General features: G+C 42.0%; 18 protein-coding genes across 30 annotated transcripts in view; 9 read left to right on the forward strand and 9 right to left on the reverse strand.

Moving 5' to 3' along the window:
• Positions 1–8,396: 8,396 nt before the first annotated feature.
• LOC138602054 (M-phase phosphoprotein 9) lies at positions 8,397–29,820 on the reverse strand. 5 transcript variants are annotated; one of them, XM_069673422.1, is made up of 24 exons: positions 29,750–29,820; positions 28,665–28,936; positions 27,228–27,375; positions 25,919–26,008; positions 25,330–25,838; positions 25,013–25,172; positions 24,766–24,838; positions 23,318–23,421; positions 22,490–22,606; positions 21,903–22,357; positions 21,665–21,814; positions 21,117–21,204; positions 20,080–20,295; positions 19,940–19,987; positions 19,754–19,818; positions 15,099–15,200; positions 14,177–14,404; positions 13,897–14,093; positions 13,454–13,711; positions 13,169–13,289; positions 11,705–11,796; positions 11,066–11,268; positions 10,351–10,419; positions 8,397–9,236 (listed from the first exon to the last, which is right to left on the reverse strand). In XM_069673422.1, exons 2-24 carry the CDS (start codon positions 28,898–28,900, stop codon positions 9,135–9,137), a joined length of 3,831 nt encoding a protein of 1,276 aa, XP_069529523.1. In that variant the 5' UTR covers positions 28,901–28,936; positions 29,750–29,820; the 3' UTR covers positions 8,397–9,134. The 5 variants fall into 5 exon arrangements, with proteins under 5 accessions (XP_069529523.1, XP_069529522.1, XP_069529524.1 ...); XM_069673421.1 differs by having other exon boundaries at positions 24,766–24,835; positions 25,013–25,178; XM_069673423.1 differs by having other exon boundaries at positions 13,924–14,093; positions 25,013–25,178.
• An 847-nt stretch (positions 29,821–30,667) lies between these two features.
• Positions 30,668–33,901, reverse strand: LOC138602142 (cyclin-dependent kinase 2-associated protein 1). The gene is made up of 4 exons (XM_069673545.1): positions 33,757–33,901; positions 32,338–32,438; positions 31,386–31,512; positions 30,668–31,293 (listed from the first exon to the last, which is right to left on the reverse strand). The coding sequence occupies exons 1-4, from the start codon at positions 33,821–33,823 to the stop codon at positions 31,226–31,228; spliced, it is 363 nt and encodes a 120-aa protein (XP_069529646.1). The 5' UTR covers positions 33,824–33,901; the 3' UTR covers positions 30,668–31,225.
• A 1,666-nt stretch (positions 33,902–35,567) lies between these two features.
• Positions 35,568–53,865, reverse strand: sbno1 (strawberry notch homolog 1 (Drosophila)). 2 transcript variants are annotated; one of them, XM_069673352.1, is made up of 33 exons: positions 53,551–53,865; positions 51,211–51,330; positions 51,018–51,116; positions 50,674–50,901; positions 50,443–50,575; positions 49,889–49,989; positions 49,641–49,737; positions 49,066–49,226; positions 48,430–48,563; positions 48,227–48,317; positions 47,982–48,143; positions 47,140–47,275; positions 46,941–47,046; positions 46,667–46,820; positions 46,392–46,574; positions 46,162–46,259; positions 45,926–46,074; positions 45,593–45,793; positions 45,331–45,501; positions 45,074–45,243; positions 44,831–44,962; positions 43,440–43,575; positions 43,144–43,256; positions 42,961–43,032; positions 42,780–42,879; positions 42,623–42,697; positions 42,357–42,503; positions 42,055–42,149; positions 41,865–41,951; positions 40,720–40,857; positions 40,552–40,628; positions 40,008–40,201; positions 35,568–38,035 (listed from the first exon to the last, which is right to left on the reverse strand). In XM_069673352.1, the coding sequence occupies exons 2-33, from the start codon at positions 51,328–51,330 to the stop codon at positions 37,893–37,895; spliced, it is 4,203 nt and encodes a 1,400-aa protein (XP_069529453.1). In that variant the 5' UTR covers positions 53,551–53,865; the 3' UTR covers positions 35,568–37,892. The 2 variants fall into 2 exon arrangements, with proteins under 2 accessions (XP_069529453.1, XP_069529452.1); XM_069673351.1 differs by having other exon boundaries at positions 50,443–50,578.
• Positions 53,866–55,468: 1,603 nt separating this feature from the next.
• Positions 55,469–60,307, forward strand: kmt5aa (lysine methyltransferase 5Aa). Its single transcript, XM_069673706.1, has 7 exons — positions 55,469–55,690; positions 57,111–57,261; positions 57,372–57,660; positions 57,755–57,842; positions 59,068–59,127; positions 59,410–59,600; positions 59,983–60,307. Exons 1-7 carry the CDS (start codon positions 55,682–55,684, stop codon positions 60,191–60,193), a joined length of 999 nt encoding a protein of 332 aa, XP_069529807.1. The 5' UTR covers positions 55,469–55,681; the 3' UTR covers positions 60,194–60,307.
• A 4,468-nt stretch (positions 60,308–64,775) lies between these two features.
• On the reverse strand, positions 64,776–82,644 carry rilpl1 (Rab interacting lysosomal protein-like 1). Of its 4 annotated transcripts, XM_069673647.1 has the most exons (9): positions 82,101–82,644; positions 77,461–77,608; positions 76,660–76,778; positions 76,226–76,471; positions 74,782–74,952; positions 72,569–72,619; positions 72,324–72,478; positions 71,937–72,041; positions 64,776–68,573 (listed from the first exon to the last, which is right to left on the reverse strand). In XM_069673647.1, exons 1-9 carry the CDS (start codon positions 82,386–82,388, stop codon positions 68,441–68,443), a joined length of 1,416 nt encoding a protein of 471 aa, XP_069529748.1. In that variant the 5' UTR covers positions 82,389–82,644; the 3' UTR covers positions 64,776–68,440. The 4 variants fall into 4 exon arrangements, with proteins under 4 accessions (XP_069529748.1, XP_069529745.1, XP_069529747.1 ...); XM_069673646.1 differs by lacking the exons at positions 72,569–72,619; positions 74,782–74,952 and adding an exon at positions 70,879–70,966 and having other exon boundaries at positions 68,485–68,573; XM_069673644.1 differs by lacking the exons at positions 72,569–72,619; positions 74,782–74,952.
• A 1,560-nt stretch (positions 82,645–84,204) lies between these two features.
• LOC138602180 (huntingtin-interacting protein 1-related protein-like) lies at positions 84,205–100,115 on the reverse strand. Its single transcript, XM_069673603.1, has 33 exons — positions 99,416–100,115; positions 98,977–99,040; positions 98,224–98,366; positions 98,068–98,124; positions 97,069–97,149; positions 96,912–96,988; positions 96,753–96,814; positions 96,487–96,627; positions 96,348–96,405; positions 95,992–96,067; positions 95,762–95,899; positions 95,364–95,486; positions 95,088–95,271; positions 94,913–95,001; positions 94,692–94,808; positions 94,471–94,569; positions 93,545–93,739; positions 91,530–91,640; positions 91,240–91,434; positions 91,009–91,156; positions 90,787–90,873; positions 90,593–90,700; positions 90,377–90,513; positions 89,086–89,196; positions 88,940–88,998; positions 88,825–88,855; positions 88,669–88,731; positions 88,034–88,134; positions 87,835–87,940; positions 86,645–86,768; positions 86,460–86,521; positions 84,569–85,264; positions 84,205–84,486 (listed from the first exon to the last, which is right to left on the reverse strand). Exons 1-33 carry the CDS (start codon positions 99,494–99,496, stop codon positions 84,451–84,453), a joined length of 3,960 nt encoding a protein of 1,319 aa, XP_069529704.1. The 5' UTR covers positions 99,497–100,115; the 3' UTR covers positions 84,205–84,450.
• Positions 100,116–100,245: 130 nt separating this feature from the next.
• Positions 100,246–106,639, reverse strand: ccdc62 (coiled-coil domain containing 62). Its single transcript, XM_069673604.1, has 13 exons — positions 106,396–106,639; positions 106,271–106,311; positions 106,030–106,170; positions 105,633–105,825; positions 105,046–105,212; positions 104,715–104,816; positions 104,411–104,582; positions 103,921–104,022; positions 103,038–103,126; positions 102,065–102,165; positions 101,367–101,520; positions 100,448–100,642; positions 100,246–100,330 (listed from the first exon to the last, which is right to left on the reverse strand). Exons 1-13 carry the CDS (start codon positions 106,472–106,474, stop codon positions 100,265–100,267), a joined length of 1,602 nt encoding a protein of 533 aa, XP_069529705.1. The 5' UTR covers positions 106,475–106,639; the 3' UTR covers positions 100,246–100,264.
• Positions 106,640–107,479: 840 nt separating this feature from the next.
• denr (density-regulated protein) lies at positions 107,480–110,837 on the forward strand. The gene is made up of 8 exons (XM_069673374.1): positions 107,480–107,624; positions 108,356–108,468; positions 108,562–108,581; positions 108,684–108,768; positions 108,991–109,074; positions 109,189–109,305; positions 109,403–109,542; positions 110,521–110,837. The coding sequence occupies exons 2-8, from the start codon at positions 108,366–108,368 to the stop codon at positions 110,563–110,565; spliced, it is 594 nt and encodes a 197-aa protein (XP_069529475.1). The 5' UTR covers positions 107,480–107,624; positions 108,356–108,365; the 3' UTR covers positions 110,566–110,837.
• Positions 110,838–111,262: 425 nt separating this feature from the next.
• On the forward strand, positions 111,263–112,249 carry LOC138602459 (hydroxycarboxylic acid receptor 2-like). The gene has a single exon (XM_069673939.1). The coding sequence runs from the start codon at positions 111,263–111,265 to the stop codon at positions 112,247–112,249; it is 987 nt and encodes a 328-aa protein (XP_069530040.1).
• Positions 112,250–113,385: 1,136 nt separating this feature from the next.
• Positions 113,386–163,134, forward strand: clip1b (CAP-GLY domain containing linker protein 1b). Of its 2 annotated transcripts, XM_069673576.1 has the most exons (23): positions 113,386–113,472; positions 116,758–116,962; positions 118,017–118,394; positions 118,478–118,608; positions 119,588–119,712; positions 119,821–120,022; positions 120,119–120,316; positions 122,563–122,666; positions 124,259–124,319; positions 127,050–127,154; positions 130,010–130,171; positions 130,471–130,566; positions 132,262–132,319; positions 132,408–132,493; positions 137,120–137,194; positions 147,145–147,251; positions 153,983–154,028; positions 154,234–154,277; positions 158,128–158,230; positions 158,314–158,476; positions 158,563–158,618; positions 158,696–158,808; positions 158,909–163,134. In XM_069673576.1, exons 2-23 carry the CDS (start codon positions 116,854–116,856, stop codon positions 159,141–159,143), a joined length of 2,757 nt encoding a protein of 918 aa, XP_069529677.1. In that variant the 5' UTR covers positions 113,386–113,472; positions 116,758–116,853; the 3' UTR covers positions 159,144–163,134. The 2 variants fall into 2 exon arrangements, with proteins under 2 accessions (XP_069529677.1, XP_069529678.1); XM_069673577.1 differs by lacking the exon at positions 127,050–127,154.
• Positions 163,135–164,816: 1,682 nt separating this feature from the next.
• Positions 164,817–176,102, reverse strand: bcl7a (BAF chromatin remodeling complex subunit BCL7A). Of its 2 annotated transcripts, XM_069673923.1 has the most exons (6): positions 175,942–176,102; positions 173,458–173,539; positions 173,186–173,282; positions 171,855–172,004; positions 170,922–171,025; positions 164,817–168,199 (listed from the first exon to the last, which is right to left on the reverse strand). In XM_069673923.1, the coding sequence occupies exons 1-6, from the start codon at positions 176,031–176,033 to the stop codon at positions 168,125–168,127; spliced, it is 600 nt and encodes a 199-aa protein (XP_069530024.1). In that variant the 5' UTR covers positions 176,034–176,102; the 3' UTR covers positions 164,817–168,124. The 2 variants fall into 2 exon arrangements, with proteins under 2 accessions (XP_069530024.1, XP_069530023.1); XM_069673922.1 differs by lacking the exon at positions 164,817–168,199 and having other exon boundaries at positions 170,616–171,025.
• Positions 176,103–178,124: 2,022 nt separating this feature from the next.
• On the forward strand, positions 178,125–182,958 carry eif2b1 (eukaryotic translation initiation factor 2B, subunit 1 alpha). Its single transcript, XM_069673205.1, has 9 exons — positions 178,125–178,437; positions 178,527–178,628; positions 178,791–178,927; positions 179,550–179,666; positions 180,038–180,150; positions 180,234–180,302; positions 180,388–180,463; positions 182,432–182,557; positions 182,639–182,958. Exons 1-9 carry the CDS (start codon positions 178,425–178,427, stop codon positions 182,792–182,794), a joined length of 909 nt encoding a protein of 302 aa, XP_069529306.1. The 5' UTR covers positions 178,125–178,424; the 3' UTR covers positions 182,795–182,958.
• ddx55 (DEAD (Asp-Glu-Ala-Asp) box polypeptide 55) lies at positions 182,742–188,201 on the reverse strand. Its single transcript, XM_069673204.1, has 14 exons — positions 188,032–188,201; positions 187,870–187,920; positions 187,599–187,685; positions 187,399–187,490; positions 186,661–186,723; positions 186,084–186,233; positions 185,818–186,007; positions 185,650–185,732; positions 185,240–185,371; positions 185,073–185,165; positions 184,526–184,640; positions 183,534–183,702; positions 183,127–183,419; positions 182,742–183,046 (listed from the first exon to the last, which is right to left on the reverse strand). Exons 1-14 carry the CDS (start codon positions 188,137–188,139, stop codon positions 182,867–182,869), a joined length of 1,806 nt encoding a protein of 601 aa, XP_069529305.1. The 5' UTR covers positions 188,140–188,201; the 3' UTR covers positions 182,742–182,866.
• Positions 188,202–193,417: 5,216 nt separating this feature from the next.
• On the reverse strand, positions 193,418–196,719 carry tmed2 (transmembrane p24 trafficking protein 2). The gene is made up of 4 exons (XM_069673835.1): positions 196,380–196,719; positions 195,631–195,823; positions 195,013–195,120; positions 193,418–194,930 (listed from the first exon to the last, which is right to left on the reverse strand). Exons 1-4 carry the CDS (start codon positions 196,557–196,559, stop codon positions 194,806–194,808), a joined length of 606 nt encoding a protein of 201 aa, XP_069529936.1. The 5' UTR covers positions 196,560–196,719; the 3' UTR covers positions 193,418–194,805.
• A 947-nt stretch (positions 196,720–197,666) lies between these two features.
• On the forward strand, positions 197,667–218,022 carry ptpn11a (protein tyrosine phosphatase non-receptor type 11a). 3 transcript variants are annotated; one of them, XM_069673067.1, is made up of 16 exons: positions 197,667–197,740; positions 200,742–200,864; positions 203,579–203,773; positions 204,184–204,376; positions 206,580–206,699; positions 206,799–206,912; positions 207,006–207,102; positions 207,206–207,303; positions 209,074–209,232; positions 209,406–209,537; positions 211,397–211,551; positions 211,639–211,706; positions 213,072–213,223; positions 213,309–213,427; positions 213,541–213,646; positions 214,283–218,022. In XM_069673067.1, the coding sequence occupies exons 1-15, from the start codon at positions 197,700–197,702 to the stop codon at positions 213,608–213,610; spliced, it is 1,836 nt and encodes a 611-aa protein (XP_069529168.1). In that variant the 5' UTR covers positions 197,667–197,699; the 3' UTR covers positions 213,611–213,646; positions 214,283–218,022. The 3 variants fall into 3 exon arrangements, with proteins under 3 accessions (XP_069529168.1, XP_069529169.1, XP_069529170.1); XM_069673068.1 differs by lacking the exon at positions 197,667–197,740 and adding an exon at positions 199,433–199,670; XM_069673069.1 differs by lacking the exons at positions 197,667–197,740; positions 211,639–211,706; positions 213,072–213,223; ... (1 more) ...; positions 213,541–213,646; positions 214,283–218,022 and adding an exon at positions 199,433–199,670 and having other exon boundaries at positions 207,206–207,285; positions 211,397–211,555.
• Positions 218,023–226,496: 8,474 nt separating this feature from the next.
• rph3aa (rabphilin 3A homolog (mouse), a) lies at positions 226,497–259,877 on the forward strand. The gene is made up of 16 exons (XM_069673277.1): positions 226,497–226,611; positions 247,094–247,222; positions 247,353–247,482; positions 249,266–249,349; positions 251,478–251,622; positions 251,878–252,063; positions 252,201–252,419; positions 252,692–252,771; positions 254,421–254,495; positions 254,871–254,980; positions 255,286–255,412; positions 256,010–256,063; positions 256,784–256,935; positions 257,433–257,514; positions 257,621–257,717; positions 258,880–259,877. Exons 2-16 carry the CDS (start codon positions 247,107–247,109, stop codon positions 259,011–259,013), a joined length of 1,791 nt encoding a protein of 596 aa, XP_069529378.1. The 5' UTR covers positions 226,497–226,611; positions 247,094–247,106; the 3' UTR covers positions 259,014–259,877.
• A 2,168-nt stretch (positions 259,878–262,045) lies between these two features.
• On the forward strand, positions 262,046–267,078 carry pla2g3 (phospholipase A2 group III). The gene is made up of 7 exons (XM_069673908.1): positions 262,046–262,568; positions 263,502–263,634; positions 263,716–263,850; positions 264,416–264,747; positions 264,835–264,964; positions 265,465–265,575; positions 266,862–267,078. The coding sequence occupies exons 1-7, from the start codon at positions 262,046–262,048 to the stop codon at positions 267,076–267,078; spliced, it is 1,581 nt and encodes a 526-aa protein (XP_069530009.1).
• A 2,151-nt stretch (positions 267,079–269,229) lies between these two features.
• Positions 269,230–283,596, forward strand: part of ttc28 (tetratricopeptide repeat domain 28) — a 132,687-nt gene continuing 118,320 nt past the window's right edge. The window contains exons 1-2 of the mRNA XM_069673605.1: positions 269,230–269,448; positions 277,597–277,983. Coding sequence (XP_069529706.1) covers positions 269,419–269,448; positions 277,597–277,983 — 417 coding nt within the window. The 5' untranslated portion in view covers positions 269,230–269,418. The remainder of the gene's footprint in view (positions 269,449–277,596; positions 277,984–283,596) is intronic.

Consider the following 283,596-nt stretch of genomic DNA (forward strand, 5'->3'; position numbering starts at 1 on the left):
ACAGAGCAGCCTCACAGAGCTTCTAGCATGACCATCAATCAGTCTAATCTGTGAGGAAACAGATGCACAGAGATTACTTTTAACTAACGCAGTGACGCTCCGAGTATCAAGTGAGCCGGGAGCTGATCCATACCACTGAATATGTGTGAGCGTGTGAATATTTGATGAGGACACGACGCCTCGCTGCATCCGTACAAAGCCTCGGGATTGTTAATTAGAGTAAGTGCTCAGAGCCAGCACCGCAAACGTGGCCGAACGTGACAGCTTTAACCCACCCACCCCCAAACATGACTCACATAACCCCCCCCCCCAGGAGCAACAGGGGACTCATGTAGGTATGGATCTATATTTAAAGCATTCTTGCAAGGGCACCATCTGACTGCCAGCTGGTAACGGTGACAAAGTGAGTCTATATGGAGCTTCTTCTGTTTGCGTCAGGGTGGAAGACATATTAAAGACCTCAACCTGAGGAAAACTAATAATAACACTATATAAAAATAACATCAACATTTAAAAATACAGCAAAATGAGCTGAATGAATACTTAATATGAAGAATAAAGCCTCTTTAATTGTAAGTTAAACTGGGTGTATTTAAATTCACAGTAATACTGGATAAAAGCGAACACCAAGAGATGTTCATCAAGCTCTGGGGTCTTGAGCTTGTGGCCTTGTAAAATCCTGATTAACGAGCTGCTGGAATTGTTGGATAACCAGTGAGACATTTTCGCCTGGGCTCCACCAGTCTCGGATCCCATCAGCTACCCAGCGGTGAACGTGCCGGGCTGTAAGCGATTATCAACTTCCTTTTCCTCGTGCTGCATCATTACAGAAAGAGAAACCGTTCTCTTGTGATGGACTCGTTATTAGTGGGTCTGACCTTCGCCCAAATTTCAACATCATGATGCAGATTTGTAGGAAGTAAAAGCTTTGTCAGGTCTGTCCTCAAGAGGAGAAGAAACTTTTCAAACGCTCGTTTGTTGAACGGAGGTCGGATCGATCTGATGCATTTGAGGGAGTCGGGAAATCTGAACGCTGAGCGGCTTTCGGGAATTCATCTCAAGTTAAATTTTAGATCCAGAACAGATTGTTAGCTGTTAGCATGCAGACGTCTGTTTATAGAGATTGATAAGAGAGCTGGGATGGATTATTTTCCGCCTGCTTCACTCTTCACACAGATTGTTCTTGCTGCATATGCCGCAGCCTGCTGATACGTGATTGGTCAATATAACTCGGGCTACAAGCGTAGTTCAAACAGAACCCTTGCCTTCCCGGAAATCCACGTCCCTGCCTACAGATTCTACATTTCTAGAGATTAGAGCTCCACATGATGGATGGAAACGTTGGTCCAGGTCAACCATTTTCCTCCAGACTTAAACATCTCAACAACTATTAAACGTAATTGTGTGAAATCACGTATCCATGATATGAAATATCCTCTAGAACCATCAGTGGGTTGATATTTTTGTGTGTCGTTTTTAGGGAAATGTTGAAACAATGACTTGATAGATTATCAGGAAAACACAAACACATACTCAAGGCCCCAAGAGGAAACTTTCTAAGACTTTCTTGATGCTCGGAAGCATCTCTGGGTGCACGTTTACACTTCTTCTGCCTGATATCTCAACTTCTACTGGATGTATTGTGTGCAGATATTTAATTCTGGCACCGACGTTCATGATCTCCAGAGGATGTTTCCTAACGTCTGAACTTCAACTCCATAAAGTATTTTTGTCCATCAACTAAAAGTCGGTATTTTTAATAGTCAATAAACATGTTCGAGAAACATACGATAAGAATATACATATTATTAGTGGCTTTGGTTGCATGCTGTAGTTTTCCATGGGAGAAGCAGCACATACGCTCATGCATGTGAAGCAGAGTGTGGAGGAGAAAGCGTCAGACTGGGAGCTCGTCGGTCTATTTGTGGCGCAGTGTTTCTCCCCGACAGGCCGAGGCGGTGAGAGGGTGGGGGGGGGTGAAGGCGAGAGGCAGACAGTCGGGACTAAATAGAAAGTGTCGTTCATTCACATCCAGCGCGTCTCCATCCTCCCACCACTCGCTCCTCACCGTGAAGCCATGATCAGTGGGCTGGAATCCCTCTGTTTACGCTGCTAAAAATAGATTCCACACACTGCGATGACGTGGCATCTCGTGACAAGACCCCCCCTCCTTCCCCTCTTTCCTCTCTCTCATCCAGACGGGAGATCCAAGCGACTTATTGGTATGCAGCCCTCCGCCTGGCTGCATGCCACCTCTCCGCAAATCCTCAGTGACGTATCTTTGGGGAAGCGAGGTGGGGTACGAGTCAGGCGCGTCACGTACAGATGGAGAGAGAAATGAACTGAAAACATGAATTTAAAGCAGAAGGAGAGACACGACAGAGAGGGGGGGGGGGGTTTCCAGAGAGAAGGAGCAACTGAAGGAGGAGGGCGGCAATCAATACAGTGACTCATTCTTTCTGCGGTGGCCACTTCCTAACAGCATTCATTAAAGCAAACCTAATCATTTTGGCCCCGTAATCAGATCCTGTGAGGCTCCATCTTCTGTCACACACATTAAAATCATGCACACTGGAACTGAAATGGGAGGAAACAGGACCAGAACATTACAAATGGATCTGATGGCTGTGTCGATTACAGAGCTGCTTAATACAACTTTAATAAGCTGCTGGAATCAGTGAAAAAACCAGAGACATTTTGAGCCCGGGCGCCACAGACGACGGAGGGAAACGTGGGTCCAGGTCAGCCAATCGCACACAGACATTCATGATCCCCAGAGGATGGATCCATATGTCTTTGGTGACCCCATGAAATGTCCTCTACAACCAACAGTGGGTTGATTTTTTTGTTTGTTCTTAGGGAAAAGTCGACACAATACTTTGCCGGGAAATGTACAGATACTCAAGGTCCCAAGAGGATACGTTAAGGCTGCTTGGATGCATCTCTAGGGCCAGCACTAGGGCTGTCAAAATTCCCGATACCATGTGTGAAAGATACTCACGCTTTAAAATAACAACGGATCTACGGTCAGATTTTTAACACAAAGCTGCCGCGAAAGAGAGAGAGCAGCTGTGGTCGAGCGATAAAGACAGGAAGTGAAGAGAGCGAGCGCCACTAATGTAAATAAAGCAACAGAGAAATAAGACGTTATGTGGTTAAACAACAAACTAACACGCCTACACCTCCGTACGACCCCGCAGGAAGGGACAGGGATTAGTTTTTACAGACCGAAGTCGACTGTCTCCGTCTGCTCCGCCCTCCGTCACACCTGGAGCTGATACAGCAACGACACAGCGGACTGTTCTCACAGAGCGGTACATGAAGACGTTTTGGAAAAACCCTGTCACTGTTGCAGACATACAGAGAGCAGAGCAGAGAGACAGGCCCGACCACAGACTATAAATGTGACGTCACCCATAGGTTACTGAAGAAGCAAGTGCGAATTGCGCCGCCACTGGCGGTCGCCATATTGGAAATGCCAGAGGCAGGCAAAGAGGCGGAGCGCTGAACAAGTGAGCCGGCCACCATGATTTAAAGCTTAATATAATTAAAACAGGCGTTACAGGTCAGTTACCTTGAACAATTAAATTAGCTATTTATAACAAATCTGTATTTAGTACCAGGCTGTAAACATGTTCATTTCTGCTGTGAAAATTGGCATTTTCCCATCTGCTGTAATGTTACTTCTTGTTTTCTGGAGCCTCAAGTGGACACTCGAGGAACTGCAGTTTCTCATTTTTCAACACCGGAGGCAGCGCGTGGTTCCGACCTGCGGACTGTTGGCTGAGCTCCAGAACTCTGCCCAACGATGGACGTCCAGAAACGTCCCAAACACAGCGGAATAAAAAGAAGAATATAAACACAGACGAAGGGCAGGCCCTCTGCAGACACAGACACCAGCTCACACTCCTCCTGGACGATGACGGATGATGAAGAGGGAATATTTGAATATGGAAAATCCTGCTCATGAAGCCTTGAAATAACTATTAACAGTCTGTCAGATGAGCTGGTGTGTTTAGTGGCTTTTGGGAAATTAAACTCAAGAAAATTACCTTATTTTTTGATCCTAGGACTTTTATTTTTGTTGCTGTGGTAACGAAACATATTGAGTATCAATCTTTTTTTTACTTGTATCGTATCGAAGTGTGAAATTCTGGTATCTCCGACAGATATTCAACGTCCCAAGAGGAAACAACATCACAACATTACAAGCTCAACATAATCTTTGTTGTTGTGAGCATTTGTAGCATGCTAACATTAGCACAGGACTCTTACATCATGTGTTAACACCGTGTATTTACAGCTTGTGGTGACAGGCAGCCTGATAGTAAAGCTCTTCCAGGTGTTAAGTGTCCTTCCTCGAGAGTTTTGGCTCGGCTGCGGCGTCCGTCTAAATAAGTTAAAGGCCAGGTGAGGATCACACAAACAACAGCACCTCTTTAGTGCTTTCACCTTCAGTGTCTAAGAATAGCTGCTGCTCTGTGGACGTCTGCAGTGTTAGCAGGATGTACAGAACATTTGTAGCAAGGACAGCAGGAGTTTTCAGTGAGTAAGCAAGACGCGACCTACAAACTGAATATGTTTACGTTTAGGTCGAACACAACAAGCGATCACAAATTAATCGTTTCCTAATGTCCTTTTCAGATTTAAAAAATGAAGGATACAAAACAGTTAGCAGATTAATCACCAATGAAAATAATCATTACTTGTTCCCTTCAGGATTAATCGCACTAATTTGGGTGATCTGTTAACATTCAAAGTAGCGGCACCATCATGAACATGCTAAAGGCGGTGACAAGTATGTTAGCAATGTTAGCATTATGTTTTGTCTTAAAGTCGAGCTGAAACGGCATTTAGAGAGTATCTAGCTTCCGTATCGTGACGTATTTCCGAGTGAAACAGGACGTGCAGGCGGGACATATCATTAGAGGGATTTGATTTGATGGTTGAGAAGTGGGCGTAGACAGACGTTCTCCACAGCGCAGTAGCTAGCTAACTGACCGAGCGCTCTTGGTGCTCTGCGGCTAAATGTTGCAGATTGATTGGTTGAAATTGTTTGGTGCTAACTTACGTAAGCACGCGTGATATTTAGTTTTACCGGAAGAAAAAATGATCGAATTTTGATATAAGAATATGAAGAAATTGATTTTCTGTATTTTTTTTGGCCTATATTGTGAAATAGATGCACAGTATTGGGATGTGATCTACAAGGATTAAAATGACATTTTTTATTTCACCTCGACTTTAAGCTTCAGGGTGCCCAAGGACAGATTCTGTGAGCGGCTAGCGTCAGGTCGCCGATATGCTTGCTTTTAACTACGCGTTTGCGTGCGCATGATGGCTGTCCTGCATTCCCCGCGTCTGTTTGAAGCGTCGGCTGTGCACGTCCTCGAAAGTTAACGCTACCTGGCCGCAAGATGCAGTATGCACGTGAACAGTAGGGGAAGTGTAGAGGCAGACAGGGTCAACACAGCAGCAGGGACAACAACGGCAGAAGACAAGCTGATAGACCAGACAATCATCCACAACTGTATGATGTGACAAACATGCCTGTCAAACCGCTGGAGACATACGTTTTAGAAGTTAACGTGGAAACCTGGAAAACTAAATGGAAACAAGTCCGGGACCGTTACAACCGTGCACGGAGGAACATGCTGGAGAAACGGAGTGGGGGCGGTGCAGACGGTGTTCTGTCCACCGGTCATCAGTCGCCATGTTTGTTGTTTACATCCCGCACATACAGTAGTTGCATACGGCCTGAGCTCTCTGGTGTGCCCCCAGAGGTATCCTCGAGTAACACATGACGCAGCTGGTTGTGTACGCCAACGCAAGGTTAAACAGCAAGTATATCTCCAGCCTAACTGTAGAATCTTTGCCCATATTCAGACGGTCATCTGATGTATCAAGATTGTATCCAGGCAGAGTTAACTAAGCCTGGATATCAAAATCCTCCACAAGATTGGTTCCAGGACCATTTGTTGTGGGATTGCGTCTCATTCAGGCCGCTCTGATCAAAAACAGAAGTGTCTTGTGCATCACCATCAATGTGACTGCAGCACATCCAGAGTGACGGCGGTGCATCAGAGCGCCGATGCAGAATCAGTTTTTCTTATGATGGACGAGTTCTGCATCACAACTCGACAGCACAACTGTTTGAAAGGCGAGATGATGGATGGATCTACGTTTCTCTTTTTAGAGCAGTAAAAAGTTCCATCAGTAGCGTATGTAGTTACTGAAGCGTACGTTGTTACAACAGCAACCCAAGCACACAGGTCTGATGAGTAGCAACAGTTTGGATCGTCTGGGTCAAAGATCTTATTTCAAATCTTACTTGCCTGGAGTGCAGACAAATTCGTGGTTTAAAAACAGAAAATTGTGACTCTTAACGGAGGATAGTTTGGGGCTCAATGGGGGCCCAGGAGCACTGGCTCTGCCCCTGGACTCAGTAACAGGTGAATCCAGCCATGCACACAGATATACAGCAATATAACGCACATGTATGCTGCATATTGGCTGTGTTATCTGCTATATTTAATAGATTTGTAGATCTAATACCTGCAGGAACATGGTATTCATAGATATCACTATCTGGTGGTGATAAATAAGACTCAAAACACAAACATACAACATTATTCTCTTTAAAAACCGTGCAGCAGACAAGACTCTGATATTCTGTCCCTGCGTGGTTTGTTTTGGTTAAATTGAACCTACGATGATGGATGCCACCTGACCACTGCAGCCGATTCAAACACTGCAAAGAATAACGGTGGAATTAATTAACATTTGCATCATTTCAATTTGCCTAATTAATGAGCTACCCGAGAGAAGTGACGCCATTTTATCAGGTAAACAACATGTCCATCATGACTGACTCACCTGCAGCTCCCGGTTGATCTGCAGTCCCGGTTTATTCAGCTGGATTTCCACGTTGCAGAGAGCCTGAACGCAACATCACTGTCGGTTGAAGCTGTAACGTTTTGTTCAGGCGAGCATCGGTGACGGTGTTTATGTTCTTCACTGCGGGGTGTCCGTGCTGTTTCTCCCCCACATGGAGCGTTCATTCGCCGGTGTGTTTGCCTCTCTGTCCGGCTGCTGTGGGCGGAAGTCACCGCCGCTCCTCCATCACCCAAACACGTCCGTCCCGCCCGGTGTGTCAGCGTCAGTGAGGTGCCGGTGCCCGGTGAGAGATCCAGGTTAACGGTTACATCAGCAGACAGGACGTCCTTCTGTAATACAACGGGGGGAAAGGGCGCCCCCCAGCGGCGAACAGCAGAAAACAACTGACATTATGAAAGTATTTTAATCAGTTGTGGAGGAAGTACGCAGAAATACATTTCCTACATTAAAAATGTTGCTTACGTAAAAGTACCAAAGTATTAAAATGTATATTTAATTATTGGATTATAATTATTGCTGAATTCGTGGGAAATGTAGGGATGATTTTAATGACTTTACGGGTTACGTTTTAATGTCCCCTTTGATCAATAAAGTTTACTTTTTTGATCGAAGTTACTTTTTTCTTTATAATAATATTTTATTGATTGTTCATTAATTTATAGTTTGATTCCAATTTTTTGTTGCTTAATATGATGATTTGTAGTTGATGAAATGCTTATTTTTCAGCAGCAAATTTTCAATGTATTTGTTGATTACATTTTGTATCAATTATTTGTTTATTATATGAATTTATTTTAATTGATTGTTTGATAAAATGATGAAATTACTAAAGTATTTTGATGAATTTACTGTTTTTAATTTGTTTTTTATTTTTAATTAATTAATTTAGTTTTTAACAATTTAATTATTTTTTATTTTTGTTTACTTTTTGATTGCTTAAATTATTGTTTATTTGTTGTTGATTATTATATAAATATATTCATTGACAATACTTTATTTATAATTAATTAATTTTTTTCATGATATTTTGTTTTATAATCTGAACCTGCATATGTACAGGAGATTATCAGTTTAAATTATTACTCTGTAGCCACTTTATTAGGTACACCTGTACAATCTAACATAATGCAATATCAATTCATCCTTTACAAAGACAATAGTGATCATTTAAGCTTAGTTTGTTAGGAACAGTGCAAATACTTCATCTTATTCTTTTGTGAACATGTTCTCGTTTAATAAACTTTAATAGTTTGGATTATTTCTGTTATGATTTTTTGATGTTTCCTGAAGACATCAGAAATGTTTGTATGCTTTTACATTTTAACATCTTCCTTTTAAAAAAGAGAAAGAAAGATAATAAATAAATAATAAAGTTAAATGAAGCTATAAATAATAAATACATTCAAATAAATAGGTAAATAAATAGTTTGATTATTTCTTTAACATCTGTCATGTCCCCATAAAGAAGAGCAACACTTGTAGTTATCTAAAAAGCTTCATTTATTGTGCAACAAGTTTATTATAGTTCCAGTGATTTCATGTCAGGTAGGAAAGACTGCATGGCAAAAGGAAGCAGTGCAAGAATCCCCATGCACAAGCATCAAACAACCGACTGGAGAGTGGAAATGTTTGTGTGTGTGATACTAAAGTGTGCTGGTTTGGATTTTACAAGTGGCTGTAATCCGGAAATCGCTAATTTACAAATTAAAGCAAACAAAGTGACGAGCAATAAAGGAACGTAAACGAAGACAAAAGGCGGTTTGATTCAAGTAAACAAATATTTCCTTCAAGTTCAATAATTTTGGCCCAAACGAATAAAAAAAAACTGAAAGAAAACTTAAAAAATGCACCAACAGTTTAAATTTCACGTACAAAAACATTAAATAAATACATTATAGTGGCGTCAAATGAACACATGAACAAAAATGGCAGTGATATTTCCAAAGTGGATGAAATTTACACTGAAACGTTTTAAAAATCCACACCTGAATATGGCGATTAAAACATCATATTAATATTTCTGTGACTAAAAAAGTAAACGACTTTACAAATCTGTGTTTTACTAAAAATAGACTCCAAATATCTTTCAGACATATAAAAAATATCCCCGAGTAATAATACGTAGAAAAGAGATGCTGCTGTACAGATGGACTCATGGCACAGAGAGACAATCAGTGCACTGTCAAAAAAACAAGACACTAAGTTTTAGCATCTACACTGTAAAAAGACAGACATTGCTATATGTTGGCAGAGGAGCGGAGGACGTGGAACCTCTTCAGAGTCATGCGGATGGATCCCAGCTCACGATTCACTCTCTCCAGACGGTTCTCTAAGGCCACCTGAGGAGGAAACAGAGCGGAGAGTCAACAACGCTGATAAAAGTTTAATCAATTCATCAACACATACTCTCCGCTTCCAGCTGCTCGAATGGGAAGATGATTTCTAGCCACGCTAACAGCAGGACTGAAAATATCTCAGCGCCTCCTCAAAGGATGAATCACAACAGCTTTGAGGACGCCGTGACCTTTCTTCTAGCGCCACCATCAGGTAAAAAAATCTAAAAAGCCTGAGTTATATTTTGTGTTTAGTGCTGAATATTACACTTGTATAATATGATTGTCAGTGTGAGCATCTTAGCCTGCTGACGTTAGCATTTAGCTCAAAGGCCGCAGACTATTTCTTGTGTTTGTTTTCTATCGGCGTAAATAAAAACTCCCTTTCGGTTGTTTTCAACTCTTAGTCGGACAAAACAAGCCGCAGAAGAGAAACACTCTGGGCTCTGGGAGACTGAAGTGTGTGTTGTGTTTGCTTTAGAGATCAAATGAGTACTTGTAAAATCGAGAAAGTAATCAGCACAGTCGCTAATGGGAACGGGAATTGTTGCACCCCTGGAGGAAAAGGAAAAAAAATCAGCATCTGATTTTCACAGCCGTTTCATGTGGAAAAGTTTGTTTATCATTATTAGAAAATGTTTAGAATATTTTTGATGAGTTAATTGTTTGGTCTGTAAATGGTCAGAGAATAAAGCAGTAAGAGTCTACAGCCATGCTACAGGACTTGAAAGAGCTAAATGCTAACGTCAGCATGCTAAAACGGACAACACTAATGCTTATCAGTGATCAAATACTATTTAAAACAGGTACACAGGAATGATTATATTTTATGAATTGATGCTTATTTAGTCTATGAAATGTGAAAACAAAAAAAAAAAAGAAATATGATCGTCTGAATTTTCCGAGTCTGAGCTTAAATCTGCAGTTTGTGTCGTTTTTCTGTCAGACCATCAGAATGAAATGTAAAATAACAGCGATATAAAACAAAGTAGTAAATAAACACATCTGAGCAGCTGCAAGAAGAAAAAGTTTCTCTTTCATCTACAAATCATCGATTGATCTGTAACGGTAAAATGATTTAAACATAATCAATGTCTGTGTGATTGTCCAGAAGTCTTACCTCATCTAACCGGGTCTGTAGGCTCACTCTGCCGCCTGCTCCGGGCATCCGGCTCAAAGCTGCCTCAATCTGCACACACACACACACACACACACACACACACACACACACACACACACACACACACTAATAATTAATCATTCACTAACAGAAATGTTATATTGATGAAACAACCTGCACATGATGAACTGAAACAGTCATTAGATCAGTCTGATGGGACACGATGAGTGTGTACTCTGTAAATGAGGAGGCATCCCTGTATGACCAGGACAGAATGTGTGTGTGTGTGTGTGTGTGTGTGTGTGTGTGTGTGTGTGTGTATGTTTATGAACTTCCTAAAAATAGAAGTCATTTAGCGGTGGTATAAAAACAATGAAGTTCATGTTACATAGGAGGTCAGGAGGGGATTAGAGTTGTTCTGTACACAGAGCGCTCGCTGCAGAGGAAGTATTCAGACTTCAGCATATAAAAACATCATGTTTTATAAACTTGTTTTGTGAGCAAGAAATTGTAAAATAATTAAATCTGTCGGATAAATGTAGTGATGTAAAAACGTGAAGTAAAAGGTGGCATAAAAACAATAATAAAGGAAAGATTAAGAACCTTACATTTCTACATTTAATCCCATTTTTTATATTCCATCACTGCCTTTTATTACATTTTATTTGCCGAGTTAATAAACTGAAAAAAAATTGTGACTAGAATAATGTCTCACCTGCAGTTTCTCCTGCGTCAGCTCGTCGAACAGTTTCTCAGCCTCAGCCAGCGAGTGGAGTCGGTCCAGGAGGAGGGGGGCCGAGTCCTCGCAGGGGTCCTGCAGGTCGGGTCCGACACAGGCTGCCTGCTCCTCCCAGCCCAGCTGGGAGTTCCCCTCAGGGGGGTTCATGCTGCCAGAGGACCCTGGAGGGTGCTGGAGGTCTGACGGAGAGGAGGATTCAGAATTACACCTGCTTTTCCAAGACGTGTGAAATCACAGGAAGGCTTTAAAATACGTCCAGTATGAGATCGAACATGACATTTTCAGTGCTGCTGCTCAGGATGACCCGGAGCTTGTGCCACCCACAGATTAGGATTATTTAACCCTATTTTGAAGCAGAAAACCTAAAGGAAAGTGAGACTGAGTGCAATCTAACATTCAAATCTTGCTTGAATACTGTATTTTTATTAAAATATATTGCACATAAACTCTCTTAAATGTACTTTACTTAATTATTAGATTCTTTGGACGAAATACAAAACAAAAATGGCCAAAACATCTGGTCAAAGAGCCCCACAAACGCTCCACATTACAACCTGATTTGAGACGGCATTGGTTCAACTTTTTAAAATATGTATAAGAGTTTGAATATTTTACCATCCTCTCTGTCTGCTGACGTGAACTGGAGTCTCTTCCTGGGACTGCTGCTGTGGAAAGAATGACGTCTCTGGTCAGCATGTTCGTCAAACCTGCAGGAAACACACGTCCTGATTGTTTTATTCATCTCCTTCAGTGTGATGTGGAACACGCAGACAGACTGGTCAGAGGAACTTTTCGGGGAGCTTAAGCTCTGTTTCACTAAGCTGTTTACAGTTCAGTTTCATGAGTAGGCTGTGTGTGACCCAGTTTGTATTATTTCACCTGCTGAGTAAACAGAAGAGTGTCGGGATGACACCTAGTGGTAAACTGCAACAGGCACTGCTTCAGCAAATGCATTAAAGTATGTTGTGTGTGGATCATCTGCAAATATCAGTCCCTCCAGGATTTCAAGGGCATTTTCTGTGATTGTTGCAGCCATAAATGTCTGATTTTGCGGCTTTTTTAAATTTATAATCTCAAAGATTTCAGTTCTGTTCTCTTTGGCGCCACCTATGGTGATAAACGGTAATTGCGGGAGCACACTTCGCAGATATCCAGGCAGTGCTGCATGTGTGACGTCCACGGTTGGCTCCGGTTGTAACTCTTGATTTTCCTGGCTGACGGTCGCTTTCCTTTTCAGACTGTTTGCTTCATCTGAGCGTCGAGTTTGTTTCTTTTTCTTTGGATTTTCACTTCTTGTTGAAGTTGTATCTGTAGTCATCCATCTTTTCTTTGTTTGTTCAGCCATAGTAGATTACTGTTTACTCGCAACACTTGCAGAGAGCGGAAAAGCAGCCGCTTAGCTCCGCCTACCCTCTCTGGCAGACCAACCACTGCTGGCTGATGGAAAACGCGTCACTAACTGGGCGCATTTACGCTGTTCGACTTCTTATTTCTGCTGCTCACAAAACAAGTGATAAGAAACAGGAGGATTACTATCTCACTGTACAATGACTATCTGAGATCAGCGCTGACACACTTCAGTAGCTCTGGTTGGTGGAAAGTTAGGAACACAGGCTCTGATTGGTCATTAGACTCAACACAAGGCATCAGGAAGTGGACGGCTAACAGTTTTCAGCACAGAAACATAAAGAAATGATGACAAGAAGACGCTAAGAGTTGGATTTGTTGTTATAAATGCACCGGTTATAGTCTCATTAAAGTAGTTCGAGGCCGGATTAAGAAGCTCATGAAAGAGAGACGATCAAACTGGAGCCTGGTTAGCACAGAGCAGCAGTCTGCTTCAAGTACATCTAGCATGCAGCGTTCCAAACATGCAAACATTGCAGACCTCAAGGGATCAATATTTTGAACATCAAAGACGTGAGTTTGGTGACGTAAATGACTTCGTGTGCAGGGAAACAGGTTGATTAAGTTTGCGTGAATTCGAGGGAATGAAACATCGCAGCTTCCTGGAGGGACTGAAACATAAATTATTGCTATTGCTGATTTATCTGTTGATTATTTTGTGCTGTTTCTCACCTTTTCATCAGGTGTTCCTCTCTGGGCATCATGCGACCGAACGCAGTGGAGTAGTTCTCAGAGGGGCAGCGTTTAGGACTCGACTTTGCAGAGAGAGGCATGAGAAGAGTTTCTCTCTTCGCTGGATGGAAGAAAAGAGAGCAGCAGTAATTAAAACTTTAATACGACCACTCATCATTGTTTAAAAATCAGATCCTCCAGACAGTTTGTTGTTAAATTAAGAAAGATATAAGTCAGCTTAAAGTCTGTGTTCATGATCAAAACTAACGGAGTGGCAGGACTCACTGGGCGTGGTGGAGAGGATGTTTCTCTGAGCAGGCGGAGGCAGAGAGGAGGACCTGTGGCTCTCTGGAGACAGACTCCTCTGAGCTCTCAGCAGACCTGCAGCTCCGTTCAGACTCTTCGCTCCTCCTCGCTCGGCTCGGGGCGAGACCCCTCCGGGTTTGACGGCCTCCCTGTCAGCCTGAAGCCCGACTCGGTCCTGAATCACCTCCTTGTGTCTCCGCTCCACAAACCCGACCGTGGTCCTCTGAATGCCGACCCCTGCGGAGAGAAACATCACAGTCCAGTAAGTAACAGAGTGCAGAGAATACACAGGCACAAAATCATCCAGTGGTTTGGTTCATTCTGGGCTTATAGAGCATCAGTGTGTTGTTGGAGGTAAGAAGAGCTTTACATATGAGCATCACTCAGGTTGTTACAGCCTTGTGGGTGAGTGTGAGTCATACTGTGGGTGGTGGTGGAGCTGTTCTTACAGGGGGCCCGGCTCTCCGTGGCTCTGGTCTCCTCCAGCTCGATCAGGGCCCTCATCATGGGTGTCAGGCTGCAGGACGCCTCCCTGCGACTCGCCTCCCGCTGGCTCACGCTCTGCTCCTGGTGTCTGTGCTGAGGCAGAGACTGTTCACACTCGGGGGGAGACACACACCTGCAGAACGGGATCACAGTAAATCACCTGAAAACATCACAAAGTTTGGTAAATATCAACATCCAACAATGATAAAAACCCACCTCCAGCTGCCACCGCCTGAGGAGGCGTCCAATGAGCTTCCAGCTCCTGATGATTGATCATTGATTGGATACTGTGGCTTCCTGTGGACACTTGATTGGTTGGTTTGAGGGAATGGAGATTTTTTGCTGTTGAACTCAGAGACAGGACAGGGCGACTTCCTGCGGGTGACGTCTGGGTCTGCTCTGCCTTTACTGGGCGACAGCAGCAGGTCAGGATGGTGGAACAGACTGTGGACATGATAAGAGGGAAACTTTAATGAAGGCATCTGTCTTTTTTCTCCTGTTCTTCACTTTATGGAGCTACTCCCCCTACACGAAAGGTGCCGGATCAACTTAAGTGAAAATCTCAAAGATCTCAGTTTCGTTCTCTTTGGCGCCACCTATGGCGATAAACGGTAATTGCAGGAGCACACTTCCCAGACATCCAGACAGTGCTGCATGTGTGACGTCCACGGTTGGCTCCGGTTGTAACTCTTGATTTTCCTGGCTGTCGGTCGCTTTCCTTTTCAGACTGTTTGCTTCATCTGAGCGTCGAGTTTGTTTCTTCTTCTTTGGATTTTCACTTCTTGTTGAAGTTGTATCTGTAGTCATCCATCTTTTCTTTGTTTGTTCAGCCATAGTAGATTACTGTTTACTCGCAACACGTGCAGAGAGCGGAAAAGCAGCCGCTTAGCTCCGCCTACCCTCTCTGGCCGACCAACCACTGCTGGGCGATGGAAAACGCGTCACTAACTGGGCGCCGCTTGTGATTTTTTCCACTAAAGTGTTATATATATACCGTTATATTTAAAGGTTGAATACTTCCAATGCAAAACATCAAATTGTGCATAAGAATCTACTTGTGGAAAAATATAAATAAAGGTTCACGACAGCTCTTTAATTGAGTCAGATCATATTCAGAGTCAGATGTTTGAGTGCTCACCCGGCTCCAGACGGTTGTGTGTTACTGTGGGAGGAATATCGAGCCCTGGCCTGGTTCTCGTGCTCCAGCTGCTTCACCTGAGACTCCAGTTTGGAGATCACTCTGAGGGAGGACACACAGAGACACGCATGGTCACAAGATTTAAAGACATAGAAAGGTGAGAGTTAAACTCACTAAATAATACACAAATGTTTCAGTATAATACGAGGCAGTTAAATGGTACAAATTACAGCTTACAAAAAGGCTGATACGGTTTAATGGACTCTTTAAAACACAGTATAACCTTCATGGACGGAGGATTTGCTGCAGCTCTGTTATAAAGAGTTGAAGCTTCATAAAAAAGTATTATCTACACTGCTCATCCTGTTCACGGCCGCAGGGGGGGCTGGGGCCTGTCCCAGCTGTCACTGGGTGAGAGGCGGGGTTACACCTGGACTGATCGCATGCCTTTGGGCTGTGGGAGGAAGCCGGAGTACCCCGGAGGGAACACACGCATGCATGAGGAGAACATGCAGACTCCAGGCCCCTTTTTGTCTATTTTGTAAAGAAATACAAGATGGATATTTGTCCTGAGAGCATCCGGAGGTGTTCTTTCTTTTAGCAGCCTGAGTGAAAGCGTTTTCTTCCACACAGAGAAACAAAAGACCCAAAGCCGACCTTTATCTCAACACTTTGCCTCCTGTGGATTATAAATCCTCTCTGCTGTTACGATCTGGCTTTAATTTGCTTCTCCTGTTTTACTTTTATAGGCTTTAATAACAATCTCTAGACATCTCCCCACTGCATGACTCCATTAGAGCGTGAAGCTTTCTGCATTTTACACCCTTTTAAATGTTTGATAGTCTACCACCGACTCAGTCGAGGCTGTTTAAGTGACGGACGTCTGAGAAGACCCTGTTGTTGTAGCTGGACCTCTCATTTCTTCTTAGGCTTGTGCATCGTAGGAACTCACTTCCTACTTACTGATTCCTTCTTTTTAAAAGGCCACTAACAGTTCAAACCTCTCCAGCTTTCCTCCTTCTTGGCCTCAGCTTCCTGCCCTCCAGATCATTTGTTTCAGCGCTCCTATGACACACATATTGATGCTCTTTGAGCTGCAGTTTGCTACCGGTCTGTGAATTTGCTGAATCGACTTCACAGACTTCATCAGCGCAGAGTCGGTACGCTGCCGTTATTGATGATCGTTTGCAGGCGGAGCTGAAACTGCAAAGTTGCTGCGTCGTGTCGGCCAACAGTGTTATCCATTTTCGACAGAACAGAGACATCATTAGGCTCTATTGATCGATCCTCTCCACTCGAGCTACGCTGCAGCTCTTTTACTAAGCTGCTCAAACCAGCCAATGACAATGTAATGTACATGCTACAGCTGTGATGTCACATCTCTATGAGCTATGAGCTATGTGCAAACATTATGACGATTTAATCAAGAACACTAGTCTGACATTTTGGGAAGTTAGATTAGAAAGATTAGAGTTAGAGGAGAGGATTGCTACAACTCTTATCTGAAGCTGGAGCATGTAAACGGTTAGCTTAGTTTAGCGTAGCATTAAGACAAGAAAAAGGGGGAAACAGGTAGCTGGGGTCCGTCAAAGGGTATCAAAATATGGTTGTGAAAATGTCAGGAAACCAGCATCGAACTTTGAAAGTCCTGCAGGGATAATTAAACCTAAATTACAAATGTTTCAGACGTGGGGCGCCGGTTTGGCTTAGCGATTAAATCAACGACCACATACAGAGGCTAAAGTCTCTAAATAAATATATGGGGCGGCCCCGATTCATCTCTCGCTCTCGGCCCTTTGCCGCGTGTCATCCCTCCACTCTCTCTTCTCTTGTTTCCGGTGTTTTAGTTTTATACGTATTTATATGACGGAGTATCAGGAAAAAAAGACATAATATTACGAGAATAAAGTCGTGATTTTAGACTGCTGTTAGCCTAAATGTTATATATATCAGAAGAGCAACCCGCCTTCACTAAAAGGAGAAACGTGTGAAGTACAACATCACAGTGAACATCTTGTGAAGTTATGCTTGTAAACGATGCACGGGAGGCTTCACACAACTTGACCCGGAGCTGTATTTATTGAACACACCCGGTAGCATTGAAGCATAGTATACATGCACCTCGCGAGAACATGTGAGATCTCCTACATGGTAATGTGCAAGCACACTAAACAGCTGTATATCAATACATGAGTATAGGTTTCACAAATATGAAATACTTAATCTTTCAGAACATCAGCACCACTCTGTCAGAACTATCAGGATTCTGAGAAGTTATTTTAGCGCAGGCGCTGCTCTTCTGATATTACCCTTCAAAATAAGATACAAGCTAACCATGGTCTAAAATTACAATTTTATTCTCGTAAATATGACACCTTTTTTCTGGTAAAATTCCGATTTTATTCTCGTAATATTATGACCTTTTTTGTAAATTACAACTTTATTCTTGAAACTTTTTTCCTCAATGTGGTCCTAATACTCTGTTGTATATTTAAGATATAAGTGTGTTTTTAAGTGTAACCTTTTTCCTCATCCCATGTTAATGCTAAGCTAACCATCGCCTGTCTCTAGATCTATAATAACCATACAGACATGAGATTTGGTATCAAGAGACAGAAATTATGAAAATGATTTGGTCAATGACCAAATGTGCATCATGTACGAAGATCATTTCCATGACATACTCCAGCCCAAGCCTGGAATGGTATATAAAAGAGAAGTGGGAGAAGGAAGGACATGTGAATACTTCCGGGGAGAAGAATATGTCGAGCACAAAGGAGCTCGACTTGTTCAACGACACAGAGAGAATTCTGCTGGAAAGATATTGTAAGGTTTTTTAACAGCTCTGCAAAAAAGACATCTGGGAGTTGGAAGAAGTTGTTGGAGGCTGTGTGGGATGGATGGAATATAAATGATAAGAAACTGGCACAAGTACTTCTGACAGCGAGCAAAAAGCTGTGACAAGGGAACGGCTCAAATCTGACCCACGCACTGCTGATGAATGGAGAGCAATAATATAGGAAATATATATGAAGGAGGGCGTTTTCCATCAAAGTCCAAAAGGAAAGATTTTATCGGATTTGGACCAAGTGGACTGAGTATGTTAAACATATAAGGCCAGACTTTATCCGACTTTATAGAGTAAATGAGCGAGAACATATCGTGTTTTTTGGCGTCCAATAGCCTGGTCTTTATTTTATTTTTGTTGTCTGTGAAGGTTTTCAGTCATGAGGATGTTTCACCTGGAGAAGCCTTTCGGATGAAACGTCTTCAAGAACTTCGACCAAGTCCCGTTGCCCTTTCGATTAAGCTTCCAAGTTATTTTTGTTCTTCCTTCCCTCGACCCTCTGCAGCATCTAAGGTAAAAGCTTGCCGTGTTCATTTACAAATAATTAACGCTAATGTTAGCTAAGAGCCTGCAGTTATACCAATCCCCCTTTCCTATCGAAATTAGCGCATTGACGCAGGTTTTTCAGGCCCAGGAAGACCCGCTTATAGATGCCGATTGTCTCTGTTCCCATTGCCAGTGAAGTATCCTCCTGTTGGTCTCTTTTCTGCTGCGTCACCGCCTGATGTCATAATCGTGCCGGAGACAGGGTTAGTAAACAGTGAAGATGTTACGGTAGTTAGGTCTATCTATTAATCATTAAGTCAAATGTAGATAGATGTTCGAGCGCTGCTCGGACGGAGACGGCAGAATTTGTAGCTGAGATGACGAGGAGTCGCAGAAGTTAGCGACGGAGCATAGCATCGCACCGGAAAGGGGGCGGAGATTAGCGTGTCGACACGGGTGTTGTGTTCCCATCAAGGCCGACTGGAGTTGAGGTGATAATTACCCGGGTCTACTGCAGAGTCATTTGACCCGGGTCTGAATGCAAAAAAGCTGGATGTCAGCTGGTTTTTTGACCAGTGGGAAAGCTGCTCCAGACTATGTAAAGTGCTGAATGTGGAGTGAATGCTATTCACCAACACAGAGATAGGTATTGCTCCTTTCATCAAAATCTCAGCAACAAAGAGAAAAAGTGTACTTCTGGAGAGTTTGACTATTAATTTAATGTTGTCCTTAAGACAACTGTGAAAAATGTGTGACTAACCAGGCTGGCAGCTACATTTTGATGATTGAGCCAATTCTTTGGAGTCGAGTTCAGTGTATAAGCACTTTGAAAACATCCAAAAAGTGGGCTGCGTCCTACAAACCAGTGCGACCAATATACCAGCATAAAATGCAGAGAGGTATTTTATTGTGTTACGGTATTTCACCCAGACGATGGAGCTATAATCTAGCTAAAGCTCCGTCAGGGACATGCGCAGCCATGATCACCAAAGCAGCCGCTGTCTTCACAACGTTATCGTAGGCTGAGCTCGACTACTGCACCGGTAACTCGACACGGCGAAAACATGTTTTTTAAATGAAAATTGAAATAGAGTTGAAATAACTTGTATGCGTTTTTTATTCATAAATAGCTGTAGGAAACCGTTCTCCCCACAGGGATACACCCAAAAACTGACTGCAACTTATATTCCAGATTTTTTCTTTTTTTACTCATATTTACCAGAATAAAAACTAAAAATGAGCGCTGATTACACCTGAATAATTGAAATGCATTCACCAACAAAACCTCACTGCCAGTTAGTGAAGTCTTCAGCCCACTCACCTCCTCAGGTCGCAGATCTGATCGTTGGCATCCACGAGTTTGCTCTCTGTCGACACCAGGTTGTTCTGGAGGAATAAAAGTTATTAAAATTTGCACGAACGAAGACAGAACGTTCCTGATTTTGTCACTGTTTAAATAATTATTCAACTTTAATCAAATAATCACGTCCAATAAGAGATCCGTTACCTTATCTCCCTCGTGTTCCTTCACCAGAGAGTCATATTCTCCGAGCAGCTGAGGAAACAAACAAAAAGAGATGAAACATGGAAGAGGGATGCTTGTTATGCTCATGATGCCTTATATACTTGATATTCAGTCACACTCACATCCTGCAGCATCTTGTACTCCCTCTCCCTCCTGGCCTCCCTCTCGTCGGACTCCCTGCCAGCTTTCTGCGCCGCCTCCTCCAGCTGCCGTACGTGGTTCTTCAAACGAGCTGTCAGGGCGTCCTTCTCTTTGCCCGAGCGTTTGCTCTCTTCGAGTCGCTGCTGCAGGGATTTCACAGTCGCACCTGCAACGGCGTACCGCTCCGGCCACTCCGCCTGAAAACAGAAAGTCACATGGATGATAAGGAGAGAGGGATGATGGTAGAATACTTCATATTTTAGGTTATAGATTATTAATCTGTGATCACTGAGCTTCATTGTGAATCCCTTAATTCGAGTCAATGAAACTTTTCCTTCTAGATTAATTACAAGCTGTTTGCAGATGTGTTGAATGATTTATGAGTCTGACTCAGAGGATGCTGAATGTGTTTAATAACCTGTCAGTGGCCACTGATTTCAGACGGAGCTGTCCTCACCTTTCACTACATGAACTAACAACAACATTCAAGCAAGAAACCACAGACTGTGTAAAAAGATGGCCGACATGGCAGCTCCCTGAAACTGAAGCCAAACCCTCCCTGTCGCCCCCTGCTGACTGGCTGCAGTATAGCTCATAAAGCCCGCCTCCTCCATGTTAACAGATGGGACATGAGTCAAACTATGAAATCTAAATACACGTCAAATAGATTTTTCTATCAGTAAAGTTAGTTCTTAACATGCTGATTTATGTCCAAGTGTTTTTCTGACACTTTTTATTAGTTATTTGATGCTATAAAAAGGAGGTGTGGCCTCATGATTGACAGCTCTGTTGACAAATGGGGCTCCTGCAGCATCCTGTTCCCTATCTTCCCGATCTCTACTGCACATGCTCTGGATACAAATGATGTCGCCAGTGCAAAATGGCAGCACCTGCCTCTGGGGTATTTCGGCTTCAAATAAGTACAATGAAAGGCGGTGGAGACGTGCCGTCCATCTTTATATACAGTCTATAAAAAGCATTTAAATTATGTAAAATAAAAGAGTGTTAGACACGATACCAGTTTCTTCTCCAGCGAGCTGTTTGCTGCTTCTAGTTCTTGAATCCGACTGTTGGCTTCAGCCAGAGCTTTCTCCAGCTGCCTGCACCTGCAGATCAACAAAAAACACACAAACAATATAAACAACCAAAAATTAAGTATCGTTTTCATGCTAAGGCTTTACAGGACTTGATCTCGGTGTCTAAAATTCTCTGGGGCGCTGGTTTATCTCAGTCTATAGAGCAGGAGCCGCATGTGCAGAGGCAAAGTCCTCGCTGCATCGGCCGCAGTTTGGACTCCTACTCGCGGCCTTTTGGTCATGTCATCCCGTCTCTCTTCCCCATTTTTCCTTTCACTCTTCACTGTCCATCAAATAAAGGCAGCATGACAAAAATAAATCTAAAAGCACCCCCACAAAAGAGTTTCCATGACTCTGTACATGGAGGAAGACTGGGAGATGCATTGAAAGCTGCAGAGGAAGTACATGAGCACTATTCACTGTAAACAAGCTAAACACAGCCGACATTCATAAATAAAAGAGGAACAGTAAATGCCAAAGTGAGACTGACCTCTTTGTGAGAGTCTGGTTGCTCTTCTCTAAATCTTGCGGCAGATCTGTGAGCTTCAGTTTGTCTCTGAGGATCTGAATCTCAGACTCATAATATGCCTTCAGATCAGCCACGTGTCGGGAGTGCTTCTCTCTCAGGTTCTGCCTCAGTCTGAGGAGGAGAAAACACGATAAAGATGATAAAACTGTTCAAAGTGGACGACATTATTAAGCATGTTCATTAAACATGTTCCACTCACAGAGAAAGGACAACAGGATCCTCTAGTGATGACGCTCTCTCCACGTGTGGGCTGACTGCAGGCCGCAGAGTCGACCCAGAGGCTGAGCAGGGCTTCAGCGTGCTGGTGTGGGTGTGGCTGCCCTCCTCCTCACTGGCTAAGGGGGCACTGGCTCTGCGCTGCTGGCTGGATGTGTGGGTCTGATTCTGGGAGGTAGACTGGACGGCCTGCGATGTGTTGTTTCCCCACATCTTAGACGGGGAAGGGCCGGGAGCTGAAACGCTGGAGGTGTCAGAGATGCAGTCTGTGTCTCCCGGGTTGGGGCTGCACTCCACCATGCTGTCGGGGGTCACGGGGGTTCCTACTCGGGGGTAGAGGTGGGGCTGAAACGAGGGGCTGCTGAAGTGAGAGGGTGAGGTGAAGCCGGAGGTACGATCGGAGTGCCGCTGGTTTGCTGCTGGATCCAACGTCAACAGCTGAAGGACAAAGAAAGAGTTAGAGAGGAAGAAGTAAAATAAATTGGAAAGTACTCATATGAATAAAAGGTAAACAAGTAAAAGAAATTAGACGAAGGACAGAACTGCTCCCTGACGAGTCATGAGATGTACCTGTGGTGACGTCGGACTGGACGTAACAGAACCTTCCCAGTCTGAACGTTTACAGTCTGTTCTCTGCTTGTTCTGATAGATCTCTTTGAGAGACAGCCGAGGCTCCTGAGACGGAGTCTGCAAGAGACGGAGATGAGACAATTAGAAAGGAAGTGCCGGACATTTACATATCATAATACGTCCATTACATTCAAGCTCTCGCCAAATGAGTTCACACAGAGCTGATGATGCTAATCAACAACAGGTAAATGTCTCTGTACTTTGCAGCATGGAAGAGTTTTTAAATCTGATGTATGTGCTGTTATTTCCTCTCTGACGTGGTAGTGATGCATTGCATTGAATGGGCAACAACCATAGTGAAGGAGTAGGGTACAGCAGCGAGGACAGTAACGGAGTCTTTGGTGGTAAAATAGAAAGTTTCAGGTGCTCCAGATATTAAAAGAGTTCAGATGAAGGATTATAAACAAAGAAAAAACACAGATAAACATGGTTAGACTTTTCCTTGTTTGGGACGACTCAAACGGAAGGAAACATCCCAGCATGCTTTCACAGTGTTTGTTGAATCACTCTCACTGCCAGTAGGGGGAGACAAAGCTCTGCAGTGCACGTTTAATTACACTCACAGGCAGCTCTTACAGGTTCTTTTTCTCCACTCAATCACATCATTATAAAACAGGAACGTTTATCTGGGATTTGCAGCTGCATTAAATAGATTTAACGGTTAGCTTCATGCCTCGATAATAAGCTTATCGGACATTCACTCCTAATGAATGTTGTGCTGCTCATCCTTCATCAGAGCAGTCACAGAGAACAGCAGTTTACACTCACAAGACTCATGGAGGCCTCTTGCAGGAGGAGGTAAGCGCCGCTGTCGAAGCTGTCCGGCAGGGGGTGATACAGTTCGTTCTCATTCAGACGCCAATAAGTGAGACCTGTAAACAGAGGAGAAACAGTGTGATTTATTTAAAGACATATCAGGGACAACATCAGCAGTCATCTCCATGGCTGGGCCTGTCTGCTTTTAAACTGCAGTGTACCAAGGACAGGCTGAACAACACGTGTTCAGATTGGCAGGTTTGAGACGTCACAAACCTAAGGAGCCAATCCCGTTAATGGACGGTCCGACGCTATGCATATCATTATGTGTAACCTATGGCAACCACTTCAGCGATGCGCGAGCCAGCTGGAACCATCATCGTCATTTTTCAAACTCACTGCTAACGTTAACGTTTCTACTACTACTGACTACATTTCAAGCGAGTTTAGTTTAACAAGTTGCCACTAAACGATGGCAGAGACGTGTTTGGTTTTGAGACGGAGGGGGCGGCTGGAAATGTGCAGAGTGGGCGGGGCCTATGCAGATTGGGGAATTTTTAATGAGGCAGAAGTAGGAGATGCCTTTTACAAGATGATTAAACATATTTTGCAGAAAAAACATATCAGACACAATTTATTATTTCAAGCAGAGCATTTTATATGGCTGGAGCCGGTCTTTAAATAAACCCCACTTAAACAGCAAAACTGACAAATCTATGTGCGTACAAGTGTGGTGTGTGGATCCAAAACCTGACTCCAACTTGGTCCTCTAAATACTGACTAGAGCACAAAATACGGATCATTCTGCTGCTGCAAACAGCCCTGAACAAATACACTTCTTACACCTGTTGCTGAAATTACAGCTTAAGAAGCCTTTTAAAAAAGAAATCAAGTAATTAAAGACTTCAAAAGGAAGAAATAAGCTCGTCTGAGAGATACACAAGGATAAGGAGGAGAGAAAATCCTTTCGTGGGACAAAAGGTGTCAGTAAAAAAAAAATAAAATGTTATCTGACTTCTAAAGCTTTAAATACAGGAAATTAAATATAAACATTAGATAAGCTGTGAGAGGGCTGAAATGTGGTTGAAAACAAACTAAGGGACATCAAATGTTATAACTCTGTCAGGCTTGAGTGACAGCTTTGCTCTGCTTTCAGAATTTAAACCCATTAAAGTTGGAGCTCAAACTGTTCATAAAGCAGAAACACAAACATATATATAATAAATGTTTCAGGAAATTAAAAAAGAAATTGATTTTATTCCATTCAAATAAAAAAAGCTCCTGCTGGTGGAACAGTGCCACCTTACTGTCACATGTTGCAACTGCAGCAGGGCTTCATCATCACACAAACTGTACCATCTTGTTTTGTTCACTTCTGTTCATATAGTCAGTGATTTCTTTACGCTAGCCGAGCCGTGCTGCTGCTGTGTGTGTGTGCGTCTGAGTCAGTGAATTGTTACCTGATGCCTCAGACATCAGGCTGTCACTCCTCCTCAGGGGGAACGAGCTGGACGACGGCCCAGCCGGACGCTGCTGAAACCCAATAGAGATGAGTGGATTAGACTCAGCAGAGAGAGTGCAGTAAGGACAACCACTACAGACACGCACGTTGAAAAATAAAAACAGACACAGGCTAGAGATTTTACTATCCCTGTTTAAATCTAATCCATCGTAAAGGAGCGGCTGTCAGCATCGTGTGAGCTGTACCTGGTCCTGGGAGTCCGAGCTCTCCATGGGGATTTGTTTGGGTGGCTCTCTGAGGCCGCGTGGCTGCTCCAGGTACTCCGGGATTAGGGATGAAGTGTGTCCTGCTTTGCTCTTCTTGGGCCTGAGTTTCTGCCTCTGGGCCCAGGAGGTCAAAGGCTGGCTGGTGCTGCCAACAGAACAGGTGAGTAGAAGGACCAGTTATAAGTAGAGACAAACAATACAGACAATACAATGGGAGCAGATGGAGACGCATCATCCATCTATATATACAGTCACTGGATCACCACTTTAAGGAGTTGTGTTAGTGACAGACATACCCAGATATTCTGTGCTGGTAGACCGATGTGTTCGCTCCCTCCACTTCAAGACTCCTCTCATTGGAGAAATCCTTCTGGCAGCCAATCACAATTGTCTCTGTGTCTTCCTGGAAGTTAGGGGACCAGTGATGCTTCTCCCTCCCCTGACCACCATCCTCATCTTCCCCTGGAGACCCGGCAGGTTCCAGACCGGTCTCCCAGGCAGACAGAGTCCCGTACCCGCTGCTGAGCACCGTGGTCGCCCGCTCCTCCCCCTGGTTGGCCGTCTCTGATCTCTGCAGCGGGGGTGACGGGGAGCTAAAGGGAGTGTGTGCAGGGGCTGCCAGGCTGTCATTGTCACTGGCCATATGTTTGGGGACTGTGCAGGTGGAGGAGAGGAGCGGGAAAATAAAGTCCTTTGTGTTTGTGGTGGTTTTGGTCACCGAAGTTGGAGAGAACTCTGTGTGCGGCTGGATGCTGGCCTGCCGGTTCTGGAGCTGAACCAGGGCCTTAATTTCATCCTGAATCAACTGGAAGAAAAAAAGGAAGTCATTGTTTCACTGGATAAACTAATATTCTAACTCTAAGACATGAGTACAAGCAGACTCACCTGTATTTGGCACTGGTATTGTTCTTGCTGAGCGAGTATTTGCTCTTGGTATTGCTTCTCAACCAGCTGAAACAGATGCAGCCACCGACCCTGTTAAAGACAAACACAAACATAGTGTTAACAACGTTATTACTCACAGCAAGACGTTAACATATGGCATTACAGCTGGGTTATTTTTATCACTGTCTCTGCACACTGATGCTCCTTGTTTTCCTTTTACCTGATCCTACAGAATCCTGATCCTACTAAAGAAAGAAACTACCAAACCATCCTAACACCTCACAGAATGAGTCAGAACTTTTACAGGCACAGAGGAAACCAGCATCCTCAGAGAAATCAGTTTACACAGGCGAGTCTACAGATGCTAATAGAGGGGAAATTTGTCCAGCAGTGTAAACAGGCCCTAAACTTCTAGAGATAACAGTAAAATCTTCTAATGTTCTTTAAATACAAGCGTGTATCATCACGTGTTCTGACTTTAATTTTCATGCAGATGCTCTGCTGTTACATCAATACTTCTACTGCCTTTAGTCCCTTTTCCTGAACATGAAAAAGTCGATTAAAAATCCAGTTAAAGCCAATTTGTACTTTCTACATCCCCAGAGCAGCAACCGTCCACACGATGTGAACGTCATCATCTGCCCTGATCCCCACGAGGATCCACGTGGCTTCCTCAAAGCAGTCCGGCGTGTGTGAACATGTCTGAGTTTTCAGACGTGCAAGGATGCATAAACAGAACCATGTGGATTGCCTGTATCCTCCCTGTTTTGCACATTCAGGGCAAATAAATCAGCTTTTTCTCTGACAAATATAGCCTGAACCCCTGCCCTTTAACTGAATTTGCCTGCATTGCACATGTGTGTGTGTGAAGGGGAGAGAGGAGCAGCTGTGCAGCACTGTGATCAGGATACAAACTCTTATCACAGATGAAAAATGACACGCAGAGAAGCAATCATTCTCCAGTGATTTGGCCATGAAGATCAGGTATTCAAACTATGTAGCCTCCATCCTGATGAACAATGCAGGGAGGTGTCTTTGTGTTGCATCACAACACAGTCGTTTGTTCCCTGCAAATCACGTCCTGTGTCTGGAAGGATCAGCTGCAGCGTGGTGCTGTGTGTGTCTATGTGTCTGTCTTACTGTCAGGTGTGATACACAAAAATAAAAGTGACAGCTCAAAAATGAGGCTGCCAGCTGCCAAATGCAGCCACAACAACAACTGCCACAACCGCTAAACCCAACTTTATTTCATTGTCATCCGCTGCATTTACGAGTTCTGCTTCCAGGGTCTCTGGTTTATTTTTCTTACCTCACAATCCTTCCAGATCTCAGGGTCTGTCTCTCCACTGCTCTGGATCTCCTGCACCAAAGCCCTCAGGGTCTCCAGGGAGCTCGGGTTGATGAATGGGAGGCTCTTCCCTTGTTCGAACGCTTCATCTGTGCTCAGACATAGACTCCTATAATGAAAGCATACTATAATAAATCACATACTGTACCTACATATTGTAATATAAGCACAAGATAAAGATGATATGCATCGTTTTCAAGCTAGGATTTAATATCAGGTTAGGACAAAGCTGCACAAATGCACATGATATCAAGAACCAGGGATGCACGATATTATCGGCACGTTATCGGCCGATATTGGCTTAAAAATGAACTATCGGATCTCGGCGTGTTGGCCGATATAATTAACCGATAAAATAATGGGCTGCTGCATACTTGATTAAATGCCCGACCTCGGCGCAATGTCCCCGGCGCGAAGAAGACCTGCGTGGCGCAGCGTGATGACATCACGTGTGTCTACCTGCAGCATGAGAGAGTTAGAAGCCAAAATGTTCGAGGGGTGAAAGTGTTTCAAAGCGTCCGAAATAGAAAGCAAAACTGCTCTTTGCAATGACTGCTCAGCTTCGGTGATGCGAGGAGGAGCCAAGGCAAAGTCTTTCAACACTACAAACTTGATTAACCATCTCAAGACCCGTCACCTCGACCGTTGTAACACATGTGATAAGAGGATCACCATTATACTGTACGCTCATTCCAATACAGAAGAGAGTTGATGATCTCTGCAATTAGGTGTGCAGGAAAAAATATCGGTATCGGTAATCGGCTAAATGAGTTGTAAAATATCGGCATATCGGATATCGGCAAAAAATCCAATGTCGTGCATCCATATCAAGAACCATAATAACATTAACAAATCAATGGCACAGAAGAGCTATCTGCCAATCACAACTCATGTACATTAGCATCTCAGCCTAATTATAAATATATATTTTCTACACCTAAGATTTGACACTCTACAGCAGTGGTTCTCAAACTTTGTTAGGTCATGGAGCCCTAAACAGACACAAACAAGACCATTTTTAGCTATTTACTTTGAGATGTTTAATAGAGTTTGTAAAACCAATGACCAAAATGGTCATAAATTCAGGCATTGTGTCGCTTGCATAGTGAAAGTATATTGCAGCGAACCCCCTGGAATCCAGGAAAAGACAACAAGAACCACTGATCTACAGTTTACATTATACTTAATCTTACATGATGCGTTGACTTCAGGAAATGAATGCAAAATTTCCTCCAACAATGTAATAGTATTAAATTCACAGCAAACCTTTAGAACTGAATAAAACAGAATTTATATGTATGGGAACATTTAAATTATCGAATAAGAATACATCAGTTTCGTGTTTAACCTTTGCAGTATTTAAACAGTAGTTTAAATAAATCAAGTGCGTTACTGTACCTGATCTTGTTGCATGCTGGTGTGATGTCCATGGGCCTGCTCTCCACAGTGCCTCCTGTTGTTTGGGAGGTTGTGTGTCTGCCCTCTGAGACAGCCAGCCCCGAGGCTGATGTCCCCTCCGAGGACACCAGAGAGGTCTCACTCTCCTTACCTCCATCCCCGTCTGCACTGGCATGGCAGTGGCTCAAAGCCCCCGAGCTGGACACATCCTCAGAGATACTGTCATCTGTGGACATGTTTATGATCCCGTGCAGGGGGGGTCAGTCTGACAGCTAGACACCAACAAAGAGGGAAACAAGGGGCCGTCAGACATGTGATGAGCAAATAGGGTCTTCATGCTAACAGTTGGAAGTATTGATCAACTGTGATAAGAAAAGAAAAAAAACAGGATCCAGCTGTTTAGTACACAGCTATTATAGCAAAGAATAAACGTGTGTCTGACAGTGTCTGACCTTATATCTGCAATCAACATGCAAGAGTTAGCAAAAACACCAACAAAGCAAAACATAAACACAAACATAAAAGCTAATGTGTAAATGTTACGCATTAGCATCCACTTTCCCTTTCTATCATCCTTCTCTGTCTATGACAGATGTGTTTTCTGTGTGAGATAGCTTGTCTGAAGTGTGCAGCGTTTTAATTTAATAGCTAATCCACTTTGACTCTAAGCAAACAAAACAATCTAAAAAGGACAGACAGATATTATTAGAAACAGGGATGCAGACGTTTTGAACAATGAAACCAAGCCACATTAGCTGCTTTAGCTTCGGTGTCAGGCAGCACTGCTGATGCTGTAAGCGGGCAGACCGTTTAAGTTGCCTGTCAACTCCACGGGAGCCTGTGTCAGCAAGGCTAAGTTATCTAGCAACCATGCTAGCGACAACTAGCTACCACTGAATGGCAATTGAACTGGTTAGCTAGCAAGCTAAGTTGTGCTAAGTTGGTTTATAACAGGTTTGTAAGCAGAGCGTAGGCAAACAGGACAGCGCGGGTGGAATTATAACACAAATAAAACGCAGAATAAACAGTGTTTAATAGAAAAAACAATGTCGTTGACAGCCCTAATTCAATATTAATAAACCTACCCGTTGACTTGTAACATCATTTCATCCATATTTCTCTGTGAGTAGTCAAGTTGGCTAGCTAGTTGCTGGTTGGCTACTGCACTGCAGTGATCGCTGGCTGCTGTAACGTTCACTGCCTGCAACGCTATTGGTCGAGCTCAGATTAAAAATACGAAGCTGTGATTGGGCGTCACTTTCACTCTGTCATTCTATTGGCTGTTCGAAGAAGGGAGGTGTACACATCTGTTGGGACAAAAAGCTGACAGAGAAATGAACGGAACAAGGCAGCTTGTGTATTTTAACCTTCTTTTAAACGTTCACGTGCAAGTTTGTCAATAACTTTGATTCCTGACTTATTTAATAATTACATTTATTCCTCAGATATCTTATGTTACTGATTCGTCTGCGGTTTATCTGTCTAATCCTGTCGTTCTTTCGCACTTCCTGCCCTCAAATTTACATGTGTAGATGATTATTATTCTTATATTTAACATTATTTTCAGTCTATTACAGCTGTTACAGCTACAATACTGTATATACTGTCAAAAGTTAATGACAATTCTGCACCTTACTGTAGAGCTTAAGCTATACCTACTAGACTTGCACCGACATTTCCTTTATTTTTTTTCTATTTGTGTTTTAAGTTTGTCACAGAAATATGAGATGATTTTGCCTGTTAAAGCTGAAACAAATCTTTTGAGACTGTCATCTGATTGGTCCTCCATTTTTGGTGCTCTATCCAACATACTAGACCGCTAAATCCAAATCCTCTTTTATGAGCATGTTGCCAGGGTGCAGCGAAACTCCTCTGCTTATGTCACTCTTTTAACCAGAAGACTTTCTTAATTAAAAGTTAATCCAGAGAGTAACTTCAGATTAAGAATACATTTAATGGAGTAAAGAGTCTGAAATGCACTGAATGACACGATGACAACTGTATTGAAAATACAATTTATTACACTGAGTAATAAATACATACAAAGATGCAAGTAACAGCATTTTCCTTTTTTGTTATACCAAAACCAACCTCAACACGAATGAACCGATGCATTTGGCACATCTCTGTCCCTCTCTCACTCAGTCACGTGTGTTATAGGGGTCTGAAAATCAGACCAAATACTATCAAAAAGAAGAAGAAGTCTTCTCCGTCTACCCCTGTACAAGCCATGCACTGTCTACAATTAACCCACGGGCCCGTTCGCATGCACAAATCAACATTTTAAATATGAAGTCAAAACTTAAGATCCCGAAAGTGGGGCGTAAAAACACATGATCATCCTCTCGTTTTAATTCCAATGACCCACACATGATTTAAATGATCCCTCAGGAGTCATGAATTGTGTTATTGTATCTTTTTTTCTCTCTAGGAGCTTGCTCTTCCATCCTTTGTTCATTTTACTTCCTCTTTTTAAAAGGAAATGCCATGCAAGTTTCTTTTTTTTTTCATGAGACGCACGCCGTTAGTTCTTCTTGCGGGGGGAGGAATGTGTTCGTTAGCTAGGAGCGAGCGTTTCTCTCCGTCTCAGCCAAGCACTCACGCACCAGCCCTCTGGCGTGGATTATTCCTTTGAAGAAAAACACATTTAGATTAACAAACACGACCATACGGCATGATTTCTGCTAGATAATCGTTGTGCATTCGAAGGTTTTTGGTTACCTCTTTTCAGTCTCTCCATTGCACTCTTGCTTCCAGCGTATGTGGGTCTGATCTCCTTCCCTAGCTCTTCGATGATGGCGAGCAGCTCTGCATATTTGTTCTGAGGCACTTGGCTGCCAGACGAGCCCTGAAGTCAGAGCAAACAGAGCAAGATGAGCAAAATTCAACACACTTAAGATTTTTTTTTGGGTATGTGAAAGGCCCTCTTATTTCAGAGACAATCCTATGGCTAAGTACATCTGTCCATTAATTACAATGGATTAGTAAATTAAGCTCTAAATTGCAGTTACAGCCAAGCAGTTAAAGAGCCACATGTAAACATATGCTGATTAAGCTTGTTCATTAGAGAGTAAATAAGCCTCTCATAAGCAGCCATATTTGTAGCCCATTCTTCAAATCGGGGTGTGTGCTTTCTCCTCTGATGTCTCAGTAGTATCCGTTTAGCTGTGAAAGCCAAAATAATCCTCCTCTTTCGAAAGGAGTCCTGACGTTTAGCTTTATGTTACTATTAATAAGCTTCCACGTAATAACTGTTGACTCTGTTGAAAAAGCGGAAAAACTTTCTTGCCACATGCCACCCTGCATGTCACCCATATAATCATTTTAAGATTTCACTCCTCTGATAGATTTAAACTCGCTGTTTCTGAAAATCTGTCCCCATGCTGGGAGGTGAGATTAGCCTCACTTTGCACCCTGAACGCTGTCAGAAGTATCATTTAGAACTACAGAAACAGCCTCCATAGTTCTCAAACAGAAGGAAGCAAAGAGAGAACATAAAACCTTGCAAAATAAATACAAAAATAATGAAAACACAACCCCAAATCACTAAGATGTCAGTTCACACTGGACTAATATTATCACACGTTTATGACTTTGCAAGCCTGTATGAAGACACAATTCATCCATTCAAATAGGAGCGGCTTGATTAAATGTGCAGTTTAATTACAGTTACCTGTGAGAATCCCAGAGATGGAGGTCCATAGTCACTCAGAAGAGGCCTGTAGGACTGCAACGTGGCCAGGTTAGCTGCTGAGGGAGACTGGAGGTTTCCAACTGTTCAGAAAACACAAGATTCAGTGCACCAAAAAACATATCGTAGAGTATGTTATCCTTTTGATTTATAAGCTCATTACCTTCTGATTGTTTAGTGTATTACATTTCATAAAATAGATCAAAACTGAGATACCACAAACGTCGCATGTTCAAAATAGTTGGATGATAATTTCCGTTCAGTCAGGTAATAAGCATTATTTGTTGCTACAGCACTTATGTGTTTAATCAGTTGGCCAAAGAAATAAATAAAACATCCCTCCTAAAGCTCCCCTAAATCACCGACAATATAACAGAGGTTTGGTGGGGGTTTCAGCCTCTAATTTGGCTGCTTTCTTGCTTCATGTGCATTTTGCTTCTAATATTTACATATTTTTACTTAAGTAAGATTTTAAATGCTCTACTTTTACTTGCAGTTGAGTATTTTCACATAATAATAATAGTAATTTACTTCCCGTAAAGACAAATACCAGAATAATCCTTAAACGTTTTACTGTAGAGGAAGCTGAAAAAATACTCTCTAAATCCCCTAAATTATAACAGAGGTTTGGTTGTTTTTTTCCCTCCACTTGACTGCTCTCCTGCTGTAAGTGCATTTTGCTTCTAATATTTACATTTTTACATATATTTGCATATTTACAATCTAAATTCAGTAAGCTATTTCATATAGTCTTTTACTTGGATTGGAGTATTTTCGCAGTATGATAAAAGTAATTTACTTTCCATAAAGACCAATACCAAAATCATACTAAAAGTTGTTATTTTAGACGACGCTAAAAAGAAACTCCCTAAATCCCCGAAAATATAACAGAGGTTTGGTGGGGTTTTGTCCTCCACCCTCGCCGATCCCCTGCCGCTTTGTTCGGCTGTAATATTCACCCTCGGTCGCGAGATGTCCTCGAAGAGTCATAAAAAAATTCAGAGGCAGATCAATCAGCAGCTCCGACCGAGGAGCATCATGGAGGAAACGGAACAAGGCTGGCTCAAGAAGACACAAGTGATACATTTTTGTCACCGTGTAACGGCTCCCACCCGGCGGGACCAGGACCCGGGACGACGGATAACCACATTTTAGGAACCGTCGCCTTCTCGTTTCACATCCTAACCGTGTTTCTCCGCCGCCTGATGTCGCGGATGGCGCTCTTTTACATTAGTAATAATGGCGGATATGAATTAGCCTAGCTCCCAGGATCTGACCCTATATATATAACTGGACAAAAACTACAGACACGGTCTTTCTCCAGGTATTCTCCGAGACCCCGAATTTAACACTCGATTTAACGGTCGCATACTTTGATTTCCCCCCGGTTTTTCTCCTTACCCTGGTTCCCAGAAGTTCCCGGAATGTGCTGATGGACATTGGGTTTATAAGACATTCCCAAAGACATTGTAAATTAAAGAAATAAAAATGACCCGAAATTCAGTGAAGCGTCTGTCTCTCACTTTTTGTTTACAACAGCGGCACCGGCAAATATGGCCGTCACTTTATATTGACACCCACTATGCTTTCTAACACTGCTACTATCCATTGCGGGTTATCAAGAGGGAAGAAAACGGTTAAAAACGTGATTTTCACCATTAAGTGACGGAATTCACACACGGTTTTCACTCACTTTTTAACACATAATTAACAAATTCAGGTAGCGTTTATCGTAAAGTAGACTTTAAAGTGCACTTTTAAAACACTTAGACACTATTTTTTTTCAAAAGTGTGAAAACATGTGAGGTGTTTACACTTTTTTCCCTCATATTTTTAAACTTAACCACATTTAGGGCAAAAAGTGGAATTTAAAGCAAGACTTTAATTAAGTAGATTTTCACAGTTTTGCTTAATTTTTGTACAAAACATGCTTTTGTTTGAGTTTGAGCTTAAAGACAAAAGAAGAATACCTGTCTTTGTCTGTGTGGGAGCATCCATTGTGACTCTTCAGAGCTTTTACATTAACAAACAAAGAAAAGTAGAATTGAAGTAGATGTTTGTAAAAGGTCCACTCTTGTTTTGGAGGCTTCTTCCATTCAAATGAGATGAGCAGGAGTCAGTTAAAGCCTCAGTGTGTGTCCCATCATAATGGCCCTCTTAAATGACCACATGGTTGGACAACACACCGGGTTTGGCCCAATCCTGGCCCCCTGTGTCATGACCTGCTGAGACCCTGTAAGGCAGGGGGGGTGGCCCCTACAAAGGAGGAGATAATACTGGGTGAACGGGCTCATGAGTCTGGTTTTAGGCTCCTAATTTGAAAAGATGAGCAAAAATACATATATTTAAGTATTTAGATTACATCTTTAGAAACAAAGTACTGGGATTTGGAAGTGCTAGGATCATTTACTTAGTAAAAATGCAAATACGACAGAAAAAACACTGCTTTAATTAAGATTTTAGGCAGTAAGTGTATTTTACTCGAGCTTTGATGTACATTTAATTGACTTTTTTCTCATTTTATGCTACTTCATACAAAGCCAATATTGTGTCTTTTTACTTAACATCATTTTTTTGCAAATTCATATTAAAACTAATTCTAAACTAAAAAATTACAATGTATTATTATAGATTAAACTACTTACCAGCATGCAAAGTTATTAAAATCAGCTCCACCTTTATGCGCTGCAACATTAATGCTGTTAAACATTTAACAAGTGGTCTCCTACCTATTTGGCTTGTGATCTCTTACATAAAACTAGTATTTATTTGCAGATCCTTGTTGCATTTTAGACTAGCAGTACTTTGTACACTTTGCTGATAAAACGTTAAACATTAAAATAGCTTTTTACACTTTTATTGAGTAGTTTTATTTCTTAATTTAGTGTTCTGTAACTTTCTTTAGGAGTAAAGGATCCATATACTTCTTCGACCAATGCGGGGAAACCCTAATAATATAACTGTTAAGTAACTTTTTCTTTGTGGAACATCTTAAAAGAAATCTGCCCTCCTTTTTTTTTTTTCAATATAAGTATCAAAGAGTCTGGTAAGATTTCAAAATAAAAGAAATCGCTCCTATTTCATTGGAAGAAACGTAATCTAGAAGACATTTAAGAGCTGTAAGACATTTACATTGAAAGAATAGGTGTCTGGTGAAAGTGTGCAGCTCTTCATTACAATTAAAAGTAGTACAGGGTAGAAGTATACCAAGCTTTATTGAGCATTACACTCATTCATGTACAGGTCATGTTGAATTTTTGTACATCTTTGTCAGTAGTGCAACTCGTGCAGGGATGAAAGGGGAAAACAAAATGTCCTTCAAGTGTTGTAACTCCAGAGGAGGGCCGATCCGCTGTGTTCACAAAAATTAACCACGTCAGGAGAAAACAAAAAAAAACAGGAAGTTGTTGTTGTATAATGTTGGACATTCAAAATAAAAGATCAGAGAGCAGACGTGTTAAGTGAAGTTTGAATGTGCTGCATGACAAATATCTGTTTTACAAAGTGTACAAAATGCACATTGGTATGATACAAAGACTTCTTCCTTCTGATTACACTTGTTTTTAAAATGCAAAACAGAAACACTTCTTAACATGAACTAATCCACAGGTTAGCGATGTGTCCGAGCATACATCCTATCTTTCATGTTAGCTATCAGGACAGCTCAGACTTTGGAACGTCCCTTCCAGTGCAGATCTAGTACAATGCAGTGAAGGACTGAGAATAGAAGAGGTACACTATTGAACAGAAGCAGTCATCCGTTTTAATAACAACTGGGCTCAAGACAGCAGAAGAACCAGAGAGACGTGTTTGCATCACAGCTAACCACAGAGCAACATCACTGAGTAGAGAGGTATAGGAGAGTTTGAGTTATGGTCATGCATTTCAGATACTTCATAAAACTCTGACGATTACTTTCTTTCCAAAGAGGGTCTTTGTGTGAGTTTAACCCCTGAGCAGTGTTTCCATTTTAAAAAGGCGACAAAATAAAAACAAAGAGTACATGTGAGCAGAGTGCAGTGCTCTGAGACCTGTCGGAAAAAACAAAGATATAGTCTCGGTCACATGCATTTCAAATGTCACAGTTCCTTGGCTTATTTACCGTTTTAAATCTGTTGTGTTGCCGCTAATGGATATATTAGTGCAGCTGGGACATCATTTTACACAGACGAAGCCGAGATAAAGACCAAAGGTGGTTTCAACGCGAGACACAAATTAACTTAAGTGGGACAAACATTTTCTGCAACACTTTTAGTATCACAAAGCAGAATTTAAAAGGTAATTAAACGGCCCATATGATACTTAAAAAGATGTAGTTTTAAGCAGATATTTTGTCCCTAACTTTACGCCTCGGTCTTCTTTATAAAAGACAATGAATCCTGTTCAATTATAACAAGAAACATGTTGTAATTGGTCATTTTCAACATAATATCTGCTTAAAACTGCTTTTATAGTGTGTTGCTAATTTAATACAGCTTATAAATGCTAAATAAGCTGCTACCACATTTATATGTACACATAATAAATAAAGTCTCAAATGTTATTTCAGCAAAAGAAATGAATCTTTGCATGTTGGCATGACACTCCTGATCTCTATGGAAGTGAACATCCTGTTTCTTGAGGGTTGATTTTTTTGTTATCTTGAGATAAGAAAACAATTTGTGACGTCAAGCTACTGAAATGAAAGAAAAAGTTTGAGCATTGTTTTCTCAGCTTCTAGTTTGCGCACCCGACTATTGTTTGAAAACAGCTTATTCTTTGAAGTTACACTACGTAAAAAGCGGAACAAATTCAATTAAATGAACCAAGGAACTTTGATCAATTTGAGACCCAAGTGCAAACAAAGACGAGAGAAAAACAAGCTGGTCTGAGAGTCTGATGCAGGCTGATCCTGAAATAATGACATTTATGTTACAAGCTGATTTTCTTCCTGGACTAGTTCTGCATCTTTTTCTACCTCAACAACACGAAACCTTTCTCTATATTAGTGCTGAATGTCTGAGGAGCGGAAGTTTCCATCTTAAATATCAATATGGGATTGTAGTTTAGCATTAAATGCCCCGTTTAAATGAAGGTAGTTCTCAGACAAGAAAAAAAAGTCTTTGCTTCATACCAGGAAGTCCGAACTGAACGTTTTAAAGCATGGATGAGGAGTGGATGACTCAGCCGCCACAGGCCAACATGCCCTCTGAGCCTAAACTCCGTCAGTATATCACAAACGTTTCACTCTGAATGTCAGAGGACAAAACATCACCCGTCAAATCTCTCGAGGTGAAAGCAAGAGTCTCTGGAGATTAAAAAAAAAAAAAAAGACCCTGAAATCTTTTCTCTGTACAAACCACTGCTTCACATCTGAGAGTCTCCACAGCTCGGTGGGACGCCGCCGACCCTCAGAGACTAATAGGGGGGCGAGAGGGTGCAGAAGAAGAGACAGTGGTCCTGGAGCCTGCAGTGCAGAGATAGAGACTGAGGAGTCGGATCCCTTCAGACTGGGACGTGGACTCGAGGGGTTGGAGATAGGGTGGGTCCACCTGGGACTATGTGTTGGGCGCATGACTGAGACTTTGGGGGTGGAGCTGCTGCCGTTTCTGCTGCTCCTGCACGGCGAGCTGCTGCGACAGGTCCGACGTCGAGAGCTTGTTAATTAACAGAGACACACAGTTCGCTGGAATGATCAGACCTGGGGAAAAAAGTGTAAAAATAAACCATGAGCCTGTAAAACTGTGGATGTTGACATTTACAGCACATGAAAAAGGAAAGGGTTCAACATTCTGAGAAATATGCTTCCCAGACAATCAATATGACTCTCATGTCTGGATCATAAACATGATGCTGGAAACTCAGAGTAATCTCTTCCCCCAACCCAGAAACATTCCAGCACATAAGCCCCGGTACAATCACAACTTGTCATTTTTGCAGATTACACAAACAAGATATAGCGCCTAAAGTTCCCTAATTAACAAAATATGCATTTATTCAAAAGCTAATTAGGCTAAATCTGCTTATTTAGCTTTGGGCAGATTGAGCTGTTAGCTGGACTCCAAGCAGACCGATATAACAGCGATAGTGATCCTACATTTTAATAAAAGCAGAGCTGCTTTTTGTCACGCTGTCCTTGCTGACAACTAAGAGAACTTCTCTACAGACTCAAGGCCAAACTGAGGAAAGCCCTGACGGTATTTTCCATTCATCATCAGCTGTTAATCTAAAAGTTACAGCCTGACACATTAGATTTAAAGTCCAGCGTAATGTAACTCATTAACAGCTCTTTTCTTCATATGGATTTGCATGATTAATGTGGGTCACATTTTTGGCTGCAAATCTCGAACTCTGGATTAATCTGGGAAAGTCAAATCCAACAAAAATGTACAACTAGATTAATTAATAACTCGTTTTTAACCAATTAAAGTTTCTGCTTAAACTAGCAGGCTAACGACTGTGGTTGCAGTAGTGACAGTTTGCTGCAGGTCTGATGACTGAAACTTTGTCTATAGGGATTTAAAAGCCTCCTGCAGCAAAGCAAACTGTTGAAAGAATCCCAGTGTCAGTTTACAAGAGTAAAACGTTACGCAACAACTTACAATGCAAGAGAACACATTAAAGACTTTTGTTTATTAAATTTAAAGATGTTTTAATACCCTCTCCGTCCTTTTCATGAGGGAAATTAATAATGTTTAGAGTTTTTAAAGACCTTTATACAGCCTGGACATGTTGCCTTGGACAGGGAACTATGGCTGGATGTATATGTGGCCTTATTTCCCCAAAGGGGACAATGAGGATTTTGAGTAATGATCGATCTTCTTATAGCGGTGGGCAGTATACCGGTTTCACACCGTCACTGGTGTCACAATCTGCCACAACGTGGATTTTGCAAAACCGGTTTAAACACAAACCTTTTGGTTTTCGTACACGTTTAGAGTAACTAGTCTGTCTGATATCACATAGTGCATCTCTTCCACAGAGCACACAGAGACCTGATGCTCTGCACGAGTGTGTATCAATGCCTGTAAACATGCGCGTGACGTTGCAGCCATCATGTCGGCAGGATGATTGAGTCAGACGCGCGGTTATGAGAGTCTGCCTTTCAGTGAATGTGTCCCCGCTATTAGCGGAACCTCTACCTGGTGCTGTGGCCAGAGGCGCCCTGGAGTGTTTACTTTTAGCAGCTTCAGCTAATGTGCACACACGGCATGAGGTTGTGCGTTTGGCGACAGGAAGTAGGATGCGTGAGTTTGGCCGTCACGGGGCTGCTCACGCTGATTAAACATACATTTGACAAGTAACCCAGCTGCAGCCCACAAGTCTGTTTGTAGTCGCTGAACCAAGTGTGGTAAAAGTAAAAGTGTTTGTAAAATAGACTTTAAAGTCCCAAATAATATTAAGTATAATTGTTAATTGTTTATATGTACATGAAAACACATCGACAATAGAGCAAGAAGAGCTAGAATCATGTTTTGAGATGGGTACATTTTCATTTTGTAATACCGCAATATAATACCGATACGGCCAAAAGGAAAAGAAATACCGTGATATAAATTTTAGGTCATATCGCCCACCTCTATCTTCTGATCTCACTTTAGGCAACAAAGGTGGTAAGCAAATATCCCGTAATGTCAAACTAGTCCTGTAAATGTGGCAGGCCCTGAACTTACCGACTATCCTCTGTCCATCTTCAGTTCTGAGCCGGACAATCTGCACCTTCACGTTGGTTCCACTGACCGGCGTGAGCACTCCCTCCACCTCGTTCCACACGCTGAGCACCGAGCCGCACAGAACGTAGAACGTCCTGCAGCGGAGCCCGATCTCACACAGCAGACCCACCGAGGCCTTCTTACAGTTCCCTCGCCTGCAGGCAGAGCGACACAAACAAGATTTACAACAGTAGATGGAGGCAAACATTGTTCAGTTTACTTTCTAAAGTTCACAGTAAGGCTTAAATATCAACATTAGTTTGAAGGATAAAGATGTTTTCTATATTTGTTTATTGTCAATAGAATTTCTGACTTCCCCAGCCTGGCTCCTTCTGAGACGTAAAGAAATGGGTCACAATATGTGCTTCCATTTTTGGAATAGTTTTCTTAAACAGTTGGTAACTGTTTTTTTGTGTGTGAGGCTCTTTGATGTTTTTGAATAGTTTAAATGCAGCTCTATGGCAGATATGAAGATCAACCATTAACAGATCTACAGTGAACTTACCAGTACGCATGAGAGCAGATTTTGGCAGATGAATTGTACTGATCCGTCCAGTGCTGCTTGGCATCTTCTGACAACACCTAACAGGGAAAAAGAAAAAATATATAATTCACTACATAAAGCATAAATCGCTCTTCTCACAGGGAGTACAATAAAGAAACTGTTTCGCACCTTTTTAAACTTCTTCTTGATGTCTGTGTACGTCTCCAGTTTGAGCTGTCGCCCCGTGTTTGGCCGGTAGACCAGGAAGAGTCTCTTCTTAGTGTTCACCTCTTTGACCAGGATGGCTGTTTTCTTGTTGTTCCTCATCTGAAAACAAAACACATGCTGAACTGAAGAGGGGCTCTCCGGTGACTTTACATATGAAGATCTAGTTACCATTCAAGGCCTTTGAAACTGTTGTGTAATGTCTTCTTTTGATCTGACTGGAGTTCTGTTGTATATTTAAAAGACGTGGGCATATACTTCTTAAGAAAGACAACATGAAGGGGATTTAACGTTTTGGGAGCTTGACCCATACGAGAGAGGCAGAATCTGTTTTGAGCTCAGTGATGCTGATCAAATGCAAACAAAGACAGACTTCTCAGATGGTGAATTTTAAAAATGTAATATTCTTTGGGCTGTTTCCCCCTTTATTAATAGGACAGCTGAAGAGAGACAGGAACTATTAGGAGAAGAGAGTGAGGGATGACAAACCTGCGGCCTCTGCGTCGAGGACTTTAGCGGCTAGTTACATTGCCTGAGACCACACCCAAACTGTATACACATTGTTTTATTTTATTCCATTCTACTCTAAATGTAAATGTTTTGCAAACCTATGTGTGTCAGAGCATGTGAGCAGAGGAGCGTCTGTGAGGTATTAAGAGTAGTATTTGGATGGAGCGCAAAGGTCGGAGGATCCCCTGTCTCTGATTTCAACTTCCTCACATTAAGAGATAAAAGCGTTTCCATACCAGGAACCATAGGAATCCGCTGAGCTCATGTTTTATTTGCCAATTAGTGTGACTAGTGTTAAAGCTGAAACTAAAACACAGTGCAGCTTATGATGGAGCAATCAGTGAGCGACTGGAATAGAGCAATCTAACCATATCGCGCAGAGAGGCCTTAAAGGGGCTTTTAGTCAGAGAGCAGAGCTAACAAACCGCTCTGGGAGCGAGCAGCGGAAACGCTCACATGCTCCGATTTGTGCGTGGAGCATTGAGAGGCTGAAAGTTTCACGTTGCAACCCTGTGTTTCTAAAATGACTAATAAATTACCTTAAATATAAAAGTCACTATGTTCGTCTTTAAGTGAAAATTGCCGTCATCTCCTCCTACCTGCACATAGAAGCCATCATCTGGTCCGTTCTGGTCGGCCCAAACATGTGTTGCTTCCTCCCAGGACATCCCCCTCTCCACACTCACCTGAAGAAACATACACAGTTACAAATTCAGGTAATGTTCTGCTACTGAACCGCTTCCTTTAAAAGGTCAAAGGTCAATTGAGTATAACTTTCTGTAGACATACCGTGTAGAGCTCGACATGTCCTGATGTGGTGTAGCCCGGCGTGAGGAATTTCCTGCAGTCCACCTTCTTCACTTTTTCATCACCAGAGCCGAGATCTAACAGAGGACAGCCAGAGAAAGATTTATAGTAATATTTGATACCTTCAGATCCGATAAGGTACTGAAATCCCACCTTCAGGGCGGATTATGACTCAACTGATTCAAATGAAAGTGCTTTGAATAATTAAACATGTGGAAAAAGCCTCCTGCCCCAGTTTTTAGCTTCTTTGTTTGTGATAAAATGTAGAATAATAACTCTCGTACCCAGAATTCCCATGTCGTATCGGCCGTTCTTCTTGGCCTCCTGAATCACGGCTCCCAGTGTGTCAGAGAAGTACTGGAACAAGGAGTTCTGCTGCTGGACCTCCATGCCCAAAATACGGTTCAGGAACTTCCCGATGTTGTTGTAGTCTGTCGCAGCAACACGGTATAATGCATTACATTCATGGGAATATTGAAACAAACCTGCACCTGCCTCGTCCGAGAGAATTAACAAAGAGAAGTTGCAAAGTCATGCTTTTAAAAATCACCTTTGTCCAGGGACATGGTGCCAGATCTTTCCTCCACATTTATGAGGCCAACTCCTATTAATCCACTCTGAATCTCTGTAGAAGAAAAATGTTATTACTCAGAGCTGCAGATAAAAAAGAAATAAAAACACAGAAATCAATAAGCTATAAGACTTACCTTTGAAGAAATCTCCTTTAAAGTCAGAGGGCGGAGAAACTAATGGAGTGTCGAGCTTTACGATCGACTTCATCACAATTTCCAGAGCGCTTCTGCCGTACTGTAGCCAAAACAAACGTGAGTGAGTCCGTGGCAAATAAAAACAAGAGGAAAGACTGAGACAAATGCTTGATATGCTCACTTTGTTGTCAAAATTAAACCTGCTGAGATCTCGAGTTTCTGTTGCTCTTCTGTCTCCGTGCGTGAGAGCACCCTGTGAGAAAGATTAAACACATGCAGTAAATATTTTAACATTCTAAACTAACTTTATATCCTTTTTAACAAACAATAAAATAATCATGATTGTACATGCAGAAGTCCTCACCAGGCTCTCTAATCTTTTGGCAACAATGGATGCAAATCTCTGCTCTCCTGCGAGCTCCGATATGAGGAAAACATACTCTGGAGCTGTGACCTGGTTTGACCTGTGCGTTCTCCCTGTGATCAAACAAACAGAGCAGAATGTTCAGTCCATTTTGAACCACACTCTTATTTCACATTCATAACATGAAGTAGTAAAACTTTCATGTCCAAGCACGCCCACTGTCGGGTCTAAGCGGTTCAGTTTTGAATGATTGTCATTAGGTTTGGTTGTCCCAGGAGGGTTAATGATCTACTGACCGAACTGCTGTATAGCTCTGTCTGCGCTCCACGGCAGCTCGAGTGTCATGTGAACTCTCCGCCGCTGGTTCTTCACTCGACGGTCGGCCTGCAGGGAAATACCTGAGCTGGCAGCTTCAGAGATGATGGCAATGTTCTGGATGAAGAGAAACACAAATTAAGTTTACTTTTTAAAGATTTTTGGGGCTTTTTGCACTTATTTATAGGACAGCTGAAAACAGAAAGGAAATGTCTGGAGTAGAGAGTGGAGGATGACATGCACCAAAGCATGACGGGGAGTTGAATCTGTGATCAGTGTCGAGGCCTGTAGCCTCTGTACATGGGGTGCCTACTCTACCGACTGAGCTAAACCGGCGCCCCTCATGCTACATTTCATTTACATAAATGGAGTGGGAAGTTGTTTATTAAAGTCTGTCAGTCCTGTCTTTTTAGTTTTCGACCAACTATATGCAAATTTAATAACTGTGTTTCCTGGTGCCAAATGTTTTTGCAAGTTTAAACTGAACTGAAACACAGAGGGACGTAATGTGCTTTTACAACTAACCGGTTTTTATCAGTACATCAGATCAAGCAGCACTCTTATAACCCTTTCCCACCTAAATTGAGCGTGTTGCCACGGGTTATTCAGACACGGGAAGCCCCGCTTATAGATGGTGATTGTCTCTGTTCCCATGGCCAGTGGAGTATACTCCTTTTGATCTCTTTTCTGCTGCGTCTGAACGCCGATTGTAGCCTTTCCCATTAAGCAAAAAAGCCGGATGTTAGCGGGTGTTAATGGGTTTTTTGACTAGTTGGAAAGAGGCTTCAAAAGGGCCAGTTTGCTGATTTTCAGCCTCAGTCCTATCATGCTATTATGGGGAGCTAATGCCATTATGGCAGGAAAAAAAATGCAATTTGTCTCCGTGCCTTTGGAGGACGCTACCTCCGCCAGACGACGTAAAACGCATCATCTGGCAGAGGCCAGGGAGCTCGCTAAACTACACTTCCTCAATCTCGGACGCCCGCCTCCGATGTCATGTTGCGTTCAAAATCGTCAGGTTTGAAATGTAGAATGCAGACCTGAAGATTTTTTAGATCCACCGTACATTCTCGTTGTATTTCAGATTCTGTTCCGCTCTGAACCATTGCCTGCAGCGAAACGGTAGCAAGTATTTCACTCCAGCGTCTCTGGCTGGGCCGTACCTTTCAGATGGATGGGCGCAATGCATGCTGGGTGTACAACTTTCTCCAAAGCTATGGCGCCAATTTCAAATATTATCGCTTCTATCAATTACAGAGCTTACAGAGCAACACCAGCTTTGACTGACAGTGGCTTTTTCTTTTTTTTTTTAAATCTCTAATAAGTTTTTAGTTAATTTTTTTGGGGAAAAACAAAGCTAGTTTGCGTTTACCTTCTCTCCATCCATGAACCTCTGCTTCTCTGTGAGATTCAGGATTTCCACCGGGACATCCAGCTCAGAACGAGATTCATACGTGATGCTGCCGTCGTCGTTGCTGACCACTCGACCTTTACGACCGGTCATCTGAGGCACAGAAAGAGTAAGTTAAGATACAAACCAAATACTGAAACAGTACAACAAAAAAGAAAAAATACTTCAGGCTATACAGACACCAAAGACAAATGTTTTATTTACCTCAGCTACATTTTCAGGTCCTCCCAGTTCGTCTATGAGCTCGTCCAGTGTGTTGGGAGGCAGATCCTCAGCCAGCTCCTCGAGTTTTTCCAGCAGGTCTCTCTTCATCTGCTGGGCGTGTTCCACTGCGTCCTGACTTGTTATGCAGCTGTCCTGACTCTCTGCCTTGACTTATGAACGAGCAGAAACAAAGCATTCATTAACCCCGAGGAGGCCAAATCAGAGTGCTAGAGTTCTGTGCTAGCGTGCTTACTTACCTGTGGCAGGTGTGGCAGGAGGGTTAACGGGGGCAGTGAAAGCAGGGCGCGTGGAGCCCAGCCCCGAGGCTAACAAGGCACTTTGAATGGAGTCTGGATCAATACTCTTCCTCCTCTTTTTCTTCTTCTTCTCTTTCCCTTTCTTTGGTTCTTTTCTGATGAGCCAGGGATCTGAGGCAAAGGAAGGAATACAAGTTTTTGCACTGAATTGATTTTAAAAACATCTTTATTTAACTTCCAAAGCCTCCCTCAGAAGTCTCACCATCTTCCCCATCGTCATCAGACTCGTCTCTGAAGGGGTTGAAGTCATCGTCTTCGTCCCCCGAGCTCACAGATTTGAAGCTGTCGTCGCTGTCTTTACCGGACTCTTTGTCCGACTCAGACTGGCTCTCGTCCGAGCTGGTTCCTGACAAGCCACCGTGCTTACGAGACTTCTTCTTCTGCTGCTTTTTGACCTCCGAACCTGAAGAGAAGATCAGAGAAAGAAGGGAAAATTGAACAGGCCATATTCTGTTTATTAGAATCAAAGCAATGCGTGTAAGGTTCAGTTTGATTTACTTCTGGCTATAAAACATTAGCTTAAACCGTTTATTACCTTTCCTCTTCTTTCCCTTCTGCTCTGGTTGTGCTGTCTCACTGGGAGAGGGAGTCTTCTTAGCTGAGAGGTCGATACCCAGCAGGCTATAAAGCTTCTGTCTGTCAGGAGCTGGAAAGTGCTTCTCAATCAAGGACTGCAGCACACCTCTACAAACACAACAACAACAACATGTTATTACAGGAACATTACATGTTATCCTGTTTGAATAAAACTCATCTTTGGTCAGTCCGTACTTTGCAGTCGACACAAAGTCGTTGAGCTCTCCTCCTCCTTCCTCCAAGGCCTCAAGTGTTCTCGCTTCTCCGGTGGACTGAAGACCGATCACCACACACTGCAGAGGAAATAGTTTATCAGCATTTAAAACACAAGAGGATAGCACTGCCTGAGAAACAGAAAATGATGGTTCATGTGTTAAACAGTAGAGCGGGTGGTAGCAAGCGCTGTGTTTCCAGAGTAGTCTCACCTTTCCATTTTGGACCTCCTCTCTGGCCAGCTGGACGACTCTGCGGACTTTGGAGGCGATGCAGAGGTATTTGAAGAACCTCTGGTGAGCGGACCAGAACTGGCCCCACATGGACTTCTTCATACGTTGCTCCGCCTCCATCAGGTTTGCAGCCTGCTGGAACTTCTCCCTTGCGGTTACCCACTGGGAGAAGGAAGAGAGTAAATCTATTTATTGACTTGAAGCACAAATAAAAGAATCACAGCAAAGTGCTTAAAATGCATTTATTTCCTTACCAGCCGCACTGATTTGTTGTACATGTGGATGTATTTATTACTCAGGGGAACCTCCTCGATCTTAAAGGTCACACCTGTGAAACTCAACTGCCTCGCAATGTACATCCCCCTCAGTTTCATGTCCATTGCGACTATCTCCATCGCACCGACTCCTCTGTAATTGAGGGTAAATAACATAAAACAAACATATTAAGGACATTAACGACTCTCCACCTGTCAAGCCTATGGACAAGTGTTTCTTATGTTGACACTACCTGTGAAGACGGAAACTTACCTTCGCTCAACAGCTTGGATAAAGTTTCCAAATTCTCTGAAGGGTGTTTTGTGTCCCCAGATACCTAGACGATTCATGTAGGCCATATTTCGAGGTTCAGAGGCACCTTTAAAGAGAACGCACAATTCAGACTTTCAGAGCATTCGCACAGATTGGCAATGCATTGTAACGTAAGTGTCACTGGATTATGAGTCCTTACCTGTAGCACTTGCATAAACAACCCGAGCCTTTGGGAGTTTGTTCTGCAGCTCCAACACTGCAAGCCCAGTTTTTGTAGGTTTGGATGATCCGACGGGACAAACGTTTTTGGCTTTGTGACACTCGTCATAGACAATCTACAGACATTCGGTTAAGGTAAATAATCACATTCTAATAAAGATGTTATTGTACTGCCTTTCTACCCAAAGTTGCCAGAACTATTAATCCCAGGAAATACTTTAAAAAGGAAGTAAAAGGTTCCTGGAGAAGTAGTTCTGGCCAAAGTTTTAGTCATTTGTTGTCAGCATTTCAACCACCATCTACAAGATCTATAAAGTCAGGCACATAGTTTTGCTGATGTGTGAAAGCGACGGCTAATTACAACATGTAAGGCGAGGCACAGGGATCATTACGAGTGACACTGCAGCTAAAGTAAACATGGAGGAGGTTAAAGTCTTCTGTATAATTGATGTGACACTGCATGATTAAAAACAAACTTCTTTGTGGCTGCAAAAAAACAAAATAAAGCTGCAACTACTACAATAAGAAATGTTCAGCTCTGCACACCCCAACCTAAAGAAATCTTGTGCTTCTGGAACATACTAATCACTGAGAAGGAACTTTTTGAAGGGTAAAATATTACCTGGAACTAAAATCAGACCCTGCTCCCTGTGGTAAAACCACTTAGTTCCTCCAGAGGTTCCTATTCCCTGTAGAAAGTTCCTGCATCAAGTATTTTGATGAAATTTAGACAACCAAGTATAATTCAGTTCAATACAAGAAAGTAGTGATTATTCCCTGAGAGCATATATTCCACTAACTGCGGGCCGTTGAAAAGGATACGACTCCGTCGAAGTCCTCCCCACACCAGTGGATCAGCTGCTGAAATCTGGTCTTGTACTTCCCTCCTGATTGGCTCTCTCCTATCAGCGACGAGTAGGTGGCAAATATGACACCTTTCTTCACACTTCCGTTGTGTTTGGAGGAGATTTTACCATATTTGAACTGAAAATATAAAAGAAAAACTTAGTCACACTTTCATTCTACATAAATGCAAACACTGGCTTCATGAAGTCAAAGCACCTCACCTTGTTGAGCGAGTGAACCTGGATGTTTTTGGCTCCTATGTCCCTTAAGTCCCTTTCAGCGTCGTACTTCAGGTCATTCGAGACACTGAACCTGAACAGAAGAGGAGAATACATTTAAGATGAGGTCATTCAGTTGGCGTCATTGATTTGAAAGCTCATAGTGTGTACTTCCGTGTTAAACATAATGCAATTGAGGAATTTACCAAAGCGATCTCTTCCTGCCTAAGAGGTAATTCTCGTAGATAACCCCTGCAATTGTCCGGCCTTTCCCCACACCGGCTCCATCACCGATCAGATAAGCAGCTCGATCACCGCCAGGGAGGAATGTCTCATGTTGCTGTGGTAAAGGAGGACCAAAAGAAATACACAATTAAAAAGTTTGCCTTAAAGTAAAAACAACATACAAAAAGACAGGTCAAGCGATTTATTTTGTTAATTTTGGTGCCTTGATTTAGTCTCGGTCTTTTGATGAAAGGTTTGTCACACTTTCGGCTTTTGATTACTAAAGTTCTGGTCTAGTGTCAGTCAACAAAAACACAGAACAGTTGCAAAAATATTCTTCAATTCCACATTTTGTTTACCAATAACTTTCAAGATACCCAAATAATTTACATGACTGATTAAACCAATAAAAAATACACAAGAATAGTGTCACAATACAATTTAGAGTAGCACAGGACATTAGTTAAAATCAGTTTTTATAACATGTTTTTTAAACAGTATTAAAAATAGCTTGGTCTCATTTATTTTGTTTGTTGACAAAGAAACTATAAAAGTTTTAGTTTCATTTTTTCCTACTGATATTTTAGTTTTTATTCACAGTATTTAATGCCGTTTACCTGAGCTGCATATGTGATTGCTTCTAGCTGCAGAGCGGACAGGCAGCCGCGATCAATGGTTTCTTCTGGGATGGTCAGTCTGTACCAGACATCAGGCGGGTTAACGCTGGACAGGGAGCTGGTCTCCACCACGGGATCAGGATGCCGCAGGCCAACCTTCACTGCAGGAACAAACTGACTGGTCAGTGTATCGAGCATGTATGGCTACTCCTCGGCATAACATATACTTGAATAGCTATTTAAGGCTCCTGTGAGTTTTTCACTGGTTATGAAACAGACTGAAATTAATTGTGATCACTCTATATGACCTACAAAAGCAAACTATATTTCTATATAGTTATATCTAATGCATGAAACCGTTAGTGGGTGTCAGACAAAGCAGTTAACTGCACTCTGCCTTTGTTTACATTTTCCAGGGCAAAAAATTAAAGTGAGTGATACATATGACTGTTAAAGAAAGAAGGATGTGTTTTTTTGTTAAAACCCACCATGAGATCAAAAGGTACGGCTTTGTCCACAGGGGTCGCCAAATTTAAACACCGTCATTGGAAAATAAAAGTAGTTGTAATACTTACATTTCATTGGCATGTACTCTGCATATGTCTCTGCATGACCCAACTCCTCCTCCTCTTCCTCCTCTGGCTCATCCTCTTCCTTCATCCCTGGTAATTTCTGTAGACAGAGATTGACATAATAAGACCCCCAGTTCTCCTGTAATTCTTCTGCTTTTAAGCAGCTCCTGAACTTCACCATGTAGTCTGACAAACTAACAAATGGAGCCATAACATAACACACTTTCTAAAATCAACGAAAGAACACTTACCAAAGAATGTGTGAAGTTTTGCACTCTAAGGTTGTCATTAATCCAGATCCTTGCTGCATCTTTACCCAAAACTTCCTTCTTGAAGCCATTGTTCATTTCAGCTGAAGCACCAACAAGAGCAGAGGTGTTATTTCAAACAGTTCAGGTTTCTCAAGTACTGACAAATGTTCATTTGAAAGTTTAACAACTTTGAGGGAGCCTGTTGAAACTCAGGCTTATTCTACAGTCTCATGATTTAACAAATGTCACAGTGCTTTTAGGAGCTGCAGAAATTAGTCTGTAAGTCAACGAGTTGATTACAGAAATATAAATCAGAAACTATGTTGATGGTCAAAAGATTGTTCAAGTAAATCTCATTATCTCTCATTAATTTGGTTATCAAGACTTCATATGAACTTATAAGGGTATGGTGATAAAAAAAACAACATATCACAATTTAGCATGGAATAAAGAAGGAAGGAAAGGAAAATATGAAGCGATTGATCAGCTCTGATGGGTACAAAAAAACCCAAAGTAATTAAACATTTAACTAACATCAAACAACAATAAATTACCTGTCGCTGTTGCAGTTGCCACAGGTGTAGCAATGTCAGGTGGAGGCTTTAACTTCATGAGCTCCATCAGACTGTTGCCTTTTAGACCCGTGCCTCTCACATTTCCAGTCCGAAGGAGGTCTTTCAATTGAATCTGCTAAAAAATGTAAAAAAAATGATGGTCATTATAAAAAAATGCTTTCTCTGTGTTGTTCTGTCCTTTGAGAATCTTATCTTTAACACAAAACATACCTGATCTCTGTTAGAAGGCACTACTGTGGACACTGAAGGAGGAATACTCGTGGAGGAGTGAGTCGTTGAGCCTCGCAGGGCTGAATTAGCAACATGTACCACCTTGGTGACAGTTATGGTGTGTTTGATGTTGTTTGTGGCTGCTGGTTTGGTCACAACAGTTCCAAGTGACGGCAACTGATTCAGCTGATTTAAGACAAACGTGGTGGTTGATGGCTGAGGTTTGTGCTGTCAGGCAGAAAGAAAAATGGATCTTAATACACACCACAAAATAAAACATGATCATCAATCTAACTGGACGTTTTCAATTATTAATAAAGCAGTATAATTTTCTGTCATCTCACCCTGATAGTAACTATAGGTACTGGAGCTGGAGGCTCAGTTCGAACAACTTCCACTGACTCTGTCCCCACGCCAACATCCAGGGCACTGATGGAGATAGACTGAAAGAGGATCCAGAACATTAATATAGAGTTATGACAATGATCATAAATCACTTTTCTTTTATTAGAAAACATAAATGTAACATCATCTTACTTGCTGGGCCGTGGAGGACTGTGCAACATCCTGAGAATCAACATCAAATAGGCCAATATCATTGGGACAGATGCCACTCTCACTGAGGGCAGCGAGAAGTAAATCCTGTCCAGGATCCATCTGTAACACAAACATACATTTCTCCTGTTATTGTCTTTTATGTACAGTGTTGTCTGCCTTTGCTCTTTCATTTACATTTGCATTAATAGATTAAAAAATGTTTAAATTCTATTTTTTAATCAAACACTTAACTTTTCACATAATGTAAGACTTGGTAGTTCAAGGTACATTACACTGACTTCTTGTCCACACATAAGGTTACTCTTTTATCTTTACCTTTTGCCAAAAGGAAATATCACTGCTTGAGCTATTGGATGATCTAAGTGGCTAACAAACATAAGCAAAACAATAATATATTGTAACGGTTTGTATGTAAGTTGCAGTAGACAAGTGCAAAAAAATGCATGAGCATGATTACAGAGGATAACCAACACAAAAACGTGAGCATAAAAAGTTCATACAACAAAATGTAAAAGGGGGTATTACAGTAGAGGCCACATGCAGAGCACACGCGTGGTATCAAATGCAATGCAAAGTTAAATTCACAGCCAAGTTTTCCCATGAAACATAAAACAGATATACATTTTACCTGTTATACAGAGACCGACCTTCTTGTTGTGCAACTAAATGTTATTCCGATCTGATGCTACCGGAACCTCACAATTAAATGTTCAACCTCGCTACATCTCCTCAAACAGCGCACGCCGAGAAAAACGAAAACGAAAACAATTCATTGTTAAACGACTTGAGATAAAAACAGTTAATGTAAATAAACACAAAAGATAGAAGAATCAACGTAAGAGCAATGTCTGCACAGCAGGTCAGGTCACAGACTTATTCCAAAGTGACCCAAAACAAGACACGTGTTTGCAATGCCCTACATTGGTACGTACAGCTTCCTGATCCCTCTGACTCAATGTAGCCTCCCTCGACTACGCGTTAGCACCGCTGGTTAATAGTTACATATACAAAAAGTCCCTACCATGTGTGGTAGGACCAACACTCTAGTCAAGCTTATGTCTTTAAGTTCTCAGCATGTTTTATTTGCACCAGCTAACCTTTTACTGGCAACTGTCATACTAGCTAAACTGGCCTGGTTGGACTAGGGTGACACAGCTTAGCTAGCTATGCTAGCTTGCTTAACCCTGCATTCAGGTAGTGTCGGAATAATCGGAAATATTAGATTCTAACAGGGAGATTTACGTTGAGGCTCTCAAGGTAGTAGTAGGAAAAACATTCAACTTTTTATGACGTTACTTTTCAGAACTGACGTAATATTGAGCAGAATTATGGCGGTCCAGTAGTAAGTAATTTATTCTAAAAAAAAGTTTTATCCATTCATGCATTGCAATTTAATTTCGGGGAAAATGTATTAAGTATAAATGGCATTAGGCTGTACATTAGTTCTGCGCAATTACATATACAACGTTTTCAGTGAGTCTTTAATATTTTCACATTAAGAATTAAAGCTTATCAACACACAGCAGTTCCCAACTGGGGAATTCCGAGCATCCGAGGAGGACGTGAATGCATCATAACAACCGAAAGCTAACGTTTACTGAACTCAAAGACACTTTCACATTAATGTCAGTGACACGACGGTTAAATCAAATTCAAAAAAGAGGCCAAATGGTTTTAAAATATGTCAATCACTGTGCAGCTACAATATCAGAAAGAAGTATCACAGCCGTTAAATGTTAACTAACGGTTACCACGGAGACTCGATGGTCACACAAATGTCAGTTGCTTCTAACGTTATCCCCGCTGTAGTTAGCCACCTCGTACAAGCTTAAATACAGTCTTAATTACCTGACGATTGCTTTTTTCTTTTAAGTTTCGCTGTCGTGGAGTTTGACATTAACGAGCATGCTGTTAACATTAAAACGCAACGACTTGTTTGCTAGCTTGTTACGTCTGTGCTTCTTGAACTTGATAACGAGTTACATATAAATGACGTTAGCAAGTTTACATAGCGCTAACATTGAGTTAACATAACACCACCTTCATCTAGGTGTCACAGCGTGTCCTTCTTAACCTTATCCAAAGGCAGTTGGGTGAGCTAACTACACCCTCGCATCGCTGTGATGTTGTTGACGGTGCTCTCGCGCACTGTGTCATTGCTGTCTCTAGCTAACATTAGCAACCAGGAGCTAGTCACAGCTTTAAAATCGAGAAAACATTTCAACATTTCCGGAAAGTATCAGCACACAAGGACAAGTTTGTGTGGTCAATAAGAGAAGTAAGTTTAAACAAACAGTTCCAAGGTTCAAAATAACTTACTTGACAGTTTAACGGCCGCTATGTCTCGCGGTCGGCGGCGCTCAGTAGTTCAGGTTTGTTGTCCTCTTCGCTCCGCCGCGCTCACGCCATCTTTTTATCAAACGCTCAGCCGCATGCTGGTCACGTGACGTGCAGGCCTACAGCGGGCGTTTTTACCGTCAAACTGCTCGCCCAGTCTCGATAAAAACGGCTCTCCGAACAACTGTAGGGCGTCCCCGGACGACAATAAACCGATACAAGCGAAAAATGTAGCATTTCTAAACCGTTAGCACAAACGATAAACATAGCAGAGTCAGCGAGCTAATACAACATCACGTGACCCCGTGAAGTCTTGGTAGGAAGTGACGATGGAAAAAATTCTTCTTCGTTTGTCCTCTTCCTTTTTTTCTTCATCTGCTTCTCCTTGCTAATTTCATACATAATTGTAAATTTACTTCTACATTTCTGTTAGTTTCGATGCATAATAGTATATATCAGATCATAGGTCACTGTGCATTTAAGGTTTTAATAAAGGAGGCAAGAAATTCTCACCTTTATTAGAATTGTTTTATCATCAAAAAATGGTCATAATTAGCTAATAATAAATATGCTTTACATACAAAGGCAAAGAGGCTAGGGAAATAAGAAAATATGTTGTTTTATCCTATTATGCTACACCAAAAGGCAAATAATTGAGCTTTAAAGCTTCTTTGTAATGTAATCTTTTAATGACTTCTTAAAATATTTAATTTTTAAAACCTGTGGATTCCGTGAGACAGATTGTCATATCAATACTTTTTTTTTAATTTGAACTGAAAGTGATAATGTCTGTTAAATATGGATTATTCATAACGGACAGATATTTGTAATTTTCATGATAAAACAGTTGATTGCATTGGTTAAACATTTAATCCTACAATACAACAAATAAATGAAAGAAAACAAATTAAAGTACAACACAGAATGTATGTGGAAAGGGTTCTGTCAGCTTCACACATCTGGACATTGCAGATTTTTTGATTTTCAAAAACTGTCAAGATAAGACTTAGGAAGTTTTTATGCAGTTGCTTAACATTTTGTAAATGTACTGCTTGATGTACAACAGTTTAAAAGTTTAAAACAGATTTTTCTCTGTTACCTCTTATAATTCACATGCCTTCCAAAGCCTCCTACTGCAGAAAAATTCCAATACTGCCATGCTGATGTGCTGTGCGTAAGTGTTAAGTAAAAATGTAAAGTTTCAAGGCCTAGCTTTTGAAAGGTCCGGCAGGTGAACATTTTAAATTTCCACTGACTACTCTGCTGCCAAAGAGAACATCTGCAGAAAACATCTGCCAAAAGACTGCAGTTACAAATTAGGTACTGTGCAAAAAATATACAGAAATGTTGACTTATGAATTTAAAAACTCGAATTAAAATGTATGCCAGAAAATAGAACAAAACAAAACAAAACAACAAAAAAACTGTACTCTACCTAATCTTCTATTTTGCTTAAAAGTCTGTGACATCTGAGTCATGTTGTATTCCCTGTCCTCCAAAACTAGACCCAACGAGATCTTAATTAAGGTGTGTGCAGAGGTTAAAATAAAATATTAAATAGATTGGAACATAAAGTTTTTCTGATTTTGAATCCATTACTAGATAGTTTAAAATTTGGCCAAACATCTTAATAACGGAAGCATTTTCCTACACTGAGCACGGACGTTTCATACTTCAAATGCATTTTCCTAATTCCATTAACATGTTTTTTTAAAATGCATTAATTTTACTTTTAACAATGAGGTATTTTTAACTTGCCTTTAAACAACTTATTTTCCCACTGTATCTGAAGCATTAAACATGAGGGAATAATTAAAGACGTCCTGCCGCCGTCGGCCTGCAGAGGGCGCCATTGCTTCATATCCCCCTCCTTCATTAACATGGAGAAAAACATGGCGGACAGGCTCTGTGGAGGCTGCATCGGCTGAGCTGCTGGCAGTTTAAAAACAACAGAAGGGCACAAAGTCACCGTGGAAGGGGGCCAGTGTGTAGGGAGGACAGTGCTTTACGAGCACGGAGAGGTTAATCGCGAAACCGGCATAAAAATTCATTTATTATTTCCCTCGAAACGGGAGGAAAGAGCCGCGCGAGGAGCCACGAAAACAAGTCGGACATGAACGGGGTAAGTTTGTCTGTTAGGACATCAGTAACACGGGTTAACAAAAGCTAGATGAAGTGGATTATATCTTTATTTGATAGTGATACGTGTGCGTTTGTGAGTGTTGAACGTAATCTTTCAATTCTCCTATATTTTAATACTAGTTAGTATAGTTACAGTAAATGAGAGCCGTATTGTTCAAGAGTGCTTTGCTAACATTAGCGTGTTACATGTGTCTGCTAGCTGAAGACATAACCGTATTTTTTAACATAATAAGAGAAAAATAAACGCAAGAATTCCTCTTTTCAAAGTGGTTTAATAGTTTTAAAGCAGATGTTTAAATCTATTTAAGTTTGAGTGAATTTGACCAAAAGATAATGAGGCAGAAAGAGGCCTGTTTGTGTTCTGTCTTTGGGTTTAAAGGTACTGATGGTCTGGTGGGATGTGGGTGTGGATCCAGCATGCTGCCCTCCTCAGGGCCCCACCCACAACAATAGTGCTGCAAAGCAACCAAGAACATTATGTATAGTTTAAGTACATTTACAGAATTTTAAAAACAGACCGTTTTTATTGACCATTCTTCTTTAGAAAAGGGGATATATTTGCGTTTTTGTTTGTTGTATTTGTTGGTTAGATAAAACAAACATTAATCTGACATCTCCTTAGGCACTAAGGAATTGTAAAAAATAATATCCAATATGTTTTGAAATATATAAATAAAATAAAAATAATAACTTTACTTATATAGCACCTTAAAAACAGATCTTTACAAAGTGCTTTCACAGAAAAAGCAAAGGCAGGAACTCAGGAAGATAACAAAATAATCAGTCAGTCAATAATAGATCAGTAAATGATAATGGGAGGTAGGGATGCACAATATTATCGGCACATTATCGGTATCTTGTAACAGTTAGGTTAAAAAAAAACGTGCCTAATATATCGATATTGCAATCAGCAAAAAGGGTTGGAAAATATCAGCATATCGGATATCGGCAAAAAATCCAATATCGCGCATCTGGAATGGGAGGTGAAAATCAATTGATAAATGAATAATGAAACCTCTGAAAATCAGCCTGGATTATTTATCAGTTAAGCTCTATTAATAACCAAGCTCCCTGTGTGTATCTTTGAGGTGTTACAAACACATTTCTTCCTCATTAAATGTTTGTTGATGCACGTTTTTGGGGACATTTCAAAATCAGCATTGTTTGCATCCATGTTGAGAGCAAGCAATCTTCTTATTTCCTGCCTTTGGTGGCGCATTGCTGCATTGCTTAGCACGTCTACGCACACTGTAAGTTAATGAAATGAAATGAAAGTTAATGAAATAGTGTTGAAATGACAAACGACTAGCCTACCATCTGAACGACCCCTTGAGCTGTTACAACCTAATAAACCGCAACAAAAGACACAGGGGACTAAATCTTCCTCTCTACATTCACAGGAGATTGTATGCAATAGTCATTCAGTCACTGTCTTAAGCTGCAGCAAGTCCAAATCTCCAGTTCACGATGGAAACACGATCAAGCTGACACAGGAGGGACGGTGCTCGCCAATATGCTGCCAGCAAGCTGACGCTCAGAGGCCAGGAGAGGGTGAGTGTCTCTGCTGCAGCTCCTCAGATAAGCTTTAGAGGGTTCGGACCAGTATTTATTTTATATTTCAGGAGTTAATACTGATAGTTTAATTCACTCTTTCTTCCCAGGCCGGAGAACAAACACCATCAGCCTCTCACCAAAAAGCTCACTGACTGATTTCCCAGAGATGGAGAGCAGCTACAGCCAGTGTTCACCCTGCTGGTCAGATGAACAGGCGTCGCCTCTGCAGCTCCATCGCTCTCAGGCCTGCCTCCGCGCCTCCACAGATCTCCCCCTGTCTCTCGGTAACAGTTTATCTCCCCCTCCCCTCCACGCCAACAACAGCAGCTCCCTCCACAGCCACCAGAGGAGAGGAGTCCGCCTCAAGGTCAAAGGAAAGAAATCCACCATAAGAATGTACGCACAAAGTCATTAATGATACACTTTAAACTGTTATCTTTTCAAACAACGTGATGCATGTTATGATTGCTTTTTGTTTGTGTTACGACAGCTCGGGGGGGAAGAACTCCCAAAACAGAAAAGTTACTGACTACTATCCAATAAGACGAAGCTCGAGGAAAAGTAAAACAGAGCTGAAGGTGAGATGAAGTTCCTTCACTTGTGTTGTTCAGCATGTTATACTGTGTTGATTGGTTTTGAGTATTATCATATTGGTTGGGAGAGTTATTGATCACTTAAAATTAAAAGTATGAATCCCACATTGTGAAAATACTCAGTACAACAGTACTGCAATAAAAAAAGAATAGTCCCTGTTATTGTTTTACTTTTATATGTGAGGTTTTTAGATTTATATTAGTGCTGTCAGACAAATGTAGAAGAGTACGGGCCCGATCAGACGGAGCGTGTTTTAGCAGCCTTTTTGTAGTGGTTTCAATGAGAGGGACGCTTTTTACGTGCTGCTTTTGCGCTGCAGAGCACCTCGCATTTTTCACGCTCTGTGCGCCTCACGTTTTTGAGAAAACGCTCTGAGCGCCTCGAGTTCAACTCAACTCAAAGCAGAAAAGCGCCTGGCGTCATGGCCGTTTTTTCTCATTGTCCAGTCGGATGAATGTAGAGGCGGGCCTTCTGTCAGTTTACAAAATAACGCTTAGGTTAATGACAGCTAATGATTCGGTGGTTGTCTTAACAACAGTAAAAAAAAAAAAAAAAGGCGCAGCGGGATGATTATTAAATAAAATAAAGAATTGGCTTTAGTCAAATCAAATCAGAGTTTATATATATAGGACGGTAAAAAACTAAGCATTTTCAGACGCAGGCTCCAAACAATAGTGGTAGAAGAAAACTCCCAGAAGGCTTTGCAACAAAAAAGAATCATGCAAAAATAATATAATATGGTAAATTCTTATTTAAATGTAGATGCAAGGGGGGGAAATAGGGACGAATTCACAATGCCAATAAAACTTTGTGTTAATGATAATATGTGGGGACAGTGCTGTTATCTTCATGCCCCATGTTTGAAGCTTGAAAAATATGATAGTAGTCATTGCTCAGCTACAGATTTGAACCATAACCTTTGTAGCTCTGTTTTGAAAAGCGGCCACTCTGTCGGGGGGAAACCAAAACTATGGGTGGAGCCAACAGGGGGAATTAGAATTGGGCCTTTATCTTTTCCATGGGCTGATAGTATCTTTGGGAAACTTGTTGTAAATATCATGCAGGGTGTCTCATATTTAGGCTGATACAGAAATCTGATTCTGCTTTTGTGTGATGTGGGGATGTTTTGTGTGTGTGGGGGGGGAGTGTGTGTGACACAGATATCTAATCTGCTGTATTCAGTAATCTCATGTTTCCTTCTGTCCCCAGTGTGAGGAGAAGAAGCTCATAGACGAGCTCATCACAAAGGGAATAGAAGAAGGAATGGAGGTAAGTTTACTTTTCTGCTTTCACCTTAAACATCTGTCGGATACACGCACACACCAGCAGCTTCAAACACACCTTTAAAAACCTGCATCAACTCTGCAGAGACACGATAATTGTGATCACGTTTGCTCCTGGATCGGGACGTCAAAGCTACTGTACCAGATTTTAACAGGAAGTAGGAGAGTTGAATGGAAGCAAAATAAGTTCAGACATGATGATGACTGAAAATAGTAATAATAGCTTTATCATTGTAGGAAAAACCTCTCACACCTTCTGTTTCTGCAGGTACAGTACATAGAAGGAAAGGGGAGAGGCGTGTTCGCGACACGGTGTTTCCAGAAAGGCGAGTACGTGGTGGAGTATCACGGAGACCTGCTGCAGATCACTGACGCCAAGCAGAGGGAAGCCGAGTACGCCCAAAACCCCGCAACAGGCTGCTACATGTACTACTTCCAGTACCTCTGCAAAACTTACTGGTAGGATAAACCAAATGACTGCAACACCTAAACGTGCTGCCAGTTTTTTTAATAACAATGTAAATCAGTGATGAAAAGTATATCTTTTTCTCTCAATAGATCATGACATGCACATAAGAGTGTAACGAAAAATCTTCCGTTTAACTGTCTAACAAACAACTCACTGTGAATTTATACCGGGAAAATGTAAACAGAGGATATGTCTCTGGTGTCTATGGTGCAGAAGGAGGTCACAACCACACAGGACTTTATGATTTATGATTATGATTGTAAAGTTTCAGCTCCGGTCCAGAAGATGATTTGATGTTTATTTTATTAATAGAAGCTTTTTATGTGTTATTAACATTTTCTCTTCTAAAGTTTACGCTTTTTGTTTCCACAGTGTGGATGCCACAAAAGAGACTGAGCGAATGGGTAGGTTGATAAATCACAGCAAAAATGGAAACTGCCAAACGAAACTCCACGACATAAACGGCGTCCCTCACCTCATCCTCGTCGCCTCACGCAACATCGACGAGGGGGAGGAGCTTCTGTACGACTACGGCGACCGCAGCAAAGCCTCCATCGCAGCCCACCCGTGGCTCAAGTATTGATCGAGGGCTCCTCTTAAAAAAAGAAAAGGGAAACGTACAGTAACACTTGTGTTTCTCGTTAGCTCGTGTACAAAATGCCTTAGAAACAGAATGTGTTCCCTTTTTGTTCTAGCATTGAGGAAATAGGATGGGAGGGGGGGTTATGTTTTCAGGAGGGGGGTTACTTATCACATTTTGATTGAGGTCAGACGACTTCAGTACTTTTTATTTATGTGTATATGAAACTTCCTGGTTGTTTTGCAGCACATTTATTTTGTACATTTTGTATTAGAGCGATGCTTCTACAGCATGCGGGTGGTAGTTAACGCTCTGCATTTTTTATACTGCTTTTTCTTAATTAGTAGTTAGCAATACTTAGATTTAAGGCCCTTTTTGGATCAACAGGAACTATGAAATGAAAATTACGAACCCCTTTTTTTAAAGGATATTCTGTTGAAGTGGAGTTTCATTTCAGCCATCAAAACATTGTAAGGCGGGAGTGTAAAAGTTCACCAAACTCGTGGTTCAGTTGGCATTTTTGGGGCTTTATAACCAAAACTTTTGACACAAGATCAAAGTATTTTACTTTTAAAAGTGTCAAACAAACATAGGAACACATAAATACAAAAAGGAATAGTTGTCCTGTTTTCAAGCTTCTTTTTTAGTTTTAGCCTTTATTGTATTTTTTAATATTTAAGATGCACAACACATTTGAATTATCTAACATTTTCTGTAAATCCATAAAGTCCACTGATCCAAACTTCCAAATCGGTCCTACGCTTTAATACGACCCATATGTGTTTCCTTAATTAGCGCCTAAACTTATGACACGCTATGGAAAGTTAAATGACTGTAGTGTTAGTGTTAGTTACGTCTCCTCTCGCCGTTCCTCCTCTACTCTGCTACTCGGGAACCGATTTGTCAACAGAGCTGTCAATCATGAGGCCACACCCCCTTTTTACAGCATCAAATAACTAATTAAAAGTAAACTTGTCAGAAAAATGAACACTTTGACATAAATCAGCATGATAAGAACTAACTATAATGACAGAAACCATGTTTGAGAAAAATGTATTTGACGTAAATTTATAGTTTGATCCTTTTGTCCCATCTGTTAACATGGAGGAGGCGCGCTTTATGACCGATACTGCAGCCAGTCAGCAGGGGGCGATAGAGAGGGTTTGGACTCACTTTTTCGGGAGCTGTCATGTCGTCCATCTTCATACACAGTCTGTGGTTTAAATAGAACACATAAATATGGGTCCAGATTAGCGGTTTGTTAGATATCTGCTGAAATCAATGGACTCAAATGCTCTCTTTTAATTTCACTTCAATATGAATTATTGACCTTACAACAACGTCTTCTTCACTGCACTTTGTAAATATATTTATTTGCTTGCTGTTGTTAATTCACGGGTGGTTTAAAGGAAAAGTTCGCATTTTGGGAAACATATTTTTTCACTTTCCTATAAAAAGTTTGGTTTATTTCACTCTCTTTTCTGTACTTTGAATATCTAATATAATCAGAGCCTCGAACCTGAAAAATAGTAAAAGTAGCCCAATTTTAACCTCCATTTTCCAGTGTAGTAGAGATGAAATAACTGATGTCTTGCTCGGGGTGAGAAGATTACTGAGCTACTTAAAAGACATGGGATAGATTTGACAGCTAATACTAGCATCCAACCAATTACTAGCAAACATTATGTTTGCTCAGAAGTTAATACTGAGCTCACATTACGCTAGGAGTTCATGCCTTTCCCATCGTAGCGTGTAACACTACCGAACTGTAATATTAGATTTCAGCCACTTCCTAGCTAACCGCTAACATATTTGATTACTCATTAGCTACCATCAGACAACAGCTAACGTTAGCATTTAACCACTTCTTGGCTAACGCAACAGTTAGATAGTGTTACACTATACGAGAGGAAAATTCCTTGCTAACGGCACTGTTTGATAGGAATTTAAGCTTGACCTATTAACTAGCTTCTTGGCTAGCGAAATTATAAGCATAGCCTACCTAGACAGTAAGCTAACATACCATCATTGCAGTAGCGAATAGTAATGTTAGCAACAAATGTATGCCTATTCTATAGTATTGTGTAATAGGCTACTATATAACTGCAGTGTTAGCTAGGAAATGTTTGATGCTAATGTTAGCTAATTTCTAATTGTAGCTAATGATCAAATTTGTAGTTTTAACATCATATTTGGATATTCTAAAAGCATTTGAGATTTCCACCCTGAGCATGATGTCAGAAGAAAATAGTAACCATGTGAATACGGTAAATTGGTTGCTAAATGCTAACGTTAGCCGTTGTCTGACCATAGCTAAATCATGTTTTACCATGAAATACTGGCTAATTTAAAAAATGTTTTCCTTTCATTGTTTTTTCAACTGCTGATCAATCGAGAAGTGGTGAGAGAAGGAAAGTTAATACGTGTACGCCCAAAATGTTGAACTCTTTTCTTCAAGCTTCTGTTCTGCATTTTATTTTATGTACACATTCACACACAAACCAGTCTTTCCAGGTCAGACCAGCGTCGGTTTATCACGTCCAACAAAAAGCGTGTTTGGTGAACTTTTACAGTCCTGCTGTGTGTTGTTCTTCCCACTCTGTCACAACCAAATGTTCCCTGTGAAAGTATTGAACAGCCAACAGGTCTTTTTTTTAACTTTATTTATACTTTTATCTTACAAGCTTTTTCAAAATTGTTTTTCCATGAACTGTAGCCAGAAGGTCAAATTTAGCTTTAATGATCTTATTTATCTTGTGTTTGATTTGTCCTGAAGTAGAAAATCACTGAGAGACTAATTACTTGGTTATTAGGATACTTTTAAAGATACTCCAGCACTCCTTATATCTCATTCATAAAACAAAATTTTGTTGTAATTTAACCTGAATAGTCACACTACTTTGGTCAGATTACTGGACCACAAAAAAGCTGTTGCTGGATGACGGAGTGGATTGGTAACGGTTGAATCCGATCATAATAAATAGTTTTAGATCATAAGCCTTGTGATATTCCATATTTGTATCCAAAAACCATTGACGTGTTCGTCTTTCTTTCAATACCGTACGACTTCCTGTTTGGGGCTCTCAGCCCCAGGACCATCGGTTTCTATTGTCGACATTAATCTAAAAAAACATCAATTATATATTGTTTATTTTTTATTTCCTTAACGGCTGCTCGCTGTAGTTTTTATCAAACAGGAGGAAAGATAAAAGTCTTACCAGTGTACACGTTTTAATTTAGTTGCACCTTTCTCTTCCATTAGGTGCTGTTTGTATCACAGCCAAAATTATCCGATTTATAATCTAACTTTTAAATTCTCACTTTATAATTTATCATAGGTCTAAGTCTTAAAGGGGTAGTACTTGTTATATTTGCCTGTTTGCTTTCTTCCCGAGGGTAAGATAAGAACATTGATACCACTTTCATATCTTTACGTTGAATTTAGAAGCTGCAGTCAGGAGGTAATTAGCGTAGCTTAGCATAAAGACTGGAAACAGCTAGCCTGGTTCAGTCCAACTGTAACAACCAAGAAATCTAAAACTCACTGAGTAAAATATATCTTGGTTGTTAGAACAATACAAAAAATGGCTGATTCATGTCGGATCATTAGCTTCCAGTAATCGCTGCTTGTTGCCTGGCAACAGCTCCAATCCAGGAAGTAGTACAGCACGTAACTCCTTTGTATTGTACTATTATTAATATTATTTGGATTTAGGTTTTTGTATGGCTTTAAAAAAAAAAAGTGTTTATTTAGTGAGCTTTAAAGGTATTAGTACGTTGATTGATGACAGAACCAGGCTAGCTGTTTCCACCTGTTTCCAGTCTTTATGCTAAGCTAAGCTAATAACCTCCAGCTTTAGCTACAACTTCAACGTACACGCTTGAGAGTGGTGTCAATCTTCTCATCTTATTCTTGGCAAAATCATGAAATTTAAAATTTAATTTTTTTCATATTTGTAAAAGAATCCATTTTCCATCAAAGTGTTCAGAAAACATGAAAGAAGAAGTTTAAGTCTTAAAGTTTCCAAAGTGTTCAATGTATTATTGAAGCTCAGGATTCTTTTGATTCCCTTTTTTGATTGAATAAAGAATATATGTATAATCAAGTATATATTCATGAAAGCAACTGTTATACTTAAAATTTCGACCTTTACTCCTCAACACTTCCCCTGTCACCTCTAACCGTAGCATTGTGTCACGTGTAAAAGGTTTTCACTAAACGGAGGGTTATTCCATTTTTTAGGTAGAACTAATGCAATAAAACCTGAGCGGCAAAACTGACCTGTTGGCCATTTTAGGAAAGATCTTCTCTGTTGTAGCGTTGAATAAATCTGAATGCTGGGGTTTAGGCATCGATGAATAAAGATGTAATATGCAAGAAAACAGAGTGGGCTTTTCATTTCTTCTCTAATAAGTTATAAAATATATATATATATATATATATAACTCAACTATCATTACATTTTGTTGCCTCAAGTTGCCGCCTGCCTACCTGAGCGTCATCCTGACCTCTTATCTAACACGATGAGTAACGAGCAGGTAAAAAAAAATCAGACAAACACCTGAAACATTTTGAGATGTTTTTATTATGGAGGAGACATTTAAATAGAAGCCAGCTCGTTTAATAAAGCACTGATTTATTTATTATATCTTTTAAATGTGCATTTTAATCAGGGAAACACACGAGGGAGGGTCATGACTTAAATAATGAGCTGAACAGACACGTTACCTTGTGTGACTTAATTTCCCTTTTTATGTTTCGCTGTTCAGATCCCTTTGACTTCCAGGTGTGATATGAAACATGAGACTATCCTGAAATAAATATCCTTGTTCTGTCTGTGAATGTGCAAAACAGAAGCTGCTTTGACTCTCATCATGAAAACAGTGTTCTTGTAATCTTACATTCATTTGTTCTTCCTCGCTGGGTGAGAGTAAATGAAGGTAAAGTGCCACTGATGAAACACACCCGTCCTCACGGCCTCTCAGGGGTGAAGACATGAGTCAGTGTTAAGTTTGAAGTCAAGGTGGAGAAGCAGAAGCTACGGAAGCAGAGAATGGCCGTGTTTTCAATTATTTTTTTAATCCCATCATGTTAGTTTTTAATAATACTTTATTATCAGGAGGTATCAAAACGACAATTTCTTTAGATAACGAGACAATTTATAATTAAATCTACTTTGTTTTTCTCAACACAAAATAATTTTTTTACAATACTTTTTTTTTTCCCAAGATAAATTATATTATCCAAGAAAATAACATTTTCTCAGGATAGGATCATTTATGATTACAAAGGGTAATTTGTTTACTCAAGATAATTTATCATTATTAAATATTTTTTCCCCTCGCGTTACTTTATCGCGAGGAGGTAAAGAGACAATTTATCACAAGACAAAAGAAAATGTTATCTCAAGATAATGTGATAATTAATCAGAAGAAAACAACTCGTTTTCTTGGCAGAAGAGTTGTTCTTCGACTTCGACTCTCAACAAAAGGACTTTCGTTTCCTCAAAATAACAAGATCATGATTAACAAATTTTTCCACCTAAAGATATAAAGTTACATTATAGCGAGGAATCAACTTTTTTATTTTGAGGTAACGAGATAATTTATCACAAGATAACGAGAGAAAGAAACAACTTCCATCCAGCCATTATCTCTATAGCGCTTATCCTGTTCGGGGCCGCGGTGGGGCTGGAGCCGATCCCAGCTGTCATTGGGCGAGAGGCGGGGTTACAACTGGACTGATCACCTGTCAATCACAGGGCTGACACATAGAGAGAGACAACCTTTCACACCTACGGGTTATTTTAGGGCATGACTTTGGACTGTGGGAGGAAGCAGGAGTACCCGGAGGGAACCCACACATGCATGGGGAGAACATGCAAACTCCACACAGAGAGGCCCACTACGTCTGAACCAGGGTTCGAACCAGGAACCTTTTCTAGCTGTGAGGCGACGTCACTAACCACTGCACCACTGCACCACCATGCAGCCCAAGAAACAACTTGTTGTCTGGTAATAAGGGGTTAATTATCTACCTCAAAATTAACAAAGCGTGTTTTCTTGTGATACTAAAATAACTTTATCATTAAAAAAATAATTGTCAGCACGTTTTTTCTTTGCTTCCGTATAAAGCAGCAACCACAACATTTTAAAAACGTAACGCACACTTCACTTTTATTTATGCTGTTTCACCATTTTAGAAATGAAGCTGGAACTCTTCAGACTTTAACACAATCTGAGTAAATCTTTACTTGTAGTGTAACTTCATGATTTTGACACTGTTTGAATAATTTGCTGGTTTTTATAACGCCAGACCATTCATGTATATGTTTCTGTCTTGGCCTTTATGGGCTTCCATACCTGCTACATTATAAATAAAACCTTTTACACAGCTTTTAAAACTTGAATATAAGCATCATTGGCTGACCCCCCCCCTTAATTGACGAGCTGCATAGTTTGAATTTGCAAAATGCTGGTGACCTACGAGCTGCACACATGAACCTTCAAATAAATTAAAGCTCTCGTTTTGTGGCTCAAGTCTCAAGAACAGGAAGTAGTTGTTGTTTTCTTTGCAGGTTTACCTTTTATATCTGCAGGGATCATAATATAACTCCCTCTTCTTTAAGTAGTGAGATTATGGGGCAGAATCTTGCAGCACGTTTTGCTTCCAGAGCCTTCATCTGTGTCGTACTTTTCACCCGCTTCTATTCACTCCGGACATTTACCAACAAACACTTTGATTGCAACAACTTTCTAATTTCCATCGTGCAACTTAATTTTACCCTCTCCTCCAGTGCGAACTGTAAGCCCTTCAAGAACCAAAGTATGTCCTCATTTAAGCTGCATTCAGACCAAACATAAAGCTTATTTTTCAAGTGATTAAATACAGATTTAATGCAAAGATGCAGTAGATGCAAACTAGTGTCTGCCTTCCGACAACTCAAAGTTCAGAAGGCCATGCAAGTTTCTGCTCAACTGGATCTAATGTTATACTCTGTTCAGCCCCTTTTCACACATGCACTTCTGACAATTTCAAGACAGTCTGCAGGAGAGGAGGCGGGGTCTCATGAGGCAGGACGTGACGTAAACAATTTCAGCGTCGGCCCTCACAGCCAGAAGCTCCTGACTCTCTTCGTCTCTCCAGTCTGCAGACATCTCTGCTTCAGTTGTCTTGTAAACGATCCTTCTTCTCCAAACTCGGATGTTTCTAATCATCCTGTTTGTGTCGCTCTTCTGGTTTCACACCGGTCACATGATAACGTTGCTCGCGGTGGATGTTCCTGACTATTACCTGCTGCGTTCACACATCGGCTCACCCCGACTTTTTGTGGACATTTCACTAGGAGGCTTGCAGGAAAAAGTCTGCAGAAAGTCAGTGCGAACAATTCAGCCGTTTGCGTTCACACATGCAGCCCAGCCTGGAAACTTTCAGGAGTGCAGTGCATGTGTGAAAGGAGCTTCGGAAACATTCACACACCCGTAGTACGACCTATTTTCCTGCCCGGAGAAAGATTACGACATGTGGACCGAAGGAGACGGATATCAACCTGTAAATGAGATGAGTTGCTAGAGCTGAAATGTTTCAATTTGAATAAAAGAAACGGATAAAAAAAGTCTTTCAGTGTTGAGATTCTCCTCATTTCGTTTCCTGTCAAACTGTTTCAATAAAGTTGTTTAAATAAATGTTTGTGGGCGCCCAGATCTCTAGGATTTAACTCCCTGACTTTACAGAGACAGAAAAAAAAAGGATGAAATTTGAGGGAAATACTTGGATCAAATAGTAGGTTCTGAAAATATGTGTTCGGTTATACTTCACTGCAAAACAAGTTAGCATTAGCTTTAATCCTGCTGGCTGTTAAGGCCTGATATTCACGGCTTTGCTTAATACTTCACAAACACTCCAGCGGTCGTGTTCTTGGAGAAGCGCTGGAGATGTTGCTTTATGTTTGGTCTGAACACGCCTTTAGTTTTACAGTCTGTATGTGCCTTCACTCTGAGATACATAGTACATTTCTCAGCTGTTTAAATAAACTTCTTTTTGGGAGGTTATACAAAAGTCTTTATCTAAACTGGAGAATCATTCAGGGTCGATCCGTTCACTCTTCATGTGTCGGCCTGCTCACATCGAGCGCATCAGATTTCAGTAGCAGTGTGAGTCTCTTAGTGGTGTTTTTGATTGCAGTCGATGCCTTTAAAGCCGGCCTGGAGTGATGGACATGGAGTGTTAAAGAGTTTCGAGTTTAATCCCTACATGTGCTGTAACGCCTCCTGTGCTTGTTCCGTGTACACCTCGTCCTTCCCCGCCCACGAGCCGAAACTGCCGTCGAACTGGCCGCCCCTCTGAGAGCTCCGCTGTTTGTCCCGGGAGAAGAAACTAAACCTGAGAGGAGAGGAGAGGAGAGGAGAGGAGAGGAGAGGGGAGGAAAGGAGAGGAGAGGAGAGGAGAGGAGAGGAGAGGAGAGAGGAGAGGAGAAGAGAGGAGGGGAGAGGAGAGGAGAGGACATTTACAGCTGTTCACAGTAGCATGATTGTCGTGTGCAGGAAATATAACTCATTTATAAAGCAGAGTTAGAGTGTTACATTTTACAACATCACAACATTAAGTGTTTATTATTTTGAGCAAATTAGTTGTGATACCTAAACTGTAACAAATAAAATTACATCATGGCATCAACCGGGAGCCCTGAGTGCTGTGGACAAAGTTAGATCATTAACGGTGGCTACATGTCGAAGAGCATGATATTAAAATGCAATTTGTTTACTTATGAAATTTTAAAGAGTGGTGTTTATCAGTGGAACAGCTTCAAAATCCTGTGTAGGCATATGAGTGCATACATCCAGGGACGTAAACACATGTGTGGTGTAAAAAAGAGGCAGATACCTCTGGAGAGTGGGGCGTCAAATGTAAATTAAGTAAGTCAGTTTTTGTTACCTATTGGTACAGTGTGTTCCCTCCACCTATGCCCAACTAATTTCCTATTTCCCGTGATCTATAAACACCTGACCTTGTCATGTGACCAATTACCCCAACACAATATACACCTTAGTGGTCAAAATGAATCAGACATTAGAACACAGTAAACACATGCTTAATTGGCTCCTACAGTTCCTCTTCGCAAAGAGTTTTTGTTTTAGCACATCTGCCTCCAGAAATGTAATTTAATTCACACAACTATCAGAATCAGTTTATTCATTTCTCCCTTTCATAACAAACTAAATCTGTAGCTTGCTCTTTATTGTATTTGTTTTTCTTCTACCTTCCTTTAACCCTTTGCAGCGTCTAAGGTGAAAGCTTCCCATGTTCATCTGTAAATAATTAAAGCTAATGTTACTTTTAAAAGAACAAAAATGTCTGTGTAAGAGCGAGGGTCTAAAAAAGTCATCAGATGTACTGCAATTATTATTTCTGTCTGTTTTATATGTGCACAGTGTTGTGAGGATGGACCTGCAGTAACACTGATGCTATGTGAAGTGCTGAATGTGAAGTTAATGCTTTTCTCAAATAAAGAATGAATTCATTATAAACTTCTCTCACTGTACGGCCGACTAAATGCACGAGCTCAACGAAAACATTAGCTTAAAAAACTTACAGAGGGGGCTGTTTCACATTTTAAGACATATATATATATAATGTTACAATGTCGGCTGTTCAGACTAAACGTGGGTGAAGTTTCAGATCTGTAGGTAAAAGTATGTTGGAGTAATCCCCAGGCTTCTCAGCTCAGTCTGCGGTGAACGCCAGCTTTCACACTGTTCTTTCTACGCGCAAGTCAGCAGGCTTCAGAGAGCTGGCCAATCAGAAGACAGCTGGATTGTAGGGGCGGGGTTTCTTAAAGGGACAGAGTCGTTTCACTCAGAGGCTGTATGAGGGCGCGCACAGAGCACCAGTGTGAGGAAACTTAGGAGTTCTTTTAACTTTAAATTATGCTAAGCTACTCAGCAGGAATCACAGCGTGAAATATGAAATTAGCATAATACCCTCCCTTAACATAAATAATCTACAAAGCCTATTATGTTACAAGTCAAACCATATTAAAGTAGTGAGCAAACAGAAAACACCTGTCGCTAATATTGAGCCATACAGTGCAGGGAGAGAGTGTTTAATTCACAGGCAGACTTCCCAAGCGTCTCCTGCTGTGTCAGCCGCGGCCCGGCGAGTCTAAGCAGCAGTGTAAGCAGTGATCCTGACAGCTGAGGCGAAAGGCGAGTTGTCTTTGTCGCTAATTTCCAGTGTTTACTAAGCACAGTTAAAGACACAGTGCTATGAACTGATTGTGTCCTCTATCATCCTTGTTATTTGTCAGTGCACAGATAATTCAAGTGTTTTTTAGTGTGAATATTAGATCAAAACTTTTTACTGTAATGAACTCATCCTTAGAATAAAACATGAGAGCTCAAAGCGCTTTAGTTTGTGAATTCTGCAGGATTATTTGGGTGAGTTTGGAGCCCGGAGAAAGATATTAATGTGGTCAATGAGGGAAAAGACAACAAAAGACTACATGTTAATATTCTGACTGGCTGATGTTTAATGATCCACACTAATAATAATAATCAGACAGCCCCACAATCAGCCAATCAGAATACTACAAAGGAGGGAAAAGGCAGGCCGACACATGCAGAGGGGGAGGGAGGCTGTTAGCTGAGGGAGTGACAGGCTCAGAAGCCAACCATGTAACGAGTCATACAAGCGATACGAGACGTCTGATTGGCTGTAAAGTGGGGTCATCTGGGATCAAACCAGCCGTCACCATTGGCATAATGGCTGTGAAGATCCTGTTACACAGACACACAGGCACAAACAGGAAGAGATATACAGAGAGAGGAGGGAGGGAGGGACGAACAGGGGGGGAGACAGGGACCACATCAACCTTTGACCTCTGATTGACCTCATGTAAAGATTAAATCAAGAGAAGTCATGCCGTGTGTTTTAGTGAAAGATAAAATGGGTGCAGGTATCAAGTGCACAACCTGAACCATGGCGACCAAAACATGCAGATGACTAACTGTGCACATCAGTGGCTGTAAATAAAGATGGACGACGCGTCTCCGCCTCCTCTTGTTGTAGAATGACAGGTCGGGACTGTGTCATTAAATGTATATAAAAAGACTGTTAACCACCTCTAATCAAAGCCCCTTACTAATGAAAAACATCAATCAATCATAGTGGCATCCCCAGGATGACGAAGAATGAAATCATTGAAGAATATTCAGCGTGCACACTTTGACCTCTGGCTTGAACCACTTCCGGTAAATTTCAGTTATCTGCTGTGTTTTCTCTGGTTTGTTTTTTCAGGCCAAACAGGAAGAAGAAAAACAGGAAGTGGACGTAAACATGAGCTGTGTCCAGTTATAATCACAGAAAGGTGTTCGTTTTGGTTAAACTATTTTGTGGATATATTCTGCTCCTTGTTTTCTTTTATGTATGATGACATTTTGTTGATCTACTTTTGTCAATAATAAATAAATAAATATGCAACACAACAGTTTCTCAAAAGTAAACCAGACACAGAGCTCAAGTTACAAGCCCTGAACTAGCCCCAAGAGCTCCGAGTGAGGAGACGTTACTTCCCTTTAAAGAAGAGGCTTGAGTCTTCAGGAGGAGCATGCAGGCACCTTTTAAAAGAAGCATTTATCCAGCGCATGCAAAGCAATCTGACTTGAGGAATCTCAAAGTGAGGTTGTTTGTGAGTGTTTCCTTAAGCAGACGCTCCGGTGTGTGTCTGCAGGTGTGAGGTCAACTTACAGGCGTTTGATTCCAGACTCCGGCTGCGCAGACGATCGGGAGCGAGTCCTCAGCTCAGGCGAGGGAGACGGAGAGGAAGTTACAATGTCTTCTTCTGTCTCATCACTGGAAACATGGAAACATGATCAATAACAAAGCCACAATTATGCTACTTTAAGAATATATCTCCTCAGATTAACATACAGTGCGTAAATGACTGTGGCAAAGGCTGTATATAAGAGGAGGACGTAGCCTCCATGCCTCCTGAAAAGTGAGGTAGAAGTGGAACAGCATTCTTTCTCATGGCCAGCAGGGGGCGTCTGCACGGGTTGCAAAAGAAGTCCGATTGTACAGAGGCCTATGATGAAATTGGCCTCTTCTTTCACACAGTCACTGTCCTGTGCGTACCTCTTGTAGTAGGCCAGCTCCTCCTGCAGCATGAAGACTTTGGCCTTGAGCTCGTTCCTCTCGTGGAGGACGTCCCTCAGCTCCTGCAGGGTGAACCGGGGCCGGTTGGGGTCCTTTGGGTCCAGGCCTCCCGACTCCTCCTCGCACAGCGCCTCCTGCCGAGAGACAAACGCATCACTAAGAGGAAACGAAACCAGAGAGAAGGAAGGAAGGAAGGAAAGAGGGCGGGAAGGAGGTGAGGATACCTTGGTAAAATATTGGAACACAGCAGGCATGTCCTCATCGCACATCGCCTCCTGGTGGCAAACGTTGAAGTCTAAGTCAGACATCAGGCCTTGTTCCAATACATTGGCCCTTCCCTCCTCCCTTAAAGCTACAACTCTGTTTCGTTTTTCAACTCAGCACACTCGAGACATTCGCTGTGTGTCAAACACCTGCAAGACTTCAACAACACATGCAGCTGACAGACGTTACTCATGCACTGAGCAAAAAACTACTCTTAAAAATCATTCTATCAACAAGATAAAGTCCAACTGAAATCGCATTTATTAATCCATTTATGTCGTCATTTGTTCTGAATTTATTATCAACTATTTTGCTTTGAACAGGGAACAGTTGCTTTATTACTTCTTTTTCCTCCCACTCAGCTAGAGGGGCGTGTCTGTGTTTGATTGACAGCTGCTGGCAGGCTGAGCGCATCGGGGGACAAAGGGGGATCGTCTTATATTCGAGGTCTAGACTTTTAAATGCCATTATTACACGGGTGTGTTAAATACTTCATTCTGATTGGTTAACTGTTATTTCTCAATTACAGACCGTTGCTATGAAGAACAGACCGTTGCTAGGGGTTCGGCTCTAATCACACAATCCTGTCAGGGTTCCATTCCGCGATAACACTACTCATGCCACTACTACTAACGTTACTTATCAGTAAAGCAAGTGTACCCCTCATGACTGAGGCCACACGGTGATCGTCTGGAACAAAGTGGATCAAACGTAGGCCAAGCTAACCAACAACTGAGGCGGAGCTATGACGGAGCTATGATGCTAATTAAAGATAATAATCATACAGAAAACTCATTAAACAACCGTCCAGCAGCCAAGAAATAAGGTGTCACAGAGGGTAATGTCCGAAGACGGCGAGCCCAAAAAGATGCTAACAGTCTTAGCTAACAGATGCTAACAGAGAAAAACCTCAAAGCGGCCGCTTCCAAGAGACTGACAGGAGAGTGTGTACACGCTTATTCGATGGATGGCCTAATGACTAATAGATGACAAGTTATTAGAATTTCAGGTTATTGGTGCTTTCATTTACACTTGGATTACATTTTATTTCATTTAAATCTGACAATTTCATCTAAAAGATATTGAAGCCATGATTATCTATACCGCTTATCCTGTTCATGGTCACATGGGGGCTGGAGCCTATCGCAGCTGTCATTGGGCGAGAGGCGGGGTTACATCTGGACTGATCACCAGTCAATCACAGGGCTGACACACAGAGACAGACTACCTTTCACGCTCACACCTACGGGCAATTTAGAGTCACCAATGAACCTAACGAGCATGTGTTTGAACGCATGCACAGGGAGAACATGCAAACTCCACACAGAAAGGCCCCCTAAATCTGAACTGTTGAGGTTGTTTTCTTTATAAAAATAAGATTTTTCCAAATTTAATTTTTTCCAAATATTAGACTTGAAAGCGGGTCGTCTTATATTCAGACCAAAGCGGTTTTTATCCTTTCTTTAATTTGCCTCTTGTGATTAAAATATCTCTTTCAAGAGTGACCTCATCTTTCCAACCAGGAACAACACAAACAAAACAAACTGTTTATCACACACTAAAAAAGAGTAAACCTAACGTGTGGTTAGTACGTAATACAAGGCCATACAGAGAGATCTATGTATGATGCATAATCAGGCAATTTTAAGCAATTTGATTGGCTGAATGGAACAAGTTCTCCGCCTACAAAGACTAAAGAATGAATGCAAAGATAAGGGGGCACCATCTTGCAAGAAAAAATTCCCCTGTTAGAGTTTCTGTTTCATGTTTCTCACAGGACAACAAAGGACACGTGACTTACAGACATGCAGATTCATTTCAGTTGGACTTTGATCTACCGTCTCTACTGTCAGTGTCTCAGGATCATTGTGCTTTAAAGGGCAACTTCAAGTGCGGTTAGCGGCCGAGCGGCTGGCGGATCTATATTTAGAAAGGTCATCGGTGCAGTGGTCCAGAAAGTCTCACCCAGTTGGCTGACCAGCGTGAAATCCTACTGACACTGTGTGTTAGTTTCTCAACACCCATGCAGAGCCACTTCAGCGCTTCTCATGGGTCTTTGGGATGTTAGTCTGCTAGCTTGTTTGGTCTCTACTGACGGGGTTGTTCTGAGGTCTGGAGTTAGAGGCGGGACAATCACACCACTCTGGTTCACTAACTAGCACTTCTGTATTACCCAGAGCAGCACTGCTTCGTCCTCAGCCTCCTCATCCTCGTGTCCCTCCGGGCTGAGGGAGCCGGGCAGGGGTTGTGGGGGAGGGTCAAACCCCCCCAGCACCAGCTCAGAGGGGTCAGGTCTGTCTGACCAGCCCTCTGCACCCACCAACACTGACGCAGCTTTAACACGCTGATGGAGTAAAAGACACTTTAATAACTGTTTACAAAGACGTCCTTCTGATGATGTGTTGTGTTTGCTGTGTGTGGAAAATTACTGGTTATCATCATTGTTTTAAAACTAGAACTTACACGTAGTCGGCTGTGTGACTCTGTCGCTGCACTTATTATATCAGTATTTCTAACACAGTTTAACACTTTTTTAAAGAACATGAATTTGCTTCAGCTACAGCCAGAAGAAAAGTTAGCTTAGCTTAGCTTTAAGACTGAAAACAGGGGGGGAAATCTAGCCTGGCTCTGCCCAAAGGTAATCTGATAACCAGAAACTCTAAAGCTCTTTTTACACTGCGGTTCTGCCTCAGTGCTGCAACGAAGCTCCGCCGTGATGCAGCCTTTGCCACTTTACATTGGACCAAGCAACGCCGGCGTAGACCCGCCGCAGTGTGTGTTTTTACAAAGCGTTCTGGCGTTGAGGAAGCAAAACGTGCGCGAGGTGTAAACAAACATTGCGTGCTTCAAATACACACACACGGCGCTGTTCCGCCCTGCTGGCTCCGCTGTTTACAAAGACGCTGTTTCGCCTCTGTCACTGCCTCAGATGCTGTCTCAGAGACAGGACGACTTCGCCCCACCATTCCGCCTCCGTGCGTTTTACATAGACGACGGAACATCCCGCCTCAAACTGGCGGTGTAAAAGGGGCTTAAAACTCACCAATAAACGTGATCTATCTCGTCTCTAACAAAGGTTTGATGGCGGGTTATGTGTCGGAACGAGGCAGATGTTTTACCTTTGGACAGAACCAGGCAAGGTGTCTCCCCAGATTTTATTCTTTACACAGAGCGAATATAAACGTCTCTTTGCCGTAGCTTCATGGTGAACAGACAGACGGGGATTTTCATCTAACTTTTGGCAAGAAGTTTTCGGGATATTCTTAAATCCTTAGAAAAAAGTCACAATTAAGAAACATTAAGAGAGAAAGGGGATGACAGTGGATAATGGATTAGATTTTAACCTACAGTGCAATGTGGATTTATAGAGCTAAATGATTGATGAGGATTGGTTATATTTGTTAAATTCTTTTGGATTACATCCCAACAGCATCAATAAATTAAAAAAAAGGTAGTTTGATGCTGTCAGCCATGACACAATGCGCTGTGTGTACTTTCAAAACATAGTTTAATCTCACATTTTTCCTAAGTAACCTGACCCAGCTTTCAGATAGATAATAAGTGTTTTCATTATTTAACTACATGTAGCTTCTGTAATCGTATCTGAGCTTTGTTACCTCTGCAGGTGAAGGGGGCTGAGGAGGGGGTTCCTCAGGGTTCTGCGCAGGCAGGTCTCCTTGAAGTCGCTCCCTCAAGCGTTGCACTTCCTGCCGTAGGGCGCCGACTTCCTGTCCCCGCGCCTGAGCACCGGCCTCCAGCTCCACCTTCTGCTCGATCAGAGCTTTGCCCTGAGCCTCCACCACCGAGATCTTGTGCCGCAGGTCGTGGTTGATTTTCATGAGGCGAGACTGCTGCTGCTGGAGCTGCAGAGACACAAACAGAGGAGTAAACGTAACAATGTGCCCCAGCTTCTACAAACAGATACACGCAGCTACATCAGATAACTACAGTCAATAACCAGGTGACGTCTCTGAGGACTGAAATTCCTCGTGCAGCTTTAAGCTAAAACATCACATGCAGCTCCGTCCAGAGTGGGACATTGTCGTCTTACTGCTTCTATGTCCTCGTTCTTCAGCGTCAGCTCTCTGTCTTTAGCTCGAATCTCGTCTCTCTGCTTGTCCACCACTTCTTTCAGCTTCTTCATCACCTGCTTCTCTCTCTCCGTCATACCTGGACAAAAGGTTGGGAGGAGGGAGGGAACGCATGAAAACAAAAACAGCATATTTTCTAATGTGAGAAATATTTTGCATTCTTTATAATCTGTTTCAAGTGGAGGGGAAAAGTGCAGAGCGAGCCATGATTTATGTGCAGTAATTCCAGTGTGTGTGTGTGTGTGTGTGTGTGCGTGTGTGTGTGTGTGTGTGTGTGTGTGTGAGTGTAGCAGGTGTGCTGGCACACTGAGGCTGGTCTGTCCACAGTGTGTCAGAGTGACTGCGTCCTCTGTGTGAAACCACCAGAGAGCCTCTGATGCAGAGACAAGACTGGCTCTCCGTCAGATACCAGAGAAGGCTTCCTTTGTGTGTACGTGTGCATTTGTGTGTGTACGTGTGTGTGCATTTGTGTGTGTATCCGTGTGTGTGTTTGACTGTTTGCATGACAGAGAGGGAGAGAGGGAAAGTGTAATGTCAATGCAAAAAGAGAAACGTTTTTTTCTGGTCTTCAGCTGTCAAGATCTTGCAAACAAATGAAGTTCAAAGCTCAAATAAACCTTTAAAAAAATAGAACTACTTCCTGTAGAAGCAACAGAAACATCCCGTCTCCACTGTGGCTCTAATTTAAAACAGTGAAGACATTTATAAGCGTGTAAAGAGATGACTTAAAGCGTGTGTGTGTTTGGAGCAGCTGTCCTCACCCTCGTGCCTCTGCAGGTCCTCCTCACTCATGGGGTCTTTGATGGACATGTTGGTGAGGAGGCTTTTGTTCTCCTCCTGCAGCTGAGCGATCTGAGTGAGGAGGTCCTGAGCTTCTCCTCTCCACACGTCCTCCACCAGCTCCAGCTCCTGTAAACACACAGGAACACACATTTAACGTCATCATGCTTCACTGAGCACCTCTACGTCTCATGTAGGGAAGACACCTCATCTCAGTAGGTGATGGATTATAGTGAAACATTTTAATCATGTACTTCTTATTTACAGGATTATTTCCATGTTATGCACTTTAATCCACTTAATATTTTATGCAAATAATGCTCATTTATTAAACAGAACTCTGACCGGGACCATTTGTTTTCAACACAGGGCTTCTTCTTGTCGTGTAGTATTTTCAAAGTGTGGTTTTATTAAAGGGTCTGAACACTTTTCCAACACTGGATTTGATTCCCTCAGGTTTAAACATGTCGATTTTGGCAGCATATATTTCACAACGTGTCCTGTGTGGAAACATCTGCATTTCATTTGATTCTCCTTTGATTTGTTTCTAAATTTTTGTCGCGTTTTAAGTCGAGAAAAGCTCCATAATACTCTGATATGTGATTGACTCACACATGAAGACATAACACGCCTGTTCAGCCATGAAAAGCACGGATTACTATGTGACTAAATGAGCGAGTCAAGAACTGGAAAAGAGGTGACGTCTTTAACTTTAAACTTTAATCGAGGCTTTCATCCAACCGACGATCTAAACTTCTAAATGATTCAGTTTTACTGTCGTTGAAGACCAAAAGAAGCCGCACATTATCACAAAACATTCTTAAATTTCTTCCTTTGTTAACTGATAATCTGAAACTGTAACGTAAATAAAGCTGCCAGATATCTGCAGCGCAGTAAAAAGTGCAATATTTCCATTTAAAATGCAGTGGGAGAATAAGTGAGCACTTCCTGTTTATTTCAGCCGCACATGATGCCAGCCGATGGTGATTCTGATCCTGACTCAGCAGGAAAATGTTTCTCATCTCACACTTCAGTTATATTTGACAAATGTGTGATTGTTTCCTGTTAGTCATCAGATTATAGGAAGGAGGCAGGATTACACAATCTGCATTGAATCAGTCCTGCAGACTCAAAAACCAAGGATTCATAGCTCAAAGGTAAAAGAAGAAATGTGTTTTAACTGATTTAAGTATGACAGAGCTACGTCTCACTGCTCGAGTGCTGTAGGAGTAAAGGGAGTCTATATATCAGCATATGATCACCTCTGAGAAGCCTCCAAAGTGCGTCCAATAAAACTGTTCCACTGACAGGCTCAGGTTGTTATTAAGACTGTCTGACAACTTTACAGGAAGTGCTGCTACTGAAATAACAGCAGTTACATCGTTCTCTTCAAACCCACCAAACTCCACTGACAAAAACAGTCATTTGAGCTGACAGAACACAGAGTTACTCTCTGACCACTGCTTTCATTTGTTTGTGTTATTGTGGGATTAAGAGGTTTTAAGGGGTCAGTTCGGCTCCAACACAATGTTTGTGTAACACACTAAACACACAAAAAAGGTCCAAATTGTGCCTCATTTTATGAGGAAATTCTGAATAATAGTTATAAGCAGGCAGGTCGAGTCAAGCAGTATTTTACTGCAGTTCAGAACCTACGGTTTGGGCCCCCGCAAAGGGTCACCAGAGAACTCTAAGGGGTCGTGAGATGATTAACGGGAGAGAAAAGAAGAAGAAGGAAGTAGGGGTGCAACGATTAGTCGACATTATCAACAAAAAACGATGACAGAATTAGTCGCCAATGAATTAAATATTCTATAATTAGTTGGTTACGTCCTCACGCATCGTTTTCCGGAGCTGAGTCGCTGAAGGGTGAGCCATCTCACAGCCTTACTATCTCTGCTGAGAGTTGTTCATGCAAAACAGCAACCGGGAAGCAACAGGTAAACAAAATATAGTGAAATGTCGGCGGCCAATACAACACATGGCGTCCTAAAACGTGTAAAGTCTGGGAGCATTTCAGCCTCAGCGCTGCAGAGAAAAGGATCGCCTGCAGGATCTGTAAAGAGGACCTTGTTTATCACGGGAGCACGTCGGTGATGTGAGAAGGAGCGATGGACTTGTGTTTGATTTGATGTATTGTTTATACTTTGTCATTGTTTTTAAACGGACAAAAACGTTTTATTTCTCTTGTGTATCAGTAGGAGCCAAATCAGCAGCAAAGGTTATTAAAAGAAATATTTTATGAATAAAGAACTCTTATTGATTGTATTTCTTGTTAGTTAGCACGTGATTAAAAGAATGAAGTCGATTAATTGTTTCAATAATCAATGACTAGTCGACTATCAGAAGAGTTGGAACCCGTGAAAGAAACAAAGCTTTTTTGGACTTTATCCCCAATTTTTTACTGTTTTTATTTAAAATTAGATAAATGACGTCTTTGTCAGAAGTTTACGTCTCTTTGATCAAACTGAAAACGACACAGACGTGTAAAATGTTACAGGAGCAACACGCTGGTTATTTTGTAGGACGACAAAACATTAGGAACACCTGATGAACGTTGTTCTTTATAAGCTGATCATCTGTTTCTTTGATGTAGAATCTTAATCTTTATGTAACCACAGCTGTCAGATAATGTTCAGATGCTGATCACTCTAAACAGACAGATCCTTCAGGATATATTGTGGTTGTTGTAAAGCTCAGAGTCAGTCTGCTCGCTGCTATAAACAAGTGTATGTGTGAGTTTCTCGTGACGGTGACGGAGCGGCGGTAAACACTGATTAACCGGGTCTCGTGAGTGTGATAAAGAGGATTTCTCTGCTCTGACTGAGAGCGCAGAGTCAGTTTACGGAGCAGATTTTCTCACGGAAAACGTCACAGCTGCAGCTTTGCGTCTCCTACGTACGAGTCAGGGAGGGTCAGCAGTTGTTCTCCTACTTATTTATTGATCCAAGATCCAAAGGTTTTACTGTCACATGCTGGAAAGGAGAAAGCACATTCTGCTACAAAGGCAGAGTCCAATAAAGGATGTTTAAAGAGAAGCAAGAATCAGAAGTATAGAGGAGACGTTAGAAGGGTTAGAAGAGTTCTTTTAAATTAGAAATATTTCACATAATTAAAATACATTTCTGCAAACTAATAAGCCCTTTATTATCATGTACATGAATATATTATTAGATACACGCTCACAGGTGGTGAAAGAAATAGTACATCAAGGTAAAAGTTCTTGCTGTACAAAAAGGTACGGAAGCCCAAAGCGGACATGCATCCATACATTTTATTTGTTCTGTTTTCCCGTCATAAGTAATTTCCGGTTCCTGTGTCGAGATCTCGACTTATTTATCTCGTTATCTCGAGATAACAAAGCTGGTTTTCTCTTGATAACAGGATCATTTTCTGTCGATGTAGAAAACAGACTGTGATGCTACAGAGCAGGACATGCTGCCATCGCCCACACTGATGAGGTCAGTTAAGCCTGATTCTATGTTTGTTTTGTGCTTCTGCAGCTCTGGGGAAACAGGTTATGATCATCTGACATTACGCTGGTGCGGCTTTGTTATCTCGAGATAAATAAGTCAAGGACTCGAGAAAACAACCAGAAATGACTCGCTATCACGGGGAAACGTGTATGGAGCCTTCAGGAGATGAAACCTCTTTTAATCTCATGCAGAAAAGATAATAATTAGTGCACAAAAGCCTAGTAGTAGTAGTTGTTGTTGTTGTCGTAGTAGTTATAGTACCAGTAGTAGCGGGCCATGACCTCATGTCACAGCCAGCAGACCTGAAACAGTCTGATCAGCTACTGAAAACAACCTGCGAGGGGCCTTTAATCTGTGACAATGCATCACTTATAATAAGCTGATTGTATATAAACTATAGCAGTTACATAAATACAGTGAAGTAAAATTGCAAAGTGATTTAGAAGTATAAAGTAGAATCAATTGGATATACTTAAAATAAAGTAAATGTACTTATTTACTTTCCAACACTGCTCACAGAGGCTAATTCTCTGCTTTAACTTTTATATATTTTCAATGCAGGACTTTAACTTGTAATGGAATATCTTTAAAGTTTGGTACTGGTACTTTTTCTTTAGTAAAAAAATCAGTCCTTTAAAATAGATTAAGTTACAGTAACTTTGTGTCCTTGTAGCCCTTGGTTTGTTTATTTCAGGCAAAGAACAACTCAATGATTGAAAATAAATCTGCAGCTTTAATTTGTGTAATAAATGTATTATCAGTGGGGAAATAAGTAGAAGTAAGTACAGGTACCAATACTGCTCTATCACAAGTAAAAAGTATACAAGTATATTATATTATATTTTTTATATTTAACAGCTTTTTAATGTTGCTGCAGGTGGAGGTTGAGCTCATCTGAATCAATGTACAGTTGAATCTCAAGCACAGTGTCATGTATTGCTCAGGTTTTGTTTATTATTAAAACTTAATTAGTAAAGTTACTCCTGCTGTCAGATCAAGTTATAGAATAAAAAGTAAAGTGTTTTCCCCTTAAATTAAAGAACCCAATTAGAGTTAAAATATCAAACATTGTTCTAAGTAACAGCAGAATAATTAACTTCGCAGGCCCGGGGATCATTCAGGCCTGTGATTTTGCACTGACAGACCTTCCTGTGCTTCTTGTCCTTCTCCAGCCGGTCTATCCGCTCCAGCCGCAGCTTGTCCAGCTCCAGCCGCAGTTCCTCGGTGTCTGGGCTGATGTTGTTCCGGCTCACCATCACCTCCAGGATCTCCAACACCCGCACCACTTTGGGCATCAGCCGTGACAGAGCCTCGCAGCCGTACTGATCTATAATCCGCTCGAACTCCTGGCCCACCACCGCGGCGATGTCGTACACGTCCATCACCGTGAGGTCGGCCACATTCTTCTCCAGGGCCGAGTCGGACTCCTCCATGTCGGGATAGTTCGGCCCTGCCCGGCTTCCTATTATGTTTCCTCCGCTACAGCAAAACTTCCTTCCCCTGGAAGAACAATTCTGCTAAGTTAGCTAAACTCTGCCGCTTAACGTTTATAAACCATAAACAAATACACCGTCAAATAGCATAAAACACCGTAACTATCGCTTGTCCATCACTAACGGTTGAGTCCGCGCTGTAGTTTGATTTATTAGAGATAAATATCGGCTGTGGCCCATCGCTGTCCTGCCTGTCCTGTCCCTCTGCAAGCTAGTGACCAACATTGTCAAGTCTGCCATATTGAAACTGAATACTTCCGGCTCCACGTTTCAAAATAAAACCAGTGTTTACGAATGTGCAGCAAAAATTTTTTTCCTTTTTAATACAAATACGACTACTACAACAACAAATAATGCTAATAATAATGTCAATAATGGTTAAACTATCACTTATACTACTACTTATGATAATAATGTTACTATTACACATTTAAAGAATCAGTACGCAAAGGTTTTAGTATTTATACAGTTCACTAGTTTAACTATCATTCCATGCTAACACTTTCCTTCATAATTGAACTTGTATAAGATTTTGAATGCAGGACTTTAACTAGAAAGAGTTTTTCCAAACTAGGAAGGGCAGTAGAACTTTAAAGTGTTAATTACTGCTTTATAGTAAATATAGTAACTTCTTTTAGTAAATGTTTATGCGGATTTTCATGCACTGACCTGCTGACCTGATCTACAACCACAGTGTGAAAACTTGTTATTCCTCTACCTGATATAATTTATTGTTATTTAATGTTTGTTATGTGTACCTCTGGAAAGACAAATAAAGTGAAAATGTGTAATGATTTATTACACTGACCATGATTACTCACGTATAACATTCACTTTACTGTGTACTCGGGCAGCTGAAGTAGCCCATGTAATGTTTTACTGGTTTAAATATTTAACAATGTAAAATGGGACTAATCTCCGAACTAAAAAATCCATCCATGCATCTTTTACCATGGTCTGGAAACATTTGCTTTATCGAAGAGTTGCATATTTTTACCAAGTAATCATAAAGTTCTGTGCTTTTATTTTGAATGTAACAGTATCTACTTCCGGTATCTTTCTGTCGTATCTTCTCCTAATTTGACGCAGCTCCACTTTGGTCCCTCGGGAAATCTACAGTGGCTACTTCATGGTGGTGAGATTGCAGTTCGTAATGCGCATGACAGAAATAACCGACAGATGAGGTCGCTGTGAGAATACATTACAGCATCACACGTTTGACGCTTTAAAACTTTTAAACCACAATGATACCTAACGTAGATACGTCATTAGAATTAAATCAGTATAATAGCATTATTATAAAAGTACTGATAACATGACGTGTTTTTATTTATAGTAGTGCTGCATTCACGTGCAACATATTACTATTTATTTATTACTATTGTGTCGGGGTTCTTGTTGAGTTTTCAGCTCATTTTCTCTTTGTTTTACAGCATGTTTGTCTCATTTATACATAAAACCACCAAGTTATTATATCATATATTTGGATAATATCATTTTCTTTTATTGGCTCATAGTAAATTTTAGTTACAACTCTAATAAATTGCATTTAACCCTTTTTCAAGCTGAACATAAATTCTAATGTCGATATAATCCATCCCTTATCCAAACTGAAACTATTTATGTTGAATAAATCTTGAAAAAGAAAAGAGAAATTGAGTCAAAAATAAGAAGAACCAAAAAATGAATTAAGCCTTGCAGAGCAGAAATATAAGAATAACTGAAAGAAACTGCATTCTTATTGAATTATATTTAATAAATCAATTTGAAATAATACAGAAATTGGTAGCATGATATAAGGCCTCAGAATGATTACAAAAAGAAGTTCCATTGTCGTTTAATTTGCACGGATAAATGAAATAATTCCACCTTTAAGCTCCTCAAACCTTTGTACAAAGCGAGAGATAAAATGAGATTAAAATCAGCGTTTTAAATATATTAAAGGACATTTATATTTCCGGTGATTGTTGAGTAAAATGTCAGATTCGTCTTCAGTCAGGCTTTAAGACTCTCCTGTTCCAGTTTCACCTCGTTTGAACTGCAGTGAAGAAGAAAAGACTCATTCAGACACCATTAACTGAAGTTATGCTGAAGTATATTTGATGAATTTCTGCACTTACCGCATTCTTCAGCAAGTTTCCAGACTTTGCGAAGATATTGTGTCGTCTTGAGGCCGGTCGGGGGCTCTCTGGTTTGGTCTGCGGGGTCGTCTGTGGCACAGAAAGTGACTGAGAGGGGCTGGATGTGTTCGACGAGGGCTGTGACGAGGAGTAAGACTGAGGGGGTAAGTAACTTTGTGTCGGGTTCGGTGTGTAAGGCTGGGAGGGGACGTAAGGCTGAGACGGTGTGTAAGGCTGGGAGGGTGTGTAGGGTGCAGGAGGGGTGTATGTTGTGGAAGGGGTGTAGGTATTTGAAGGGGTGTAGGTCGTTGAAGGGGTGTAGGTATTTGATGGGGTGTGGGTATTTGACGGGGTGTAGGTAGTTGAAGGGGTGTAGGTAGTCGAAGGGGTGTAGGTCGTTGAAGGAGGTGTGTAGGACTGGGCCTGTGAGTAGGTGCTTGTTGGTGTGTAAGCCTGAGGCAGGGAGGCGGTCGGAGCCGGAGCGAACGGGTTGGTTGGTGGAAAGCTCTGGGGGAAGGACTGAGGCACCGGTGGGGAGTCCAGCAGAGTGGGAGGCGGAGGCGGTGGGAAGCTATCCGGTCCGTCCTCGGTGTTAGCGCTGGTCTCTGGTCCGTTGAGCTCGTAATGCCTCTTCCTCAGCTCCCCCAGACGGACTCGCTCCTGCTCCAGCTGGCTCTCAAGCTGCAGCACTTTCACCTGAGAGACCCAGAGAGAAGAAGATGGTAAACTACATCTGTTGACTCAAGGAGAATCCAACACCACAAAATAGCAGCTAAGCATAGCATCGTGCAGGAGAGGGGACGGAGATTAGCGTGTCGACACGGGTTTGGTGTTCCCATAAATGCAGATCCGAGCCGAGGTGATTGTAGCCTTTCCCACTCAGCAAAAAAGCAGGGTGTTAGCGGGTTTGTGACACAGGGCCCTCTCGGACGGCCTTTTAGTGGAGAAAATGAAATTAAGTACCCTCTGAGGTGCCCTCCCAGTGAAGCTAACATGAAAAAGTGCCATGTAGGGTGCCCTTTTGTTGGAAAAAAATGTGCTTAACTGCACCCAGAGATGCATTTTTAATGGAAAAAACATTTAAATAATTGTGCTCTAGGCTCCCCTTTAGAGGAGAAAGTTTAATAGTGTCCTCTACAGTGCAAGTTGCCATCTTGGATGCTGTTGCAGTTGAAAAAATGTGACTGTAAGTGTTCTGCAGAGCTCTTCTAGTGGAGAAAACATGAGCATAATCCTAATAATTAAAATGATCCATCAATCCATGTTCTTCTGCTTATCCGGGGCTGAGTTGCAGTGGCAGCAGTTTCAGCAAGTTACCCCAGACATCCCTCTCTCCAGCAACATTTTCCAGCTCCTCCTGGGGGATTCGAAAGCCTTCCCATGCCAGACGGAATATAATCACTCCAGCGAGCTCTTCGTCTACCCCCGGGGTCTCCTCCCTGTTAGACATGCCCACAGGGAGGCACCCAGGAGGCATCCTGATCAGCTGCCTGAACCACCTCGGATGCCTGAGCTCCTTACCGTATCTCTAAGGTTGAGCCCAGACACCCTGCGGAGGAAACTCATTGTATCCACAACCTCATTCTTTCGGTCACCACCCAAAGCTCCTGACCACAGGTGAGGGTTGGAACGTAGATCGCCTGGTAAATCGAAAGCTTTGCCTTCAGGCCCAGCTCCCTCTTCATCACGACGGCCCGGTACAACGCACCCAATCTTCACGACGGCCCGGTACAACGCAATCCATCGTTTTCCAGCAGAGAACCATGGCCTTCGACATGGCCTCTTTTTATTTTCTTCACTCCCTCTTGAAAGCCTGCCCCAAGTTAACTTCGACCTTGTAATCAAAACAACACAAAACAAGAAGATGAATGTTGGGTCATGATCTCCTCACCTGAGCTTCCATCTCCTCTGTTTTCAGCTTGATCAGAGACAGGCCAGAGAAGTCCATCGCACCTGTGAAGACATCACAGAGTTCACTTTATATCCATTACAACAAATTACTATGTCAATGTTGTTTGCACAGTTTGTATCTGCTGCCTTAAAGTGGGCAAGTCTCTGTAAAGCTTCTTCTCTCACCGTGGTCAGACATCCTCCTCTGTCCCTGTTTGGTGGAGGTGACGACCACAGCAGCCATGTCGTTCACATGTCGCGAGGCCTGCTGCAGCGTGTTCAGCTTCTTGTTGTTGCGGTCGGCCTTCACCTGAAATTATTACACATCACAGCAGAGAAGGATTGAGGAATATGAAATCATACCAGACATATGGAGTTAAAAGCACATCATATCTCTCTCAAACTCAGAACCAGTCAGCTATCAGGCATTAAGCTGTGGCCAGCGGTTAGCGATAAACGACTTCCAGTCCAGACTTCCTTCTCCGTGCGCTGCATTGTTTACAGTTCAGTTAGCAGCTTGAGAAGCGACCGTGTGTTCAGATCAAAGTGAAGTGAAATTCTCCCCTCCAAACACATCATCTCTTGGTTCGTCCCATCCCCCGGAGGAGCGCCCGTTCATCTGTCTGTGCTGAGTCTCAGTCTCACTGTAAACAGGAAGTTACACAGAGGCTGCACTCTGGCTGACTGCAGCGGGATGAAGCCCAAACAGAAACAGATTTTCTTGTGATCGACTTTAATTAACGGCTCTTCAGTTTGCTGAAAGAACAACATCATGATGCAGATTAGGAACAACATGAAGCTTTGTCAGGTCTGTCCTCAAGAGGAGAAGAACACTACTTTAACATGAGACGGAGGGCGGAGCCATCATTTATGATGCATTAGAGGAAGTCGGGAAATCTAATTGGTGTTCTTTTGCGACACAGCGTCAAGCAGATTTGTCTCAAGTTGAATTTTAGCTCTAGAGCAGATTGTTAGCTGAACTTGCTACAGATGTCTGTTTACAGAGATTAATAAGAAGCTAAATCGTTGTCAGGTGACACTAATGGGAGCCGTGATGTCATTACGGTGGATTGTGTTACGCCTGCTTTTGCTCTTCATACAGACTGTTTCATGTGCCTAAGCCTGCTGATGCGTGATTGGTCAATCCTACTCGGAATACAAACGGAAACCAGAACACTTCCTGTACTAAAATCCAGTCGCACACCGACAGAAAAAAGTTTTTAGGTTTTACATTTTACTTAACTCTACTTTAGCTCGGCCTAAATATGCATCATGTTACCCCATGTTAGGGGGCGCTCATAAAAATATCAGTCCACAAGTTTTAGTGATTACACAGCTTCACGAACCAACATGAAAATACTGTGACTTGTCTTTACCTTGGAGGCGGCGACCAGCTGCGCCGTGCTCGCAGCGATCTCGTGCGAGCAGGCGATGAGCTCCTCATGCGTACCGTTTTCACCCACAAACCGGTCAGCCGAGCCTCTGACAGGAAAGAGGCAAACATACACGTTAAGTTTCAGTGCGATATTCAGGATCGATCTTATATAGCTAACGACATATTGTATTGATACTTACAGCAGCTGCGTGGCGCCCCAGCCCACAGCTTTGGAGGCGGAGATGAGTCCTTCTGTCCAGCGAGAGTTTTTGGCGTAAAATTCAGTGCTAGACGCCGCCCCCTTTCAGAAGAACACAGACAAGAACTGTTGACATTTAACTGTTATTTCTGCTCCTGGTTTGAGCGGCGTTTCTACAGAGTTAATCACATCAAATATGAGACTTCTTGATCCCACATAGAAGGACGTTTAATCCCTTTCTCAGAGTCACATCGGAGACAGAATGACAGAAAACCAGTGGGGAAAATAAGACCTACATTTATTTGTTTCAAGGCTGTTCCTTGTAAAGCTTCAATGCTTTGAGTGCAAAGTAAAAACTGAAGGTGACTCGTTGACATATTGAGGAGCTTATTCAGTCTGGATTTTTGCAGCTGCACAGTATGAAGACAGTTTATTCATCTTTTAATGAACGATTAAAACTGAAACTGTAAAAGTGAGCAGGAAAAAAGAAACTTCTGAAGAGTCGAAGTGGATCTCATGTCCTTGTAAATGTGTCTCTTTGTTCCATCTTGAGAAATAAATCATGTTTGTACTCCTAAATTGGATCTCAGGTTTCTGCAGCTCTTGTTCTCTGAGGTTTAGACGACACAGACTCACCCTGCCTCCCTCCACGATGTCCTTCTGTAAGTCGGTCGAAGCCGTCACCAGCATATGAACAGCCTGCAGAGACGCGAGCAGAGCAGCAGAAATACTGAGTGAACATTAATCTTTAGATTAATAAAAGAAGTATTTTAAAGCAGTCAGACTTCTTACCTTCATCAGGTCTGAACAGGATCCCAGGATGCTGTGAGGAAACAGGAGTAAAGGTGAGAAAGGGAAGGAGAGAAGCTTGAATATAAACTTTAAGATGATGTAGTACTCGTCTCACCTCTGGTTGACCTCCAGCTTCACACCACTGGTGTCTCTCCTCGCCTGATTCATGATCTCCTGAGAGACAAGAATAAAACAGAGACATGAAGCATCAGCAGGCTTTGTTTATAAGGTTTCTCTGCCCTGATGTGTGCGTGTCTGTACCTCCATTCGCAGCACGGCCTCTTCGATAGCATTGGATGTAGCAATCATCTCTTTATCCACCATGGACCCCAGCTCTTCTTTACGCACGTCCTGCCCTTTGGGTCGCAGATCCTAAACATGAATCACACAGTTATTGTGCACATTAGAGCTGAAAGCAGAAGAGCTTGAAAAAGATTTATATTAGACGAGGGTGAAACAGAGGGAAGAAATAACAAACAGATATGATATTAATAACACACTCTTTCATCATCGTTTTATAACTCCTAAGGGTTAGAAAGCCTTCCTTGGTTGACTGAAGTCTCCGTGGTATTCTAATGACATTAATGGTCCTACTGACTATAAGTGGTATTTACTGACCGTCTCTCTTTTACCACCAGAAGGTTCACACGTGTGTCCGACGTGTGAAATATCCTGACAATGATAGACGATTCCCACAGATATTCATGGTCCCCAGAAGATAAATTAAGGAGGGTAAAATTAGATGTTTCTTTGACATTTCGTCACACACAACCAGCAAGTCAAAGTACAAAGTTGTTTCATGAAATATGTCAACATCTTCAAGATGGTTTAACACACAATCTATGATCCTCCATCCATCCATTATCTGTACCGCTTATCCTGTTCAGGGTTGCAGAGGGGGGCTGGAGCCTAACCCAGCTGTCAGTGGGCTGTTAGAGTCACCAATGAACCCGACAAGCATGTCTTTGGACTGTGGGAGGAAGCCGGAGTACCAGGAGCCAGGATTGAACCGGGATTCAAACCAGGAACCCTCTAGCCAACCACTGCACCACCGTGCAACCTTCCATGATCCTCAGAGAGAATCACAGACTTCCACTCTTGCACAACCTGGCGTTGCACTGTGTGGTTTTGAGTGAAATATGTCTTGTTCCCCTCAGGATGAATTATAAAAACATTACTTATCCTTTAACCTCTTGGAGCGTCGCTTTTTTAAAGGACATTTTTTGGCCTTTTATGTCTTTATCAAGTGGGAGGACAGTGGATGGTGTCGGAAATAGTGGAAGAGAGAGTGGGGGACGACATGCGGCACAGGGCCAAGGGTGGGAGTCGAGCCTGGGGCCGCCACATCGAGGACTGTAGCCTCAGTATATGGGACGCACGATTTAACAGCTGAGCTAAACTGGCGCCTCTTGTAGCGTCGATTTAAGGTCAGAATTTTCATTTTCAATCCCTCTGGTTTATGACCTGCAAAACTGACGGCATTCCCACCAGCATCGGCTGAACTGTGTGTGCTAACGTGCTACAGTAAGCTGATAAACACTGTTTGTCTCACCTGTCCCAGAGCGAGCAGTCGTTGGACAGTGTAGCGTATCGCAGAGGGATCAGCTCTCGGCAAACTGGCCTGAAGCTTCAGATCCTTCAAGAACTGAAGGCAGTGATTCGCACAATCCCGACAGCTGTCAGTCAAACCTGCAGGAGACAAAGAAACAGGTTGTACTGTTTGTTCATTTTACACCTGAAAGGTCGCAGGTGATTTTGCGCCTCTTACGGTCGGCCTGGTCGGTGGGAGCAGAGTGTGACGTCGCCGATCCGTTGACAATCGTGTCGGCAGCGAGGTGGGAGAACTGAGTGACGGCTCTCAACAAACCACTGGCATCTGAACAACGATAGAGGAGCATTAGGAACATCATCGTCTGAGGTGAATGTGCTCGTAACATAAACAAACACAGACAGCTCACTGACCGTTCCTGTTCCCCAGGTAGACCGTGTGGCTCTGCTGCATTTTGTCGATAGAGCCCAGAGTGATCTCAGCTCGATTCACCAGATAATCTGACAATAGAGAGAGAGCTGCTGAGAGGAAGGGCCTATGTAGGACTATTTAAAGGTTATTTAAAGCCCCGGTGTGAGGTAAATACAGTGTAATAAAGGTGTTTTTAAAGGGGAGGGGGATGAAAGATGTTCTACCAGGTGAGCTGATGCAGCAGACGTGTATGGGGTCGTCCACTTTGGCCACAGCGTCCAGTATGATGCCCTCAGCCTCCACCACAGCACACTGCAGCAGACAGAACTGCTCCTCCTGCAGCTTCTTGGCCAGCTCGCCTTCACGACACGCCTGACACAACACACACACACATTAACAACTAGTAATCATCATGACTTCTAAAACACGGTGCAGTCATTAACACCGTGCAGCACCTGTTGCTGTAACTGGGCGTGCAGGTTCCCCAGCTCCATGCTGCTCCTCTGCCTCTCCTGCTCCATGGAGCTGTGGTGGAGCTGAGCCTGCTGTCTGAGGGAGTTGAGCTCAGCCTCCTGCTCCCTCACCGAGCGCAGCAGCGCCTCCCTCTCCGCCTGCAGGCCTGCCAGCGAGCTGCTCAGCTGGGTGCCACTCTGAGGATCAAAACGTGTGTGAACATGTGTGAATGGTTTAAAAGATGTTTCCTGAAGGGGACTTACAAACGATGTTAGACGATAAATATCCGTACCATCTCTTTGCTCTGCAGGGCGCTGTTCGCACGAGTCAGTTCTGCACGCGTGGAGTCCAGCTCTCGTCTCAGCCGGTCGATCTCCAGCTTCTGCTCTGCGTTGATGGCGAGCTGTTTAAAGACAAGGCAAGCTCACTTCTGTAGCATCTTTCAACAATTCTAGATAATATAAAGAGACATAAAGAGGAGATAGAGTCTGAAATTAAATTAAATGCATGTTTAGAAGTGATTCTAAGGACCGTAAGCAGACATGCAGAATAAAAGCAGCATTGCACTGTATTGACTGTATGCTGATGATGCTTTCTGCAGTCCTTGCCCTCAGGTGTTCTGCAAGCTGCTGCATGCCCTCTCCACCTACACCATCCCAAGGTTACAAATGACGCTCGAGCATCATCCTCTTGACCTCGATTCAGCACCCCTAACGAGAATACGGACCGGACCGGACAGCTTCTACATTTTTCCACCATGGGAGTCCATGTGAGTGGATATTTCAGAGCTTTCCCGGACGTGGCCCGTGCTATGTTCGATGCTAACATCACCTGAAGCTACGCAAACCACCAATGTCACGTTTGGATTACTGGAGCACACATCGTGTCTGCAGCGTTACCTGCAGACTGAAAAGAACGGAGGATGATCTGAACAAACTCCACATTCAAACAGGATTCAAAGTCCACCGAAAGAAACGTTTCCTCGGCAGGATTTCGTGACTCCTGTGACTGTGTGATACTTGTTTTCACTTATTATTGTGTCGTGCAGTAAGTTCACATTTTAACAGTAATTATTGTGCTTTACAGTGTTTCAGCTGGGTTGCGTTTTCTGTTTTTGCTGTGTATGATAATTACAGACACACAGTGTGTAAGAGTTAGTCGACTGTAGTCAATGTAAACAACTCATTTGCTTCTGCTAAGCGACACTAGTACAAACTTTGAAGTGTATTTTTGGTTCCAATACTAATGCATCCCACACAGACAGACCGACGAGCTCCACCATGATTCTGACACAGACACAGAGTCTCTTGCAAGATACACTATTCCTTATCGTACGACTTCAGGCCTCGAACAACACGTTCAGGACCTACAAACAGTCTACAAGACTCGTTCGATCTGCAGCGCAACATGCTCCAACACTCTGATATTCCTGCAGCCCAAAAACCAGCCCCACACGCCATACGCACCTGTGACCAAAGCGGGGACCACATCCCTGGATATATAATCCTCCTCTGGAGCTCAGGCAGGAGACTCAGTCTCTTTCCTGCAACCACATTCACTTGAACTCAGCAACACATCCAGGATGATCGCTGCTGCATGACATCATGCTACGCTAGAGCCCTCTGTGTTTGCTGCTGAGACTAGAGTGCACCCTGAGGACTGGTTACAGGCTGTCAACACTCCTCACTGAACCTGACTGATGTACAAATACTACATGCGCTGACACATTTTCATGCAAAAGAGCCCAACGGATGGTTTAAAGCGCTCAGTTCACAATTCTGCCAGCTCTTTGAAATGTTTTTCTGCCACCTGACAACCAAGAACGTGTCCTGAGAGGAAGTCTCCACCGTGTTCAGGCACTGGATTTGTGGCTCATACGCTAAGGGAGATTAACAAACTAAGGAGCCCACCACCTGCACAGGAACAGATCAAACTGATAGGCAAACATTCTCTGGAAAAATACAGAGTTGCACTGTACGGCACGCCCACCTACCTCACCTCACTAAGTCCACTCGGACCGAGAGGCCACCGATCTCCTCCTGCACATTTCAGGGTACGACAAATGAGCTCCACTGTTTCAAATGTTCTCGGCCCTCACTCCTCACCCAATCACAGGCGAGACATGCGTCCACCTCCCGATAACTGTGACTCCAGACAGAGGTGAGCCAAGAACTGAAACAGACTCTCCACCACTCGCCAGGCAGGTGGACAACTCCAGGAGAGGGAGGACATGTCGTCATGGCAACCCTCCCTCCAGACGCTAGTCCCTCTCCACCCACAGCATCCCACCCTGTCATCAGTCCGTACCTGCAGCTGCAGCTGAGCTCTCAGAGCCTCCAGCTCTCGGTTCAGTCGGTCTCTCTCCAGGTCCAGGGAGCCCTGCTGGTGCTGCGCCTGCTGTCTCAGAGAGGACAGCTCGGCGTCTCTGTCTCTGGCAGAGTGCAGCAGCACGTCTCGCTCAGCCTGCAGAGCTGCCAGGCTGCTGCTCACCTGAGATCCCTCCTGGAGAGAACGAAACAGGAACATGTGGGTGAATAAAAGACCTCTGATTGAGAAGATTTGAGGTGCGTTTACTGTATTTTTATGAAACTTTTGATATTTATTCCACTACATTTATCTTACATCTCAGAGTACAACACAACCAGGTTAATTATGTTGCATCAAAGAAGAGCCTTTCAATATGATTTAATTAATTGTGCATGCACTGAAGTGCCTTTAAAAGGGGATGCACTCACTTACTTTCATACCCTCTGAGGTGCATTTGAACAAAGATGCTTTAACTTATATTTGCACCTACTCAGGTGAAGACATTTGTGCCTACTGAAGTAAATTTAAACTGTGATGCATCCACGGAGGTGTGTACGTCCTGCTATGAATTTGACAGTGATGCCTTCACTTACTTTTAAACCTGCTGGCGTGCATTTGAATGATGATGCATTCACTTACTTTTGTACCAACTGACGAGCACTTAAAAGGTTGTGCATTAACTTACTAAAGTGCTATTAAATAAAAATACACTCATTTACTAAAGTGCCTACTGACGTGCACATCATCGGTGATGTGTAAGCTTACTTCTGTTCGTACTGAAGTGCCTTTAAACGATGATGCGTTCGTTCAGCACATCAAAAAAATGTGCTCATTTTCAGTCAACGTTTACATCTTTAAATTGAAGTGAAGCCCGGCATCTTCAACACTCGGTGCACTGATAAAAGTTTGTGTGCATATTTTCTCACCATCTCTTTGTTTTGCAGAGTGCCGCGAAGGAGAGCCAGCTCTGCTCTCTGCTCCAGGAGTTCTTTGTTCAGACGTTCAGCCTCCTGCTGCTGCAGCATCTGATCAGGAGAGGAGACAGGAAGTAACTCTTCAGACGTCTTTATATTCTAATGAAAGTTTTCTGGATGAATCAGGAGGGAGATATCAGCCACACTGTCTGCTACAGATCCTGAAGCCTCACCATGTTTCTTTTCTCCTGTCGTAGATTCTCCAGCTCGTTCTCCAGCTGCTGTCTGACTCTCAGCAAATCGTCCTGGCCTTGTTTGGTACTCGACAGCAACTTCACAGTGTCTGCGTTCTGCACAAACACAAACACAAATAACAGTTTAATTTCAGGAATAGTTCCCTAACAGGTCAAACTTTTCCTTTAAGAGTGTAAAAGACGACAACGGTTCAGTTTACCTTCTTCATCAGGTCAGCATGGCTGGTGATCAGCTCTGCGTGTCTCTCTTTGAGTTGAGTGAATCGAAGCTCTGCTGCCTGAGCTCTGGCTGTGTGAGGACGATGAGACGAAGAGCAAACATTAGCTCAGGAACACTTCAGCTCTATTAATATGAACATGAGTCTTTATACTCACTGTCTGCCTCCTTGAATCCGATCTGAGCCCCGACACTGGCGACATTAACGGACTGCAGAGTGGCCACCTCCATCCTCAGGTGCTCGTTTTCCACCATGGCCATCTGCTTGTGCGTGCGCTGCTCCTCCACCTCGGCTTCCAGACGATTCACCTGAGACTTTAACTCTACTACAGCCCTCTGAGCCTGAGGAAAAGGGGAAACAAAGGTGTTTTTTTATGTTATTTGAAGGGTATAAACTGGAACTGTGTGCTAAGCAGCCCAACTGCCAAACTGACCTCAGTCTTGATGAGCTGTAGCTCCGGTTTGAGCACCTGCAGCTCTCTCTTCAGATTGTCATTCTCTGTTTCCCTCTGCTCCACCGCAGGATCAGGTGCTGCCATCTGGCTCAGCAAATAGTACTGACAATAAAAAACAATAAATATGATCTTTTTTACAAGACAAAGAGGTTGCAAAGGTTAACATTTTTCTTTTACATGGCCTGTATGTGAGTGAGTTTAATGTCACAATGTTCAGAAGATATGTGGCTTTTAGAAAATACATCTAATGTTTACTTCAATCACTAAAGGGCTTAAGAATCCTCCCATTTGAGTAAAAAGACCCAGGACCTGCTGCTAGGGGGCGGGGCAACCATGTGACAAAACAGGAAATGACTCTATGAATCGCCTCTGTGTACCTGAGGCATCTGCTGCGCTTCCCTAAACTCCGGCTGCGGCTCCACTTCCTCTTCCTCGTGGCGCTCCTCGTTCGGCATCACCACCACCGCCTTTTTATATTCGCCAAACGCAGCGGCACGGAGGAAGTTCGGAGGCGCCTGCGGAGTTTAAGAAACAAAATACAGGTGCTCAATTTTACAAAAACATTTATTCGTTCACATTGAAGCATTGACAGAAACGCTACGCTTACATCTGGGAGATCAGGGATCCGGATGATGCTCTTGAAGAACTCCATCTCTCGGGCTCTGTCGAAGAACTGTGTGAGGCTGAGGAGGAAAAAAACAGCTGTCATTGAGAGCCGATGAAAGATATACAAAGTGTGTTTTTGGATGTGTGCATTGCAATCGTTTTTTTATGTCAATTACGCATCGATGTGACGCCAAGTTTTGATCTTTACTTACATAAATCATAACAAAGATTTTGCACACACAGATTGGAGGAGGGGGCAGAATTTGGTAATAAATTGGCACTAAATATTGTGATAAAATCTGCAGGCCTCTGGTGAGTCCCACCTCTAGTTTTTACCTTATAATTGTGATAACCTACCCTGTAAATAGATCCCGGAACCGCTCTCGATGTCCAAGCAGAACATCTGGTGCAATGCCTAAAAAACAGAGGATAAGTTAGATTGAAGGTCGAACACAGAGGTTTGTTTTCATGATAAACGTGTTTCTACGTCACTCACGGCTGTGAAGTTTGAACATCAACAGCACGGAGAAGTGGTAGAGGAAGCTGCAGTCCAGGATGAGCGGGATCAGAGGGGTCAGCCTGCACTGGCCCGCTGGAGTCGTAGATTTGGCTCCGTTGGCGTCCAGCTGACGCAGAACTACAGACAAGAGAAACAAGACATCAAAGCGGAACAGCAGGATAAGTCTGGTGGTTTAATTTACTTTTCTTATTGTCGGTGAAATTAGTTTCCTGTGTGCATTCACAGCCTCCCTGTGGACACACCTGTCTCAGACATCTTCAGTCCAGCATCCAGGTTGTCCAGCAGCTCCTGTGTCATATCCAACCTATAACACAGTAAAATCACATCCATGAAGCACATTTGACTGTTTATATGTAATAACTAAAAAGAGCGTATTCTGTAGCTGTGGGTATCAAACGTACACTTTGGTCATGTCAGTTCCTGCTTCCCTGTCCAAAGTCTCATCACTGGCCTCCAGGTTTCCTGGGATCACCTTGTGCTGTGGAGGAGGATGCTGTTGTTATTCTGATTTTATATTATGTCATTTATAAGACATAACATTATGAATTAATGTTTTACCTTTGCATGAAATTCCATCTTGAGGCAGAGGTATTTGGCAGACAGGGCTACAATGTGGCCGTACCGATCGTGCATGTTTCCCTACAGAGAAATAAAAGATGCAAGTTGTCATTAGCAGTTTTTAGTTGTCTGTTTATTTGCACAAAAAAAATAAAGGTTAAAACACAAAGACACAGAGACAGCAGATGTTCAGGTAAAGCCCATCTGGGCAAATTTAATGACACACCAGACCAATACAAACAAACCAGTCAACAAGGTTGGTGGTTTCAAGGGTTTATACAGAGCTAGGGAAAAAGCTTCCTCCTACTGTGCTGCCTGGACTCGGAACAATCTGCAGAGTAAACTGCATCTTGTAAATCTAGTCCCCACAGAAGAATTTAAAGCCGTGTTAAAATGTTTCTGAAAAATGTATTTTTACTTCATTTGAGCCGGTCTTAGTCCTGTCCTTGTGTATCTGATGATTGTATTTCTGGTTTGTTATTGTTTTATCTTTATTGGAACTGTAACTGGTGTGCTGTCTTGGCCAGGTCTCCCTCGGAAAATAATCTTTATCTCAAGGGACTTCCTGGTTAAATAAAGGTTAAATAAAAAAAATAACACAATAAACATATTTAAATTAAAAAAATATTTCACAGGCCATCACAAACTAGGTTTATAATTTGTATATCAGAACTTTTTTTTTTCATGTTTCCACTCCCAGACATCATCTCACGACCCCTTTGATTCATCTGGTGACACTTTGGAGGGACTGGACCCCTAGATTGGGAACCACTGCACTAAACTAGCTAACTAGCTGTCTCCACCTGGAGGACATCCAACAGTAACATGCTGCTTTAACATTAATGCAAATGTATTAACACTCTAACAATGTCACTGTTTTTCCTAAAGAACGTGTTCTTTTTTTATATAAAGCATGAAATACTTTAACAGAAATGTACATGCAGGTTTTTTACACAGTTGTACTGGTGCTTTGTTTAGTAAAAGATCTCTGCTACTCACCCAGAGAATGCCCATATCTTTGACAGGGCGGCAGTGTCTATGAGAATCTCTGACACACTGCAGGCCACAGAGAGAAGACAGATTACACATCATCGAAACTGAGAAGGAAAATAAAGTCATTGAGAAGATTGATAACATGTTGAGGCTCGCACTCACATTTCTGTGTCCGTCGCGGAGCACTTTGTGCAGCAGGTAGCAGAACTTCCAGCTGACCATGGAGTTGCTGGACAGAGGCAGGTTCAGGGTGTAGGACCAGAAGGTGGTAGCTCCTGCCTCTTTATGTGTTCCCATGATGATGTCTTCAAAGCAGTCAAGGAAAACTCCAAAATACTCAAGCAATAATGTATTTGATAATTCTGTGATAATAATAAAGGAACAGTAAGGTTTTTAGCCATGCTAACGCAGCATGATACATGACTTTGACTGATTTATCTCAACAACTATAGAATAAAATTGATATGAAAGTTTGTGCAGAGATTCATCCCCCCAGACGATGAAATAACACCAACCAAAGTGATGACGAAATGGCTGATATTGCTGTATTTTAGCATGTATCTAATTATTTATATTATTTATTACTTCTAAACTTCACCTGAAATACAATATTATTAGCATCATCAAATAATTAACAAAATTAATACAATGAATATATAATGTACTCAAATATGAATGTAAACGCGTGGTTGTTCATTTCTATCGCTTCTAAAAAGCAAATGTTAGCATGCTAAACTTCGTGAATTAAAGCAGGGTCACCTACTTAGCATCAGCGTATTAGCATGTTAACATTAGCATTTGGCCGCAAACAGCATGGCCGTTGACTAGCTTAATTGAAGTTGTCAGTTAAATTGTACAAGTCATCTTTTTAAGGTTATCTAGAGAAAAATGTTACAATTGAGAATAAAAGGATACTGCGAACATATTTCTCTTTGGGCGGTGTTTCGGTGGAGGTGACAGTTTTGCTGATGCTGTGGAGCTGAAAGAAAAAGGACAGGTGAACAGGTAAACATCTGACTGCTCTGTTACGGAAATAGATACGACCATAGATAAATACAAAAAGTTGTATTGTTTTTCCCAGCAAAGAAGCCAAAATCTTTCTTCAAGCCATATTAAATAAAGTTTTTTTTAGAAGTTCACAATATTTCCATTGAAATATTTCACTAAGAAAATGTCATTTCTGACGGTTTTGGCCTCATACTTTATGTTCTGATGGTGCGCTTTTAAAATTTAAATAAAGTAATAAAAAAAATATCACCTAGCCAAATTTAACAAACTACAAAACAGGATAAACAAGACCTCACCTGGGCATAAAACATTTTAATTCTGCTTCAGTAAAAACGTAATCACTTACCTGTTGTTTACCAAACTGCTCCTTCTCCGCTGCCAAAGCCTTTTCCGTCTTATTGTCACTTTTAGTCTTGCTTTTGCTCATTTTGTTGCTCTAAAATAAAATCAGAGTATAAATCCACGGTAATCCGGCTCCAGGTTTCTCCTCACCTGTGCGCTCTCGAACCTCTTTAAAACAATAGGTGCGTCAGACGCGCCACGCGCATGACCCCAGAAGATTCCTCCTTAAATTCGCTTCTTCAAATCAAAAACGCCACAGTCTTCCTCATGAAAGATGTAAACAAAGCAGTTTCTCCTGTGCGTAAAAGCTCTCCCACTGCGTAAAAATGCGCATTGAGAGAAATCGTCAAATCAGTGCTGCATTCATGAAAATCGGAGACTATCAGGTAATCAAACACCAAATAAACGTAGTTTACTATAAATATTTTATATCAAAAGCAGTCACAAGGCCACAAAGTTACAAAAAAGAGTAAAAACTCATTATTGAACAGCGATCCAGATTTCCACTGAGTCACCAGGCAGATCTGTAGGCAGTGAAACTGGAAAGACAAAACAAGGACACACCACCAAACAGCCCTGTAGGACTGGTTTCACATCTCACCCACTTCACACAATACAGCCTTTAAAAGTCCTTTGCAAGGCTTTAAAAATACACAGTTAAAAATAATGAATGTGTAAAAACAAAACACAACAAAAGTGTATAGAGTATAAAAATTACAAATTCACGACAGTCTGTATTTTTATCACTTCATTATTTTCCTGAGAGAGAGCAGAGTTCAACGTCTGTGGTCCTGTAGTAACACTGATTTTTACATTGTGGTAAATACTGAAATTAACATTGTTTTAGTCCATGTCAGGCTGGCCACATGTTCTGGCTGCTGCTGTGCCGAGGGCAGGCTTTGGGTGGAGTTTCAACGGCCTGTTTGGGAACAGAGAGAAATAAAGCTGTTACATCTTAACACACCCAAACTATAACCGAACACTTGGAACCATTAACGCCACACCCAATGAATACAAATGGATGAAACTCCTCTACCTTGTATGTTGGGGCAGTTGAATGGTGGGGGGATGTCTGGTACTTCTGCGAGTAAAGTGGGTCAGTGGTCCCACAGCTCGTAGTGTGAACAGAGCAGAGGGGCCTCAAGCTGCTGAGGTCTGAACCCGCCATGTGGAGCTGCCTGGACTCACCCAGGAGCTGCTGCAGAGAAGGGCTGGACAGAGGATCATCACCCTGTAAGGAGAAGGAAAGAAAGTGTAAGGAAATAGTTAGTTATGCCCCTTCCTGCCGGGGGGTAGATGTGAAGATTATTGCCACTCTCATGTCTGCCTGTTACCTCTGTAGAGAGAGAGTTAGCTTAGCTTTGCATCTAGACTGGAAGCAAGGGGAAACAACTAGCCTGGCTCTTTAAAGTTTAAAAAAGATGTGAATTAGCGCCTTTAAAGCAGTAATTAACACATATGTCGGATGTATAAGCAAGCAACGAGCAGGGAGACACCAGGAAGTCACTGCCGTGAAACAACCACAACTCATTTTATGGTTTTGTACAGATATAACACACAAAGAGAAGTTCCTGCAAAACCAGATGACAAAAAACCTTCTAGCTTTATTTATCACTTCTGCTTCTTTCCGAGAGGTAGATGACAAGATTGATCCCACATGTAAACGATAAGTATGCAGCTGCAGTCAGGAGACACTCAGTGTTTAGCAGTGAGCTCTGGAGGTGCAGTTATGTGGATTTTCTTACCTTTGGACAGAGCCAGGCTAGCTGTTTCCCTGTTTCCCCCCAGTCTTTGTGCTAAGCTAGGCAAAGCTAAGCTAAGCTTTTATTTAACCTTTTTTAAGTCACTGAAAAAAGGGAACAAATGCTTCTTGTTTAAAAAGAAAATAACTCTTATTTCTCATGGAATATTCTACAGAAGTGTTTTTAATACAAGGCTCGGTTTCACACTCTTACATCCATTAGGTGTGCAGAGAAGAGGCCCAGGTCGCTGTTTGCTGGCAGGTTTGCAGCAGGTGGAGTGGCACCATCATGTGAGAGTCTTAAGCTCTTCTCTCTGAGTGATGAAGGAGATCGGCTCTCCACGCAGCCACATCTCAGCTCCTCCTGACTGAGACACAAACAAAACTCTTGGTGAGTTTCTGCAGAGGTGTAATATGTTTTTTTAGAGTTCATCTTGATCTTGAGTGATAGTTGGTTTGAGTTCACACAGCTGTTGTCTCCTGGACTGTGAGTCAGGATCTGTTCTGTGTAAAATAAGCTGACTACACCGTCTTTTAAAAGCTAGAAGTCTCATAGGTCTGTACAAGCTTCCGTTCCGGAGACACGGCCTCAATCACAAGCTGCTCTTTGGGCGGAAAATAGCAGAATCTGACACAAAGTGCTGAGTGGAAATGGGTCCCCACAGAACACTGTTAGGAGCGCGTTTTGGGCCTTTGCAGTGGAATAGTATGGGTTTGTCATGATGTGTTGTTGGAAGGTGGAAGTTGAGAGGGCAGGCTCAATTTGGAAGGCGGCAGGTTAAGGTCAGGTTAAAGGGTTGAGGAGTAAACCAAGACTTGGAACCAAGACCCACCCCCACTAATTCAGGGGCAGGCTTTCCAACGGTCGTCTAATTCGGCCCCAGAACATGTCTTTCCATGCACACTCTTCACCTGGCAGGTAATCCCTGACTGGTCTTCTCTCGCAGGGTTTCACGGGTTGTTTCCAGGTTCAGCTGCAGAAGCTGCAGGTCATTCCTCTGATTCTCACACACCTGTCAAACACACAGGAACAGTGTTACTTTTATTACTTTATTATATACAACAGACTGTCAGATATAAACACTTACAGGCCCTGAGAAACAGCAGCTGGAGCCTCTTTATCCTTCAGAGTGAAATATGAATATGTGTGGGACGGGTCGTTACAAGAAAACTATTCATATAGCTTGGATTAAATTAAAACTCAAGGACATTCATTGAAAATGTAAATACAGCTGCCAGTGGAGATTCAAACACATACCTGACCCATGGTAACACTCTGCTAGCTACAGCCCACAAGCTAAAGTTAGCCAGCAGGGTAATAATAAGCACCAACTACCAGCCAAATGTTGGTCAAATCTAAAAGTGGCCGGTAGATTTTAATAGCAAAAAGGAGCTGGTAGATGTTCCCATTTATAAAAAGTTAATTTCCAACCTTGATGTGTTAGTCTGTCATCCAACATCACATCTGATGTGTTAAATGTATAAACTTCATAGTTTAAGAAAGAAAAGAATGACCGCGAGAGAACAAGGTGTCAGTTAAAACAGGATTAGAACCAGATTTTTTTTTATGTCATATTATGTCATATATGATTATAGACTACGGACTATATAATCTAATATCTTGTAACTGTTGTGCTGTTTAAACAACCAATGGACGTGACAGTGACCCAGAGCACCAGCCACAGCAAAGACTGAGGATCAGTCGGAGGTATGCTGCCAAACCTGAAAGACGCCTCTGACGTCAACAACAGTCTGAGCAGGAGGAATGAGGAAACACGTTACAACTATAAAACAGTATTTTCGGTTTATTCATAACTGTTGCTGGTTGCTTATTTTGTCACCATATAGTGAAGCTTTTGTTTGCTTTAGATTTGACATGCTTTACCTGTCGGAGGCAGCGGAGCTCTGACATGGTGCGTTCCTGTTTGGAGCGAGCCAGCTCCAGCAGCTCGTCTTTCCAGCTGTCTCCCTCCCCTGGTGACAAAAAGACATCATATGCTGCACTTATCTCTGCAGAGACTTTTCAGACCAAGAGATGACTGGAAACAGCCACTGCATGGATCAGAATCAAGTACAGTAGACCACAGAGATAAAAGTGGATTGCATTTATTGGACATTAGTTATTCTCTAGAGAAAGATCTCCACACATCTCTCCTACTGCAACTTATAATGGCCCACTGTTAACAGCACCCATCAACCACTGTTGGGTACCTTTGGCCCTGAAATCTTTAGTGTGTAAGTCAATCAACATTCCTATAATCATTTAATAATTTGACTGTTTCATCAATACTAAAATTACAAATATTCTGCTTCTAGTGCAGGGAAGTTTTGACAGTTAATAGACCGAGTAACTCAGCAATTAATCTGAAAAAACAAAAACGGATGAATTGATGATAAAATTAACTGCAGCCCTGAAATAATTTAAGTGATTAAAAGCTTGAGTTGATTTTGTTTTCATGGACATTAAATGTTTCTTACATTACAGTCATGTCTGAGCAAAGAAAGCAACTTTTACTGAATTAAACTGATGAACTAAATAAAATATGTGTAAGAATAAACACGTGTAAAAAAACACCTGAGTTAAGAAATGTAAATAAAGTGAGGCTGGTAAAAAGCAGCACTAAACAGAAAAAAACTGAAAAATAAAAAGTCCTGTAATCCGCGAGTAATTCATGACATAGATAAGATCTCAACACAGACAACACTGATGATATTTACTCCGATCTTAATCAAATAAATAGTCTGTAATCGATGACAGTGTAACACACCTGACAGGGCCAGATCTCTGCGGAGCAGCTGGAGCTCCTGTTTGAGGCGGATCATCTCCTCCCTCTGAGTGCTGCTCTGTGTCACCTGCTGCTGCAGCTCCTCTACAAACCCAGCAGGACGCAGGAGGGAATGAGATACATACAGGCAGCTGTTCTGATTGAACTGATTGATTGTTTCATTCATTTGTTTGGCCAAAACATTCTGTTATTCATGCTTCTTAAATGTGAAGATTTGCTGCTTTAATTTGTCAAATATAAAAGTTAATTGAATCAATAATAATAAAGTTTTTTGTTTTAATCCAACCAGGTCAAAGGGAAAAGGACGTATAGCTGTTTCTGTCTGTTTCTTTGTTTGTACACATGAAAAATGTTGGAAGTAGCTGTTTGAGGAATGAAAGCCTCAGCCCTTTCTTGTCCTATCTCTATAAGACGAGTCAGTAGGATGATTGTAGCCTGATTTAGTTAAAGAGTTGTACGTTTAGTCATTCACCTTTAAGGTGTGTGATCTCGTGCCTGGTCTCTTTGTAACGCCGTTTATTTTCCTCTAAGTCTCTCAGCAGTTTGTTTTCCCGTGATCGACTCTCTGTCAGCGATGTCTCCAGATCTCTTAAACGTCCCGTCAGCTCGACTACATGAGCAGAGGCCTCAGTCACATCTTTGTCCTGATGAGGAAAAGAAAATATCACCTTAACCAACCAGCAGAGCATCAGGAACTCAATGCTTAATGCTAACTTACTGCTAAACAAATCATATTATGTTGGACGTTGCAAAGACAAAACAGTCAACTAGTGTACCTTGAGTTTGAGCATTGAACTCAGTTCTTCCTCTCTGACCTGCAGAGAGCCGACTTGAGTGGACAGAGCCATGACGGTCGAGTTCAGACTCTGGTTCTTCTCCTACATGTTAGAGACACCGCAAACACCATGAAGCCAAAATACTGTTCACCTTTACAAAACTGTTTTAAAAATTAAATGTGTGAGAAAAATTTGTTCCACAGGAAGTACAACTGCGAGTTCGGTTTATAAAAAAAAAAAAACATCATCTCTATCAGATCTTGCTTCTGCCATATTTTCACATGTGGGTACAGGTAGGGAATATAAATGTGCGTTGAGGTTATAACAGTACCTCAAAGTCTTCACATTTCTGGCTGATGTGCTGCTGTTTCTGTCCCAGCTCCGAGAGCTGCAGTCGGGCTGCTCTGAGCTCCTTCTGGCCCTCCTCCTCTCTGGTTTCCACCACCCACACACGTTTAGTCAGGACTCTGATCACCTCATTACGCTTCTGCAACTCATCTGTGAAAACAACAAAGGGAATAACTGTCATGTGACTTTATGCAAACACATTTTTAAATAATCCTGGGCTATAGAATAACTGTGTCGCAATGAGTAGATTAAAGACTGACAGAAAATGATCAACAATCATTTAATTCTTGAGTCAAAAGTGAGGACTTGCAGTCCTTCTTTATCCTATAAAAGTAACATTTAAAGTAAATATCTTCTAAGATAAGAGATCACACAAATGACAAAATAATAAGCAGATAAATCAATGAAGAAAACAATCATTATTTGTAGTCCTACAACAGGCAAGTTCAAGCAAACAAAACATCTATTCCTCATTTATCATTCAGCATAATTTGCAGCCACAGGATTGATAAAAGAAGGAGCGGTCGTTCTGTATCACGTGTAGGAGGATAAAGGTCTCTGTTTCCTCACCATCCAGACGTGCACACCTCTGCTCCAAGCTTAGCACCCTCTGTCGGTCTTGTTCCCAGGCGTGAAGCTGCTTTCGATGGGCGGCAGCCATTGTGTTTAACTCCCTTTCCCGGTCCTTCAGCTCAGCCATCAGCAGCTGCAGCTCCCTCCTCTGCCTCTGGATGGTGGAGCCACTCAGGTCATTCACTGGAAACTTTTACAAAAGCAAAACATATCCATTTTAGAGTAACAAATAGAGCTGTGTGAATAATCGCTCTGTTAACAGCTGACACTCAGATGGCAGATATGTTGGAGTTGCCTTCTCATCCCTAAGACCATCACAAAATAATTTAAAAAACCCAGGGATCTTAGACTGATGCCTTCGTGGCCCAGATCAGAAATCCAAATTTGATCTCACCTCTGTGTCCTGCCAGCTGGGGTGGCAGAAGGTGTGTGCTTGAGTGGGAGGTTTACTTTCAGCCCACTGTTTTGATGTGTGGTCCATCTTAAAGCTGGTTACATTGGGTTGGCTGGCATCCACAGAAGCACCACCATTTTTCTAATACATAGCAAATATATACACATCACAACCGGGCAATGTAAATGCACTGCTATTAGACATTTAATTTGTAAGGGGATTCAGCAGAAATGACACCAACCTTTTTAACTGGAGTGCTGTGCCAGAAATCAGCTGATGTATCTGAAACAAGGTCAAAGTGGATGTTGGATGTTAAAACCTTTCCCTTATACATTTCAAACAAAGTACTTAAATGTAAATGTTTACCATTTGACCAGGTGAAACAAGATGAGGATTTCCCACAAGCTCTTTCATTTGAAGGGGACAGTCTTTTCCCTTCGTCCATCACATCATAACAGATGCCCACTAAGATCACATTCAACTCGAATACCTGCGCGTTTTTTCTCAATTTGTTATGTTGCCATCGTTGTTGTTGTGGGCATCTTTGGGGGTCATGCCAGTCAGCTAGTTTAAGTTGGAAAGACTTACGTTAACTTACCATCTTTTTGAGTAACTATATACTATTCAGCCAAAAAAGAATCGAAATAACTTTAGTGCTTATATAATGAACACTACGTTAATTCAAATATCGTCAGCTGAAAATAACAGTCTCCAGAAAAGTTCTCTTTTCAACATTTCTAGCTAACGTTAGCTAGCAGCAAGGATAGTTTAACTTTTGAATGTAAATGAGTGAAGTAGAAAGACAAGGATTGGATGATTACGTCACACAAAAACACATCCCGGAATTGTTTTCTCACTATTTCCACTAAGTATCCGAAATACATTTATATGACTGTGATTAAAGTCCTGTATAAACCCATAAACGTCGTTTTTGGGAGCTCAAAGATAGCCTGATGAATATATTGCTTCCGTTCAGCGAGTCTTATCCTAGAAATACACAGCCCAGGAAGCATAAAAGTCGACAAACTTTCACGGTGGGACTTTCAAAATAAAAGAAGGATTAACTATTTTTTTAAACAATCTATGGGGTTAACAAAGTGCAAGAATGGAAAAACACCCATGGTTTTATTTTTATTGTCATTCATTTTGGAGACTTTGGAGCCTTCAGCCCAAACCAGTAAAAATATAATTGAACATTTAGAGTTAAATTGCATTATTTAGTTCATATAATTTCTCCTACGTGCGTATGATTAAATTAAATATATATATAACATATTTGCAAATATGTCTAAGTGTTCTTATACTTTGACTCATACCATAAATTACTCCTAATTTAAAAAAAAAATTGAAGAAGAATACTTCCGCCAGCAATAAGCAGTTGAGTGGTCTTCCTCCGGGCACCAGGGGGCGCTGTTGCATATCAACGCTGCGTATCGTCCACTTCAACAACTAAAACAAGAAGCGCTGCTAGGCGTGCTCAAAGTACGCCAACTAAACCTTATTCAATAAGAATGGTTATCTAAAAGTCAAACTAAGGTGAATAATGCGAGCGGATTCACTGAACATTCAACAATTTTAAGAGTATAGTTTGTGGGGTACGTAAGTCGACGTTTCTTAAATGTTAATTCAGTTATATTTAGCAACAGAGCCTGTTCAGTTAGCGGTGCGTTAGCTTAGCTAGCCTGCTAAGCTAAAGCCAATAAACTGAGCTGCTAACGGTGACAGCTGGGTGAGTCAACGTTATCTTATGAATGAATCCACTGAAACTAAATCCGGGGAAATTTTTTCCGCAAGGTACAGTTTGTTCATGTAATGCTAATTTCTATGACAACTGTGATATAGACATTATAGACATTACAACAAGTAGAGTACCTAAATTATCTTTTTAATAGCCCACCAACTGTAAAATAGCCGCATGTGTTAGCCAGCTAAAGCTAGTTCTGCTGACTTCTTCTATGCTATGAAGCCAACTATCAGTTGGAATGCAGTTTTGCATTAAATTAGCCCCTGTGGGACTGACCTGTGTACTATTTCAGTTCACATAAGTCTGTGTCATGGTGTTAGCTAGTTGCTGCTCATGTATCTGCTCTGTGCTGCTGACAGTAAAGGATATGAGCAGAGTGTTTGCCAAGCAAGCTAGCATGATGAAATATTGGCAGGAACCTTGTTCACTCATGCCCACACTGAATTCAGAAGATAACAAACCTGGAGGCATTTATCATTGCTCTTTAAGCTGGATGAGGATTAAAAGGCTTCAGGCTTTTATTCACAACTTATTTGTATCCAGTCCATTAATTTTTTGTCAATTTATTTGTCCTTTTTCTAGATAAATTGTGATGGCTACTACTGAGATGGAATCTGGTTCTTCAGAAAGCAGATCAGAACATGGACCAGTCGACCCTGATTCAAAGTACCCACTGAAAGTTCTTTATTGTGGAGGTACTGTATATAACATTTAAGCCATTTTCACTATAAGATGTATGTCGGTGCCTTTTTAAAATTTGATGACCGTTTTGTTTTTTTTCTCTGCAGTGTGCTCTCTGCCTACCGAGGTAAGTTTGATAATCAGACAAAGAGGATATTTGATTGTGTTGCCCAAACAAATTAAAGCTGTCCTTTAAGGTATAACTGAATCTACTCTGTTGTGTCTGCAGTACTGTGAGTACATGCCTGAGCCGGCCAAATGTAGGCATTGGCTTGAGAAGAACTTCCCAGATGTATTTGCCAGGATGACTGTAGGTGAGTGTCATTTAAGATTTTGGTCAAAGCAGTTTTTCTTCGGTTTCTCCCAAATCTACATGTCTCTAAATATTTTAACCCAAATATAAAGCTTGGTAAAATGGCATTTTTATGGCCCAGCTTATGTTAGTGCCTTCCTATAGTCATCCAAAAGGTAGAAGTATTTTTGTTGGCCGAGTGGTTTTGATATTTTCCTTTTTTCCTTCTGTCCAACTGGCCCAGCATCAAATGCACCCAGGCAGGAAACCGGCACTGGAGAAGCTCCCCCTGCAGGCGAGGAGGAGGAGAAGAAGAAACAGAAGAGAGGTTTGTTAAGACCAACAAATCTCTGCTCTTCCTCTCTAGTTGATTTGATTTCTTGTTTCACCTCAAGAGGTTCGACAGATTTCAATCTGTTTATTTTTGTTACCTTTTTTTAAGGCGGAAGAGGCCAGATCAAACAAAAAAAGAAGACTGTTCCTCAGAAAGTTACGATAGCAAAGATTCCAAGAGCCAAGAAGAAATATGTCACACGTGTGTGCGGCCTGGCAACATTTGGTAAGAGTTTAGTTCTCTTTATTAATCTCAACAATGCTTCTATTCTTTTTCTCTTAACGCTTTATTAGTAACATGACTTCTGTGACACCTCTTGCAGACATTGAACTCAAAGAGGCTCAGCGGTTCTTTGCCCAGAAATTCTCTTGTGGTGCCTCAGTAACAGCAGAGGATGAAATAATCATTCAGGGAGATTTTACAGATGACATTATCGACGTCATTCAAGAGAAGTGGCCTGAGGTGAGTTGCCTGGATTCATGTTATCTTGTCTTACTCGTGTCTTAGTTTGTAAGTCAGAATAACCTTCAAGCTCATGTTTTATTTGCCCTGACCAATCGCAACCGTTTATCTAATATGTAGCAGATCTAATGCTGTGTTCCCTACAACTGGCAACTCGTGCACCACGCCTAATGTAAATTAAAAAACATGGCCGACCATGACAAAGCGATGTTTATGAATTTAACAGTTCAGCTTACTTGCCTCACTTAACTTTTGTGGAGAGAAGATAACTTTCAGAGATTATTTATAGTAACCAGCTACCTCATCACATTGGTGACATTTCTTTATAAAAGATTTCCATGCAGACGTGTTACTATACGATAGTAGCAGGCAAATATATATTATGTTGCCTTTCAGTCGTTTCTAACGATTTCCCTCTCTGTGGGTGCGGCCATTGTTGTGTGACGACAGAAATCTGATTCTCTGTGAAGTCGGGGGAACATGAATCTTCCCTGAGTTCACAAGTAGGAACTCCGCCTTTTGAATGGTGTTCCATAGCAATTTTTCTAGTCGGAGGTCGGAAAATCTCGAGTTCTCAGTTGTCTGGAATGCTGCATAAGGGCTGTAAGGCATGTTTGCAAACAACCAAGAAGGCAACGTTCGAGATCTGCTGTTTAAAAACAAACTGGATGGTTGTTCTCATTGTATACAAATGCTAAGTGCTACTAAGAAAGTAATGTCTAACGTCTATTTGTAATGAGTTGGATTTTGGAACTAGACACAGCTAGCCAAACTGTCGCCTGTTTAGTTGCTCTGACTGGTTGTAGCGTCGAGTCATTTTTGTCGGCATCCATTGATGTGGAATTTTGAAATCCAATTTTAGAGTAACTTTATTTATTGTTTGACAAATGTCAAACCTGTTCATGTCAATTTATATCCGTTTAGAAATGGAAAGAAATCGTACTTAAATATTTAGTTGAGTGTGTGTCTGTGTTGCAGGTGGATGATGACAGCATCGATGATCTGGGTGAAGTGAAGAAGTGAAGACCAAATATGCACTTTTACTGAAATGGATGTGACCTGTAACAGCGACAAAAACCTGGCCAAATGTACACATTAAGTCATTTTATACCTATTTTATTTACTGTTCATAAAAAGCTGCGGACTTGGCCACTCACTTGGCATTTTTTTAGTTAATAGCTGCTTTCTCTCTCGTTTGCCAAAGGTGTGGTATGACGTGACTCCCTCCCAAATGTTCTTCACTCAAGCAAACTGTAGGCTAATAAATTTCAGTCTCCTTCGCCTGTACACTCAAACGTCGTCCTTCCAAGTTTGTTTCAATGGGTTTCTGTCCGTTTCTAAAAGTATTAAAAATGATTTCTTTTCAGGGTTTATGAGTCACTTGAATGGCCGCAGGTTGCTTGTTTTTCAGGCGTCCCTCTCTATCCCCATGAGTGAACCTTATTCTCCTGCATAATAGTTTTATAATGAGGCCACACTCCCCAGACAGATAACATTTACAGTTGTTTCCACGCTCCTCCGGGTCAATAGCACTTCCCCAAAAGATAACACGGTGCGCAGATGTTCGCTCCACTTAGGAATTAGCGTGTTTGTCTGAGAATCGTTTGCATAACCGCAAACATGATTCCCTACCAAAGAAGTCAGCTGGTACAGCCTCTGTCTGTGTTGACTCTGCGTGGAGCGGCAGTTTGTGCTCTGCTTCATATCGACGTTTTAAAGGATGAATGTCACTGACTTGGATGTGTGCTGCGCCTTCGAGTCTCCCATCCTGGACCAGGTTTTGCCTCCGATTCTGATCCTTGAGTTCATGTTCGGGCTGATGGGGAACTTTGTCGCCTTGTGGATGTTCATCTTTCACATGGATACATGGAAGCCAAACTCCGTGTACCTGACTCACCTGGCTGTTGCGGACTCCATCGTGCTGTTCTGCCTCCCTTTCAGAGCAGACTACTACCGGCGTGGGAAGAACTGGCTGTACGGCGATGCCATGTGTCGAATCCTTCTCTTTCTGCTCGCAGCAAACCGTGCAGCAGGAATCTTCTTCCTCACGGCTGTAGCCGTCGACCGTTACTTCAAGATCGTCCACCCCTTGAACCGGATCAACCGCTTTGGCCTCAGCTACGCTCTCTGGGTCTCGCTCTTCCTCTGGGGTCTTATTTTCCTCGCTACGGGCTATCTTTTCGCCAATGAGCACTTCTTTGACAACAACAACCGTACACAGTGTGAGAGTTTCAACATCTGCATGGGTTTCAGCCCCCTCTCCACCTGGCACAACACCTTCTACGTCCTCCAGTTCTTCCTCCCCGCAACAATCGTCGCTTTCTGCACTATCAGGATCACGTGGCAGCTGAGAAGCAGAACTGTGGACAAACAAGGGAAAATCAAACGGGCCGTTCAGTTTGTCCTGGCTGTGGCTCTGATCTTCATTATCTGCTTCTTCCCCAGCACTATATCCCGCATAGCTGTGTGGGTCCTCAAGGCGTGGTATGATGAATGCAAGTACTTTGAAACAGCCAACCTGGCTTTCTACACATCGGTGTGTTTCACCTACTTCAACAGCGTCCTCAACCCGGTGGTGTATTATTTCTCCAGCCCGGCTTTCAGCGGCACCTTCAAGAAGCTCCTGAATAAACTGCTGAGAAGGAGTGATGAACAGACGGATATGACAGAGAATGATATTTCCACTGTTGATGGTAGAAGGATATGAAGCCAGTTGCTATTTGAACTTGTTCATGAGTGCATAATGCATGCTTTAGCCCTGGCTACTGATAAAACTCCCATTATCAGAGTTTATTACCATAATAAAATGTAGAGAACAGGTTTTGCTGTGACTGAACAAAAATATCCAGCCTTAAATATAAGCAGCTTAATTCTGTATACTGCCACTGTAATGTAAATAAAAACACCCTGTAAGTCAGTAAGTATCTTCGAACAATGGCTTGGTATCTCAAAAGACGAAGACAAGTGATGCTCTCAATGTGAGATGCAACAGTTAGTCATTATTTTGATTTTCTATGTTATTATTCTGAGAAACTGGGTCATTATTTTGAGATGCTTATCCATTATTGTTTGTTCTCATTATTTCTGATTCTAACTCATAATGACTTGTATGGGTTTTTTTTAATCATTACAGTGGGGGAAATGGGCTTTGATACTTGCGTGTGGTTGCACTGTTTAACGATAGACATTTAATGCACTTACAATGCATGTAAAGGTAGCTATTTCTGGCAGGTGATTAATATTAAATATTTATATAACCACAATCTCTAGGAAAAGTAGTTAATCTAGTCCTTCAAATAGTCAATCACGATTTCTATTAACAATTAGCTCTGATTTCGTGCCACATATTAAATTAATATTTACATTACAAATTAAATCAAGTGAATCGCCGGAGAGACGTTTGGATGACTGTCGGCAAACTGCAAATCAACCTATAGACTTCACATCTACTTTAAAGTGTGTTAATTTTTCTGCAATACCGTAAGTCTAGTATGTTCATTTGAACCAATAACGCTAACAGTGATGTCTTTTTTCCTATAATTTTTTTATTTTATTTTTTGGCCTTTCCGTGGGCATGTAATTTTCACATATTTCAACTTCCAGTCTTTGTCACTTTTTTTTTTAAATAAATAATTTAAACATCAGGATAAACAACAAAAATTACATTATCGCAACTTATTGCCTTTTCCCTTTGTGTTTGTGTCTTTTTGGAGTCGATAAGTCGTATTTTACCATGTTAGAGCTGAGATAAACAGAGCATACGCTCGGTCCCGTGAAGGCAGCACTAGTTCCCAAGGTGACGTCATGCTGTCGGACGGGCTGGGGCTGGGAAAGAAGAGACGCTGGAAAAACATGTAACGGTGCGAGGTACGCTGCACCTACTCACCCACGGCATCCCTAACCGAGACCCAGTTCAACAAGAGAGAACAAGTAAGCTTTAACAGGAACTCTTTCCACGACTGTCTGCTCTTAATTTGCTTTATTATCATGTCATTTGTGTGAAACGTTGTCTTAAATTTACCCTTAGTTTATGCTAATCCAAAGCTAGCTAGCTTCAGGAACGCATTCCAGCAGGGACCGAAGCTTCCTGGACATGAAGATATAACATCATAAGTTTAACCAAACGTAAAACACTGCCAAATAACATGTTTAATTAATTAAACCCAAGAATGTGAAATAAAATGTGGTCCATGTTGAAGGGAAAGTGTTTAAGGCGGTTTAAGTTACTGCCTCCAGAAATGCAGCAAGTAAAAGGAGCCCAGCCCAGACACAAACAACACGACCTGTGTCATCATCTGCAACAATGACTTATTATATATTCATGGTTGGTTCATTTAAGGCGAGACTGCCTGTGTGAGGCTGAAAACAAAGCAGTGGACAGTCTGAGATGCTAGCAGAGGCTGTGGAGCCACACGATGGGTTTGACAGCTCTGGGTGTGCTTGTTGTTTTGGTCTGGCAGCACCGGCTGGGCGGAGGGAGCAGGGATGAGGTAGTGTAACAGCAGACATGGCTTCTAATGTTACCTGCGCATTGCATAAGATCAGTCTGAATCACACCTTATCTTCCATGCACCATAAATACAAAAATATGCAGCCAAAACAAATGAGTTTTCCTGCTCAATATCACGAGATGTGAAATAAAAGAAATAAAACTATGTGACATATTTATTGGGTGATTATCTGACAAAATAACAGGATACTGTTCAACACCTAGACACCATGGTCGGATTCATTTTCTTGGGGATTTCAGAACTTGGCCTCTTTGCCCAAGTTAAAGTAGTTCCTGGGCCTAAAAGATCCTTTTACTTCATTTGAGAAGTAGTTTCTGCGGCGAAGAGTTTCAGGTGCACCTTTTGAAAAGTATTTCTCGGGACTTAAAGTTCTGGTTACTATATTTTGCATAGTACTTATTGAGGCTAAAAGATGCAGGTACTTCCTTTTTGATAAGTAGTTCCTTGGACTAAAGGTTCTAGGTACTTTCTTTTATAAAACATTTTATTTAAAATTTAGTTCCTGGGACTAAGAGATCAAGTTGCTTCCTTTTAAGAAGTACTTAATGGGACTAAAAGTTTAGGATGGTATCTTTTAAAAAGTAGCCTACTTCTTGGGACTACAAGACCCAAGTACTAACTTTGTGAGAGGTAGTTCGTTGGACTAAAAGTTCTCTGTACTTTCTTTTGTAAAATATTTCATTTTAAAAGAAGTTCCTGGGACTAAGAGATCCAGTTGCTTTCTTTTTAAAAGTACTTCTTGGGACTAAAACACCCAGGTACTTACTTTTTGAGAGGTAGCTCCTCGGACTAAAAGATCTGGGTACTTCCTCTAAAAAAGTAGTTCCTGGGACTAAAAGATCCTTCCTTTTAAAAAATACTTCTGGACACTTTCTTTTGCAAAGTATTGCATTCTAAAAGTGGTCTCGGACTAAGAAATCTGGGTTCTTCCTTTTGAGAAATAGTTCTTAGGACTAAAAGATACAGGAATAATTCCCTTTCAGAAGTACTTCCTCTGACTAAAAGTTCTGGGTACCCCCTTTCATAAAAATAGTTTATGGGAGTAAAAGTTCCAGATGCTTCCTTTGGAAAATAACTTCCTGTGTCTAAAAGTTCCAGGTGCTTCCTTTTTAAAAAAAAATATTTCCTTGAACTAAAGGTTCTGGGCAAAGTGCTTCCTTTGAAAAGTAATATCCTGGACTAAGAGTTCTTAGTAGTTCCTTTTGAAAATAAGTTACTTTGAGACTTAAATATCTATATATTTCCTGAAGAAGTAGTTCCTGGGACTAAAAGTTCCGGGTACTTTCTTTTGAAAAGTATTTAATTCAGAAAGTGGTCCCTGGGATTAAGACATTTGGGTTCTTTCTTATGAGTAGTTCCTGGGACTAAAAGATAGAGGGATACTTCCCTTTTAGAAGTACTCCCTCTGACTAAAAGTTCTGGATACTTCCTTTCAAAGTTAAACTAAAAGTTAGTTCTTCTTCTTCTTAGTACCTCCTTTTGAAAAGTTGTTCCTGGGACTTAAATATCTGAATACTTCCTTTTGAGAAGTAGTAGGGACGATAAGTTCTTGGTACTTTCAGTGGAAATGTGTCTAAAGTTTGTAGCTGGAGAAACTAACTGATATTTAAATGTTTAAATATCTCGTATAATTTAATTTTATAGATGTTATTTCTGATTCAGTTTCTGCTACCTGGATATAAGTCAGAGTTGCAATATAAGGAACGGGTAAAAAGTGTTTTTAATCGAGCAGCAGATGGAATATTGTTTTATTTAAATGTTGGAAAAGTCATTGAGGATTTGGGAACTTTTCTAGAACAGAAGTAAGTTTTGTTTAACGACCTCCTGGGTTTCTCTAACATTTCACTGTATTTATTTGGCATGACAACAGATGTTAGCGCCACAACTTAAATGAAGAAGCACTGACTGAGAAAATGGACCACTTCTGTTTCCCTGGTTGTGATAATTAAAACACAGTAAAGAGGAACATGAACCAAGGCAGGAAGAGGAAATAATTAAACAGAACTGTTAAGTAGGGGAGAAAGTAGGAACTCAAATGTGTCTAAACAAAAATAAACAATGCTCAGGAATAGACACTTGTCGGGTAATGTAATAGATTATTTTCATCCATGTAGTGGGTGGTTATTTAGAGCGTAATATTATCAGCCTTTACAGTGTGAAACAAAATGTCTGTCTTGACCTAGTTGCTCTCGGAATGAATCATCTGTTTTATGAATAAATTGGTCGAGCTGCTGCCCGACACCTACGAGACCTGCAGGAAGAAAAGCACAGCTCATCCAGAGAAAGCAATGACTCACTTCAGTGGAAAATAAGCACCAATTTATTAAAGAAGTGCCATAAAACCGAAGGTGTTTGTCTTCATGGCACCAAAGTAAAGCTGCAGACGGTCAGCTGGACGCCACATTTATTAGATAATAAACACTGGGTTGTGACATACAGAAGGAGGAGTACAGAGACGCTGCTGTAGTCACAGGTGGTGTGCTGGTTTCCATGTTTTATTGTTTATAACACTGGATCCGATTCATTTTATGGATTAATCGTTTGTTGATTTTATGGACACAAAAGTTTATTGTAAGAAAAACAAAGTCTCTGTTTGAAGTCTCTGCAAGACTCCTAAAATACAACACGAAAAAGTCCCATATTTTTCCACCATGTTGTTTAATATTTCGATTGATTCACGTAGCATTTTGTTTGGCTTTTGCAGCTCCCCTTCATCACACTGGGACTTTATGGGGTGGTGGGGAAGGCCTAATCCCCCACCTTGATCAGGCCAGACGCCCCACAGGTGCCCCTGCTACACATGGACAAACCAGCAGCCATGAGCACATCAGGCAAAGTCAGCGGGCTCAAACCCCCAACTAAGATAGCCCGTCCATCCGGGGTGCCGGGAAAGATGTCTCCATCCTCTGGTGAGAAAGAATTCAAGTCATTTACAATAAAATATATTAAAGGAAGACTTTCATTTTCATAAAGCATGAATGTAATCACATTTAAAATCGCATGAGCCGCAGCTTCTGTTCAACTACATGCAACAGACGGTCCTGACCTGGAAAATACAAGAGAACGTTTGTGTGTAAAACATGAAAATTAAGCAGTAAACAAGAGGAACATCATGAAAATAGGATGCAAAGAAGGGTGGGGTGATGTGTTGTTAGCACAGGTAACCATTGAGGCTGCACTGAACCACAGCAGGTTGTCAGTATGATTACGGAGTCCATCTTTTTATTGCTTTACAACTGTTGAAGTTGACTGTCTGATGTTCATGAGTATTTACGTAATGAATGGAGCGACCCCTGCCTTCATGCAAGACGACTTCTCCTTTGGCGCTCTATTTAAAGGAGCAGTTCTCCCCTGGAAAAAGCTCATCAGTCAAAGCTGGTGTTCTCTGTAATCCATAGAAGCAATAATATTTGAACTTGGCGCCATAGCTGTAGAGAAAGTCGTACAAACAGCTCGTGTTTCGCCCCTCCTACATTCCTACAACACCCAGCGTGCATTGCGTCCCTCCCTCTGAAAGGAACGGCCCAGCGAGAGACGCTGGAGTGACATACTACCGTTTCGCTGCAGGCAACAGCTCAGAGCGAGACAGAATCTGAAATACGACGAGAATATACCGGTGGATCGTCTAAAAACTCTTCAGGTCTGCAGTCTACATTTCAAACCTGACGATTCTGAACAAGACATGACATCGGAGGCGGCGTCCAAGATTGAGGAAGTGTAGTTTAGCGAGCTCCCTGGCCTCCGCCAGATGACGTGTTTTATGTAGTCTGGCGGAGGTTTTCCAGGGCCCATTGGAGAAGCGGATAGCGTCCTCCAAAGTCACAGAGCGAGATTGCATTTCTTCCTACCATAATGGCATTAGCTCCCCATGATAGCATGATAGGACTGAGGTTAAAAAATCGGTAAACTGGCTGCAAGCCTCCTGAGTGTGACCTTTAACTGACCTGTGTGATGTGACTTCAGGTACTCAGAAGCCAGTTCCTCCTGAGAAACCCCCCGGCGCTGTGACCTCCCCGACCCAGGAGGAGTTTCAGATCGGAGAGCGGGTCTGGGTCAATGGCAACAAGCCCGGCTACGTGCAGTTCATCGGGGGAACACAGTTTGCTCCAGGCCAGTGGGCAGGAATCGTGCTGGATGAACCAATCGGGAAGAATGACGGGTCGGTGGCGGGGGTCCGATACTTCCAGTGTGAGGATGGGAAGGGGATTTTCACGCGACCGTCAAAGCTCTCCAAGACTCCGCTGCCGGAGAAGGAGGCGAACGGGGGTCAGGCCAGTCCAGCGCCAGGAGCGGCTGCACCTGCAACAACCGAGTCTGCGCCTGCTGGCACTACCTCAGCTGGTAAACATGATACCTGTGTTGTTTTTCTTTACTTCTGTTTGCTGTTTATTTTCATTTCAGAATAAGTGTTTCTCTTTGTTTAGCTCAGGGCAGCGGCATCAAGACAGCACTTCAGAGAATGCACATCGCATCCACCGAGTCGGTGTCGAACATCTCCGACACAGAATCCATGAAGAAGAACAAGAGAGAGCTGAGGCTGGGAGACCGCGTGCTGGTGAGAAGCTCCGTGCTCTTTTTATATACTAGAATCAGAATCAGGTTTATCCAGAAGTAGGTCGTCAACCAAAGGAATTAAACTTTGTGTTTTTGGCATTAAAGGCGCAACAAACGTAGTAAGAGAAACGAATTCAATTCAAGTCTCTTAAATAAAAAAAATCAAATTTTTCTGTTTTGTTTTTATTAGCAACATTTGATGAAAAAGCAGCAAATTTATAAAATGTAAGAACAAATGTTTTATGGATTTAAATGGTGTATTGACTTACATAACCTACTTATATGAAGCATTTATAAAAACTGTAAGAAATTACATCAGAATTAGAAAATGTATTAATGTAGCTGGTGGGTTGCACGGTGGTGCAGGGGTTCGTGCTGTCGCCTCACAGCTAGAAAGTTCCTGGTTTGAATCCCGGTTCAGACGTAGTGGGCCTGTCTGTGTGGAGTTTGAATGCTCTCCCTGTGCATGCGTGGGTTCCCTCCGGGTACTCCGGCTTCCTCCCACAGTCCAAAGACATGCTCATTGTCTGTCTCTGTGATAATGGATGGATGGATTCATGTAGCTACTGGCGGACCTCGATTAAAGAGTTTAATGTGTTAAAGACTGAAGACTGAATCCCTGTAATAACTGACTATGTGAAGATGCCAACAGCTTAAGTAGGAACACAACATGCTCTGTAATAGTGCACCACCTGAGGAAAGTGTGATGTTGTTCTGAACTCTACTTAAGCATCAGCAGGTGGCACGTGCTTACTCAAAGACCCATATGTTCAGTGTTTGTAAGACGAGTTCAGCTATAAATATTGGATGAGTGGGTAATTAAATCTGTCACAAGACACCGTATGCTAACTCCAGCATGTTTACATCCTGTGTTTTTGTCCATTTAAGGGCTCCGTCCTGGAAAACCCCCCAAAACAAATGAGAGTTGAATGCACACATTAGTTAAAGATGAGGTCATTTGATTCTTTGTTTGTGTGCAGGTCGGAGGTACAAAGGCAGGAGTGGTGCGGTTTCTGGGAGAGACAGACTTTGCAAAGGGAGACTGGTGTGGAGTGGAACTAGACGAGCCACTGGGCAAGAATGACGGCGCTGTAGCAGGGACCAGGTAAACAACATGGACAAAGCACCATTGTGTAAGATCTGATTCAACACAATCAAACCACCTGAGTCCTTCTGTGGAGGTTTCAGTCCATGCCTCCCGTTTCCCTCTCAGATACTTCCAGTGCCTGCCCAGGTACGGCTTGTTCGCTCCGGTCCATAAGGTGACACGTATCGGATTCCCCTGCACAACGCCGACCAAGGCCAAGAGCTCCCGGAGGAGGTCCACCCTGAAGAGGAGCCCGAGTGCTTCCTCCATCAGCTCGCTCAGCTCTGCCACCTCCTCCATCAGCGGGAAACCGAGCCGAGCAGGACTGGTAAGACCCACGCTAACCCGCCCAAACCTCACAGCTAATTTTTTGTAGGTTTTTTTATGACATATTTTAAATATATCTATCACTGCATCTTTCCAGCTGACGGAGACGTCTGCTCGGTACGCCCGTAAGATCTCTGGCACCACAGCTCTGCAGGAGGCCCTGAAGGAGAAGCAGCAGCACATCGAGCAGCTGCTGGCGGAGAGAGACCTGGAGAGGTGTGAGGTGGCGAAGGCAACGAGCCACGCAGGGGAGGTGCAGCTGGAGATGGTGCAGCTGAGGAAAGGACGGGATCAGGTAATACAGACGTATATGGATGTTATCTCCACCCAAACAAGAACACAGGCAAAAATAATAATAAATCTTAGACAGTTAAGCTAAGACATCACCAGTTCATTCTTTAAATATAGTCTTGTCATAGAAAGTTATTTCACATATTCATCAGTGTATTTGGTCTATGTTCAACATAACTCAGACTATAGATGTCTGGTGCGACTTTTACTCTGGATACATGGGAAGTGTGCTCCTGCAATTACCGTTTATCACCACAGGTGCCGCCAAAGAGAACAAAACTGAGATCTTGTAGATTAACACTTTAAATCTGAATAATAAAGTTAATTGTGGGATGTTCATGCAGCTCTACATCTGCAGGATTTGTAACAACAACTTGTTAAGACCATAATAAGTTAGCATTTTCTGTTTCTATGAGCTTGTTCGCTCAGTCGTCCTCGAAAATGACTTAATGAACCTAAAGAAGAATTGCTTTTGCTTTTCTAAGTCTTTTTGTAGTTTTATGTTTTACGCTTAAACTTAAAAAGTCTAATGGGGGCAATTATAGCTACTAACATAGCTACTAATGATACGGGTTTATTACAAATAAATGTAATATTTATATTTCACATCTTTTCTGAGAAGATTTTCGATAACATATCTATATTATATTTATCTTATTAGATTTAATACTTGTATTGTAATAATAAATATTCTTTGATGTTTGATATTATATTTAATTTCTTATCTGATTCATTTTTTTAACTTTACAGTATTAATAGTATTACAGATTTAATTTCATGCAAAGAACAAACTGAAAACTGCACACAGTGACTCATGCAGAAAACATTCCTCATGCAGAGGCCGTCATTAGCGTGCGAGTTCTTCGGCCATGATCCAACAACCTGCAATGAACAATACATTTTCTATTAATGTACATCAAATGTAATATTACAAGTGACGTTAATACTCTCCCTCCATCCTCTATTTTAAATCCAGGCTAAAGACACATTTTTATTCCCTGCCTTTTGCTGCTCTAATCTTTTAAGCTTTTTGTCCGTAGTTCTGTTTCGTTTCTCTTTCCAGTGTTTTTGAAGCACTCTGGTTTGCTTTAGCTCTAAACTTTACCTACTAACTATAACATTGTAATCCAATTCAATCAACTTTATATATATTATATATATAGCACATTTAAAAAAACAACAAAGTTTACTAAAATGCTGCCCAGTGTATTAAATACACAGAAATAAAACACTGTTTTAAACATAAAACACATAAAAGCCTGTAAAACAAAGAAAATACAGTAATAAGACAATAAAACGACACAGGTTAAAAGCCAGGGAATAAAAATTGGTTTTAAGTTGTGATTTAAAAGTTGGTAAGGTACATTATTATATGTAAGGAAACCTGTAATAATTAATTTCTAACACCAAGAGACACACGAGAACTTCAGCTCGTCGGGCGCATTCACACCTACAGTCCGTTTGTTTGGTCCGAATCAAAGACCAAATTGTTACAAAGCTGCAATTTACCTCGAGGTTGGTTTCTGTTCACACAGCAGCTTTTACCAGCGGACCAAAAGTTTTGATGCGCGAGGAAACTGCTCTCTGATTGGTCTAAGTTTCCACTCGGGAAAACTCCCTCAAGGAAACAAAGCGAGAGAACACACTGATCAATCAGACTCAATATGATCGCAGATTTTAATGTTTTCTCGTCAGAGTTTTGCTTCATCATTTTAACGACATCGTTCCAAAGTTCAATCAGTTCTACTCTCCTTTAGTTTTTGTACGTTTCCACAAGCATTTGTGAAATTGTTTGGTCAGCGCATTTCCTCATCGCTCCCCCACGTCTGTCCTCTACTCATCTCGCTGCACGTCTCTGCAAATGTCAAAACCTTTAACAATACAACGCACAGCTTTATGGTTTGTTTCCTGTATTTGGTCCTACTTTAAGTCCGTTTACGTTCTCACCAGAATCAAACCGGACCGTGGTTCGTTTGGAAACCGACCGAGACCTGTCTTTTCTAGTGAACCATGGTCCGGTTGTTTGGTCCGCGCCAGAGTTTCATTCCTGGCGTTCACACCACCTAAACGAACCGCGCCGAGGGGACAAGTGCTCCAGGGTTCAGTTCAATCGGACTGAACGAGGCTGGTGTGAAGCCGCCCTTAGAGTCCCAGAAACGTTCAAACCAGTTGAATAAAATATGAAGGCTTAAATATAATGTAAACAACCTTAATATCATCAATAGTGACAGGAAAACATGTGTGTTACAGTATGCGGTGGAGATGGAGGCAAAGCTGGATCAGCTGCGTTCGCTGGTGGAGGCAGCAGACCGAGACAAAGTGGAGCTGCTCAACCAGCTGGAGGAGGAGAAGAGGTGGGTGCTCTGACTTCACCTGCACATGATGATACTGTTCATAGATGTAATTACAGTCAGTCACTGATTTGTGCAGGACAGTGGTGGAAGAAGGACTCTTTACTTAGAGGGATAATTTGTGATGTTAAAATATCAAAGAACACACCAAACTAATGTCATATCATTTGTTGAGTTACTTACAATGTTACAAAGTTTTCCAGCAGTATTCAAACCAGAGAAATCCTTCATGTTATTGAGGATACAGTTAAGGAAACAACTAAACGTAACCTAAATGAAACTTTAATACATCACCTCTGGCACGTCAGATAGATTTTTGTTATTATTTAACAATAAATATAACTCCTATGACCCCACGCTACTTCTCAACGTCAACTCCAGAAACCCCGGAGTGGCAGAAAATACATTTAAATATATGTAGCACTACTACTCGGTAAAAGGACTCCTACTCTAAGTCCTGCATTTAATATTTTCCTTTGGTAAAAGGAAAGTGTTAACAGCAGAATATACCTTAAAGAGATAGTCTGCCGTTTCCATAATCTTGTATTTTCTCTTATTTGTTCTGATCTGATACCGTGCGCTGCGTGCGTAGCTATACACGGCCGTTCTGCAGAGTGAGACATTGTGCCGAGGCAAAGGGCTGTCTGACGCCAAGATGAAGCGGTGACAAAAAACTAAAATACAGCGTACACTTAAACTGACATGTTTGTTTATATGTAGGACTCTTTTAAGTGGGTAAATTACCTGGTACTCCTGACCCCGTCTGCAGCCGTGCTTAGCTTAGCTTCAGTGTGGGAACTCCGGCCGGCTTCTCCTAACAGGGTCGCGCTGACTGATATCTACTGTACGTAGCACACTTACAATTGATGAGTACCTCATACAACCCCACTTAAAAAAATCAGAGCGATCCCTTTAAAGAGGGGGTTTTATGCTGTTTCACATTTTAACATACATATATAGAATGTTACGATGTTGGATGTTCAGACTAAACGTGGGTGAAGTTTCAGATCTGTTGGTCAAAGTATGTTGGAGTAATCACCAAGCTTTTCAGCTCAGTCTGCAGGCTGCTGGGAACTTTGTGAAAACACAAAGTGCAGCCTCAGCCGGCTTCAGAGAGCTGGCCAATCAGAAGACAGCAGGCTTGAAGGGGCGGGGTTTCTTAAAGGGACAGAGCTGACTGAGTCGTTTCAGGCAGAGGCTGTGTGAGAGAGTTTTTTTAAAATGATGCTAAGCTACTCCTCAGGTATCACAAACCTCCCCTTTAAGTACTAAAGTAAAAGTTGACTTTGGAAGAGTTGTCCCTTAATATAGTAGCATGATATTAATGTTGCTGTTGGGGAGTTTAAAACGAAGCACAGCGTCATATTTTGTCAATTTACACATTTAAATCTTTATTTATAAAATACATAAAGCTGCCAGATGACTGCAGGGGAGTAAAAGAGGACAATATTTCCTCTGAGATGTAGTGAAAGAGAAGTATAACATTTGTGCTGAAGTAGAGTACATGAGTAAATGTTGTTCCCGACTTTCCATCACTGAACACGCACAGTCGATTTGCTCTCATAGGAAACTCTGTAATTGTCCCTGTTTGACAGGAAAGTGGAGGATCTGCAGTTCAGCGTGGAAGAAGCCTGCATCACCAAAGGAGACCTGGAGGTAACTCGTGTTATATAATCTGCCTCTCAATTAAACATCACTCACTGCAGCTACTTATCTCCCTCGTGTCAGGCTGTCGCTGAGAGGAAGTTCATGTTTGAATAATTGACAAACTTAATGGATAGATGATTAAGTTCTGGTTGAAGTTAAGCCGGGGTCAGACTACAGGAGGTTTAGGACGATACATCCCCGATCCTGTCTGGGCTCTTTGTTGGTTCTGATGTTCAGCCCAGATTATGTGCTCATGTGAGGCTTTACAGATCCCGTCGTCCCCCCGACAGCTCCCAGACTCGTTGGAACCACAATACCTTCAATTTGCTTGATATTTGGGATTTACTTTACTTACTTGCAGATGAGAGAGAAGTCTGCTAAGAGACAGAGCTGCTGACGCTCTTGCCGAGCAATGGTAAATGTTCTATCCCCTGCAGCTAACATTAGCTAGCGTACTACTGTTAACAGATATTCAAACTGACAGTTAAAATCTCACCTCAGCAGAGTTGACGGCGTCTCCACGCCTGCTTTCTCATCCAGACGTGTTCAGCCGTCTGCCTTTGTTCTTCGTCACTGCAGAGCATCACTACAGCACGTTGTTGCTCCACCTCAGACACGCTTTGTTTACACCAGCCTCCCCCTGTGAGGTGGTGCTTTGCTCCGGCATTATTTCCTGTAGTTTGTGCATGTTTGAATTATAGGACAAAATCGGTGAAGCTTCTACTTATTGCACTTCCACACTATAAGACTTTTAAAGTAGTCAGATCGCTGTACTGATCACATTACACAGCTAATGGAGTATCTTTAAAGGAGCAAATTTTCCCCTGGAAGAGCCGCTGTCAGTCAGCTGGTGTTCTCTGTAATAGATGGAAGCAATAATATTTGGAATTGGCGCCATAGCTGCGGAGAAAGTTGTACAAACAGTTCGTGGTTTCGCCCATTCTACATTCCTACAACACCCAGCATGCATTGCGCTCCTCCCTCTGAAAGGAACGGCCCAGCGAGAGACGCTGGAATGAAATACTACCGTTTCTTTGCAGACAACTGCTCAGAGCGGGACAGAATCTGAAATACGACGAGAATATACAGTCTACATTTCAAACCTGATGATTCTGAACGAGACATGACATCGGAGGCAGGCGTCCTAGATTGAGGAAGTGTTGTTTAGCAAGCTCCCTGGAGGATAGCGTCCTCCAAAGGCACCGAGCCAAACTGTATTTTTTTCCTACCATAATGAAATTAGCTCTCCATAATAGCATGATAGGACTGAGGTTGATAATCGGGCGAACTGGCCCTTTAAGTCATTGTAGTTCGCACATTGCACAGTCAATAAATCAATCAATCAAAGTTTATTTGTATAGCGCCAAATCATAACAAAGTTATCTTAAGACTCTAAACAAAAAGAGCCGGTCTACACCGGTCTACACTCTTTTATTGAGAGAGACTCGACATGAATCCACCATGAGAAGCAACATTTGGCAGTAGAGGCAGAAACCTTCGAGCAGAACCAGACTCATGTCTAACAGACATCTGCTCCAAGTGATTGACGACAGGGGGTCACACATTACAAGACATGTCACGAGGAGGAATCACAGACAACACGGTCGGGTCTCCAAACTGTGTACGCAGATGCTTTAAGCGATACGACACAGGATCACGCACCAGACGGGAGTTCTTTCCTCAAAGTGTCTGCTGGTCGCTAAAGATCCAAGTTGTTTGTCGCTCATCTGCAGGATAAAAACCAAAAAGGACAAAGAAAAGATAAGGCGCTCTGTTGCAGGTGTGATGACGCCTTCCTGCGATGTATCTTCTGCTCTCATTGGCTTAAGGTCATGGCCGTGTCACTGCTGGTCAAATATTTTAGACTACAGGTTTTGCAGTTGCAGGCAGGTCCTAAAGTTTCACCTGTGCGTCTCTTAGACTTGTTGTTCGTCCCCTTTGTTCTGAATAAGCTTTTACAGATCCAGAAGTCAGAGCTGAGATCGTTTTGTGTTTGATGCAAACTGACTTTAAACCTCCTGTAGTCTGAGCCCGGCTTAAGTCTTTATGAAAACAAAGTCGACCCTTTTGCATGCGAATGATGAACACCTGAGTTTTACCTCCTTTGTTTTACCTGCTCTGTTGGCGTACCTTAACTGACTTTAGAATTGGCTGCTTTGACTTTTCTTTAAAAACTAGGAGCTGATGATTCAATCAATCATCCTGTCTTCAGGTTTTTCCTCTCCTGCACTCTTTGAATCATTCATTTGCTTTCTTGCTCAAACTTCTTCTTGCTCTGTTTATTTATTCATTCATCCTTAATTCACTCCCCCTTCCTCTGATTTTTCCAACCATCTGCAGCACTTCCTGCATTACATCCTCTTTTCCCGCTTTTCATCCACGCTCCTCTTCTTGAAAGCTGTTTTCATCTCTCTGCCTCGCCTTCAGACTTCTCATGCGCTTTCATCTTCGCCTCTTGTCTTCAGCACTCTTCAGAGGAATTACAGCCTGAATTAGCCTCCTTTAAGTCCAGGATTACAAGCAAACAAGCGCTAATAGAAGACGAATACAAGTTTCTGAGATTATTTGAATAATCTTTTCCTTTGTCCTCGACCAGCTGATAAAACAGAAACAGAGCCGTCTCTTTCTTTCTTTCTCCGGCCTTCTCTTTAAAGTCTTTCTGTTCGTGGCACAAAGCTGGCATGTCAGTGTTGCATTGGTGTTTGTTCTCCTTCTCTTCCTGCTCTCTCTTACTAACAGACGCAGACCAGGCTGGAGCATGCCCACATAAAGGAGCTTGAGCAGAGCCTGCTCTTTGAAAAGACCAAAGCTGAAAAACTCCAGAGGGATTTAGAGGACACTAGGGTAATGCTGGCAGTCCCGGTCCCACAGCAGGACTGAGTGATGTGCTTTCTCCCCACTCTGGGTTTAATAACGATGCACAGAACATACTGAAGGAACCACAAACACTAAGTTACTGATCCACGATTAGCGCTGGCTAAGCGGGACATTCACATCTCACCAAGCTTCTCTAATACCTCAGGTCTATCACTGGAACTCCTGCATGTGTGCATGAAGCTTTTTATCAGATAGACTTTGGAGATGCTTTTGCTTTTGAAGATGTCGGCCTTCATTTTTCTTCTTCAGAAAATCTCATGAAAAGACCAAAAGCAACAAGTTACTGTTTTAATAACACTAAGCACTTGTCCTCTTCACGATGATGTAAACCGACTAAAAAATGCTCGTTTGTTTTTGAAAAAATGCCTAAAAATCCCCTAAAAAAGCTGCACGTTGTAGTTTTTACAAATAGTTTTCAAACAGGAGGAAATGCTATTTGTTAGGGACTATTTTCAGCGGCGTATGAATCCTCATCTGGTGCCCAAGTGAGTATTTGAAGCAGCAGGACAGATTGAGTCTGAGTAAACTACCTTGTACATCGGTGTTCTTGATTTGTTTGTGAATAGTTGTGGACAGTCCCTCCAGGAAGTTGCAACATTGCGTTCCCGCGAATTCAACCAATTGCACCAACTTTTTCCAGACCTTGCAATTTTGGCCAATTGCTGCAACTTTGACCCCGCAAACATGAAGTCATTAACGTCTCCAAACTCATTTCTTTTACATTCAGAATATTGATCCCCTGAGGTCTGCAGTGTTGTAAAAACATCTTTGACGTGATCATTAATATCTCCAGAATGCTGCACGCTAGAGGCAGACAGCTGATCCGTGCTCACCAGGCTCTTTCATGAGCTTCCTGATCCGACCTTAAACTACAGAGTCTTTAATGACAGTCTAAACAGTGAATCCATGATAATAAATCCAACACTTGATGTCATCTTGTGATTATTTATCCATGTTGAAAACTGTTAGCCGTCCACTTAGCCACTTCCTGATGCCTTGTGTTGAGTCTAATGACCAATCAGAGACTGTGTTCTTAACTTTTCACCAACCAGAGGCTCCAGCACTGATTTGAAGACCGTAACTCTCCTGTCTCTTATCAATTGTTTTATACTGCAGCAGCAGCTGAAATAAATAACATGTAGACTCTCCTTTGCACCTATCGAGAGCATTCAATGAGCATGTGCAGTTAGAAATGAGCATTTCATGGCTCTTGACTTTAGTGTCGTTCAGTTTTTACACATTTTATTTGCCGTCTTGTCTCAGAGATTGACAGGAAGTGATGTCAGAAGACAAACAGCTCGCTCAGCCAATAGGTGGCTTTATTGAAGAGTTTGTCTCAGTCGCTCACAATAGATGTGTAGACTTAAAAAAACCATCACAAAACATCACAACAGGTGTTTTTGGCCGCAACAATCACAGAAAGAAACTGTTTCGAGCTCTATAACAATAATTATGTAACTCTAATTGTTAGTACATACATGTATTGTTGGTTTTGGTCTTCTCATGGGATTTGTTGACAATCAGAAAAATGTAGCACACAGCCATCCTTTATCCTTTAACCAGAAGGTCCAAACTTTCTCCTGCTGTCACCTGATCCTCTCTTTGTTTGAGGTCTCTCTGTGGAGTCGATTCTCCTTCTGATGAATCGATCACATCCAGTTAAAATCAACGGTTCGTTTGAGCCTGTTAAGATAGAAGACATTAGACGTGAGGATGACACGAGGTTTACAAAATACCTGGTGAAAGTTATTACCGGAGATTTGTGAGGCTGATAAAGATTTTAGAGGGAAAAATTCAGGAACTAAGTTTACAAAGTGCTTTGACTAACAAGCAATCATGAACACAGTAGGTAACAAAGGAACAACATGGCCGACACAGCAAGACAATAAGAAGCTACAATATGAAGTCAAAGCAAGGGGACAAAAGATGTAAAAACACGACAGAGAGGAAACAGAGGATGAAGGGTAAAAGGACTTGTTCAATACAAAGGTAATCATAAGGTGAAGTTCTTAAGGGTCTTTAACATATTAAACTGTAACAAGGAGTTAAAGCAGATAACTGTAGGTAAAGGTGGGGTTACTTCGATGAGTTTAAGATAATAAAGGAGCCAATAAAAAATAGTTTAGTTTCAGTTTCTTAAAACTAAAGTCGTCAGTTTGTTATTTTTGATGTTAGATAACGATATGAAGGTCATGTGAGGGTTTGCTCTTTTTCTCTTGTACGGAAGCCCTTAGCGGACATGCATCCATACATTTTATTTACTCCGTTTTCTCGTGAGTAATTTCCGTACTTTTCTTGAGAACTCGACTTATTCATCTCGAGAGAACGCCGCTGCAGCAGCGTAACGTCAGGTGATCATAACTCGTATCCTCAGAGCTGCAAAAGCACGAAACAAACACAGAAACAGGCTGAACTCACCTCCTCAGTGTGGGCGATGGCAGCATGTCCTGCTCTGTGACATCACCGTGAGCAGCCTGTTGTTCTGTTTTCTTCATCGACAGAAAAATATCCCGTTATCACGAGAAAACCAGCTTTGTTACCTTGAGATAAATAAGTCGAGATCTCGAGAAAACAGAGTAAATAAAATGTGTGGATGCATGTCCACTTAGGGCTTCCATAAATACTTAATAAACAGCTGGATTTTAATCCATAACCATGTATAACAAATTATTAGTTATTATTATTATTATTTTGTATAAATTATCTGAATCTGATTATGTGAATAAATAAAGTGGCATAAAAAGCACAATATTGGTATCATAGGAAGGTCAGCCCTCCGTCGCCTCGTTGCCTTCATGCTTTCTTCACGCGCTCTCCCGCAGGTGGCCACGGTGTCGGAGCGCTCCAGGATCATGGAGCTGGAGAGGGAGGTGGCAGACCTCCAGCTCAGGCTGCGGGCGTCCCAGCAGAAGGAGGACGCCGCGTCTCTGTCCCAGCAGCAGATCAGCAGCCTGAAGGCCCAGGCGCAGTCTCAGGAGAAGAAGGTCGGTGGAGGAGACTTTGTGTTCTTGTTCACCTCGGCTCAGGAAGCAGCTATATGATTCTCCACTGCTTGTTTAATTGATTATTCCTCCTTAACATCATCCTATAGTTTATGGCAGCATGTAAAACTAAAAGACTTTGTGTCATGTCTTTTTACAGCCCTGAATTTATCCCCGACAGTAAATGCACATATGTCCTTTTTATGTGTGTTTGCTAAAGCAGCTGTGAGGATGCATAATTTACGGCTCTTCTCAGGTGAACATGTGTTAAGTGTACGCTCCATACTGTGTGTCCTGAACAGATCAGTGAGCTGAGTGTCGACCTGGAGAGCAAACAGAAAGAGCTTCAGTCTCTGCAGCAGGATAAGAGCGGCCTGGACCAGCAGCTGAGCGACCTGGTGAGAGACGGGAGAGAGTTAGAGCTCCGCCGAGGCCTTTAGACTTCTGTGATAGGCGAAGATATATTTCTGAAACTATAACAAATATGTCAAAATGTAGTTACGCCTGGCTGAAGCTTCTTTGTCTCAGCTGTGTTTCATTATGTGGAAATATTTACACACATTTGTGAAAGCCAGAAAACAGTTTATCATGTTTATATGTAAAGATGTTAAAAGCTGAGACTGATGCAACATCAGGAGCGGGGCAAAAACAGTTACTTGTGCGTCGATCTGGCCCCATATTGCCTTTTGACAATCAGTCCGGTCCATGCATCCACAAATTTAATGACAAAACCAAGTTTTTTGAGTATTCAGCTGACAAACAGACAAAAAGTTCCTTTAAGACATTTCCCTCTGTGGAGGTAATAATCACAAATACGCAGGGAGAGGAGGTGAAAGAGGACGTTGTAGCACCTTTTAGGTATCAAAATCTAACATAGCTTGCTTTAACCTTTGCGTTAAGTAGTAGTACTAGTGTTTGGATCCTTTAACACGTCCAACACAGCAGCTAAGAACACGAAGAACAGGACCTCCTAGTTGTTTTTTTCCACTTGGATAAAATAACAGTTACAGAAAATAAGACCACAACAACAACAACAAATGAATTGAAACTTTTTTCCGTCACACAGCCCTGTCAATGGACGTATGTGCAACTTCTGACTCGTCGTTTTGAGTTCTGTCTGAAGTCTATTTTTCTATTTTCTTCCAGTTGTGCTTCTGTCAATCTAAAGATGAAGCTGCAGGCTTACAACCAGATTTTAGTACAGGAAGTGTTCTGGTTTCCGTTTGTAGTACGTTTGTAGTCCGAGTAGTATTGACCAATCACGTGTCAGCAGGCTGCAGCGTATGCAGGAAAAACATTAACGACATCCCGGCTCCCATCAGCTTCATCTGATGATGATTTAGCTTCTTATTAATCTCTATAAACAAACATCTGCAGCACGTTCAGCTAACAATCTGTTCTAGATCAAAAACTTGAGACAAATTCTCTTAACGCTGTGTCACTAAAGCCGTTCAGCGTTCAGATTTCCTGACTTCCTCGAATGCATCAGAAACGATCGAACACCCGGTCGCTTCTCAAGCTGCTAACTGGACTGTAAACGATGCAGCGCACGGAGAAGGAAGTCTGGGCTGGAAGTCGTTTATCGCTAAACGCTGGTTAAACCGGACACACCCGACATGTTCGCCGCTGCTCCCAGAGAAATATGATGTCAGACGACAGCTGATGGTGATATCGGTGTTGCCACTTTCCCCCAGTTTTCCCCAAATACCTGTCGCGTCCCATCAAAGCTTCTTCAGACTTTCTTTCAACAAACAGATGTTTTTAACTCTGGTGTGTCTTCACCAAATGTTTAGTAAAAATGCCGTCATAACTTCTGCAGAACCTCGTGGGGCTTGTTCACACACGAGGCAGACATGTAAAACGGCACAATTACATAATGAAGAGCTCGTCTGTGAGGGTCTAATTGTAGATTTACTGAGTCATGTTTTCTTCACTGTTACGCTCGTGGGCATCGTGAAACGGCCTCATTAAGAGAAGCATTTTATCCACAACCCTCGCATGTTTTCTGGACTCGGTCATTACTCCCCCGTTAGCTCAAGGTACAAGAATGTTACCATGTAAGTGATTATCTCGTTGATGTTTCCCCGTTTCAGAGACAAAAGCTGGAGACAGCCGAGGAGGAGAGCAGGAGGAACGCGAAGACCATGCAAGGTAGACAGATCAGATGTGTCACAGCTTGTCAGGAAGTGTTGTCTTTTTCTCGCCTGTTTGAAGAGCTGATGTTGTGTTGTTATGTCAGAACTGGAGCAGAGTGTGGAGCAGTCAAAGAAAGACAACCAAACCCTGAAAGAGGAGAGTCAGTGCAGGGAGAAGGAGCTGAAACAGGTGAGTTCACACGTGTGGAAAATCATTTGTACATGCACCTTTGAGGAACTTTATTGGAGTATTTCTAGTTTGTGCGTCTTTATACTTTGAAGATGAAACAATTAAATGAAACATGTTATTGTTCTCACTCTGCTCTGCGCGCTGTCTCTGAACCGATCTGGAGTCGAACGCAGCATGTAGACGATGAATCAGCCTGTTGGCATTTACTGATCCGCACCGAGATAGCTGGGCCTGCTTCTGCCTGTCAACACATTTATACACATCATTTGTGTTATTATCCGAGCTGAAAATGTCACAGCGACATGTTATGAAAAGTTTTAGGACTTTAAAGTGGGCTTCCCTTCTTTAATCCGGCCTGCAGTAATCTTCTCCTCTCAGCGTGCTGTCCCGCAGATTAAGCGCAGCTCTCCCTCTCTGCAGCTCTCGCCTGTGGCCTCAGGCCGAAATGTAATGTTGTTAAAACATTACTAACACACACATGCACACATTACTCTCATTTACATTTGGGTTTTGATGAGTCCACGCTGCAGTCTTTTAGTTTTTATTCAGTTTTCTGTCAGCTGCGGCTGCTTGGTGTCCGAAACTCTGTTTCAGTAATCAGGAAGGAAGTGTCAAATTTAGGACGTGTGGGAGGATTACATTTGAGTTTTAAGAAGCAGTTATATTTATAATTTGTAAAAGTACATGCAGAATACATGCAGGTTCTATTTTTGACATTTTACAACTAAAAAATAGGATTAAACAAAAAGAGGAAACAGTATTGCACAAGAAATATCTGACAATGCACACTCCACCACAGAAAGACAAGCAAACTTCCATCCTGTATTTGGTTAAGTTCTTTAACACAGAAGTTTGTTGACCCTAACAAAATGTGACTGAGAGGGCCTGTGGATGCTGCGCTAATCAATAAATACGTAGAACAAAAGAAGGACCCCTCATCCTGGCCCAGTCTGGACAAGGGAGTTCAGGCCAATTGGAAATAATACACAGAATATATTTATTACAGCAAAACACTAAAATGTTCATCAGTCCCTCCAGGATTTCCTAAAGCCCAGTTCAGATCAACGATTCGCAACGCAACAAAACAGTTTCAGAAGGCGCCCTGTCTCTGATGCTGCAGTAGAGCTCCAGATCCTCTCTTTCCAAACTCTCCGTCTTTGACGTTTATTAATCAGTGTTACAGCTAACATAGTGAGCACGTCACTGTCACTGTCATCCACTTCTTTTTGTAACAGTAACAGAAATCCAGCTAAAACATTCATATAACCTGGGCCTGATACTAACATTATATAGTATTAACGCAGAAGTGTCAGTGCGTCGTTGCTATGGAGACGGTCAGCTGCGTCTGTGTGCGTTCCGTTGCTCAAGGAAAAAGGGTAACGCAAAAAATATGAATGTTTGCTTTTCATCTTTTCAATACAGTCACAAGTCACACAGCTGTGGCAACAAATCTCTTTAAAATGTACATTAACCGAAAGAAAAAGATACCCACTCTCGATCCTGCCCAAACCCACAGACTTGATTGTGTTACGATCAGATGTCGAGGGATTCTTTCCACAGTTGCATCCAGTCTCGTTGCGAATCATTGATTTGAGCTGGCCTTAAAACGCCTGATTGACACTTCTAGTCAATTTCCGAGTCAGGATGCCCAATAAAATGTGTAATAATGTAATGACACTAAAGTAAATCACCAGGCAATAGTAATTTCAGGGCTCTCCGTCTGCCCAAAGGACAATCTACACTTTATTAATCACATTAAAGCTGTTCTACTTGTTATTTCAGCTGCTACGCTTGTGTAAAACCACTGATAAGAGACGGTGATTAATATCTCACTGTACAAACACTCTGTTACAGGTTTATAGCAGAGCCTGTGGTTAAAGTTAGAGGCATCAGGAAGTAGCTAACAGTTTTCAACATGGATAAATAATCACAAGAAGACATAAAGGATTTATTATTACGGAGTCTCCTTAAAGAGTCTGTAGTGTGAGGATCAGGAAGCTCAGAGACGATCACACCGGAGCCTCGTTAGAACGGATCAGCGGTCTGTCCCGAGCGTGCAGCGTTCTGCAGATATTAAAGACTCAGTAAACGATACTCTCTGATACTTAGGCAACATTGCAGACCTATGAAGATCAATATTTGGTGATGTACACGTCGACGCCTGTGGGGGAAAGGTTGCAAACAATGACTGAATTTGCTTCCTGGAGGCACTGAAAGAAAATCAGCGTAATTATAAGTGTGTGTTAAATCATTGTTATTGAGGCATTTTTAATGTTAAAATGTTCTAGGATCTGCATTATAAACAATCATGAACTATAATGTTTGATAATTGTGCAGAATGAAACTGGTCTTCTCGTGCTGCGGTGGAAACAGAGTGTGAGAGCTCCGCAGTGACCGCCTGGAGTCCACTCTGTCTAAAATTAAAACAGCACAGTGGCTCTTACAGCTCGCAGTCAGAGCTCAGTGTTTTCTTCTCCTTCTCTGAAGTCACTGCTCTCTGTTTTCATGCGGCCGAGCAAGCTCGAGGCGGGAACAGTTAAAAGCTTTCTTTCCCTTTTTTTAGCCAAGATTTTTACTGACCTCTGCCTGATCTTTCTTCCATTAATGGAGTTTTTAAGTGTTAATGTCCCTTTAGACCGGAGCCTCGAACTCAGGCTGATGTTTAAATGTTTTCTGCTTTTGGACATTGAACTGTCTAAGTTAAGCTGTTCTAATTAGGCCGGCACGATATGAGAAAACTCTGCCATGTGAATCCAAACTCAAACTAAAAGCTGCTTTTTTCACTACTTAAGTGACACAAATTCATTGTGTAGTAGCTGACAGCTGCTTTGGCTTGATCAGTGAGATCATCACAAATACACACAGGGCTCCATATCAGAGGTCACATTCATGCGTGCTCGGTGAGACAGCATAGTTTGTTTACATAAAATCATTTCTCTTCTTCACTGCGATACATTCAGACTTTTGCGATGTGTCATATTGCATTAACGATAAAGTTGTGATTAATTGTGCAGCCTTAGTTCTAACTGAACTGAACTTTAAAAGGGATAAGCTTTGTCCCAATCCACGGGCTGCAGCCTTCGAAGGAGGATGAGGATGCTCCATTCGTGGCCTGCATAGACCATTAAAGCTGAACTGAAATGAGACGGTCTGGTCTGCCCTTGCGTCACCAAACGCTGCTCCTGTTGCCTAGCAACAGGTAGCTAGCGGGCTTACTTGCTAGCATAACTCGCGTCGGGTAACTTAACCTATTATTTTAAAGATAATTTGTTTCAAGGGCCCTTTCGTTTTCCTAAACATGTGTAACGCCAGCTATTCAAGTTGAAACCAAAAACTTTTACATTTTAAAGTGTATTCCTCGGCCGTTTAAAAGTCCGCCATTTCGTTTGAATTAGCGCGCAATTCATCTCGGGATACGGTGGGTGTATCCTTCATGGACGGGAAAACGGAAGACGCATTTGTCGGGCGCATCCGAAGGAGCCTTCGAATTGGGACAGCCTTCGACGCTCTTCTGTGACACAATCGGTCTTCAAAGGCTGCGGCCGCTGGATTGGGACACAGCTATTGTGTGTGTCCAATCTGAAACTCAAAGAAGCTTTTAGCTCTTACAGAGCCAGATATCTCCCTCAGGAGGTGGAGCAGACCAAAAGCAGAGAGTGAATTTTGGACAGGTCGACTCAAACACCAATCAAAATTAATGTTTTTAATCCTCTCTAACAGCTGGTACTGTAAAATAAACAACTGTTTGCAAACAAAATCAACATTTTAATTTTGAAAGGGATTTTACCTGGCAACGTTTGCACTTGACCTCATTTTCGTGTGTGTCCAGAAGTAGTTCCACACACTCTAACTCTTTGACGGCTGCAGACGTCTCTCGTTCTGAATCTCACAGCGTCACCGTTTTACCAGCACCTGGCACTAATGCTTTCTTCTTCTCTTGTTATTTAATGGCGGTTAGCAAACAGCTTCCAGATGCGCTACAGCCACCGTCTGATGGTAGTACCGCATGATAACCAGGCGCCGGTAAAAACAATGTTAAGTTATATTTTTAAGACGAGATAATAGTTGCAGAAACTTTTCTATTTTTTTAGAAATTAATGACGATTCTGATATTAGAAATTCATGACCCATATCAACTTTAAAAGAGGATCATATGTCAGTTTTATGTTTACAGCCGTTTTCTGCTGCCCCCAAGTGGCCAAAAATATACAGCTTTAAAATAATGTGATATTAATCTAAACGTGTTTCATTAAGTTCAGGAGATTAGAGGTATTTTATTTACCATTTGAAACATAGTTACTGTCACAAAAAGATGACAATTGTTATATAAAAAGCGATATAATACTCAGGACCAGAGAGGACATGCACGCGTCATTGATCTGCTTTATTTTCCTGTCATCATTACAAAAGCATCAACATGTTTGGTGTTTCCGTTGTCACACGTTATGACTTTCTGATCAAGAGAAAATATTTAAAGAGTTGAAAGAGGAAACGTGTTTGGACGGCCTCTTGATCACAAAACATTGATTTCTTGTTCTCAGTAAAACACGCTTGTTATGAAATTATATTCACAGTTTCAGATTAACAAACAATGTGGAGCTAAATGTTATTAATTTGTTGTTCCAGGCTACAGAGAAATCAGAGAGGACGACGGTGTCGCTTGAGCAGCTGACCGGTGAGAAGAAGACGCTGGAGACACAGGTGAGCAGATGAATTCAGCTACAGCAGAACATTGTAAATTCCCACTGTCCCTGAAGTCAACATGTTATTTGTTTTTCTAAGTTGTATTTTTGAAGTCCATGCAGTGACGCTTGCTGCTGCAGCCATATTGTTTTTTATTCCCTTCTTTAAATGTTTATGCAGCAAAAACTGTCGGCAGGTTGATTTCAAACACCACCCTCTATTCAGGTGTACATACAATGACCCTCACTGACCTCAAAGTGTCGCTGTTACAATTAATTCTCTTTGTAGTTATCTCATAAACAGCCGTCTTTTTAGTTTGAATTCTTCACTTATTTTAAAATCATCTTCTGCTCAAAAAATGCCAAATTTTGCAACATTTTCTCAAAAATCAGAGCCTGTTTATTTAGGTGCAATTGTCAGAATCATCAACTGACTATTGCAGACCAATCTCGGATCACGTTGGCTATAGTCTGAGACGATATAGCCTCTGGGATCACCGGTGAACGTGCCGGGCGGTAAGCGATAAACGACTTCCCGTCAAGACTTCCTTTTCCGCGTGCTGCATCGTTACAGACAGAGAAACCATTTTCTTTTGATGTACTTGTTATTAACGGGTCTTACCTTCCCCCACATTTCAAAATCATGATGCAGATTTGTAAGAAGTAAGCTTTGTCAGGTCTGTCCTCAAGAGGAGAAGAAAACTTTTAAAATGCTCGTTTGTTGAACGGAGGTCGGATCGATCTGATGCATTCGAGGAAGTCGGGAAATCTGGCTTTTGTGACACAGCGTCATGGGAATTTATCTCAAGTTAAATGTTAGATCTAGAACAGATTGTTAGCTGTTAGCATGCAGATGTCTGTTTATAGAGATTAATAAGAAGCTAAATCATCGTCAGATCACGCTGATGGGAGCCGGGATGTCATTACGGCAGATAATGTTCCGCCTGCTTTTGCTCTCCTCAAGGACGGTTTTTCCTGCATACGCTGCAGCCTACTGTTACGTGATTGGTCAATATTACTCAGACTACAAGCGTACTACAAACAGAAACCAGAACACTTGCCTTCCTGGAAATCCACGTCCCCTAAATAGAGATTAACTGAAGACCAAAGCTTGAATTATAAGTATGATTAATTCAGAATAGGACTCATATTTCGACCCACCATAGACCTGTTTGGCTGCTGTGTTTACATTCTTTCACAAGCAGGACAGAGAGGAGAGAGGGCTTATTTTAACACCACAATAATGTACTTAGCTTGTGCAGTTCTCCTTGGCCTTTTAGAATAACTAGTCTTGACTTTTACAGCGGACTTTATCGGAGAATAACCAACCAACCACTTTTGTGTTTGTATTTTTGTCTGTAAACATTTAAAGTGGTGTATTTCTCTTATTGCAGCCCTGTGCCCTCACACACTCTGCTCCAGCATGAGGAGAAATCCAAAGCTTGCGTGCGTGTGTGTTTCTGTGTGTGTGCTAACAGCCCTGTGAAAAGGATTCACACATGCACATACATAAGTTCAGCATTGGTAGCCTGCAGGGTTTTTATTACGTATTCACATCAGGGTTCCCACGCTGACTGCATGTGACTGTGCAAGTCGCAGTCATCGCATTTAATCAGCCACGCATGAAGAAGTACTGCGGGCCGTCATCTCTCTCTCTGTCTCTTTCTACCCGCTCAGCCTCCACGTCTCACCTCCATCTGTAACTTTATATTTTCATCTTGTCATACTCGATCCGCGCTGCTCCTCTGACTGAGATCCACCTGCAGCCGCTCAGTCACTCTGCGGCTCCCTCGTGAACTCGCCTACGTTCGTCTCCGCTCTGACTTCAGCTTCCTGTGAGCTGCAGATGGTCGCTCTCATGACAGACAGAGTTTAGATCGTAAATTAGACATAAACGCTGACATATACATGCTTTCAGTTTGGTAGAATCTTATTTAGATATTCTTCATTGCAACATAACTCACAGAACTCGGGAGGCCTCAGGAAATCAGACTGTAGAGACTTTAAGACGAGTTTAGAATCAGTTTTGAGAGTGATTTTCTGAAACGTGGCTTTTAGAAATTCAAGCATTATTCAGCATTTATAGGATTATGTAAACAATTTAAAAAAAGGAATTATTCCCCGATTTAAAACCTTACCTTATGATTAGGGTCGGGTATATGCAGTGAAAAATGGCTGCAGTTGTTCTTTGTGTCTCTGGGGTTCAGTTCGGTGCAGCTGCAAAATCTGTTGGGTTTTTTTGCAGCAGCATTTGAAGAAGTCTGTGTCCCCCAAAATATGAGTACAGGGGTTGTTATTGCAGGACTACTGTCACGGTTCATTGTTCCCAAAAAGGTGAGGACCCAGATGCTGACTTAAATGATTTAATAAAACAAAAATCTAACTGAAGATCCAACAAAAACCAACAAAAACCAACAAAAGCCGGGCAATCCAAAATCCAAAACGATACATCGGCAAACACAGGAAGACATGCGTAAGGTTTTCACAGACAAAGACAATGTACCAGCACAGAGACAGGGGAGCACAAAGACTAAATAAACTTAGGAGGTGAGGCTAATCAGACACAGGTGAGACAATCAGGGCAGGGCACACAATCAAACAAACGGGAAACACAAAGGCAGGAAGTGGATCAACACGCGAGAGAGAGAAGTAAAACAGGAAATAATCTAACCAAAGAGACACAAGTGAAATACTAAACTAAACAAGACTAACTACTGACAAGAACACAGAATAAACTAAATACAAAACTAAACAACGAGACAATGTGAAACAATAATAACTGAACATGGAAATACAAGACAAAACCAGAACTAGAAACTCATGACAACTACACTCTAGAAATACTCTGTTATAAGAAAAGTCCTGCACTCAAAACTTCACTTAGTTACTAGTTCACAAATCCATCCATCACCTATACCACTTATCCTGTTCAGCGTCGCGGGGGAGGCTGGAGCCTATCCCAGCTCTCATTGGGCGTGAGGTGGGTTACACCTGGACTGATCGCCAGTCAATACACACAGACAACCTTTCACACTCACACTCACACCTACGGGCAATTTTAGAGTCACCAATGAACCTGACGAGCATGTCTTTGGACTGTGGGAGGAAGCCGGAGTATCCGGAGGGAACCAACGCATGCACGGGGAGAACATGCAGACTCCACACAGAAAGGCCATTAATCCAATATTTGATTGACAGCTTCATGGCTACAAAAATATGACGATTGGCTGCTTTTCCTTTGAATTATTTCAATGAATTTTCTAAGAGGTTTGGACTGCTGGTTGAAAAAACAAGCGTTGTGAAGCTATCAGTTCGGCTCTGGGTCATTGTGACGCCATTTCTCATTATGTTTTAAAACCCCAACAACCATCATCATACTGAAATTAATCATTAGCTGCAGAACTGTAAAAAACATGAGGTCCACCTCACACAACTTCAACTATAGAATAAAGGATTTAAATACTTCGTCCTCCGCCCCAAACAACATATTTGCTACATTTTAAGTTTACATGCTGAAAGTAAACTGAAAGAATCAGCATAATGCGACTGTCATGAAACATTTAAAATATTTTTGCAGCTACAACAACAAAGAGAGAAAGAGAGAGAGAGAGAGAGAGAGAGAGAGAGAGAGAGAGAGAGCGAGAGAGAGAGCGAGAGAGAGAGAGCGAGCAGGAAGTTAGTCTCTGTGGGGAACAACAGACACAAACTCACATTTTAAAGCTTTTATTTATTTATTACATCTGCTTCTGCGCTCGCTCAACCATGCTGCTGTAGGTTGTGATGTAATCCTGCACATGTCCGTGTGTGTGTGTGTGTGTGTGTGTGTGTGTGTGTGTGTGTGTGTGTGATGCCTGGCTGGACAGAACATCGCTCTGGTTAATGAACGGTTCACTTGAGCTCGACCCTTTTCTCTCGTGCTCTCACACATCTGTTGGATGCAAAGCTGAAACTATTCACTCGTTAAATGATTCGTCAATCGTCAGAAAATTAATCAGCAACTGTTTTAAAGTCACATTCAACTCCAATGCAGCGATTCTCCTGCTTTTATTGGTTTTAAATTAAAAGATTTTTGTCTTAGAACTTTTACAGCAAGAATGTAGACCTATAAAATGAAATGAGGTAGAATTCTGGTTCCTTCATCTCGAGGTCAACGGGTTTTGGTTTGTTTGGATTTATGACATGTCAGCAAATAGCTGATAGCTTTTACATGTCTTAGAAAGGCTGGTGATAACAAGTGACTAAATGAGACTACAAAGACGTTCGGGGTCGTTTAAAGTATAAAGCTTCGTGGTGGGGATGTTAAACGACTTTTTGGTCGCTTTACAGACTAAAGTTTGCCTTTTTAACACGTTTTAACTTATTTAATCTTCGTAATCTTTAGGTAGTTTTACTTATGAAGATAATCATGCTGATTCAAATGTCAACGTATCATAATTTAGCGTGTTTTCTGAAACAATCCAAATCCACTGCTAAAAGGGGTTTGAGGCTTTCTTGCCTGCTTGAGACCAGCAAACAATACAAGAGTTTAAATGAGAAAATCAACCTGCATTCAGATATAGATTTCAAATGTGATGGTAAACTTACCATCAGTAGGAGGGCTTCACAATATGACCAAATATATAATATCAGGGTTCCCACACGTCCTGGAAAACCTGGAAATTGATTAAAATGACCAAATATCCTTGAAATAATTCATGTTGTCCTGGAAAGTTTTAATTTACTTTATCCTCACTCAGATCGCATACATAAACGTAGGTTGCGTATTTTTGTTTGAAACTTAACTGCTGGTAGGATGAGCCGGGCGGTATGACAGGTTTGACCTCACCAGGCACACAATGTCTCCTCCCAGTGGTGGCTGTATTTTTAACTCATTGCGTTTCTGAGTTTTGACCCTTTGAGGTTGCTGTACCTGGTTAGTGTGCAGTATTGAAGCAGCAGATTGTAAGCAACGTGAAGTGAGCAGCTAGTAGTTATATTCCTGTAAGTATGAGCGCACGTCATTTTATGTTAAAGTTAATTTATCGCGATGCTAATGTCTGTTAGCGCTCAACTCAAACACCGGATCTTTTGACTTAAAATTACTCGATGACGTATTCTGATGTCGGCTAGTCGGTAGCACAAGTTTCCCGCCTCAGCTCCAGTCTCGGCTCCCAGAGCGAGGAGGCTTTCTAACCAACTGAAAGATGATACAAAAGTACGACACTTAAATATTACAATATATTGCTGTTCTTTCAGGTGTAACTTGGAAAGATGTAGGCTTAATGAAAGACTTCGCCCCGCCGTTACGCCTCTGTGTGTTTTACACAGAAGGCGTAACATACCAGAGGTGTAATAATCCTGCATTGAACTGGCAGCGTAAAAGGGGCTTCAAGCACTTCATCATGAACCCTGTGTCATTAAACAAGAGGGATAAAACTGGGGTTAAATGTGTCAGTACGAGGCCTACCGGTAAATTATATGACCGTTTGTGAGAAAGTGCTGTCCTGTGTTGTCAAGAAAAACTGCTTTATTATTATTAATTATTTCTTAAAAAGAGTGGGAACCCTGATGTATCGTTAAAACAACATGAAAGTGTCCATCGTTTGTGTTTTTCTATCTCGTCTCTATCGTGATGTCGCAAAACCAGCGGCCGAACTGCTTTACGGCATTTTTACGTCGGTCTGACAACACTTGACGTTCTAATCGTTGCACGCTGGAGTGAACCTGGAGCGAAACACAGAGGGAAACTCAGTACGTTTATTTGTCGAGTATTTAATTCACACAGGATTATCCAAAAATAGGTTTTAACAACAACTAATTATTTGTTAGATTCCCACAAAACCTGATATATCGTGATAAATATCGTTATCAAGATATGAAAAATCCTACATCGTGAGATATGATTGATGCCCATATCGCCCAGCCCTAATCAGTAACTCTTTTTATATTGCAATTCCGCCACAGCGCCGTAACAAAGTTCCATGCCGCCTTTGCCGTTTAACGCTCAGAGTTTTGCTGTTGTTGAAGCAAAAGGTGAGCGAGATGTAAACAAACAGCGCGTGCTTCACGTACGCACACGCGGCGCTGTTCCGTCCTGCCGGCTCCGTGTTTACAATGACGCCGTTTCGCCTCTGTTGCTACCTCCGGATGCGACTTCGCCCACCATTCTGCCTCTGTGCGTTTTACATAGAAGACAAAACATAGCAGAGGCGTAATTATCCCGCCTTAAAGTTGCAGTGTGAAAGGGAGTAGTGACTTTGGAGTCATGATCGTGCTCTTGAAACATTTCCTGACTGAACAATTATTTGAGGAAATAAAACTTTTTAGGGCTGCTGATTTTCTTTTGATCGGCTAAATAAATAAAGGACTTGTGGTTGCAGCGTTTGTTGCTGTCTGTGTAGGAATGCTTCAACACATCACCACTATAAGAGGCTGAAATATGAATGCCTGGTTGTTTTTGTCAGAGCAGCTGATTCTGCTGTGACTCATGTAACACTGTGAATGGAAGGTGAATCTTTAAAGCGTGTGTACGTATGGTGTCAGGGAGTGAGAAGACAAGATTGAGGGAGGGAGTGGGGGGGAAAGGGGAGGGAGGGGCTTATTCAGGCTTACATAATGGAAGTGCTCAGCTTCTTTAACCCGACTGTGAGAGACGACAGCGGGAGAGGAAGGGGGGGGACGCTGCTCCGGCGACACACTCTCTCCATTTCCCTCTCGCGGCGCGCACGGCGGGGGATCAGAGCTGATGCTTTATTGATGCCCAGCTTGTGTTAGTCCGTGTTCCGCTGTAGAGAAGAGGGAGAGAGCCGGGATAGCGACAAGGCTGCAGCTGTTTGAGCAGGGCGAACATTTGCACATGAACATGGACATAGCTGCTCTGCATCAGGGATACTCCACTAACATCTACTCGCCTCACTACCAGGTAGGACTGTGTGCCTTTCTTTCCAAACTGAGAGGTCAGCGCAGGTGCATCACAAGGACAAGGTTTAACTGTCTCTGTGAGCAGAAGGAGTTTGTCTCTAACTAGCTCTCTAAAATGATTGTTTGTTGTTGCAGGATGTAGTGATGCATGTTTTGCATGTGTTTGTGTGTGTTTCAGTGTGTGTGTGTGTGTGTGAGCATGCTCTGCACTTCAGACGTGCAGATAAATATTGAGGTCCCAGAAACTCACGTGTGACGGCGGCAATGTGCAAACAGAACCAAACAGCAGACGGCTGTAAGGACAGCGTGCATGCAGACACGTGTTATTATTTCATTTAATCTAAAGCCAGCTGCAGCAAATGCATCGATTACAAACTCATGCTTGTTAATGAATCATTGATTGTTGCTGTTTTAAAGCTGCTGTGAGTTCAAACTAAAAGTTTTCATGAGGTGAAGTCGGAGGGTTTTATTTATAGTTTCTGGTTGATGGAGCCCGTTCTGCCGTCTGCTGACTCACCCCGATCATCAAGGCGAGGTGTATTTTAAGGATTAACTGCAGCGTCTCGCTTAATGACCCAGAATATTTCTCCTGTCTGGCTGCAGCTTCGTTCTTGGATGTGGAAGCTGTTAAATGAGATATGAGAGGAATATCATCTTAAGTGTTTGTTAATGATGTACAGTAGTAGCTGAATAATAAATGAGTGAGTTGATAGAGAATTAATTGGCATCAAGTCTTATTAGATGCAGTAAAGAGATGAAAGGAGAGATAGGCTGCAACAAAGTTCTCTGTCTTGAGCCAACGACGGTGCAGTTCCTGGTCAGCTGTGGGGCGTTTAATACGACTCTTTTGCTCTTCAAGAAAGAAACTGAAACATTAAATGCTTCCACTTCTCTAATATGAAGACTTCTATTTGTCTTTATCGTAGTTATCTCGGATTTCGGGCTGTTGGTCGTTTTATTCTGGAAACGATTAAACGGTAACTTAAAGCTCCTGTGAGGAACTTTTGGTTTTGATTTTTGGCGCCCCCTGTGGACAAAGCTGTACCTCTTCTCTCTTTGCTGATCTCGTCCTGTCCATGTGTTAGAAGTGTTTTTAACAGATAATCTCATCCTGCTTTATTTTAACATTAAAACGTTTCACTCGCTGTGAATCTTTGCTGTGGAAAATCTAGAATAACGGCTGATTTGGCAGCAAAAAGTTATGCCTTCCTCTGACACCTGCACCCTGGCAGCGGTTACAGGCATTAAAAATAATGATAAAGATACAATGGAAATTGTTGCTGGTGGTCTTGTTTGCTTTTGTAGCTCATATAAAGGCATCAGTGTTAATTTCAGTTTGTTTCAAAAGCAGCTAAAAACTCCCCACAGGAGTTGCCTGTTGGTTTGCCGTTGGTTTGTTGCATGTTGAACGTGAACAAAAACATTTAATGTGAGTTAAAGAGCGAAAAGTTTACGACGTATAAAAAACAGAGCCAGAGGAGAAGAGTAATATTTAGAGAAAAAAATCAAAAATTCCAAGATTAAAGTCGTAAATTTGGCAGAACGAACGAGCACATTTTTAAATCCTCTCTGGACAGTTTGTCGTATCAGCCTCCATCCAAACAACAAAACTACTGAAACCACTGATTTAAAGTCGTATTGTCAGTAATGCAGGTTTGTTTCCTTTCTGTATCCGTCATGAGGTCGTAGGGTAACTCTCCTGTGTGATGGTAACCCCCGGGGCAAACCGGGAGCATAGAAACATGTGTTTCTGCAGCAGAGGGTCGCTCAGTCCTTCTCCTCTATGAAGTCTGCTTCTTGCGAGCAGAGAAAACAGGCCAAATACGACTTTAACATCGTACAAATGAGCCATTTTTTCTTGCAAATTTACGACTTTAATCTCAGAATATTCAAGTTTTTTCTGGGAATATTTCTCTTCTCCTTTTGTTTTTGTTACAATGTCCCTAATACGTTGTCGTAAAGTCTCTGATCATGTGAGCTTCAAACTGTTTCTTTATCTTGTAGCCTTTGATGTGACAGTGTTATAAGAGATACACAACAATGTGGTATTGCACTTCATAAAGGTGTTTTAACTTTTGTCTGTAGGTTTCCTGTTTTGCTGTTTTTACAGGCTGGTAAAAAATGGTGGAGTGCCCCTTTAATACGTATACTACGTCATTATTCTACATCACACTTAAAGCTCCATTCGGATGGCATTAGGTTCACATTAAGAGGTGGGGAATGAGTTATTACCCCAAGGAGAGGATGACATCTTAACAAACAGACTTGATCAGCATGTTTTTATGTTCAGGGTGACCTACACTTCCTGAGGATGTCTTACCTTTGAGTTCCAGTGTGCATAAACGTCCATAAATCCAACTGAAACCATGGAGAAAAACTGCGTCAGAACTTGCCTTAGAAATATAACATTTTTAAGTTTTCTTCAGATTTAAAGAAATTCAGTGATGATTGTTGGTACATCTGAAGGTACACTGCAAACAGGAGATGCTAATAGGTAATTCGGCATACTTTTAATGGTGACAGTTTCCAAAATGATGATAAAAATAAAGAAAATACCACTCAACGTACCTAACTTTGACACAAGAACAGGGCATTGTTCTCAGGACAGCTTTAAGTTGTTGTCCTGTGTTGTTTGGGTTGTTAAAAGACCTTTTTGTTGATGTCACTTGGTGTTTTGTACGTGGCTTGTTCTGCATTTTAAATTCTAACACCTGTCTTATTAAAAGATACATGAAGGAGAAGGACGAGCAGCTGTTCACTGTAAAAATTAATGAAATCCTCTTTGAAATATGAGAGTGAAACCCAGGAGGAGCGGCAGCTGGCCTGCTGCCTGTGATTTGTGCTGTAGTTATTACCTGGGTGAAGGTGAAGAATGACCCAAACAAGCGCTGCATGTGGGATTAAAACGCTTCAATCGTCTAACCTCCTCCAGGGAAATAATTTGAGTCTGTATAAAGACTTAATGCTCGCAGGGCATATTTAAATCTTCCTCCTGTCATGTGTTTTTGTGTTGTTTGTTTTCTTGTGTACATGTTCTTTCTGACTGTTCTGCGTCCTGTATCTCTGCAGCTCGAGGCGTTGAAGCAGCAGAACTCCAAATACCAGGAGGAGCTCAGTCTGTCGAAGGAGCGGAGCAGCTCAGAGAACCAGCGGATCGGCGTCCTCTGCAAGGAAATGTGAGTACTCAGGATAACTAATGTGTTTTTTCCTGGCTCGAGTCTCCTCTAAAGGTGACCCCAGCCCGCCGGGTTATTACAGTGCTGTGTTAAACCTGTCCTGAGGGGTCTGGACTCGTTATTAAAAAGCCGGTCAAGCAAAAATTCAGCATAAAAAAAAAGCTCTGGCTTTATTAAACTATGTTTAGACAACACAAGCATGTAAAAAATACCTTAAGTGGTCAAATGTGAAATGTGTTATTAAGGTATAACTCTCCAGAGACGCCTCTGCTTGTAAATATGTTTTAAATTGCTGTGTGAAGCCCGTAATTAGCCTGAAGCTGCTATTATGTGATTATGGATATGATGGAGAGGAGGACAATGCACAACACTCAGACTGCTGGGAGCATTATAGAAAATACTACGGCATGAGTCATCACTGAAAATGTTCAAACTTCCAGAACAACAAATCGCTTTTTAATGCAAGTTATAGTTTCTGTATTTCCGACTTACTTTTTCACGCTGGTGCAGCTAGAAGGTTCCTGGTTCGAGTTTGCGTCTTCTCCCCGTGCACGCGTGGGTTCCCTCCGGGTACTTCCTCCCACAGTCCAAAGACGTCGTTAGGTTCATTGGTGACTCTAAATAACCCGTAGGTGTGAGTGTGAGCGTGTAAGGTTGTCTGTCTCTGTGTGTCAGCCCTGTGATTGACTGGCGATCAGTCCAGCTGTAACCCCGCCTCTCGCTCAATGACAGCTGGGATAGACTCCAGCCCTCTCCGCGGTCCTGAACAGGATTTAGATGATGGATGGATGGTGACGGCAAGTTACTTGATAAAGAGCTGTTATCAACTATCTCACCAACTGTTTTGATAAGCCATTGATCAGTTTAAGTGTTTTCTTAAAGGAAAAAAGATTCTAGATTCTTAAATGTGAATATTTTCTGCTTCCTTTCCTCCTCTATGACAGCAAACAGAATATCCTCAATCTAAAGACGTCATCTTGATCCTCATTTTTACCATTTTCTGACATTTATGGACCGCCCAATTTAACCATTGATTGAGTAAATAATCAACAGAAGAATCAACAGTGAAAATAGTCCTTAGCTGTATCACTTATCAGGCAGCTTTGGGGTTATAAGAAGGCATATTTCTCCTCTTTTTCATTGAAGCTAACCGCCTCACTCAGCCTCAACCACCCGCACTAAGCTCACACATTCTGTCCATGGACATGGAGACAAACTGATAAAATTCTGACTAAAACAGAAAACGAGCTGAGGGCAAAAGTTCAAGGAGTCGGGGTTTTACTGGGATAAGTATCTGTAATGTATTAACTGGATTACAAACTTGAATTCCTTCAACCACACGTCACGTAACACAATTAAACAGAGATTAATTTGAATTGTCTTCACCGATTCACCTCCCAAAGCTCTCGCTCTTGTTTCCTGAACAGCAGAGCCAATCACAGCGATGCATTAGACAATAGATACACAAAGGGAAAGACACCTCTTTGTGGAACTTTGTCCAGAGACAGCCTGAAAACACCAAAACTAATGTGTTAATATCTCTGTATAAAAGATAACACAAGTCAAGAGTTTGTTCGAAAATGTGTATAGATAATGGAAATGAATCGAAACCTAGATCCATGTAGTGATCGAAAAAGGGTCAGGAAGGATTTAAAACTTTAAGATCTCTGTGGCCCAAAAAGACTGAACATGATGAAGCAAAATAAAGTGTTGGCATAACAAAAGATGAACTACAATTTAAATGACTTTGTTCACAAGGCTGAAACTGTTTTTGATGCTGGGTAAAAATACTGCATCTTTCTACTGTGTTTAATTCCTCTCTTTGTTGTGTTTGTGGTGAATCTCCAGCCTGATGTCGAGCGCTATTTATAGACTGTGTGCGTGTGTGTGTGTGTGTGTGTGTGTGCATCATATGTGGATGCATGTGTTGTGGATGCATCCATGTGCTTTGGAGTCTTTACATCATCCTGCCACAGCTCCACTGAGTCACCGCAGCCCCCGACCTGTGACGTCACGGCAGCAGATGGATCTAATTGGCTGAATTATGATCATCAATATGTGGCATCCTGACGGAGGAGAGCAGATGGAGACGGAAACGTCAGCAGATATCTTTAGTGACAGTGAAACTGGAGCAGCGTCAGTGACTTAAAGTAAAATAAGTCTTTAAAGAGGAGTCACGTTAAACTCGTCTGCTCCTCCGTCCTTTAGAGGCTCGTCCCTCCTCGCTCTGCTGCTGTTATGTAATCGCTCCGTCTCTCCTCCTAGGACCGCCTGGCTCCAACATGGACGCCTCTCTTTGTGACATCACAGAGTGTGTGTTGCTGTGCGTGTCTTTGTTACACTGTGTGTGTGTGTGTGTGTGTGTGTGTGTGTGTGTGTGTGTGTGTGTGTGTGTGTGTGTGTGTGTGTGTGTGTGTGGAATCAATGTGGCTTTTGTGGCAGCGGAGACGGCAGCTGTGAGCGCCACAGATCAGATGTTTTGATTGTTTTTTGTGCTGCTTTAGCTCGAGTCAGATCCGGACTGATTTCTCTGTTAAAGGCAGAACTTCATAGTGTTTTATTTTTTATTGTTGCAGTGTACAAGTTGTTTTCCTGCATTCCTTCAGAAAGAGTCCTCATTTATAAATAATGCACTCAAAACAAGACTAAAGTGGCTGTGTGAGGCTGTATTTAGGCACTGTGGTGCTTTGAGCTGAATGCTAACACCAGCATGCTAACATGCTGGTGTTTAACAGGTATAATATTTACCATCTCTTCGTACCAAATACTATCCTGTTTCCTTGCACATTTATCTCTATCTCTCTCTATCAGAATCCATCAGAATATCTCCTGTGCATGCAGTGTGACACAGTTGAGACCTGAAACTTGGTCATAACATTTGGTTTTAAACTTTAACCCCCTGTCATATGCAGTCTGTGGTGCAAAATATGAATATAGCTCAAATATGTTTTTATTGGAGATACAAAATGTCGCTGTGCAGATAATTTCTGCGCCCTGATGAAGAAGGATTTCCTGTTTTTTCGGCACTCTGCATTTGACGTACATCTTAGGAGCATGCTAAACATTTGTCTGGTATACTGAAGAGTATGTAAGTACTAATGTTGCTGTTTTGATGGTTGATAAACTGACAAACTGACACGTAAAAATGTTGATCTGAAAGTTAAAGTTTCAAAAAGGATCAAAAAAAGTAATTTATCAAAAAATGCATGTAAAAACATGTTTTACAAACATCCTACGATTCACTAACGATCAATGTGTGGGACGCAAATACAATCAAATACCCATCAGACACATCCATCCATCCATCCATCCATTATCATTACCACTTATCCTGTTCAGGGTCACAGGGGGCTGGAGCCTATCCCAGCTGTCATTGGGCGAAGGGCAGGATTGACCCTGGACTGGTCGGCAGTCAATCACAGGGCCGACACATAGAGACAGACAACCTTTCACGCTCACACTCACACCTATGGGCAATTTAGAGTCACTAATGAACCTAACGAGCATGTCTTTGGACTGTGGGAGGAAGCCGGAGACCCCGGAGGGAACCCACGCATGCACAGGGAGAACATGCAAACGCCGCACAGAAAGGCCCACATAGCCCAAACCGGGGTTTGAACCAGTGACCTTCTAGCTGTGAGGCAACCACTGCACCACCATGCAGCCCCCAACAAACACATACACAACATATTTCTCGTTCATGCTTCAGTACAGAAAGAAAATGCTACAAAGATAAAAATGACATCTTTTGGAATAATATTCTGCTGAGGATTTTCTCATGAATGTCTTCTATGTTTGATTGATACATAAGACATTTTTAAAACATGTTTTTGTTTGATTGTTTTGGCACAAAAATAAGCTCCACGCTCGAGCAAAGGAATCAGGTGATCTTCCTCTGGGGACCAAAGATATCTGCAGTCCCTCCATAGTTTCTCCTTCAGTCTGCACGAAGGTGCTCCAGCTTTATGTGTAGTTTTTTTTTCCAGGTATTTTTTGATTATTCGCTTTTTCAGTTTCATGTCTGTTTGGTGGAGCGTAAACCCACAGTGATTAACAATATTACATTTGAGATGATGCATGAAACAATTCCACGAGTAAAATTGGAGGAGCTGAGCCGCAGCTGCTTCGCTCTCGCTCGTAAAGAGCGTTTATCTCTTCCTGTTTACACCCTGATGGAGAATAAAAGAGACACAAACATGGATCAGTCTGGAACAGCACTGACGTTTAGTTTCTAAAGTCTGCGTTGTGAAGTCCATGTCTCCCTCGTCCTTCTTGTGTTGAGTGCTGTGGATGCTATAGAGCCATGGCTAATGTAATTATACAGCAGGCAGCCGAATGCTTCCCCCAGCTGCTGCTCAGACTGGTTATTAGTCACACAGAGAGCTTCAGACTTCTTTGACACAAAGCCTAAGAATGACCCACATGGAGCTAATTTCTATTCCTGCAGAAAATCTGTTTCTGTTCCAGCTTCCAGAAATATCCAGATTCATAAATAACCCGAGCACACGGTCTGTGCTGCTGTCTGCAGCTCTGAATTTGATTTCATGCACAGATTACAGCGTCAGTTTTATCTTGATGGTATTTTCTACAATGTATCACTGCTGTTACTGAGCTCTGCAGAGTGTTAAAGCTCTGAGTGTTTTAGAGCTGCTAAATCCTTTAAGATGTTCAGAAGAGGGCGAAGCTGCAGAGTCTACATCAGCAGCAGATGTGCACCGACAGATGGCTTTCAAATGATGAGAATTACTCCATCAGTTTAAGTGCTGTCTATACAGAACATTTACTCTTACTGTTGAACTAAAATAGTCCAAACTGCTTTTGCCTTCTGACATTTTGCTGCTTCTGAAATTCTTAAAAGAAATCCCTGCTGCAGAATAAATCTTCTGATAAAATTTACTCGCCTTTTTTGGTGGTGGAGACCAAAAACGGAGCTAAAAGAGAGCGAATAAAGGATTAATCAGATAAATCTAATTTCCTTTAAAATCAGAGGAGTGGGGAGAACGTTCTGCAGATATTGATTTGTGTTTCATTAGACAATGATGCTAAATGTGCAGAAATATCATCATTTACAGGAAAAAGTTGGTGAAATTGAAACTCCAGGAGAGCCGTGGGAATGGAAACAGGAATATCTAAAGTGCAATCAGATTTTAACGCAGCAGCTAGCTCGTAGATCCTGTGGGTGAGTCGGTAACTGGCAGATTTAATAGTCGTGGTGGAGTTTTTGATAATTTAGCGAAAACACAGTCGTAAGTTTAGGCTGTGGTTAGCCTTTATGGTATCAGAAGAGCAGCCAGTCAGTGACTAAAATCACGAGTCATTTTCAAAGACTTTTCAGAGTCCTGATAGTTACGACAAAGTGCTGCTGATGTGCCAATGAATTAAATATTAGGTTATTTGTGAAACCTGTACTAAAGTAAAACTTCACAAGATGCTCCACGTTCCTCATTTTAGTGCAGGCGGCTGGCTGCTCTTCTGATCTGCCCGCTCATACTAACATATAAGCTAAAAATAGCCTAAAATTACGACTTTATTCTTGTGAGTGTCACCAGATACATCTGATGACCATCAGCGCAAGACCTCTGTGGTGAAAAGAAAACTTAAACACAAGCATCAGAAACTTTAAAGCAGCTATGTCGTGTAGTTTTAGGTTACTTCTTCAGATATGATGAGTCATTGTGTTAAACAACCAAATCTGGATCCATATGGAAAACTCTGCATCCCAGAGTCAGTTACGAAGTTAGACACTCAAATGTCTTTTCTTGTTTAACCAAGTTAACAAGAAGAGGTCAAAACCTCGTATGTGGCTGACTCTATCAGGTCAGTGTGCGCTTTTGTGGGCAATGTGTTACAAGGACTGTCCTCATGAGGCCGATGACAACGTAGCGGACGTAGGTGATGACAGCGGAGGAGCAGCGGAGGAGCAGCCCCGCCTACTCCCCGAACAAAGTATCCAGAGCCGTATAGACAGAGAGTCGCGTCAGTGGAGGTCCAATATGCTCCATGATCCGCCATTACGATGTCACAACTCTCTACGGCTGTGAAAGTACCGTCAGTCAGTCAGTCAGTCAGTCAGTCAGTCAGTCAGTCACATACAGACCCGTGTGTAGGGCTGACCCCAGCGATCAGCCAAAAACCACAAACATATTCACTTCACAGAGATACAAAGCAGACGAAAAGATCCTTATATCTGAGCTGCTGAAAACACCTTTGTTTGTTTTCAGAAAGGTTAATCGATGCTTTAAATAGTTGCTGATTATTTTTCCGATTATGGACTCTGCGTTTTAAAGGACCAATTCTTGCAGCTGAAATTGAAACCACAGAAATTGTCATAACTTTGACCCTTTTCAGTCACATACATTTTAAAGTTAGCATTCCTTCTAACTCCGGCCTGTTTGCATCTTGTACTTTTGTACTGATCAACATTCTCTGTCCCTGCCAGATAAATAAATATAATAAAGTAATCCAGGTTTATCAGACTTCAGCACTTCAGGGCTCATAGTCACATCTTTTAACTGAATGTTTTTGGATCATACTTCAGTAAATGCACAAAATCAAAGCAGGTGAAACAGTCAGGTCTGTTGTGGTTGCATGTGAGTGTGTGTCATGCTGGTGTTCATGTTTAACAGATGTGGCACCAGTCCAGATTTAATCTTGTAGCCGTGACGGTCCCACAGATATCACAGAGATCTTAAAGCGTCCTCACCTCTCCTCTCTCTCCCCCCCCCCCGCAGTGAGGAGCTGAAGCTGGCCTCCCAGAAGTCTCAGCATCTCGAGGAGGTACGACCTTTCCTCAAAATGTTCTTCTTACACAAACTGCTCACAGATCCTTCATCCTGTTATCGATGAGGAGATTCAGGAGTGAACTGATTAAAAGGTCTCGGCGTAGTGAGGATTTACGTCCCGCTGTGAATGAACTCTTACAGCTCAGACTGGTTAAGCTTCTATTTAAATGCCTCTCTATCTGTGTGTGTTTGTCTCTCAGAACAATGAGGAGCGGAACAGCCAACAGACAGACATGAAGACCAGGTAAGAAACGACAACGCAGCTTCTTTCTGTCTCTGCTCTTTGTTTCAGTCACGTTCTGACTCTTTAACACGCTCAGACGTCACAGCTCTCTACTCCAGCTTCACTTTCATTAAAGAGAAACATCACTTTTAGTTGTTAGCACTCTAAAACTTAAGTAATTCTTGTTTTTTTTAAACACTATTTATTTTAAAAAAGGGACAATGTGCATAAATAATCATTCAAAATTATGTAAAAGCACCAGAGAGAGCGAGAAAGCTAGTTTCCATTGGCACCCTCTGCGTGTTCTTGTTTGGCATCCTTTAATAACAAAAATAAAACTCTAAATGTTTAACTGCCAATCAGAGAGTCCAATTAATTGAGAGCAACTCTCAGGCAATATTTGTGATGTTAGATACTGAAGAGAGTGAAATAGGATTCACTTTGTGTGCAGGGCTTAAAGTTAACAACCCCACCTCTAGATTCATTATTTACCGGCTCATCAATGCTAACAGCCTTTAGCATTTAAACACGGTTCATAACAAGCTAATAGAGCGTTATGTAGTTCTGGTAGTTTAGTAGATATGGAGTCAAAATAATAATGTTCACAAATACTTTCACAGCCTGCAGCTGTATTTCAACTGTCTTGTGTGCGTGTAAAGAAAATTAGCAGCTACATTTGTGAATGCGTTAAAAAAAAAGTGTCCTCACATTCAAGTTTGTGAATTTGTAAATATTTAATGCACACATAAGATTTACAAATGTGTCAAAGTTTTTGTAGCTGCAGAAACTGTTTTGTGTTTGTGGCCACAATATTTTCAATGTGAAGAGTGACTGCACGCTTAAACATGTTTTTGAGCTGTAACCTGAAGTATATTGCTGTACTGTGGTGAAATGCATCAATGCTGGTGTTAATGTTGACTATTATTACCAAATGTATCAAAATATTTATAATTTAATGGGTTGGAAATGTCTCAAATTTACGGTTATAAATCAGCCCTGGACCTCGCCAGCCGATGGTGACGTAGAGACGACCGTTTGGGACAAAACTACATCATGACATTTATTTAAAAAAAGAATGTAAACGTCTGCCAATCAGAGGTACCCCCCCCGGCCCCCGTCTCACTCTTTTACGTAGTAGCTACAAAAACGATCGTTGTAATTACATAGATTTATAACGTATTCGAACTTTCGCTAACTTTAGCCCTCTAGCTAATGTTACGTTACCACTCAGAGACTGCAGCCATTCTCTCTTTCATTGCCTCGGCTCCGACAGCTCCGGCTTCAGGCGTTAGTGGGGCCTGGAAAGACCTCGAAACAGCCCTCTGTGGCGTGTGTGCCTCGTGACTCTGTCATTTTTCTCTGGCCAGGGGAGGAGACGTCACTGAGCTGCCGGACACACCCACCCCCCTCTCAGACCTTTGCCTACTTTGAGCATTTTTCAAACTTGTGCAGAGGGTGGAGTTACACGTTAAAGATGTCACAAAGCCTGAGCTACAGACACACACATTTCCTCTGTGCGTGTGTGAACAAGCAGGGATTTTGACCTTTCTTTACGCCTCAGCTAACCAGCCAATCAGCTCGCTTCCACGTTGTACACACCATCCAATCAGAGGGAGCTAAACTGTCCAATCAGGACGCAACTACAACACTGGCTTCACTTTTCAGACCTTATATTCAGTCTATAGCACCCATATGTTATGATTTATTTGTACCTTAAACTGGCTCCCTGTTAACAGAGAAACATTAAGATCTGTTCTGTGATAATATAACCGTTCTGCATAATGAGTACTTGCTGAAAGTACATTTTGATGATAATACTACTAAAGAAGGGATGAGAGTACTTCTTCCACAGCTGACTGTGTCTGAACGGCAGCAGGTTTATTCTGGACAGACTGTTTCACATCCGATGCTTTTAAATGTGCTCTAAGTTTGTACATCTGTTCATTGTGTTTGTTTGGTTTTATTTTAAGCCCTCTCTCGTCTCTCACGTCTCAGCTCAGTAATCAGAGGATTAAAAACATGCCACCATCACCGCAGAGCAGCGAGTGAAGCTGAGAGTGAAGCTGAGAGAGAGCGTTTGATAGAGAGGGGATGATAGACGGCTGAGGCCGGTGACAGTCGTGGATCAAAGGCGGGATTGTGATGTAAGATGTGAGCAAGCGAGCGAAGGAGGAGGGATGTGAGGAGCAGCTGACAGATCTGTGGCGTTAGCCGGAGGGAAATGAAGGAGAGGTGATGAGCAATTAGAGCAGAAATAAGAGATTTGTGGGGAGAGACTGCTGCCAGGTAAACATGAATAAGACAGGAGATGTGATTCAGAGAAACGACCTGCTTCACATCCACTCTCATTTATCAGGAACGGAGGTGTTGACGGGGCCTCAGCTGGGCGTCACTCATCTGATGGGATTTGATTGTGGAGGCAAAATTCTTAGTTCAGACGTTCTTGGTCTTAAATGTCAATTGAATCCTCTTTTTCTGATAGTTTTGGTTGATGGAGTAAAAACCGATCAGCCATAACATTATGACTGACAGGTGATGTGAATAACATTGATTATCTCGCTACAATGGCTCCTGTCAGTGGGTGGGATATGTTAGGCAGCAGGTGAACCTATTGTCCTCCAAGTTGACGTGTTGGAAGCAGGAAAAATGTGCAAGTGTAATGATGTGAGCGACTTTGACGAGGGCCAACTTGTGATGGCGAGACGACTGGGTCAGAGCATCTCCAGGACGGGACCACAGAGCGATGGAAGAAAGCGGCCTGGTCTGATGAATCACGTTTTCTTTTACATCATGTGGATGGCCTGCTGCGTGTGCGTCGCTTACCTGGGGAAGACGTGGCACCAGGATGCACTATGGGAAGAAGGCGAGCCGGCGGAGGCAGTGTGATGCTTTGGGCAATGTTCTGCTGGGAAACCTCGGGTCCTGATTCATGTGGATGTTACTTTGACACGTAGCACCTACCTAAACGTTGCTGCAGACCTTCATGGAAACAGTGTTCCCTAACGGCAGTGGCCTCTGTCAGCAGGATGATGCGCCCTGCCACACTGCAGACATGGTTCAGGAATGGTTTGAGGAACACGACGAGTTCAAGGTGTTGACTCAGCCTCCAGATTCCCCAGATCTCAAACCAATGGAGCGTCTGTGGGATGTGCTGGACAAACAAGTCCGATCCATGGAGGCCCCACCTCGCAGCATACAGGACTTAAAGGATCTGCTGCTAAAGTCTTTGTGCCAGATACCTCAGCACACCTTCAGAGGTCTGGTGGAGTCCATGCCTCGCTGTTTTGGCCTCTAAAGGTGACCTACACAATATTAGGCAGGCGGTCATAATGTTATGGCTGATCGGTGGCCGTACAGTTGTCATGAATTGAGACCAAAACTGTTTAATTCTGCTGTAAAGCTCAGCAGTTTAACATGGAGCCTGATGGGGATTGACTCGCCTTTGGAGCCGGCCTCAAGTGGCCATTTGAGGAACTGCAGTTTTTGGCTCTTCTGTATTGGTTTAATTTATCGGCCCTGAAAAAAACATAGAAACACACCAGCAAAGGCAGTTAAGACGAAGACTGCAAGCAAGCAAACACTGATGTCAACAATACAGGATTTAATATACCGTCTGTAATGTATTGTTGTTGTTTCGAGGACAGACATGTTTGTTTACAAAAGAGACAGGACAGTCTAAGGCCAGTGTTAAATCAAACAAAGACTGTCCACCCAACCCCAGTGGAAATGGAGAGGTGATGTTGATAATTCCACTCGGTAAACATTTGTTTCTCCTCTTGGCTGTTGTCTGAACAAAGATGGCCTCAAGTTTGAGTGTGAGGAAGTTTCAGGAGAACATATTGGTTTTTAAATCCTCCTTTTTTTTCTGCAGAGAAAACTCGAGTCAGGAGACGGAGGGCGACATGAACTTCCAGAACTCCACTGGAGCCTTAATCTCAGACAAAGACCGGGAGCTGGAGACTCTGAGGAACGAGGTACAAACACTTAAATTATCACCCTTTAAAACCTCATTCTGTGCTGTATGAGAGGTGTTAGTTTATCTTCTGCCTCGTTACAGATCGCCGTGCTACGAGGAGAAAACGCCATGGCCAAGACGCTGCAGTCGGCCGTGGAGACGCTGGAGAGAGACAAAGCTCAGCTGCAGGGACGTGTTCACAGTCTAGAGCAAAGGCTCATGGGAACAGAGGCTTCAGACGGAGACAGGGAAGCTCCACCCTCAGGTGAGAGGACGATGATCGGAGCGTTTACGTCATTCTGGAAAGAAGAACTTTATGTTGGTAATCCACTTCCTGGTTTCCTTCTGCAGGTGATTCTGCAGCTGTGGAGCAGCTGAGGGAGGAGAAGGAGTTCGCTGAAGGACAGGTGAGATTTGAATCTGGCTGTCGAATCCGTGTGTGTTCAGGGATCTTTGTTCTTACTTGTGTCTTTGTTTCCGTCAGATCAACTTCCTGAACAGTGTGATCGTGGACCTGCAGCGGAAGAACGAGGAGCTGAAGATCAAACTGAAGAAGCTCGCTCTGTCTGAGTTCAATGGCAACGACGGGACCGATGGGTAAGAGATACAGCTTATAACATACGATAAAAAGATTTGCATGCAGTAGGAGGAATAGAGATTATAACCGGTCTAAACCATTCCCTCTTTTCTCTGTCAGATTTATTGAAGGCGTGTCAAAGCGGGAAAAGAAGACGACCCCCCGTCTCTTCTGCGATATCTGCGACTGCTTCGACCTCCACGACACGGAGGACTGTCCCACTCAGGCCCAGAGCCCCGACTCTGTTCCCCACACCACCTATCACGGAAAACCGTCGGACGAGCGGCCGTACTGCGACATCTGCGAGGCCTTCGGACACGCCACCGAGTCCTGCAACGATGATCAGACCTTCTAGTAGCTCCAAAAACTCTCCTCCTTCCTCTTTCTTCTTCCCCTTAAACACAACTCACCTTTTACCTGCCTGACTGCACCCCTACAGATTTTACCATATTGTATTTTTATACTGTATTTATGCATATCACTGGTAGCCACCGTTCTGATCCTTTACTCTGCAGCTCATGTCTCTAAAGGCGAATGCTCGTCCAAATATGCTGCTTTGGTGCAATATCGATGTTTGTAACAGAAGGAAGCCGTCCTCTGCACTCGTCGTTCTTAACGTGTTCGTTTGATTTGAGTTTGTTTCTAAATTAAGCATCGTAGATGTTTCACGTCGTTTTTTAGGCTTTATTCGTTTTTGAGCAAAAGAAATGATGCAGCAGAATTAAGCACAGAAGAAAGAGAAGGGAAATGAAGCACCTCTCAGACATTCCTGTTTACTGTAGCACCTTCAGTCTGTACGGCTACCAACCAATCAGAGAGTGATACTGCCACGTTTTACTAATATTATATGTTTCATAATAAAAGTCCTTCTTCTTTATCGACCTACGATCGAGTATTGAGGCCACTATCAGGGAAAAAACATTTTGAAAAAAAGTTTCTCAAGATATTACGACTTATTCAAGGAAACTTCTTCCTGAAGATCGTACGACGATATTATGAAATTACGAAATAAATCATGAAATAATAAATCATGAAATATTACAACTATGTCCTTTACAGGAAAACTTTTTCCTTTTTCTTAAGATTTTATTTCTAAAATATTTCGACTTTATTCAAGAAATATAGAAAATTAATATCTTTATCAGGGTGTTGCAGACTAATTTAAGAAATGTTAAGACTTTTTCTCTTGAAACACAAAGAATATTCAAAATATAAAACCACTTTTACTTGAAATATTAGTGTCTGATTATTTTAGGAACTGCTTCCAAAGAATTTTAATGAAATATTAAAATTTTCACACAAAATATTTAAGCAGTATCACACTTGAGGTCGTGATGATATTCAGTACAACATCACGACCTTGAGTGTGATGTTGCTTTTATGCAGTTTTGTTATAAAGTAACGATCATTTCTTGTTCCATCAACTCGACTAGTTCCACAGCTGAACTGAAACTGGACTGTTGTTGCCGAGCAACGCAAACATTCTACTGCACTCTGCTACTTTGTGTCTTAACGTTACCACAGAGCAGCTACTTTGAATGATTTAAATGTATCAGTTTTAATTGGTCATCAGCCAGTGAAATAAGAGTCTGCTGTGTGAGGTACCAGCTGAGGCGGAGTGATACACAGAGTGAAAAGTCGCTTATCCAATCAGATTACTTGGATTGAACTATCTGTTGAATAATAAAACTTTTTCCTTAAGATGTTATTCAATTAAAAAAATGGTTTTTTTTCTCAAAATACTGAGACCAGAAATATGACTATTTGTCAAACTAATGTCTATTTGAGAAAAGTTCTGACTTTACACAAAATGTTTTGCAGTTTGATCACAAAATATTTTGACTTCATAAGAAATAGTTTTTTATTATGACTGAATTGAACAAACACAACATTTTTATCAAGACATTAGGAATCTCTTTTAGTGGCCCTGATACTCTTTAGTAACAAACATACATGCTAACCTTTTTCTAATCCTCTAACACTCTGTAACTTGGCTTTGGAAAATGTAAACTCCCACGGTCACCAGCTTTTTTCCAGAGCTTTCTTTCCACTGCAGCTCTCTGTCCATCCTCCTCATCAGCAGAACCAGTTTACCCTGATTTTACAAACAGAGTAAACTCGTGTGCAGAAAAAGCTAGTACGTGGAAACAGATTTAAAGGGACACTCCACATATTTAACACACTTTGGTCAGTTTATATATTAACTTTTTCATCATATGACGTGGCTTTAAAACAGTTTGTGTGTGACTGAACAATCTCACCACACGGTCCATTTAATATCCTTTCTGGAGCTTTCACTAAAATACTCACACCAGCTTCGTCCGAGTTTCCTGGCTGTCCTGGAACTTTTGTATTTTTCCGAGCACTTTACACAAATTTAAGAAGTAAAACTTTTGATCTACATTTGCATGAAAGTGTGGAAAAACCATAAGCCCCCCCAAAAAAACTAAATGGACTTCACCGTGAGCTTGTTCTGTCAGCTGTTTCAAATCTCAACATTTTTACTGTTCTTTTATTTTGTAACACACAGGTTAATGTCCTCGAATAATAGCACAGGAAGTAACTAAGGATTTGTTGTAGTAACAAAAATAATGAAGTAGTTTTGTTTATTTATTCTAATCTTTCACTAACCAGTGAAGCTCCTACAGGAAAATAAGCTAGCACTGATGACAGGTGTATGGTCTGTACTAGGACTACTGTAGTATAGGTGGGCTTTTAAAATGCATCTGCCTCATGTAACAGGAAGCAGATGAAACTATAGAAGCCTCTATTAACAAAGGTTTGCACTGTCCACTTTAAAGATTCAGCAGAAACACACTTTAACTTTATGACACAACAAAATTTATCTCAAAGATCAGAACAGACGATTCTGTGTGCCGCCATCTTTTAAAGCACACGTTTGACATTTTGGGAAGTATGCTTGTTTGCATCAGAGCGCAGAATCAGACAAACTGACAACTGCAACTCTCATGACTGCATGCTAAATATGCATCTACAGCAGGTTAGCTTAGCTTAGCACAAAGTTTGTTGATGGGGAAAACAGCTATAAGTTAATTTCAGTTAATGTTTATAAAGATTTAACACATACACATTAGTGAGATTTAAAGGCGTTGATATGCTAATTTTGCGCCTTATGTTAGCGGTAGGCTAGCTGTTTCCAGTTTAAATTTAGCTAACCGGCTGTTAGCTTTAGCCTTTTACTGTTTTTAAAGGACAAACTTCACTGATTTCAAACATTTACATTTTTTAAAAGTCAAAAAGAAAGCAGCATGAAATCCAACAAGTTGCCTCAGGTGATGTCACATGAGTCATCATCGGTGGTAAGCTAGCTGTTTCTACTTTAAGTTTGGCATAACCGGCTGTTAGCTTTAGCCTTATACTGTTTTTAAACGACAAACTTGACAGATTTTTTTAAAAGTCAAAAGAGCATTTTGTGTAAAAAGTAAGCAGCATAAAATGTATTGAGTTGCCTCAGGTGATGTCACATGAGTCATCGTCAGTTGGAGCTAAAGACTTTCGTGATGAGTGAAGTTAGAAAGGCGCTAGTTTAGCAAACATCTCTGCTTGAGGCTAGCAGCTCAAGGCTACATTAGTCGCTACTAGCGTAGCTACACTCCATTCCCTGATGGAACTGTTGGCTTTCAAGTTGCATTGTGGGTAGGCGCTAGTTTTTAACAAGAAGGAGTTCTTCTGCGTAGATTTTATTTTATTATGTTAAAATATCGCAAGTCCCAACTATGGCTAGCTGTTTACCACTGCTTGTAGTCTTTATGCTAAGCTAGGCTAATAGCCTGCTAGCTCTAGCATTATGTCTATCATACATATATGAGAGTTGTGTTCATTTTCACCCTGCCAGAAAGCATAGAAGCATACTTCCCAGGATATTAAACTGTCACCCCGATACAGCGACATGTATTCGACTTATTGAGCACAATATTGGATCATATTGAATCTTCCAGTGTAACAGTGTACAGATAATACATGACGTGACTAACCGTTGACACTCGTCTTTGTAAATACTAATCAGAGGCTTCCTTCTGATCAAAGTGTACACAGTGCCATGGAAATAAAATATAGCTTTTACGTGTACTACATTTTATTTTTCTGCCCTGTTGATAAGATTGACGTTGTACACGAAGGTTTCCAGGGACAATAAGAGGATTTGTATAAACATTGTGTACTTTATAAGTGATGCGTCTAATTATTAGTGTACTGTTTTATATGGCACCATGTAGAAGTGGTTTTGTTGAAACCAGTTTTACAGATGTTGACGTGGTGTAAAAGTCGCTGTTTTCTATGTACTGTATACTCCTGAACAGTCCAATAGAAATACTAAGAAAAGAAAAGCTTGTGTTTGTCCTGTTTTCTGTCTCTAACTGAAGCTCTGGCCTCTTCTGTCTCGCTCTGAGGACGTTGTTAATTAGCTGCTGCTCTGCTCATTATAGTTTTATCCCCCAGATAGATGTACTGGTTCTCCTCAGAGGCTCCGGAGGTACAAAGAGCATGATCCACTTTTATTATTAGATCCTTCTGGCCAGGTTTATTTCAGAAATTCAGACTTATTTTTAGCAAATCTCTGTATGGAGACTTTTCCCTCCAGAATATGTGCCTCTTTGGTTGCTTGATTGCTCCCTATGTTCAGCAGCTATTCTCCATGTCAGTCTGAGCAGGGACTTTTATCAGTCGTCCCTGTTGTTCAAAAGTAATCTGATCAGACTTCAACTATCGAATTGGATCCAATCTTTAAAAAACACGTTGTTAGATCAGGTTATCTAGTTTGGGTTTTAATCTGGATCAAACCTCCAGTTTGTGTTCAACACTTTTCAGTACGTTTTGGAACTTTGATCCAAATAATCTGGATGATCCTGATCCCAGCAGAGGGGACGAATCAGGCAGGATTTAAGGAACGAAATGTGATAAAACTTTTAAATTGCTCAAAACATTTTTTATAATGTAGTTTATACTCTACAGTGACATAGCAGATTAAATAGACACTAAGGTTGCAAAAACAGGATTTTGTTACTATAAAATAATCAACCAAATAGCATCAAGAGCTAACATAAAATATTTGATTTGAAGAAAATGTTAGGAACTTTGATTTTGTGTGGATTTTGGCACCCTATGGACAAAATATGTAGAATGTTGTCCCATTAAGGACACTGGTAATCAAGATTTGGTCATCTTAATAATTCCTCTTTCCCACCTAAATTTAGCGTGTTGACGCAGGTTTTTCAGACCCGAGAAGACCCGCTTATAGATGCGGATTGTCTCTTTTCCCATTGCCAGTGAAGTATCCTCCTGTCGGTCTCTTTTCTGCTACGTCAACGTCTGACGTCACAAACATGCACGAGACAGGGTTACTAAACAGTGAAGATGTTACGGTGGTTAGGTCTTTATTGTATCCATCACTCATTCAGTCTGTTTATCAAACTCAGCGGTGACAAATTTGGAACGATGTTCGAGCGCTGCTCGGACGGAGACGGGCAGAAGTTGTAGCTGAGATGACGAGAAGTCGCGGAAGTTATCGACGGAGCATAGCATCACGCCAGGTCATTTGACCCGGGTCTGAATGCAGATTGTAACCTTTCCCACTAAGCAACAAAGCAGAGTGTTAGCAGGTTTTTTGAGTTTTTTGGGAAACCGGCTTTAGTCTGTTTCAGGTCGATCCACTCCAGTTTTACTTAGAAAAACTAGGACAAAAGGAAAATGGGTTCGTTGATCCTGGATAGCAAAAGATGGGATTTCCAAATCCAGATCTTTCCGATCCAGATTTAAAGAATAAAATAGATAAAAAATCTATATTTTTTCTTATGTAGTATAACAAAAACTACATTTTCAGCCCCATGATTTGTCCAATTTTAAAAATGTCTTCATATTTGTGCTCCAGCGAGCAGAGAACTCTTCCCAAACCAAAACCTAAATCTCAGTTGCAGGCACAAACGGTTTAAGTATTCCTCGGGTCAGTAAACAAACTGTGAACACGAACATGTTTTGTGAATTTTATTAAGAAAACAAAACCATTGGACATGATAAAAACCAAGCACTACTGATGGAATAAATAAGTCAAACCAAACCATAAATCTGTACAAGATCTAAAGTGAAACAAAATGGTCCCAAGAAAAAAAAACAACATACAAGATTTTATATCTCACAGCTCTTTTTTTAAACACACAGTTATGAGCAAACTATAAGCAATCGGCTCAATCAGGTGAAGCTACAACATAAGTGAGATCTCTTTTCAAACTGAGTGTACATAATGCTGTTTATAACTGTTAATGTCATTACAATAGCATTTTAAGTTCCAGCGCTGCTGGACTGGGAATGAGGTATATGCTAATCCATCCTCTGACTGAGACAATTCTTTTGTTTCTTTTCTCTCCATCCATGTGAATGCTGATCTGCTGAATCTGATCGAGTGAGTCTGTGTCGTTAAGTTCTTCTGCAGCTCTGTCGCGTAATGAAGACATTGGTTCCTTAATTGATTCCAATCCAAATTCACGAGTAAAAATCAATCAATGTAACAAAACGTGACATGTGTGAGGCTGTACATTAGAGGTCATAGGTCTGAATCCGTACTACAAAGTTCAAGTAAACCGAGATCTTGATGCCGCGCGTGTTTGGATTCAGCCAACAGACAGCACCTTGAAGGAGGATTAGAACCAACGCTTGAGCTAAAAGACTGGACCCTTCTGTGTCGAGCTGCAGAAACATGTAGGTCAGAGAGAGTAGTGATACACAGAACACGTTCACAGATGAGATTCAATTTGGGTGATCGGAAAATTAGTCCCAGCGACTGGTCTGGATCTACTTTAGAGGGGAAATACAGCAGCATAATGCCACCTGAAGTAGACGCAGGCCAGCGGACAATGGTTTCTGATGGTTGTGAAAATTGTCAGAAGACTTGCGGTCAGTACGTCTGGCTAGTGTTTAAACTCTCCTGCTTTTAAAGGAGTAGTTCCACATTTTGGAGTCGCTTTCTTGCTGAGAGTTAGATGAGAAGATAGATACCACTGACACGTCTGTAGGGTATTTATTATGATGCTACAGCCAGGAGGCAGTTAGCTTAGCTTAGCAAACTGCCTGGAAACATCTAGCCTGAATCTGTCTCGCACATAACCCCTGTAAACAACAAATCGTCATCTTAGATTTTGGTACGGATTAGAAGACAGTCGTGAGATTCAGAGGGGCTGACAGTTGGACAAAGCCAGGCTAGCCGTTTGGTCTTTGTTTACAGTCTAAGCTAAGCTACCACTTACACATTTATGAGGGAATGTAAATATGAGAAGCTATAGCTCGGAGGCAGTTAGCTTTGTTTAGCATCAAAGCTAGAAATAGGGGAAACAGCTAGCCAGTTTGTAAACCTTACTGGAGGACCAATATTAAGTTGTATAAGCTCCCTACAGGAAGTCACTGCTTCCTGCCTTGACAAAATTTGGCGCAAAAACAACATTTTTCTTTTTAGACTTAATTCTTTTATGCATATTAACCAAAAATGTAACATGTTCTGGTTCAGGTTTTTGTGTGGGACTATTTCTTGGCTGGGAGCAGAAACTTCCTGGAAGAAATCTTACATTTCAAAAAAGTTACAGGGTGTATAGTTGTAGGGTTCGATTTAGAGGTGCTGATAGTTGGATTTCATCACCTTTGAACGAAGCCAGGCTACCTGTCTGGTCTTTGTTTACAGTCTAAGCTAAGCTATAGCTAGGAGACAGTTAGCTTAGCTTGGCATCAAAGCTGGAAACAGGAGAAAACAGCTAGCTCGTTTCAGCAATAAGGCAAGAAAAGAAACTAACTGAGGGACAATTTTAGACTTCGTTTTTTAAGCATATTATTTAAAATGTAACATGTTCTGTAATGAGTACATTTGTTCAATCTGTACAAAAGCAGAAGGCTAACAAAATCAGGTTTTTGAGTCGGGTTATGTGTCGGCTGGGGGCGGTGACTTCCTGTAAGGGTGTAATTTGTGCGCCAAATCTTTTCTCTTGGCACCTTTAAAATTCAACAATATGCAAATACAGTATTTATGTTGTTTAATCCAAACAAAACAAGATATTGAAAAGGATGTTTTATAGGGACTATTTCCTGCCCAGAAGCAGTGACTTCCTGGAAGAAAACTTTAAAAAAAGTTTCTACTATTTTTTTCTACTTTGGAAAAAACAAACCAGCAGTTTCCTCCTGTTTCCAGTCTTTACAATATGCTAAGCTAGGCTAATCACCTCCGGCCTCTAGCTTTAGCGTACAGACACAAGAGAGGAATCGAATTCTTGGCAAGAAAGTGAAATTCCCCCAAAACGTTCGGAACCGTTCCCTTAAAATCAACAAACCTGTAATTGAATATAAATATCGAATAATGCTAATTAGTGACGATCGTAAGGCAAAAAAAAAAGAAAAGAAAACATGGCACCAAAATTGTGATTCAAAACCTGTTTGACCTAAAACGTGTATTTAAATCGTAGCAACTCAAGGCACACCGTCTGGACCTACGCTACCTACGCCGTCTTCACTACTTATCCAAAGATTTCATCGTGACCTGTACCGTCTTCTTCTTCTTCTACGAACCACAAACTAACTCTTTACAAAACATGTGAATGGAGAACTTTTCATGGATAGAGAAAAAAGACTTCCACTACAGCAGCAAATCTATCTGTGATCGATTGTGACATACCATAACAGTGCATTGACCCTCCTGAGAAAAAAACCCTAAACGTTTCCTAAACAAATATAGAACATTAGTCTAACAGGAGGCGAATCGGGAGGATTGAAGTGACGTGGTCTTAGGGTGGAGGTTCCCCCTGCAGCCGCTGATCTGAGACCAGGTTAGCCTCTGAGCTAACCGTTAGCAGTAATCAAAAAGGGTCTCAGAGCAGCGCCCGGGATCAACCTCGTCCTACAGTCAGATCCCCAGTGTTAACTCTTTAAGTCACAGGTGCAGGTCAGGGTTTGTGGTCTGGCCTGGAGGTGGCTGGAGCTCGGCTGACAGCGCCGCCCCCCTGGTCACAGAGGGGGATTGCAGCCCCGGGTTCAGAGCTTCTCTTGGCATTAGTGAAAAAGTGGAGAACTGGAAGGAAGCACGGAGGGGACCGGTGAATAGAGGTATTATCCATTCTCCCTCTGTGGCAGAGGAGTGTTAGGGCAGAGGAGGCAAACTGGAGGGGAGGGAGGGGAGGAAGAGAGACGTCCATTCTCCCTTTGGTATAGTTTGGGTAAAGAGAAAGGGGAGGTGGGGGAGTAAGAGGAGTGGGAGGAGAGCTGGTGTGTCCATTAGCCCTAAATTATCTAGAGTTAATGGAGGGAGGTGCAGAAGGAGGGAGAGAGGAGGGTGAAGGAGACAAACATTTAACTCTCCTCAAAGTCCCGAGGCGAGGACTCCGCTTTGCTTTTCTTGCTGGGCGGGGCCTCGTCCTCCAGGTCCTACGGGAACACAAACAACACCACATTAGCCTTTTTCAAATCATCGAGGTGGAAAGAAAAACTTAATCTCAAAGATTTTCATGTAAATAAATGTCTGATAAGTCACTATCACAGTGGTGATTGAGCCTGTGGCCCACTGAGGAAAGCATTTGCATTATATTACTATGATGGACTGGGTGTCTGTGGCGACTTTGGCAGAAAAAGTGACAAGCGGCGCCCAGTTAGTGACGCATTTCCATCAGCCAGCAGTGGTTGGTCTGCCAGAGAGGGTAGGCGGAGCTAAGCGGCTGCTTTTCCGCTCTCGCCAAGTGTTGCGGGTAAACAGTAATCTACTATGGCTGAACAAACAAAGAAAAGATGGATGACTACAGATACAACTTCAACAAGAAGTGAAAATCCAAAGAAGAAGAAACAAACTCGACGCTCAGATGAAGCAAACAGTCTGAAAAGGAAAGCGACCGTCAGCAAGGAAAATCAAGAGTTACAACCGGAGCCAACCGTGGACGTCTGGTTAAATTGGGACGTATTTGCCCGTAATTCCTTTTTATCGCCAGTAGGTGCGCCAAAGAGCACGAAACTGAAATCTTCCTTTAACTTAATTAATAGTAACACCACAATTTAGAAATACCCATGTCTCCACCGTGTTTGTCTCAGTTGAAAACAGCAGAAACTCCCAACGTTTGGGAGCATGATGGAGACGCTTTGATAACAGCTGGTTGCTTTGATCTGAAACATCTGGTTTTACATTTAGGCTCAGGGTAGAGTACTTTCTTGTGTTCGTGCTCTGGATGAAGCTGAAGCTCACTGACCCTTTGGTCCAAGTGCTTCATGAGATTTAGTGGGTGAATAATTGAAGGAGGTGACGGTTGGTTTGTCCCTCCTTTAACATATATTTTTATTGTATGCACACATAATTATAAGTTGTACACACAAGTTGTTTCAGAGATCTTAACAACAAGCAGAGCTAACCAGGTCTAATCAACCGCGTTAATATAAACAACCTGTGAAAACCGTTTTTATTTAGTTATTTATCCTCACATTCGTTCTGCACTTAAGAGCAATATAAAAGAAAAGTTTCTTACGATATAATTAATTAAATAATGCAACCTGGATCAATACAGGTGGTATACAATGGAGAGGATTTATTGCTAAAACTGACCTTTTTATTATAAAGACAATAAGCTTCCTATTGACAGTAACTGTAGTGTTGTTTGTAGACGGAGAAAGTCTCAATCGGACACAAATAAACCCGTTACTAACATTTCTGTGTGAAGAGGAAAGTAAAATACAACTTTACATTAATAAAAAGGTCCGTGGTGACACACGCTCCAAGGGCAGCAGCTCCCTGCAGTCACTTTGTTGTTATTCAAGGTCCTGTTGTATCTATGAGGCTATAAATACCCACTCGACATTCACTGAGAGCCCCGAGGACACACACATCGTGGTTGTAGTTGTAGAAGCAGCAGCGACAGAGAAAGTGGAAAACACTCGGGTATTTTCTTTCTGTTTTGGTTTAAAGAGATCCGTCTCACATTTCTGCCTAAAAACCGACACATTAAGGGGAAAAGAGACGTTGGTGGGGCTTGAAATGTAAGCATCTATTCCGGAAACATTTTTTCTGAGTTTCCAGATTGTTTGGGTTATGTTTTTAAGATTCTGCTGTTGATTTTTTACAAAAAAGTTTAATGGAAATCTGAGAGTGACCTCTGTGCCGAAAAACCTTGGCACATAAAACCAAGAGTATCTTCATGGCTACACGATATTTGAAAGATGTGACACTGCGATAACTTCATGTGATTTAAACAATTAAACAATCACTTTTAAGTCTATTTTCTTCTCACAAAACAGAACTCCTCTCCTACTTTTAACATACTCAGTTCAGCGACTGCATGAAAAAGTAGAGAGAGTTCAGGTGGAGTGACACGTTTCTTTATGAATGAACACAAACAGACTTGTGGGCTGCTGTTGTGCTACTTCTGAGCTTTGTCATCTACCGCTTTTAAAAGTGTTAAAATGTATGTTTAATCAGCGCGATCAGCTCAGTGATGCTAACTTTTGGAAGCAAAAGCTCATCGTCTCCTACTTCCTGTCGACACACACAACCTCACGGCGTGTGTGCGCTGCATTTGTAGCAGCTAAAAGTAAACACTGCGACACGTCCGCTCAGTGAACGGTCCGTCTAAGTAGCCACAGTGTTAACGTGCACCGGGACGAGGTGCCGCCGATAAAAGGAATACTCTCACTTCATCCCGCCGACATGATCTGTGAAGGCAGCAGCGTCGCGTGCTTGTTTGCATTTTACAGGCAGGTGACGCACAGACTCTGCAGCTCAGCTCAGCAGTCGGTTCGCTCTGCGCTCTGGTACGGAGCAGCACTAACGTGATATCAGACGGACTTTTCCATCGTGGAAAAAGAGAAACATAACGTTCAACACTTTTATTTTAACTGATTCTGGTTTTTACCTCTTTAAGGGTTTTGGTCGTTTTATTTCTTTACTTTTAAGCAGTTTGTTTAAATATTTTGATCCTGTGTTTTCACATGTTTCATTGTTTGTTTTTACTTTATCTTTGTTTGCTTTAAGAGAACTTAAGAGGGCTGTGTAAATATGATATTAGTATTATTTAATTTGTAGAGTTGAGTTAGAAAAAGTGTATTTTTGTTGTGTGTGTGAAGCAAACTGATGGCAGGTGAGTTTACTGTAAAAACAGACCAGTGTTCTTACCTGAGTGGCTTTGCTGTCTGAGGAGTCCTTCTCCCCCGAGGACAGACTGTCTCTCTTGGCACTTTGTGCTCTCTCTGAGGTCTCTGATGAAGGGGTGCTCTTACCTGAGGACCAACACACATTAAATCAGGACGGGAGCACATGTCAGCAAAAACAGGACTCAATGTAAATACAGGGGAAGTGTTGCTGTTTCAGACCCTGTTTTCTGACTCTTTACTGACACTGTGTGGCTGTTTGTAGTAACTGCAGGGTAACATGGCGTAAAGGAAAGCAAATACGAACATGATTTAACAGACTGGGCTCCACACACATGGAAAAAACAACACTTTAGTTCTGCTGATCGAATTATGTTTTAAATGAGGCCAATTTAGATTCCAGGCGACATCAGAGAGATGTGATCCTCACGGCTTCACAGACAAAAGCTTTCATCTAAAGTACCAGGATGTGAAGTCAAAGTCACATGAACAGCACAGACAGATTCATGCGCTTCGTTCTGTTCACACTGTGATGAAGATCTGCTTTGATATTTGTAAATCATTCATATTAATCTGACTGCTGACAGCTCAGACGTTTAGAAGTGTTATAGAAACGTGCAGCACATTCAGACATGACACACACACATTTAACTGTCATCACAGTAACATATAGAGGTCAGTGTCTGGAGGGGCTTCTGAGAGAGTGAGGGAAACCTAAAACAAGGTTGACGGTTGAAGTCCCGAGGGGGCGAGCGAGGCCACAGCTGCTCGTCCTCCAGTAAACTGTGCGTATTTAACTAATGAGGAAGAAGTCATTCTGATTCTCAGAGTGATGATAACGAGACAGACGAGATCAGATGGGAAAACAAAAACAGGAAGTCGCTCATCATCCGTCATGACACCTGCTGGCTGCTCATCAAGCTAGAAGTGTGTGTGTGTGTGTGTGTGTGTGTCTGACCCCTCTTGCTGTCCGGGCTCTGGTCACTCTTGGCCTCGCTGCTCTCGCGGTGAGACGCGTTGGTGGGCTCGGGGGCGGGGCTTGTGCTACAACTGTTTTCCTGTTTCACTGGAGACGAGTCGGCGATGGAGCTCTGGTTGCTGTTGTCGTCTGGAAAGGGCAGAAAAATAGTGTGATATTAATCTTTTAATGGTCATAGACACAAATAACCCAGGTAATGTTTTGTCATTAAGAAATTTCTGTCTGAAAAAGTTTGGATAGAAATCACAGCTTGAACTAAATATCTCTTTGCTGAATTTACCAATAAAAGAAGCTGTTGACTGTCAAAGAAGTGTAAAAACCCCTCACAATGTATTCAAAACAGTCGTATTTCAGGCAGTAACAGGGTGTCTGCAGGTTTCTAAAAGCTAAATGTGTTACTTCAGACTTTGTCAGCATATGCACTGATGTTTTTTAACGGAAAAAAAGCGTTACAAAACGTCTTCATCTCAAAAACACAAAACAAACGCTCAAACAAGCACGCCATGATAATAGTAGGAGGTAAAATTAATGTCAATGATACATTGAATACAGAAGAACATTCTGAGCATGTGTAGTGAGCTTATTATCCTTTCACAGTGTTAAACATAAACAATATATACAGTTATTTGACACCTGTTATTAGGCCTCGCTGTGCTAACCGAATGCAAACAAACCGGTGCTCCGCCATTGTTGTTGGTATTTCAGGCACATGCTCAAACACAAGTGATGTAATGCTGAATGTTTTTCTTAAATACTTCGTTTTACAAGTCCACTAGACCTGCGACGGTCCTGAATTTTAGTAATCGCTGTGAAACACTCACGCCCTCATGCATACTTGCGCAGCCGTTTAAGATCAAGAGCTGAAAAAATGTGTGTGGACACAACGGCCTTCAACGCAGCGAGTTTAGTTTGATATAGATGAGCAGGCTGAACCAGAACATTTCTAATCACTGCTGGTTATACTGGTTACACTGGCTGACATGTTCCTTCATTAACAGTGACTCTCACACACTTTTCCCTTAAAATCACATATACACCCTCCTGCTGCCACAAGAGCACCAAATGTGGATTAATCTGCTGGTAAAAAATAGTCCCTAACAAATGCACTGTTTCTTCCTGTTTGAGTTTTCTTACATCTATAGTGTCAACCTGTTTTTACAGATTTGTGTCTTCTGAAGAAACCAAAGGCTTCCTGCTGAGACGCAAAAACAGGAAGTCAATGTATATTTTGGTCTTTTCATGGTATGTGTTGACGATAATAAGAATAGAGAATACAACCAGCCTCATCCTTTGAGACTGTCAGCACCCACCATGCATGTCCATCATCCCCGGAGAGGAGCTGTTCTCTGGGGTCGTCAACTCCGAGCCGTATTTCTCATCCTTGCCCTTCTTCTTGTTCTTGTTCTTCTGCAGTGACAGAAAAACCAGAGTGTTCAAACACACAGTCAAAGGCAATCAATGTTCATTAATGTGTCTTAAAAAACAACAAAGCTAAAAGGCTGCAGGGAGCTTAGAAAGTGTGTTCATGCATTATAAAATCACATTTTGTCCTTGAGTCAAAGGCGGAACATTCTGGACTCACATCATCTGATTTGGGCTCCGTCACTGGCACCCACTTGTAGATACGAAGGGACGTGTCTCCGACAGTCACCCATTTCTTCTCCCTGTGTAGGAGAGAAAACAGAGCTGACTCAAAGGCTCCGAGGCACCAGAGATTCACTTACTGCTAAATTAAGACACTGAGACGTAATGTAAAGTAAAAAACTGAACACGGCTCCCTGAAACAAAGACCGACAGTCATTCTGCACATTAAACTGTGGAAAGATGACAAAGAACAAGGCTTTCTTTGAAGTCATATCACTATAAGTTAAATAAGCTTATTCTTGGTTCTGCATCTGAATATGTTAATGTCTCAATCATGTCAAAAAGTTGACATTCAGTTATAAAACATCACACAGTATTTAAAATTGCCATCACAATATCCCAGAGTCAATAATAACATCGTCTAACTACTTCTTTTGTCCGACCAACAGCCTGTAACCAGAATCTACAATAATACATAAGCAGAGAAGAAGAGCTAATTATCATATTTTACAGGCTGAAAGCATTTTTCCTTAGTGGTTAAAGAAATGTGACGTTGAATGAAAAGTGTTGTGATTAACACCGCTGGAAACATAGAATGTTGTTATGAATGGAGTCTAAACACAATTATACAACAGCAGACAAAATACAATCCAATACATCCATTTGGGCTTTAGGAGGTTTCAATGGACATTTTCTGTCCTTGTATAGACTAAAACTATTACATTAAGAAAAAAGGTACAATAAATTATACTGAAAATACTTGACAACAGTGAAAAAGCAAATAAAATCGTATTTTGTACAGGGTTTTTTGCCTAATAAAGACAATGGCATGTTACAATTTGTAACATCATTTTGTTTTGTATGTCTGTAAATTCAGAATTATTGGTTTATTAGCCCATTAATTGCAAGACGATCAATTATTCTGTCAATTAAAGAGAAACTATCCATCAGAATGTACTGAAGCTGGTGTTGACTTATTCAAATGTATTTTTTTTGTTAGTCCAAAACCCACAAAAGACGAAGAAAAAAAAGCAAATATTCACATTGGAGAAGCTGGAAAAAGACAATGTATGGCCTTTTTGCTTTAAAATATGACAAACTAAAAATAAATAGTCAGAACTAATCAACTTGTCAATTAACTAAACAATAAATGTAGTGGTGGAGGAAGTATTCAGTATATATCAGTAGAAAAAAGCAAGAACTGTAAAGTAAAAGTACATTTCTAGCTAAAGTCATGCAATAATTATGCTATTAAAGTAAACGTACATAAGTATGAATATCAAAATGTACTTAAAAATCATAGAAAACCTACTCACACTTCAGTAAAGTGTTGTGTTTAACAATATTTTATAGTTATTATGGCCACATGAATGTATACCTAGCTGTTATTTGGAGAACATTTAGAATATCCATGTACTGGTGGCTTTAGCCATTTACATACTTAGATATTTTTTATATGTAAAATCTGAATTTGGAAATATTAACCTCTAAAATGTAGTTAAATTAGTATAATAATACCAAAGTAAATTACGATTAATTTGAAATCACTTAAGTGCAGTATAAGTACTTGGCTTGTTACTTCCCATCACTGCCTACAAGTCTAAAAATATATATAACAGGCATTTTCAGGAGAAAAAAACACATTCAAATTGATAAAGTGTCTTTCTGCCTCAATATGTAAAATTCAACTTGACAAAATGTTTCATTGTTATGAATACAAAATAACGTTATTGTACCAACTTCTTAGTGTAAACTGACTTTGACCTGGGGACGTTTGATTAAACCACCTGATAAAATATTTCACATAGCTAAAATAGAACCACCGAGCGGGATTAAACGCCTACACTATAACGAACTATCTTCTCAGAGTACATATGTGTATACTTGAGCCGTTAAATGTGGTTAAAATCTGTCTTTTTGTGAGTTAAACGTTAAACACTGAGTCACTACGTGTTCAGCCATGCACTCCTGTAGCCTACTTCCCTCTCCCAACCCCCACCGAGCCTTCTTCTCTATCAGACCTAAAGGGCGACTCAAAGCGCTTAATTTAAAACTCCACACGGACTAAACTACTCCGACTCAAGAGCGCCGTCGTCAAATTGTTCCCGAGTCAGGAGTTATCGGACGTTTCGGCGCAAAAACCGCCGCCTGCGCTACACACTCAACAACGGGCAGCAATGGCTTCATGTGACTGCATCGAAATGGCTTCTGGTTCAACCCTTGCCGTTAAAATCAGCGCGAGAGAGAGAAAAAAACACCGGGTACATGTTCTACGTTTGATAAACCGGCTTTTGCGCCGCTCTATGCGCCGCGCTGCACCTGAGCAGCGAGTACATCTGCCGTGAATCCCGTTCACAAATTGTCCTTTTTTCTTTCAATTTCATCCCTCACTCCGTCTCGCTCCTTCCCTCTCCTCCCCCAACAAGCGAGCCTTTCTCGTGTTAGATAACGAAGCCAGCTTTTTTCCTCTTCTTCCTCTTACCATTTTCGTACTTTCTCAATAGCGGCCATAACCCTCTTGATGTCATCTTTAGCCCTGCTCCGGGTCTCAGCTCGGACCGACCTGCCCGACATTGCCGCGGTGGGTATAATATTTTTAAAGCTCGCCGGCAGTTCAGACACAATGCAAACAGTAGAGCGCACAGAGGAGCCGACTGCGCCTGCGCGGACTGATGTAGCATGTAGAGAGAGGAGAGGGGAGCGTGGCTGCAGCTGCACCGTGAGGAGAGATGTGTCTCCCTGCTGTGTGTGCAGGAGAACAAAGAGGCTCGAACAGCATGGATGTCCCCAGTGCTGGAGGGAGTATTCTGTAGTCTTTACTGTAGTAAAAGTACTAATACCACACTGTTAGAATACTACATTAAGAGTAAAAGTCCTACATCGAAATTGCTATGTAAGTACAGTGGTGGAAAGTGAATTAAATCTACTTCAGTACAAGGGACTTCAAATAGATACTTGTACTTTACTCATAAGCAGTACTGAGGTATTTACACTGTTATAAAGTTATAAAGTAAAGGAACTAGGCCTATGAAGCCTACTTGTACTCTCCTTGAGTATTTCCTTGATTTACCCACACTTATGAGCAGTGCTGGAGGGAGTATCCAGATTCTTTGCTCAAGTAAAAGTACATTTACCAAGCTGTAAAAATACTCCATTCGCAGTAACAGTGACCTCAAGTAGTGTACCGGAGTACAATTTATAGGTACATGAACTTAAAAGTACTAGTGGAAGGATTCAGAGTCTAATAAAGTAAAAGAACTAATTACACATCACTAAAAACACTTAATCAAAGTAAAGGCTATTTCAGTACAATCTGGTCCAGGCAAAATGTTATGAAGAGAACTATCAGCCAAATTTAAGTGAAACAGTCATGTAAGTCTTCATGTTTGCCATTTGTGTTGACCTTTGACCTTTCCTTTTGTGCAACATGATCACAATAGTTCTAGTTGTAAATAAAAATGCTAAAACATAAAGAAAGGTTTTGTGCACATTCATGCTAACTAGAGGAAGAACATTTTCAATTTCAGACAGTCCCTGAGCTTTAATCTAAAGACCGAACGGGCGGCCATGTTCAGAGCGGATATCAAAAATATGTACATCCAATTTTAGTCATTTCATTTGATGATAAAGACGGCGATTGTAGGACCTTCTCTACAGCTTAGAAAAAAATCTAAATGAGCACATGACTGAACCTTGAGTACAGTTTACAGATATTTAAAATGACCATGTTGCCCTCTGTTGGCTTAATTCAAAACTGCAAATAATTTGGTCCCAGTGAAGGGCCCATAAGTCTATTATTGGATTGTATTACATTTAAATCAGCTTCAGCTAAAAGAGATATGTCTAATTGAACTTTATTATTGTCTATCTTCAGTGTTTTGTATATGAGGAGACAAAGAGACCAATATTGGATTATCTTTTTTAATCCAATATTTATAACAACAGTCTTACAAAATGTTACAAAATTGATCTGTGTAGACAAAGTAAATTACAAGTCTATTAAATTAAGTTTATTTTGATGGAAAATAAACAAATTTAAAATATTTAAGTTTTCACGTCTTTTATTTTGGTGACAACATTTGGTAAAACTCGATTTTTTACTTTATTAAGCCTATTTAGTATATATAAGCAGTATACATTATATTATTGTTATATTGATATTGATTATATTGATTACATGGACAGAATAATGTAGTTCTATGCAGTTATAAGGACATTTAAAGTATTTATTTGAGTGCAGTATTTGTTTGCAATTAAAACTTTCACATTATTGCACCTGTGTTTTACTGTAGTATCACTAGTTATTAGTTTATACACCAGTAGGTGTTGTAAAATATGTTCATAAACACTTATATCTGATTAAAACTACATTGTAATTGCTTATAAGTAAAATGTTTCAATATTGCTTATAAAAGCCTTTTGAAATATTAAAAAATCAGAAAACGGCATATCTACTGAAAATAAAAAAGTCAAAATATCGTGAAAAAATGAATAAAAGATATATCAATTAAAAAATTCACAAACATACACTATTTTTCAGACTTTTTAAATCAATAAAATTCATGAAAGCTCCAAATTGTTTTAACATTTCCGACTGCACGAGAAGGGGGCACACCGTTGATGGACAAAACGTTCTACGTCATCTCTCTGCGACACATCAACACGCAGCCCCTTGCGAGATGAGCTAACACAGTGCAACTCTGCAAATAGTGATAACAAAACTCTCCAGACCGACTCTAGCGTATTTTTGTGGTAGCATTCTGAGACTTGTCCCTTAAACAGTTTGTCTAAAACTTGTACTTTAAAAATTTGTGTATACATTGGTTTAAACGAAAGCTGCAGTGACGCGAAGTCAGCGGCGCTGGCATGTGTCAAAACCCAAACTGACTGAACTCAGTACACATGCACCTTGGTTTGTTTTAACCCGAAACACTGCGGCTTTTAGGCTCTCTTTGGTCCTACAGTATGAACGAAGAAGGTAAGTTGTTTCAAGTTTAACATTTCGGCTCATGTTTTACGGTTAGTATCGCAGATCTTAACCGTGTTTCACTGTTTTCCCCTTGTCAGAGCTGGTGGAATACTTCAGGGCTCAGATGAGGAAAGACCCGGACATGGCCTCAGCTGTGGCTGCTATCCGCACTCTGCTGGAATTCCTCAAGAGAGACAAAGGTTACTAAAACTGTCAGACAAATGTAGTGAAGTTCAGTATTTACTCCTGTGATGTACCTCAAAGTACCTCAAATTCTTACTTAAGTACAGTACTCGAGTAAATGTACTTATTTATATTCTACCACTACTGTAATTTGTAATGTTTCTTCTCTACCCCTTCAGGTGAAACAATCCTGGGCCTGAGGGAGAGCCTAAAGTGGGCCACAAACTGCCTGACAGGAGTGGACTCCTCTGTGGCCGTGTCTTCAGGAGGAGAGCTTTTCCTGCGCTTCATCAGTCTCACATCACTGGAGCACCAGGTGAGCAGCCTCACAGCAAAATCAGCCAACATGCAGCTTCAGCAGTTTGAATTAGCCAAAACATGTGAAGTTTCTTCTTAAGTTTGTGTCCTGGGCAGAGTTTTCTTGTGGATTTACACACACCAGGAGTAAATGTTTACTGAATGGGCTAATTTTGATTTTAATAGGAACAAAGTAGGTAGTTTAACACTAGGCTGCAGGTTGTTTAGTTAAAAAAGTATTTAGTTAAGTATTACTATTGCATAAAGTAATTAGACTGTTAAATAGATCAATGTAAGATGACATTTTCTGTTTTTTTAACACTTTAAAAATTGTGTTTTGTTGGTGGCTAGCAAAAATAATATTCCCTGATGATTGTACCATGCTGGGGGATTTTGACTCAAGTTCTCAGTATGTCTTAAAAACATTAGAACTTGTAATTGTTTCCTTAAAGATGAGTAATTCTGGGCAGTGTTGTTAGCTTGATTGAGAGGCATCTCAGTCTGTCACAGATGGTTGTTGCTTGTTCTAACTCAGCTCCACTTCTGCTTCCTCCTCTCCGGTTGGAGAGTTCCTGGCTCCTAGATGACAGAAGAAATAAGAACTGATCTGTCTCTGCTAACTTCTGTTCTTCTGTCTCCAGGATCTGTCTCGCTGTAAGAAGGTGATGGAGGAGAGAGGGGAACTATTTCTTGAGAAGATCTCGTTGTCCAGGACCAAAGTGGCTAAGCTCTGTCACACCTTCATCAAAGATGGTGCTGTAAGTATTTATTATTAAATATGCGTTTATTAAATGTTTACAATGATGCAGCTAAAGAACAAAAGGGAATATATTCTTTGGGTCTCTAAAAAAAGCCATGAACATATAAACAAAGAGGGCGGCATAATGTTGCCTTTTATTACACAAGTCTATTATGTCATCCACAGCTGCAGTAATTGTATTATGAGTTCACTACTGTGGTTGAGGGTCATTCTATCCTCCTTAAAGATGCCTTGTTATGAGCTGACCAGTGATTCCAGGGTTTTGTTGTATATAGGCAGAAGAGGAGGACAGTACATCCTTTATACAAACAGTATTTAGTCGATTCAGTTCAATTACAATAAGTAGTTTTTTTTCTCTTCCTCTCACAGAAAATCCTGACTCACTCGTTCTCCAGAGTGGTCCTCAGGGTGCTGGAGAAAGCTGCAGCGGAGAAGAAACGCTTCTCTGTGTATGTGACTGAGTCGCAGCCTGACGCCACTGGGTGAGTGTACAGTGTCAGTAAACTGTGTCCCAGTTTTATTCTGAAAGGACACACACTCATTGAGTTATCCTTTCTTTATTCAGGCGACAGATGGCAGACGCCCTGAGGAAACTCAATGTTCCAGTCACTGTAGTCCTGGATGCAGCTGTGGGGTAAAGAAAATACTATAAAGTCACTCAGGAAATTAACACTAAGTCGGTTTCATGTCCTGAGCGTGTTTCTGTTGTTTTTTTGCAGGTACGTGTTGGAAAAAGTAGATCTGGTCATTGTTGGTGCAGAGGGAGTCGTTGAGAGCGGAGGGATCATCAATAAGGTAAACCAAGTCTTTCCCTCTGTGGAAAACTGGCATCATGAAGGTGGTTTAAAACTGCCCCAGTTAACACTTGTTGTCTTAATCCAGCTGTGAGTGCGTTTATGAAAAAGGGGGGAGTTTAAAGGGGAACACCACCAATTGTATCCATGCGTCTCCAGTAGTGCTGCCAAATGACGTTTGATTATTCCTTCAAAAAAAACCCACAAATGTTCGAACTATTCGAATATCTATTTTTGCACAATATGTCCACAAGAGGACACACCAACACAACGAGAGACTTACTTGCAAAGATATATTGATTTAAACAGAAACGTGCTTTTTAAAAGATCCTACACCTTACAAATAAACAAATTAAGTAATTAGGTTACGGTAAAACGGACATTCAGCGTTCCAAGCGAGCTGTGCTGTGACAGGTATATTTATTCAAACATAGGCTTAAAAACAAAAAATCAACATACTTACACCTGTCTGTTATTCTGGGGGTGAGAATCTCTCTGTCTGGCCGGGCCGGGATTTAAATTCTCCGACATTATTACCGCACGCAACACGGTTGTTGTTTTAACTCGTTTCAGCGAGACCAAAGTTAATTATTAATGTATCATAGTGACGTTGTGATGCATTCAAGGATGCTCCGTAATCAAGAGTGCGCGTGAGGACATACGAGAACTTGCGAGCTCGCAAACAGCCGCGGCGGTGATTTTTTTGTCACAACGAATATTAATTTTAATATCCGAATATCCGTTTTTATAACAATTCGGTTATATATTCGAATTTAGAATATTCATTGACAGCCCTAGTCTCCAGAGCAAGCTGCATAAAATCTGATACTTTGCCACAAGTGATGTCACTTGAGTCACGGTCAGTTGGGGGGGACTGCAAGTTTGAAGATGAGTCTTACCAGCCCTCTCGAGCAGATACCTTATTCCTATTTGAAGCTAGCAGCTCGAGGCTAAATTAGCCTGTTGGAGCTATTCACATTATTTTGTATAGTTTGATTATTTTACATTCAGTCCAGTATATATTTATTTGTTGTTATTTCGTTTAAAGAAATTATACGATTAAGTTTGATAACATTTGTGTTATTAATATATTTGAGTATTTAGGCTTTTATTTTGATAGAATCCGTAGTTTTGCACCAATGACGTGTGTGGGCAGGTAAGATAGGATACACCAGAGGAATCATTGATCGACTATAAGAAAAAGTTGTTGAATAAATGTAAAAGAAACCATTTATTTTCCTGGACCTTGACGATCAGTTTGATCCTGCATACAATCCAGTAAACTGTTGACTTGCATTGTGGGTAATGTAGGCATCTGGGTTTGTGTTTGTTTTTGCAATGTTGGTTCTTTTACGCACTTGGGGAGCTTTTATCAGCTAGTTGTCATCTATAAACTCACAAACAGATGCCACTTAATCCAACACACTGCTCTCTGAAGTAAAAGTATTTATCAGCTACGTTTTATTGAAGTTACCGTCAGCATGTCGAGCAGCTACATTTCAGAAGTGCTTTTATATAACGCATCATTAAATATTTGTCATTTCGCATTAATTATAGTAACATTAAAATGTGAGCTGATTAAGGTAGAGCTGATTTGAACTATTTAATGATTACCAATAAGTAAAGCTCAATTAATTCAACCTTTTTCAGACATAGATTTAGTTTCAACTTTATCAAGTCCTAAAAGAGGAAAAAATAAGCAATTATCAAGAGAAATGTGAATTTATACTTGTAAATAACTTCTGTTAAACCATGTTGAAACTATCTTACTGAAATGATTTTTTTTAGCTTATTATATGAACATTAGACCAAATGTTAATCTACATTAATCAGCTTAAACAATCAGAGAAATTAAGAACAAAGTTCAGTTGAAGGAAGCTTGAAGTGGAAACACTGAAAGAACATGTTGAGTAAATGTACTCAGTGAGCTGCTTGTGATACAGAGACCTAAATGTTTCTCCTCTCACAGATTGGCACGTATCAGATGGCCGTCTGCTCCAAAGCTCACAACAAACCTTTCTACGTCGTGGCAGAGAGCTTCAAATTCGTCCGTCTCTATCCGCTCAACCAGCAGGATGTGCCCGACAAATTTAAGGTACGACGTCAGATAATTTAATGACTTTTTTTATTTTGTATTCGAGTATTTTTCAACACTTCTTCTTCTCCTCGTCGGCAGTACAAAGCCGACACCCTGAAGAGCGTACAGAACCTGTCAGAGGAGCATCCGATGATCGACTACACGCCTCCCTCCCTCATCACCCTCCTCTTCACTGACCTGGGAGTCCTCACACCGTCGGCTGTCAGCGACGAACTCATCAAGCTTTATTTATAAAATGTGCCTCACAACTCTCAATAAACATATCAAAAGGTAAATAAACGTGTTGCTGTGGGTTTTATTGACTTTTTACATGTTGTCGCCCTCCTCGCCTTCGTGTGACTCTGCTTGTGTTTTGTGTTTGGACTTTGGTGCGCTTGTAATCTGTTTCTCAAAGTCCTCCTCGGTGATTTGACCTTTCTTTAGTTTCTTGAGGAGTCGTGTGTCGTTTAAAAGCTCCGTCATGTCTTCATCTTCCACGTCAGAGTCCTGCAGACAAAGAGAGAGTGATGAATAAACCCACCCCACTGATACGTTTGGCTTAATGAATTCATGTGATGGATAAACACCTCATTGTGTTTCCTCTTGGCTGCGTTCTTCCTCCTGCGTTCCTTCCTGGTCTTCTGTTTGGACCACGCCTGGTTCTTGACAAACTGCTTTCTGGGAAATGGAGTCTTTTCTTGCTCTTTCAGCTCAGCCAGCATCTTCTGTCTCAGTTTCTCCCTGTTCTTGTCCTTGTAGCGGATGGTCTCAGTGTCTACCAACGTCCCTGTGAAATCAGGGAAATTTTTCCCCCTCAGCTCGGGCATCTTGGGCAGGCGGAGGAGGGCGAAGCCGCGGGCTAAAGCTGCAAAGTCCAGATCTAGACGGAGAAATGAAGCGCATTAATGTCAGGATGGGCAAAATAACAATTCCAATATGGGATTGTTATTAATCAGGCAGAACTGAATCCGACATGTAAAGTGGCTGTCCTCACCTTTCAGTCTGAAGATGAGGCTGCACTCGTGTTTGGCGTAGGCCTGGACGTACGACACGAAGGCTCTCATGCTTCTGTCGAACATGGCGCGGTCTGCCAGAGACAGGGCCTGCACTTTGGGCAACACATCCACAACGTCTCTGATAGGGGGCATCTGCTGCAGCGGGCACTGAAGAAATGACAAAAGTCATGTCAGAGGGCTGGACTGAGGACGTGACAGACAACACATCTGAGTTTAAACTGAAACCAAAGACTGTATGTAGAGGTGGTCTAAACCTCAGAGTCTGAAAAGTGAAGCCAACGCTCAAGTGTCTCAAACTGCTTTCTTTTAATGTCCAGCAGGGGGCGACTCTACTGGGTCCACATTGGAATGCTTCAGAAAACCTATTTGATGCTATAAAAAAGGGGGCGTGACCTCATGATTGACAGCTCTGTTGACAAATGAGGCTCCTGTAGCGTTCTGTTCCCGAGCAGCAGAGTAGAGGAGGAACGGCGAGAGGAGACGTAACTAACACTAACACTACAGTCACTGAACTTTCCATAAGCGTGAATATCTGCTTCAGACCGACACAAGAAGCTGCTGCAGACTGAGCCCACCTGAGGGCTCCAACACAGCAAGGACACAAGGTAAAGGTGTGTTTTGGGTAGAGGAAGGGGCGGGACGTGAAAACCACGGCTCCCCCAGCCGATCTCTACTGCACACACTCTGGATACAAACGAGCAGGATGGCAGCGCCCGCTCCGGGGGGATTTTGGCTTCACTTTTGTACAATGAGAGGAGGTGGGGACGCGTCATCCTTCTTTATATACAGTCATTGGCGCTAATAATTTAGCTCTCCAGCTCTAAATATGGTCACATCCTGCTCCACAAAATGAAGATGGCGACGGCCAAAATGCCGAACTCGAGACTCCAAAACAGTCGTGCAGGAACCATGGGTGGTTATAGAGCTAAAGCTGAAACTTTAAGAAAAGTGTTTGAAATAAAAGACTCACTTTCTGGTTGATGGACAGGAAGTTGACGTAGGACTCCTCCATCGGCAGCAGAAAGACGAGGGCATTGCCCTGATTCCCGATACGAGCTGTTCGCCCGCATCGATGCACAAACGCACTGAGACAAAGAGAAATAAGAAGAAGCTGAGCGTTTGTAAAAAGCCAGTCTGATATGTCAAAGTTAAACCAAATGATGAGAGATTTAACTTTAAGTTCATATCATATGTAAGCAAGTGTAAATCCACATTATGCACTCATGCATGAGTCTACATGAAGGCGTCTGTGAGAGTCAAACACACAAGACTGACAGCACCAATGATGACTGTATCCACTAACAAGGATTGTGAGTGTGTATTACAGCCTCACACATCTTCCTCCTCTGTGCCAAAGACATCTATGAACACACACTGTAGTTTATTTGACTCAAGCTCACACACATACACCATCCTGCTGCCCTAAACACTCACTAGAGCACTGAATGTGGATTAATCCGCCACTGAAAATAGTCCCGAAGAAAAGTAGTAAGTCCCAGTAAATGACTTTCACTCACCTGGCGCTGCTGGGAGGATCATACTGCAGCACCCAGTTCACGTCAGGGATATCAATGCCTCTGGCCATGACGTCTGTGCACACCAAGATCCCACTGCAACACAAAATGTAGAATCATAATATATAGACACAACCAGATTTATTAGGCCTGTACCTGTCAGATCTCACCTTTTCAGGGCGCGAAAGTCGGCAAAGATCTTGTTGCGTTTGTTTTTCATCTTGCCGTGGATGCAGTGAACTGTGACCTTCTTGACCAGAGTCTCCAGAGCTCGACCGTAGTACTCCACACACGCACACGTGCTGGTGATGAGAGAGCAACAAGACGTCTCAGTTAGACCTGACAAAGGACTTTTATAACACCAAGGCAACAGGGAGGATTAGCCCCGACTTCAGCCTGATCAGATGTCGTCTGCCGAGCAGCTTGAGGAGGACACAGCTGATAAATTGCCTGAACAACAAATGATATGGCTGTTGGATGATTGGTCGGCTCTTCAGAGGTTTGGGTTGTTTTGTTCTCCGTTTGAGCAGTTTTAAAGTCTTATGTCCCAACATGGCCGCTGTCCTAAGATCTAACGTACCTGAAGAAGACCAGTTGCTTCTCGTGCTTGTGTTGCCGTAGAAACGTCACCAGGTTGTTGAACTTGTCCTCCAATCTACAGATCTGAAACGACATGTTGGTGTCATTCAGACGTTTAAAGTAAAGGGCCTGGTTGATGTGGATCAGGCTTCAGAGTGAGCCGACTCACGGTGTAGTAGTTGGAAAGTCTGGAGGGTGTTTTCTGAACAGCGGTGGCAGCCACGCCCTTCTCCTTGACGGCGATGCGTACGGGGTTCCTAAGCCCCGCCCTCACTAGCTTCTCCAGCTCCTGCGTCTGAGTGGCCGAAAACAGACCTGTACGCCTCTGTTTGGGCAGGTAGCCCAGGATGGTGTTCAGACTGCACACACAAACAGGCTGTTAGCGGCGCAAAGACCAATAATACCTAAAACAAAACATGTACATGTATTCCGTACCTGGCTTCAAAGCCCATGTCCAGCAGTCTGTCGGCCTCATCGAGAACCAGCACATCCAGACTCTTGACCGAGCTCGCCAAGTCCAGACCGTCTGACTTCCTCCTGAACATGTCTTCAAGCCGGCCGGGCGTCGCTATCACAATGTTCGCTCTGAAACACAGAAATAAACGTCATCCAGAGTAACACACATTACTTCCTGTTTTCCTTCCCTCTCATTGGACCATGGGTTTTCCTGCTTATGTCTTGTTTTTAGTTACTGGCCACGTAATTGCAACAACTCTTGTTCCAGTCTGGCTGTTTTCAAAAATAAAAAGCCCTGGGAATAGGAATCGTTTTGTTTTATATTCGCCTTCTTCTTTGACTAACGTGTCAGATTAATACCCTTCTAAAAGCTTCAGCCAGCAGCTGGTTAGCTTAGCTTAGCATACGACTGGAAACAGGTGGAAACAACTAGCTGGCTCTGTCTAAAAGGAAAAAAGAAATCTGGTGAACTAAAGTCTTCTTCTTGAAAAACATGTGAAACTATTCTTTTTAAAAGGATCCAACTATAACGTAATCAGCTTTATTCATCACGTACCCCTGCTCCTTGAACTTCTCCACGTCCTCTATCGGGTTGGTGCCACCAATCAGTAAAATCTGCCTGAAAAGCAAACACACATTTCATTTATAAAAACAGAACAAAAAGAAAACCCACACACAGTGATGCTGCTTTCAGCTGTTGAGCTCCAAAGCGCTGAAACAGCTGAAAAATTGATATTGTTATGTAAACTAAAGATCTATTTAATCTGGATTTTATTTAGTGTTATATATTTTTCTTTTATGCATTACATTTTATATGATCTTGACGACCCATCTGGTGATTGTTTTTTGTGTGCACTAGTCCTTACATCTTTTTTAACATCCTATAGTTTGTCAACACCTTGCAAAGCACTTTTTTCCCCCCCAGAGGTAAATAAAGAATAAAAAAAAGAAAAGAAATATGGATCTGTTCTTTCTGCACAAATGGAGAAAAATGCTTTGAAGACAGCTTAATTTTTTGTTGTTGTGGTAAGTTTAAAAATATTGTTACACCAAGTCCCCACCTATTAAAATACATATTCATGCACATTGAACTTTCAAAGTATTTACAAACCATAAAAGACAGCTTAGATTTAGTTCAGAGCTGCTCTTTTTTTAACCGTAGGATTCAACAATAAAGGCAGTGCGGTGCGCCTCGCGTTTTACAGCCTGCGAAACGCGCACTGGCTTTCTGTCTGATGGGGGCCTAAATGTGTTTTTTGAAGACTCCGGGCCTCTTCAGTGACTTTGTACTCACGTAAACTGTGGAAACTTCTGGATGAACTGCTCCATGACTTCACTGATCTGCAGGGCCAGTTCTCTGGTGGGAGTGATCACCAGAGCTCCAACCTGCAGGAGACACCATTTAAAGCTGAACGCTCTCCACACACACACACACAGGAGGTTTAAAGGCTCTACAGAGAATGTTAAAGTTACAGGTGGTGGTTTCATCCTCACCTGCATCTTCTTTAGCTTCTCTTCTCTCTTCAGGAGCAGCTCTATGATTGGAATAACGAAAGCGAGCGTCTTCCCGCTGCCAGTCACCTGCAATTATATGACATTTAGTGAGGCAGCACAGAAAATGCATTAATTATATGAATCTGCAAAGAACTACTGTTGGCAAATAGATATAGTGGAGTAAAAGTAAACAGTATACGTGAATTACTCAAGTAAAGTGTAAGTACCATAAGGAGACAGTACAGTCGTAGTAGATAAATGACAGACTTACCGCCTCAGCAGCCACATCTTTGTTACGCATGAACAGCGGGATACACGCAGACTGTAGGAATAAATAATAATAGATATTATAAAGAAAAAAAGAAAAGAAAAATCTGATTTTGAGTTACTTTATAAAGAGTGTTGCAAACCAGATTTAAAACCTTACTGTTACCTGTACAGGTGTCATGTGTGTGAATTTCAGCTCCTCGAGCGTCTGTAAAATGCTGTCGTTGAGTTTAACAGGTAAACTGTCCCACGTCCCGTCCGTCGTGTTATCCATGTTAATATTGAACCATAAAACAGAGTTTGATGCGAGACTTCTTCGCCTCTGCTGGGCTGACTCTCCACGCTGCTCCTGTGTCCGGGTGCGCTGATGTTTACAAGCCGGGTGGGAACGGAAGCGCTGTCACGACTACAGTTCCGTGTTCCCATGAAATTTAACGTTCCCTTTTTTACTTTTTATTTTGTTATTATTTAGTTCGTCTTGCAATAAATCCAGCAGAGCTGAAAAACAATGGATCGACTTTTTTCTTAAGTTAAATTACCATAGTGTAATAATATTTTATTAAAAGTACAATCATACTAAATGTAAGTTACAGAAGAATGTATTTAAAGTGTAAAGAGACAACGTAACATTACTCAGTTGATAGTGTGCCCCATGTTAGTTTTATCTTTTAGATTTCCTTGAGTAGGTTTACTTTTCAGATACGTTAGTTTGTATTTTAGATTAAAATAGTTGAGGTTATTTATTAAATATTGCTGGATTTATATATTCCTTTCTTTCTTCTAGTCTTAGGGTAACTTTTACTGTGTATTTAGTTTCTGCTGTGCTGTATTCGCTTTGATAAGCTGCTGCCTTATCGCCACAATTTCCCAGTTTGGGATCAATATAGTACATCCATTCATCCATCTATCCCTCTATCCATCGATCTATTGATTTGGTCAACAGTATTGACAGACTGAAATAGTACAAACTTTGATTTCAATTTATTTCTTTTAAGTTGTTGAATAAAGGTCATTTACATTTAAATCGAAAGGGTTTTTTTGTTTATTGATAAAGGTACACAAATTAATGGACAATTTAGACTCTTCAATTTTTTGCATGTTTTTGAAAGTTGGGAGAAACTGGAGCATCCCGGAGAAAACCCGAAGCCAGCACGGGTAGGACATACAAACTCCTCACGGAAAGGGTCGAGTTTAGGAACACAACCCTCTCTGTGAGGCCCCTGAGGACCACCGCGAGGCCTGGTTGCAGCCACTTTGAAAAAAGCTATCTTTTGTTGTTTCACACGGAAGTTTGTTTCTTAGCGGACATGCATCCATACATTATATTTACTCTGTTTTCCTGTGATCAAAACTTATTTTTCTCAAATATTTTGGGAAAATAAAAACAAAGCAAATTTTCTGGCGATCTAGAAAACAAAACAGGCTGGTCTTGTTTTGTTTTCTAGATTGCCGGAAAATTATGTATGGATGCATGTCCGCTTACTGTATTTTTTTTCAAGGTGACTGCAACATGATTCAGGATGTTAGAGCATGTGCAAGGAGGGGAAAGAGGGCAATTGTCCATCTTTGCAACTCCTATAGCAGGCAACAAAGGGCTTGGATACATATTTGGCCACAGATGAGAAGAACCTGCGTACAGAACCTTTCTTTGACGATTTCTTCTTTGAGGATGGTAATGGGCAATCGCTCTTTGCCTTGCCGTCTTGTAGTTGGAAGAATTCAACCTTGCACAGGTGGGCTATCACGGTCTTGACAAAAACTTGGTCCAATGCCGGATTTTTCAGAGTGATGGCCGACAATAGCAAGCTAGCTGAGCCGAACTTTTCAGTAATGTCGCTGAACATACCATAGACGATCTCATCTGTGTCAAGAGCTTTGGGGCTGATTATGGGGGTATAACTTGCTTTGATTTCTGCAATGATCTTTTCCGATAGACGGTTCATTGTGTCTTTGGAGTCCGTCTGGCTCAGGGGTTTGTCGATGTCTGCAGCAGTGTGTGTTAGCAGCTTCTTCAGCAGCAGAGAGACAACCTTTCCATCCTCAAGCTGCCGGGAAATCATGGTTGGTCTTTCGTGCTCCTCTGAGTTTGCCGTTAAATCCTCTTCTCTCTGACTGACCAACATCTCTGATAAGACCTCCTCTATTTCTGTTAGTACTTCAGACACTAGATCAGCTGGGTTCATTCCTTCTGGGTCATTTCTGAACCACAGGAGCAGCTGCTGCAAGAAACCCCTGACCACATCTTCTGTCATTGTGTAGGAAAGTTCAGGGGAAGCAGCAGGCTGAGGGTATTCCATTTTTCTTGGGACACAAAATATAGCGGCGTCAGACAGCCTTTTTCCCTCTGGAACTGTGGGGATTTGATAAGTCTGCCCCTGCATCAAGTGATGATAGATGTTGTCTGTGAGCTTCTTTGTGAATCTGCTGATTGTCTTACTGGAGGTGACATTTTCTAAACGTTCGTTGATAGTCTCGTCACCCGCCTGGATCAGGGGCAGGAAAATCTCCTTCAGCATTTCATCAACATTGTCTATGACTTTCTTCATGCTGTTATCAGCTTCCTGACAAGATGGCTGCTCAGTTGTATCAATGATTGTTGTCCGGCTGAAAGTAGAAAAAACCTGAAGTGAGGACACAGGCTCAAGAGAGTCTGGTACAGCGCCAGGTAACGGCCAGTCATGTTGTGTTTCGATCTTCAATTCAGGAGATTTTGACTTCACAATCCCAGCGCAGTCATTAGCTGGCATATTCAACTTGTTCTTGAGTCCTTCTACGACGTGATGGATGAGTTCTCTGGAAAATCTTTGAAGACGCTGCCATTTGTGGTTGCTCTCAATAGCAGTGACTTTCGAAGTGGGCAAGGCAAAAAAGGCCTTCAGCTTCCTCACAAGCGAACCTGAACTACTGCAGGACATGACTGGGGAGTTCACAGCGTTTGGTCTCTCATGATGGGCAGCATCTTCAGAGTCAGAACTTAGTAGGGACTGAGCAGCCCTTTGAATTATATAATTTGCTATATCATCTACTTGCAGAGGGGCCTCTGAAACTGGACTCTTAACTTGGCTACTGCTTTCCAAAATAAGAGGTGGACAACTTTTAATGGCCCGCTTTGCAAGGATAGAACTCACTGCTTCAGTGACTGTGGTTATGAAGCTGTCTGATTTTAACTTCTCCATAAGTTCTTTTTGGGGAGAAACAGGGGTCCTCTGGGTTTCTGACAGATCTTGGTCCAGTATTATGACTTCCACTGGTATGGCAGGTGAAACTGATCTGTGAATCAGCCCGTCAGTTGCAGCCAGCTCTTCTTGAGGCTCTTTCTGTGGTGCCGTCTCAGCTTGGTCCAGATGAATTACTTCCGTAAGAGCTGTTGGTGAAGTTGATCTGGGATGAGGCTTGTTGAGTCCAACCAGCTCCTCATGGGACTCTGCCTGCATCTGCGGTGTTGCTGACTGATCTTGATCCAGGACTTCCACAACAGTTTTCCAGTACAGGTCTTGGTTGCATTGGCTGTCTAGATCCGCAAAGTATTGCCTAAGTGTTCCTGCAACGCTCACAACCATATTATCCAGAGTGCTGATGCATGTGATGAAGTTGCATACATAAAATGCTAGTCCCTGTGATGGTGGAAAAGTTGCGGTGATGGCCACTGATAGAAGGGAATTAACCTTCAGTACCACTTCTTGAGTTACGAGCAGTTTGAGGTTGTCTGAGAAAACACATGCTTGTCCCCTCACCTGTAAAACCTCACTAAAACTCTGAGCGAGTGAATCTCCCAGTGCGACAGAAATGCTCGCTTCAGATACTTTAGAGAAATCTGGTGACATATTTCCCCGAGTATTGCTGCTGGTGTACTGAATTGCCACTGCCATTACAGCATTTAGGATCACTGTGGAGGCAGACTGTACGATTTGCATGCATATTTCTGCCAAAACACTCCTAGTTAGGGAGTCCAAAACTCCTGCTCCAATCATCCTCAACTGTGCTGGGCACAACTGTTTGAGGGCTGTCCGCACCACTGGGCAGAAGGTCTCGTATGTAATGAGAGGGAGTTCATAAGTCATTTCAGATCTTGACTGTGCCATGGCAAATAGCAAAAGGAAGTGCTATCAGATGATTAAATACTTTTCTAAGGTGGTTGAGCTGAAAATTAAGTACAATTAAATGATCAAGTAACTACTTTTCTCAGGTGGTTGAGCTGAAAATGAAGTACCGTCAGATGAGTAATTTTCCTAAGTGGTCAAACTCTGTCTTCTGTGGACTACCTATGGTATGTCTGAGGATGTTCAGACTTCAAAGCTGCATTTGATCCAGCCTGCTGGGCGTGACAGCCTCTCTGACATCACCAAGGTTTGAATTCTAGAACGTCTCAATCTTTCTGTGCGTCGAGACGTCTTTTTTTCGTTACCATGGAAACGCTCGTGACTTGCTGTCTGAATGACGTCTGAAAACAATGTTGCCGTTTTTGACCGGGTGGTTACAATATTGAATACTCTTAATAAAACAACGGCATTCAATTTAGTCTTTTACTTTTAAAAGAGGCAATATCACCTTGTGTTATAGTATGTTGATGACCATCTTTCAGAGGGTTATAATAACAATAACAATAACTTTATTGATCCCCAAAGGGAATTTCACTTGTCTGGCATCTCATCTACCAGTTACTGAAGAATTAAAAAGTGGATGATCCGTGTTGTTTAGAATGGCCTCAACCTTCTTCACATGATTGAAGTCTCCTGATATTATTCAAAGTGCCTCAGGGTGTTTAGTCTGTATCCTGGCAACTATTTCATGGAGAACTTCACATGGAACTTCAGCAGTTGCCTTGGTTGGGATGTTCACCAGTATTGTTATGATACGACTGAATTCTCTTGGTACATTGTATGGTTGCATACCAAGTGCAAATAATTCTGGACAACACATCTTCTCCTTGACAGCAACTCGAGCAGGACTACATCTCTGGCCCACAAAGCCAGACCCCCTCCTTCTCTCTTGCCATTAGCTTTAGCATCTCAGTCTGACCATATGAGAGTGAAGCCAGGTAGATCCACTCTCATACGGTCAGACAGTAGGCTATATATAGTATATGTGTGTTCTCAAGTACAAAATCTACAATACTGCACTCATGTAAAATGCTGTAGAAATAATAGTCTATTCATAACAGTTCATATATTTCACTATTACAAGGAAAAGTCCTCCTCAAATTCGGACCTACTGTAAATAAAAGCACACACGCATGATCAGATAGTCAAACTTAAGTTTGCAGTTATTAAAAGAAAGTTTTATTTCTGGGACCAGGATGTTCAGCAGTATTCTGCTGTTGCATCTGCTTGTTGTGAGGCAAATTCTGTCCATTGCACATAATGTCGGATAGTTTTATCTGTTATAAGAGATCACAGTTGACATGCATCTTTCAAATACATTTTGCAGAGTAAATCTACTTTAATTCCCTCTGACATGTAGTTAAGTTTAAGTATAAAGCAGCCCATCTCCCCCAGTTTTAGAACCACTTTATAAGACACTGTCGCCACCTATTCAGAAAGACATCCAAGTAATTGTACAGAATATTGGCTTTATTATGAAACCTGGGGCATTTTCCACAGACAACCAATCTACATTTGTACAGATCCATTAATCAGATTTTGTTGTAATCACAAAAAGGAGAGACTGTGTCCAGAGCAGTTCACCTGCCTGAGCTCAGCGAGGATTGTTTTTAATACAAAACTGGAGCATATTCAGTGACATGCAACACTTTGGATGTTGCAGCCGTGTGCTAGATGTGGAGCTGCTGCCTTGGACGTGAGTTTTTACCTTGTATGGGGAAAAAAGTAGGTAAAAGATATTCATTTGAAAGGCATCATTCAAACAGTTGTATGGCGAAGGATATGCTCCAGGAAAAAACAAACAGTTCAGAATTGTATACAATCATAATTTAAAATCCCTAACCCCAACAAAATAACTATAGTAGAAGCAACTAAAGCACACAGCAGTCATTAGGTGTCAGGCCCCTCCCACCCAAACATGTAACACGTTTTTCAGTATTCCTCTACATTTAGCTTTGGAGTTGCACTCCCCAATGCCACCTCATGTCTTCATTGTATTACTGCTAAATGGAAATTGTGAAATATACCGTGTTAGGTGAATTAACTCAAAGGCCAAGAAACAAATCGTTTGTTGCCATTTTTCTCAACTACACACAGAGTCGCACCACTTCCCTGCAAAATATGTCCACTGAAGCACCCCCCACCCCCTTGTGGCATTGATCGCTATGAATTAACAGACAAAGCCAGAAGCTGCACAGTTTCCCTTAAAGACCAGCTGCAGTGTAAATCCTTCAGATATTTAGACGTATTTATGAGGAGTGCAATTTGTTGTTAGAGCGCATTGACACAATGTACAGATATCACATATCTGGCCCATACATTGTCTGACTTGGCGAAGACACTAGAAACAAAACCTCCTGCTTCTCAGACACACGTTTTTTTGTAATATTTTTAATCAAAGGAAAAGGGTCCCGTTTATCTCTTATTAAGGGCTACATTCTCCTGTGGTTGCTCCAAACATGCCTACCCATCGTCTTTTTCATCTGACTGCCGTAACTTAAAATTATGAGCCTAAACGGCCTTCACTCAGGCAAAACAGTACTGGCAAGTAATTTGTACTTATCAAGCAATATTGGACAAAAAAATGTGTTAAAACAAAACAAATAAACCTAATAAAAAACTGACATCTATCCCCGAATCTTTTGGCCATTCGTTCCAAACAAACACTAATTACATCTTTTAAAGAAGGAACCAAATAGGTAACAGGAGAACAAAACCATCTGAGATCCAATCATAAGTAGGCTTTACTCGAATCTGCCAGTCTCATATCCAGAGTGTAAATAACTGTCTTGGTGTTGGAGAAAAAACAGTGGAGGACACAGAGGGGTCGTTTGATCGCACTACACCACTCGTCGGACTTCGAAAAATCTCTTCAGGTAGTAAATCTGTCCGAGTGTCATTGCCACCAGAACCAGAGCTTCAAAGAACGACCACAGGACGACTCTGCTGTTTGTGTTGTCGTTGACTGTAAGGAGTAAAAGAGACCGTTTGTGAAACCACAGTCAAAAATTATGAGGACAAATGATGTTCTCTGGATCGTGACTCACTTGCTCTGTGTATCCTCTCCCGAACCTCCATGTACTCCTGCTCATGCTTTACAGCTGTCATGGCAACTGCCAGCTCATTGATCATCTCCTCCAGCTTGTTTTGGTGGGCTGTAACGGGAAAACGTAACAATCAGCAACAAGGTAAAAGGGGTTGTAGTGCAGAAAAAACATGCATGAGGTATGCAATTCATGCACAACAGTTTAGTGACAAATGTCGATGGTGATGCCTCCCAATCACCAGAGACATTTATGGTTCTTACACTGTGCAAATAATCAAACCAATCACAAACATTACAACTTCATGTTTATAGTAGAAATGCACAATATTAGTTTATGCTATGGAAACAACACTGGTTAGAGAAAACGCTTCAGTGCATCACAAACTCAGAAGTCTTTCACAAAAGCAGTTTGCCCTGAGCCCTACCATCCCAGCTGTCACCACCTACAGGGAGCAGAAAGAGTCCCCAAAATCAAGTCAAACAAGATCAGTAACAGCAGATTAAAGTGAGAAAAACTGGTTTACACTCTGCATGGCTCGTGTAGGAAAAGGCTGAAGTACATGAGATATAGAATTTCTTAATTTATATGCTTTTATTCAAACATAAACCCTTTGTATACCTTCTGTCTCCATGTCTTGGCCTTTGGGGGCCTCTCCGATATCAATGGTGAACATGACGATCTTGGGTGTCATGGTTGACATCTTGTTGCTAAAGCAGAACTTGTAGGTTCCGTCCATGTGTGCTGCCACAGAGTATTTCCCACTGGACTCCCTGTCGCCTTTGTAAATCTGCTTACCATCAGGCCCCGTTATCTGGGAAGGACACAGGACATAAATGTAAGAGCAATCTGATGTTCTGATTTATAACATGAGGGAACAGCTGCAACATATGGCAGCAACATCTGTGTACACTAAACTCGCTAGTGCACTTTTAACATGTAACAGCAGCATTTCCACAGAAGACAAGTCAAAAGCGGGCTAGCAGCATTACATTTATCATGTATTACATACTCAAATACTGTTTTTGCTACATAGTTAGCTAGCATAACTTAGCCGGATGTAATGCTAATGCTGCACTTCCTGTCTAGTTATAAATAATTCAAGCATAATTCTCAACCACTTTATTATAAAAACCTGACCATATTAATCTTCTGTAAAAATTAAATCAAGAAATTAAAATGTAGTGCATGACAGTGAGTTAAAAGCCATTAAACCAGAAAGCAACTAGTTTCACCTGACGTTACGGAGACGGCGCCAGCTAGCTAATGTTAGCACAGGCCTTACGTGTAACAATCACAGGTTAAGTTACAAAAATCATCGATTCCCTCATGTTAGCTGGCTGGTTTACTATCTCACTGACATATCTTACCTCAACATCGATGTCCAGGAAACCTCCTTCGGCAACCTCGAACATGAGGCCCATCTTTGTGCCGGAGTTGACCCGCTCGTAGAAGCACTCCTCGGCATGGGCGTCTATGCTAACGAAGTAGCCGGACGCAGTGGCAGACAGGACGGCCAGCAAGACAACCAGCTCCGACAAGGTAAACATGTTTCAAATGTTTCACAGCGGCTGTCACAACAAAGCTGATGGTACAAAGAGTGTCCCTGCTTCAGTATATCCTGTAGGAGAGCGGGATGTCAGTTTGTATGAGTGAATTGTTGTGGAGAGGAGCCGCATCAGCCTCAGCTGCTGTGTACTGCTCTCTGACTGCCACGTACGGGCTTAAACGGCAAACTGCGAGGGACAAACCTCAGAGAGTGCGCATGGCATAGGCTGTCAAAATGAAGCGGAAAGTGACTCTTCACTTGCCCAGAGCAGGTAGAAACACAATGAGCAGGATCATACTTTTATTTTCATATCAAGTCAGCCTACTTTATTGCTTTATTGTCCTGATTTGTGTTTAAGTTTAAAATATTATAACAACCAAAAGTGAAATTACGTCACGGAGATGTGCTAATTGTACAAAACAAACAAACAAACAAATAAAGGGTGATTCACTCTTTCAGTTTTGGTGTTGTATCCACACTTATTGTTTGACGCTTTGTATAAAGCTTCATCTAAGAAAATTTAATGTAAAGATGGACATTCTACTTCATTTTCTTACATTTTAGACAAAATAATCAGCAGATTGCTCAGTAACAAAAAATATTATTTACAGCCCAAATATAATACCAATAACACCATTAAATACCAAATGCAGTAATGTCATTAAAATTGACAAAGAGACAGATCATTCAGTATTACAAGCTTTTGGTGAATTAAATAATTCTATTAGCTCCTTTACTCTAATGCTGGAGGCCTCCACTTGTATGTCTGAGATCTAACTTTTGGGTGTATGGGGTATTGACCGTGTGTGCAAAGTGCAGTACTTAGTACACAGTAAGTAAGAACCATAACATATAAGACACAACTTTAACAGCTGGCAGTGTCAGTATTTCAGGATTTTAATCTACTGCTCTTAAGAATACTTGCAGCAGTGCCACCATATCTCCTGCCAGATCTACAATCTATCTTCTACTGCTCTGACTTCCTGCATTACTTAATCCTCACACTGTGGCAGCTGTCAGACAGTGACACACTTGTACACCACTGAAAGAGCACCACAGCAGCATGTCGACAAAGATAAGCTCAGTCTATGTTTTCTGATGACATCCTCAGAAAGTTAGGCAGCTAATCTGACATTTATAAATGTTGTGTCTGTCATTTAAGATTGACCGACGATGGAAAAGGTCATTATTGTTTACATTGTTTTATAAGTGAAAGATGAATGCTTATTTGCTCACTAAATGTTGAAGTGTACACTCATAATGGCGCTAGCTGTAACACCCTCTTTTTAGTTTCCAACATTATCTGAAATGTTTTAAAAAATAGAATAAATATATTTTACAATACCTTTATTATTTTATGGCATATTTGCATTCCTTTGGGAGTGATACTGTTCAGGTCTACTGTGCAAGCACATTTTTGTTAATATAAATTGCAATTTACACTATTTTCTTTTAAAATTGTTTAAGTGTGTTTCTGCGCCTTTAGGCCCATTTTTATTTTATATTTTTATTTTTCTATTCTTAAGTTTCAGAAATGTTATGCCAAAGAATCAAAGCACACAATGATCAAACTCTACTTTTTATGTAGTTATAAATAAGTGATCACGTGACATGTGCGGTCTCCGCGGTGGGCTCCGGAATGTTTCGGTTTGACGCTTGCGCGGCAGACCCTTCGCGCAGCTTTGGCTGAACTCTCTGGAGACCCTCCGCACCGCTTATCGCTTGTGCTGCTATAATTATCCTATAAGCCGTAAATTCGCATTAGTTGAAAGTATTGAGACTCCATCATTTATGTCACATTGTTTGCCGGACTGTCCGAGCTCTGTTGAAGCGACAGGGAAGAACGGCCGCCTCACTCACTATTGATGGGGATTACGGCTATTTACAGTGAGTCGGATCATTTGGCTCAGCTCGGTAATAAGAGCCGACTCTTTTGACTCCCAAGTGGTTATTCATTTGGTATCACTTTTGGATTTAATAGTATTGTCATATTCAATAATGTCTTTTAAATTTTTTTTAACCTATGATTGGTATGTGTACACCAATATCACTTCAGTTATAGAATATAATTTTACTATAAACTGTTATTATACTAAGCCTAAGTCTTGAGTAGAATAGAATAAACGTTTTTATATTATTTTATGTGTAAAAATATCAAACATTATTACATATGTGTATTTCAATATTTTTGTGTAGCAACTGCCAGCGCAACATACAAGATTCTCACCATGCCTGGTTATTGATATCTTTACTAAGTGATATGTGTTAGGTAGTATTTAACAAATACATTTAAGGATAACCATTTTACCATGTCATGTATTAATTTACAAAAAAATAAATCAGCTTTCATAAGAGAGTCAGCTCCCCTTCATTCGCCCCCCCCCGCCCAACATTTGCGATCCCACATAGGGGAGCGGCTGCACCGTCACTCCAAAGTTGTATAAAACAAGGCTGATCTAGGATCGGTAATTCAACCTTATATGTATGAGCCAGAATTGCCAGGAGGTATCTGAAAGGTAAGTTGAAAACATTGACAGTGACTTGACTACAGGCTAGTGCAAGAAGACAGTGAATGACGATTGGTCGATTTCAGCGAAAGCAAGGTTCTACGTAGAAACCTGCAGCTGTTCTGAATGGCCCATTTCGGAGGCTACCTTTTTTAAAATGTCATTCTGGAAAAACATGGATTTATGCAGTTTTAACTTTTTCAATGTGAACAAAAAACACCAAAAAATGTGAAACCCATGCAAAATATGAGAATATCCATTTAAAACATATGCCCCCTTTAAGAGTCGGTTCATTGAGCCGACTCGTCCATGAACGACGCATCATACCGCGCACCCTCTGTTTTGTCGCATGTTTGGTGACGTCCAATAATCGACTCGGTCTGAAGTCTCCGGGGCCGAGGCCTACAGAGTTTTTTTGTAACGCCCGCTCCTAAAATTTGGATTCGATGCCCAGATTTCGGTGCCCGTTTTGACCGGGTGTGAGCCGATGAAGCACTTTATCCTGTGATCGAAGCAGAAACGGTCAGAAACGTTAGCCAGCTAATTGTAGCTAAAGCTAACTGCCAGCGAGGAAGTGAGGAGCGAAAAAAAATGACATCTCGGAGGTGAGGGGGGCTGTCTGGAAAACAATGTCTGCTGATTGTGTTAGCTGACCTAGCTAACTTTAACCAAACTCAGCTGTTTGGGATGTTGATGTGTCGGTAAACACGCTGTGAGTGTGCCGAAGTTTCTGGAAAAAAAGGACTGATGCCAGTGGAAAAGCTAGCAAAGAACCGCTTCAGCATACATACTTTTAGCATACACCGGCAACTTAATGTTAGAGCCTGACCAGGAGATGTTTAGGTTTAGTAAACACCGTGAATATTGAGACATTTGTAGCGGTATAGATGTCACATAAACAGAGTGGAGATAGCTTCAGCTATATAATCTCTATTTAGGGAAACTGAATGACAATATGGAGGATAAAAGCCCTGGATGAGGTCTGACTGAAGCTTTTTCTTAGAATGGGAGAGAAAAAGAGAAAAGTCCCCAAAATAGCTGATGGTGCAGCTTAAAGTGGCTCCATACTGAAAGAGTGAGACAGACAGACAGGCAGAGATAGAGGAAGACAATTAGCATAAATCGTATGTTTTATGTTTATATTATAATATGTTTATTGCATTATATTGTGTTTTATGTCTAGTTCTCTGTTCTATATTGCTGCAAGACATTAAGAGCGAAACGTGCTGCATTGCATTGTGGGATTGTTTTCAAGAAAAGTAGTTAACATGGGAGACTTGATGTTCTCTGCAATTATGTGGAAAAAAAACATGTGCCTAATATACCGGTTTCAAAATCAGCAAAAAGGGTTGGAAAATATCGGCACGTCAAATATCGGCAAAAAATCTTATATCGTGCATCCCTAGTATAAAGCTATACTTACTATTTTTACTACATTGCACTGTCTTTAATTTTATAGTTAGATATTTGGACTATCATTTTGCACAAAAGTGTACAGCTCTTTCATTCACTTATTTTGCATATTCTTTATTCTTATATTATTCTGTTTAAGTTCCCCCGACAGTAGGGGTCCTGCTGCTCCTAGCTACCTACTTTGTGTTTATTGTTTCTGCACCAAAACACCAAGTCACATTCCTTGTCCTCTAAAGCTAATCATCATTTTACTCCTCTCTCAGGTGGTTTCACCCCAACATCACAGGTGTGGAGGCTGAAAACCTCCTGCTGACTCGTGGGGTGGACGGGAGTTTTTTGGCCAGACCCAGTAAGAGTAATCCCGGAGACTTCACCCTCTCAGTACGGTGAGTGGAGCGTACAACGCAGCATGCACACTACAGGATGCAGTGTGGTACTGTTGATATTTTCAAGCTTCATACTGAAATTTCTGGTGCTCTTGTTGTATGAGAGGGGAGACAGTAAAACAGAAGAACCGCCACTTGAGCACCTTTTTTCCCTGTGCCTCATGTTCAAGCTTTTACTTCAGGTGCTCTTATTTTGAAAGTATTCTCATTGCTTTTACTGTAGTAGGTGTACGTGTATGATGCTTTTTAAAAGAGGCTACTCGTGTATTTTTTGTAGGTTTTCCAGGCACTTAAAAACTTAATGGTAACAATCAGGACAGGACATATGTGAGGGGAAAAAGAAGAACATCTATTTCAGTTTCAAGGGACATTGGAAATGTTCTTTTTAGCTGTTTAATGTTTGTTAACGGCTGATATGTTGTTATGATGAAATTGAATGTTCCTTTATAAGTCAGTTATGAGTCTTCAGACTTTAAACAGCTGTCCTTGTGTCCTGATAGCCAGACAGATAAAAAGCATCAGATAGCGACTTCAGCAGGAGGATGAAGTACACAACTGTGAATGCATGACTGATGTTGCTCTGTGTCTGCTGGATGTGTGAACAGGAAACTGTTTGCTCACACAGTTGAAATAGAAGCTGTATAATGACCTGATTCCAGCTTCTAAATCTTGAATATTTTCTGCAATTCTTCCTCCTTTATGACTTTAAACTTGACATTTTGGCTTGTAGACAAAACAAGTAATTTGAGGCAGTCATCTCAGGCTTTGGGGGAAACTTTTTCACCATTTTGTGAGATTTATAAACCAAGCAGGTAATTGATTAATCGAGAAAATAATCAACAATGAAATTAATCACTGGTTGCGGCCCTAACATGACCTGTCAGTGTGTGTTTTCAGCCCATTCTTGGCTCTCTAAGTGCTTTAAAAATCAATGAATGCAGCTGTTCAAGTGCTGAAATATTCACACTTTTTATTGATGCGGGAATGATGATGATAAAAAAGTTCCCCACACTAAATTGTGCTTCATTTTTAACCTGAAGTTTGTTAAGAGATGATGGGAAACCAGCATCATCCAAATCAGAAAGAGCAGCCTCTTACTAATAAAAAAGAAGTTTGTGGTTTGATCTCCGGGCCTGTCGAGTCATAAATGTTTCAGATGCAGTATCATTAACTCCGTTTAGCTGATGTAGCCGATGTTATTTCGGTAACAGACACATATTTTGAAGCCGTACAGTCTCTCATCTGGCACCATATTTACTTCCTATGGAAACAAAACAAGTCATGCTCCTCGCGTGGAGACGTTTCCACAGGGAGACTCGTCCCTGCCTGCCGGGTCAAACCAGCACACGTCTGTTTCTCTCTGAGCACATTCAGCTCCACTTTAACAGAAGTCATTCAAAGTTACCAAGCATCAGATCGGCCTCAAGTTCTGCTTTTTCTATTTTCCGATGTAATGCTGGTCACCTAAAATGACTCAACTCTGTTTAACTGCCTATCTGGTGTGTGTGTCACAGAAATGTGCCGTTTGCCACGTTGAATCTCTGAAGCGCCGCGCTGCCTTTTGAGTGCTGTCTCTTCTTTTTTGTGTCTCACCTCTCGCTAAGAATAGAGACGACACCAAAGTTGTTAGATGTGCATGTGACTGGCTGTTAAAGAGATGCAGAATAATACAGATATGGGATCATGGAAGCTGATAAGACACCAGTTTACAAGCTATAAATTCACCACTTACTGATATGAAACTTGAAGGAAAATAGACCTTTTCTAATTATATTTTGCAGCAATGTGGCTTTGCAAAGGTACTCAGAAGGCTGCTCTCTTACACATAGTCCTTTTTAAGATATTTATTTGACCATTATTCGATAGGGCAGCTAAAGAGACAGGAAATAAAGGAAGAAGAGAGGGGGAAATGACATGCAGCAAAGGGCCGAGGGCAGGAGTCGAGCCAGCGGCTGCTGCGTCGAGGTCTATAGCCTCTGTATGTGGAGCACTGCTCTGCCCACTGAGATAAACCAGCACCCCCACATATTCCTTTTTCATTTAAGAATATATTTAAACATTGTAAACCAGAAGGCACTAAGTCTTTTTCTGGATAAGCTATGCCTTGTTTTCTGCTTTATATATTCTGTAAAGATAGTCTTTACATTAATAAAAGATTCGGGCCTTTTATGCCTTTATTTATAGAGAGGACAGTGATAGTGTTGGAAAGAGGAGAAGAGAGAGTGGGGAGGACGCGTGGCAAAAGCGCCGAGGTTGGGAATCAAACCCGGGGCCGCTGCATCGAGGACTGTAGCTTCTGGAAACGGGACGCAAATTTAAGCGCTGAGCTAAACCGAAGTCTGTAAAAGTAGTTTAAATATGGGCGCACATTAGAATGCATATGCTAATAAGAATATATCTACTGATAGACCAATGTTGGCTGATAATATCTGCAGACTGATATATCAGTGTTGCTCTACTTAGTTATATAACCGGAGTGACAATAAACATCTTGAATCATAAATCTTGTATAATTAACATTGATGACTATATGCTTAATGTATTTTATTAATAAAGCCACATTGACTTCTTATAAGGGGAGACGATACCTCACATACTGTAGTGGTTAGATCTTCTTAAAGAGTTGTTTTGAAGGAACAAAGGCTTTCTTTTGAAGTCTGTCTCGTGTCCCTGAAGGCATCATTTCACCAGCTGATTTTCTTTGCTCTCTGCAGGCGAAATGGAGCCGTCACCCACATTAAGATCCAGAACACGGGAGACTACTACGACCTGTACGGCGGGGAGAAGTTTGCCACTCTGGCGGAGCTGGTGCAGTATTACATGGAGCATCACGGGCAGCTGAAAGAGAAAAACGGAGATGTTATCGAGCTCAAGTATCCGCTCAACTGTGCGGACCCCACCTCTGAGAGGTGAGTGACCATGCTGAATGACTTTTCTTACTTTAATTAATTTCCAGTTCTAATGATTTATTTAAATGATCAGATTTGCAGATTTTCTGAGCAGCATGATGTGTTGTTTGTTACATACTTTTCAGATCCTTTTGAATTTATTGAATGCAAAAAAAATGTCTACCAGAAACCCAACATTTGCTCACACTGCTGCGTATCATTAAGTAGACTTACTGTAAAATGTCCTTTTTTTCTTGCTTCAGAAAGAGGAACTGACTGTGTCGTGGTTTCACACAATGTACCAATCTACTGTATGCTTCTGAAACATTTCCCAACAACTCCTTTTCCACTGATAAAATATGTACAGGTTTAAAAACATACAAACATGTTGAAACAATCTTTATTTTCAATATTTTATCGTCTTTCGTCAGGTGGTTCCACGGACACTTGTCGGGCAGGGAGGCTGAGAAGCTGCTGACGGAGAAAGGGAAGAACGGCAGCTTCCTGGTCAGAGAGAGTCAGAGCCATCCGGGGGACTTCGTGCTCTCGGTTCGTACGGGAGACGACAAGACGGACAGCAGTGACAGCAAACCTAAAGTCACGCATGTCATGATCCGCTGCCAGGTAAACACGCCCCCATCATCATTACCTCTGTGTTCTTACTGCCTCCCTACAGCACAACCATCATAACTGACTGCTACAGTGTAAGCTGCTAAATTTAGACATCAGCACTTCTTTTGATGGTGTTGTACAGACTGATACAGATGTTAAAATGAGATACTAAATCCCCCGACGCATGCACATTTCAAGTTCAGATGCTATGACTCTCAGTTAAAGAGGGGGTTTTATGCTGTTTCACATGTTAAGACACATAATGTTACAATGTTGGAAGTCCAGACTGAATGTTGGTGAAGTTTCAGATCTGTAGGTAAAAGTATGTTGCAGTAATCTCCAGGCTTCTCAGCTCAGTCTGCAGGCTGCTGTGAGCGCCAGGTCTCACACAGTTATTTCTACATGCTGCACTTTGTGACGTCACAAAGTGCAGCCTCAGCAGGCTTTGGAGAGCTGGCCAATCAGAAGAAAGTGGGCTTGTGTGGGCGCGGTTTCTTAAAGGGATAGGGCTAGGTATCCATAAGAATTTCTTGATTCACAAGGTTCGATTTGATTTGATTTCCGATTCGATTCGATATATATTTGGTTAGGGGTATTTCAGTTACATTATCAATGCACTGCTAACTTGGTGCATTATTAAGGTGCAACATTTTTAATGTTTACAATAAAAAATTGACACCAAAGAAGTTACATATACTTTTTATTAACATGACCAACACACAGCAGTCGACACAATATTAACAATTTTATGAATTAGACAGCTGATTAAGTTTTTATCCAGTTTCATTAAACAAACTGGGCTTCAACTTGCGCGAGATTTGTCCACGAAATCTCACAGCGTGAAGAACAAAACCGCACAAGACTTCTGGGGAGAGGCACGCTGAATAACAACATGCAGAAAAATACACTTGCGCCCAAAGCCGACGCTAACAGACATCATTGCAAAACTAACTTACATATTCATGGACACACATACGATAAAAAGAGTCAGTTGGCGATCACGAATGTCTCCGTAGTAGGTCGTGTTTCGGGGGAATGCGCTTAGTCGTGCTGCGTTCAGGGGCGCTCAGAAATGGGAGTGATCAGACACGATTTTACACATATTTTTAAAGATCGATCTCAGGGTTTATGAATTGATAGTGGGTTATACAAATGAGAATCGATTTTATAAAGCCAGCCCTGGAGCTGACTGTATGAGCGCCTGCACAGAGTGTTTTTTAACTGTAAATGATGCTAAGCTACTCCACAGGTATCACAGAGTGAAATAAGAAGCTTGAATTTAGCACAGTACCTCCCCTTTAAGAACATCACCCACAGTATGCAGTCCTATCACCAGTTCTATGTAAGTAGAGCCAATACCATGCTGTATGGATAAACAGCCTATTAACCTGTCAGGTGTTGGTTCTACGTTCTTTATTTTGTCACAAACTGAAGTGTTGGGATGTAAACGCTTTCTGAAACAGCCACATTGTGACACGTCCCCCATGTCCATGCAGGTTTTGTATGCGAGTGCAGCTGTGGGAAAGTGTGGCCGATATTGATTTCCCTTCATGTTAACACGTAATGACTTTTAAACATCAGTATCATTAAATTCTTGGAAGTAGGAGGTCGACAGGCTGGCACCAGACCAGCTCCTACCCTGCTGATCGCATCCTGCTCTTCTTCTCTCTGTTCTGAACCCTGACAGTCGCCGTGCGGTTCATTCTCTACTGATTCAGAAGACAGGGAGATGGAGGACAGACCGTAGCACCGAATCATCCTAACTTACTTAGATAGAGATAAGGTTGAAGATCAGCAAAGTTCTCTGCAGTTTACTTGGACAAATATGGAGAATAAAACGTACATTTCAACATTTCTATTAAAGGGGAATTTAGTGTAACATCCTGAGACTTACTGCCTGGATGTAGTTCAAGGACGTCTCCCCTTAAAGTGGAGTACAGGTGGAACAACAGCAGATGCTGTGACGTGTGTTACACCCTAATTTTCACATAGAACGTTTCATTATTTGCAGGATAGTAAAATAATGCATGTCTCAGAACAGTCTGTCCTCTCACCGTCCCTTCAGCTCTGTTACGCAAACATAAAAAAAGGATGTATATAAGGCAGTAACCTCAGAAATCTAATTATTGATCTATCTAAGTGCACTAAACGTTTCGATTGCCTCACGATGGTGGTCCGTTCTGTTGTGCTCATGTGTCCGTGGCTTCTTCTTCAGCATGACCTGAAGTACGACGTCGGAGGAGGCGAGAAGTTTGACTCCCTCACAGACCTGGTGGAGCACTACAAGAAGAACCCCATGGTGGAAACTCTTGGCACCGTGCTGCAGCTCAAACAGGTACGTCTCGTGTCAGACATACATTTCTCACAGTGAGTGAAGGCTGCGTATTCCTGATGTGACTTCTGTGCTGACTCCCGCTGTCCTCCCTCCGTTCAGCCCCTCAACACTACTCGCATTAACGCCGCAGAGATTGAAAGTCGAGTTCGAGAGCTGAGCAAACTAGCCGAGGCGACAGACAAGGTCAAACAGGGCTTCTGGGAAGAATTTGAGGTGAGTGACCTGTGTTTGTTTGCTTGTGATTGTTCCTCCTGAAATCAAGCGTTGCTGGTTGGAGATTAAATCCTGCTTCTTTCCTCCATCCAGACCTTGCAGCAGCAAGAGTGCAAGCTGCTGTACAGTCGCAAAGAGGGCCAGAGAGCCGAGAACAAGAACAAGAACAGATACAAGAACATTCTGCCTTGTAAGATGTTTTCCTGCTATAACAGACCCTCAGCTTATCGCCGCAGGATTCACCTGAGCAGGTCTGAAAGGTGGATTTGAACTGTTTGTGTTTGTGTTTGCAGTCGACCACACTCGTGTGGTGCTGAATGACAGGGACCCAAATGAGCCGGGCTCTGACTACATCAACGCCAATATCATCATGGTAGTATCTGCTGTCATGGTAAACTCACTTCATCCTCAGGGACACACACAAACAAACACACACACACACACACACACACACACACACACACGCTGACATAAACTAGATACATGGGCTAAAATACATTTAAAAATAATACTTCAGGGCAAAACCATATGATTTGTTTTGCTACTCCACGTCATCAGGAAGAAAAGATAGAAGTATAAATTCAGAATTACATGTCATTGTGTTTAATATTCTTCTAATAGACACACTTAGACAAAAAACTGTGCAATATATGACATATGTTTGCAGCGATTCTGCGCGTCGCTGGCGTGTGCCCATGAGTAATTGTATCGCAATCCTTTTATTGACCCTCGCTGAGCACCACCAGCGCACTCACGCCTCCTTTATTTAGCGCGCGCGGGGCTCTAGAGCAGTGGTTCTCAGCTGGTCGAGCATCAGGACCACAACCACCTCCTGTATTCCAAATCGCGACTCAGCAACATTTGGCGCAGAAAAACGTTCTTTTAACAGGCAGAAACCTCGAGCAGAACCAGACTCGTGTTGAACAACCGTCTGCCTCCACTGGATGGGCCGAAAAATGCGATAGAGGGAGATGCAGGATGGAGACAGGCATAGGAAACGTCTTAGGAAATCCATCTCCTTCAGAATAAAAGCGCAAAATAGATTTAATACCACAAATTTTTTTTCATCAAGCACACATCTACGACCCACTGAAAACAGCTCCGCGACCCACTTTTGAGTTGACATCCATGGCTCTAGAGCATTACCAATCTGTTAAGTACAAGTTTCACCTGACGCACCGGTGCGCCTGAAATTAAGCAGATTACAGACATAACAGCTGTTAGAAACGTGAACTGGAGGTTGGCGAATCGTGGGCTTCCTCTGCTTGGTGCTTAATGCTTTCTTTGGACAGTCACCCAGCCTCCCCGGCTTCCCGGTGTTGTACTGCAGCTCTACGAGGGCTGCCGGCAGAGGAGCCGATGCTACATTAGCCGGCGTTGTTTGGTCCAATGTAAAATGACTGGCTGCATGATGGCGCTGATTACGTAGTGTAAAAAGAACTTGTGTTTTTATAGCTGGTAAAAAATGTTTGTATTACCCGCCACTGGCAGATAATCTGCATATGTTTTTACTTAATGTTTTGACTTCCTGACAAAATGCTTGAGAGTTTGTTGTAAGGTCTAACGTTACTGTGCCATGAAAATGAAAGCATTTTACTGGTTTAAAAATGCCGTTAAGAGCACCTCAAACAAACTACATTTGTATCTCCCAACCGTGTATGTTTTACCTTCAAGTAACGCTAAGCTAACGTTACTCTCATGAAAGCAGAAAGTTCAGTGCTAAAACATGCTGACCTTTTATGAGAGCGACACTGTGTGGACTCATCAGTAAAACTTAAGTTTGTGGTACGTTTAGATCAAGAAAGGGGGCTGTGCATCGCCGATGTAATGTCTTTAACATTAAAACTGGTTATCTGTGAATCTTTACAGCCCTAAAACACACACACACACACACACACACACACACACACACATCATTCATTCTGCACTTATTGTCTAGATGTGGATGAGATGTAAAAACTTTATGATCACGTGTGTTCAGTCGGTCTGTTCTCTTGTTATGTTTGACTCTGTGCTGCGTTTTAGTTGTGTTCATTGCGAATGTTCAGCCGGCTGTCACATCTGTGTGTGTGTCTGTGTGTGTGTGTCTGTGTGTGTCTGTGTGTGTCTGTGTGTGTCTGTGTGCGTCTGTGTGTGTGTCTGTGTGCGTCTGTGTGTGCAGCCGGAGCTGGACTCAAAGTGTAACAGCACCAAGCTGAAGAAGAGCTACATCGCCACTCAGGGCTGTCTGCAGAACACCATTAGTGACTTCTGGAGGATGGTGTTTCAGGAGAACTCTCGAGTCATCGTCATGACCACCAAAGAGGTGGAGAGAGGAAAGGTACGCAGACAACATGCCCAACTGTCAGCAAGCATCAGTCCGAGATAAAACAGACTCTGTATTTTAGGTGTTTTTCTCACATTTCATGGACCAAAGGTGTTCTTCATCTTGCTTTCTGACTCCCTGATGTGAACGAACCTGCTCATTGCGTGGATGTTTTTGTGTCTCTTCAGAGTAAGTGTGTGAAGTACTGGCCCGACATGTCGGCTCTGAAGGAGTACGGAGCGATGCGCGTCCGCAACGTCAAAGAGACGGCTGCACACGACTACATCTTAAGAGAACTCAAACTGTCCAAAGTCGGCCAGGTGAGTCGTGTTTGTGTGTGTGTGTTTATGTCAGTGTGTGCATGATGGTTAACCAAGTGGAAGCTCGTTGTTGAAATTATTATAAATATTTTAGGGTCTGTTAATCCGTTCTTTTTTTTTTTTTTTAAGATTATTTTTTTGGCCTTTTTGGCTTTATTTTTTATAGGACAGCTGAAGATAGACAGGAAGTGTTGGGAGTAGAGAGTGGGGGATGACATGCACAAATGATCGGCAGACCGGGAGTCGAGCCTGCGATCAGTGCGACGAGGGCTGTAGCCTCTGTACATGGGGCGCCTGCTCTACCGACTGAGCTAAACAGCGCCCCCTGTTAATCCGTTCTTAAAGTAAAGTAAATGCTGTTTCAGTAGATGGGATGTGTAGCTGAAATGCACATGTCATTGTGCTGCTGTAGACACACACGAGCTGTTCTTATGGACCAGTCGAGTTCAGGATTGTTGCTGCATTTCTTCTTCAGAATAAATAAAGGAATTTCAATTAATTTATCTTTAACTACCAAAAGTGATTCATCCAAAGGATGCATTTAGCACTACAGCGCACATGCAGGCAGCTTTGTAGGCCCCATCCCAATCTCATACAATACAAAATATGTACAACAGGTATAGTTCAAAACTGTACAGGTGTGCAGGATATTGGTGAGTGCAAAAAGCTTACAGTATAAAGTTAAAAATAGTGCCGTGTACAGACGATATAAAAGTCTGAGTCTGATGTAAAGTCATTAACATTCGTGAACTGTGGAGTGACTGAGGGGCTGGATGAGAGTCCATGTTTTGTGAGGGGGTGTGAGGCCTGCCAGAGGGGAGGGTCTCAAAGAGACTGTGTCCGGGGTGAGAGGGGTCGGCCTCTATCTTACCTGCACGCCTCAGGGTCCTGGAGGTGTACAGGTCCTCGAGAGATGGCAGATTGCAGCCAGTCACCCTCCTTGCAACCACATACTTGATGAACTTCATGTTGTCATTTACAGATTAACGTAGGCTATTTCCCGTCACCGTCCATGCTCGCTTAGTTTACATTTAGTTTTATATTCAAACTTTATTGAACGCTACTTCTATGTACGAACATTTGTTTACATTTAGTGGGGGGCTGGACAATCACGCTTGTATACGTTACCAAGTTCGCTATGAACTCTGGGTAACTACCAAAGGAAAGTCTGCAGATATGTGGAATCATGGAAAGTCCACAATTTGGCATCTATAAGTGTTCATCAGAGTGCTCACACACCTGGTGATGTGACAGTGGGACAGTGGAACGTGCCTCAGAGTAAAAACTAAATAAAACATACTTTCTTTGAAAGAATATTCCTCCAAAAACATTCAGCTGTTTAATGTGGGAAAAACAAGATGACATGATGACAGCGTAAATAACTTTTTAAAGCATAAGAAGCCTTTATTCTGCCTAGTTCATATTTTCCTGTCATGGAGAAATCCCATTAGAAACAAACTAACAAATACTGAGTCTGTACGATCTGCTGATATATCCTCTTCCTCTGACTCATAGAGCTCCACACATCAATGAGTCTCTCTGTGTCACTGGATGACATGTTCCTTTATTAAGATGAACGTTGGCGTTGTAGTTAATTTTGACTCGATCCCCCGCACACCGTCCTGCTGCTGGAAATAGACACTAAAGGATGAAATGTGGATTCATCTGCCGCTGGAAATAGTCCCCAACAATGCTCTGAATATTCCTGTCTCAGTGAGATGATTCAGCCTTATTCTGGTCTTTTATTGGACAGGTTGACAATAACACAAATATAGAACAGGACCAGACTTATTAAGAATATCAGTGTGAATGTTATGAGACTGTGTGACTAAAGGGGTTCTTCTCTTGTGTGTTTTCAGGGGAACACAGAACGCACAGTTTGGCAGTACCACTTCAGGGCCTGGCCGGACCACGGAGTCCCCACTGACCCCGGCGGTGTCCTCGACTTCTTGGAGGAGGTCAACCTGAAGCAGGAGAGCATACTGGACGCTGGACCTATTGCGGTACACTGCAGGTAAACACAGGAGTCGCACACAGAGAACACTTAAACAAACGGGCTCAGAGGAAACATGTGTACTGAAACACTCTCTCTCTGCCTCAGTGCAGGGATCGGGCGAACGGGAACGTTTATAGTGATCGACATCCTGATAGATGTGATCAGAGAAAAAGGTGAGTCTGCATGTCGCTATTTAGAGTGTCTTGTTAGATGAGCTTAAACACACTTTCATTCACACATACCCTGATTGATGGATAGGCAGATTCTTTACTGACATTAAAGACAACCTTTGCATAAATGTGTAAAGATGTCACGATAGCAGCATTTTAAACTTTGATACAATACTAGTATAAAACCGATGCTCGATACCACGGCAACAAAAACAGAACTTTCAGGTGCAAACATCTTCTAATTCTGCTGTTTGGGACGTTTCTGGGTGTCAGTAATTGTGCAGTGGTTTTTAGCTCACAGCCGACAGTCTGCAGGTCGGGACTAAATGAAAGCGTAGAGACCTGGTGACAGCGCTGTCTCTCTGCTCTGCTCTCTGTCTGTCTGCGACAGATGCTAACATAACTTGTTCATCTTTTACAAGATGCCAAAATGACTTTACAAAACGGCGGTATTGCCAACAGTCTGCTGTGTCTGAGCTGAAGGTGACGAAGGCCGGAGCAGACACACACACATTCAGCAGGATGAAGCGCGACTTCAGCTGCAGACAAACTATATCCTGTACCTCCCTGCGGGGTTGCACGGAGGTTTAGACGTCTTATTTTTCCGTTTCACAGTTTTCTTTTAAATTAACGCCACTCGCGTTCTTCACTTCCTGTCTGTGTCGCTCTGCCACAGCTCTCTCTCTCTCTCTCTTTTGCTCGCTGCAGATTGGGGTTGAAAGTCTGACTGTGGATCTCTTGTTTTTTTAAAGCTTTTGGTGCTGTTGAACATAAAAAAACAGAGATTGTATCATTTTAAACACGTGGTATCGAACATTTTGACAACCTTAATTTATACACACATTTACATATATGCACATAAATGCTGGGTTTACATGGAGCTGAATACTCTTGAATATATTGTTATTCCTGATTACCTCCTGGCTGGTGTCTGTTGTGCATGCCCTCCAAAATAACATTGGTAAATGAATAGGGAACAACCTGCTGTGATTTCCCCCTGTGCCTCAGTAAAGCTAGAGGTAGTAATGTTCATGAAACTGAAACCAAAAACAGCAGAAGAAGAATGAAGTGTGCACTTCAGACGATTAGTTACAACAATAATTTTGCTATTTTGCTGCATTTCAGTGATTCATAACTCGCATGTCATATTTACTTTATCAGTTCGACATTTATGAACCTTTATTTGGTCATTTTTCTGCATTTGTTTTCTCCTTTTGTCTTCTTTTGATACAAGCACTTTGTATCTTGTTTTTTATGGTTCCCAGTCACTCACATATTTGAATACCTAGTATCCACCCAGTTTACTTAAAGGGTTTTGCTTCGTGTGCAGAGGATGCATTAGAGTTAAACATTGTCTTGGTGTTGCAGGTGTGGACTGCGACATCGACGTGCCAAAGACCATCCAGATGGTCCGCTCTCAGCGCTCGGGGATGGTGCAGACGGAGGCGCAGTACAGGTTCATCTACATGGCCGTGCAGCACTACATAGAAACACTGCAGAGACGCATAGAGGAGGAACAGGTGTGTCACAGATAACAACTCACTTTCTCCGTTTCTTTTTCCTGCTCCTTTCTCTAACCTCCCCGTGTCCCCGTCTTCTCTGCAGAAAAGTAAGATTAAAGGGCGCGAGTACACCAACATTAAGTACTCTTTGTCTGACCTGACCGGAGGAGAGCAGAGCCCTTTGCCTCCTTGCACTCCTATTCCTACTCCCACCTGCACAGAGTGAGTACTGCTTCAGGAGACGGATGCAGAATGTAACTTATATATTAAAGCAGCTTCGCATGGAAGCCTTTTGAGTCGTTTCTCAGTGTGTATGTTTGCTTTTGTTTCGTCAGGATGAGGGATGACAGCTCCAGAGTGTATGAGAACGTGGGCCTGATGCAGCAGCAGAAGAGCTACAGATGAGATTCACCTTTGACCCCAGTGCTCTGTCACTTCCAGGTAAAAGAAATGCAACAAAGGGAGTAACAAAGGCTCGACCTTGGCTCTAAAAGGGTTTGAATTACGCTGACTGTAAAAGCTAACATGTTAAATACAGCATTATAGTAGAAGATCAGTCATGTGTGACGACTAGCTTGGTGTCATGGGAAAGGAGTTAAACCAACCTTCCCTCATCTTTGCGGGCACTCTAACATCTTTTATGTTATTATTCTGGATCTACAGCCCGGCCTCATTTCTACCTGCAGAAGGCAGCAAATATTAGCAAAAAAAAGCCCTCAAAATGCAGACTGAGCACTGCCTGCACAGCTCCTAACTGCTGCCCTCAAGTGGCAAAATACATAATGCTTCACGTAAGAAACGCTTTCTTGTTAACTTCTACTTTGCCCAGTTTGTTCCTGCAAAACAGGGTGCAGTTTAAACCACTCTGCGACTATCAATAGATCAAAAGCAACTATGATGCATCTTATAGCCAAGATAAAATGCAAATATAACACAGAGAAATATAAGTATGAAGCTTGATCACTAACTTACCCAAACTCCAAGTGAAGGCCTGCTTCTCGCTGCAGGTGAGCTAAATAAAGTATCCATCCACATTCGAGTACATAAAATAAGCATCTTTCTTTGTGTCTCCTTCAGGATCTTGATACCTGACAGTTTTTTGCCAGCCACACCTTGACGCCTGAGACTTGACCGTAATGACATGGAACAATGGAAAAACACACAAATAACCCCCACAAAAACACGCGAGAGAGACCAGACTCCAGGGTCCTCCTGGTCTCTCTCATCCTACGATGAACATTTTAGCCCTCTAGTTGAATTCTAAACCACTGTGATGATCAGAAGAGCCTTTGAGACGCGCTAAACCCCTATGATAGTAAAACACACGTCGGGTTTAGCCTTTAATAAATCTCATCCCAACAAGGGCTGCTAACAGCGAGCACTCTCCTCAGAGGGAATAACCTAGCTAACCTTCGCTCATCTCTCATTTTTTCTATTTCTTTTATTAACCAAAGGACGATTATGTAGATTGTTTGTTTGTAGATGGAAGTGTTCTGAAAGAGGCCTGTGCCAAAACCACAAATGATTTAATCCACATTTTCTCAGCCATTTAAAAGTCTCTATTCGGCCTGTAAAGCAGAGGGAGACGAGACCTTATTTGTGGACGAAAGTGGGGCAAATTTTCCAGTGATTCTTGCCTAGTTTTCACTGTGTTATATAGAGTAATGTGTCTGAATGAAGAACTATTGGCATTGTAGTATAACACTATATTTACTGTTGATTTGTAAACTTTAATTCCTTTTTTTTAGCGCCAGAACCGCTTCGAAGAGAAACTTTATTTCCGGCTGTTCGGCGTGTGAATTAACTTTGTGTTGTTCAGTGTTTGTTAGTTAACCATTCCTGAGCTCAAGCCGAATGCCCTTACTGCTGCACTTTTATTTAGCAGCATTAACAGTTACAGTCAAGCCTTGATTCACCTGGTGGATTTAAAATAATAATCTAATGTGGGCGGAAGAGGGGAGTTCCTCACGCCTGCACGTCTATGTCAAAGCTGGTGTGATGAAATATTCCGATTTCAGGGGAGTCTGTTGTGTATCTCAGTCGCAGACGCACGGCTGCCAAAAAAACTTTGTTTTTTTAAGTTTTTTTTAAGTGCATATTACTTTTTCTGTCATATTTCTTTTCCTTAAAAACAATTGCCTTTTGTGTATTGCCATTAACTATTTTGTGCACCACATGTACCTAATTTTAAGAGTCACTGTTTTAAGAAGCAATCACATACTTCCCAGCTTTGGCAATATAGATAGTCATTGTTGTTGTAGATTGTCGGCCCTGTTGGTAGTCAGCTGGACTCAGTAGTTTATACAAACACACTCACATATACACATTAATACTGGTTTCTATCTCAGAGTATTTTCTTGCTGTTAATCAAACTAAACCATTTGAAGGAATGTTTTGACATTTTGGGAAATTTGCTCACTCATACTTATAATAATTCCACCAGAAGATCGAAACCACTCTCATGTCTGTGTGCTAAATATGAAGCTTTAGCCTAGCTTAGCTTAAAGACTGGAAACAGATGGAAGCAGCTAGCTCAGCTCTGCCCAGAGGTGACCAAGAAATAGTTCCAGTAAGTAACAACCTGTAAAACAGCACCTTGACGTTTATAAAAATCTGCATTCATATGAGAAGTAAGCTACAAAGGAAGCTCATACCTGTAAGTTAACTACCAAGCTACAGCCTATTAGCTTAGCTTAACACAAAGAATGGAAACAGAAGAACAGACTTAGTACGGCTCTGTCCAAAGTACTTAAGTAAGTCACTGCCGAGGGGCCAAGAAAGTTCCAGCATGTAGCTCCTTGTTAACCTGCAACTCGCCATGCTGTTAGCTGGTCTTTCCATGAGGAGATTGATACCACTCTCATGTCTGTATGCTAAATATGAAGCTACTTCCAGCAGCTGATTAGCTTAGCTTTGCCAAAGGACTGGAAAAGGGGGAAACAGCAAGCCTGACATTTTGTAACGAATTAATGTGTACAGAGACAGAAATATGTGCTAACTATGAAACTATTACAGAGAGATGATTAGCCTAGCTTAGCATGGGAAAACATAGCCTTCTCTGTTAAGAGCTGTTGTTGCTAACAGGCCAAGAAAAGTTGTTTTGCATTGACAAGCTAGTATTTGAGGGAAAATCTGCCTTTCTTTGAGGAGATTGATACCTCTCCCATGTCGGTGTGCTAAATATGAAGCTGCTATTAGCAGCTGATTAGCCTAGGTTAGCATAAAGACTGGAAAGAGGAAGCTACAGCTGATTAGCTCAGCTTAGCACAAAGACTTGAAACAGGAGGAGGCAGCGAGCCTTGTTCTATCAAAGAAGGATCAATCTACCTTTTAGTGAGGTCATTAATACCAGTGTCATGTGTGTATGCTAAATATGAAGCTACAGCAGGATCCAATTAGCCTAGCTTAGCATAAAGACGGGAAACGGGTTGAAACAGCAAGCATGGCTCTGTCCAAAGATAACAGCAAGAGCGATTGATACCACTCTCATGTTTGTACGCTAAAATTGAAGCTACAGCCAGGAGCCAATTAGCCTAGCTTAGCATAAAGACTGAAAGAACCTAACCTGACTCTGTCATACGTTTTAATTTGTACAAAAATAGAAATGTAAAAATTAAACGGCATTCACAAGTTGCTGTCAGAAAGTTTTGTCACCTCCAGACAGAGCAAGGTTAGCTGTGTCTGTCTGATTCCAGCCTTTATGCTAGGCTAAGCTAATTGCGTGCTAACTCTCGATCTATTCATCAAACTCTGTCAGAAAGCAAACTTCCCAAAATGTCCATCGTTTCCTTTGTATTCACCCCAACAATCAGCTGCAGTATTTTGGGATGTCTGATGTTTTGAACTCATTTCAAACGTGTGGCCTGAGTATTTTCTGCACATTTGCTTTCCATCACTTCGCCTTGAGGAACTACAATCTTTGAACTTACTGTAACAACGCTGACTCAGAATCTAAGACAAAAGGACGAAGCGGCTCGACTCTTTGCCTTGAGGGACATTTCTCAACAACCACTGATCCAGGATCGAAACGCTTCTTTCTTATCGCATTAAAAATCATGAAATAAGTGTTTTTATTTTAGTTTTTTCGGGGGCTGCTTCCTCCCCACCGGTGGACTCTGCTAACACCCGGCTGCTGCTTCACAGCAAGTGTTCTTTGATTCTCCTCCTCCGGGTTGAACGCCATCCTCTGACTGAGTTATGAGACCTTCTGTAGTTTGGTGTACTGTATGCAGTTTTATCGTCAAACGGATGACTTTGTACGTGTCTGATGTTTCGTGGAGTGCGAGCTTGTGCTGTGTTGCGTCCTGTGTGTGTGCGGGGATGTGTGTGTGTGTGTGTGTGTCTTGTATACTTTCTTTTTCTTTTCTTCCCTGATGATAAAACTGCTTTCCATTAATCATGTAAGCAATTTAGATGCATAGACGTGCCTTCTATGCATATGCCTATGTGTATGTGATAGCTATTAATAAAACAACGACACAGTGCTCTTTAGTTCCACCGCCATTCAAGAACCTGTAACACTTTAATGTGAATAATTTCATTCTGAACAAAAAAAGGAAAAACCGGTGATCGCAATGCAAACAAACTATATTTTTTAACATGTATATTGTACATGAATACCTGGTAGAGGAGAATGTACTTACTAAAACATATCTACTTGCCAATAAGATATACTGTATGTATATTCCTACAGCTTTCTCTCTGTGACACAGGGAGGGACCTCTCACAAAGCTTAAGAGGTTTATTGTATGACTTTCAATGCAGTTAACCATGTTAACTAAACTCAATAACAATAAATGGCAAGCTCATGCCACATAAGACACATTTCCTTCTGTGTGTTATTTACGTCTTTGTAGCTCGTTGCTCACTGTTTCTGGTATTTCAAAGGGCCGAGACAAAGTTCTTGTTCAGGTAAAGGATCAGGTATATTTTACATGTTTGGGGTTGAAATAAATGACTCTATTTAAAGATGCAAACTCCTCTTGTTGTACAAAAAAGAGGGCAAAATCCCCCCGGAGCGGGTGTGCTGTCATCTTGTTCATTTGTATCCAGAGTTTGAGCAGTAGAGATCGGCTGGTGGAGCCGCAGTATCGACGCCCCGCCCCTTCCTCTACCAAAAACACACCTTTACCTTGTGTCCTTGGCGTGTTGGAGCCCTCAGGTGGGCTCAGTCTGCAGCAGAACAGCTTCTTGTGTCGGTCTGAAGCAGATATTCACGTTGATGGAAAGTTCAATGACTGTAGTGTTAGTGTTAGTTACGTCTCCTCTCGCCGTTCCTCCTCTACTCTGCTACTCGGGAACAGAACGCTGCAGGAGCCCCATTTGTCAACAGAGCTGTCAATCATGAGGCCACACCCCCTTTTTTACAGCATCAAATAACTGATTAAAAGTAAACTAGTCAGAAAAATGAACACTTGGACATAAATCAGCATGATAAGAACTAACTATAATGACAGAAACCATGTTTGAGAAAAATGTATTTGATGTGTATTTTGATTTTATAGTTTGACTGATGTCCCATCTGTTAACATGGAGGAGGCGGGCTTTATGAGCTATACTGCAGCCAGTCAGCAGGGGGCGATAGAGAGGGTTTGGCTTCACTTTTAGGGAGCTGTCATGTCGGCCATCTTTATTACATACAATTTAAAAAAACTGTGCTTAAAAAGTGACACCGTATGAGAGGTGAAAAGTTTTTCTGTGTTTTGATGCAAAAATTATCAACAAAGTTTGACAGTTTAAGAAGTCAAAAGAGTTCAAAGATCCGACTCAACCTGTGCAAATCAAAGCATTTCATGCTGTTTGATTCTGCTTGGTCAACTTTTCTAATTTGGGTGAAATGACCCTTTAAACATGGAAACTAAAAACCTTAATTTGCTCTGCAATTAAGTTTGAAATCCCCATTTGTTCGTCTTTTGTGGGAGTGATTAGATTTTGCTGTTGTTTTGTTTTGTTTCGGGTTTTTTGGGGGTCATAATTACATTTCACATCATCTGGGACCTTCAGGGCTGAACAGAGATCACTGTCAGTTTATCCTAATCCTGTTTGCCTGCTGAGAGAAGGTACAACAAAGCTGACACGAGCTCAGTGCTTAATGAGGATAACGCAATTTAGGAAGAAGAGAGAGAGGACAAGAGACACCTGAGGAGTAAAACCAACACATAAAACACCACTGTACTTCTATTTATTTACAGCACAGCTCCTTTCTTTCTGCTGTATCTGGATCAAGTGCAGTTTGTCTTTATCTATTATTATCGGAATCTCCTCTCCCTGTGCTTCTGTTGAGGTCACGCATTTCCCATCAGGTCCAGAGAGTCTTCCAGTATATGTTTTAGTCATATTGTTGAGTGCAGTGTGTTTTATTATTACAGGAAGTGAGTGTTTCAGAGCAGGAGGCCTGCAGGGAAGATAAGAATAACTTGTGTCTGCAGACAGTCAGGGACGTTATTCTGCTGGACGATGATAACGCATAAAGATCAGGTGTCATCAACAAACTTTCACAGTTGTTGATGGAACAGTTTTTTTTAATGTCTTATTATAACTGGAATGAAACACTACAATATCACCTCTTCTCCATTCATCAATTATCTATACCACTTCTCCTGTTCAGGGTCGGGGGTGGGGTGAGGTGGGGGCCGGAGCCTATCCCAGCCGTAACTGGGTGATAGGCGGGGTTACACCTGGACTGATCACCAGTCAATCACAGGGTTACATCCGCAGCACACACGCGGTGAGGTTGTGTGTGCCAACAGGAAGTTGCACGATCAACAACAGCACAAGCTGAATCTCCTCCATGCTAACAGGCGAACTATAGTGTCGAAGAAATGATGATAGCGGCCCGTTCGTCGCATTTTATGGCGTCATCTTTGTTGTTTGGCGTTCATCTTCTTCTTACCACCACCTGCTGGACTGGCGCTGTAGTGCAGCTGCTTTTACTGCTTCTCCATATGTCTTTGGCCTGATTTGCATAATCTCCCCGGGACTTTAGGCTGCTGTGGAAACGCAGACAACAATGGGCCACAGGAACCATTTAGTTCCTGGAACTAAAAGTTCCTGGTAGGAAACTGCATTAACCTGTTTATTTGCAGGCAACACAATCACCATTAAAATATATAAATGTTGAGCCTTAAATTTCCACAATATGTCTTTTGTTGTTAGAAATTTGTAGATTTTCACGTTGCTAAAACCAAAATATTCCCAGAAAATACACACAACCCGAGCAGCGCCCTGCTCTGTTAATTAATGCAGGACAGAAGAGGACAGAAGATTTATGGAGAGGCGTGCAGCACAGTGAAAGCAGCGACACGTTTTATTGTCAAACTGGCCTGGCTGTATTTATAGGGTGACCTCAGCACACACTGCACGGTGCAGAAGCAATACATCCTAATATGTAGAAGGAATTTATTCTTGTACTTACGTTTAAATAGAAGTTTCTAACTCTGACTTTTACCCCACAGCATCCATCTTTAACCTTAACGAATACTTAATCTTTCTTCCCCTGCACAGGCCACAGCGTACCTTCCTGTGTCTCTGGTCGTCGAATGCCCGCAGGGTAAATCTTTACATTTTGCAGAAACGTTAATTTGACTGGAGGGTAACCTAATTAGATTTGGGTGGTCAAAGGTCTCCCTCCTCTCGTGCCCTTTATGTAACCAGGAAGTCTCCTCAGATTGAAATCTCTTCCCCATGGAGAGATTCTATTACCGTATATCTGTCTGAGAGTTTGAGGTCTGCTCGCAGGAGGTTATGACATCCCTGCAGTGGACAAACACACACACACACACACACACGCCCAGGCATTTGTGCATGTAGAGCGAACAAGCAGCATCTGTACAGTTTCTGTGAAAGATTTCATACCCAGAGTTATTGACATTACTGAGCACAGACATGTGTGTGTGTGTGTGTGTGCGCGCGTGCAGGACAGGCACACACACACAGAGTATCCGCACATCATTGACCTTAAGCTCTCAGCATGCGTGGTCCTGATTCTGGCATTTATCCGTCATTTCTCCTTAACGATGCTTCCCTGTCCTCCCCCCGCTCTCTTTTCTCCTCCTCTGCTTCTTTTCCTCTTCTTCCTGCTATTCCTAGAATAATCTACCAGTGAAAACCATACACACAATAAAACATATACATGTATATTTTAATATGATTGAGAAGCTTGTCCTACTTCTTAGTGTGAATAAACCGTATGAAATCATGTTGGATTTTTATAAGAAATGTGTCATAACAAAGCTGAAAACGTGTACATGTTTTTAGCCGTGCTAGCTCGTGGCTCCAGGGATCATTCTGTGTGAAGGTAGACGTTTGAATCACTTCAACCAGACATTAAGTGGGCTGTGCCCTGTTTACACTGCCAGCTCAAGCCGGGGCTGTTACGCCTCGTCTTTATGCAAAACACACGGAAGCTGAGTGGTGGGCCGAAGTCATTCTGCCTCTGAGCCTGATCGGAGGTAGAAACAGAGGCGAAACGGCGTCAGTGTAAACAGCGGAGCCGGCAGGGCTGAACTGCACCGTGTGTGTGAGGCTGTTTGTTTACCTCTCATGCACATTTTGCTTCTGTAACGCCGGAACGCGACAGAGCTTCGTTACCGTGTTGCGGAATCACAATGTAAACGGGCGAATGTTTGAACAGAGCAGATAATTGTCCACAGATTTGAGTGTAGCCGTTAAGTACTGTAGACTGTACAACAAGTGGATGTAATCTCTGGGTCTGTTGTTGTGATATCAACACAACACATTAGTTTACTTATTTACCTCGGCGCCACCTCACATCCTATCCCTACAACTTCAGGCCAAGACTTCCTTTTCCGTGCGCTGCATGTTTACAGTCCGACTAGCAACTGGAGAAGCGAGGATCGAGTTGGGGTTGTGATAGGACGTCTAAGAACGGATTGTTAGCTGAACTTCGTCGTCAGTTAATGCTGATTGGAGCTGGGATGTCATTATGGTGGATCGCGTTCCGCCTGTTTTTGCTCTCCACACTCTCCTCGCTGTTTTTCCTACATACACCAAAGCCTGCTGATTGGTGCTGCTGAAATGTGCTACAAACAGAAACCAGAACACAGATACCAAACTCTGGTGCTACGCCTACAGGTAGTATGTTCAGTAGGTGAGAAGACGTCTGACACAGATGATCTCCTGCTGTGTGCTGCATGTGTGAAAGGGCAACTCGGCATGTATTCATGTTCATGTTAGAAAACAGCTTCGGTCTTGTTACCGGGCAGAAAAACAGGTTTTTGTTTTTTAAAGTCAGAGAGAAAATCACTTCTACTGTGAGGAGTGTTAAAACGCCTGAAGCCTCCTGCTGCTCCTCTCGTCTGTACGTTTTTAAGATTAAACTTGCAGCTTGTTCAAACTTAATTCCTCCTCATGAGCGCCTCTGCTCCGTTCATCTCTGTAATTAGACATTAGAGCTCGTTACTGTGCGCCGTGCAGGGGTTACTTTCTCATGGGCAGCCCTGGAGTCGTCCTCCGCACTAACCACTGTACAAACACTGCTCTGCTTTCACCCCTCCAGCTCTTCTGCACCATTTACAGATCTGATCCCATCACATCACGCGTCCACCCGCCTCCTCTTACTGAGCACAGACATCACGCTCAGGCTAATGCAGACAGACACGTTGAGGTTCTCCCTCTTTGGATTATGTAATTAACGATGCGTTTACATAACGGCTGCTTAATTATGTACAGATGTGAGGAAAGAATCAGACTTTAAACACCCGAGATAAAAGTTTAATGAACAAACTGTGCTCAGTCTGAAGCGGGGAAACACTCACACAAACGCAGACGTAAAATAGTCCTGCCCTGTCTTTGTGTGTGTCTTTGTGTGTGTCTTTGTGTGTTTGTGTGTGTGTTTGTGTGTGTGTTTGTGTGTGCGTAGGTTCTCTTGACTCGGGGAGCTTTTGACAGACATGAAGCTCTTGTCGTTATTGATATTAAATGATCCCAATTAGATCATTTTACCAAAATAAATCCTCATTAAGTGTCGGAAAAATAATAATCAATAAAGCATCAAACTACGGAAGCCCGAAGCGGACATGCATCCATTTTATTTACTCCGTTTTCCCGTGATAACGAGTAATGTCCGATTGTTTTCTCGAGATCTCAACTTTTTTATCTCGTTATCTCGAGATAACAGCGGTGCACCAGCGTAACGTCAGAGGATCATAACTCGTATCTCCAGAGCTGCAAAAGCACGAAACAAATAGAAACAGACTGACCTCATCAGTGTGGGCGATGGCAGCACGTCCTGCTCTGTAACATCACAGTGAGCAGCCTGTTGTTCTGTTTTACATCGACATAAGATTATCACGTTATCACGAGAAAACCAACTTTGTTATCTCGAGATAAATAAGTCGAGATCTCGAGAAAACAACCGGAAATGACTCGTTATCACGGGAAAGCAGAAGAGAGAAAATGTATGGAAGCATATCCACATAGGGCATAAAATACTCAAACTTTTTACCTATAGTGCCATCGTTATGCGTTAGTTTATGACCAAATACTTTAAAATGAATGACATTCCCATCAGATTTAGCCTGACATTAGTGCTAATTAGCTTAAAACAGAAAACTAGGATGGTAAACGATAGCATGCTGGCTCAAGCATTTAGCTCAGCGCTCACAGCGTCTAAGTGCATCCTCAAAATGTTCAAATCGAGAGTAAAACTATTTTATTCAAGGTAATATTTAGTCGCTTGTCTCCATGAAGCACTGGAGAATACCAGATGACACGTCAGAAAGTGAGGAAGGAAGTCAGAAAATGTTTTGGAGATCTCGAATTATCTCGTTATCTTGAGATAACAACGCTGCAACGCTGTAACTAGTTTTGTCATCCTTTGATAACGAGATTTATTTAATTATCCTGCATCAGGGGGCGCTGGTGTAGCTCAGCAGGTATGACTCCTGGTCTGCTGATCAGTTGGTGCACGTCAGCCCCCGCTCTCTCATCCCCACATTCCCTGTCCCTCTTCAGCTGTCCTATATCATACAAGCACAGGCCAAAAAAATAATCCTGCATCACTTCCTGTTTGTTGGGACTCCAGATGCATTGAGACTCAATCTTCTGTAAAACCTGCAGCTAAACCTCACTTAACCTTCAGACGGAGGAGGCCACGCTGAAGCCTGATTGATGTATTTAAATATTAATTCTTACATTAAAGAAACTCTCATCTGTTCTGCCACATGAACGGAGCCGGACAAGAGCTTGTTTTGACACTTTTTCAAGCTTGAGTCAACATCACATTTTGTGCAAAATGTTCGGACAATTAAATGTGCAGCGCAGCGATGATGGAGCCTGTGGCAGATTACCAGACATTACAGGGAAGGAGCCACTAGAGGGCGACAGCAGGCCGGACTCTGCTGCACATTTAGGTTGACTGACAGCTGTTTAATTTTGGCTGAAGCTTTTAGAACACAGAAACGGCTCCTCTGGGACTCAGTTTAAAGCAGTAAAATCAAAGATGCTCCACAGACGCTGACATGAACAAACTCTTCACATGTCCAATCTCACATCCAGCATGTGTGCCGTGCAGTGACAGCGTTCGTTGCTCCTGTCAGATTGCTTAAGGTTAACTCTTGGCTTCCTTACTGAATAATAGAATTACGTAATCATTGCAGCCTCTAATTGCACAGTGCAGCAGCCCTATTGGATTTGTATTGTATTGCGCATAATAAGTGCAGCTGTTTAGCTTCAGGGGAAATAAAGGGCCAAAAATAGATCTATTAGAAAGTAGTCCCATATGGCGCACGACTGTAGCCCTTTTGTAGAGCATGTATACAGTCAGAGAGGCCGGGTTAAACGAGAGGAAGCAGTTTAATGTAACAACAGGAGAAGAGTTTAAGTGGTGATTGTAGAAGATGAATCCAGGTCCTGCACAAAAGATACAGAAAAATAATATAAAAATACTTCAGATATAAAATACCTGCAGAAAGAAGCTTTCTCTGCCTAAATTTCAAAATAAAAGCCTTCATAAAGCAGTAAAATGTGTCATGTGATGTAATTCTGATGCATCAATTTTAGAGCAGCATGTTACTGTTGGAGCTGCTGCAGGTGGAGACAGTTTAAACTACTTTATATACAGTTAGCTTGTTTGGTCCAGTGGTTCCAAACCTAGGGGTCTGGCCCCTCTAAAGGGACACCAGATAAACCTGAGAGGTCCAGAAAAGACAAGTTAAAAGAGGACGAAAAACTGAACTGAAAACATTTTTGAAGCAGTGGTGGTGCCTCACAGCTAGAAAGTTCCTGGTTCGAATCCCGGTTCACACGTAGGTGTTCTCCCTGTGCATGCGTGGGTTCCCTCCGGGTCCAAAGACATGCTCTTTAGGTTCACTGGTGACTCCAAAATTACCCATAGGTGAGTGTGAGTGTGAAAGGTTGTCTGTATCTGTGTGTCAGCCCTGTGATAGACTGCCGATCAGTCCGGTCCCCGCCTCTCGCCCAGTGAAAGCTGTGATAGGCTCCAGCCCCCTCCTGACCCTGAGCAGGATAAGCGGTGTAGAGAATGGATGGAGTTTTAACATAATCCAACTTGGATTTTTTATGTAATATCTTAAACTAGTTGCTGATTTCAGAAAAAAAGACACAAGCATTAAATAGAAATGTTTCAGTAAAGTGCCTCAAAATTCAACTTAAAGGCACAGTATGTTTTTTCTGCTCCTGGGGGTCTCAAAACAAAACAATAACAAAAGGTGCAGTTTGATGATGTCATGAAGTAGCGTGGGATCTTGGGAGTTTTCATTTATGAACAATCATCATTGTCAACGGAAATGTATCTGACATGAGTCAGGAAGAAATCAAGGTAATGTATTAATGTTATATTCACGTAATGTTATTTTATGCTAATGATTAGCTGCAAGAAATGTTAGCTAACGTAAACATCCGATGTTTCCTGTGTTTCTTTGAAAGGCAGGGGGCGCATTCTTTTCAGAAAAATATGTTTGTATTTTAACATTTTAATGTAAGAACACAACCGATAAAATATATTTCATACAGTCCGGTTGTTTTTAGACATTTTTATGCTAAAATGTTCCTCTAATTGTTTCTTTCCAGCTTTAGAAAAGCTGCAGTGTAAAGTCACAGTGAAAGCTATTTAAGCTGTTTTTTAATTATAGTTGACTTTGCCAGCGATTGGTGGCATCTCCATTTTGTCTTCTGCTGATGAGATGAGAGTGGACGGATTTAGTTAAAGTGAGAGAGGGGGGAGGGAGAGAGTCGGGGGAGGGAGGCGGAGCGAGGCTCTTACTACAGTGTGTGTGTCGAGGAGTGCTGGCAGTGAGGAGGAGAGTACCGGAGAGGATGCTGGATGCTGAGACGGAGCTGCTGGCGTTTCACTTTCTGTCACACTGAAGCTCGCACCCCGACACAAGGAGAAGAACAAGAACAACACGTCTGTTTGGGAGCCTCAGGTAAGACAAGATGTTAATGGTTCAGAGACTTTTATTTTGAAATGATTCCATTTTCTTCAAGAGTTTTGACTGATTTTGTTTTCATGTTAAAAAAATGCCCTTTGGAAGCTTTTATTTTGAAGTTCTTGACTTCAGGTTGGTTCACAGCAGCAGACAGAACCTGCAGATGTGATTAAATATGAGTTTTAGTTTTAATACATTGCAATGCTTTTCTAATGATTGTCAGCAAATAAAACTATAATATAAAATAATATTTTTGGAATATCTAAAAGACCTTTTTTCTTCCTTTAAATAATTAAACACTTATATATAAAAATATCTAAATTTACAAGTAACATAGACATGAATTCACTCCAAAACAAGATGAATAAATAATAGTAATTTATATAATTTTGGTCAAATGTATTTTACATTTACATTTTTTTATGTCTTCAAATACCATAATTACAAATAGCTGATGTTATTTGAGCTTATAGATGAACCATTAGAATACATTATTGTTAAATAGGGCACAACTGATACTGGATTTTTGTTTGTGTACTAATCGTATTTTTGATGTATTTAAATAAATCAGATTTTTTTTATTTTTGTTGATATTTCTCCGATTTTTATTGACATTAATTTACAAAACACAGAAAACACAACAAAAAATGTTAATAAAAACATACATTTTATATCCTGCGTCGATTATCGCAGTTCTTAGAGATTATATAAAGTAAATGTAATCAAAATTGATGTTGCTAGCAGTATGGAATAGTTGTTTCTTTTTATAACAGGCATATGAAACTGAAAACTTGTTGTTTAAAGGTTTCTTCACCTTTTAGCACAGCTAAGCTAACTGTTTTCCCTTTTTAGCTTAAGCTATGCTAATTGCCTGCAGCTCTAGCCTCATAGTAACAAAGCATATAAAGCTCACTAATAAACAAGTTGTCTTTTTTTCTGTTGTGTACAATAACTGAAAGTGTTAGATGTCAGTTTGACATTTTACTGTAGTTATGTATCAAAACAGGCAGTTTCCAGTCTTTATGCTAAGCTAGCTAGCTTGTTCAAGCTTCAAAGATGTGAACGTTCATCTTCTTAGCTACTTCCTCATAAAGAAGTAAATATATCTATAATCCCACACATAAGCACTTAATGAACGTGATTTTTTACTCTTCAAACAATTACGTATATTAATTAACAAGTTTTAGATTCACTGACAGCTGATTTTAGTAGGAAACCTTTGGACAGAGCTAAGCTAGCTGGCTACAGCTACATATTTTCTGTATGAATGTGTGAGCTGATCTTAGCTAAAGCCCTACAGCCAAGCAAACAGAGATATTGTCCTACACATATTGCCCCCTAAAATCACTCCTTGTTTTCCAATTTTGTTTGGATTACATCGTTATTATTAGTCAGTAAGATTTTGAATTGCTAATACAAGTATTTCATACTTTTGAACTGAGCCAGGCCAGATGTTTCCTCCAGTCTTTATGTTCAGCTAAGCGAACTAGCTGCTGATGTCAGCTACATATTTAGCAGGTAGCAATTTTAGCTAGCTCCCGCTACAAGTAAGTCGGTCTTCCTGCAAATAACGCCCCCTGAAACCACAACTTGGGATTTTTACACATTAGTGTCTGTTTGGATCATACTAAAATGTTCTGTAGTTTATGAGGTGCTGGTAGGAGGAGTTTGGTATCTTTGATTAGAGCCAGGTTAGCTGTATCCCCAAGTTTACATAAACAAAGCTAACAGGCTAGTGGCTCCCGCTAAATATTCAGCTAACGGATGCTAAAGTGTTATCAATCTTAGCTAATCTTAGCTAACATAAAGTCCTCCATGTAGTTCCTTCTCAAATCCATATGGCTTTCACAATTTGGTTTCTGCACAGATCAAATATGTTAGCTTTAGAGATGCTGGTGGGTGGATTTCATAAAGTTTTGACAAAGCTAAGCTAAGCTAAACATCTGCTGACTTTGGCTTTGTATCTTACAGACTGACAAGAGAGTGGTATCAATATTCTCGTCTAACTCTCAGCAAAAAGTGATTACGTCTTTTTACCAAAGTATCAAACTATTTCTTAAAATAAAGGAGACTTTTGGAATAAGTGGAGAGCACTCTGTCTTCATATCATGGAGAAAACCGTCAGTACAGAGGGTGAAGGAGCCGCAGCTCTCTGCCTAACGTGTCATGGCAGCAGTAAAGTCAAAGCTGAGAAGGACGGGATGAAGAGGAAGAAAGGAAGCATGAATTTGCTCAGTGTGTGTGCAAGAAATCGATTTGCACTGCTACAGCACTCATTTTCAAATTTGGGCTATCATCCTCTGCCAGATTATTGAGCCCCCCTCTTCTTTCCCATGCTCTCTGTAATCCCTTCTGAATGCCCCTTTTGACCCCCAATCAGCTGCATTGACTGCGCTGTGTGTGAGGTGGGTGGTGGTGGATTAGACAGACTGCTGAGCGCTCAGGTGCTGACTGATGTGGCTAATGTGCTCGAACAGAAACGGTTCACGGCAGCTCAACACCCCCTGCCTGCTGAACTCAGGGGAAATACCTCCTACTGTAGGAGTTTTTTCCTCTTGAGTCTGTGCTTTTTGAGATGTTCTCACTAAAGACTTAATTGTCCTGAGTGCTGCTTTTAGTGGCAAAACAGCCGCTCCGTTAAAGGGGAAGTTCACCTGAATTACAAAAGCATCTCTGCAGGAGGTAGTGAGCTCTACATGGAAAGAATCAAACTGAAACTGAAGGTGTGGACAGCCTGGTCTCACGCTAACGTCATGCAACTGCATTGCATTTTATTTTACACCTTTTAGTCTCAGTGTGCAGAGAAGGCTTTTTTTTTTACGTGCAAATAGCCTCAGATAAATTAATGCCATGTCACGTTTAAAGAGCGACAACGTCTGTAAACAAGGTCATATATTGACCACATTTTTTCCTCAAGGAACAGGGACCTTGACCTTTGACCTATTGGATTTATAATGGCTTGTAATCATTATTTTTCATGCTCGAAATTTGCTTGAAATTGTGTCACAATCTGGTGTGAATTCATGAGCTGTTCCCAAAGACTGCGTGACCTCTGGCCTCCAAAATCTAATGAGAAGTGCAAATTCTTTGTAATTCAATTCTACAATAATGTAGAAATTGCATTGAAAAAAGAGGCTAAAAAAGATGCTATAAACATGCTAAATTAGATTTTTTTTATTCTAAGTTTCTGAATACAACCATCAGGAAGTTATTAGATGCATAGTGCATGAAATAAATTAGAGTGCAGCACTTAAATTAAGCCATAAACATCATGTAAGATAGGAAAGCACTGACAGGGACCGTTTTAGTGTCATAACTCCATAGTTTCATAGTTAATTTTGAGTGCAGGACCTTTACTCACACTGGAGTATTTTCACGCCACTTTTACTTCAAAGGAGGGTTTTAATACTTCTGTCACCTCTGACTTAATGTCTTTATGTATAAATCCTGATGCAAGTAAAAGTAAATGGCTTTGCGTTATTGATGTACAATATACGTCCCCTTTAAGTGGCTTAAATTGCCTCTTCGATCATAAAACGGAGTCAGCGCTGGGGTCAAGTCCATTCAGTCCCAATCCATTTAAAGCAATCAATTGAAATTCATGACTTTCCCATTTTTCCCCCCATTTCTTCCAGTGAGGCTTGTTCCACATGAGCTCGCTCACCGGAGCGTTTAGCCGCGCGGACGCTTGAGATGTGCAGTAATTGACTTTCCTCCTCCTCAGATCTGCAGCTGAGGCATTATCGTTTCCAGCACGCAGGGATTCTCTCAGCGCAGCGGGAGCAGCAGATGTGCTGCACGAGCCCAGCGAGGCCCCACAGTGTGTCATTAGCTGCTTGTCATGGGTGCGCTTGACATGTTCAGAGAGAGGAAGGGACAGATGTGTGTTTATGTGTGTGTCACGGAAAACAGCTGTAAACAGAGACCGACAAATGGTCTGTTAGAGGCCTCAGGGTCAAGATGCCTGACAGCGACCACACAGGGGTCCCTTCAGCATCCTCCTACTCCTTTACTTCATTATTTTGTAAGTGTGTTATTGTTACTAACATAGTAATTATGTGTATTAGAAATGGACACAGCCTATTGGTTTGTGGCTTTGAGGCTTTGAGTTCAGCATTTTGGCCACGGCCATCTTGGTTTCTTGGAGCCAGAAGTGAACACATTAGGAAGAGAGAGTGGAGCTGGAGAGGAGTTAGGGTTTGGCAGATGATTAGTTATTGAAGCTACCTGGTAAATCAATTAGCTGGTAAATAAGTGGAGATCCCAAACACAGTCATCTTCTATTTCGTAACATATCAATCTTGGCTCTTGTTCTCGAGTGAGGATAAAATGGATGGTGGGATTGACAGATGGATTGGTGCAGCATCAGCAGTAATGTCCAGGACCATTGGGGTGAAGAGAGAGAGCTGAGCCTGAAGGCAAAACCCATCTACGTTCCAATCATCACCTTCGGGTAGTGATCGAAAGAATGTGACCGCAGACACAAGCGGGCGAAATTAGCTTCCTCTGCAGGGTGTGTGGGCTCAGCCTCAGAGAGAGGGTAAGGAGCTCGGACTTCCGGAGGGAGCTCGGAGTAGAGCTGCTACTACTTTGCATCGAATGGAGCCGGTTGAGGTGGTTCAGGCATCTGATTAGGATGCCTCCTGGGCGCCTCCCTGTGGAGGCTTTCTGGGCACGTCCAACTGGGAGGAGAGCCCGGGGTAGAACCAGAGCTCGCTGCAGAGATTATATATCCCGCTGGCCTGGGAACGCCTCTTTATCCCCCAGGAAGAGCTGGAAAATGTTGCTAGGGAGAGGGACGCCTGGGCTAACTTGCTTAGCATGCTGCCACCGCAACCTGACTCAATCACATTAATAATAAAATACCTGAATTCACTCGCTGAAAAAGCCGGAGACTTCTTGGACTGTGTTGGTGTAATTAACCACACAGTTAGACATTTTATTTGTCCAGTATTTGTGAGAAAAGGCAAACAGGTTTAAGTTTAGTGACTTGAGCTGTCAGATAAATCCAGTGAAGTAAACATCTCCCTGTGAGAGGTGGTGGAGTTCTTGGCACAAGACAAAAAGTCTCAAGTACCTTAAACTCAGTGCAGCACCGCAGCGACTGACACATGCAGGTCGTAAAAGATGGCAAGCTATGTCTGTCCCTCAGGCGGACATATCTGTCATGTCTGTTGCCCGAGTCACTGTAAGAATTTATGACTCTTTAATCTCCTCATGTGACACAGTGACATAAAGATGATCTGAGCCGGACATTAGACGCTTTTTATTGTTTCTCCGAGCAGCGAAACGCCCAGCGATGGCTGTGACACGGACATGATGTTCATGGACTCTCTTTAGGAGCAAAATTGAATGTTGACTGATTAGAGCTTCGTATCTGATGTCGTCTCTGACCTCATTTCTTCACATTATTCTCTCTCTGTTTTAACTCCTGCAGCGGACCACCTCACCGGCGAACCAGAGGGTTTACAACCCCCCCTCTCACATACAAAAAGAGGAAGGAGAGCGACAGATACAGCAGACAGACAGAGAGGAAAGCACAGAGACAATTAGCCGGAGGTTTGCGTTTTGTGTCGCTCTGTGTAGTGTAGCTCAGCGCTGCCCCTGGTGAATACACGCACGCACGGAGAATCAGAGATTTCCACATTCACCATATGGGTGTTTGCTCTCTTAGTGAGGACTACTCGAGTCATTCGCACACACATGCAGATGGCCACAACCTGCTGATTGAAACTGCTGTTACATTTGTTCATCTTTCTAAATTGATTATCTACTTTTGGTTGACAGAAATGCAGCACATGCTCACTGAAATCCTTATTTATTTTAAATTGCAGTAGAGTGGTGCAGAGAGAGAGGGATGGACACATCCAAGCAGATTTCACAGCAGATTTATTGCAAGAAGGGTCTGCAGCCATGCTAAACGCTAACGTGCAAACAGTGACAACGTTAACATGCTTATGTTCTCCTGGGAGACTGTTCACCATGTTCATGAGCAATTTAGCCTTCCATCTTGCACATCTGTATGAGTGTGTGCAGTAGAGATCGGCCGGTGGAGCCACTGTAACAACGTCCCGCCCCTTCCTCTACCCAGAACACACTTTTACCTTGTGTCCTTGCCGTGTTGGAGCCCTCAGGTGTCCTTGCCGTGTTGGAGCCCTCAGGTGGGCTCAATCTGCAGCAGAACAGCTTCTCGTGTCGGTCTGAAGCAGATATTCACGCTGATGGAAAGTTCAATGACTGTAGTGTTAGTGTTAGTTACGTCTCCTCTCGCCGTTCCTCCTCTACTCTGCTACTCAGGAACAGAACGCTGCAGGAGCCCCATTTGTCAGCAGAGCTGTCAATCATGAGGCCACACCCCCTTTTTATAGCATCAGATAACTCATTAAAAGTGAACACTGTGACATAAATCAGCATGATAAGAACTAATTATGACAGAAACCATGTTGGAGAAAAATGTATTTTGATTTGATAGTTTGACTCATGTCCCATCTGTTAACATGGAGGAGGCGGGCTTTATGAGCTATACTGCAGCCAGTCAGCAGGGGGTGCTAGAGAGTCTATGCATTGAATTAGGTCTCCAAAACCAACTGACCTAGTCGTAAAATTGATAATATTGTTGAATAAAGCAGTTTCACTTGATTGCTGAAATGAATGATGGCCAAAACTAAAGAAGCCCAATTATCCTTTCAAAGAGCAGAGACGTAAAAAGTGGGAACAAATGTTGCTCGAGGGTTTTGTATCAGTCATGAACCTTAAATGAGGTTACTCATCTCAGAAAACCAGGTTCATCCCGTACAGCAGTTATTCACGGTACACAGAACATTCCCCAAGGAGTCCAAACGCTCCCATCGGAATTAGACTGGAACATTTCAGCACTCCTCCAAAGGCCGTCATCTATTCAACACGCTCATGCATCCTTTTACCGAACTCCCCCACTCGCTTCCTCACGTCGTCCACACAGCTGTCACTTCTCTCGTCAATCCGCCATCATCCATTCATCATCATCCGTCCACCCATTCATGCCCTCTGCTTCCTCACCCCCCTCTCCCATACATCTCTCGACCACTCCACTGTCAGAGCGAGGAAGCAGCTTATGGAGCTTAGTTCTGCAAAGACGCATCACCACCTACTTTATCCCCACTCTGACTCTCTCCGGGGATCGTTAACCCTTTCGTAAACATGCACACAAGCCGCCTTTTCTGATGACTCCTGGGTAAAGCCAAGCATAAGAGTAATCTGGTCTTCAATCCCAACATGGGCGGCTAAAAGCTTTGACGTCAAACAGCCGTCTGGAAATTACTGAACCGAGTCAGTGAAGTGGAGGACGACAAAACGTATGTGGTTAAAGGACTCGATGGCTTTTGAATATTTCATAGACGTGTAGGCTGAAGATGTAAAACAGGAGGAATACAGACTTACAGGATGGATTGTGTGGAAACAGAATTTATAGCTTTAATTCTGTATTTGTTAACATCTTAAATAATTATGGTTTTCTTCACAATTCGTTCCACCTTTCTACTTTTAGTTAAATTGTCTCAACAAATTGTAACTTCAGAGCTGAACAACATCAGAGTGTATTCTTTTTCCTTCCTGCTATCACATCAGTGTTAATCAAGGTTTTGATGTTTCCAAAGGAACCCCTGTGATTAACTTCCTTCTATACATTTGTTTAGCCATCAGACTGTGAGTTCTTCACACCTTAGACCACTGTATGAGCCTCGAGAAGCTAGCTTGAACCCTCTTGTTAGTTTGGTCCCCCAGACACCCCCCTCTGAGAATGACACCGTAGCTTCTTTCATCTTGGTTGTGTATTGCCCTTTGTTGCTCGATTTCAATAAGCATAGCCCTTTTGGTTAGCCCTTTGTTTACTGTGACCCAAGATATATAATCTGACTAGAGCGGACTCTAGTCAGAGAGGTTTTCTAAAACTTGCTGTGATGATCTCTCTCCACTGCGCAGTGAATAAAACTCATCTGAACCAGCCACTGAATCGGACCTGAAGATTATTAATTTCTTCTACAATTGCCATGAAATTTAGCAAACAGTCATGTCCCCCTTAAACTAGCTCACCAAATACTATAGCTTGGTCAGTGGCCCTCCATTGAGCATCCATCCTTTATCTATAGAGCTCATCCTGTTCAGAGTCACGGGGGCCGGAGCCTATCCCAGCTTTCATTGGGCGAGAGGCGGGGTTACACCTGGACTGATCACCAGTCAATCACAGGGCTGACACATCACATTCCCACATTTCCCCCGTGCATGCGTGGGTTCTCTCCGGGGTCTCAGGCTTCCTCCCACATTCCAAAGACATGCTCGTTAGGTTCATTGGTGACTCTAAATTGCCTGTAGGTGTGGGTGTGTGTCAGCCCTGTGATTGACTGGCGACCAGTCCATGGTGTACCCCGCCCTTCAGGTAGAATAGGCTCCATCCCCCCCATGACCCTGAATAGGGTAAGCGGTATAGATAATGGATGCCTTTATTGAGAGAGAGGACAGTGGATACTGGGAATAGTGGGAGAGAGGGTGGAGATGGCATGTGGCAAAGGGCTGAGGATGGGAGTCTAACCCGGGGTCTCCACACAAGACTGTAGCCTCTGTATATGGGACGCATGATTTAGAGGACATCTTGATTCACAAGGCAACTTGCTGAGATTTGGGGAAATGCAGACACCTCCAATTAAAGTCAGATTTGAACCCAAAACACAAGTGATCAAACGACATATCAGACAAGTTGTGAAATAGGTAGACTCTTTACAGAATGAGCTCCATTGTATCCCCAGATTGGTTGTCCCCAACACGACTCTGAACCAGGCCAAACTCCTGCCTGATGGGTTGTTTAAGGCGGTGTCACGCTTTAGTATTGTTGATGCTTGGATGGATTTCTGGCATAAAAACTGAGATTATTAAAACAAACACAGCTTTAAACAAACCCCCAGAAGCACCAGAAGGGTTGTCCCTTGTCACTGATACTGCTCATGATCTTCATGGACAGGATCTCAAGGCAGAGCCAGTGGGACCAGAATGTCAGCTTCATCAGACAAGGACCTTCAGCACTCAGTCGGGTCATTCGCAGTTCAATGTGAAACTGTTGGGATAAGAGACAGAGCTTCCATGTATGAGGCCAGAAAACGGGGGATAGTTTACTCCGGTTGGGAGGGAACTGCTGATTGACAGGCGGATTGGTGTGGTGTTAGCGGTAATGTGGACACTGTGGTTAAAAGAGATCTGAGCTGGAAGGCAAAGCTTTTGATCTACCAGGCGGTCTACATTTCAAACCTCACCGTTGGCCGTCTCATGATCTTAAGAATGAGATCTCAGAAACAAGTGCCAGAAGTGAGTTGCCTTTGGGTGGCTGCTCTTTGACTTAGAGATAAAGGAAAGCAGCTCAGACATCTGGAGCAATCTTGGGGTAGAGCCACTACTCCTCGTCTTTGAAAGAGGCCTCTGTGGCGGTTTGAGCATCTGATAGGGATCCTTCTTGACGTCTTCCTTTGGAGGTTTTCAAGTCAAAGATTAGGTCATAAAGGCCATCCAAACTGTCTTCTGGGTCCATGACTGGTTTGGCTGTTCTGTCAGGGGAAGTCGCGCAGGAAGGAGGCAAGGATGCAAGCACAGAGGGTAACAGTAAAATGGTTTATTGGATGACTTTAATTGGATGAATTGCAGGCAAACTGGTATCAGGAACAGGCAGGTTAATAAGCAGACAGAAGAGAAACAAAGCAAGGAGAACTGAGAACAAACTCCTAACTAAACTAACGGAGGAAATGGTCCGACATACGCAGGGTGGGATTGTAGCACAGGTCCAACCGGTCGGAGAACCAGGCATAAACCCAGATAACGCTGTAAAGACTCATCTTGCTTGGGAGTGCTTCGGGATTTCCCGAGGAGGAGCTTGAAAACTTTACTTAGGAAGAGGACGTCCTTGGGTTGCCTGCTTCTCCCGCAACATGGCCCCAGATTATGGATGGATGAATTACTTAATCCAGTGTGTACTTTGTAAGGCTGACTGATGCTTATTTTATGAAGCGTAAGCACATTTTCCTTGTGCTCCCAAAACATGAATATGAAATGTTAGAAAAAAGTAAAACCGGTCTGAAGTACGGAGGCCTCTCGGCATCACAGGAAACACAGGAGGATGACGCAATCTGTCAGAGTCTTCCTCCCTGAAGCGCTTACACACTCTCTCGCACACTGTGTGTTTGCTAGTGTGCTGACATGAATAACGTGTGTGTGTGTGTGTGTGTTCGGTGTGTGTGGCCCTGCAGCTCTTAGTCAGCCCACACAGTCTCATGGAGCTAAAAAACGCCATAGTTTCCTTTTACTTCACGTCAGTTTGTGAAGCTTTTCCCTGGACCGCTGAGCGTTTGTGACAGGTCCTCTCTTTGTCTGTGGGAGGAGGGAGTGTGTGTATGTGCACATTTTTAGCATGTCATTTTGGAGCAATGTTAATGCCAGTTTGTTTAAGGTCACTACAACAGAAGACCTACTTTACCAAACTCCCCTGCAGCAGAGAAACAGACAGCCGGGGTGAAGCGGAGAGACAGGCACACAAACAGAGAGACAGACAGAAAATGAGGGATGAGCTCAAAGTGCAAACATTAAAGAACACCACTTAGCACTTTAAATTCTCCTAATCTGACCTCAGAAAGAAAGACATTTGGATGGACTAGAACAAGACTAAAACCCAATCCTATTTCCACCCTTGGGGCTACCCCTACTTCTCTGTGCTGGGAAAGTACCCACAAAATGGAGCAACTAGGGAAGGGGTTGACATCTTTCCCTCGGAAATAGAGCACAACTATTATCCTAATTTTCATGCTTCATGCATGTGAAATGGAAAAAAACTCTTCATGCATTCACAAATTGTCATTTACACAACTTCGATTGACATTGAGAGTATATTTTCTTCTGAAATGACCGCTAAAACATTCTAATGACACTTTTCTTTCTTTTTCTTTCTTGCATGATTTCTTTCGAAGATGTGGTTTGGTTGGTTGGTTGGTCGGTTTTCCCGCACTGGTAACCACGTTCGATGTTAAACTGCAAAATTCTGGAAATATTCTTCCACAACTTTGTTTGGAATTTGCATCTGAAAGGTCTGTCTTTGGTAGAGAAAGGCTAGATTACTCCTTCTCCTCGATCCCCAAAAGATTGTCAGTGGCCACTTGGTTTCTTTTGGTGCATTGCATTTAAGTGTGGCCCTAACCTATGTAATTGGCATACGCTGTTATGAGCTGTTATACTTGTGCAGTATGTCTACGTCTATCTGTAATCACACATCCCAAACACTTGTTTGCGGTTTGGTTTTTACCACCATTTTGAGCTTTTTCAGTTTTGTCATGTAGTTAAGACGATTGCAACGGAAACTGAGGACATGTTGGAGTTTGTCCAACACAAACACCATTCAAGTTTTTAGCTTCACATGGAAGTCAACAGGCTGTGGCAGCTAGCTATAAACTAGCATCAAGTGTCAACAAGAGGACCAATCACAGCTCTTGCCACAACTCATAGTTACATTTCCTGGGAAGTGCCAGTCAGGCTACAACTCAGGCTAGGGTTGGCAGCTATGGCGTTCCAATGGTGTTGACATGGGGAATTGGAATTGGACTCTACAGCCATGCTAGCTGCTCTGTTTGACTTGCCATCATTCTGCTACCATACTTACAATGACAATGCTAACATGTTGATGCTAAGCAGTGGGTTTGTTTATCCTGATCACCATAAATTCGGTCACAAACCAAATCATCAAAAAACATCCTGTGAGCTGGATGTTCTCAAGGAAAAGTCAGAGGATCACCAAACTCTAAAAAGTTTGGACCTCTGGGAACCACAAAAGTCTGCACCAAATGTCATGACAACCTTTCCCATAGTTGTTGAGATATTTAACTCGGACTCAAGTGGTGGAACAACCAACTGAAACCCTGATATACAGTAGGATGCCTAGAGCCACCATGCTAATCATGCATGTGCATGCTCAAACATTAAACTACGATTATTTATCTCACATGTAATGCCTCCAGAGCATTGATTTTTCTTGACGATAACAGTGATGTGATTACAATTTAAACCCTCCTTTAATTTATATGAAAACAGCTCTGTGTAGATGAAAATTGCTTGTCATCGTTTGGTCGTTAACATCTGGTTCACCCCACAAGTTGTGACCTATAATCTCATATGAACACACACATACACACACACACACTTAAATGTAAGTACCCCTTCTCCCTGGAGGTCGTTCCGCCCCTCAGTCAACTGGCGCTATAAAGCTGGTGTAAATCAGCCAGGCTTCATGTGACGGCACGTGTCCTTGGCGTGGCCTTCTCAAGCGGTGCTTACAGAGAAGCTCATCATCCCCTACATCATGGAGGGACAGGAGTTGGGACAGAAGGAGCTGCCAGTGTGACCATTTCAAAAACAGTAGTGTCTTACAGATTGACCAGGTGTTTCATTAGGTACACCTGTATAAGCTAATGGAAACCATTACAACAGATTGGCCATAAATTCTACTTTAAGAAGCTTGTAATTATACAGTTTTATATTATGTGATCATTTTACTTCCTGTTTATCGTGGGGGCTGTAAAGGTTGTGGGTTTTGTACTTGAGTGCTTTATTTTGAAAGGTATATCTATTATTATTTCCTTTTCCTGTATGTAAATGGGTTGGACAAAATATAAGAAACACCTCTCAACATAATGCAATCCACTTAAACATCACTGGTGTCGATAAAAAGATGTAGTTAAATGAACACCTCTCAGCGGAAGGCAGAATTTATTACATGGATTGGATTAGATTGTACAAGTGTGCCTGTGACGGCCAGAGAGAGCGTAGAGCTGACCTGTATATAAGCTGATAAACACTGCAATCGACTAATCGATTCATCGATCCAAAGAAAAAACAGCTGTGTTAATCACTTGATTCTGATTGATTAATTACGGCATTCAGAGGTCTGCTATTTCTCGATAACAGAGCGTTGCTAGGAAGAACAGACTGTTGCTAGGGATGCTGCTCTAATCACACAATACTGAGGACTAACTGTAATCATATCAATCATAAAAATATTAATTTAGAATATTAGCAGCAATTAAATGCAATATAAAGAGGTGTGTCTCATTTGTCCAAGTGAGTGTTAACATCTGACATTGATTTGAGGACACTGGGTCACATGACATGGAAGCTGTTGACAGTTTGAAGTTGAGATAAACTACTGAACTAAGTTCATCTTACTTAACTGATAAGTTCAAAATACTCATCTTAGTGCACTTGGTTTCCTCAGATGGTTTGAGTTGAACTAACTTATTAGGTTTTACAGTGTACTTGGAAACATTAAGTGCTCACATCTATAACAAAAAAGCACTCAAATAACGCATGTTCATTCAGATCACATGATCATGTCACATGACTTGACACAGTTATGATCTTTTACTTACTTTCCCCGAGGTAATCGTTTTTTTTAACTCAACTTGTTAGAATTTACAGAGTGCACTTGCAGATTTGGAGGAGGTCTTCTAATCTCCTTCCAGAACATGAATGTAGCAAGCTAGCTATCTTCATCTCACCTGCTAAGCTAGGATTGCGTGATTGTTTTTCCAATTAGCCATTAACTGACACACCACCAGACCTTTTTAAAAAGCCTTTGCTGACAAAAGTTACTGACAATTATGACATAGCTTATTATTAAAACTTGTTTAATGGACATAAATTACAATCTAAAGTTTGCTATTGTGAGCCCACGTTAGCAATCGTAAGCTAATGATTATAACCAAAATACCCGCATCTATTGAGTTGAGAGAGGATGTATTCTTACAGCTTATGAATTGAATGTTTATTTCCCAGTAGAAGATCATGTTTTTGATTTGTTTCTGTGAGGGGAAAGATGAGTTTCCTGCAGGTCAGATATTCATACTCTCGGACTTCATTCTCTGCAACTGTCGTTTCTGTTTTGCTCGGATTTGTCCTCTAACGAGCTTTGCTGTCGCCTCCTCGGGGATCTGCACCACCAACACACGAGTGCTGCAGTTATACACATTATGGGGTGAAAAGGAGGCTAATATTGATATGCTGTCATGTGTAAGCAGTTTGTGTCCTCTTCAGTGGATGACATTGAAAATCAGAGACAGAGCTCATTGATCTACTGTAAGGCAGCGACTGTCCGCTCAATACTCGATTCATGCTGCATGTGTTTGTGTGAGAGAGTGTGTGTGTGCATGTGACTGTATGTAAGTGTGGGTCCATGTGACTGTGAGGGAAAGAAACCACTGACCCTGACTCTAATTCATGGCGAATATGAATCATGAATATAAGAGCCGAACTGTCAGTGCCACTTGAGGCTGGCCCCAAAAGTGAGTTCATCTCTATAGAGCCGAGCCCCATGTTAAAATGTCACACTGTAGGGCAGCAAAGTGAAACGTTTCTCAGCAAGCTTTATTTTGAAAGTCTAACCGACCATTGCTCATTTATTATTGCTTAACAGACTGCTTTATTTTGAAAGTCTAAGTGGACGTTGCTTACTTATTATTGCTAATAAGACTGCTTTATTTTGAAAGTCTAAGTGGACGTTGCTTGTTTATTAGTGATAGAGAACTGCTTTATTTTGAAAGTCTAAGTGGACGTTGCTTATTAATTAGTGCTAAATAGACTGCTTTATTTTGAAAGTCTAAGTGGACGTTGCTTGTTTATTAGTGCTAGAGAACTGCTTTATTTTGAAAAGTCTAAGTGGACGTTGCTTATTAATTAGTGCTAAATAGACTGCTTTATTTTGAAAGTGTTTGTTAAAATGTCCAACTTTAGGGCAGCAAAGTGAAACGTTTCTCAGCAAGCTTTATTTTGAAATTCTTACTGGATGTTGCTTATTTGTCATTACTTAATAGACTGCTTTATTTTGAAAGTCCAAGTGGACGTTGCTTATTTATTATTGCTAACTGCTTTATTTTGAAAGTCTAAGTGGACGTTGCTTATTTATTATTACTGAATAGACTGCTTTATTTTGAAACTCTAAGTGGATGTTGCTTATTTATTATTGCTGGATAGACTGCTTTATTTTGAAAGTCTAATTACAGAACGCATATTTACACTCCCTACCTTTATCGCTGACCCTGCATGTGCAAACTGACCTATGTGTGCACCTACATCTTCAGATTCTGAAGCATAGGGCTTCTTTCCAAGCTGCTGTGTGTGATAATCAAGGAGTGAGAATGTGTCGTTACACCTTTTATAATATGTATACTTAAATGTCTGACCTCTTTCTGGTCTAGACAGTTGGCATTAACAAACAAAACACAGGCTGCCTGGGAACGTCAAAACAGCAGGACAGATATTAGACTGCCAACAAAAGTCATGGTGTGACCTTTACTGTACAAAGCAGAGCTCCGTCCATCATTTGTCACGCTGAGCCCCGTCTGTACAGAGTTTGATCTGCTCCCCCCTGAGCGCTGAAACAGAGAAACCCTGGTAAACAAAACAAGACCTTTTGGTCCTCGTGCAATAGAATGAGACCCCCCTGTGTTGTATTTATGCTGTTAATGCTAGGCTTAGCTAACGCTCTCCTGCGGCTCAATTCATGAGAGTGATATCTATCGTCTCATCTAATGCGGGGTACACACTGCAAGATAATCAAGTCAATTCAGGGCCTGATTCCCCCCTTCAGACAAAAGTTAGCAAAGCCCAGATTTTTTGATGGTTCTAAAGATGATTTTAATGTTCCTGTGGTGTGAGGTCTGTTAAAGTGATTTTACTTCCCCCGATCCGCTCGGAAGAACGTTGTGGCTGCACTAGCTGTGTCCCAGTCCAGGGACATCGGATGCATCCTTAGCAGCCCAACGTATCCCGAGATTCATTGCGCATCAATTCAAATGAGATGGCGGACTGTCAAGCTGCAGAGGAATGCACTTTAAATGTAAAAGTTTTTAGTTTCTTCTCAATCGAACAGCTGCGATAAAATAACGCTGCGTATCCACATTTCATGCTATCATACTAAGCACTTTCTCTTTCACAACTCGTCACATATGGCAGCTTGGACAGTGGCCCAATGCTTCAAAATATGACTCTTTAGGTACCCCACTAGCATCATATCTTGGGGCTGTCCAAGCTTGTAGTTTTTATGTGCCAATGAAGCAGGGAGATGTAGTATAAAGACACAACATCCCTCGTAGGAGGGCGATGAACGGGCCAAATAAGAAATTGACTTCTTTTTAATTTATTTTGATTGTTAGCTAGTTAGCCCGCTAGCTACCTGTTGCTAGGCGACAGGAGCTGCTTTGCTGACGCAAGGGTAAGGGCGGGAACAACTGGTGATGCAAACAGGAAATGCTTCGTAGGTCGCCTCCTTCAAAGGATGCAGCCCCCGAATTGAGACACAGCTAGATTTTAAATCAGAAATAATAAACATGTTCAATACTTCCGATCAGATAGGACAGCATACGAGGACAGCCAAGCACGCAGTCTGTGGATCGGCACGTGGAACCAAACGATCGATGACTGAAGTAGGAAGCACAACAACCGCAGCCATGGCGACAAAAGGACACACAAAGCTTAAAGTAACATGTGCAGCTCGTGTTCACGCCGTCTCCACATTTTCGTCATCGCCAATTCTTCCTGCCTGTCGTCCGCCATGTTTGTTCACTCTAAAGTCTCGTTTGACCGCGAGAGATTCAGTGAGATTTCCAGCTGTGATAGTCGGACTCTGGATGTTGGTGAATGAATCGTGTGGTGTGCTGTTTGGGTCATATCGTTGCTCTCCACACACTACAGGAACAAAACCGCCTCTCTCACATTTTCCTTGTAATATGATGTTTTAATGTGAGCTGAGGTTCCGTTGGTTTACATTCTACCACTGTCATTTTCACATGGTGCAGGCTGTAACTGCAGTGATATGATGCATGATGACAGTGTGTGTGTGTGTGTGTGTGTGTGTGTGTGTGTGTGCGTGTGTTATTCGTTGACTCACGGGCTGAACGTGTCTGCCATTTCAGAACATTTCCTTTCTGACCCCACCTTTCTCTCTCCCGGTGAACCCTTCAAGGCACACACACACACACACTCTCTCTCTCTCCAACACACACACACACATGCTGTCACACTGACATCATCGGGCATCAATCTGTCGGGTTGTCACTTCGTCCACAATGATAGCAACCTCCTGACATTTACATTCATCAGGGACATTTTTCAGGGAGGAGAAAAAAAAGACAGGATGAGAATGATGAAGGACGCGGAGACGTTTAGTGAGTGAGCGTTAAAATAATCGTACTCAGCAGCTTCTCCTCGGACTCATATTACAGCTACAACCTACACCGCACATTGTAAAGACTCTGTGTATAGTTTTTAAATGGTAAAATGTGCAGATTAACGGCTTAATTTGTGCATAATTCTCCTTATTGTCAGCAGAAATCTGAAGCATCGCTCAATCAGGGAGGTGTCGGCTGCTCCAGCGGCCGGGTCGGACCACAGCCGAGAACTGGAGGTCATTCTTCCCTCTTAACGATGTTCTTGTGAAAAGATAATGAGCGGCTTCTCCGCGGTGAAAAAATGTCTTGAGGCCTGCACACTGCAGACTTCAATAGCACATTACAGCTCACAGTTCACTCTCCACAGTCAGCCTCAATTAACGCCCGATTTCCAAGCATCTGCAGAGTAACGTGGTGTCTGTGCACTTGGACACGACCAGCAGATGTTTGGGAATCCGGCGGCCAGAGGCTCTGGTACAGCAGCAGCAGCAGCAGTAGGTGTGGTACAGCTGAAATAAATCATGGCTAATCACATTAGCTCCCCTCAGACCTTTTAAAAGGAGTGCCTCTGCAGACATGGCACTCCGACGGGTAGATGGACAATGAAATTTCTGTTGCAGCATCCGTGTCTTATAAGCAGGATAATGCACAGACCTGCTCGCACTGCTGGGAGTGACTCTGACACTATTCTGCACGCTTTTGTTCACAGGAAATGACACCAGTTTGCACATTTAAGTTTTTATTTTTCAACACAGCTCTAACACAGACACTCATCTTTACTCTGCATGTTAAATCCATGTTTAAAGGAGCAGTGTCGTGGCCTTTTATCAAAACAAATCTAAGAGTATACAACCTGTATTCAGCCCCGGTGCTGCTGCAAGCTAATAGCTAACATGCTCACAATAATAATGCTACCATGCTGATTTTATGCCGGTATAATGTCTAAAATGTTTAACATCGTCACCACATCTGCAAGCTAGAAAAAGCCTGCAAGAAGAACTCTGTGAGTTTTAGGATGTGGGCGGGGCTCAGGCACTGCAGGGCCGGTTGGGTGTACAGCTTGTGTGCATTACAGTCAGATGGATGGTTAAGAAATAAGACGGCAGATGTTACAGAGCATCTTTGGTATTTTATCGTCTTCATTTTAAAATGTATTTTAAAATTGTAATCCTGCTAGTAATCCCCATTTTTGGCTGACCGCCGGGTTCTACCGCCGGCCCTACACACAGGTCTGTATACGACTAACTGTCTAAGTGACTGACCGACGATACTTTCACACTTTCACAGCCGTAGAGAGAGAGAGTTGCGACATGGCAATTGCGGATCATGGAGCATGTTGGACCTCCACTGGTGCGACTGTCTCTTTACATGGCTCTGGATACTTTGTTGGGGGAGTAGGCGGGGCTGCTCGTTCGCTGCTCGTCACCTACGTCTGCAGCGCGCACCTGCAAGTTTTCATCGGCCTCATAAGGACAGTCCTTTTTCTCCCTGTAACTGTAACAGAATACAGTTGCCTTTTTTTTGTATCCTAATTACATAACGCTTTATTCCGTTACTCCCCAACCTGCTTGTGATCCACTTTAATAAGGTGTTATACGAGTTAAAGAGACGAGAGTTAAATCCTCACTTGTTATCTTGATGATAAAGGAGCTGCTGTTGTGTTTCCGCCCTCATTGTCATATTGTTTCCCACAGCGGTCCCCTTCCCTTTGAGTTAGAATCAAGCAGGAACCTCCGGGGCTCAAGAATGTTAAAGTGCCAAAAGCTGCAGTTCCTCGAGTGGCCACTTGAGGCTGGCTCCGAAAGTGAGTCAGTCCCTATCGAGCCCCATGTTACAATGTCACACTTTAAGAGTTTGCTCTGAGCTTTTTTAGTCTGATATATAAACAAGTACGGTCTGATTCAACCATGAAAAGAATCTCATTCTGTAGAAAACATGAGGGTAAACTAGCTTATTCACCTACTAATGAATTAGCCACAGGTGTTTAGCTTTGCTAACCCCTCACCTGCTGCAGTGCCACCCTCTTATCGAAATATGATCTCTTCTGGCTCTTTAAAAACAACATGGCTACCACCATTATGAGTCTTTTCTCTTGCATACAGATCTGTTCATAGAGATCACATCTACATAACAGTGACTATCACAAACAGCCTGTTCCTTTCACTATTAATGAAGAAAGACAGAGTAGTCGTAGCATCTGAGCTGCGGTCCAGCTTTGCATGTGCAGGACGCAGGTTGATTAAATCCTTCGGCTTTGCAGAGCCGATAATCAGGCTCCCTGTGTAGCCTACAGGGCTGTTGCTCATTATTATTCATGCAACAAATATAGCCACCTTGATCAAATCTTGCATGACGTTAATTTAAAAATAGGTACACAGGCTTCTTTACTGTGTGTTTGAATACATCAAGTAGACGAGTGGAGCTTTGTATGCACAGAAGAGCTATAAAGAGAGACATACTGAGGGGAGGTAGAAGAGTTGTTGCTCTATTGTAAGAAGCAACAACTTTAAAACTAATAAAAAGCACCATTGTTGCTGCGTTATTGTGTAAATATCAACTTAGCATTATAAAAGGAGACACATTTGTGGGAATAAAAACAACACTTGCCCCTCGGTTCACAAGCTGTCTGTGTTTGATTTGAGCTGGCCAGAACTGTGGCCTCGGCTCCGCCAGCCGGACGCGAGTGATTGTAAACCTGAAAGGCAGCTTCTGGAAGCTTCCCAGCACCAGAGGGCTTCCACCAGAGAGGAACATTTGTCGATGTCAGGTGCACCGCAGTGAGCGTCGGCACTGTCGGTCTGAAATCTTTGGTCTCTCTGGTTTTATAACGACATAAATAAGTCGAGATCTTGAGTAAGCAACCGGATACGACTCGTTATCAAAGGAAAAAGGAGTAAATAAAATGAGTTTTACTTTACAGCGTTCGAAGGCCCTCAGGCTCGTACTTTGAGACGAATGAACAAAATCCATGACTTATGCTTACGGAGGATCTCTTGGTTTTTGCACAGATATGTATTATTAGGTTTAGTCATCATGTAACCCCCTCGTGTGTTATCGTCTGCGACACTTCCTGCAGTTGCTCAGCGTTGCTTAAAGTCCAAAATGTTTCCAGCTTTGCTCCCGTCCTCAGACTTCTCCTTAGTTATGCACTTTTTGGAGTTAGTTGGCCTTTGGTCTGAGCCGGGTTTTTACTTTGCACGCCACTTATTCTCCTTGTGTGTGTTTCTGTGTGTTGTGTGCGTGTGTTTGGGGTCCAGGATTAGGTGGACGATGAACATGTCTGGCGGGCCCCCGGGGGAGGATCTCACGGATGAGGAGAAGGAGATCATCAACAGCGTTCTGGCTCGGGCGGCCATGATGGAGAGCATGGAGCAGCAGAGGATCGAGTGAGATGGAAATGTGTTGTCTCTCACAGAATCACATCAGTCAGGCACACACAGATGCTCACAGGGTTGGATGAGTTTTTCGGTATGAAACCTGCGCCAACTTTGTGTCTGTGCTCACGTTTATTCGCAGGCGTCTCTCCAGCCGCCTGGATAATATCAAGAAGACGGCGTGTGGCGACGGACAGTCGCAGTGTCTGCTGTGTGGGGAGTCTTTTGGACCGCAGGGGGTCACAGCTGTCCTCTGTGTGCAGTGCAACAAAGTAGGTGTGAGTCTGGGTTCTTTCTGCCTGAGCAGGGAGAGAAAACAAGCACGACACTCGTTCCTAGAGAATGTGAGCTACGGAAGTCTGTTAGGGCCAAACATAAGGAAACGAGAGAAGATTTATTTTGTACTTAAAAAGTTTCAATGTGAGTGCTACATGTGAGAAACATAAATCAGAGCATCAGCAGTTTCAGATTTAATTCAAAATGTTCCTAAAACTGAAATAAAGTTTAAACATGAATGAGTTCAACATGTTGAGATTAAAGCAAGATTTTCTAAAAAAAATATCTTCTTATACTTATTCTTATACTTTTTTTAATTTTGAGAATAAAGTGAAAATATCATGAATATTTTTGAAATATCAAGAATAAAGTAAAAATATTATAAAGATTGCAATGCAAAGAACAAAGCGTAAATTCCAAGAATACATTTTGAATTGAGAATCATAATAGTCAAAACTTGGCTCGTCGAGATTTTTTCTGGGAAAAAATTTCAAGTATGAAGTAATAAAAAAAATAAAAAAGAATAAAGTCGACATTTCGAGAATAAAGTTGAAATTTTGACAAAAAAATGATGGTAAAGTTTGAAATATGAGATATCGAGAATAAGTCTAACACTGATAAAGATTTTAATGTCAGGGATAAAGTTTAAATATGTTATAAATATATAATAAATATAATATAAATATGAAATGTTAAAAGAGATACAAAATATTGAGAATACAATAATAATATTAAGAATGAAGGTGAAATATCAAAATAAATTATATTGAGAATAAAGTGTGAAATATGAAGAATAAAGCCAAATTTAAAGTCACAAGATTGAAAATAAAGGCAAAATATCAGAATAAAGTTTCTTGAATAAAGATGAAATACTTTGAATGAAGTCCAGATATAAGAGAATTAAGTTAAAATTTAACTATTAGTGTCGAGTATTAAACAAAAGCAATAATTAAGTCAAAACAATGAAAGTTAAAGCAAAAATGAGCATAAAGCCAGTCTTGGTATCACTGCAAGGTATAAGAAAAGATACATACGATTTTTTTTTTCCTTTTGTGTGAAATTTTAAGAACATTAAATATAGAGAATGAAGTCTAACCTTCAGTTTTATGTCTTCTCATGTTTGGCCCTAATCCTCCTCCGTACATACCGAGCTGCAATGTTCTGAGAATGTTCCGTGCGATGTTCTGGTAATGTTTTCATGTTTTATTTGGTTCCCTGAATGTTCCTTTTAATAGCAGGAGAACGTTCTCTGAAAACATTCTCACAAAGTTGCAGTTCAAACGTTCAAATCACATTTCATGAACGTTTCATAAATCACATTCTGAGCCGTACTAACATCCTGAAAAGATCCTTAGAGTGTTGCAGTGAGCGTGTTCTACCTTTGTTTTGATGTAACATCCAGCAGTTTTATAAAAGGCGCTCTGACATCCCAGGCCTCGATAACATCCTGAACATATCTTCAGAATATCTGTCAGAATGTAATTAGAACTTGGAGGTAATGTTAGCCGATGTTATGGGAACGCTCCCCGCTAGCAGTGACAGACTTTGTGTTTACAGTATTTTCTTTAGTGTTGTGTAGATCTTAAAAGGTTTCCTCGGGGGATCAGCGCCCAGTGGGTCATACGCTAACATGCTCTGACACACTCTGTGTCCATTCTGCTTCTTGTTGCTCTCAGTACACACACACAGGTTAATGCTATCTGAACTGAAAAATATATATGAACTCCGTGCACCTGCATCAACATCTCATGTGTGTGTGTGTGTTTGCCTCTTTTGCAGCACATGTGCAGCAAATGTGGGATCTTCAGCAACAGCAGGGCATGTCCGATGTGGCTGTGCAGAATCTGCAACGAGCAGCAGGAGGTGAGAGGACGGAGAGACGACGAGCGGAGCGGGTTTGATGAAATCATGAAGGCTAAATTATGCCATTAAGTTATTTTCCTGCCGTCAGAACAGCAGCTTTTCTCCTGATCTGAGCCACTTTCTGCCTTTTAGACTCACACTGGATTGCATTTCACTGCTCAGTGACCTGGAAAATTACCCTCCATTGATACCCCCTCAATAGAGAAAAATGAGCCATGATTTATTTCAGCATTTATGTAATTTTAAAGATACAGATCGTATCTGGATTCATGCAGTTATACAATGCTGTTTGGATGATGGCGCTGTGTGTGTTCAGGTCCGAGCCTCAGGGAGCAGAGACTCTTTAAATAAATGCTCCCTCCTGTCAGTCACTCACAGAGTAACTGCTCTGTGAATGCAGCAGTGTCTTGTGTCTGTCTCATGAAACAGAGATGAGGAAATATACCTTTTTTTGCCCATTAAAAAACATAAATTCACACGTAAACGTAAAACACAACCCAACATTTATTACTCTATTTTTAAGGTTAAAAGTGCTGCAGTTCAGTGACCGGCCACTAGAGGCAGGCTACAAAACAACCAGAACTTCTTTCAACTTTTCCACCTAAATTAAAGTTTTTTTCCACCTATTTTACAGCCAAGTAAATAATAATACTAAGTAATAGGAAATTTGAATTCTTTTCATGTAGCGACTTTGAAATAATTTGTTACCTTTCATGTCTGTAAAACCTTTAAAAACATCTTTTTGGCCACATGGGGGCAGCAGAAACGAGTATAAACACAACTGTTGGAGCCGAATAGTTGCTTTAATTGTGCTAATTGATAACAACATTAATTTAGCTATGGAGCGTGTGTTTACTTATCAGTTATGGCTGGTTGGAGGGGAATGATGGTGCGTATAAACATCCCCCGCCCCCTTGATAGACAGGTGACTGCAGCACCTGTGATATGATAAGATAAGATAAGATAAGGTAGAACTTTATTAGTCAAAGGAAATTATTGTGGCAGATAGCTCCAAAAATACAGTACAAATATATAATAAGAGAAATACAAAAAACATCTCAAACACCAGTGGAAATACCCTAAATACACCGGCAGTGTTCTCAGGTAAGCAGCTGTACAGTTTTAGAGCTCTGCTGAAGCACTAAAACGTTATTGTTAATGAAGTCTGATCGCACGGTGACGCACTCGTCACAGCCTCGTCAGTCCTTTTGTTTGATTTGTGGATCTTGAAAAATAAACAACGGAAAATTGAAAGGAAAACTTGTGGCTCGTTGGTTGCTTGGGCGCATCCACTCTCAGATCCCATCGGCTATTGACTGACAACGACATAACCTCTGGGCACACCTGTGAACGTGCCGGGGCACGCAGCCAGCGGTTAGCGATAAGTGACTTCCTTTTCCACGTGCTGCTTTGTTTACAGAAAAAGAAACACATTTTTCTTGTGATCGACTTTAATTAATGGCTCTTCAGTTTGCTGAAAGAACAACATCATGATGCAGATTAGGAACAACATGAAGCTTTGTCAGGTCTGTCCTCAAGAGGAGAAGAAAAATACTTTAACATGAGAAGTTTGCTGAACGCAGGTCGGGTCGATCTGATGCATTCGAGGAAGTTGGAAAATCTGAACAGTTTTCGCGACACAGCGTCAGGGAGTTAATCTCAAGTTGAATTTTAGCTCTGTAACAGATTGTTAGCTGTTAGCATGCAGACGTACGTTTATAGAGATTAATAAGAAGCTACATCAGATCACGCTGACGGGAGCTGCGATGTCATTACGGTGGATTATGTTCCGCCTGCTTTTGCTTTCCACACTGTTTTTCCTGCATACGCCGCAGCCTGCTGATATGTGATTGGTCAATATTACTCAGACTACAAGCGTAGTTCAAACGTAAACAGGAACACTTGACGTCCCTGCCTACAGAGTCTACATTTCTCTGTAGGATATCATCACCAAACGGGGCTGTATCACCACCTTTAAGGTTGCTATGGTGATATGGTTTTGGCCACATTTGCTTATAAACACATTCAGCAGTTACAGAGCAATTAAGTTATAAATCTATAGCATATTATAGTATATTATTATTATTTATATTATTTTAAGACCTGAACTCTCCGTGTGTTCCTGCAGGTTCAGAAGCGTTCAGGCGCCTGGTTCTTCAAGGGGAGAGACCAGCAGAGTCTGCCCGCTCCCCTCCCTCTGTCCAGATCTCGACAGTCCAGCATCGAGAGCAGTTCAGGACCGCAGGAACCTCCAACACAGCATCAGGGACACGGTACACAGACAGTTTGGTTCGCAGTATTTAAGACGTATTTTGAAATGTTTCTAGACTTTGCACAAGCGAGCACCATCGTGCTATCAATTTAAAAACTACATTAAACTTTGACTTTTGTGATTTAAACTCTACTTTAACTTTAAACTACTTCTACCACAACTTGAGTGACAGTGTATGACCAGGAGCAGTGGCTGCGGCGGGAGCACACACAGCAGCTGTTGAGGTGGCAGTGATGTTCTTCTTTTGTCTCCTCAGAGCTCGCCGCAGATCCGCAGCAGCAGCAGTCCTGTGGATCAGAACAATGGGAGCAGACAGCAAGAACAACAGCTGACAGCTATAATGAGAGTCAGTCCTGTCCAGCAGCTGTAATGAAGACTGAGAGACAAGCGTTAGCCTCCAAACCACCGCGGGCAAACGCCCAGACAGCTGCCCCCTCCCCAGGTAAAGTCAAACTGCTCTTTCTAAGAATAAGCACGACGCTGCAGGGCGGTTTTTAAAAATATTTACCGTCACAAACAACATATAGAAAGAGGTTTCAGGCGGTGTATGAAGCTAATTATGTTCCGTGAACTTGCTAGCTCCCGCTGCAGATGTGGAAAACAAACGTCCAGAGACAGTTCCTCCTCCAGGTGTGGAAGAAAAAAGACAACCTGTTGTCTCCAGCATCATTTCATCACAAAACCCCACAAGCAGAATTAATCCACCTGTAAATCCACCGGTCAACAACCCCGCTCCCCCGAGACCCCCGCCGGACCGAACAGAGGATGACGACAACGACTACGACTCGGATGACGCCAGTAAGACACATTTTTCTTCTTAAACAAAAATCTGCCTGTTAGAAAGCATCTTTACCCATCGCAGGTGTTTACTTTGGAACAATTTCATCACTTTGAACCATCAAAGTCCTCTTTGTGCGCCTGCAGCTGAAAGGAGATTCCCAGTGGAGCGATGGAGAGTAACAAATCAATGTTTATCTGTTTCACAGGGAAATTGCTTTCTCTGACAGGTCTCGTAAAAGTTCAGATCCCATTTTTCTCTCTGATGTGTTTCTGTGTTTTTATTCTTACAGCCACGCTGGGATCGCTGGAGTTCAGTCTCCTTTACGAACAGGAGAGTCACTCCCTGCACTGTTGTATTGTTAAAGCCAAGGTAAGCACGCAAATAACATGCATCAAGACAACAAAACACATAGGACAAAACTACATGAGATAGGACAGGACAAGATGTGACAAGAATACAAAGAGACAAGTCACTGAAAGACAAAACAAGACACAAGAAGACAACAGCAGATGGGACAAGACCGGCTGGGAGAGGACAAGACAAGTAAAGATGGGAGAGACAAGAGAAAACTACACAGACAGGACAAGACATGATCAGACAAGACAAAGACAGATGGGAGAGACAAGCCTAGAGAAGATTTGATACGACAAAACAAGAGATTATGGGACAGGACAAGACCTAAACAAGATGTTTCAAGACAAGAGAAGACATCACAAGAGAGGTCACGACAAGACAACATGAGGTGAGACGAGAGAAAACAAAACAAGACAGGACAAGACAAGAAAAGACAAGACAGGACAAGACAAGACTAGAAAAGGTTGGATTATGGAAAACAAGATTATATGGGACAAGACAAGAAAACCAAGTTGAACAAAACTAAGAACAAGAACAAGATGAGAAAAGACGAGATGATTACACAGGACAACATCAGGCAAAATAAGATAGGACAAGATAAGACATGACTATATGGGAAAAGACAAAGCCAGATGGGACAAGACTAGACAGGACTTTATGGGACAGGACAAGACACAACAAGGTAGGACAAAACAAACTAAGGGACATGAAAACATGGGACAAGACATAAAACATCATAAGATTGGACAATAAAAGACAACAAGTTAGGCAAGACAAGAAAAGACATGACAAAATAAGAAAGGACAAAGACAAGACTGGATGAGACTTTATGAGACAGGACAAGACCAGACAAGAGAAGACTACACAGGACAAGAAAAGACATGACAAAATAGGACAAGACAAGGCTGAACGGGACAGACAAGAAAAGACAAGATGACAAGGTAAAGGACAAAGGTAGGACGAGGAAAGACTTTATGGGAGAGGACAAGACAAAACAAGATACAGGATAAGACATCATAAGAACAAGAAAGGATTGGATGAGACAAAAGAAGACTATATGGGACAGGGACAAAAAACAAGATGGTCAAGAAAAGACAAAATAAGACGGCACAAGACAATTACAGACTACAAAGGACAAGACAGGACAAGACAGGATAAACAGGTCAAGACAATAAAACACAAAAATGCCACAAAGGACAAAACAAACGGGGCAAGATAGACGAAGACAAGACAGAACAAGATAAGACAACACAAGATTTTACAAGAAAAGAGACGACACAAGAAGGGACGAGATGGGATAAGAAAAAGACAAAACTTGGCACAAGACGAGACAAACCAAGATGGGACAAGACAAGAAAAGAGATGACAAGAAATCAAGAAAAGGAAAAGAAGATGGGATAAGTCAAGGAAAGACGAGATGAGACATTATGGGATAAAACAAGACAATACTACGTGAGAAAAGACAAAAAATATAACGTTAATTAAGATGAGATAAAAAGAGATAAGAAAAGGCAAGATGGGAAAAGACGAGCCAGAAATGGGCGCAGGGAAAAACAAGACAAGATAAGAAATGTCCAATGAGTTTGACTTTAGATTTGTGGAAACATTTGCAAACAAAAAACATTAAAATATGTTAAAACATTACTTCTCTTTGTGTGTCTCAGGGTTTAAAGCCGATGGACTCAAACGGACTTGCTGACCCGTATGTGAAGCTGCACCTCTTACCTGGAGCCAGTAAGGTAAAATCATGTTCATTATAAGCACTGATTTAATCATCATTTAAAACTACATGAATCATTCCACATGATGAATCACTTACAGAGCGGTATGGAGCCTTCAGCTGATGCACTGCAGAGACGTGTTGTGTTCAATGATCCTGTAACTGTGCGCAGCTTGTGAGCGGGGTATAGGAGTGCCCTGATTCAATTTGGGATGCACTCAAAATATATGATGTAGCAATAACCCCTCAGCTGATCCTCCTGGCATCAGATGCATGTGCATGATTTATGATGTGTAATAATGTCTCAGGCTCCTGAGAGAACATCTCACTTCATAGGAATCAGACATTATCAGCCCCGGTTCCTCATCTCGTGAATGTTTCTGGTGTTTCTCAGTCGAACAAACTTCGTACCAAGACACTAAAAAACACCCTGAATCCTGCGTGGAACGAGACGCTGGTCTACCACGGGATCACTGACGACGAAATGTCGCGCAAAACCCTCAGGTAAGAGCAACCTTAAACTTTTACTCAACTACATTTGAAAGACAAATATCGTACTTTTGACTGCACTACATTTTTATGAATGTGATTGTATTTACGCTTTAAAACCAGAACATTTGAGATCATTTTTTAACATAATTTGATGGAAAAACGAGTTTATTTTTCACAATAATCCAAAATCCAGTGGAAAAATCCAGCTGCCCGGCGAGGGGTAACCATGGAGACGCTAACTTTTGGATTGAAATCCAAAAAGACATAAAAGTACAAAAGAGTTTTTTAAGGCGCGCTGCCTGTCTGTGTGTCTTCAGGCTCTCGGTGAGTGACGAGGACAAGTTTGGACACAATGAATTCATCGGAGAGACACGAGTCGCCCTGAAGAAACTGAAGTTTGACCAGAAGAAGAACTTCAGTGTTTGTTTGGAGCGAGTGATCCCGGTAAGCCAAGGCCGACATCTCAACACTGTTAGACACTGTTAGGGCCCAATCAGACAGGACGCGTTTTAGCAGCTGGGGGCTTTTTTGTCATTGTTTTCAATGAGAGGGACGCTTTTTGCGCTGCAGAGTGCCTCGCTTTTTTCCGCTCTGTGCGCCTCGAGTTTTTGAGGAAACGCTCCGAGCGCCTCGAGTTGAAAAGACTTCAACTCAAAGCAGAAAAGCGCCCGACGTCATGGGCGTTTTTTCTCATTGTCCAATCGGATGAAAGGAGAGGCAGGCCTTCTGTCAGTTTACAATGTAACGGTTAGGTTAATGACAGCTATGATTCGGTGGTTGCCTTAACAACAGTAGGAAAAAAAGCCGCCCCCAGCTGCTAAAACGCGCTGTCTGATCGGGTGTTTACTTTCACAAAAAAGGCAGTGTGGTGCGCCTCGCGTTTTACAGCCTGCAAAGCATGTTCTGTCTGATCGGGCCCTTAAAGGGCTATTTGACTAGAATCGCTGTTAACTACTCTTTACTCAAGCGACGTGTTGGTAGTGACAATAATAACGGCAGATAACAATGAAAGAGGTGTTTACTGGTTTGCTTTCTTTACAGGTGAAGAAGGCTGTTGGAGGACCGGCCCGCGGCATGGCTCTTTATGAGGACGACGTAAGACCCTTACGCTGTGTTTGTCAAAAAAGTAAAGGAAGAATAGTAGACTACACCTTTATGTGTAGATGTTACAGAAGTTAAAGGTGATGTTCTCAATTTTTTGCTATTGACAGCAAATCCTAGAAGAGACCAAAACCAACGAGTGCGTCTATCCAAAGCCTGATGAAACTTCTCTCTCTTTGCAGTAGACATAAGGACGCACTGATTCAATACTGACCTTAACAGGAAGATCAAGTATCAACCGGACGTGATCGATCCAGATTACATGTCTCCATCAAAGTTATTCAGATATTCACTCTTTCCGTTGTCAGGTCGTAGGTCGGCAGTTCATGGCGGGAAATGAGCTCTTTGGAGCCAAAACACTTCACATAAACATTTAGACTCACAATCCTGCTGACCTACATACAAACTAGAACACCAAACGTGGATCATTTAGCTGAAAGTTTTCCTCAACATAAGCGTAATTTACCAGAGCTTGTAACGTTGGCTAACAGTTGGGCTTTGGTCTTTTCATGGTCGTTATTGACGGTAACGAAACGTCAATGCAAATGGTTTCAATCCTGTTGCATAATAATGTATTTGCAGATCATTCTTTGCTTATACATTATCCACCATTAGTAAGTATTATGATAATCGTGGTGTAATCCCTGCAGATATGTTTACAGGGCATTAAGACCAGTCAAAGGACAGAGCATTACTTATCCGTTCTGTGTGCAGCTGAACGAAGGAGATGACTCAGAGGAGAGGGGTCGTATCCTGGTGTCACTGACGTACAACAGCCAGCTGGGTCGCCTGATGGTGGGCGTGGTCCGCTGTGCTCACCTGGCCGCCATGGACTCCAATGGCTACTCGGACCCATTTGTAAAAGTGTACGTACTCCATCCATCTGAATCTTCACCGTTACAGGAATAGAAAGACAATCATTGTCTTGTTTAGAGTACGGTGAGAAGATTGATATCACTCTCATGTCTGAGGATTTAAGAAGCTACAGCCGCAGAAGGCTAGCTTAGCTTAGCTTAGTGCAAAGACTGAAAACAGCTAACCTAGCCAGGCAGCTTATGTCTGTTCAATCTGTAAGAACTCATTTGCACAAAGAGAGTTGCTATAGGCTTTGTTTTACCTTTGGACAGAGCTAGGCTAGCTTTACCCCCATTTGCAGTCTTTGTGCTAAGCTAACCGTCTACCGGCCGTGGTGTCATGCTTTATGAACACCGTTGAGTGGTATCTTCTCGTTTCACTGAAGTCTTTAAAACACACTATTTGGGTTCATTTCCTTCCAGCCGTTAAGACTAAATGTTACTTGTGTTTAATTATTTGTTAAACGAGTTTACACTGACTTTAACCCCTGTGAACTTCTGTGTTGTAGATGTCTGAAGCCCGATATGGGAAAGAAAGCTAAAAACAAGACACAGATCAAAAAGAAGACCCTGAATCCAGAGTACAACGAGGTCAGTTCTTTCTAAACTGCTGCTCTTTATGTGCACATGCTGACACTCACCCAGATCCCAGTCATAGATCTTGTAATAAACTCTCTGTCCATTCACTGTGTTTCAGGAATTCAGTTATGAAATAAAGCATGGCGAGTTAGCCAAGAAAACACTTGACGTCTCCGTCTGGGATTATGACATGGGAAAATCCAACGATTTCATTGGTAAGTGAAGACATCATCTTGCAATCACAATTTCGTATCCATCCAATTTAGCAATATCTTCTGGTTGGCTGGCCCAACACTACTGACTAAGCAACAACTGAATGAATTGGCGTAAAACTTGGTACAGTGATGTCTTAAAGGAGCCGTTCGCCCCTGGAAAAAGCCACTGTCAGTCAAAGCTGGTGTTCTCTTTAATCAATTAGCAATAATATTTGAAATTGGCGCCATAGCTGTGGAGAAAGTTGTACAAACAGCTTGTGGTTTCGCCTATTCTGCATTCCTACAATACCCAGCGTGCATTGCGCCCCTCCCTGTGAAAGGGACGGCCCAGCGAGAGACGCTGGAGAGAATCCGAAATACGACGAGAATATACCGGTGGATCGTCTAAAAAATCTTTAGTCTACATTTCAAACCTGACGATTTTGAATGAGACATGACATCGGACGCAGCCATCCTAGATCAAGGAAGTGTAGTTTAGCGAGCTCCCTGGTCTCCGCCAGATGACGTGTTTTATGTAGTCTCACAGAGGTTTTCCAGGGCCCATTGCAGAAGCGTCCTCCAAAGGCACAGAGTGAAATTGCATTTTTTTCCTACCATAATGGCATTAGCTCCACATAATAGCGTGATAGGACTGAGGTTGAAAACTGGCGAACTGGCCCTTTAAATTTTAATCTCGGCCACCATAGTTTACATGTATTTAACATGGCTACCTGATAAATACTGACTACAAATAAAAACCAAATATCATCAGCATTAGCAGTAGCATCCTTTGTTTTTGGTGCAAATTACCATAAGTTAGCATGCTAATAAGCTAAACTACGATGGTAAACTTGCATGTATACATAATACTACTAAACATCAACATGTTAGCATAGTCCATATGAATTTGTTGCATCCTAAGATTAGCATTCAACTTGCTAAAGTGAAATCGTGAATCAGCTAAACCCTTGCAAACTTCCTGTATGCTACATCAGATTAGCCTTGTCGACGTAAACATGTTAGCATGTTTAAATCAGCTTGTTGCTCTTGTTTACCTTTAGCTTTTTGCACTTCTGGTTAGATGCTAAACTGCATTTAGTTGTTCAGTACTTGTACTCGATCAATGACAGTAACGCTGAATCTAAACTAATCAAATAAATGCTAACTTTTCTCTCTGTTCCAGGAGGATGTCAGCTCGGCATCCAGGCTAAAGGAGAGTGTTTGAAGCACTGGTACGAATGCCTGAAGAACAAAGACAAGAAGATTGAGCGCTGGCATGTTCTACTGAATGACAACCCTGCACTGTTTGAGGATTAAAACATCCTCCTGTCTTATTTTCTTTCTCTGTTGTTCTCCCTGTAGAATATTGTCTTCCAGTGAACACAGGTGGACGGATATTACCCCGTTGCTTTTATGCCCCCTTTTGTCCCAAAGTGCAATGTGCAAGCTACATTTCTAACAGTTTTCAGGTGACCAACATGGATGTCGACTACAGGTCTCTTTATAATATGAAGCAACCATTAAACACAACCAGGAAGTTGACATATTCAATGTTATTATATCATAAACTGTATGATAAATCAATCTTACCTGACACGCTGTCATGACGACAAAGAGTGATTATAATAATATTTTGCGGAGGAGATATTATCATTATCATAAATTAAGTATGATGTAATAATGCGTGCCTCCACGTTCAGACCCGACAAAGGGAATTCCCCGTGCTCTGACCTTTTTGTCCCCGTGTGTGCTCCAGTCAGATGAGATCATGTTACGTGCTATCAGCTGATCCGTGTGACCACGTAGTTCGAGTGCTTGCCTCACCAAAACATTCATTTTGCTTGTGTTATTGTGCATAATTAATGTGCATCATACATATGTTATATAGAAATGGGGACAGGTAAGGATGTATGGTTACTGAAATGATGTGATAACATGATGGTCTCATGTCCCTGCTTCACCTGTGCATGTGTGTCTGTCTTCCGGAGACGTTTAAAAGCCCACAATGCTTCTGCATGGCGTTATATGATAAAGAACAACTTAATGCAGCGTGCAACATGAATATTCCTCCCGAGGTATATTTGATTCATGCGTTTGAAGTGTTATCAACATTTTGCTCTCTGATGTGTACTCATATTGATGCATGTCTGAACTCACGTTGTAGCATAATAAATAAAAGCATCATGGCACTTCCTTTGCTCCTCTTCCTGCTTGATTCATGTTGTGACCTGGCAGAAAACTTTGTTTGAATCAGGCGAGGTCTGAGCCAATCAGCTGAGGCGGACACGCAGCAGAGAATTCTGTGAACTTTGACTCGTCTTGATAAAACTTGCCTTCAGTCCAAGTGGGTTAAAGTTTACGGACTCTTTACACTCTGAAAAGTCTGTCCTTGAATTTGAGCAAAGACATAATCTGCCTTTTTCCATCAGGTTCCATGTGAGGAGAAATCAAAATATAGGGCTTAGGTTTGAGAAAAAAGAACAATCAATACAGCTGATCTGACTTAACCCTGAGACCTACAGACAGCAGAGAAAGAAACGTGCATTATCTTAGGCTCTCATACCTGCATCTCTTTGGTCAGAGAAAAAGTAGGAACATAAAAGAAACAAACCATTTAATTTCCTCTAAATTAATATATTCCACAACTTCATAAAGTACTTTTCCTGAAGAGGTTCAAGGGTTACCAAGAAAATCAGAGGCATCACTTTTTTTATAACGTCTAAATGATGTTAATATGTTCAGAACTGTTTTGTATGTGCACTGGGTCAACTCTGAATACCCAAGTAATAAACTGTGATCAGAGGTCACACGCCAACAAGTGTTAAATTCAAGCGAGCCAAAAAGGTTGGAAACCAAAGGTCACTACCTTGAAATAAATAGCGATGCACCTCTTTAACATTATTGGACTTAATATGAAAAGGACCAAATTCATAGCAGACCCAGTGACATAAAAAGTCCCAGTGTTTGTTCACAATAACCCCGGCACCATGTACAGTTTAATGTGTACGTTTAAAAAAGATAAAGGCTTTAGCTAACGAGTTAGCTAGGCTAACGTTACTAACTGTCCAGAATTGAGGCTGGCAAGCTAACAAGCTAACAGACACTATGAATTTATAAGCAGTGTCTGTGGTTAAAAGTGTTACAGCAGGTCGGTGTGTTAGTCTAGTTGTTGGTAATACTTGTGGGCTGAAGATTGAGTTTAAGTTAGTCAGAACTACAGGTGAGATGTTAGCGAAGGTGTTAGCAAAACAACACAGTAGGCTACATAAAATAAGCGCAGCATCATCAGATAGATAACTTTATCATTCATTTTTACACAATTTCAACTCCACAGACTGTAACTTTATCTCAGAATATGGCTTATTGTCCATAATTTCATTATTTAATGTCACAGGTTTTGCTGTGTTATGCTAGTAGCAGCTAATGCAGCATAGCGCCTCTGTCTGGAGACACAAGCCTTTCTACTATTGTTTTCAGCGTGGCAGTAGTACGCCCTGAGACCGTAATGTGTAAGAGCTGGAGTTCCTCTTTAAAAGGACAAAATCCTACTGGCTATTATGTCTAATAAGCGACCTTCATGGCTTGTCACCCCACTTTTTCTCTCCTCCCCCTGAGTCTACTGTCAACCCCTCCTGTCAATGGAGGCCACATGTTCTTAAAATGGATAATTAATATGATTAGAGCTGACATTTTTCCCTCAGGACAGCCGTGGCATCTCTGTGAAGAAACAAAGCAGGATTTTACAAGGTGATGAAACTTATCCTCTGAAATAAAACCGGAGAAATTCAAAATGTGTACTTTCGATCAGGTTCTGTAGCAATGATGCTAAAAAACTACTTCACATCAAAACTTTTATACACGTTTTTCACTAACATTGCCTTCTGAATATAATTTATTGATGGTCTAAGTTTCAGTACAAAAAATAAACAGTTAAAAACGGGGCAAAGAAAGTAGTTGTGGTGTCAATAACACAAATTGATTAGCTTGTCACATTTTCATTAAAGTGTGAATAATAAGTCACATTTGCAGATTGATAACCTATTTGGCTTGTGTGTGTGTCAATCGATATATCATGGCCACTGCCACTGATATTCGTGTGTGTGTGTGTGTGTCTGTGAGTGAGAGAGAGAGAGTGATGTTTGACTACACTGACAGGTCACATGATCTCTGCTGATTTGGATGTTGCGTTTGTGTTAGAACTACCGGAAAACCCCGCACACCTCCCGCCTCCTCTTCTCATTTAAAACCGACCTGGAGTCTGAAAATCGTCCACAGTGAGCGGAGCAATAATTGCTTTTACACTGAAGCTGCAGCAGCCTTCAATTCTTTCATTCAGAGGCTGTTGCGCCATGACGCACATCGCTCCACTTCTCATCCTCATTTTAACATCATCCCTCCTGAGATGGACGGCTGCAGACGCGTCGATTATCTGTCCCTGGATGAGAGTTTTACCCAACGAACAAGTGCACTACACTTTTCTCCGGAGGGACCCCCGGCAGGCCTCTCCATCTCTGCGGCTGTACCACACCGCCTGGTATGGACGCACTCTGCTCGGCTGCGCCTGGAGCGATCACGCAGCGGTGACCCAGAACTACCTCTCTCTGTGCCAGGAGCGCACGCACGAGTTCGTCGATCATCCAGATGAGAGTTTCAATCTGGACTCCGTGTTTGAGGCAGAGGAAATGTGCGTCTCTGTGGCTTTTCCAGATGCGGGAGGACGCGCGGGGATTAGGTCAGTGAGGAGCGTGGGTGGTGGAGGTCGAGCTGAAAGGTCAGAGGTCAGGACCCATCAGCGTGTGAAGCGTGGATTCATTGTACCAGGGACTCTGTGGTGTGGCTCTGGCAACAAGGCACCTTCATATACTGATTTGGGTACGTTCATATTTTATGTATATATATGTAGTCCAATAATGAGCCTGATAATTATGTACCAGAGTGGTTACCAAGAAAAAGAACGGAGGTCATTAAATCATTAAAGGGATAAGAACACAAAAAATATCTTGATTTCTTAATACTTTTCTAATAATACATTTTGATGTGTTATACTAGATACTTTTATCTGTTGATTTTTGCTGAGCTGAGATGTAAAACATAATTTCATTAACCTGTTTTTTTAGAATTATGGACTCTTAAGTTTCCATTTTTAGGACCTAACACGTGGCGAACCACTTTTAAACTTTTAAAAACTTAAAGGGGCACTCACCAATTTAGTTTTGTACTTCTAAAAAATGGGGCAATTTGGGGGGCAGATTTAAAAAAGGACGGGCAGAATTGACACAAAACAGACTGAGATATCTGGACTATCAAAGTGTGTTCAGAAAGGGTCGATCTAAACTCTAAGTTTGAATTGTTTCCACCCATATTTATTGGCGAGCATTCTTCTCCTTCTCCTTCTTTCTCTGGAGCATTGCTGCCTGCTTTTTACCACCACTTGTCGATCCAGTTGCAGGAATGTGTGCTGTGTTACCTTCTTTACAAATGCTGTTCCAAAAATAGACTTTATTCAAGAAGAGGACTTGTGTCTTAGTTTCAAAAGTTAAGTCAATGTGGACGTGCCTTAAACCTGCATTCTTGTAATGGCCAGCAGGGGGCGACTCCACTGGCTGCAAAAAGAAGTGCACCACAAATAGAGCCTACTTCTCATGATTTATTCCCTCAGTAAACATGTTTCTATTGAGTTAAAGGTCTCAAATCTCTAAGTCTTCCTACATGCAGCATGTTTCATAAATAAAAACATAAGTCCTAAAGGTTGTGATACTGATCTGATAATTCATCACTCTGTGGATCTCATTTTACCTCTTGCAGGAGTGTTTTCAGACACAGACAGCTGCTGCCGTGAACACGACCAGTGCAAAGACACCATCCTGTCCTTCCACTCCCACTTTGGTGTCTTCAACAGCAACATCTTCACCATGTCTCACTGTGACTGCGACAACAAGTAGGGATTTTACCAACATCCTTTACTAAAGCCAGAATAAGCTGATTTGTTTTATTAAATAATGTTACCAAAATGTTCCAGGTTTCGCAGTTGTCTGATGGAGGCGAATGACAGCATCTCTGATGTGGTGGGATACACCTTCTTTAACCTGCTGAAGATGCACTGCTTTGAGTTCTCACACAGACTCCAGTGTACAGAGAGAAACTGGTTTGGCATGTAAGTGACGAAGAAATGAACAAAGAAATCAAACTTTCTCTCTTACCTCGAGTTGTAGCTCGTCCTGCAGATAGTTTAGCATTTATTTGTCCTGGTTTTTGAGACATCTGTTTTGGGGATTTGTCCCTCCACCTGTTGAAACTTTAGCGATGCTAGCAGATAAATTTGATAGCAATGTTGGTTGTTGGTCGTACTCTCGCTCACCCACACCCAATCGGAGGGGTCCTGACCCTTCATTGTGTCCAAAGGTACATCTGGGTGGGCTGCAAGATGATTAAAATGCATATAAAAAGTGAGAGTCAATATGTGTTAGCTTAGCGTAAAGACTGGTACCAGAGGGAAACAGCTAGCCTTCTTTTGTTGCACAGATTAAACAGATAAGATGAGTTGTTAGGGAGGAGGCAGGGGAGCTGTTTTACCTTTAATCTAGTCCGCATGCTAAGCTTCACTAACCTGCTGCAATAGCTTCATATGGAAGGACTGTCAATCTTCTCATCTAATGCTAAAGAAAGCTAATAAGTGTATTTTCCTCGTCCTTTATTTCAACCTCTGTCGTGTCTTGCAGGTGCAAAGAGACTAAAATGGCTCTGTACGCTGAGGTCCACCCACCCACGCTGTTCGAGTCCCCCGATCCAACTGACGTCAGCATGAACATCTCCATCATAAACACCACCATACCCAGAGATCCACCGGAGAGCAGCACGTCAACACCGCAGCTCTCCTCCATCACCGCTGCAACGCCTGCACCATCAACGAGATCCCCCTCCCCCTCCATCAACCCCAATGACAACACCTCACAAAGACCTGAAGGATCCGTACAAGAGAGCAGGGACGACCTGGAGAACTCTATACCCACCAAAAACTGGTCTCTGTCTCACCTGGACGCCGATATCACAGGTATTCATCACACCCCTTCAGCTGAAGCTTATATTTTGACACTGCAGTAACAGAATTGCACTTGACACTGTTGCTTCACCTCCTCAGAGAGGCAGTCGCCGTGTGCCGTCTACAAGGATCTGGACGAGTGCAGGAACAAGATCCTTCCCCAGCAGAAGAGATATGGACTCCACAATCTGGAGACGAAGACGCTGTATCACTGCAACTGCACCAGCAGGTAAATCAGCAAAAACAAGACAGAAAATAACAAACATGCTGTCAGCATTTATATTTCCAAACGGCAAGAGGCCATTTACTTCAATAAAGTGCTGTACATCACTAGAAAGTCCCGCTGATTGAAGGTGAAAGGGTAGTATGACAGCATGTCTAGATTACGCAACCACAAAAGTAAACACTGCTATATGCAGAATATAAACAGATAATGGTGCACTCACCTTTATTTCTGTCTGTCAGGTGAGCCGACACAGACGTGGTGTGATGTTTCATAACAGAAGTAGGCCGCGAGCAGTCTACACACTGTACATTCACACGGGTACATAAGGTGCTCTGTGGATGTGACGGCCTTGGACATTATCGTACCCTGTCTGCACACACAGTCTCTCCCTCTCTCTCTCTCTGGTTGTCTTTTCGCTCGGCTGGTTCGTTCATCTTTGGTATTTGTTTTCTTTTTTTCCTGGCATGTCTGTCTGTCTCCGACGTGTTTGTCCGTCCTGCCAGATTATTTCAGACTTTGGCTCCGCAGAGAAAACTGACCGAAGTGCAGACTCTTCTTCTGGGACATGTGTCTAAATCCTGCTTCCTGACTCAGGACTGCACTGAAGGCAACTTGTAAGTACACAAACACAGACGTAGATGCATCCTCTACTAGTGCTTCAAGAAAGTTTTTTTTCATAATATAATAATATCAGTGCGTAGAGCGGGGGTGGAAGAAGTAGGAGGATCCTTAACTTAAACAAAAATACAAATATTGGAATGTTAAAATCCCTCTTGTAAGAGGCAAGTCAAAAGTACTCACTAAAGTACTCGTAAATACTGATGCATCAATAGCAGTATTTCACAGTTGGAGCAAGTCCAGGTGGAGCTAAATTTAGCCATGTTGGACACAGTTAGCTCGTAAACCGAGGGGTCATTCCCCATCAATAGGTCACCAGATAAATCTGAGGTTAAACTTTTATTTAAAGTAAGCCATTTGGGGCGTCTGTGGCTACGTGGCAGTCGGTCGTCTCTCAGTCAGAAGGTTGGGGGTTCGATCCCTGACTGCTACAGTCACATGTCGAAGTGTCCTCGGGTAAGACACTGAACCCCAAATTACTCCCGGGGGGCATAGCCAGCGGGTATGAATGGGCATAGCTCTGATTGGAGATTGGCACTTGGGCCTTTGCCATCAGTGTGTGAATGAGTGTGTGAAAGGGTGAATGTGACATGTAGTGTAAAAACAGCTTTGAGTGGTCGCAAGACTATAAAAGTGCTCTATAAGTACAGACCATTTAACATTTAAAAGTAAAGCAGGAAAATGTCTTGCGAGGGTTTGCAAGCCAAACTGTTTTATTTTTTATAAACATTGTATTTTATGAGTTAATCATATGTCGTTCTCTAAACCTGTAAAGTATTAAGAAACTAGAGCTACACATTTAGAGTAAAATAATATTTTCTTCTGAAAATGTAATGGAGTAAAAGTTAAATGAAAAAGAAGGAAAGACATTTTATTTATTTATTTATTTTTTCTACTTTCACTAATCTTTGCTGTTTTTTGCCCTAAAATATGACATAATTGTCCCTTTTTTGGTCGGGAAAGTTGTTTAAATCAAACAAAAATTAAGGCATCTTTATTGGAACGATTTATAACTCAGTGGGCCAGACTAGACACTGTGTTTCACCAGCTAAAAACCATGTGAAGCAACAGTTTCATCTTAAACAAGGTGTTTTATTTCATAATTTTATCATAATTATTATATTCAATCTTAATCTACATAATAAGTAACTATAGCTGTCATAAAAGTAAAAACTAAATTATTATAACATATTCAAGTACAAGTAGAAAAAGAGTTCTGCAGTAAAGTAAATTGATGTACTGAATAAAAGCATCACAAACTTTCTTCTTCCTTGTTGAACAGCTGTACAGCAGTTCTGGTGAGAACGCAGCTTCCTCAGCTGGACAAGAGGAGCGGTGCAGACATGGAGGAGCAGCGCCATCTACAGGCCGTCAGACAGAAGGTCAGGAGGCCAAACGGCAGGAGAGCGAAGAGAAAAGACCGACCAGTCAGGCTCCACAAACTGTGTCTCAAGATGGTCCGAGCCAAACTCAACAAGACGCACGTCAGCAGCCTGTAAGACAAAGAGGGCGTGACCAGGAGACTCATAGTGTTTAGTATGACATAAATATAGTATAGGACATAATGCAACAAACAATCATGTAGATAAATACAGAACCTTGAAATTGTAAAGGACAATTTTTAGTTAATTTCAGAAGTCTTTGTTTTATTTCAGCACTTTTCTGTCCTTAAAAGTCTGTTTTTATCTCACAACATACTTTTTACTGATATAAGTTTAACATCATATAACCATCAACAAATATCTGCGGTCTTATGAGAAATATTTCTTAAAATTAAACGTATTTTATATATAAAAATTACACCATTCAAAAGGATAAAACTGAGAACTTTTCGAAATATTTTTTAAATTAAAAGTTTTGAAAAGAAGCTGGCTTAAATAACATTTCACAATAATAACCTGTGTTTACACAGTTATATATAATGTTAATGTCTACATGCATTCATAGTATTTTGCCTTATATATTTAGTAAATACTGAACACTGTGGGTACCCCTAAATATTGTAGTATTATGTATATATTGTCTACATCAAGGATGTAGTGGAACTGTGAATACGTATTGACCATTTTCAGAACAAACGTACCCCTTATACATAAAAACCAAACAACTTCACAGCAGATGTTTTGTCTTATAGAAGCAACACAACAGGTGGAACTATTAACATTAATGAGGACTACATGTTTTATGACTAATACCTGCTAAACTAAATCTCATCAACATTAGCTGTGTTTAGAGTTTATTGTAAGAATGCTAACATCTTAAACAAGTATAGCTAACAAGGTAGGACCTGCTAAACAGCTAAGCTAGCTTTGTCAAAGACAAAGCATGTTAGCTTACTGTCATTAGCTTTAGCTCAAAGCATTAGTGAACCTGTAAGCACAGCCCCAGCTACTAGCTTGTTCTGCTATAAGTCACAATGTCTGTCATGAATGGTCAGTTGTGTTTGATATTAACTATCGGTTTTTGTACCAACATTTAATCTCCACATCAGTAGTCTATAAAGGTACTCTGGTGAGGTTTCAGCACTCACTTGAGTATTTGTTAATATTTGTACTGTGTTTTAAGAGTTGTAGACAGAAGACTGTTAACTCAGAAATTTTGTATGTAAATATCTGTACATAAAATACATGTTGGAATGTTTGATGTATAATGTGAGAAGGAAATGTATGATCGACTGAATGTTTGAAGGAATAGATTGACATTTTGGGAATACGCTTTAGCTAAAGCTGACAGCTAATCAGCTTAGTTTAGCACAAAGACTGGAATTAGGGAAAAACTAGTCTGGCTCTGTCCAACGGTTAAAAAAGACACTACAGCAACTGTTGTAAAACTAACACGAACTTTTAAAGATGCTAGAAGGTGGATTTTTTAAGCTAAGGACAGAGCCAGGCTAGCTAAAATAAGTGTCTTTGGCATCATATTTTTGATGAGACATGGGAGTAGTATCAATCTTCTCAACCAATCCCTCCCCCAAAAAATAAAACTTAAAAATTTTTTTTTAATCCACCATGACACCAAACAATCATTAATTATACCTCCGTTTTTGATCAGAGTAAACCAACAAGAGATAATTGTTAGCTAGTTGGCCTTACATGTGCTGGTAGGTGTGATATGTTACCTTTGGACAGAGCCAGGCTAACAGTTCCCCTTCGTTTCCAGTCTTTACGCTAAGCTATGCTAATGACTACAAGCTGAAGCTTCATATTTCATCTTTCCACCTGAGAAAGTGAAATGTCCCCCTAAATGCTGAACTATGTGTTTAAAACGTTTTTGGACACTTGCTTTACTGTATTTCAAACTACAAATGTTTTGTGTCTAATTATTTATTGTTTGTTTTTGGTTACTAAGTAAAAGTTGAAACCCCTGACAAACTGTGTTAATTTATTCCACAAGGAAACACACAAGAAGCATCACTTTTATTTTTTATTTATTTTGACAAAACTTCACCTCACTGTTGTAATGAATATCTGTCAGGTAACTCAACTCCTCTCTGATGTCATGAGAAGTAATTGAAGCCTCGCTGAAGGCAGCAGCCGAGGAGCCGACCGGATCCCCGCCTCTCACCGGACTAAGATTCCGCTATGGGGAGAGGGTCGGCTGTGGGAACATGGCGCACTTACTCTGGATTAACTTCCCCCAGGAAAAACGTTGGAGGACCGCTGCTTAGCACACAAACTCTCCCCATCTTTCTCGATAAGTAAGGCGTTGTAGACCGAGCATAGCCTCCGATAACTCGGGTTGTTTTGGTGTGTTTTCCCGTCCTGCCTCACCGCTGCTGCTGCTGCTGCTGCTGGGGGATGAAAGTTTGGAGCTGCCGGATTTAGCAGACAGAGAGCAGGATGGAAAAGCAAAGAAGCAGGAAAGAAAAGGTAAGGCTATGTCATGGAAAGCAGTGGTAAATGTTTTATTTAGTCGTGTAACAAACGAGCATAATCAACTGTCGTGGTGTGTTTGGGTGCCAGTTGGATCTCCAGGAGGCTGAAGAAAGAAAGAAGAAAGAAAGAAAGAAAGCTCGTTGGCACAAATTACAACAGTGTGACAGTTTAAAGGCTCCAGAGCTGGAGGAAGTACTCACAACGGTTACCTAAGTAAAAGTCATTTTTCTTAAGTAAAAATGCCCCGTTGCATGTAGAAGCCTTTCATTCAACACTGTAGAATCAAATTAAAGCACCAGAAGTTTACAGAAAAGCTAATTTCAGAGAAGTTATTTTTGGATTGTAGGTTCGGATGCATAAATAACTAATGGAGGTCACATCTGAATGTATTTTTTACATAATATAACTTGGTATAGGCTTCAGCTGGGTTTATGAAGTGATATAATATTAGAATTTGTCAGGATAGTTGGTTGTATTTTCATCTGGAAGGTAGCCAAAGATAAATGTAGTTGTGTAAAAAGTACAATATTTGCCGCTGAGGTGTAGTCGAGTAAAGATAAAGAGTAGCACAAAATGTAAAGTGCTAGTACCTTTTTAAAGTAGAGTATTTGAGTAAATGTACTTTCCACCACCAGGTAGCTCACATCCCATGATGATCTGACTTCCTGTTGGTTTTATTTTGAAACCACGGAAAGTTTAAACACGTGACACAATTAAAGTAACATAATAGTTTTCTCCAGTAATTGAATAAACATGTCTGAAAATATGACATTGTTTTATTGTTGAAGACAACAAAGTAATTTACAGATTTGTTGATCTAATATGGAAACACATTCGAGGAATTAGCCTCCAATTTAAATCTGTTTATATTCAGACTATTTTTCAGATTAAAGTTTGTTTTAACCCATATGGAATAAAATGCTCCAAAGGACCACCTTATTCAGAATACACAGGCCTACAGGGGTCATTTAAACCTTATGAAAACAAAAAATTGTACCTAATGATTTGACCTTCTGACCTTCTGGCTGCATGCCCTCCATCTTGACATAAATTATAAGTATCATACCAGATACGACTTTTTTGTCAGAGCATTTGATTTATTGATTACTGTTGGGATGTAAAAACAATGTATATATATAAAACTATAAAATAAATGACTGCACTAGCTGTAAGAGCAACACAGCAGCCAGTGAGCCAAACTAACGCTGGACGTTTGAAGGAGAAATTGCTGTATTGGTTAGCGCTGAAAGGAAGATGGATGCATGATGTAATAATCACTTTTAGACATTTCTCACAGCTGATCTGATTAAATGCATCAGATAATATGACATCACTTCCTCTGTAAACTGTTGTGAAAATAAAGTGATTGTCACTGCAGATAGTGTTACACAGTTCACGAACAATCTACGGGAAGGATAGAAATAGAGGTACAGCTAACAAAACAAGGACAAGAGCCGAACAAAGAGAGGTGCAAATATATGGAGAAGTATTTTTATACAGTAGGTGACGAGAACATGAACATGAAGATGAACATTTACCGGTCAGTGTCTGTAAATTGTAAATGATCACACGATAACTGTTGAGAGACTAAAACCACAGAATTGTTGATTTTTCTGCTTCTAAATGTATTTAAAACAACTTCAGTCTAAAGCACTAACTTCGTACAGAAACACGTGACCTTATCTAAATCTTAAGATAAGCTCTGGTTCGACTGGCTTCATATAAACTGATTAATAACAACCTGTTGCCGTGTTGCGTCACCTACAGCGTGAGTCATATATGAGGATCAAAGCGCTGCGTTCAGGAACACAGCTTCCTCTCCTCCAGGTATTCAGGCGCACAGTTTGTGTTTGTGTTGTTCTCCAGGAATGTTCTCCCTCTGACCTGGGCTGAAAGAGGCTGGGAGTTTGTGTGTGTGTGTGTGTGTGTGTGTGTGTGTAATCGGGGCAGGATATTCATGTTGTGTTCCTGTCTTTTCTTAACAGAGTTTTCCTTTTAATTTAAACTCTCTTTTGAAAGACACTTAATTTTGTACATGTACTCAAGTGTTCAGTAGAATTTTATTCTGTTCCACTACGATTCAGAGGTAAACATTTTACATTTTACTCCACTACATTTATCTTATAACTTAAATTAAATTACGTCCTTATTATCAGGTCGGCATGACAGGGAAAATATGTGACTGTGCAAGGTACTCAAAAGGCTGCTTTCTTAAACAATTAACTGTATTCAACTATCTTTAATAGCTTGAGTATATTGGTTTTGACCAATGACTGTATATATAGATGGATGACGCGTCTCCATCTGCTCCCATTGTGTGAAAGTGATGCCAAAACAGCCCCTGTGATAGGCGCTGCCATCTTGCGATGGTGACGTCATTTGGAGCCAGAGTCTGTGCAGTAGAGATCGGCGGATGGCGCCGCCGTAGCCACTTCCACTAACCAAAACACACACTTAACTTGCTGAAAAAACAGCAAAGATCCCGAAAGGCGGCGTATTTAACAGCAGAACAGCTTCTCTGTGTTGGTCTGAGGTTAACGTTCACAGGTATGGAAACTTCAGTGACTGTAGTGATTGTTTTAGTTACGTCTCCTCTCGTCGTTCGTCCTCCACTCTGCTCACCCAGAACTGATCGGCTGCAGGAGCCGGATTTGTTAACAGAGCTGTCAATCATCATTTTGACAGCATCAAATAACTAATTTAAAGTAAACTTGTCAGAAAAATGAACACTTGGACATAAATCAGCATGATAAGAACTAACTATAATGACAGAAACCATGTTTGAGAAAAATGTATTTGACGTGTATTTTGATTTTATAGTTTGACTCATGTCCCATCTGTTAACATGGAGGAGGCGGGCTTTATGAGCTATACTGCAGCCAGTCAGCAGGGGGCGATAGGGAGGGTTTGGCTTCTTTTAGGGAGCAACCCAACTATAGTATTCAGTGTTTTCTGTGTTATGTGCTCCAGAAAGCAGGAGCAGCAGTACAGATGAAAATGTTGCTCGTTAGAAGAGACGTGTTCTTTCTGTTCTGAGGTACACTGAAGCATTTTGGTCGAAGCAAAGGTTATTCTGAAGATAGAAAGGTCATCTTGGGCTCAAATTGAAGCTTACAAACGTGGGCAGTTTTATACATACATGTGAGTCAGTGAGTTTTAACTAAATGTGCTGAAAAATCATCATTTTTGATGAGAACTTGTCAGTCGGACAGTCGTTTTTTTGTCTTTTTGAAAATGTTGTGGGTGATTTTTCAGAATTCAATGGCAGCAAGCCCCTAAATGTTATGTTGTTACTTTCCCATATGTTTCAGGACACTCCCTGCCAAATGTCATACTTGTAAGACCTGTTATGCAATAACAGAACCTTCATATGTGCACTGACATCATGTAGCCAAAAGCATCTTTCAAAAAGTTGTTTTTGGGCCCCTGAGACCAAATGGCCCGAGTTGGGAGTGGTCACTGTCATTTAGTGATGGCCCAAAGTGTAGGCTAACATAAAATAATAGTGGAAAAAAGGTAGCAAAAAACATCCTGAGGGCGGGGCCTGGCTCCCGGCCTATAACACGCTGACCACCGTCTGCTTGTGTCACAGAGGTTGTGTCCGTCAGGAGAAACGTCCCGCTGAGCGACTTCAGGCTGCTGTCAACTTGTCAACTGTTCAGCATGTGTTTCTAATGTGTGTGTGTGTGTGTGTGTGTGTGTGTGTGCGTGTGTGTGTACATGTGACTGCGCTATAAAACAAATTGGCAGCACCTTTAATTAGCAGCTGCAGGAACATGAACCTGAAGCACACAGACAGGTGACACAGCAGATCTCATCCTGATGAAGCGACTGCACTCGCTGGGACATCCTGCTGGTGTCAGTTCAACACACTCAAATATAGAAGGACATTTTACAGAGTGAAAAGTGCAATTTATTATTATTATTTATTATGTATTTTTAATGTAACTTTTTAGTTTTATTGAAGAGAAAAATGTCAAATGAGTTTAACTTTATTTAATCTTTTGATTTGAATGTTTTTTGTTGGTTTTATTAAACATTGACCTATTGGCCACTACAAGTCCTGTAAATATGGGCGTGAAATGAAGCAAGTAAAATTCTTGCCTCACAGCTAGAAGGTTCCTGGTTCGAATCCCGGTTCAGACGTAGCGGGCCTTTCTGTGTGGAGTCTGCATGTTCTCCCCATGCATGCGTGGGTTCCCTCCTGGTACTCCGGCTTCCTCCCACAGTCCACAGACATGCTCGTTAGGATCAGTGGTGACTCTAAATTGCCCGTAGGTGTGAGTGTGAGCGTGAGCACGTCTGTCTCTAGCTGTGTCCCAATCCACGGGCTGCAGCCGTCGTAGGAGGCGGTCCATGGACGATGCTCCATTCAGAGCCTGCGTGGACCGATAAAGCCGAACTGAAATGAGACCATCTGCTCTACCCTTGCGTCACCAAACGTCGCTCATGTCGCCTAGCAACAGGTAGCTAGCAGGCTAACTAGGTTAACCTATTAGTTTAAAGATAATTTGTTTCAAGGCCCCTTTCGTTTTCTTAAACGTGTCCTTCTAGCTATTCGATTGAGTGGAAACTTTTACATTTTAAAGTGTATTCCTCGGGTGCGTAAAAGTTCGCCTGAATTAGCACGCAATACATCTCGGGATACAGTGGGCCGCGAAGGATGCACCCGATGGATCCTTCACCGCTGGGGAAACGGAGGATGCAATTGTCGGCCGCATCTGAAGCAGCCTTTGAATAGGGACAGCCTTCGGCACGCCGCTGTGGCGCAATACGGCCTTCGAAGGCTGCAGACGCTGGATTGGGACACGGCTTCTATGTGTCAGCCCTGTGATTGACAGGTGATCAGTCCAGGTGTAACCCCGCCTCCCGCCCAATGACAGCTGGGACAGGCTCCAGCCCCTCCTGCGACCCTGAACAGGATACGTGGTATAGATGATGGACGGATGGACGGATGGATGGATGGACGGATGGATGGATGTGTGAAGGGCTGCAAACAAACACTTACTTTAATCACTTCTTTATCTTTCCGTTAATTTTTTTGACTCATGGAAAATTATGTTCCTGCTTTTTTCATAAAGCTTAAAGTAGCAAATCAAAAAAAGCTGGAACCATCAAACATTTGGCATTTTTATTTGATGTAAAGAACAAATAACTGATTCTTAAGATTTGCTGCCCATCAATATTTTTCTCTCTCTCTGTTTTCGGGACCCATAGATGTAAGAAAGTTTCCTGGCGAGCTTCCCATGCACTGCACGAAGGAAAACTGCTGGAAAAAAAGCCATTTTTACATGAACAATTGTTCAAACGTCAAATATGTGAAAGCTGCTGCTCTTATACGAATAAACTCACAGTAAAGTGTTTTAGTTCTGCAGCTCGGGGCCGCTGGTTTAGCTCGCTCTGACAGAGGCCGCAGTCCTCAACGCACTGATCACAGCTCCGACCCCCCGTCTGCTGATCCTTTGGTGCATGTCACCACCCTCCCGACTCCTTACATGTCCTGTCTCTCTTCTGCTGTCCTATAAATCTTTATAGGAAGTTTTAGCTCGTTGTTTTGCTCCTTTTGAATAAACGTTTTACTGTTTTTCCAGCATTCTTCGTGTTTTTGCAGGAAGCTAATAAGAAACAGGTGTGTTGGTGTTGGGGTTGGCAAGAACAGGTGGGAATCGGCAGGTATCCCACAGGACTGAAGAGGTTTATGAATTACAAACCAGCAGAAGAGAGAGGAGGCGAGCGTTTGAACAACACAGATCCATCCTGACACAAACACAGCGTCTGAACAGTTTGTTCACAGGTGACACCGCTGTGTTTACGACCTTCACTGTTTTATAAACTGTGATTGTGTAAGTCCACACTGTGTTTTCTTTCTGCTCTATTAAAATGTTCCAGTTAATCAGCTTACAGATTTACGTCTCGGCTCCTCATGATACGTGGACGTCTTTGTTTGTTACAGCAAACACCTCCCCGGTTACAACGCGCTCTGCTTCATGTCACACTGCTCATAGCGACTGTTTCATAACAACACGGCGCGTTTATGAAACCTGAGAGCGGCTGATGAATGGACACCTTAAGAGGACTGATACTGTGTCTCTGCATGTGCGAGATGAATCTACCACACACTTCTCTTGCAGCCTCTCCTCTCCTCTCGCTCCAGGTCTTCGCAGAGTTTCAGGAATCCCTCCAGTCTGCATACTTTGAGCGTGTTTGTGTGTGAGAGGGAGAGAGCAGGGAATAGAGGGAGATAATGAAGGCCTTGGTGTTCGCTCTGGTGAAAGGACAAATTTGGAAACACCAGATCAGGGAGGGAGGCAGCTTCAGAGCTCCTCAGTGAGCACACTTTACACAGAGCTGCAGCGGCTGTGACGGGAGCTAACGAGGAGAACACAAACCTCCTCTGACTGTTTGAGTCTCAGTCTAACTTTCCTCCTTTCACTCCGAGTCTCTCTGAGGAATTCAAGCTGTTACTAAGGAGCAGAAAAGGAAGCTACACGCTGCAGCGCCGTGTCCCATTTGCCAGAAACACAGTTTCATATCATGCAAATGAAGCTGCAGTGTGGAAGCCGCACTGAGCAGAATCCAGCTTGTAAAAGTTGTTTTGTTTATGAGTTATGTAACAGCAGCAAAAAGCACATTTCCGTTATGTATTTCTTTTGTTTGCACGCGATTATAAACAAAAGCTTTTATTTGTTTGCTCAGGTTTCGTACGGCTCTCTCACTGACTCCAACGTGCACAAATATTCTGTTTTTATCCCTGATTCTGAGACAAACTGCACGCCTGCTGAGCTGTTCACATGGATAATTAAGAGGAGAATTTAATGCATATTCCCGTAACATGCAGCCGTGCATACTCTGGTTCGTGCCCTACGAAGGAATGTCCCTCCTTTTCAAACGTTGCTCATGCCTCCATGGTCTCGTTTTAACCCTCTGCAAGTTTTGCAAATCTGCTTCTGCAAGCGTTTCAATATCCAAGTCTTTTATAATGTTTAAAAACAGCTGTGTTGCACTTTCTGATCGGTAATTTGGATTTTAAATTTGTGCATGCTTTCTCTATCCCATGCATGTCTGTGTTTTTGTACCGCGTACAGAGCCGACTCTAAGATGCGAGCTAAACTAACTAAACTAACTAAATGCATCTTCTGCATGTGCTACAGGTCAAATAAAGGCGCCTAAAACCCCGGATAATATCAGCATGTCCCTCACATCATAGTGCTCTAATTGGAATTAATTTTGAATATACAAGTAAATAGGATGTATTCATGACGTGTTTGACATTGTAATATTGAAGGCAGGTGGTTATAAGGCGTCACGTAGGTGCAGGGACATCAAACTACAGCAGCAAGGAAAAGAAGACGAGCGGCACACACGCTGTAAAAAGTGTTAATCACAACGCTTCGATGCAGTGGGCTTCTTCAGGGGATAGTTTATTGTCTTCTTCTCCTTACTTTGGAATACTGGAATATAATTTAATAATAAAAGGGGAAGAGTATAAGTATATAAACATATTCAGTGACACAGTTCACGATGTATAACCATCAGCAGAGCCAAACCAATGCACTATGTTTGTGAGGAAGAGTTTAGAGTTTGAAGTGTTTATGGGACTACGAGCATAAAACCACTTCATCCATCGCTCTCAGTAAATGCTCCTCACAACATCGCAGAGTCTCAGGTGACAGATACATTAAAGCTCCGGTGAGGAACTTTGGGTTTGTGTTGATGTTGGCGCCCCCTGTGGACAAATCGCTACGTCTTCTCTCTCTGCTGATCTGTACCAGAGTTTTTAATAAAAATCTCCTCCTGTTTTCTTTTAACATTTAAACGCATCTCTCGCTGTGAGTCTTTGGAAAATCTAGAAAAAGGCTGTTTTGGCAGCGCGAAGTGAACCACCTCGTCTGACACCAACCGGCAGCGGTTACAGGCATTAAAATAACTACAGATAATCAGTCTTGTTGCTGATGGGTTTGTTTGCTTTTGCAGGTCATATTGAGAAGAATGAATTTCAGGCCGTTTCATAACTTTAGCTTTACGCTCTTTTTTTAAGCTCTAATTATAAAGTTAACAGATGTCCTCTCTCCTCCTCTCTCCTCCTCTCTCCTCTCTCCTCCTCTCTCCTCCTCTCTCCTCTCTTCTTCTTCTCTTCCTCAGTTCTCTCTGTTTGGTTCTCGCTCCACCAGCAGAACCACCAACCCTCCCTCTTCCTCCTCCTCCTCCTCCTCTTCTGTCATCCCTCCTTCAGCCCCGACGCTGAAAAGACCCGACCGACCGCCCGCCTCCTCCAGCCCCCCCGGCCCCCCCGGCCCTCCTGGCCTGAGTAAAGCAGAGTTCCTGGAGCGAGTGCGTCGCAGTAACCAGGCCTGCCAGCAGGGGGAGTTCGCTCTGGCGGTCCGTCTGTACAGCGAGGCTCTGACCGCCGACCCGCAGAACTGCATCCTGTACAGCAACCGCTCGGCGGCCCATCTGAGGCTGGGCCAGTACAGCACGGCGCTGGACGACGCCATCAAAGCCCGGCTCATCAACCCAAAGTGGCCCAAGGTAAGATTCCACCCCCCGTTGGGTGACCCCCATTCCACACTGATCATGAGGGGAGGAAGATGCTGCTGCTGTAACCACAGTAACATCCTCGAGTGTCGCCATATTTGTTGTTTACGTCCTGCACATACAGTAGTTGCACACGGCCTGAGCTCTCTGGTGCGCCCTCTAGAGGTGTCCTCCAGTAACACGCGTAGTGCAGAGACAAGTATGTGGATAACTGACCCTGCTCTAAGCCCCTCCCTTGAACGACCACTGTCCAATCCTACGTTAGCAACCGTAACTAGGTGCGGGAGGCCTGTCAAGCTTTCAGAACCAGGAATCTGCAAGTGACAGCAGATATCCTCAAAGTTTAGAGGGCGGGGGGGTCATATTTTACGCTTTTCCGAAGCCAAAAACTCGAGAGGAAAGATGTCGGACGTGGGGAAGACAGTCAGCTGGTCTCCGCTTGCGATCCTGTCTGTCCTTCGCTACCACCACCGATGATTTATTTTACCGCCCCTGTGTTTGTGCCATTTTTGTAGCAAACTTGTGCAGGATTTTGCTTTCCTCTTGAGCCTTTGGGAGATCCAGTGTTTGGAATACGGCCACGATATGCGAGTGATATCCTGACGTGCTTTAAACACAATGAAAAAGTGGGTGCCTGACGCTTGACGCTTGCGTTGGGACCGGTGAGCTTTTGCCTCAATTTCTCTGTCCTCTTCACTCTCAACGCTCCGCTGACAGATTATATTCTGGACGTAGCTTTCACATGCGTGTCGTCCTTTCTGTCGACTTCTCTCTGACATTTGGGAACTATTTTTCCAGAAATGTCCCTTTGGAACATCTCTCACTGTTATAGTTGAAAACGGTATAATATTTACATGCTGGTGTGAAAGCATGACAGGCGTAGCAACAGTAACCAAGGGGGGCGGGACTTAGCGTTAGCAATTACGTTCATGACGCAGACAGTTGTGTACGCGAACACAAGGTACGTCTCCGGCCTTAGAGCCACAAAGATAGAAGAGATCCAGCCAACATGGCCGACGATGTGGAAGCAGATTCAGAGCAACAGGATCCTCATCCTCAACATTGAAGCTTTATTTAATTAGAAGTTAGACTGATTTAATTTAAAGTCTCCCAAATATGAGGTGATGTTCAGTTTGCTTTGAGCAGACATGTCCTTCAGACGGCCGCGTGCTGTGAGGACGATTCAGAGGCTGGACTGTTTCCCTCTCTCTCTGGTAAAGAAGTTAAATCTTCTCCTGTGCTTCTACCTGAGGAAAGAGAATGTGCTGCACATCTACCATAGCAACACATAGCTGGGAACTACATTAAGCGCTTCTTTACACTTGAAGTTTGTCTTTAAGTCGACCAACAGAGTGAGGAGTGAATGAAGTGAACGATGGAGTCTTTTAAAGGCATTCAGAGGAAGCAGGCAGGCAGCAGACTGGGGCTGCCAGGCTGCCTCTGTCTGGACAGCTGGGGCCGCGCCAGCTCCACTCCACTTCCTTTCTCTGTGCGAGAGAATGGACGGAAGTGCTGTTTGGGTGTGTACGTGTGTGTGTGTGTGTGTGTGTGTGTGTGTGTGAGAGAGAGAGAGAGAGAGAGAGAGAGAGAGAGAGAGAGAGAGAGAGAGAGAGCGAGCTTTGCACGGCTGTTATTTTGTTTTTCAAACTCGGCCAGGCCTTGGCCCGAGTTTGTCACTTAAAGACAATAACAGAAGCAGCATTCCTTCTCCTGTGTGTGTGTGTGTGTGTGTGTGTGTGTGTGTGTGTGTGTGGTTTGCATAGTGGCGGTGTCATAGCAGAGGGCTCGCCGCTGCATTCGCCGCGGGTCAAAGGCAAGGTCAAGACTAATGAAGTACCAATAAGAGCGAGTCTCTCTGAGGGGACGTTTACTTCTGCTTCGCTTCTCTCTTTCTGCGCTCGCCTTTTCTTTTCTCCTTCTGTTCGAGTTTCTCCCACTGTCGCCCCCGTCGACGGCTCTGTTGGCTCAACACACACTCACTGTAACACACACACACACACACACACACACACACACACACAAATATAAAGGCGGCTCAGTCATGGGAACGGAGGGGTGTAGCTGGTCAAAAAGTCGTGTGTGTTTGTGCTTATCAGGTAACAACACGGAGCAGAATAACAAACCGTCTCTGCATTTTAATGCTGTCTTCTTGTGGTTTCTTCGCAGCTTTATCTTGTTTTATTCTCCGTGCTTTCACTCCGCCGCTCTGAGGAACTCTTTTGTTTCTTTGTGATTCAAATGAAGTCACATCACTGAAGTGAAACTGCAGCAGGAGCAAAAAGCTTTTTTCCTTTGACTCGTTTGAGAGTTTTTCTCCTGTTTTGTGTTTGGATGTTTGCTGTCGCCCGCGCGCCCGCTCCGTGTGTGTCTGGTGCTTTCAAAGAGGCTTTTTTTTAGCCCTCATACAGGTGCATTTATTCAGATCCTTAATCTTATAATAGCGGGCTGGGAGTCTTTCTTTTATGTATTTTGGACTCGCATATGAAGTTTGGCTGTTTTGTAGCCCAGAAAAGAGGAAGGATGTTTGGCTGCACCTCCGATAAACAAACTTTTAGTGCAATCAAGTCGTCTGAGATAACGAAGCTGCAGGAACAGACTAATGAAGGCTCTTGCACTCATGTTAGAATGATGTTCTCCTTCCCTCCTACGAGTTAAAGAAATAATGAATATTAAAAAAACGGTAATATCTGTCCCAAACATCACATGACCGTCTCTAAATCGCTTGTTTTGTCTGACTAACAAAACAAAATGTTTCTCCCTTCATCACAGAATCTTTCTAACAGATGGAGTTTGCACAGTTTAAGGTTTCCCGAGCACTTCCTGGGAGCAGCCTGAAACATGGAGGAGAATCTGATGGCAGAAAAACGAAATGTTTCTATTAGTTACAGAATCAATGTGTTTTGTTACCTTAGAATGAGCTCTTCACTGTATACAGAGGAAGCACGTCCTTGCTACAGTAGCCTGGGAGGGACAAACCAATCCCCGGCTCTGAGCGGGTCTGCTTCAGCTTCACAGATTTCTGCAGCCGCTCCATTAAAGCGGAGGTGCGTTTAATTTCAAGACCTGAAACATCAAGAGAAAGTTTTATGCAACATGTGAAAGCTGCTGGTCAGCGCTGTCGCCTCACAGCGAGAAGGTTCCTGGTTCAAATCCCGGCTCAGACGTAGTGGGCCTGTCGGTGTGGAGTTGTGTGCATGCGTGGGTTCCCACCGGGTACTCCGACTTCCTCCCACAGTCCAAAGACATGCTTGTTAGGTTCATTGGTGTCTCTAAATTCACACTCACGCACTCACAGACTTTGAGGCACGTTCCCGGTGTGTGCGTGAGTGCTCAGTGCTGTCGGCTTTTTTACTTGTTAGATTTAATGGCCCGTCTGGTTTCCAGGCAATGAGTGATGTCACGATAGTGCGTCCCATTCCTCATTTTGATGCTCTTAAGTCCGTGAGAGTTCAGTGCTCAGGCTTTAGGGTGGAGGTCGGGGTTGGGCCTCTCTCTCTCCTGTGCTCTTCAGGTGCTGCTTTCACCATCTGTGCAGCAGGTCATCAAGCTCACCTGTGCCCACTTACCAATCGAGGTGAGAGTATAAAGAGCAGCAGAGAGGAAGCAGCCGGTGCCGGTGCGTTATCTGCCTGTGATTGATGTCGTGTTGCACTGATACTGACTCCTCCTCTAACTTCTTTCTTTTTAGTTAACAGTTTTAGACTTTGTTACAGTTTCATTCAGCAGAGTTAACACAACACAAGCAACGATCAGGACAGGAGGGGACGAAGTCAGTAAGAGCCAACAAACAGCTTCAAGTGCGATCGGACACTGGTGCCGACAGGCAGAGCACAGGGTGTGTAGATCCCTGTTGTGATGGGAGCACCAGGCGGCTTCCATTGGCAGAGCGTCGTGGGCGGGAGGGAGTGTAGACCTGGATGAGGGCGTTCAGGTAGGCAGACTGTTTTGCTGCGATGCTGCGTTCTGGATCGCCTGCAGAGGTTTGAATGCGCCTGCAGGACGGCCTGCCAGGAGGGAGCTGCAGTAGATCGGGACTTACAGATCAGCTTTGTTTGTTTTTGGTTTGAGCTTGTTTTGTTCCTAAATTCCTTAAAGTTGCTCGTACGTGTTCTTTTCTGGGTTTTATTTTATTGTTACCCAATCCGGGAATGTAACATGGTTTTTGGGTACGGAAGTAAAAGGTGTTTAATAGGCAAATACTTCAGATGATTAAGAGAATAATAATCAAATTATCTTATAGTTTGAATAATTGTTAGTTCCAGTTTTTGGTGCCTCAAAAATCCACAGGACACTCTGTAAATAGTTCTCATCAAGTACCTGATGATAAAAGAACTGTTGAATGTTATATTTAAGGTTTAACTCACCCCCATCACAAGGCAGGGAAGTTAAGAGAAAGCTGCTTGTAGAGTTTAACACCTTTAAAGGTCAGTGAGCAAATCTGTTCTGTAGTTATTTTATGGAGCGACACTTTCAGCATGTGGGTGTAAATCAGGTTCCTAAACTGTTCTGCTGCTGGAATCAGATCATCAGCGAGCTGAACTCGCTCTCTGCTCTGAAGTGGAAGCCAACCAGATGGCAGCCAGCTCCGCCCGTTTACCCAGAATCCCTCTGAGCCGGCCCCGCTCCGCTCAGGCTTCCCCTGTCATTAAGAAACAACTCTCCGACCACACGCTGCAAAAATCTGACCGACATACGTGCAGAGGAAGCTCACGGTCCCGTTTCTGTGAGCAGAGACCTTAAATAATCCTGTTCAGGAAGGTTCCCCCACATGACTGATCCAAGAGACGGACAAGATGTGATCTCTGCTGTTTGGGTTCCTCCCTGGAAGTTTACGGCCCCATGATGTGTTTGTGTTCTCTGCTGATTGTGAAAGTGTGTTGTGGAGGAGTGAGTGTGGGTCAGGAGGGTAATCCAGGACTTACTGCAGACCACGTGAGGAGAGCGATCGAGATATTTCCCTTCTTATGCTCCCCTTCAGCAACTCTCTGTGCACAAAACTACAGCTCTGTGTCTGTGTCGCTTTTTCACATGTTTCATTCAGATAATCTGGAATGACAAAGTTTGACACGGCACACAGAAGTGTTCAGATTCTTTCATTAAAGTAAAAGTACCTGTTTCGTTTGGTGTGATCAAAGACGAGAGGAGCCAAAAGACGACGTTAGACGGATTTATGGTAACAAAAGGCCGACTCTGATGAGTCCAGGTCATAAAACATATGACACATAAAAGGTCCAGAAAAGAAAAAAACATGAGGAAGGCATCCAACACGGCACAAGATATGCCGAATATTAAATGAAACACAAACAGGGTAACTGAAGAGTGATATACACGACAGTACCAGTGTGATAATGTAAAAATACTTCATTACAAGGACTTGAGAGGTGCAAGGAAAAATCTTAGCAGCATTGAGGAAGTGTTTTTTTGTTGCTTAAATTCTAGTTTATTATAAGACAGAATAAAATACATTTAACTGATCTCATTGCGGGCTGCACTGTGGTGCAGTGGTTAGTTAGAAGGTTCCTGGTTCGAACCCCGGTTCAGATGTAGTGGGCCTTTCTGTGTGGAGTCTGCATGTTCTCCCCGTGCATGTGTGGGTTCCCTGTGGGT

This window comes from Semicossyphus pulcher, unplaced genomic scaffold (genome assembly GCF_022749685.1).
Source record: "Semicossyphus pulcher isolate SPU_LCO1_2020_fin unplaced genomic scaffold, fSemPul1.0.p SCAF_22, whole genome shotgun sequence".
In the NCBI taxonomy this organism is placed as follows: Eukaryota; Metazoa; Chordata; class Actinopteri; order Labriformes; family Labridae; genus Semicossyphus; species Semicossyphus pulcher.

Bases quoted from the DNA above. Each gene is read 5' to 3' on its own strand.
- LOC138602054 (XM_069673420.1), bottom strand. From the start codon at position 28,900: ATGTCCACAGATGACAGTATCTCTGAGGATGTGTCCAGCTCGGGGGCT. The intron at 26,009-27,227 runs GTAAGAAAAATA...TGTCTTTAACAG, and splicing joins AGATCTGGAAGGATTGTGAG to GGTCGGTGGCTGCATCTGTT. The intron at 25,839-25,918 runs GTGAGTCTGCTT...TTTTTCTTCCAG, and splicing joins AATACCAGTGCCAAATACAG to TTGATTCAGGATGAAATTAA.
- LOC138602142 (XM_069673545.1), bottom strand. From the start codon at position 33,823: ATGTCTTTGGGAATGTCTTATAAACCCAATGTCCATCAGCACATTCCG. The intron at 31,513-32,337 runs GTAACTGTAATT...CTCTGACTTCAG, and splicing joins CATCTCTGGGATTCTCACAG to GGCTCGTCTGGCAGCCAAGT. The intron at 31,294-31,385 runs GTAACCAAAAAC...TTTTCTTCAAAG, and splicing joins AATGGAGAGACTGAAAAGAG to GAATAATCCACGCCAGAGGG.
- sbno1 (XM_069673351.1), bottom strand. From the start codon at position 51,330: ATGGATCCTGGACAGGATTTACTTCTCGCTGCCCTCAGTGAGAGTGGC. The intron at 45,502-45,592 runs GTGAGACTTCTG...CCTTTGCCTCAG, and splicing joins TGATGACGATGGGGAAGATG to ATCCCTGGCTCATCAGAAAA. The intron at 40,202-40,551 runs GTAAGTTCACTG...CTCTGCCTGCAG, and splicing joins ATCTGCTCTCATGCGTACTG to GCGAGGGAACTGTAAGAAGG.
- kmt5aa (XM_069673706.1), top strand. The intron at 57,661-57,754 runs GTACGCACAAAG...GTGTTACGACAG, and splicing joins AAGAAATCCACCATAAGAAT to CTCGGGGGGGAAGAACTCCC. The intron at 59,128-59,409 runs GTAAGTTTACTT...CTGTTTCTGCAG, and splicing joins GAATAGAAGAAGGAATGGAG to GTACAGTACATAGAAGGAAA.
- rilpl1 (XM_069673647.1), bottom strand. From the start codon at position 82,388: ATGGAGGAGTCCGACTCGGCCCTGGAGAAGAATGTGGCCGACCTCACG. The intron at 76,472-76,659 runs GTAAGACGACAA...GTGTCTCTGCAG, and splicing joins AGAACGAGGACATAGAAGCA to CTCCAGCAGCAGCAGTCTCG. The intron at 72,620-74,781 runs GTAATACAGAAG...GTTTGCCACCAG, and splicing joins ACGAAGCAGTGCTGCTCTGG to GAGGCGATGTGCGATGAGGA.
- LOC138602180 (XM_069673603.1), bottom strand. From the start codon at position 99,496: ATGAGCAAAAGCAAGACTAAAAGTGACAATAAGACGGAAAAGGCTTTG. The intron at 95,487-95,761 runs GTACACAGAGGC...TTTTATTGTCAG, and splicing joins AAGCGCAGCAGATGCCTCAG to TACTATTTGCTGAGCCAGAT. The intron at 88,856-88,939 runs GTGAGACGAGTA...GTTTCCTCACAG, and splicing joins AAGCTGGAGGTCAACCAGAG to CATCCTGGGATCCTGTTCAG.
- ccdc62 (XM_069673604.1), bottom strand. From the start codon at position 106,474: ATGGACGAAGGGAAAAGACTGTCCCCTTCAAATGAAAGAGCTTGTGGG. The intron at 105,826-106,029 runs GTGAGATCAAAT...CTTTTGTAAAAG, and splicing joins CCAGCTGGCAGGACACAGAG to TTTCCAGTGAATGACCTGAG. The intron at 100,643-101,366 runs GTAAGAGTGTGA...TTCTCCTTACAG, and splicing joins TCTCTGCACACCTAATGGAT to GGTGATGATCCTCTGTCCAG.
- denr (XM_069673374.1), top strand. From the start codon at position 108,366: ATGGCTACTACTGAGATGGAATCTGGTTCTTCAGAAAGCAGATCAGAA. The intron at 108,582-108,683 runs GTAAGTTTGATA...TTGTGTCTGCAG, and splicing joins TGTGCTCTCTGCCTACCGAG to TACTGTGAGTACATGCCTGA. The intron at 109,075-109,188 runs GTTTGTTAAGAC...CCTTTTTTTAAG, and splicing joins GAAGAAGAAACAGAAGAGAG to GCGGAAGAGGCCAGATCAAA.
- LOC138602459 (XM_069673939.1), top strand. From the start codon at position 111,263: ATGAATGTCACTGACTTGGATGTGTGCTGCGCCTTCGAGTCTCCCATC.
- clip1b (XM_069673576.1), top strand. From the start codon at position 116,854: ATGGACAAACCAGCAGCCATGAGCACATCAGGCAAAGTCAGCGGGCTC. The intron at 130,567-132,261 runs GTGAGAGACGGG...TCCCCGTTTCAG, and splicing joins ACCAGCAGCTGAGCGACCTG to AGACAAAAGCTGGAGACAGC. The intron at 158,477-158,562 runs GTGAGAGGACGA...TTCCTTCTGCAG, and splicing joins CAGGGAAGCTCCACCCTCAG to GTGATTCTGCAGCTGTGGAG.
- bcl7a (XM_069673922.1), bottom strand. From the start codon at position 176,033: ATGTCGGGCAGGTCGGTCCGAGCTGAGACCCGGAGCAGGGCTAAAGAT. The intron at 173,283-173,457 runs GTGAGTCCAGAA...CTGTCACTGCAG, and splicing joins CGGAGCCCAAATCAGATGAT to AAGAACAAGAACAAGAAGAA. The intron at 172,005-173,185 runs GTGGGTGCTGAC...TGCCCTTTCCAG, and splicing joins GGGGATGATGGACATGCATG to ACGACAACAGCAACCAGAGC.
- eif2b1 (XM_069673205.1), top strand. The intron at 178,928-179,549 runs GTGAGCAGCCTC...TTCTGTCTCCAG, and splicing joins TCACATCACTGGAGCACCAG to GATCTGTCTCGCTGTAAGAA. The intron at 180,151-180,233 runs GTGAGTGTACAG...TTCTTTATTCAG, and splicing joins TCGCAGCCTGACGCCACTGG to GCGACAGATGGCAGACGCCC.
- ddx55 (XM_069673204.1), bottom strand. From the start codon at position 188,139: ATGGATAACACGACGGACGGGACGTGGGACAGTTTACCTGTTAAACTC. The intron at 184,641-185,072 runs GTGAGTGAAAGT...TCTTTGTCTCAG, and splicing joins GATCCTCCCAGCAGCGCCAG to TGCGTTTGTGCATCGATGCG. The intron at 183,703-184,525 runs GTGAGTCTTTTA...TCATTTCTTCAG, and splicing joins TCCTGTCCATCAACCAGAAA to TGCCCGCTGCAGCAGATGCC.
- tmed2 (XM_069673835.1), bottom strand. From the start codon at position 196,559: ATGTTTACCTTGTCGGAGCTGGTTGTCTTGCTGGCCGTCCTGTCTGCC. The intron at 195,121-195,630 runs GTATACAAAGGG...TTCCCGTTACAG, and splicing joins CCAAGACATGGAGACAGAAG to CCCACCAAAACAAGCTGGAG. The intron at 194,931-195,012 runs GTGAGTCACGAT...TACTCCTTACAG, and splicing joins GGAGAGGATACACAGAGCAA to TCAACGACAACACAAACAGC.
- ptpn11a (XM_069673067.1), top strand. From the start codon at position 197,700: ATGTTGTGTCTGTCATTTAAGATTGACCGACGATGGAAAAG. The intron at 207,103-207,205 runs GTAAGATGTTTT...TTGTGTTTGCAG, and splicing joins ATACAAGAACATTCTGCCTT to TCGACCACACTCGTGTGGTG. The intron at 211,707-213,071 runs GTGAGTCTGCAT...TTGGTGTTGCAG, and splicing joins AGATGTGATCAGAGAAAAAG to GTGTGGACTGCGACATCGAC.
- rph3aa (XM_069673277.1), top strand. From the start codon at position 247,107: ATGAACATGTCTGGCGGGCCCCCGGGGGAGGATCTCACGGATGAGGAG. The intron at 252,064-252,200 runs GTAAAGTCAAAC...TGAACTTGCTAG, and splicing joins GACAGCTGCCCCCTCCCCAG to CTCCCGCTGCAGATGTGGAA. The intron at 255,413-256,009 runs GTAAGCCAAGGC...CTTTCTTTACAG, and splicing joins GTTTGGAGCGAGTGATCCCG to GTGAAGAAGGCTGTTGGAGG.
- pla2g3 (XM_069673908.1), top strand. From the start codon at position 262,046: ATGACGCACATCGCTCCACTTCTCATCCTCATTTTAACATCATCCCTC. The intron at 262,569-263,501 runs GTACGTTCATAT...TACCTCTTGCAG, and splicing joins ACCTTCATATACTGATTTGG to GAGTGTTTTCAGACACAGAC. The intron at 263,851-264,415 runs GTAAGTGACGAA...CGTGTCTTGCAG, and splicing joins GAGAGAAACTGGTTTGGCAT to GTGCAAAGAGACTAAAATGG.